Below are 207,910 nucleotides of genomic sequence, written 5' to 3'. Positions count from 1 at the left end.
GAGGCGGAGGACCCTGCTGTTTGGCTAGTCGGTGGTGTGGAAAGAGACAAACAGGCAGCTCCAAGGACAGCCAGCAAGGCCTGCAGGCTGATGGAGTCCTAAATCCATAGAGGTTTCTCAAGGCCATGCATGGCAGAGGAGCTCGTTTGTTCTGTCATCATAGAAAGACATACTCAAACACACACTTGAAAAGACACACGCACTGTGTTTCTCTCACTGTCTCTTCCTTCCTCTCTGCATCAGTAAGACACACACCCTCTCTCCTCCTCTATCGCTGCATCACAGATCCTCACACACACTCAATTCTCTTTTAGTGCCTTTCTCTCTTCCTCTTTCAGTGTCACATGGTTTCTATACAGACATTTTTCATCCATCATCCCTCTCCCACTGTCTGGGCCTGTGACACTGATTAATTTGTGCTGTTTAATGGAGACACACAACTAATATCAGAGAAAACTGTTCTGCAGTTGTTTATACATTGTGATGCAGTGGAAGAACATTACAGGACATGAAACTAAATGCAGTCAAGCAACACAATTGTATAATGATGTAGTTTCCCCAAAATTGATTTACCAGTTAACTCTACTGAATAATCTGTACTTTTAATTCAAATTTGGGACTTCTGAGTTTTTGAATTTTTAGATTTTGAGTATAATAATCAAGCATTAAAAAAAGCAAATAATCTTTAATAGAATACAGTACAGTGAGTCCTTGGAGCATTATTGGTGTGCGCTGGCTGTTAACAAATGTTTTCAGCTCTTTAGCTTTTAGAGACTGATTTTCAAAAATGTGTGTGTGTGTGTGTGTGTTTTGTTTTTTCTATTCTTCTGTTAATATTTTTCTGCACTGTGAGTATTCCCGCAGCCTGCTGCCTGAGCCTGTGGCATAGATTAATCTGTGTGATAATGAAGACACGCCACAAACCCTGGTGGGTGTGTAATCACCATAATCATTTAATAATTATGTTGTATTCATAAGGAGCTGATGTTTAATGATCTGTTTACTCACTTTATCTCCACTTGATTAGATCTAATCACTCCTCCATAATACAAAGTTTTTTTTATTGATAATAATTACTTATAGCTCTGGTGAATTTGTTATTAGCTCTTTGCTCTATACTGAAGTGTAGGGATTGTGATGGCTCATTTGCATCTATATTGCAAAAAAGAAAACTAAATAATATCTAATGTCAACAATCGGGGGCTTGTATTTCACCGTCTCTCTTAGCTGAGGACCATAAAATACGCTTTTGCAACATGAAATTTCCTTTGAAATCCCAGAGACACCTGATGCTTGTTTGAGCGACTTCATGCGTCTCATACTTGCCTCCTCCATGTTTTTATTAAGCACCGTGCAATTTCAGACCCTGTGCTCCCCTCTCTGCTCCCTCTGCCTCTGGTGTGCAACAAAAAGACACACTGTAGTACCACTCATTGACTTCTCCGCATGTCTCTGTCGCTCCTCTTTCGTTTACAAGGTGACAAAACTCGCCGCAGTGTCTCAGTGCAGCTGGCATCCCCAGTAAACGGGGGGCTCCCATGTGATCTATCTGCTTGGCGCTCATGTTATCTCCAGTGAGGGCATTTAAAGCTCTATGTCTTTTCCACATGGCCCAGACTAGTTTAATTACCCTGCTCTGCCTCAGCTGTGACTACAAACGCCCACCACTCTGGTTCACTATGTGGGAACCAGGACGGAGGAGGACACGGCCTACAGCAATGTTGTATAAATCTAATATGGTGAAATTAGTTTATGTAATATGTTAGTATACTAATGTAATATCTTAGTAAAATGTTGTATGTGAAAATAGATCCAAAATTAAGAACCATGACACGTTCTATTCTATTCTAATTGAAACAACATTTATGGTTGTTCAGGTTGGACTGGTTTAAATATATGTATCTCCGTCCATACTCACGATGTCAAGTTTGCCTGAGGTTTAAATAAGAGTGTTTTGCAGATAAAATAACTTGAGGTTGTTTTTATAATTAATTCCATTTAATGTCTTTTTTTATTATTTTATAGATGTATTTATAGATGTATTATTAATAGATTTTTTTATTGATCAAAAAATAAAATGAGAAGAAAGGAAAGAAAAGATATTAACCACACAAATATATTTATACATCTGCAGGCACATATGCATATAGCCAATGTATACCTGCATAGATATACACACCTTATTACATATACAGCATACACACATATAAACAAACATATGCATACTCATATTGAAGCCCATAAATATTTACTGTCCTGCTTTGCCTGAAATTCCAATCATTCTATTTACTGTCTACAGTATAGAATCTATACAAGTCATACTTATTCTAAATTCTGTGTTGTTGCAGTAACACATCAGTAACATCAGTAACAAACCCAAGGCTGAATTCCCAAATCCCAAATCTTCTATCCTTACTTGTTAATCATCTGGTGACCCCTAGTGACCCCTCTTAGGGGGTCCTGACCCACAGATTGTGAATCCCTGATAAAAAGCAATACTATTCTATTCTGTCCTATTCTGATGTGACCACACACACAGTGACCCATAAATTAAAAAAGTGGCAACCTAATAGTGTGGTTTACTGGTTTATTTACTAAAAGGCAGGATTTCCATTTCTGATTTGGTTCATACGAACACCCATACACGTGTCTGTAAGAGCAACAGGACAAATTTTTTTAAAAAAAGGGAAAACCTTTTCTCTAACAAGAACCACCCAGTCCTGTGTTCATATGATCCTACAGGCTGGGCTCTGCCTGTGTCAGGCCTTCTCTGGCTCTGAGCAGTCTGAGAAGGTGAGACACTCTGATAGGATCAGCCAGAATGACCTTTTCACTCCTCGCCTCTCTCTCCTCGACTTCCCTCCCTTCACCCCTGTCATCCCCCCCCCCCCACCATTCCCTCCTGGCACCATTGGCGCTGGGTGGCACCCAAGAGCCACTCAGCTGGTGGGTAGGGTTACATCAGCCAGGGCCTCCGGTCACATGTTTTAACAATTTCCTCTGTCCTCTGTGAAATTATGCAAATATTTTAGTCCAGTTTCCTTGAGTCTGGAACACCAATTAAGAGTGTCTGTTTGGTTTTCATGACAGCTGTTGAGGTGGCTTGCAGACAGGCAGGCCTTGCACTGGAGGTGAAGGGCTCAAACCAAGCGGGCCTGAACCCAGATGGAAGACATGCAGATACACAGGAGACTGCAGAGAAGCGCCACTGATGAGGTGAGATCGTGGCATAAAAAGGGGGAAAATATTGGGATAAAGAGGTAAAAAAAAAAAAAAGAAGTGTGTGAGATGGAGGAGTGATGCTGACAAGGGAAGAAAAAAAAACATGCTGATGACAACAAGGACAGAAGATACTGAAAAGGAAAAAAAGAGTTGCACTGCAAAAGGAAATTGAAGGGAGAGTTAGGCAAAATGGACGGGGAATGATTATTTTCCAAAGCTAACATAAGAATAACAGACCCTTGACTTTGTGTTTTTTTCGAGGAAACCTCCTGTGGGTGGCTTTCAACACAATGACAGAATGGAGGCTTATCAATCTGCCTTGATGATGTTCCAGCATTGCTTCTCCAGCAGCAGGTAAGGTCATATCTGCTATTACAGCCACGCAAAAAGCACCGACAATAGCAGGAGGTCAAAAATTGAGCCTGGCAACCGCTGGGAGTATGGGCCTGTCCTGCATTTCTAATCAGTCCTGCTCCAGTGCTCTGTCTGACTTACTTTTATTCTCTCTGTCTTTCACCTTCTTCCATTTCTGCAAAGACTAACTATTGGTCATGTCCAGCACAGAAAAACTTGATCTGAGGTCTAAAAGGCTATCGAGTCCGCTCTACCTCACTGGAAGTCCATCTTTGCTTTAAAGACCTACTGGCTCCAGAATTTCCCCATCATGCTGAAGAACTTGATCCAGGGGATTGTGCTGTCTGGATAAAAGTTCAGCGCGCTCTGTAAGGGGAATGGATTGAGGTCACGGCACTAAAGCGTCTCCTTCAGTTCAAAGGTGGGCATGAACGTGAGTCTTGAGGAGAGATTCATCTTGGTCAGGAGAAAACCTCTTGAAAGTAGGGCATGTAATCGCACCATGGAGCGTGACCCACCATATCGTTATTAAAAGGTATTGTTAAAGGACATAGTAAAGAGAGGTCAAATTCGATGTAAGCCACCTTATGGTGACATTTGAGACAAGTATTTTACTGATGCTGGTGATAGATATGGGGTTAGCTTTGATGAGCTTATCCATCACTATAAATAAAAACATAGAGGTACATGTCATTTGGGGGAAAAACTATTCTATTTTATTAATGCTTACATTACTTTTTACAACTATCTATCTATCTATCTATCTATCTATCTATAGCTGCCCAGTTTGCTCTATTTCCTGTCCTTAGTCTGTTTCCCCACCCACCTCTACCAAACTCTCCAAACTCTCCTCTCTCTGTGGTGTCTCCCAAAGGTCTTACTGTGGCCAAGCTTTTCTGCTCCAGGTGGTCTGCAGCCAGCCACCTGTGTTGTCTTTGTGGCGCTGTCATCTGTCTCCGGGCAGGCTTTGTGGGGTTGCCAGTGTGAGGACAGGCTTGGTGAGCATTGATGATGGAGATAGTGCTCTCTGCGGCTGCCTCTCCCAGACTCTCACAGGATGCCAGTGTTGCTGGACACAAGGAGCAATGTTTACACCCCCAACCAGTCCCAAAGACAAATCCTGGGAAAATGTTTTGCTGGTCTTCATGCCTGGTTGTTTGTGTTCTAAGAGCTCCAAGTGTGATGCTGTGTTTTAGGATGGATCCACAAGTACGTGTTTTTAAAAACTAATGGGATTATCTACAGTGCCTTGCCTTGTAAACACATTCTTGTACCTCAGTCCTAACAGAAATCATTACAACTGGATCTACCCACATGATCTAAGCTAACCACTTTCACCTAATACAATAGCAATCCAATCTAATGCAACCCACTGCACATGTACTTATACACTAACAGTTAACACAGGAGATAGTTCTCAGCACCAAACTAATGCATTTTTCTTAATCTCCACTTGAGGGAAACATCATGCAGCCATATTTGTCTCTGTACACCACAGCTAGGAATAAAGACACATCTAAAGAAAAAAAAAGCCATCATTTCTTAATTAACCAATTAATATTTTGGTTGATTAAATATCAGACAATTGTGAAATAATCACAACTTCTTTAAATTATTTTTGGCACTTTTGCTAGAAAAATTAGTATCTTTAAACCGTAATTGATTTATCGAAATAAGGGTTGATACATTTTCTGTTTACTAAACCATGAATATATTTTTTTAAATAAAAAAATAATAAAAATAAAAATAAAAAAATCAATATTTGAGCAAAATGAAGTTCCTACTGAACAAAATATGACCTACACACACAGTATTTGTTTGTTGTGCATTTGGCCCTTTAGCTAGAATGATCACAGATCAGGACATTATCAAAGTTTTAATGTGACATAAGTTATGTGAATTCACTTAAAATAGATAATGAAAGTAGCCCAGCACCCAACTGATTCGAACCACCCCAAAAGAAAATGTGCGATTCAAAGGAAATAGTCGATAAATAAACAACATAAATTGATGACTGTGTGCAGGTCAGAGTTTAGGCACTTCTTTATTTACCATTACACCACTGGATATGCTCAACATCCCAGGACTCCCCTCCCCCGCCCCCTCCCCTGAGCTCCCCTCCGTTACATATTCAGAGTTTTATTTACTCCTCGTCCTGAGGGGAGAGTGTTGATAAATGACGGCGCTGCGCCCTGGGACTCTCCTGTTTAAGGAGCGGCGAGGCGATTTATGAGCGAACCCTCGCAGGCTTCACTGTGATTAATCGACGCCGTCCTCCGCGACCACAGGCGGGGCAGGGGCAGCCGGCCCTCCACTGTTTGGATAGGGAGATAACATCAAAGCGGCCTGCTGCTTGTGTTAAGAAAATACTGCATTCTGGGTCAGCGCAAATGAATCCAGGAGGAGCTTGAAACTGTTTTTAATGGCGTTCCCATCGATATATTATCACTCGGCGGCGTTTGAGTGTAGAGGTCACACATGACATTTGCAAACGTCTTTGTTCCTTCAACCCCAGAGCTTCCTCCAGGCTATGGCTGACTTTGATGATTTAGCTTAGTTTATGTTGGGCTGCATTTATGAATGGAGGAGATCACTGGGTGGGTGTATTGTCAGTGAGAGTTGACATTAATAACTGTTACGGCACTAAAACTATTAATTACCTTTCTTTACTTAGACATTAGTTAGTGTTTTCCTGGCCTAAACTCCCCGTGGTTGAGACTTTAAACTTCAGATTCTGGCTGGAGGTGAAGTGTATAATCCCATCTGTCAAAGTTCATACAAATTTGTACCTAATGAGGAGTTGAAGGTGTTAGCCTCTGAGATATTTACCTGCCCCCGTCCCCTCCTCCACACCTGCACCATTGATCACAGGTCTCCCTGATGGGCTGGAGGCTTCAGGGCTGACACTGCTGCTCTTTTGATCTCAAAAGGAGCAGCTCACCGCAAGGCCCCAAATCCTTCTTGTCTCATGTCAGATTTTCAGTCTGGAAAAAGTTTGTCCTCAGGAGATGAAGCTCACTGCTTCACATTTATATTCATATAATGTTACTTTCACTAAAGCATCAACAAAAAAATTGGATCACCACTTTATTTAAATGTACTCTGTACAATATTGTTGCACTGTAGTCTGGTCCATTCTGTTAGGGCATGCAGCAAAGTAAAATAAAACAGTCCAGGCCAAAGCCCCTTTTTCTTATCTCATTTACACATCAAAATAGTTTCTCTCCTTTCCCATTGTGAGAACACCGTACTCCTCAAGCCAACTGGGAATCGTTGGGTGAATTTCCGCTCTTTATTTTATACTTCCAACTGCTTCCCGTGGTTCCTAAAAGGATGCCAATTTAGCTGAATTCAGGCTGAGTTGAAAGGCGCACTGTTACCTGTCCGCTGGGGTAGAACCTCTGCGGTGGCTGCCCTTTCCCATGCCTCCACTACGGGACCTCGACCACAGGCAGACAGAGGGGACACCTGTTCCCTCAGAGAGGCTGGCCAGCATCTGAAATCTTAGCGTCGGCCCTGCCTATTGAGAGCGGGCAGCACGATAAGGCTCCCGCACTGTGATGGGGCGGGCGAAACCTGAGCAGAGAGCAGGAAAGGGGATGCCTATAGCCTGATGAATCTGGTGCAATTTGCCAAAACACAGTGACTCCCTCCACAAGACGATTACCTACACTTGCAATAGAAAAGCCATTGTCTGGTACCAGTCTCCACTTATCTGTGTATTCTTTATCGAAATGCAGAGATATAATGGTCTGTCTGTGCCACAGTAAAAGACAAAGTTTAATGCTGAAGGGAGGAGGTGAGATGGAGTGCTTCTTGGTGTAAATCAGTACAATTATAGTCTGGTAGGAAAACATTGGCCTCTTCTGGAAATACCCTTGACTCAAAATCAATAAATTGTTGCCAGAGGAAACCCATCGCACTCTTTGAACAATTTGTGCATTTCTGGCTCCACTCCACTCCACACATTATTCACATCCCAAAGAAATAAAAGTGTGGAGAAGTTGATTTGAGACCCAAGAAGTGGAGCATGCCTCATTGAAAATGCTAACTTTTTAAACATGTGGTTAAAACAGTGAAGGACTGAAAGATGAACACGAACCTGGTCTAATATTTTCTATCCCTCATGCTCACAGCATAAACCAAACCCAATGCCATTGTATTGTATTGTCTGAGACTGCATTGTTCTGACTATAGCCTCTGAGAATTTACTGTACAGAAAAAGCACTAACATTTCTCCTGTCCAGAACAAACGCTGTCAGGAAGGTGGGTCACAAGGGCAAACACAGTGCGGTTAGAGTTTGTCCAAGAGGTTTCTGCATGAGCCCCTCAACGAGCCTCATAGCGTCTCCATCCTCATACCATATATCAGCCTTCCCTGCTGAGGGCGAGTCACCTTACCCATACCACCTTTGATGTCCTGAAGATCCCGGAGCACAATTTGTAATTACTGTTGGACCAAGCCATAGTGCAGCCACATGCAGGGCGCAGTTGACTGTGATCTATAAGATTGTTTTAATCCCTTTTTTACGGTTCTCTCTTCACTTCCTTTCTAGTAACATCTTGTAAGTGCACCCTTGCTGATATGGTTGAGTTGCATATGTTACAGCATAAAAATGTCATGCACCTCAGCACTCAACTATGCTGACGATGGACAGGATGGCCACGGAGGGGCCATTACTGAGGCCTATAGGTCAACATCTTTGTGCTGCCTTCAGAAGCCACAGGGAAATAACCAGCAGCTCTTGTGGAAGGAGCGAACAGTCCGCGAGGAGCCCAGATGCACACTCCTGAAATCTTCAAACGACTTCTTCCTTTGACTTTCACTATCAAACAGGTGTGCTTTAAGAATGCTTTTTATGATGGCCATAACTGTGAAGGAGGATGACTTGGAAACAGTGTGATTTACAAAACAGCAGTTAAGTTTTAAACAACAGGAATAAGCCAGTGGTGATATTAAGAGAGGGTGATTTTGTTGTTTCTTGCGGTGCAGTCTCTCTAGTGGCTGTGGTTGATTTGAGCAGATATATTTGAACAATATGTGTAATTGAGCAATGACAAAAAAATCCCATTAAAGTGGAACATTTTCTGGGGCCGTGGCTCTAATTTTGTTTAAAATGAATAACTCCACATGTTCAAAAAAACAAAAGCAAACCTCAAGATTAGTAAACAGCCTTAAAAATACAGTACTTCCATTATTTTTTTGACTTAAGGCTCTTTATTCATGAATATGGCTTCAAGCTGGACCAGTTGCTCGGTGCGGTTTCTGAAAAGCACGATCAGATGTGAAAAGCCAGTTTGTGTTGTTCAAAGTCTTGGGTGACAGCTTAATGTAGCTGCCTTATTTATTTCCCCACCCATCTTCTGACTCAGGACTGGAGAAAAAAAATCTCTTTTGTGGAAGCAATAGAAGAGGGGATGCTATTGGGGACAGTCCGTTAAGCTGTCCTCACCTTTCCGCCTGACCTGCACTTGCTTGAGATGTTTTCTGGCTGAGGCATCCTTCCTGCCTGAGAAGCAGAGGGGTGATTTATGGCCCCAACATGTTGAGAGGGAAGTGCAAGGGCACCAGCCGAGAATTATCGATCCTGGAAATCAGCAGTGAGGACGGAGCGGTGGAGAGCCATGCAGAGAGTGGACTGACAGGGCAAGAGAGAGACTGACACAGCCAGTCAGACAGGGGACTGATGCAGAAAGGGAGGAGAGGACTGTATGCTGTGTGCAGCAGAGGCCATTAGCCTCTTCCCCTTCGCAGGAGAGTCCTGGCAATGATGGGTGCTCTCCTGTAGAAAGAGGAGTGGAGGAGAGGAGGGGCTCTAATAGGATAACTCCCCCATTAACCCAGGGGAGCTGCCTTTCAGAGATGCTATCAATGTGAGCACACGTCTCCATCATGCCTGCCACACTGTCGCCATGCAGCTGCAACTACACAAAAAACGCAACAACTGTCTATCTGTATGGATGTCTATCATCCAATCGCACAATATGTAAGTCAGATCTATTGGAGAGGACACATTATGATGGAATAAAATTTGCTTTATTGTTAATCTTGAACATTACAAATAAAGAGGAAAAGTAGTCGAGGTGGTAATAGACTGCAGACCTACTGGGTTTACATTATTCTAATATTCACTATATGTTTACAGTACAAACATCTGCACAGAGCTGCTGAGCACTTAAGGAATTGTGCCTCTAACAGGCAAAACGTACACTTGTTTTCTTAAAGTAAACATCATCTCCATGGTGAGTGTATTATTTAAAAGGTAACTGACAGTGCTCATAAAACTTCACGTGATGCCATTCTAGCCCCCAATTCAAAATATGATGTAATCAGCGTCTAATTTAGTGTGTTTACTCTTCGCTCGCGTACAGTACGGCTGCTTCTTGCCAGACATTTAACTGAAAAAAAAGGAGATACTTTGATTGCAGAAAGAGGAAAAAAATAGAGCAATACAGAGGCACAGGCTGAAATTCTTGAAATCCAATTTACTATACTAGTATAGCATTTAAGTATCGAGGAAATATAACTTTTTAAATGGTATATTTTTTTTTACATTTTACGGAAGCAGACAAGTTTTTTGCTTCGTCAAAGTAGTGCCCACTTTGATTGAATAAGCCCCTTACTCTATTGTTTATTGGAAATGTATGAAGAACGAGTGTCTCTGGACACCTTGAGTGGATAACCATATGCTGTCACAGTAGACCAGACGCGCCTCATATTGAGAGCTCTGTTGACCTGGGAATTGTGTGGGAGGTGGAGAGCGGGGGCGGAGGGGCACAGGGGGCTTGTGAGAGTTTCGAGAGGTACAAATCAAGGATTTAACTACTCCAGCCCTCTCTCCTTCCCAAAATGCATAGGCCAGTGTTCGATTGTATGTGCTGACATTTACAGTGCAGAAAAGAAGGAAGTGATCACAAAGTACTGAGCTGTGTGGTGAAGATGTAGCTTTTTGAGTCGTGTGTGAGAGACAGATGTCTGTGAGGATACTGTGAGAGACAGACAGATCTAACAATAGACAGAGACAGAGAGAAAGACAGATATTGCACCAGTGCCATGGGTCTTTATTGGGCCACACATTAAATCAAAGGCAGATGTTCATTCCCTTTGACCAAACCACATCAGCTGTCGCTCCCCTTGTTTCCTCCAGCCTCCCCAGTTATTTCTCAAAAGGCACAAACCAAAACCAACTATCAGTAAACATGCAGACTCCTCAAATTCCATAAACGTCAAGTTATATGGACAACAAGCCAGCCGGCCTCTGTTTGTATATCTGGGAAACCCCTCTCTGATTCTGATGCAGGGCTACAGCTAGCACGCTAGTTTGGGAGAAGTGTTATTATGGTTTAACATGCCAGCAGTTCTCCCTCATCATGAAACAAACCCACCAGCCTGTCAAACAACTGCTGGCTTCTTAGGGAAGCACATTGTCATTTTGCTCTGTTGAAGCCTTGCTTGTGGTCGAATGTTGGTACCACAGCAAAGAGCCAGTTTGTGAATTAGCAATGCAAGTGAACAAAATACAAATGTTCCTTTGTGATTCGAAGTGAACTGTGAATATGCAGCAGTGAGGGTCTGGGAGATTTTTGCATAATGTGCTCCTGCAGTGATCAAACATTTGCAACTTAGACATGTGTCAGTCTGAACTAAGGGAAGTGTGCGCCGGTAGGGTTTACATACATTTGGCAGCAGACTGAAGCTGTTAGATTAGAGGTGACCATGCTAAACATCATACAGCAAAAAACCTCCACAAATCCATTTCAACTTAAATTTTCATGGGAGATAGAACTTGTTCTCTTCCATTACTTTGATTCTGTCTCAGGCTGTATGAAAATGTAACATTTTGAGTGTGCTGCATATTTAGCTCTTGCTTGCGCTAATGGTGCCCAATCAGTTCCACCAGGTCCGTTCCAATGGGGTAGGCGGCCTCTACCCTGATTACACTGAATTGTGGGTATTTCCTGCCTCTAAGCCTCGCATATGGATTGAGTAAGGCAGTGGCTGAGGGACTACCGTTTCTCTCCACTACATCTTCATTTCTTTCTCTCTTGCTTTTTTTTTTTTTTTTTTTTAACGGAAAAGCAAAACACTTTTGTTTTTTCTGGCTCTGCTGTCAAAATACTGAGCTGGGCTTTGGCTCAGTGTCTGCTCGCATGTAGCCAAGGAAAATCCCATGAGACAAGTGTGGCTAAATGCAGTTTAATCCACATGATCACTATCCGTCTGTAGACTCAACCACACCTATGGCTGACCTATTGCTATGAGGCAAAACCATTTTCATTGAATGTGTGTTCCCCACTTTAGCATATTGATATCTTCAATACATACAAGGTAGCCTACATGTACGTATGTGTTATGATTAAGCCAGTTACACATGTATGGGCTGTGCCCTGTTTTAATGGCATTATAAAACAGCAGGGTGGATGCTCTACAAATCTAATAAGTCTTTTCCCTCTAAAAAGAAAATTATAACATCATCATGAAATATAACCATCTGGTGGAAAATGCCATGATACAACCTGTAAGTGACAATGTGCACATAAAAGCTTTTAAAGCAAATGTCTAGGCTCCTATTTTTTTATATATATATAATGTTTTTATAAGCAATTACACTTAACCCGAACATCTACCTGTTATTTCATTATTGCATAAAACCACAGATATGTAAGGCAAACCTGGCAGAAAATGCTGTCAGTATAAAGGAAAGTGGAGATTAAAGAAGCTGGTTGCGGATGGCACATCAGTGGAATCATATTATATCCAAGACGAGCCAATAAAGTAATCCCTCACTGGTATTCCTTATGACATTTTTAACCTTCACACACATTATTATCTCAAAATCAATTTTCTACTACAAGCCAAAAAGATTCTGGTGATAATTTTAAAAAGCAGCATATCTGCCTGAAAAGTTATACAAAAGCTCCATATGATAAAAAGGAGCCAACTTTGGCAAAGTTTAGAAGATGACTGTTTTTTTAATTAAAAAAAAAAAACATCCCATAAAACCATCATGACTGAGTAAAAGGGGAAGAAGAGGTCTTGTATTCAATGCCAGCTTTCTTCATGACATATTAAAAAGACTCTACACATACCAAGTAATTGTACTGAGCAGTTTTGGAGGACTTCTCCCCACTACAAATTTCCCATACTTTATGCTATCCCACTGGACCGAGGGTTCATAAGCTCTTTTTGTGGGAGGTTTTGGCATTTGATGCCGGTGCTTGTATGTTTGTATTAAACATTTTTTGGAATGGGTGGCTCATTATTTTGCGCTCCACTCTCAAACATTGGCCATACTTCCTCTCCAGCAGAACCGCTGATAGAGGACAGATTGGACTGCAATTCTCATGCTTTTACATACCTGCAGGGATATTTGATTTGGCAAGTGGACAGCTTTCACCTCGAGGCCATATACCACCAAAGCAATGAATCAAAGTATTTTGATTGTTATTCTATTTGCATGTTTGGAGGTCTTGCAAGTTAAACATATAAATGCCCAGTGATGGCAATTAATTACCAAAGGACACACTGGGTTATATAGTGTGGTATTAAGTAAATTAATATTTCATGTAGTTTATGAAACCCTCATAACTGAATCTATACTGCAACTATACTTTTATATGTATTATAGTATTTATATATATTATTTGTTTTCCACAATATCAGGGCTTGTGAGGAATAGTTTTACAGCGTTGGCAAATGGTAAATGGTCAAGTGGTGGGTATCCAAATCTAAACTGAAGGGTACTACTTCAAAACACCAATTTTAAACCTATAACACCCAAAATAAAAGTAAAACATCCAATTTTTAAGAAGAAAATTGAGTCAGCTGAGGACTTTCATACTGCTAATTATTTAACAGGTTTAAAAGGGAGGGGGGGTTATTGCTTTTTATGTGTCCTCTGCTGTTTGCAGAAAAGCATTTTGTTGTCTTGCTTCCTCCTCCAACTTACACTGCTGTCCTGTGGCTAACAAAAGAGATAGTATGACACCTACTAAATTACTGGTGTACAGAATGTGATTGATTGACTTGTTGTTGGCCTGTCATGACCACTGGAATGCGCCTCGTGTGAGAGATGCCTCCAACAAACACACTGGTGAATACCTCCTCAGGTTACCTGCATGGGCGCACACCAGGTATTATAAATCTCATTGAAAAAAAAAGAGGGCAAAGAAGGATAAAAACATTACATTTGAATGAGAACATTGCCTCCTCCCTTTTTATGTATCAAAGAAAATATGTACTTTTCTCCAGGTGTGGGTTATTTCACTTTGCTTGTAACGTGAGAGGAGGCTAATACAAAACACCTGACCTCAAAATGAAATGTAGCATATAATGTAATAAAGTGCATTGTCTGATTGGTTATGGTAATTCTTCATTTAGCCACAATAACCTTAAGCTCAGCCGCCTCAAATCCAGTAAAATCACCTAAAACAGATGTGGCTCTGAGGTTCCAGATAGATCTATGAAAAATGTGTCTCACGGCATCGGTACCACCAAATCTGGTCCTCAAATGCATAGGAGTATCTTCATGCAGAGAAAGCATTGGTGCATTGTTATATTTTACTGTACAGCATAAATCACAAATTATAGAGGTGCTGAGAATAAAAAGCGTCTGACATTTTTAGCGTGACAGTTCCGCAGTTCCCGTGTTTAAGTGGTGGTGGGAGCTTTGTGGCGCTAGGCCGAGATCTCCTCCTGTTAAGCGCACATCCTGTACGCTTTGTCCCCTGGCAGTGACCTGATCCAGCAGGAGGAAGCAACCAATCAGGAAGATATTAGATCAGCTCCGGGAAAAATTAATAAAATTCTCTCAAGTCTGCCTCACCTACTGTACTGAACCATGAGATTCATACACAAGAGTAAAGGCGTGCACTTTCATCAGAGCGACTCCATTAAACTCCCCCCTCTTCAGGTTCAAATGATCTATGGGCATCATGATACGCTTGTGGAAGGTGTTGTGTTCCTTACAGCCAACGTCCAGACAAGGGTGGTCTGTGCAACCAGATCCTTTGACATCACAGAGAACATGAAAACATGAAACATAGTTATTGATCACAGAGTCCACACTAATCAAATATCACCCTGGTTTGTTTGAAGTTAAAAATGGTTACAGTGGGTGTTTACCGTTGCTCTTCAGGACCCTCCAGCCGCACCCCTCTTAAACATACACAGACAGAAGTGTTATTTGTATTGTTAAATTTACATTAAGTCCATTTTAATTGCATCAACCCACTAAACAGATCTTACAATAATGGGCCTGACAGAGAAAATTGCAATCATCTGTGAAGAGCCTGCGGCGGTATAATGGACAAACCTGATTAATTTAATCTTGTTGCACTCCATTATGGCTGCACTTTATCATTTCAACAGATGGAGCACCAAGAAATTAAAAAATGCTCTCAAGGATATGTGGCACTCTCCATCCACTTGCATCCCTTTATCTGAAGGTGTGTGGGCTGCTATGCTGAAATGAAGGCTCAGACTGGAACCTTTGGATGAGTGCTTTTTCAAACCCAAATGTGATTATGTGAACAGTCAATTGATGCAACAAATTATCCGAAATTGTCTTGTGATGTATTGCTGAAGGCTGTTAAGGGATGTCCATCCAACCATCTTGTCCAATGAGTTGATACTATCAAAGGAGTAGAACAACAACTGCCTCACTATATGGAGGCCATAAGCATGAATGTTGCAACTGTCATCTACTGTAAAAGCTACTGTTTTCACACAGACTGTTTTTACAATGCTGGAACTACATTTCCCTGATGCATCCTGTGGTGTGCTCCAAAGTCCACTGAATATATAACAGAAAATTTAAACTAAAGAAACACTCGAATAAAGAATAGACTTTTTTCCCTTCTCCATGCACCCTGGAAGAAGGTGAAGTTGCACCAGAAATCCCCACTCTAATAGTCAGTTTATAAAATAATCAAATCAGTGGTTCCCAGCCTTCTTAACTCGTGACCCCTTGATGTGAAGTAATATCTCCTTGTGACCCCTTATCACAGGTTGCATATGTTCTGAGCAGTTCAAACAAAAAGTCAATTTTCCTCTCACAGACAGTTTAATTTCAATAATTGAGAGGAAAAACCACAATTATTTCACAGGAAATAAGCAAAGAATAGATAAGAGTCTGATAAATAAATGCATTACAATTTAGTTGTTGTTTTTTTTTTTATTCTGTTCCTAAGAAATGACTTCATGACCATTAGAAGCACCCACTCCTTGAAAAGAATTAAACAATCGTGATGGCTATTTAGAGACCTATAGGTGGCGCTATAGCTCATACTCAGAGAGAGATGGAGAGACGTAGGCTACTGTACAAGGCATCACAATATGATTTACCACAGGATAACCTTTTTTTTTAAAAAAAAAAAAATATGGGCATTATTAAAGACTTGTAAGTATAATTTTAGTGACGAATTCCTTTAAAACTGATCTTAAAATTTCAGGTGAAGAGGTTTTGTCAAAGTTTACCCGTATTAGTTGAGTTTTAAAATCATGTGGAGTTTACAATAAAAAAAAAAACAAAAAACGAGCTGTTATCAGAGACAAAGGTGGAGTGTAAACGTGTCGTGCAAAGTTTTCTCCGCGCTGCATCCGAGCCCAGTGGGCAGCGGCGCGCAGGGACGCGGGCGGATCCATCGCGCCCCTCCACTGTAACCTTCCGACTCCGCTGCCGCGACGAGTCTGAGCGCTCATGTCGGCAGGTAATCAGCTTTTCACTTGTTTGCGTTTGTCACGGACACACATTCCAGCCACCAGTGAGAGGGGTAGTCGCTGACGGGTCAGAAGACGTACATTTCATGCTTATGGACAGGGGTGAGGAGTGAGGGGGTGGACGGGGGGGGGGGGGGACTTGTTGCATGTGGTGACAGCGGTGATACACACACGGTAAAGGTAGGCGGCCGTGGCGCGACTGCATCGGCGCTTTATCTGCGTTTTCTGTCGCTTTCCTCCAGGCGTTTGCTCGCAGTGACAAAAAGCGGCGGCCTGCCTGCCTGTTTGTTTGACTTGTACGGTGGATTGACAGCGTGGTGTTGTGCCATTTCCAGCATGGGCGGGGACAGCAGCAGTCACTTCGAGTAGAATGGCTACAGCTCAATGAATCATAGCGCTGAAGTATTAGCTGTGGCACAGGGACTAGTGCGCTGTGATACATGAAAGCATGGTAAACGGAGGCTTTCATACAGCAGACATAACCGTATTATGTTTTTGTTTTGTTTTTTTTTGTTGCATTATATGCATTACCTCACAAAAATTGATACAAGTCAGAAAAAGCAAGCACTGTTCCGAAGGAACGAGTTAAGTTTTATACTGCATAATTCAGTTGCTGTTTAAACAACCCCCTGTGTATCATACAGTTGACCCATGAGTGCAGTTGCATTGTATTATGTTACATGTATTGTTTCTTTTTCCTCAGTGGCATATCTTGTAAGAATAACATGCTTTCACTCCCAGAAATGTGGTTATGTAGGTTGTACAAGTTGCATTTATCAAAATATCATTTGCCTTAAGTTAACAGCAGTTGTACCTGGGTTTTGCTCTCATTCATTCTGCCCCAGGCTGCAGTCATTTTTCTGTCTAATTATTTCCTTTTTAACTGTGCACCACATTTGACAGTGATGGATAACAGGTTAAAAATGGACATTTACTCCTCAGTTAGTGTATGTTGGATTGACTCAAGCACGCATGGTGTTCTTCCCTCAGACCAAAAGACCTTGGAAAGATTGTGTTCCCCTCTGCTTTTCCCATTCCAATATGATACAGTTTGTCTTCATTTTCTTCTGACTTGGACTCATTTTCATGATATATAGCTGAAGCACATCATCAAGACAGAAGTGTAGGTTATGTCAAAGTTATGCCATCATGATAACAGTCTGGGTTGCAGAAGCAGGCCCTTTACTAGTCCAGCAGTACCGAATAAGCGTCTCACTGAATCAACTGTTTAAGATGGTGGTTCCCTGATTGGATGTTTTTCTTTGTCTTGCAGAGCAAAATTGTCAAAAATCAGTAGTCCTTCAGTGTTTGAATGTCAGTCCAAGAGGCTGTCATATTTATGCACCTGGTTAAATGTTATGATGAGGTTACTGCTGAGAATTGGCTCATATCGCACTAGTGGTCATGCTGAAAGGGGTCCATGGTTGCACAAACTATGTGGTGCCGTAACTACACAGATGATGTTTGCTTATCTGTCTATCTCATCTGGTCTCCATCTTTTTAACATTATCTCAAATGTCATTCAAACCTAACTGCTGCCCAGAAGCTATTGTTAGATTCATGTTCTCTTGATGTTTGTAATCAGACTTATTTTCTTGATACGTAAGCCAAATGCTGTCATGTTTATTATATTTTAGCCGTCAGTGTACAGATATGAAACGTACACGATAAAGTGACAGTAAAATTTTTTTTTTTTTCTCTTGACTATTCAGGGCTTTTAATTGTCAATTAATCCATTGATTATTTTCTCGATTAATGGTTTGTTTTATAATAAATGCCAATTCTTATTTATTAAAGCTCATGGTGGTGTCCTCATATTGCTTGTTTTAACCGAGCGACAGTCCAAGACTCAGAGGCAGAAGTTTACACTCACATAAGACAAAGAATAGCAGCAAATCCTCACATTTGAAAGGCTGTAAGTGGATGTTTGGCATCTTGCATGAAAAATGACACGACTGCTACTAATACTGTATCGTGCCTCACATATTGTGATTAACTCATCATCTGAGAAGGCAACAGTTCCATGACCCTTGGATTTCCTTGCAGAAATATCATCCATTTTATGAAAGATAGGGAACATGGTCAAAATCCACAACACTGTAAATGATACATGCATTGTGACTTAAGGTCATTAAATTTTAAAGCTCTTTTTGGTCTTTTTCTTAGGGTGATCTCACATGCTCTGAGTGATATATATTTTATGTCTGTCTTTATTCACATTGTGAAATATCTTGTTTTGTTTTGACCTGCTTTCTTTGTGCTGTATTTTCAGTCATTGACCTGAGGTGGAACAGCTGTGGCCTAAAGATTCGAAAAGTGAATTCATTCACTTTTGAAAAGTGTGGTAGCTCAGCGGGAATACTGCAGTGTATCATGTCTGCAGCAATGAATAGAACAATTTTCATTCACATATGTACCAGATTCCCTACTGTACTGTACATGTGCTTCACGTTTTCTTTAAGACTTGACTTCAGAGGAAAGTTCTCCAGTCTGTTCTCTTTACTTTTGAAGTTACATGCTCCTCCAATTACTGGGGCCATGCAGTCTCCCCTATGGTGTCCTTGGACAGTTCTTGGAGTGCCTGAAAATGTTGCGGACCATTAATTCTGGATTGTCTTCATCTGTTTGCATAATTTTCCCTCTATAACCATTTTCCTCCCCCATTTTCACAGTCTATGCTCTCAGGTTTATTTTTTTTTTCTCTTTTATAAATGTTTGAGTCTTCAAGAGATTTCAGTTTTATATCATTTTTCAATACCACCGACAGCTGTTAAAATTTTACATCAGCCTGTTTTATGGCATACAGCCTGTCAGCTGTGTACTGTACACAGTCTGTATGTTTTATAGCCTTTGTGCTGATGTTGCCTATTGAAACACATCACCTGGCCGCAGATAGGTTTACAGATGTATTTCACAATATTTTCTACTCTCTTATTAAACTTAACAAAAATATATAAAATCCTAAACACAGCTATGTAGTCAGTAAACAGATAATCAATTTTGTGTTAAAAAAAAAAAAAAAAAAAAACGGGGGGAAGGTGTTTTCTTTAACCTTTTGCGTCTTCTAGGTTTTTCAGTTAGACTAATTTGCTGTCAGGCAGGAGGTTGTTTTTGCAACTCAGGCAGACTCCAGAAATTAATTTATCCAAATAACCAAGTCCTCCTGGGCCATGGAGGTTGGGACACTGAAATGGCCCTGGTAGGCAAAGCTGCCTTTTGAAGTCTGGAATGTTTTGGCTGACTTAGAGCAGGCGACTGGAGTGGAAGGATCATTTTCACTGACCCATGGGATTTTTAACCATTTTCATATACTGAGAACAAAACAAAGTGAGGAAAATGCCTGAGCTGATTTGCATCGACTTTGCTATCAAAAACTAAGGGGAAAAATGAAGTGAAACTGATTTAGGGGAGTTGTAGTTTTCTTTTTTTCCTGATTTTTGGAATATGTTGCTCATGATATTCTCTACTTACAAAGTCATCAACTCTAAAAGACTGACATTAGGACATAAACATTAGTTGATGTCACATCTCCCCTCATGCTGAATACTTTCCAAATTGTCACTATTTGGCTTATTTAAAAAAAAATCCAGCCATCTAATAAAAATCCCCTTTATTAATGCAATTGGATTTGCTAATTAGGTGGTCATTTGGACTTAATACAAACACCTTGATTGGACACTTTCATTGTATAAAAGCCCTCATTAGGTGCACACTGTTACAGTATAATTTGTTATATCTACCATAAAAATCAGCACAGTAGTTAAATTAATAAAAATAATTCGTGTTTTTACATTGGATTCTTTTTAAAGACTTTTATTATAACAACTAAATGCTATGCTCTTATTAAACAATCCCAAGGAAAGTGAAGTGCAGGAAACCAGGCCGTCTTGAGTAACGGGGCACTTGAGTTTCCAGCGTAATAAATAATTCACAGGTCCTGTGTGATGAGCTGCTGAGGACAGAAATCCCTAATGACAGCTTTTTATAACCTATGACTCAGCTGGCCATTATGCTTCTGACATCCCTACACAGACCACATCCCCTCTGCATGCTCAGTGCTCACTCTTTTCTCACTCCGCACTGCTTCACCTACTGCACTGACAAGAAGGAGTTATATTACAACCTACTATATGCAGTCATTTAATGAAAGAAACTGAAATGGAAAACGCATTCAAATTAAATAATTACATATTGAACTCATGTGTTTGGTATAAGCTTTGTTGTTAAAGCGTTACATTTTGCTAAGAAATGATTGACTATTCAGAAAAAGATGTTTGATATGTTTTTTTCAAATGGGTGCTCTCTCATTTTTCAACTTCTTCAAATTAAATGATAAATGACTTAACCTACAGTTTTTGTTCTAAAAATGCTACTTTCGCATAATTAATTTATCAATCAGACTCTCTTTCGTCTTTCTTGTGTAGTCTGTCAAATGTGAAAAATACTGAAAATTTGAAAATAATGTGTTTTTTTTCTCGGAAGCATATGAAAGTTTCTCTCTCATATTGTTCTAACAGCTTGGTCTTAGTATAATTGAAGTTATTGATTTCAGTTTTTGTCATTTCCTGCATTAGAGCCATGCAGGAGGGATTGGACTAGCCTTAACGCCTGTTGCTGCTGCTGTGCATGTGTGAGGTAAGAGACTGAATAATTGAGTTTCTTCAGTCTGCTCTAGGCCTGTGACTGATCAAGTGCTACAGTGTTTGATTGGCATAATGGTACCGTACCCCCCCAGGTAAGGTCATTCCGAGCAACATCTGGGTCTATCATGCATTATGCAACTCCCAGTATGAAAGGCACAGCCTCATATGGTATTGGTTGATATCATTATTGTTATCATTTCCAAAGCCCAGCTCTCACTAAGAATAGGTGGTTAATTTTAGATGCAAAAAAGATCCAATTACTCAGGCCTCTGCTTGTGGTTGTCCCCAGAGTTAGTGCAAGGAAATAAATCTGGTGGCCTTGATTAAGTACCTGACAATAGAGTTAGCACAGCACTAGTGGTTTATAGTAATACAGCGGACATGGGCAATTAGGCCCACCAAGTAATTTACAGTACTGCTTGCAGGTGGTGACCTGGTATGAGCTTGGGACCACCTCAGTAACAAATTAGATCGTATAGGCAAGCAGAGTCGCAGCTCTGTAGGACTTCCAAATAAAGCAAAGCAATCAAAGATTATAAAAAGCTTGATGCATATTTCAAATTTGTTATGATTTTTTTTTTTTGTGAAAGGAATAACATATGGCACTGGGTTTTTCATGCGTAATTTTCTGCAGAATGAAAGATCACTTTTATACGTTGTTGATCTTTTTACGTCAGCGCGGACTGTTCTCCTCTCGCTGCTACCTATTAATTATGAAATACTGTAGGTCTTGCCCATTTCATTTTACTACTTCTTCCTGCTGAACTCGGTGTGAAGGGCTGCTGTTCTTAAATAGGTGTATAAAAGTACGAGTGGGGAAAGTTCCCCCTGCACCCACTCTCTCCAGCATTATGTCATCAGAGTCAAAAAGGCACAGCTGAAGAAAAATGGCTTGTTTCACACATGATAGACACCTTAACACATGGAGCAAATGGAGTGGGGTCTGTGGCTACTTCTCTTTACTGTAGCAGGACAGACAGTGGCTGCCTTGATAAGAAATGCATACATTTGTACAGTAGGTGCATTATCATTCTTGAATTGACCTATTGTACTATTTAACAGAATAGAATAGATTTGTCTGTTATTCTAAAATGTTAATTTGTCAATTTTTTGGGGTGATTTAAGGATCCACATTGTAATAATAGTCCATTCGTAAGCGTATCCTATTGTATACACAGCTTTTGATGATTTCTAAGGGTATTTAAATAAGGTTTATTAAGATAAGACATTTTTCATTGTATTCTACTGTGTATAACAGTGAAGAAAAACACTGCCCTCTTCTGCCTGCCTGTCTGTCTGGTCACCCACAGATTGAAACATTGCTTTAGGTTTTGCTATAGTTTACAGTGTGGAGACTGGCACTCTGTGTCTGTGGCTTATCAGACTCTTGTTCAGGTCAGCCATTGGGTTGCAGAGTGTCAGGACCCCTGGAATAACTCTGAGCGCCTTGATCCCCACTGTCAGCACATTGGCCTTAGTGTGAGCTGATTTCATCAAGGCCACCACAATACGGTGGTTGCCCTGCTCCCCATGACAGACCACTGCTGGGCTGGTTTCCTCTGCAAGCCTGTTTCATTTAACAGGAACATGTCCTGTGCAGCCAATGTAGTATCTTCCTGTGGAGCTCCTGATACTGTACGTGTTTGACTTGACCTCTTGGTTGTGTTTTTGGAAAAATGTAAATCTTTATTATCTTAAGTTATTGTGAAGTTTAATGAATTGATAGTCTATTACTATCATTATTACTCATATCTTTAAAACATATACTGTTATGTATATGCTTGTATTAACAGTCAGAGCAAGCACAGTGCTGCATGGCTGTGGAGGCAGATCCATCTATTTTCATCCGCAACAAACACCCTGCAAATAGGGAGAAAAGCTAATTGGCATAAACTCCAATGATATAAGCAGCACCACACCACTAACAGCTGTGTGTGGTCCACTGGTGCTTGCATAGCTATTTTAAAGCTCCGATCTGAAAGGCATATACTGTACATTTGTGCTCCACCTGCAATGCAACTTGGACCTTGTAGACAGACAGTGTAAGCAGCTCAAGATTTAGCTTTTTCCCTTGACAGAGAAAAGATTAGTTTTGTTAGCACAGCTCTTATTTCTGTGACCTTCTGTCAAAAGTAATTCATGAGCAAGTATTAATATACTAAGCCTGTCTTTCCTGAGATAGTTGCATTTTCTGATTTTGATAAACTGTAACTGAGTATTAGTTAGAACAGATACCACATGTCATTCTTTCTTTTTTAAATTTTTTATTTAAATTTTTTTCATTGACACTTTGTATTAGACGAGAAAGAAAATGCTTGAATAAGCTTCTAATAATGAGTTCTATTCTATTCACCTGATAAGAGTGTTCCCTGCGTTATATCCGCAGATGCATGTATGAACTTCTTGCTGGCCCACTGGAGCAATATTTAACATTGCTGCTACTGATGTTTAATCTCTCATTAGCCTTTAGGTGACATGAAATAGCATCAGCCTCAATCTTGTGTTTGCCAATCAGAGGCAGGTTGAGTGACAGGCACAGGACAGCACATCCCTTATGTAAACCCTTCCTCTACCACCACGAAATTAGAGTGGCTGTTGCTACACGCTGCCGCCTCCTGCTTCTACACGAATGAGAAAGTAAGCACTCCGGTTCAGAAGTTCACATTTTGGATGCGTGCCGGAACTACTTAAGGCCAATGACGTTTTTCAGAGGAACAGGTGGTCAGAGTGACATAATTCTGGCACACTGTTAAGATCCTTAGAAATTAGGCCCTGTTGCTCTGCCAGAAGGGTTATTACTCTGTCAATATGTATAAGCATGAGTTTATCTGACTTGTTACTAATGTAAACCGATAACAATGGAAAGGCAAAATTAAGATACTGACGTGGACACTTCTTTACAGCTGCTTATATACTTAGAAAAATATGTACACAAACACACAAATCACATACATGTGCACCCATCTTTGACATGTCTCAAGGCTTGGCTGAGAAAGCTATTTATTCTCATACACTGTTAACTACTGGCACGTATGCGTTAGAGTGGAATGCCATTCAGAATGCAGAAAATATATTTAGTTCTCGCCAACAGACAGCAAAAGGCACCAGTGGGTCTAGCCCCTGTGTGAGAACAGTTATTTCTGTCACAGTATGGGCTTTCAATTACTGTAATCCGCTGTTTGACTCCTTAAAGAACATCAGGGCAGATAAACTATTCAGGCACATCTGATGCAACACCCACAGTACATATCATAAATGTACATGACTTTATTTTGCACATGAAAATAATTTATTCTCTCTTTTTATCTAGAAGATTTTAAACATGGGTTTTTGTTTGGGAATACATTAAAAATTATAAGGAAATAATTCTTGCCTTGTGCCCCTCGTCTGTACCTCAGTTGTTAACCACACCTTATACTGTATATGAAAGCAAGGAAACAGAAAATAGAGTGCAGAATATCAGCTTACATTTGTTTTGATAAAAATTGTTGCATCTAAGAGTTAATAACAGCACAGTAACTGTTTGACAGATTTGAGTTATTATGAGTGTCTTTAAGCCCGTTAATAGGTAGGTGCTTATGGACAGTGGAAATACCCCACAGCTGCAGTCTAGCTGTTGCTCCATATGTGATCCTCCTGTCAGACCCTCAGAAAACACTCAAACTTCACTACCATTCACACTTAGTCTCAATTGCAGCCATACAGACATGTGTCCAACAAACATACTGGGTTCACAATGAATCTACAGATGTTCTGCCTTTTCTTGCAATTAGATTAATACAACACATTGATAATCCACTAGTGCTTACCACAGAGCTGTTTCAGTTTAAATTATTATTGACATCTAGGGTCACATCTAACTCCCTGGTAACACTAAATATTCAGCATGGTTTTATTTGGGTAACCCTGTGAGGTCTGTGCTTATATTTGGTGGAGGTTTTATCTAAAGCCGGGCACATCTAATTGCAAAGCCATGTGATTCAACAGGGATGAACTGAGAACAATGCCCAGATAAGTGAATTACCTACCTGGTAGAAACAGGGAAGGGCTGTGGCCTGGAGCTAGGCAACTGGCCGTCCCTCTGTTTGTATTAGGAAACAGTTGAACAGCTCCTGCAAACACAGCTTATCCTGTTAAATTGGTGCATAAATCCTGCAAAGTTGTCATATATGTCTCTTTGTCCTGCCCTAAACAAAGAGTAGAGGGTGTGTTAATGGCCATTGAGTAGTTAAGTGGAGGCTTCTCTAGAAGGTCTCGGAAATTGTTGCAAACGTGATACAAACAAGTTGTATAAACTTGTGTAAACACTTCTGAACCCTTAGTTTACAACTGTCGTATTTTTTAGCTTGGAGCAATCTCAATGACAGAGCTAGACTGGCATATCAAGTTAATTATGTGGTGTAGTCTCCTGAATATTGTATAATTCCAATATATTTCAGATAATGATAATGTTTGTATTGTGCAATTGTACATAAACATCTTATTTGCTGTAAGTTAACCAACTAATTTGGTGCTTAACTTGATCAGCTCTTAATGAACTCACCCAGTTAAACAGCAACAACAACAGCAAGTACCTATAAAGATGATGCTTGACAGGACTATTTTATTTTATTTGAAGATTGATGTTTCACCAAATTAAAACCACCTAATGAGTCAATCAACATGTTATAATTAGATTATCCATTAGGCCTATTGTGGGTAAGAAAATTATTTTGCACAACTTGAATGCAATTTGGTTACCTAATGTAACACTGAAAACAAAAGCAAAAATCTGTTCACTTGACGTGTAAAAACTATTTACATTCAAAAAGGATATTTTATTTCAGGCTCCTTTAAGCCTCATCTAAAACTTCAAGTATAAATAGAAAAATATTTTCAGGTTTATTAAATCTAAAACAGTGGTTTACTTTGCAATAGATACAGTATATAGTGACATAATTATTGGGGAAATTAAGAAATTTGAGAATATAATGGCACTCAGCACTAAAAGTTGATAATTCTTGATTTGGAAAAGCGGAACTGAATGCTGCTGGACAGCACTAATTAAACCCTCAATATCATTCTGTAGGTGCAGTTGTCTCTCACAATTAATGACCTAACATGTTAAAAGCTTAAAATAAAAATTGTATGCACTTAATGCTCATAGTGCCTGCTGTAATGTATCAATCTAATCCATTTAATTGAATGTACTGAATAACTTTCACTGAGACACTATATTGAAATCTGTGATGCTGCATTTATGAACTGGTTCACTGAAGATATGACAAGTGAGTGGCTATTTTTAGATAAATTTTACATTGACTAAGCTGAAGCATGTTGAGCACAATATGATTCCAAACTAAATACAAGCATGAATTAAAACTGTGAAATATCACACATGCAGTATTTTCCCATAGCAACTATCCATAACCTCAGCTTTGGAGCAAAATCCATCCAGTTTAACTAAAATAATCAAAAATAGATTCTTAGCCATGTCTCTCATCTGCTGCCATGAGTGAACAATACCTGTACCTTCTCTCAGTACTCAAACTTTTTAAATGTCCTGGAGGAGTTCTTGTTCAAGTCCCAAACCTACTGAGATCTCTAATGAAGGCTTTACCTTCCAGGCAAGCATATTTCTCCAAATGACAGTAATTTACATATGATGTATTTAGAGAAGAAGAGGGCAGGCTAATTCTATTTAGAGATTTTCCTTTGTTTTAGGAGTCATTAGCAGCTAGCTCAAATCTAATTTTTACAATTTCATCAGGCCATCTTGGAAAGCCTCTGTGAGCTCATCAGAGAGGAGCATTTATTGCTAAGTGTTCTCTATTGCATTAGCACACAATAAAGCGGCCAGGGACTGCTACAGACGTTTATGTGGAATCCAGTTAACACTCCGCCAATTCGTTTTTTATTGGGACACAATCAATTTTTATTCATTTTAAAGCCAGAATGCTTTCTTTCATTGTGTGCCTACCCAAGCTTATTATGCCCTAAACTAATTACTTAGTTGTTTTCACAAAATGCTAATGTTTATGTTAAAGATTTCCTCTTTGAAATGCAGGCCTGACATGCATAAACATGATGTGAGGTTTTGTACATTTTAAAGTAAGACTTTCACATATGTTCTTCATTATCACACACATCCCACAATGTTTTAAGCATAGTAATTGCATTCATTTAATTTGTAGACATCTGGCAACAACAATAAAGTCTGTGTAAGAACACATAGTGTGAGACACTGATTTTGAAGAAATACAATATGAGTCATCAGACCAGGCCATTGGGTCAAATCTGGTCCTTGACCATAATTATCTTGCCCTATTTTTGAAATAAAACAAAACTTTTGGCTTATTTTGAAAATGTGCTGTAGGAAGAGTGCTAAGGTAATCATGTGGAAGCATCAGTTTGTGGTATGCACAAAGCTATTTAATATAGCTCATATAATGGATTGATTATGGTGCTGAAACAAGATCACATGAACTGACCAGTATCTATTTAATACAAATATTAATAAAATTCATCAATATTATTTGACCAAAGGAGATACTAGAGTATTTATCAATAAAGATAAACAGGCCTGGCTTTGGAAAATAAAGGTGAGATAGATGCATATTCCTGATTCTTCTTTAAAACCCATATTTTTGTTATCCGTCATTCTTTTGTGTGATTTTCAAAGGGAGATTATTTCTTCTCTGAGGAGATGAGGCTGTTGAAATAATGGGTGCTTGAACTTGAATGGAACAACTGAACATAACTGCTGGCCTTTGAACTTATATAGTGATTTATATTACATTAACACCACAAAAATGTTACTGCAGCAAATGTTAATACTTCTTAGCTCATTACATGCCCAATGTACAATATTCTAAATACTGAGAAGTAAAGGGTGAGCTAAATAAATTGCTTTTGAGAGTTCGTGGCATTTCTTCACCCAGCACATTTTATATATTATTGTAATCACAACTTTAAGATGCTATTTATTTTGGTGCTTGTGTGAAGAGCCGAGAACTCGATCTGCGTGTGGCGGTAAAGCAGTTTAAGTCATCTCAATGTGAGCAGCTAGATGTGTGCATCTTCACTGTGGTATGATAATTAGAGTGCTTAAGTGCTCCTGGAGACAGTACAAACTCAGATACCCTCTTCCTCTTCAGCCCCTCCTCTCATTCACCAAGAAGGTCTATAATGGCTCCCATTTGACTCTGATATCATTTATTGTTTGGTATCAGATGTACCTTGTACCCTTCACAATTTACACAGAAGCACATTTGACCTGAAATGTAATGTAGGCAACAGGCATCAAGTCTTTTCCCTTCATCTTCCAACCTCCACCGCTTTCCCATCACTAGGATGCACAGGCATCCTCCATTTGGTATTGCATTTCAATATGCACAAACAAAGAATATTCATAGCTGCATCCTCAAATGACAGTTGGTGACATTCACAAATGTGGATGTGCTTGCATGTGTGTGGGTTTTCAGTTATTGCGTGCAGATATTTTTCTGTTCCAGTTTTGGGATTTGTCTTGCAGTGGGCTCTGGAATGCTTTCAACACATTGATGAGATGACAAGTTATCATTGATCTGTCCTTACTTAGTGGGATCCATTAAATAATGTATGGGCTCCTGTGCATTACCAGTGCACTCTCCTGTCCTGACCCATTAGAGGAGTAGGGCATGGGGCCCTAGTGGCTCCAGGCCTTCAGAGGTCCTTGGGCTTTCATTTAATTAAGTTATCCTATAATGAAAACTCCCATAATGAGATTAATTTTAATTATTTATCAGCGGCCGATTCGAGGGAGAAGCGGCATTAATAATGCATGAACGGGCTAAACATTTTTCAATTCATCACCTTTTCCTTTTGTTAAAGGTGCAATTTATTAAGTGCTCTGCAGCTGCTAGAGGTGATGGTGGTGGAGATATGGACAGCCAGGCCCAGAGGTCAGTCAGAAGGGGTGCTGAAGTGCTTGACTGTCATTTGATAATGTGCATTATATTGATATATTTAACATCCCATTATACATGTGGTATTATGCATTCCCCTGGTGTGTTTACATAAATTCATTCTTCCTTTTTTAAATTTTTTTTTTTTTTTTATAAGATTTATCCGCAAAGCTTGATGGAGTTTATATTAATACCTAAAGGCAGAGAAGTAATCAAAATTATGCCTGTAATTCTCTGCTGATGTTTGCATACCTCCATCAGCTTGTCATGTTGATTCCCCCTGTGTGAGCACATTAGAAGACTTTGGTGGCTGGCCAACAGAATAGGGGGAGATTGTCGACTGTCACACAGTGTGAGACTGTAATTAGCTGGCATAGATGTGTGCTTATTTGAGTTCCCGGGCAGCAGAGATAGTGGAACAGTTGAGATCTGTAAGCTGATACAAACAAAACAATTTGCTTCTTTGATTTAAATGAGCACAATTCGCATCTTGGTAACTTTTGTGTCAGTGGACAGAAACATATAGGCAGGCAGAACATCAGGAGTGGCTTAGGGCAGGAGACAAGAATGTCATTGGGATGGTGAGCCAAGTGCATTTATCAGGCCTTCATCAATAGTTGATTAATAATTCAGGCGGAGTCTGGGGCTTCTTTAGGACAGGGTTTCAGCTAGCTTGTAATTTTGCAAATTGCATAGTCATCATGCAATGGATGGGCCAGGCTTCTCTGAGAGTCACAGCTGTGAATGTAGGTTGGCCTATGGGATTTTAGTGACAGGTACAGCAAGAGTTTAATCCACTTGTGGTAGCATTGTATTCAGGTATCCACAACAAATGCAGCCTGGAAAGAAAAGGGCTTCCTGGGCTCTAGAAAAACAATGTAAAGACAGTTGGAAGCACCGTGCCTGCCAAAAAACTAAATATTCTGATGCACATAAATAATCTGAAGCAGACACAGAGCAAGAGATGAACATAAATGGCTGTTAAACAGTATAACATACAGAAAGGCAGCGTTTTTTGAGCTCTGGACACAATTGTAGCCAGAACAGATACACTGCTTTCCACTGTAGCTTGGCTACAGAATGAACAGTATTACCCAAGTCAAAATGGAAATCAATATTCAGATAGTGGCTTTTTGTTACACCACTAGTGCCGTCCTTTGACAGATAACTTCCCCTGGCTTTCAGGAGACAAACAGGCATTTCTTTCCATTGTGAGTTGCTCAGGGTGCCTTGGCCCAGGTGCAGCATTAGCAGAACAGTCTGTGTCCAGTGAATGAGCAAACCCCTCAATTACCCCAAGCTAGCTCTCTGATAATTCCCATTCAACAAAATGGGCCCTCTAATTGCCCTGACCGGTATTACCTGTTCCAAAAGTGCACTATTCTTCCACATTGTTTCCTAGGCAACTGGAAGTTTTTGTGACCTATAAAAAGTTGCTACTTCTGTAACTGATCCGAGACGAGGCGGTTGTTTGTTTCCATGGCAGGCTGCTGAGCTATTTATAGGTGTATCTAGCTGGTACTAGTAGGCACAGAAAGCATTACTAACAATTTTATTCATTTCTTTAGAAGAAAGAAATTCTCTGGTGCTTTTGATTGACAGATTGACATTGAAAGGCGACCAGAAAGTTGACTGGCTGTTTTTTGGAACAAAAAACACCTGGGGCTTCAGCGATTGAGTCACAAAGTCAAGAGGAGGAAAGCTTCACACTTTTACCCCTCCTGTTTTCCCGCTGTCTGTTTTTTTCCCCCCTCAACACAGAAGCGGATCCTTGTAACAAAACGTAATGTTTATTTTGGAGTCAGAGGCAATGCCCCGGACGACCGGAATTTCTTTGTTGTGGTTTCATTTGTGTTTTTAGTAAAGAGCTGCTGGTATTGATGAATCATATGTTCATCATCAGAGGTCCGTGGCTGTTCATCACATCTCCCCTCACGGTGTGCATTTCTATCATAAGGTTAATCGGGGAACCCTCCATATTAAAGTGATAATTTATCCCTGATTCACAGGTGTATTCATTATCAAAGGTGTCAATTACAGAGTTCATAAAGAGATCTCCCTTAAGGCAGTTGGCAGCTGCAGTCAATTTAACTCCAGTTTCAAAATCTGTCTCTTACTTTTAGTTCTAGTCACAGTCTTTATATACTGGACATAGTGTATCTTTGTTGCACAGATGTTAGCTTGATATATGTGATGCTGCAATTGTATATTGTTGTTCTAAAATGTTTTCGAAGTTCAGTTCAAGACCTGTAGGCATTGCCAAATAAAAGTAAAAATGTTAAGCATTACTGCTTCTTGATAACAAAATGTAGATACAGTAAGAAAGGTTTAAGTCCACAAATACGATTTAAAGAGGCTACTCAACAGATGGAATGAGATGGACTTTTAAAAGAGGTGAGATATCAATAGGAATCCATTTAGTTTATGGACTAGATACATTAACTTAACTAACAATCAATCATTTCTGTCTTTAAAGCTTTTTAATGCACAACGCTCCAACTTGTCAATACATTTTCAGCTTCATGCCCACTCTTAACACTACCGTTGTGGTGCCATAGTCTGTTACTTCCCCCTTGCAACTTGTACTGTACAGTCTTCCTCATGATCACCGTTAGATTCCAGTAATACTGCTTTGCATCAAATGTGATTACAATCGAAGAAGTCAAAGCGTTTACAATGAAAACTACAGAACTAATTTATGAAAACAACACACATTCTTGCACTTTGTCTGTCTTCTGTAATTAACATAAACTGAGTTTGTTTTTTAAAGAAATAGGTCATGCAATGTGTTTTCCTCTTTTTTTTTGTTGAGCATGTTTTTTTTACTTTCTTTGTCGTTGATCAGCGTCATTAACATGACACCATAAAAGTTCAGAGCATAAGGTCATATACACTGAAACTGAGAAATACTCTGCACCAATATGGAGAACAAAGGGAGAAAACAGCAAAATATGAGACTGTAAGCAGTTCTAGCTAGATGAGATAGAACATATTTTCACACAGTACAAAGGGAGAGTGTGCTGTAAGGAGTGCATTGCAAATTCCATTTCCTCATAGAGGAAGTCACCTTTTAACAGGGCCACTGCTGTTCCGAACACATCAAGAGGAAACAAACATGGAAAGTTGGCATATCATCGAGTCCAGTCGGTTCTATTGATGTCTTTCACAATGATATGTTTGTCCAAATGAACTGCATTAAGAAGTCTGAGATCTCAAGAAAGTGGGCTAGCTTTACAGTTAGAATGGACTGTACAGAGAAAATCGATGTTCAGGTCCAATGAATTCCTGTATGTATTTGTTATTTCCTCCTGGTTTGTGACCCACTGTTAGTGGTCTCCTCACTTGGATAATGAGGTCTTTGTTTTTTCATATGTAAAGTAACTTGGGCAGCTCTTCCTGTTCACTGGATATTGATAGTGCAGCAGTAGTGCTCTAGTAAAAACAACAAATGAAAGGCTGTCTCCCTCAGTAATGATGACTGCAGCGACAAGTACCAGACACATGCACAGAAGTCACCAGGAGGTACTTTGGAGTAAGGTATTAGCATATACATCAGCACTCTTCTTGCATAGACTTAAACTGTGATTATCCCATTGGTTATTTTGGAACCCCTCATGCTTCATGTCCCTCTGACACCAGCATGATTGGAGGGATCCACTAGTTTGGCAAGCTGCTAATAGTTCACACTGTCCTCAAGGCTGTGAAAAACTGTGCAGCTCAGCATGTTTCCCGCTGTTCTATAAAATGAGTGACATTTGGTGCCCAGATAATCCGGGCTACAGCTTTTTTAAGTGCACATGCACAAGGAGGCTGGGTAGACAGATAAGCCCAGCTGTTAAAGCCCAGGAGTTAAAAATTACTGAAAACTGGTGTCCAATGGCAGTGCCCATTCATCACTGCAAATACCCGTGCTGTGTTCACTTGTGCTTGCTTTGAGAGAACAAATGTGGATGTAGGTTAAATATAAGTTATTTTCCCGGTCTGTAGTATTTGTGTTTTATTTATTTAGGATAGATAGATGATTGGTAATACCCCAGGCTTAAATAGCCTTGTCTGTGCTCTTGTATCATCCCTTGGCAAACACAACACCATAACTTGAATGTGGAAGCATATGCTGTCAGTGAGACAAACCACTGGCTCGCACAGGACTGCCTCTTTTGTAACTGTATTTAGTCACTAAGCAGAATGGCATGGACCCAATCTAAGTGGCTTTCATCTGTCCAATTCAAACAGACGTTTGACCCCAGACATTTGCCTAATGTGTTTTTGTTATGTGGACTCCTGGCTTCACAAATGTCACAGTGGCTGGACTAGAGGGGTTTTGGTTAGTGACTCAGGGGGTTAGGAAGTACGGGGGTTGGGAGGAACATGGAGTCAGCCTGAGGGGGTGGGGTTGCGAGGCAGCAGTTATGTCTGTAACCTCTGCATTTTGTACTCTAACCCAGTGGGAGTTGGTGGTGTGGTGAACATAAGTTCCCAGTGATGATCACCACCCCAACCCACCCCCATGGGCCAGATCCTCTGCAAGCCTGCTGATCAGTGGCCTGGCCCTCAGCGCTCTGCTGACCTGGGCCCAACTGGCAGGCAGCTGTGGAGGGGACGGGGAGTGCCACATTTCTGGCCGCCTGGGTTGAACAAGTCAGAAGCCAGCCTCAGACAGTTGGGGCTGACATGACAAATGCTGCCATTAGAGGGGTGCTGAAAATTTATTACCAAACATATTGGTATTTTAGGGTGCAGCTAATTCAGAGTTAGTGGCATTACTGGTTGAAATTCTGTCTTGAAACCTGAATACCATATTACTAATATTAGAGAAGTTCTATAGTCATGCCATCCGCTGACTGCCCTTACACCATTTACTTCAGTAACAATCAGTGATGTCTGCTCAACTTGCAAAGTTCTAATATGTATCAGATTCCTCAACAATTGTTTGCACTCAAAGAAAGCCTCAGTTTTGCAGTTGTGAAATTAGGCAGAGGGTGCACAGGAAGGCTTGCTTCAGTTTACAGGAATGAATGGCAACTGTTTTGTAAATCCAGTTGTTTCTCAGCTTGTTTCCCAATTTTCAAATTGGAGCATAACTTCAAGAAAAATGGGGAAAAAGTATCCGTTCTATCTAATGAACTTATCATTATGTTTGCATTTTGTCAAAATTACTGTTTAAAATTAAAAACAGAAATCTAGCACTTAAGGCCTTTTTTGTCATTTTTTCCAGAATGCAAACTTTTATTGTCATTCACAGTGTGAAAGCTTTGCCATTGTGTTAGAAATTGCTGGAGGCTGATGAGGGCCGCCCAACATTCAACTCAGCTCCACACTGCTGAGGCCAAGTAAAAGCTGCTCTAATTTATATATTGTTTGGTATCTAAATATACAAAAACACTATTTGATCACAGATATTTAGACAGTGGTCAATTTAGCTCAGTTTTCACCACACATTTTTACCTACTGAGGATAACAGAAGCTCTGCTGCTTGTAGCCAAAACAGTCAATGAACTGCAGTGCTTAGATTACATGACTAGTCATCTTTAAAACCTACCAAACCTTTCACTCCAATGTTTCTTCAGTCTGCAAAATTAGAAGCAGATATCAGTGCCAGCTTAGCAAGTGATGCGGTCCTCCACTCAGGTGTAAGAGGAATTCATGTCAGAGTATATGCAAAAGCTGTCATCCATCTATTTTAAAGTGATGACGTCTACCTCACACAAATGCATATCGAACCTAGTTTAACAAGCAAAGTTAAATCCCATATTGAAAACTGAGGTCAGATTCTAAGGAAGACATGGACTTCAATATTTATTAAAAAAAAAAAAAACATATTTAAGTGACTTATTATGTCGAATTTACTCTTCTTACTTATCTTTTAAAAGGCTATATATTCTAAGCGTAACGCCTGCGGTGATACTTCCAGCTGAAGTGATGTCTCATTCTGAGTAATAGGTCTCTAAAGTGTGCTTGTTTGGCTTTTTTGGGGCCGTTGGAGAGCAATAAAGTGTCTGTCTGAGGATTTTTGGGGTCCTCATAGGCTTTCACCAGGTGTGCCTCACTGGTCATAAAGTACAGCTTGTCTCTCCTGGTATATTCGTGGAGAAATGTGTCTACTGAGAGTTCTTAAACTAAATACTAGTTAGTGTGCATTGCGATTTTAAACTCAGCAAATACAACATTTAGAAATCACTTTTGTAAATTCTTTGTGAGAAAGTGTACTTGCTGTATTTTATATAAGTCTTCAGACAAATGCATATTTCACTTAACTCAAAACATGTTCTCCTTGTTTTGTTTGAAACCAAGATGGCTGCAACAGTAAGGTCACTCTGTTCATCTAAGTTTGTGACGTCCACTGAGGTTAACCATTTCCTTTGTTCCTTGCTCTCTGTAGAGGAAAGCTCCAATGTATTTTCATGTTGAGGTATGCTGTGTTTACTTTTATCACTGTTCCTCGGCGAGGCAGGCCAACCTGATGTTTGTTTATAAGGAACTCAGGCTTCACTTGGAACTTTCATTCACCACATGAAAGCACTTGACTTGCTACTAATTTACCTTGAGTGACTTCAAAATTATCTGTCTCCAATGTCAAAATCTTTTTTCTTTTTTTTTTTGTGGTGACAACTTGTCATCATCAAAGATTTTCTTTAGAGTTTAATGAAAGCCTCGTAAATAGATAGGATAATGTTATATTGTATAAACTTGAATACTGCATGCAGAAAAACATCTTAAACTTCATGTAACATGTTTTTCTGGGCCTTAAAATTATGTTGGTTGCCTTTTGGTTTTCCTTTCATTGGTTTAGCTGTCACTGTTTGTATGCAAGTCGCTTTTTAGTCAGTAGAGTTCACATGAAAATACAAGCAGCGGGAACAGAGGTGGAATGAAAGTATAGTATTGAAAATGATCTTGAATTTCCGTCGGTCATCAGTGCTGTTTTGCTTTACCAAGCATATGTCACTCCATGGAGCTTGGTTATTTTCAACAGGAAACTATGCACATTGAATAACTCAGGAATATCCAGTACCTTCCAGAGCTCTTTGACAAATTGCCATGCAGCAAACTTAATGTCCCACTTGTGTCAGGGGCATGGCTAGGGGTCTTGGGGTTCGTGTTGTTAAGAGCTTTTTTTTTTTTTTTTATTTTCTCCTTAGTCAATAGGTGAACACTTCACCTGGTAATGCCTGTATAAATATATAAAAACTGTTATTTTATCCAAAGTTATCCCAAGTTCAGATTTCCCTTCTTGGAGAAAGGTTTTGAGTATAATGCTCTGCTGAGACTTATGTCAAAAAAGGAACTTGATCCCCCCAGTGTGTGACATTGTATAAACACTGTAGTAGCTCCACCCAAACAAATTTGCAGTATATGCATATGAAAATATTGCAACTGTGTCACCGGGGTGTTAGCATTTCGTTTCATCTGTACCATTTGACTCCTTGTCACACTGTTCCTGCTCCTTTCACACTGTTTACATATTCTTTGTCAGGATAAGTAAACTCACTTTACCAAGATGTCCTCCTTTTAGGAAGAACAGGGGGGAAAAAATCACCATGGTTTAGGATCCAAAACTTTCCAAATCCTAGGATCCCAGTTAGATGTACATCAACTCTCCATTCTTTATCTCAAAAACGGAATCAGCCATTTGGAAGTGAGTCTATTTTAATGTGTGTGAGAAGCTGAGTTGATAACCTGTTGGCAGTGGAGGACAGTGCCGATCTCTCTTCACTCTAAATTGCAGGCAGGCATCCTTGCAACCCCACATGAAGACCATTGAGTCCCATCAAGATAATCCTTAATAAAGAACGGCTTCACATTTAATCTTAGCTCACTTCTCAAATTTCTTACTTGATATAGTTTTTGGCAAGTGGCGTTTTAGTGCTGATGTCAGTTGGACAGTATCAGTGCATCTTTTGTTAAGCTTCCATTTGGCACATGTAGATGGTTTTAAGCTTTTATAGTTGCTGAAAAGATGATTTTATTGTTCTTATTTATGCATCTAATGACATTTTCTTTTATTGAATATGTCTTAGTGCCTCTTAAACTGTAGTGTTCTATATCTATGTGAATATATTTTGTCGGAAGTTAAACAAGAAGAGCATATTGACTATTTCAATTCAAAGTTAAACTACCTCTTTCTTAAGATTGTTTGCATTTAACTGCCTTGAATTTAATACTGTCGAATATGAAAATAGTAAAACTGCTACTGCTGATTGGAGCCTTGATTCTAAACATACCATACAGCACTGCAAGTAGGAGAGTATGATGAAAATCTGAGTTTAGTCATTGAGACATAAACAACTCTGGATAATGATTCTTTGCAATTTGAAAATAACTCACTTGCAAAATATATCTCCAGCTTATTTTATAGAGCTGCTCACTGAAATAGAGAGCAACAGAGCAAATGCAGTAACTCAATTGGCATGTGTACACTTCCGCTATTAGAAATAGTTACACGAGAGTCCCCAAGCATCTATTAGTCAATTGAGTTATCAAAAACCTGTTGAATGTGCAATATATCTCACGCTCTGATATTGCAACACAAGCTTATGAATTCACCTGTGGGTAGCTGGTTTGGAAAAGGAGGTAGCACTTGCATTTCCAGCACGTCCCCATCATTACTGCTGTGTATTTAAATCAGGAGCACTGCAGCTCCGATCTATTTCTGTCAGCTCCTTGTTGACTATTGCTATACAGAGGTTGGTTGGTGTTGACCTGCTTTCAGTGTGGGTTGTCAACTCTACACCTGATTAAGGTGAAATTTACTAATTTATCATTTCCTTTTTGATTGAAACAACATGCATTGCCATATAATCAAAACAGATTTGATTGTGCTCTTTTAGTGACACACATGACAGTTTTTTTTTACTTCTTATCATCACACACTGAATAGTAAGTAACAGAGATGTACAAGCAGTGCGTACATAGGCCAACCGCTAACACAGCATGCTATTCTTTTAGCCCTGGGTGTTCTTTTTCTCTCAGCACCTCTTTACCATAGTAAATGTATGATTTCCTCTTCCTTGAAAATCATTTTTCAGTGTTACAGTTGGTATTTTAACCTCAGTTTTATTATGTGATAATCAAACAAATTTTAAATGGTGCATTGCCCTTTCAACCATTCATTACACAAACTTGATATTCTTGAAAAAAAAATGGCATGACATATTGGAGCAAAAGTTGTACAAGCCTCATCACCAGTTCAAATAAATCACCAGTTTGAGCTCATCAGTAGCAGCATGGCCTCGTGTAGCAGCTTTGCACAGTTGAAATAATAACCTGGAGCAGACAGAAGGCAGTCATTACCTTGCACACAGACGCGGTGTGTATGTGTTGACGGAGGACTTCCACTAGACTGCTGTGGAGACGGACAGAGCCGAGACGCTCGGCCGCTGTTAAACCTCCGGCTCCCCATCACATAAGCTAATGACCTGCACCCCTGTTTACCCCTCAGAGGTCCCTCTGTGACAGAGAAAAACAGAGAGAAATCCAGCAGTGACCTAAGACACACAAAAGAGAGCAAAAAAAATGTGGTTTGTGGTGGAAAAAAAAAAAGAGCATAACAAAAACAAGAGAGAAAGGGGGGAGAAGAAAAGTGTGGGCCCTCGGGGTGTGTGAGCGGAGCCTAGTGTTCCAGTGGACAGGCAGGCCAGTGGAGAGATCTGCCATTTCATTGTCTTAGTCTCAACTGATACAATCTGGAGAGCGCTCTATTGCTTAAAGCTGTGAGTGAATGACATATGGGGAGCTGGTGTGAGGCGCAACTCCCGCATGCCTCCTCCAGACCCAAAGTCTTCCTGTGAGCGAGCGCCGCGCAACTTTTTTGCTTTTTCAAACAGCAGCAGCCTCCCTCTCCCTCCCTTATTCACTGCCCTTCTCCCTCCCTCCCTCCCTCTCCGTCGCTCTCTCACTCTCTCTCTTTTTTTCCCTCTTCCTCAGACACTCACTAGTCAGTGCCTGAAGCAGTAATCGGACAACTCTCTTTCTCACTAGGACTGGGTCTCCTGAGATACGGCGCGGGGCTCCATGGGTTCCAACACCTAAAATGAAAAAGAAAAAGTAGTCTTGTAGTTTACATTTATTGTGCTACAGGTTCTACCAACACCTGAAGAGCTGTTTTAGAAAAGTTTGCTGTCCGGGTCTGCTGGACTGAACCATCTGTCTGTAGAAGGTTTTTTTGAAAAGAAGATAGAAGAAGGGATAAACACACAGGGATTCAACCATAATTGTAGTGAGTATAATTTAAATTTCTAAGTTATTTTATAACTGTAGGTTGACTTGTCTTAATTTGTCTAATTTTTGAGTATGTTGGGGTGTGTGTGTGTGTGTGTGTGTGTGTGTGTGTGTGTGTGTGTGTGTGTGTGTGTGTGTGTGTGGAAATATCTCTTTCATTTCATAGATTTGCATCAGCATTTAATTTAAGATATAATTTCCAATTAAAGCAATTATGTCAACAAAGCGGTTGGAGTAACAAATTTTTTTCTGGACTAATATTGTCATTAATTTTTAGGATTGAAAACAGCATCTACATTTTTATTATTGTAAGAGTTGCAATACTGTAGAATTATACAAAAATGTATGATACCAGCGATAATAACAACTAAAGAGGAAGGGTTTAATCTTCACATGGCAGCTGCAATTCATTGATGTTGATGGATAAATAGCTAAAAAAAAAAAATGCTTAGGGTGAATGTTTAGTTTTAATTTAAGTGAAGGTAAATACAGCCCTCATCCTGATAAAGAAGTCAATGTAAAAAAGAAATATGATCTTCTTCTTATAAGTTTTGTTTTTTAATACATGCAGTATGTAGATAGGTTCACAAATTTCAAGTCATTTTAAAAATCTCCAAATGTAATTTTAAATGGCATTTGTAAAAAAAATACACGCATCTATATATATAGAGAGAGAGAGAGAGAGAGGGAGAGAGAGATAAGAATTTGCGTTTTAAAAATAATGACCTCAGAATTTTCTCAGAATTTCTTTTTCAGAAATTTCATCTTTATTACCATTGAAAATAATAATATAAAATACATATCCAAATTTCCCTTTCAAATATGGGCTCCTCCTCTGCTTGGCCCAGTTTACATTTTTGATCAGGCAAGGAAAACATGCTGGTCCCTGCAGGAGTCTCCTTTCGACTGGCAGAACAAACAAAACCAACACAGTTAAAGCAGTTGACATCTAATGCCATCTGCTGAGGCCAGGAATGCTGCGAGGAGACCTGAGAGCCTCTCAGCGTCTGACCAAGACAACAGGCCTCGACTCCCGGCCGTGCTGCGTCTCCGTTCGCCAGTGTTTCACGTGTAGTGAAGATGACTCACCCACTGTAATCACTAGCCTCTCTAATTGAAGGATGTTCTGGTTTAATGTTGTGTGCATGATCACAGGCTTACATCACAAGTCAGGGAATTATTGTGTGGTGTGTGTGTGTGTGTGTGTGTGTGTGTGTGTGTGTTTAAAGGGCATTTCATCTCTCTGAAATTGCGATATTTTTTTTTCTTCCTCTATCCTTTTTCATCTTCTAGTTCCTGTCATTTTCAAACGCCTGCCCTTTTCCGTGTGTTTAGAAAGGTGTGTGTCAGTAGATGAAAGAGAACTAGAGAGGTTAGGATAGGCTAGTGAGCCAGACTGCTTGCAGAGTTGCCTCTGCTCCGTGTAGACAAACATAACAGTGTGTGTGACCGCCTGCTGCAGCCATTCACTCACACAATAACCTTATTTATCCAATTAACAGATAATGAGTGGGCTGATTTGAGGCTGTTTACACTGTGTATTTGCTTTACACAGGGAGAGATCAGGGTCTCTCTGCCCGGCTGCGGAGCTTCATGCATGTGTAGCAGCAGTGTGTATAAGAAAGAGTGGTCGGCGGTGGCGGTGGCATTGTTTGCCCAAGGCCTGATGCCTTTCGTATGGATGTGTCTCGCTGGCCGAACCCTTGTTCTCTTCTCTCAGAGAGGAGATTGAAAATGGTGAAAGACAGAGAGGGCTAATTGATCCTGCCTCACTCGGCTGTTAGTGAAGAAGACGGAGAGGGGGAGAGAGAGCGCGAGAGAGAAAGAAGGAGGAAATAGGTGACCTCCTATTAAGTAGCCCATACTGGGTGATTAGTGTGCAGAGGTTGTTTACTAAATACTGTGGGGTGTTATTTTGTTAACACTCCACTGCTTGGATCTGAAACGTGTGGCTGAAAGAGCAGGAAATGAGCTTTAAAGTTTTCTGTTGATTGCCATCACAGGTCCTCAATCACTAATACCCACTTGCGTGTTTGTTTGTAAATGGCAATATGTTTACATAGTGCAAGATAATAGGGAAGCTGCTGAGCAGTAAGTCTAAACAGAAATTGTATTCGAAGGGATTGCATTGTATTGTAAATACACAACTACAGCACAACGAGCCTCTACATGGATCATATTAAAGTTTTTACTTTTTAAAATTTTAAAAACGCATCTATTTTATCACCCTCTGCAATGTTAATATGAACTAAGCAGTTTTAGAATTTGCTTTGCTTCCTGCGATGCATAAATAATTTTATTCACATAAGAGATCACTCCCTCAGATTTCAGAGAATTAGAATAACAAGTCATAAGTATTTAAGTGATATAGTCGTTAAGATTTGTCACTTGGCATTCTTTCATCTTTGTGCTGTAAAGCCTTTATCATTCTGCGGTGGTCACGGTGGTAGGCAGGTTGTGATAAAATGTGCACCTTAAATCTTGTTTGATGGCCCCTCTAAGGCGGACTGGCCTTCTGGAAATAATTTTGAGGGTTGAAGAGCACAGTATTAACAGATTTAATGTAGCTATTGAGTGAATTGCTGGAACACCATGTCAGATTGAACCAAATGAGAGGGACAAATTGCACATCAACAAACAAGACATCTGTTAATAATTGTGCTTTTAATTATAGACAAGTACAAAATTTTAAATTGTGTGTGAAGCACCGTCTGCTTCCAGAATTTGTCGCCATCAGGCTCATTTGCGTGCTGCACATCCCACAGCAGCACATCAGTACAAATAAATATGCAGTACATAGAATATAAAAAATATAAAGCAATGTTTCATCTTTTCATTTAAAATCCTGTTTGTTTTATTAGGTGGTCAAGTGCTAAAGTAACAGTATATTTTAGAAAACATATTCTTTTTTTTTTCACAGAAATCAATGTTCAGAAAAGCGGTGTCATTGTCGAGAATTACACCACCATGTAATTTCAAATGTGCAGCAGTTATCTGAAATACTTTACGTTCGAGCTATTTAATGTTGCGTTTGTTGGCAACCCTCATTTTTTCAGCCACGTATAGAGACACAAGTGAAGTGTAGCATTTTGTAAACTGTGCCTAATTCCTCTCACATCTGTGTCCAATTGTTGTCTGCATCTACATTCTTTGCGAGTGGATTTATTTTTCCTGGGCCACCATGTGGATTCAGCTGACCAGCTTAAGTGGGGATTAGTTGTTTTAAAGTTAGATTTTGATTAAAGCATTGTTTTTCAAAAGTTGTAACTCACAACACATGGCTTACATAGCCTGTCAAATTCAAAGGACTGTGGACTTTGCCCAATAAAATGAATTTCTATTAAAGATGATACAGGGAGTGGAGAATGGAAATAAACAAAGCATATTCACTCATATTTTTTTTTCAGTCACATCTTTTGTTTGATCAATTTTGTTTGTAACACTAATCATTAATACGTGAAAATACTTTGAAATTTAAAATTTTGCAGTTGATATAACACCTTGCAGCAAAGGAGGAGAAAATGATTTTTGCCAGGTCAGTCAGCCTGCATGCTGAGATGATCCATGCTAAAAGCTTGACTGTGACTACGTTTACCTTAAAAAATGCAGGTCTTGAAACAAGGAAAGCGAAACAAAAGAGCCTCCAAACAACCATGAGTGAAGCATGTTGTGGCACTTCTTCTTCTTTTTTTTTTTTTTCCTTTCTCTTGATGACACTTCCAGTGCTTCATCTAGCTGGGCTTTGTTCTTGTTCGCTTCAAAGACCTGCTAGTTCAGGTTGAACTAAAGAAGCACATCAAAGATGCTGAACGCAGCCCCCTTTTTTTAAACAATAAATATTTAGCGTGGCAGAAGAAAGGCTTGTTTTTGCTTTTAAACCCCTGCCCCCCTGCCTTCTCCTCTCCCGTCTTCCTTGCTCTCCCTCTCTCTCTTCACCTGGCTGGTTTCACCTGCTGGCAATGGTTGAGACACCAGCATGGTAATGGCTTCACTGGCCTGCACTGCTGAACAGAGAAACAAGCTACTACACACACACACACCATACCACATCAACCCACCACAGCACTCTCTCCACAACTTCCCCCAGCTCTCTGATCGCTGTTAATGTGCTGTGGCAAAATGTGTTTCTCTTTCGTCTTTATGGCTTTTACCTCTGTGGACTTTCTTTTCCATTGATATTTTTGTGTTTTTTACATCCCCTCTGTATATTTTAATATTGGGAAATGCCAGGAGGAGGCACTGCTGTTGTGTGTGGCTTTCTAAAGTGAGAATGAAATATAATGGTTATTTTTGCTAAGATGGCTGTGCCATAAGCAGTGGGAGAGACGGCAAATTGTAAAGCTAGAATGGTATTCATGAAGGCTTTGCCTTGGTGTGAAGAGCAAAGCCTGTTGAAAAAAAGAAGGAAAAAAAAAAAAAACTTAAGACCATGCATGTGGCTCAGGTTACCCTGGCTCATGTAAACAGTCAGCCATTAAAAAAATCATGCCAGGATTTTTGAAAAAAAGACTTTATATGTCTTTTTCCTTTATCCTGACCAGTTGAATACCTTTGACCCTTTTTTGGACCCTGTATTCCCATGGTGGGCTGGAGTCAGGTCTAATATAGTGTTATAGTCATGCAAGTATATGGCTCTGCTTGATGTTTGGAGAGAGACGAGCAAAGCGGGAGTGGACAGCAAAATGTAACTGTCAGCTAAAGGAGAGTAATAGAGGCATTCGTAGCGTCATAGGAAACATATGTGGCTCCATATGCTCTCCGTGTTCTTGTTTCCAGTCTCCTTCATTGTCTGAGATGCACCACTGATCTGGGGGCCTCTAAAGTGCCCTGCATGTGTGAGTGTGTGTGTGTGTGTGTGTGTGTGTGTGTGTGTGTGTGTGTGTGTGTGTGTGTGTGTGTGTGTGTGTGTGTGTGTGCATTTGCACCACTGATGTGGGGGCCTCTGAAGTGCCCTGTGCACGAGTGTGTGTACACATGCAGACATGAGTTATGCGTCTCTCTGTGTGCTAAAGAAGACACAAGCATGAATTTTCACATTGCCACAGAGAAAGACGGGATTTATATAATGCCTGTGTGAGTGTGTATATTACTCTCTTTCTGCTTTTCCGTCCATAGTGAATAGACTGTGAAGTAAGAGGTTGTGTATTTCTGTGCTGTGCCATGGCCCCAGGCTGGGGCAGGCCCGCGGGAAGCAGCCCTGACGGTCATTAGGACCTGTCAGTATGCTGGGATGGGGAGTGCTGATAAATTTCAGATAGTGTCAATTGCAGATGAAAGATCTGCTGAAGATGCTAGGGGTGTCACGCTTGACTTGTCTCTCCTCAACAAGTCCCATCTTCCTTCCAGCAGCAGGCTACCTCAAGCAGGAAAGCGGGCAGGCTCTCCCACCCTCTACTGCCCCTCAGCCCCTGCTATCCCCAACCCCTCACCCCTCTGCCTACCTTCACCCCCGCATCCCCCCCACCCCACGCCACCCCTTCCTGCTTACCTTGGCTAAGCAGCTTTGCATGTTGATTGGGGGAGGGCTAATCCAGTTTGCAGCTGTCGTAGACCAATGATGAATCACCTTTCCGTCATTTGGCCGTGCTCCCCTTGCTCAGGGAGGAGGGAGGAGGGAGGACCTGGAGGAGGAAACAACAGTGGAGCAGGGCTGCGGCTCGGAGAGAGACAATGTGCGCCTCTGTTCCCCCGCTAGCCCTCTCTTCCCATTCTGCTCCAGAATAACAATAATGTTTTCTCAGACAAGCCTTTTTGTGTCATGGATGGCTCTGGACTGTGACATCGAGCCGCAATAACAAGGAGTGACATTGTTTCTGCTGGGGCAGGTGGAGGCAGAATAAAGAAAGAGAGTGTGGTTTGAGAGGACTCAAAGCCATCTAGGTCCAGGTAAGAGCACAGTTGAGCCAGTGCCAGCAGCATCAGAGACATGTAGCTCTCTGCGTGGCAGCAGAGATCGCCTTAGACTCTGCTAAACAACTGTCAACTTCTCTCACTCTACTGTGTTGCCAGATTAGAGATAGTGATGGCTTTTTAGCCCTCAGCTAATGAGAAAAAAGGTTTGGCAGGGAGAAAACAGGTTGAAGTATTCCATGTGAAATGCAGAAATAAGGTTAGCTGATTCTGGACAATGCTTAAGTGCCTATATTTGCACCTCTGTTGTTGTTGTATGCTTGGAGCGTGTGATATTTTTAGCAGAAGTAAATTAATGTACCTTTGGGAAAAGGTTAACACAGCTTCCATTATTGGAGTATGTGTGAAGAAGATTGCATTGGCTTCTTGCATTATTGTTTTTTTTTGTAATGACATTTTTTACTAGTTGTATCTTTTTCATTGGTAATATGATGTTGAAAAATATATATTTTTCATTAATAATTAAATGCACTTGAACCACAAGAAAGGACTTCATTTGTAAAACTATACTGCAAAGTATCATAATATCATAACAAAATATAATCTTAAATACTGTAAATGTATATCATAATTTAATATATTTATCTCATAGTTCTTGTTTCTTTTGTGCCATCTGATAGCACTCCGACTACTTAGAGTTACTTGAGCATTTATCTTTGTGGCCTTGTGTAAAAGGCCAATGTTTATCGATAGCAGAGATAGCCAGAACCCCGGAATATAATTGGAAATGACAGTATAATGTACAAAACATTTTGTCCTAATTTCATTAACTCACTGTTGCAATGGGAACAGTGGCAGAGACAAATGGGATCTAGAGTTTGTGGCTGTACTTTTCAAATCACTCGTGCCTTCTTTCTACTGCATTGTCTATACTTGATCAAATCCTTTGAGCACACAAATGAGAAGATAGAATAATGTTTTCAGTGGCGTGGTCTTTTGTATAAACACAGAAACAATTAAGGAGCTTGCCAGAGCAAACACATGCCTCGTGAGCTTCTCATCTGCCCATCACTGAGGCATGGGCTCTTATAATCAAGCAGAGTGCTGCACTTTTAACAGGCACATTAACCATTGCCTCAAACCAGCAAACATCTGTTAACAGTCTTCGATACCACACAAAACGATATACACTTAAGGCCATTCTTGCTTCAAGATACATCAGAGTAAATTGATAGTAAACTCTTTGTGTTCACATCATGTAAAACGGTGACTTGTTGTGAAATTGCTGTAGTAACAGAAACCAAAAACTATCTTGTCAACTTGTTTACTATTCATTTCATGGTTTGGAATCCCACTGTTTTTCTTTGTGCATTTGTGAGTGTGTGTGTGTGTGTGTGTGTGTGTGTGTGTGTCTCATTTTGCCTTTTTTTATTTTTACAACTCCCATTTTTTCTTTTTCATTTCTATGTCATTATTTGGAATTGCATTGAAAATATCATACGCAAGATAGCCAATTGTAATATTGCAGTGAATTTTACATTTTAAATGCAATTTTAATAGAATATTTTTTACTCAACAGCTTATCTATCTGTGTTTTTTTTTTTTTTTACTTTGTAGTATCATCACTATTTTATTCATCTAAATCCGGACTACAATATTTTGCATATCCCATTCTCAGCAGTGCATATCAAAGCTGTGTGTCTTCTCTGAAACCAGAGCGATATGTGTAATTTGATTTGGTGTGTGTGTGTGTGCGTGTGCCTCGTCAGGTCTATGGAAATGCAGGATCTAGCCAGTCCTCACAGCCGAATAAGTGGAAGCAGTGAATCTCCTAATGGTCCCAACCTCGACAACTCACACATCAATAACAATTCCATGACACCCAATGGCACTGAAGGTATGTGTGCTTTGCTATATGCTATTATTCTGTCTGTCTTTTAGCTGCTCTTCAAGAGATATAAAAACCCTATGAATGGTGATAGATACTATGTTGTAGCAATCAGTGTGAAACTGACTTTTTAATAAAGTCAATAAAGCTAATGCAGTGTTGTTGTGTCAAAAGTTTTAATTTTTTTTAGGGTAAATTAACAATCATTCTTTGCCATAATATAATATTAAACAGCCAGTAAAACAATACAGAGAATGCACTTCATATTTGCTGGATTGCACTGTAGATTCTTTTGGACCTTACAATTTCTATTGTCCGAACATTTCTATCTAAACATTTCATTGCCTCAAGTAGTTATTTTCCAGTGACTATTAGCTGTTTATCTAAGCAATCATGTAATTATTCAAAACCTACAGCATGGAAATGATGGCGTTTTGCATGAGGTTTCTACTGTACATAGTTATTTACTCAGGTGATTCACCTGTGCTTTAAATCTGAGCCTTTGTTTAGTGAAGCAGTCATGCCCATGTCACAAACCAACGAGTTATTAAAACCATCCCACACTGTCATGCAATCTTCAGGTTGAGCTCAGGGTTGATTTTTTTTTTGTGTATACATATGACACAGGACCCGTAGACATGGTGCAGACTGTCATGTGTCCCTTTGCCATTCTTTCTTTCCCATAGGTGATAACATCACAATGCTTACCACTGCAGACTGGTTGTTAGGGTCTAACTCACAGTCCGCTGCAGGTTTGTCTACTCTTAGTCACACAATGAAAGGACAATACTTGGTGTTTCCCCCAACTCAACTGAGAGTGAGAATGAAAGGAGACGTTTACCTTTTGGAACCACCTACCTCACACAGGAAGAAATTAAAAAAATTTTAAGTCCCAAAACTACACAATTTATCAGCTGCAAAATTCTAGTCGCCTCAACTATTGTGCCTTTCATTCAGAAACTCTTTGGTATTTGCTGTAATGGTTGTGGTACTCTGTTTCAAGCATGGTTTGTCATGACTGGATTTTGAGTCCATTGTTAATGAATGTTCAGATTGTGAACCTGCATACTGTGCATTTTGTTTTCATTTGAACGTTCCATGCCATTTCCTGAATACAGTGATTATTGTGTGCTCTGTGACATGAGTGTGTGCTAGTTTATGCATGCACCTTGCCACTATTTTTTCATCAGTGTGTTGTTCAAAAGAGTTGCCTCTCAACATATGTTTCTGTACTGAACGAGCATAGCGGAAACATGTAAAACATGACAGCAAATGGCTTCTTCAACCATTAGGGATTCCACTGAGCATGACTCTCTTGCCCACATTGTCAATTTGTTTTGCCAAAAAAAGAAAAAAGGGGGGGGGGGGAACCCTCCAGCCCGCCTGAAGTGAAATGGATTGATTTCAAAGATTCCTGAGCTGTCAGATAGCTGTGAAATTGTCTTTGCAGATCTATCGCTGAGCTGTATAATGGAGTCAAGGTCAAACAGCGTGCGCTACACTCTTAAAAAGATTTTATACTCCATATATTTCCTTGACATTTCAATTGTACATGTATTTTTTTATCAGTGACTCTCAACACACACCTACAGTGGTGATTTTTATTTCATTCTACATTTGAGTACTGATAAGCCAGTAATTCATAATTAAATAAAGATGATAATGTAAGAATTCAGTATTTTTTTTTATGTAATGCAATATCAAATTAAAGTCTTATTTATATTTCTCTTGCAAAATAGTTAAAAGTGCATTTTTGATATAAACAAATAAGCTTTACATAGGACGCTGTCCTCACACACAGACAGATAGGGATCAGTGATAAAGATAAAGCAAAGTGTCTTGAAAAATCTGATTAATCCCATCAAAAAGAATTAAAAATAACAAAGAAATGTATTGAAACCATTGGAACTAATACAGAAATAATATGTGATTTTTCTCATGCATTTAAATTTGCTGCCATTATTGTAAAGACTGTTGAAAAGAAGTTTGACGACTTCCTCCGACCTCTGCATTTTTTGATTGGTTTAAAAAAGTAATTTTGTGAATGAGAAGATCTGAAAGGCTGATAGTTAGATATTAAACTGATCTTTTTTATTTTTATTTTTATTTTCCAGACGTTGATTTGGTGCATTTGGTGACAATGTGGCTTCTTTGTTTGCAGTTAAAACCGAGCCAATGAGCAGCAGCGAAATCGCCACCTCGGTAGCAGACACCTCTCTAGACAGCTTCTCAGGATCAGGTGAGCGTGCAGGACTGTGTGTGTCTGTGTCTGGTTGCCTCTCTCTCTCTCTCTCTCTCTCTCTCTCTCTCTCTCTCTCTCTCTCTCTCTCTCTCTCTCTCTCTCTCTCTCTCTCTCTCTCTCTCTCTCTCTCTCTCTCTCTCTCTCTCTCTCTCTCACACTCACACACACACACACACACACACACACACACACACACACACACACACACACACACACACACAGACAGATGCAGAACTGATTAGTGAGAGATGAGCCTGGAGATGGGTGACCGATAAGCCGGGCCTCAGGAAGTGTCCCTGCAGCTAAAACACCAATATAGTGTGTGTGTGTGTGTGTTTGTGTTTTAAGAGACTCTACCTTACCTTTGTCAGCACATATATATGCTGCGCTTGCTTGCTCCTGTGTGCGTGTATGTGTGTTAACACTGCTGGTTCCCATGCCAGTGAGGACTAAATTGCGACCTGTAATGCACTGAGCCTGTCTGTCCAGTGGAGTGACATGGCGTCCCAGTGGCCCTTGCTCTCCATGGACTGTTACCCTATCACCCTGTCAGAGCCAGGGTTTTCACACCCTCCTCTCAGCACGGGAACAGATATGCACTCACTCACATAAACACACACGCAGGCATTGCTAAATAAAACCAAGCCATGTGAGTATAATGACCATTGTAAGAACTGTAAAAGAAATAATCAATCACTAATGTGATAATTTTTTAGCTTGTTTCTTTTTTCCACCTTGAGTGGTATCTATGTCAACCTGCAGCTCTGTGTTACATTTCCTATAAACCTGTATTGATAGAATTGCATCCACCTGTGCATGGTATTATCTTGCTGCTAATTTTCCTGTTTTTCCTTAACTGTTTAACTAAGTACTTGATACTTAAACGCTAGAGGTGCATAAATCACTGGTATGACTTTTGTCTGTGACAGTATTAATGAAATTTAGTAATCTTACACCCCATATCCTCCATGGGGAAACCCAGAGCTCCGTTCAGAAGAGCAGGTTTTGTCCAGTGGCAGGTGCTGCTGATGTGGGAAAAGTGTTCAATATTAATAACGTGTGTGAGGGGTTACAGCATACAGTTACACACAGTTAGCACTCCCCCGCAACCAAATCCCATATTTTACATGTCATGACCAATTAGACAGATGTTTCAAAACTGTGCCACTCGGCTGCAGTTAAATGCGAGAACTGATTGTTGCCTGTCTGAATTATTCTGTTTTTTTTAAATTTACTGTGAACTCTTGATAAAATGTGCATGTCTTATCAAACATAATATGTTCTAATTTAGCCCCGATTGACTGTGTTTTATTGCAAATTTTGATATTATTTAAAAAAAAAAAAAAATTTTTTTTTTTTTTTTTGTGTGTGTGTGTGTGTGTGTGTTGGGAGTCTTTGTTTAGATTTTATTTATTTAAGCCTGCAGGTAACACTGAGAACACTAATATAAATTCACATTTTCTTATTAATAAGAGTTTACTGTTTACAAAAAAAAAAAAAAGCCCACCATGCGTGTTACATGACTCTTACAGCCGATTCAAAACAAGTGTACCTCTGTGAATTATATGTGGCTGAACTTTCACAAGTTAACAGCACCATGGAACCACATAGTCGTATGCTTAATGAAGGAATGATTATGCAGTAGCACTCATTACCTGCAATCAGTGATGTCACTTCCAATGTGGTTGTGGCTTGAAAAGCCCAAGGCAACTGGAGCCACAGGCTGAGACTGATTCAGACCATCCTGTGAGTGTTTACACCAGCGGTCGTCATAGCAGCCCAGAAGTATCTCAGAGATACGTGGGTCAGCAGAAAAACCTGATGTTCTTACCTGATTATTTTACTTCATTATTGCTCTCCGGTTTTCAACCTTAAATAAGGTTACCGAAATAAATAGAGTAATGCAATGTAATTACTGTTTCCTTGGATTCCAGAAGTTCTGTTGGCAAAAGATAATATTTACCTTATTTCTTAATGTTTAAATATGTGCTTGCCTCTTTTCTTTTTAACTCTCCTCAGCTATTGGAACCAGTGGCTTCAGCCCAAGACAAACTCACCAGTTCTCTCCACAGATTTATCCTTCCAAGTAAGGCTTCTTTTATTTTTCTTTAAAAAATAAGCAGCATCCAACTTCGTTTGGCTCTTTAATTAGATCCTTCTGTTAGATCGGGGGGTTCTCGACTGGCTTTGTTTGCTGGGATGTCTGCAGCTTGCGCACTCTGAAATCTGTTGTAATTATTATCTTGCAAAAATTTCCTTTCCCATTTATTGTTCTTTCACTACGTATATGAGCTGTGCGATGCTATCTGTCTTACCACTTGGCTCTAGCGTTTAGAATGAAGTAGCACAATCACATGGACTTTGTCAGTTAGCGAAGTTTTTGTTTCCTTTCTCACTTTTGTCTGTTTCTTTTCTCAAACAGCAGAACATATCCGCATATTCTTCCTACCCCTTCATCCCAAAATATGGCTGCGTATGGGCAGACGCAGTACACCACAGGAATGCAGCAGGCCGCAGCTTATGCTAGCTACCCCCAGCCTGGCCAGCCGTATGGCATCCCAGCTTATGGTAAGATTTCTCTAACACAAATCATAACCTTCTCTTGTTTGGCTGAAGTTGCCTGCTAACGGTGTCAGTGTTCTGTAAATTGAATGCATGACAGAGAAATTCACAACTAAAATTTTTTTCCCCCCCGAAGGTCAGGACCTTGCTCATAACAAACCATGTTCCCACAATTCTTCCAGTAAAGCCAGACAAGGAGAGACGCTGAGTTCTTGTTTAGTGCCTGCCTATTCTCCTCCACTGCAATATAACAGAATTTGCTTGTCAAGCTGGTCAGATAGATGTGAAAGATTCATGATATAAATCTCAAAACAAAAACTGGTTTCCTCTGGCACTGCAAGAGAAAGCATAGAGTACATGGCTAACTGTAGGCTTTATTTGTCCTTGGAGTGTTTTGACCCCAGAAGACTCTCCAATATGTGGAGGAATTTATACTGTTTATTTGAATGGAGCCCTGCAACCTACGGTTGCACAGAAACTGCATCGAGACTGATTCAATATAAGCAGTGGTCAGTTTAACTCACAAACAGAAGCACAATGTTTTATTACTTGTGCATCTTCTTAATGACGACTTATCTTAGATGATAGTAATAATAATGATGATGATAATGTAATATCAAACAACCAAAGTCCAAACATACGTTTTGGTTTACAGTCAAGTAGTCAGCTCCTTTGCAGGGTGACAGCACCCAGGGCTAGATAATATTTCTAAACAACCGATGATAGTAAAAATCTTTAATCAGATAATCAGCGCTTGTCCATTGTGATTAGTTCGTTATGCAGAGAGAAGCTGTGTCCCTTTGCTGTCCAGTGTAATTTAAACCTCTGTGTTGACTGTTGTCTGTGCATCAAACCGATCTGGTGTCACTAACTGATTTAGGTCCATTGTGGGCAGGCATAAAGACAGAAGGGGGTCTGAGCCAGTCCCAATCCCCGGGACAGACAGGCTTCCTAAGCTATGGCTCTGGCTTCACCACGCCGCAGACCGGACAGGCTCCCTACAGCTACCAGATGCAGGGTGAGAACATCTTTGTGAATCCTTTATCATTTTCTGCGCATTCTCACAAGTGAAGTCTGGGTGTCTGTGTGGTGTCAGAATGCAACGTGAGCTGCCTTCACTGCCTCATAAAATTGACAGCATGCCCAATTTTACAATTGTAACATTTTTCCAGCAAAATCATGATTGGTCTACAAAACTGCAGAGCAGATTTTCATTCACCAATCTAAAAATACTTAGCTTTGGTGGGAATCTGGTTGCTTGTATATTTTTTCCTGTTTTGTTTGTGTTTTTTCTTTTACTTAGACCCGCTCTCTGTGAATCTATTTTTGTCCTTTGAACCTCATTGTCAAAGTACTCATCTGCTCTGTCCTTACTTTCCTATTACTATGTCTAACTTCATCATGTCTGCCATGCGTTCCCCCTGCTTAGCCCAATCCACATAAAGTTTATTCCTCTCTTTAAAAAAGATGAGAGAGAATAGGTCTCTGTCCCTGATTTAACAGCATGCAGACCCAGACTGATTCACAACACAGCCCTTACCCTCACCCCAGAAGATGGTTGCATCCCAGCAGTCGTTACGTGCAGCCACAACGGCTGCCTGCCTCTCCTCTCCTCTTAAAAGAATCAACGATGGAAAAATGGCAGGCACTTAGGAGGCACCAGCCATGTCCCCACTCCCCAGCCTTTGTTTTTTCTCTCCCTATGATCATATTTGTATTTGTTTAAGAGCTGAGACCATGGAGATTTATGGCCTTAAAACCGATAAAAATGAGTTGTTGCGTCTGCACTCCCCCTCTCTTGGTCTTTCTGTCCGGTCTTTCAGCCAGTTTAAATGCAGATGAGGCTTCCTGCCATGGAGTATTTCTGTTATTCTCTTTGTATTTGTTCAAAAACACCCTGTTCCCCAGCAGCACCTGCACCCGGGCAAGGACAGTTAGCTAACAACTAGCGTCGTCTTTGTGTTCTCTCCTGTAAGATCTAATGTGTGACAGTAGAAACATCTCCACATGTTGTTGAAAAGCCTCCAGAGCATCTCACAATAAATAACGCCAGCTCAGCAGCAGATGTGGCGCGGGGAAACCTCTTTTCCACGCCTCTTAACCAAATACAGGCGGCCGCGGCCAGAGTTCTGCAGCTTGCATCCGAGCGCCTGAAAAAGGAGAGGCATGAGAGGGAGAGTGAAGGAAAGAGAGCAAGAGACGGAGCATGTGCGGCAGAATGCACAGGCTGCTATCCTGGCCTTAGTGGTTTAACTCACGATGACAGTATTATGTGCCCATTCATCTTCTAAGTATTATGCTCTTACTCTGTGTTGCTCTTTCCCTCCGTCTATCTCTGTCTGCCCCTCACTCTCTCCGCTATCTCTGGCTATCGGATGCCCCACGTAGCAATAAGTGCGTTAGTAATTGACAGCCATGTTAGATGACAGATTGACCACTATTCTGGCTCTTGGTTCTCTAACTGTGGCTCTGGCCCTCTGCCACACCATCATCATTACTCTTTCTGGCCTATTGATCTGCCTGGGTGAGGTGCCTCAGGCCTGGGTGTCCCAACCAAAGAATCTTTTTCCACATCTGATACTCCCCCTCCCTGTCAGTGTCCCTGCCACCAGCCTGTGGCCAGCTGTCAAGGCGGAGGACGATTAGATTAATGTTTTTGCTCCTTGCTTTCATGTCCGATGCCATGGAGCTTTGTGTGGGTGCTAAAGTCGTGGCACCAAATCATGGGGGGGACAAAGGCGTTTTTGTGCTCCTTGGCTTTGTGACCCTCTTGCAGCAGTTAGTGTAGTGCATCACATGGACGGCCAGAAAAAGGCTAAAACGTCAGAGATGTGCAAAGAAACAGAGATTTTGCTGATGGTGGGACTGAGCAGATGCTAATTAGGTGAATAATTGGATTCCAGCATTCTGTCCCAGTGGCAGTGCAAGCTGAAGAAGCTGAAGCCTTGGTTGCCTTTTTAAAAGGAGAGCCCCATCTGGACTTGATAGCCTATTCCCAAGTGGGGCATACAAACTTCTGCTACAAATATTGTGCACTGATGATAGACATAGCCCATGGCAAGGGGACTGATCAAGCAAAGCAAATGGACTTCCAATTGTGGAGCCAGAAGGCAGGAGGGAAGGAGGAGAGGAGGGAGGGATGATGTCTGGTCTTGAGTGAGTGAACTAACTGGAGCAGGACAGGGGGAGGGAGAGAAAACATGCCCCCCAGGGAACCACAAGACCCCTTCTTTCTCCCCCTACTATAACCAGCACCACCAATCCCAACAGCACGGGCTCATTCTCACTGGGCTAGCAGGGGTCCCCTCGGCTTTTATGTGGCTCCTTGTTCTCCACAGAGCAACCCTCAAACCCTTCCAGTGAGAGCTTTTATGACTGTTTGAACTGTGCATTAGGCTAATTTGTTGTCCTTTGCAGCATTACTCCTCCTTTGCTCTGTCTTTTTGTTCTGTTGGACTTTCACTTGATGTTGAACTTTCTGCGGAGAACACAAACGTTTTCAAATTCCCCCCACAGACCTTGAAATATTAAACAAAACAACAAAGAGAGAGAACAGTTCTGTGGCCAGGTTGGAAAACATGGTAAAAATCTGCTGTGTGTGTGTAATTGCTGGAAGCAGAGGGTGAGAAACTGCACAAATAATTAGTGGATCCTGGTAATCTTGGGAGCTTGAGAGGTATTTGTTTCTCTTTTTTAGCCACAGTGCTGGGTACTTTGCTTACTGACAAGGCTAAACACTGCACTATGGCCTTTTTTTTCCATGCTTTCTTACATACGGTACCCCTCATGCCTGCCCCCCCCCCATTTCCCTGATCCTTCCCCCTGTTCTGAAAGCTGCTTCACGTTTGTCACGGTGTGGGAGGGCCCTCCTGATGGGGCCAATGACCAGAGGATGAAAGGAACTCACTCTGTTTGTCTCTGGGAACAAAGGTGTAATTACGCCCCCATTTAGGAACAGTAAATTTATCTCCCCCTTCGTTTTCACTGAAGCAACGGGGTATTTTTTTGGCTACGGGGAGACCACTGTGGTGATAAGTGAAGAAGCTGTTTAAAGAATGCAACGGTAGTGCTCATTAATGTTCCTGGTGGGTGTATGGAGTAGCAATATGTCTTTGTATGGACAGAGACGAGTAATAAAGCCCGGGGGTCGTATTTGTAAAGGTTGTTAGAACTGCTATGACACAGATGTTTTTTAAATATATTACTTGTAATGAAATCTGTAAAACTCAAGCACCTGTTATTACTGCAGTTAGAGACAGTCGACAACTTCCAGAACTTTTCTATGGTTAATTATATATATATATATATGGTTTTACATTACATTATTAGCAATCAGAATAATGTGCATATACATATCTTCACAAGTAATCATGTACTAATTACAATCAGGATTTTGGCTTTCACAATGAATTAAAGGGAATGCAATATTTATGCTTTGCGTTTAGAGTGCCTGTACATCCAATCAAGTGCTTTCTAGTCGCAGTTAAATTCTCTGACCAATCACAGGTTTTTGCTCTAAGCACATTGTGATGAGCTGTTCTCCTTTTTGTAATTATGGCTATGGCTGCAGGCTAGAGAATTGTAATTTCAATATTTACAAATTAGAAACAACTTTTATTTATAGATTTGAAGAGTATAATATACAAATGAAGATGTCAAATTAAAACATTTTTTGCACAGTATAATGACTTTGTTCTCAGAGATCATTAAATGATCATGATAATGGTGATCTCAAGAATAAGTAAAATAATATGGATCGTTTTAGTTTAAATATACACAGCCCTCTCATGCTTTCCCCGTCATCCTGCTGTCCTTCTACCAGTCTCTGATCCGCTGTGAGTTGCTCCTCCTGTTGTTCTCTGGCCTGACATGACAGTACAGGTGGATGGCCACTGAACAGAGAAATCATGGCCCTGGGGGCTGCTGCTGCTCCCCTCCTCTGTAATTCATGTCATGTATATTATTAAGCCATTAGATGCTATCAACCCCTGTGAATGATTTAATTTTCCCAGAGGACCGTCCTTTGAGCAAGTGAAAAGAAGAACATACATATTCATTGGCTGGATGTCAGCGCAACTCACTCTGACCTCATCCCTTCTCCCCGTGTGCATCTCTGTCTCACTGTGCTGCCCATGTACACCTCCAACCATCCCCAAAACCACCCACCAGTCACCCTTCACCCTTCAGTAGCTCACACACAACAGTCTCCTGTGTTCTTCACATTGTGCGCGTTTGGATGGCTTTGGAGGCAGGTTCTGTCCATCCCTCACTTAGCTCTGCCCCCCCCCCCCCCCCCCCCCCCCCCCCCAAATCATCATTCATCAGGCCTGATCCAATCAGTGATAAGGAAGGAAGAGGGGAAAGATAAGGTTGCTGTTTGGAGCTCCCTCAGGCCTCCCTCTGTTCACCACCTCAAACAGTTGTTTCACAAAAGACTTATCTTTTTTTTTTCCGTAACAATGTGCCATTTCATTTCTGTCACTGCACTACTTTGCAGCAGATTTAATAATGTATTTTGATATAATATGTTGATATATATTGATGATATAATCCATGACTCCAACTTGTATTATTTCTGTTCTTAAAGGTGGCACTTTTACAACAACTTCAGGATTGTATGCAGGAAACAACTCGCTGACAAATTCGACTGGCTTCAACAGCACACAACAGGTAGCTGTGCACGTCTTCCTCTTAGTTCTGTTGCTCTGATCTGGTATCAGTATGCAGCTATCAGTTTATATAAGTTTGAATTGCAGACTTCTTCCCAGCCTGGAAATCTTTATAAAACATGCACACTCAATATGTTACATTTCATCCATGACACATTCAAACATAAATCACTCAGGATGTCAGAAGCTTTGTATGCAGGATTATCTACTGTACCTCCTCCGACACATATGTATTATGCCACAGAGGAAAGGAAGAAGGAAAAAAAAACAAGACAGATCGTTGTCCAGATGTAGGACAGAACAGACATGTGTTTGCATTTATGTTTTGGAATCTGCACTGTAAAGTAGCAACACTGGTGCAGGGCAAATCTCACATTACTCTGCCAAACCTCCTACTTCTCCTCCTCAACTCTGCTACCTTTTGCCTCTCTTTGCCTCCACCGTTTTCATGAATTTTTCCCTCTCACACTGCTATGTACCTACCTTTTCTCTATCTCTCATTTTTCTCCTCTTGCCTTATCTTTATCCTAATGTAACCTGCCTTTTTGCTCATTTCCCTACACTGTCTGTCTTCCTCCACAGGACTACCCCAGTTATCCAGCCTTCGGCCAGGGCCAGTATGCTCAGTATTACAACAGCTCTCCCTACACTTCACCCTACATGACAAGTAACAACACCAGCCCTAGCACGCCCTCCACTACCACCACCTACACCCTCCAGGAGCCACCCACTGGCATCACCAGCCAGGCCCTTACGGACAACTCTGCAGGTAGGAATCAAACCACAGGCAGCTGGGTTTCCTTGTGTAACCTTAATATCAGAGGTTTGATCCTTGTAAGAGCCATGTTTCTTTTTAAAAACAGTGGGCCACTGAACTCCCTCCTTCTCACTGACTTGAAGTAGCGCTTGATAAGTGAACATAAGCTAAACACCAAAAATGTTTTTCCTAACTCAGATGCACAGGAAAGAAGTGATTTCATCAAGCACCAAAAACGTTTGTACTGAAAACATATGAGGACTTTCCCATAATTTCATGTGGCATTAATGGATCATCTGGCAATTGAGCACTGATTTTTATCTTTATAAGTCATTCAAACATTTATGATTGCATTTGAAATAGCCATCAATCAACACCAAACACATCAGGCTTTAACTAAACATAATTTCATACACACTCATTCAATTTAAATAAATTACATCTTTGCTTTTTCCAGTTGACATGTACTCTGTTACCTCTTGTTTATTAAATCAGCATGGAGCACAATAGCTTCTAGTATGTGTTCTCCAGCTGATTTATGATATATTTTTTACCTGTAGACCTGCTTCATCCCTAAATAATGTCACAGGAAGCTGTCTGTCCTGCATGAAGACAAATGGTCACTCAAACATTTTTGCTGAAAGCAAGTAATAGCTCATCTACGCTTTTTTTTAATACTCTCCTCCTTCCTTCTTTCCTTCCTTTCAGGAGAGTACAGTACCATCCACAGTCCATCAACCCCCATTAAAGATTCAGATTCAGATCGATTGCGCCGGGCCTCGGATGGAAAGTCACGTGGCCGAGGAAGAAGGAACAACAACCCATCACCGCCGCCCGACTCCGACCTTGAGGTAGGGTGAGCCCGCTACCTAGGCGACAGACAGCCTCGCCCTGTCTGAGGCATACGGACACTAATCCACTTACTGTATGGCTGCCGCACCAACTTTAACACTTGATGGGCATTAATACTTAAAGATTTGATTCCTTAACTATAAAATGCATTATTAATGCATTGTGGAATATATGACATCACTAAACACATATCTTATATAAAGTTCTTTTGTCGACCTCATAAATAAATAACAGAGCATGTGATTAAGTGAGTCATCACCGAAGTGAATAATATATATATTCTAGTCATTAAAGGCTGGACACTAGCTGTGACTAACAATAGCACTACGACACCATGAGCCATAAAACACTCTGATAGTGACCATATGTCAAAATAAACTCCTGGTAATTCAGAGGGCTCTTCATTAATATGATATGAATTTGAACAAGGTTAATAGCACCCATTATAGCGCTGACATCATGGCATGTTAACATATCTAGTTAATTAGTTTGTCACTATTGATTACTCTAATGTAAAGGGCAAGGGCTGGAAAGCGTGTGGTGGGGTGATGGGAGGAGTGTTGCGGTGACCAACCCAAGCAAATGGATCTTGGTCCCTGTGGCGCACAAATACACGCTCCTGGCCTATTGACCAGGAGGATCACCTTGCAGTCCTACAGAGTGCACCATTGATTTTGCCTCTTTTCTCTCTGTTTTTCTTTGTTTCTTTCTTCCCCCCCTTTTGCCCTCATATCTCTCCAGCGAGTTTTCATCTGGGACCTGGATGAAACAATCATCGTTTTCCATTCCTTGCTTACGGGTTCTTATGCCAACAGATATGGACGGGTGAGTGACATCAGACTGTAGCAGTAGTGGTGCACTTTATCAGTAAAACACATAAATATTAAAAGGAGAAAAAAAGGATCAGAGAGGTGGGGATGACCATTTAGTGGAGAATAAATGTCACTGTACTTTAAGTCCATAGTGAGAAGACAGAGCAGAACTCAGTATATGGATAATTGTTTCTTTTTTTAATAGGTCCAATAAGGCTTGGCAAGTATTTGACTGCTCTTTGCAGCTGTTGGAGCTATGTGTGGCTGGTCGGGGCTCGGCTGTAGGGGCTCACAACAGTTGCACTCTGGATGTCTATTGACACATCTTAAGTGTTCCTTTCTCCTTCAGAAATGCCACATTGTTAGTTTAATTAAGTGTTTCTCAATCCATCCCTTTCAGACAGGGATCTCCCTGGAGACCCTGGCTGGAGAGAGAGTCCACCAAATGTAATTCAGTCAAACTCACTATATATACATGTATATAATTATACTGAAAGGTCATTTTCTATCCCATTTCAATGTGTATGCTCATAAGATGAAGAATTTGCTTCTCAAGCCTTTGCTATTTGTTGTTCCATGTAAATTGCATCTCTAAATTTAAACTTTGAAAACAAACAATTTGGGAAACACAACCGAATCCTATTCTCATGGTTTTGTTGAGGTCATAGGTTCTATATATCTTTTTCTTTCTGAGTGCATCTTCCTCTCTGCTTTTCCCCTTTAGATATAGAGATTCTTAACATTAGTTCAACACAAATTCAGGATTTTTAAAATGAGAACTTAATCTATTTTATTTTACTTTTCCTAAATGCAGCTTTTCTAATCACCAATTGTTTTGGCTATGGAAGTGTCTGGGTTTTGAAGTTGAAAATGACATATTGCTCCTCATATGTCAGACAGCTTAGTGTCTGCGGCCCATGCTCGGTGCCTTTGTTCTGGTATGAGGGGGTGTTTGATGGGGGCAGTGTTTTGTTTTTGGGGTGAAAGAGGGCTGCCCCACGACCCTCCACTGTTTATTTACTTTATTCTCGGCCCTGCATGCTGGGTAAAGAGAGAGCTAAGGCTTAGGGAGCTGTGGCTCGGTGATGAGGGACTCTTCAACCACACACACACACACACACATATGAACACACACACATGCATACACAGGGTCTCCAGTGTGCTCCTCTGAAACAGGAAACACTCCTGACTCCATAAGGGCCCATTCCATCAGAGCTCAGCTATAGGATGTGACAGCCGCTAGAGTCCCTCTCACTCTGTTTTCTCTTTTGTTCCCTGTTTTTCTCCACTGCTGCCCATTTCACTCCCCTTTCTACCAACATTTTTTTTCTTCCTCTATTGCTCAAATCTGCTGACACTATCACAACAAAGCCAAATTATAAGGGGCAGACATGCTTACTCGCAGAAACCACAAAGCACGCTACCTCAGAGCTTATCAGAAATGTAAATCTGTAAACTACCTGCCTGTAGAGACCGACTTGCCCCACATCTACCCATCCACCACAACAACCACCCATTCTCCTCTCTCCTGTCTGTCATTCTTGTCATCCCTATCTTAGTGGCACAAACAAAAAAGTTACAAAACAGTTTTCCCTCCAAGCTGCTCTGAGCTAACTATAAATAGATGAGTATCTGAGTGAGCACACATCCACACTTTCTCTCTCTTGCTGTGACCTCCCACCCTCTCTCTGTCTCTGACTGTTTTTCTCTCCCTCTCTCTCTCATACACACATAAACACACTGCTGTTCTTATCAGCTCTTTTAATTGGCATCAAGGCAGCTCACCCCCATAAAGCTGATGGCTGAGACCAGCTGTGGTGCTATTGGGTTGGCCAGAGCTAGAGCTTAAAGTGGGTGGGGATGGGGGATGGGGGGGGGTGTTATTGGTAGGGGCGGGGTACTTGGCGCCCCTGTGGATGGCACTGACATCTCGGGACAGGTGGTGCTAGAGCACTGACAGCAGCAGCACTTTGGCCTTCTGGCCTGCTTGTATTCTTAACTCTCTCACTGACTGATTGTTTAGATTTAATTGGAAAGGATTCACTTGCGCCGGAGAAGACTGCCTTTTCCCACCAAAGCAGCCTGTAATGCTAAATCACCCACCAGCGCCATAGTTTGGGAAGAGGGACCTGGCAGACTGTTGATGTGGGAGGCTAATTATTTTTGATGAATTCTGACTGAAAGATTGATTCGAACTGGGAGGTTAAGAGGAAGGAGAAAGCCTCTAGAAGTGGGGATTGAGCTCTACTTGTGTGGTTTGTCCTCTGTCATTTTAGTGAAAACATAAGCATTGTGGGGTGTGACAGCTAATCAGCAGAAAGCTCAGGTGTGTCTTCAGGTGGTTTAACTCTGTAATCCCTGCTTCTGGTCCTGCCTGGCCTGTCTTTAATGTAGTCTCACACAGCTGCAGAAAATCCTCCTCCACAGCTCACCTATTGTCTCTCTGTATACTTTGCTGAAGACAATTTGCTGATTAGAGATTTCAGATAAAATTCAATTCATTTAATTTGTTTTATCCCTGAACCAACACTTAAAGATAGTATGGGCAAGTGATTTTTCTAAGGCTGATATAAATGTGTTTAAACTGTTTTGCAAATCTGTGAAAATAACTACACAAGGCTTATATCTTTATAAATATTAATGTAAAAATGCGCCAAAGACTTTTTGCTTATTCATTATCTTTTTAAAGGGAAAAATCGCACACATTGTCACAGGCTCATTAACTATTTACAGTGTAGTTCACTCCTCTCTAGGTATTATCTTTCAGACAGTGCAACCATATCACCATTACAGCACGTGTCACATTACTGACAGAGATCATGATTTAAGGAAAAATTACAGTTGTGCACAATGAAGGGCACTGTCGGTATTTCTTTTATATTTGAATTATTTTTAACGTGAATAAATACATCAGTGTGGCTGTGTGATCTAAAGAAACTTCAGTGGGGAGTTGTGTTATATCACCTGCAGAGCAATCAGACGATGCATCAGCACAAGTATGTGAAGAATGGGCTATTTACGATGAGGCTGTGACCCCAACTCTTCTAAATCGACCACCCCTCCTGAGAAGAGACAGGCTTTTACTGCATTCATTCAAGTCTGTGGCTTTTCTGATGACTATTTTGGTCCCTTTTGGAGGCTCGTAAATAGAGGCTGAAACCTTCAAGTCCAGCTAACGTCTTCTTTTAAGGGAATAGCCTGCTCAGGAATTTAAAGGGATTCTGTGTTAACTGAGTGACTTACATGGAACAGCATTATTTATTATATCACATTAACTGCTTAAAAATGAGAAGAAAAAAACGCAGAAAAAAAGTTTGTTTTTTGAATTCCTTTTTTCTCTTTTTCAGGATCCACCAACATCTGTATCATTAGGCCTGAGGATGGAAGAAATGATCTTCAACTTGGCCGACACACACTTATTCTTTAACGACTTAGAGGTGGGTGTGTTTGTGTGTTTTTACTCTTTTCTTTAAGCTTTCTTTAGTACGTTTTGATGTTTGTGGTGAGTTTAGTGGTCAGATGAGTTATATATTCTAACAGGAGCTTAAGAGGAGTCCATTAAGATTTTAGTGAAATCAGCAACAACTGTTTCATAGCGTGGAGACTGTTGCTCAGTTATCGGTCCCACAGTGGTGAAGTATTACCTCAGAGCCCAAGGGATACCATGAATTTTACATGTGCTGTCAGTCTCTGTCGTTCCTGGGTCACCAGCCTTGCCCCCACCCCACCTTCCTCCCACTCCCATAGCAGCGAGTGCAATTTGTCAGGCTCTAGTGTTTCTGTGGCCACTCTGTCTGTCTGTGTGTCATGCTGTGTGCTTGGTGTCGCTGTCCACCTACACCACAGACCCTTCCGTCACAGCATGAAATCCCCCACCGTCTCCCTCCCACGCCTCTTTACCCACCCCAGCCCCCGATTCATGTACGGCTAGTGTAAAATCTGCCCCTGGGGCACAGGAATAAAGGGATCAGGGATAGGGAGGTGTGTACGTGTATGTGTGTGTGTGTGTGTGTGTGTTGTGGGGTGTCTGAGTGTCTACCTCACTCTGGGGAGCAGTGAAGTAAGGCCAGAGGGTCAGGGATGCCTATAGGCTCAAACTGTATGTACAGAAAAATGTGCACTACATTTGTTCATATATACAGTCTACACAGACATGAAATGCACCCATTGCCCTCTGTCCAGATCCAGATGTCAAACCCAGCTTACTGCCTGTGCTCATCACATTTTAGCAATAAACAAAGCAATTCATCTTCACGTTACTTCCCTCAACAATTGCTCTGTCCAATTCTCTGTCTGCTATTTTACTGAGTATTCCTCCTTGATTTTTCTCCCTGTCTCTTCCTCTCTGTGTGTTTCTCCGGCTGAATCTGATCCCACTGACCCAGCGCTTTCCCTCAGTGTCCTGCTTTATGTTGACCTCACAGTAGAGGAAATGTTTTGTTTGATACTTAAGTGTGAAGAGATCTGTGGCCTGTCTGCCAAGTCTCATTACTCACCACCACCATGTTCGGCTTTGCTACATGAAGCAAACCCAAGACGGAGGAAAAAGCGGGGGAGAGAGAGACACAGAGAAAGAAAATGTTCGTACTCCCCCAGACAGACGAGTGACTGAGATTCCAAATGCAGTCATCATGATCAAAGTTAATTGGCTGCAATTGGCTGGTTAAATATTTCCTTATGCCCAGGCCATGTAGAATCCATTCTAGCTGCACTTTATTTAATAGATGTGCCCCAATCATTTGAAAAAATGGAAGTTTGTGACAACGCTTAAATGTGGTTTTGCTCAACATCTGTCCTGTGTTTTGATTTCTTTTCATGTGTGATGAAACTGCTCACAGATGAATTGGCAGCTCAAACTGCTTATGAAATTATTTAAAAATGCAGCGAATCTATTTCTTCTGCTCTATCTCAGTTACCAAATTATTAGATTTTGTTATGACACTTAAAAGCTTCAGAGTTTTTTCCAGTATGACTGAAGTAGCTATCTGTGGTCTGCTGCAAGCATGCATTTTAAACCGTGCAATGTAAAGACCCCTCTGCAGACACTGAAATGATTGTCATTAACAATCATACCAGAGGAGGAGTGACATTCTCTTGAAGGCATATAGATCTCTAAGCTTAAACTGAGTTGGGCCACTCTGAGTGTTAAGTGCCAGGTCTCAGCAATATCTAACCAGTTGTGTTTCCTCTCTGCTGATTTACAGTCCTCCATCTCAGATAGAGCTAAATAGAGTCCAGCTATAAATACCGCAGCCAGCAGCAGTTATGTATTTAAGCATGTGCAGAAATGCATATGGTCCATCTAATTTAGTCTAAGCCATAAAGGGAGACCCCAGAGGCTGTGCAGAAACACAGGTGCAGGGTTAGTGGCCCAACGGTGTGTGTGAGCGGGCCATCGAAGTCTTAACACTGTTGTCCTGCCAGCCACTGCACAGGAAAATTGAATATGGACCCTGCTTCCATAATTCTTCACAATATGTGCAGTTAAGTATAATTTTGCTTGTGTTAAAATGTGAGTTTAAAAATTCATTAATCATTTTTAAACACTTTAAATGAATAAGGGTTGTTTACAGCCCTGTAAACATCACAATTAAGGATAATATTGTGCCCAGCCTGCCGAAGCCACAGCAAAGTCTCTAATCTTGTGTATTATGTGCCTTGAAGTGTGTGTGTGAGACTGTGTGTGAATGGAGGCTGGGCCGTGTTGATGGAGCTGGTGAGTGACGATTCAGAGGAAAGTCATAAAAAGAAAGAGGGCATGCCGAAGGGGTCAACAGGGATCAGTTTCACCCTTACGTCTCTCTCTCTCTCCCTCTTTCTCCTCTAACCTTTTCCTGGATCAGCGCTCTCTCTTTTCATTCACTTTTAGATAGTGGGTCCTAGAAATACTGCACCTCCCCAAAAGATTTCACCTCCCAACCCACACACACACACACACACACACACACACAAATCTTTCTATCGATCGGCCTGTACAAACCATTTGCTGCTCAGCCCTTTAAAGGGTGGGTGTAGTATTGTATGAACAACACAATCTGTTTTTATGATCAAAAATGCGCTCACTGAAGAAAATATCAGCAAAGTAATTCATGGCAATATGATCCTTATTGATGTGATCTCCACTGTATTAATTTTCCTGGTAGAAGAAGTTGTATTTCAATAGCTACAGAGATAAACATATAATCAGTTAATCCGATAAAAATCAATCATTTTTGTAATTTGTTAATTAATAGCAACAGTATATTAGTAAGGTTTTATCAATAACTTCTTATTCAATTTATTTTATTTTCAGAATTTGACAGAAGTAACTTTTCTTTTCAAAATAATGTACTTTTACAAGTACATTTCAAAGAAGATTTGTTCTTCTTATATCTTATTTTTGAAATATAGTCAGTTTGCTTCATTGCATGCCATTTTTATGCTAGGGCTGTAGCGTGGGTTTGAATGTGGAGTTAATTGATGGTGTAAAGTGATGTGTGTAATGAAGCCCACTGAGGCTGAGCTCACAGGGAAGACTGACAGCTCTGCTGTGACTCAGGGTGTGAGTTTACTGTAGGTGCGCTGCTGCAGCCCAAACGCTAACACCAAGCAGTATGTGGGAACCAGGGGCCTCTCTCTCTTTGGCCGAGCCCCCTGTGTTCCCCTCGCAGTGGGGTACGGGGGCTGCCGTTTCCCCCCTCCCTGAGTGAGAAAACAACCCTCCCTGTCTGGAGGATAAAGGGCATGGGGGCAAACCACTCACAGGGAGAGAGAGGGGGAGAGGTCTCTAAAGGTGGGAACATTTTAAATTAGTCCACTGATGCCTCCATGCTGTGTGCACACACTCTCTCACACTCATACACACTCACTCTTAACATGTTGTGCTGCAAAGTTTCATTATACACACATCCAGGCAAACGCATACATACTGTACGAACACTCAATAAAGTACCCACACACTCTCACACACACATACCTGCAGAGCAACCCTATGACACTGTGAGCTGACTGCCTTTTATAGCTCCCACCCTGCATTCACAGGTTTAAAACCTCCTCTGTCACTCTCACCCAGGGGCTGCCTGTTAATGAGAGATGCTGTGAAATGCACGGTTACCTTTTCCTAGTGGCTGAAATGGCTCTCCAGAGCCTCTTAGTATGAAGCTATTCTGTAGGTTTTATGTCCCACAGTAGAGTCAGATCCTGTACTCGCCATTCCATATGATTGGTAGTTTTATGATGTTTTCCTTGATAGTTGATTTATTTATTAATTTAAAAAAAAAATTTTTTTTTGTGATTTTATTCCCAGTAAGGAGAAATATAACGCTAACTGTGCTTTTCACTGAATCATGACATTAAGTTGTTCAGCTGATTGGTTACCAGTTGACACTGTAGCTGATTTTTGCTTTTATATTTCAAATACCTCCCATCATTTTAACCAAGCAGTCACTCATCTAGATCTGCACTGTGAAAAGCTATGAAACCATGGATTAAGAGTTCATATTCCTTTTTTTAGTTTCCCAATATAAAATATGCTGCTAAAACCAAATGGCAACAGTAAACTAGGCCATTTTCAAATATGGCATATTTTGTCAGATGGTCTGTGCACACTGATGTGGGTATTTCATCAGTTGCCTGGCCACTGATGCAGCAGTTCTGTCATGCTCCTCGACAGAACTCCATCAAGTCTCAAGGCGGGGCCACTGATGTGTTTTGGAAAGACTACAGAGAGAAAGTGGAGGTTTCAAAGCCACTTTGTCAGTCTTTGCTCCACAGAGCTCCACTTCACCCCCACCTTCTACCATGCACCAGTAGGGGTTGCGGGTGCATGGAAAATATAACATTACTGTCTGGTGACAAATGATGATATTTAAGAATAGATTTCTTGTCCTGAATTAAAAAGAGACACACAGCACCTGCCCAGTGTGGTCTGTGGAAGAAGAGAACAGAAACTTGCACAGATTTGTCCAAACAACAGTCCACTTGGCAGGAATAAACTGTTTCTCTATGGATACGTTTGTTGCGGGGGGAAAATGCTGAAATGGCTGAGATTTGATATTGCATTTAATGTTGCTCTCCTTTGAGGTGTGGTTTGGACTTGCAATGCCAAAAACAGGAAATAATGAGAAGCAGCTCATCCATCACACAGAACTAATTTATACTTTTCACTGCCTACCTGTGGGGTGTTTCCTTCTCTTCCAACTTTTCCAGTCATTACAGCAGCACTTTAAAGACCATTTTGTGAAAATTCAGTCTATGTCTGAGCAAATGGTACTCGTGCTCCCTCTGGATCCCTTTTCCGGATTGTGTGAATTTTTGTAAAAACCAGCAGAGACTTCTCTATACCTGTGCTTTGTTTGGCGCTGATGTTTGAATTCCATGACTGTTCAAGCACAGATTGTGGATTGGAATGAAGTAGGTTCGAAGAACTCTTCCTTTGTTACCCACATCCTGTGTTTGACCCCCAGGTAATCACAGCCCCCCTCCCTTCTGCACCCTCCTCCTTTCCCCTCAGACAGGGGTGCCTGTGGTGGGAACAGAGAAGGAAGTTGCTGGGGGTCACAGACCACGGGGGGGGTGGGATGACAGCCTCTGCCAGTGGAGTGGTAGTATTGAGAACCTGCGAACCATGGATGAGCCTTTTTCACATGGCATTAGCCTGTAGGGTCACAAAGAATGCTGTGATGACGGCTGTTATCGCTCACACTGTGGTTTTGACCACCCACCCCCACCCCAACAGCTCACCTGAGAGAGAAGACGAGAGAGGGGGGGACGACTGGGGGCAGCTTGTATCCAAAAAGTGGACACTGTCTGTACGGCAGTGACCTGCACCTCTATGGGAAGAACAGGTCTAAAGGTTATTTCCGATAGCTCGCTCCTTCCTGTGTTTTGGTAACATGCGTTTCTGAGTGTCTTTCTTCTACCTGTCTCTGACTGTTGCAGTCACCACTCTGAGCTCTTTCCAGGGCTACAGGAAGATTCAGGCCGTCATTGCTGATTGCTTAATGACAGATACCAAGGGAACAAAGAGGGCTCTGATATTTCCTCCCCAGTGAAAAGTTGTCAGCAGACTAGTGACGAGACAGCGAAAGGAAGAGAGAGTGAATGATGCAGAGATGGACTCATCCTGAGGCGGAAACATCCTGCCTTCGATTGTAACATTTTTTAGTAATTTTGTCTTTCCTGTACAGATAAAGACTGTTTGGTAGCTGAATGAATTCAGATGAAAGAAGAATGTTGCTGATGAATTTTACAGAAAGACGTAGAGTTTGCATAAGGAGTAATTGCGATGGCTTCTGGTGGAGGGTCTTCACTCCTGAGTACAGTAGGAACATCTGGTGTGAGTTAGCAGTGATTGTAGGTTTTAGAGAGACCACTGTTTGCTTGGTGAGGGGAGAATGGGGGGATTCGATGGAAAAGAGATGTTCAAAAGGTTCTAAGAAATTCTTAGACTGCCCCTCAATGGGCCACCATCTTGAAGGCCTGTCATTCTATTGTTGTTACACAAACAAAATAATAGCAGCCTGCAATTTTTTTTTCTTCTAAGCCTTCCATTGAGTCACTGACAGTAACTTTAAGTGCTTATAAAGTCTTTTAACCTTAAGTCCTGTGTCCTTATAAATAAGCTACTTCATGACAAGGTAGCACTAAATAAACAGAAAATTATGTTTATATTTTTTTTATGAAGCACATTGCTGTGTATTTGCTCTTATTTCCATTCTGTATGCACAGTATGCATGTTTTGGATCTGTTCTATTTACTTGGCATTTCATAATCCATCCATCTAACAATGCTGAATTGCAGTTGAGACCTTCAGCGAGTCCATCAGTTAGTAAAACTCACTTCCCAATAGTGTTTCTTTCCATACCACTTTGACTATACGACTGTACTTAACTGACTTGAACCTGCACCATCCATGGCTCTGTGGTGTTTACGAGACCTTCAGAAGTGGCTCCTAATGAGTATGTGTAAGGGTTACTGTACGACATTACCCACAGCCACCTCCTCTATTAGCTTTCCCGGTCCTCCCAGGGAGCCGGTGCAGAGGTTTATGCCAGCCCCAGCTGGGAACAGTAATTGTTGGAGTCGGCGCATTTTTCCAACGACCCCCACTTTTTTTATTCACAGCGCACACACACAGACAAACTTCTATCTGGAGGTCTCAAGCCCTGTTCAGCTGTTAATCACGCATTGTAGTATCTACTGAATTAAAAAAACTGTGTAAACATGCAAAAGCGATGAAATGAAAATGGTATAGGCATTCAAATTGGAAAACCCAAAGTGCTGTGTTTACCTTGGCCTCTTGAATTTTTAACACTTTACAGTTGTTCAGGTTTGATGTGTTTATTAGCTTTAAGGATTTGGAAAAGTCCATGAAAAATCATTCATAATCAGGCGGCAGCTATAAAGGCTGCAGTTAGACCTAATTACTGAGACATATTTATGTATATCAGGTCATGTTGAAGTTTGGGCTCTGGCACCTAAACTAGGCCCATAATGAACATGCTGAGTAATATTGTTCTCAGATATCTGTGTTGATCCATGCTGGCTGTCAGACTCTGAAAGAAACACATTACATAGGAAGAATAAACATGAGGAACTATTGTCATCCAACAAGGTACCAGGAGACAGCATGCAATTAGGCAATGATATACCAAATGAGTGGGACTGAATGGTCCAGTACCAAAGTGAAAGAGGTGGCAGGAGCTTGTGTAGCAGGCTGATTGTGTCTGATTCATCAGCAGGTAATTACTGGATAATAGAAGCATTCCAGTCACTTGCACCAGAATGGGAGGTCTTTGAAAGGAGGCTTTATGTGGTGCTTAACCCAGGGTGCTGTTTTTGTTTTCCTAAACAAACAGACATGCCTCCACTACTTAAGGAATTAAGCACATCAATACTCCTGGCTTGAGTTCTGTTCTGAGGAACGTTTCAGGATAATTTGTGAACATAAATTATCCACGAGTTTGTTGGCAGCACATCATCAAGCTGGGACAAATTGCTGCTTTCTTCAACTATTAAAGATCTACTGGTGAGTGTCTGGAAACAGATTAGGCCAACTGAGCTGAGAGCCCCCGCCTGTACCCCATCTCCAATTGGCAGTCCATCTTCTGGAACTCGGGGCTCTGAGCTCGCTCCATGTGAGGTCACTTTGGACTCTCTCCCCCGGCATTTACCCGCTGCTCTCCTCCATATCCACCTCTCTACCCTCCCACCGCCTTATCGGGGTGCCGGAGCCCCAGAGAGGAGGGGAGAGGGGTCACGGGGTCAAAGTCTTTTCCTCTTTGGATCTCGGGGCTTGCTGGGAGAGGCTTGGCGAGAGAATGGCTGCATTAGAGCTGGGGTTGGGGGTCAAGATTTTAATTCTGTTAAAGAACAGCTGGTTTGAGTTTCTCCTCACATCGCTCTCCCCTCCCTCTCCCCACAAATCCAGGGAGATGAAAAATTTGTTCAGAGGGGAACCAGTAAAATAAAAAAGGTTTACGGTCCAAAGCCCTTACCCTTACCCTGCTCTAGCATTAGAGAGGAATGCAATAACGTCAGCATTTGGCCTCAGTTAGATTGACTTAAAACAAGGAAGTCCTTTTCTGTGTTTGGGTGTCTTAACAGCCGGATGAAACTTAATTAAAAAGCTTACAAAATCAGGAGGGATTTTTCACACTTGAGACTGGAGGAATTATCTCTCTCAAGTTTCAATTATTATTTCTCACATAACTTTAAACAGGGGAGACTAACCTTTTTGGCAGTTAGACATCCAATTTAAAACCTGTAGCTTTCCAGAGAAAGTCTTTAAGTTACTTCATAGAGATATCAAATAGTCTCACTGTTATTCATTCTATATTAGAGATGACTGAAACAAAGTGAAACGTTGATGTCACATTCAGTCTTAACAAGGTCATTTCTCAACCTCCTGTTGGCAATATTGCGAGCCATCCCAAGTTTTAGCAAAAAGTTGCTCAGCTGGTCTCTCTCTGCTCTGCCCCATGTGAAATGTGTTGATCTGAATGCCAAGGCAGGACTCCCTCACATTTCAAGCTGGCTGAGGGGGGCGGAGAGAGAGGAGAAAGAGGGAGGCACTAGAGCGTTCCTATAAATGGAAAACTAATAACAGATTTTTAGTGTGTTTTCTCCTGCGCTCTTTTACCGGCTGGCTGGATGACTGGCCCCGGGGCTGTGTTGGTGTGTGGCGCAGCAGCAATCAGAGGTCATAATTTCATTGGCGGTTAGCATCAGGTTCAATTTTTCTAGTAGGTTACATTTACCAGAAAGTCTGGATTGTGTTACTGTGTACCGGTGGAATCAGTGCAGAGCTGCAGAATCCCTCTACCTTTCCAAGAGGAGCCAGGCACCCCCAAAGGGGAAGAGGAGTGTGCACACATGTGTAGAGATACACAGACACATACACACATGCACAGACCATTATTGCCAAGTCTCTTTATATATTCAGCTACCCTACACACATCCTTCTACTGTATGTATATATGTCTATGCTCTCAGACATAGCTGCTCAGATGCCAACCTGGGGAGTGTTTAGAGTTGCTAGATTGGGACTTAATTGGTTATGTCTGTGGGTGTGCATATCTTTAGACCCCTCTAGTGGTAGCAGTCCATTCAGACTGATGATGAGGTTCATTTTTGTTTGGACAGAGCTGGTTAGGGTAAAGGGAAAGAAAAATGTGGAGAGCTGATTTAAAAGGATATAAAGGGAAAGTCAAGGCGAAGGGGGATTAAAGCTAAGGTGTCCAGCCAGAGCACAAATTCCTGAATACATATATTTTTTTCCCAGTGAAAAATGACCTGGAACATGTGGGGAGTGTCCTCGCCCAAGAAAGAACCCAATCTAACTTCTGTTTCTTCATGAGTATATGAATCCTACATTACAAAGTGTATGTTTTGTGTGTTGCAGGAATGTGACCAGGTACATATTGACGATGTGTCCTCTGATGACAATGGGCAGGATCTAAGGTACAACATGACTGCATTTTGTGCACTTCTTTTCATTATTAAATGTGCTATATGCTTTGCTACCATCAGTGATGCAGCAGCTTGCCCTAACAGATCCTGTCTTTGTCTTAATCTCAGTACGTATAACTTCAGCGCTGATGGTTTCCACGCAGCAGCGACCAGTGCCAACCTATGTCTGGCCACAGGCGTGCGGGGAGGCGTGGACTGGATGAGAAAACTGGCCTTCCGCTACAGACGAGTAAAAGAAATCTACACCACCTACAAAAATAACGTCGGAGGTAATCCCTAACAAGCAGCGCTGTTCTGTACCAATCTGTTGAGTAGAAATGAGTTTGCAGATGTAACGTGCCCTTGTTGTGTGGGCTTTTGTGTGAGTGTCTGTGCATGTTCACGTGTGTGTTCTAAAAGCACACATGCCACACCACTTGGTCAGGGTAAATTTTGAAAATTTCAGTGGTATTCAGAGGGCTGGTCCAACCCAAACAATGTTACCCTACGTTTCAGGTCTGCTGGGCCCAGCCAAAAGGGAAGCCTGGTTGCAATTGCGAGCAGAAATTGAAGCCTTGACGGACTCCTGGTTAACACTGGCACTGAAAGCACTAACATTAATCCACTCAAGGTAGGACTCCAGCGAGGAAAATTGTACCCAGTCCCATACCGCACATATATAAACTTGCATGTGGTGTAAGTAAGTCAACTCCATACTCCCAAGCTATTAAAGAAACACCAATGTTCTGAATTTGTCTTTCAGACAGGCTTTGTCCTAAGAGCGCTAAGAGATCCGACTCTGAGAACATGTTTTAAACAATTTATACATTAGTTTGTCTTTTTTTTCAGCACATTGTTTTTTATTTGTCCTACCACTGTGATTTAAAATGTTGCTGTCCCTTTTCTCTCCTCCTCTGTTCTTCTAATCCAGGTCAAACTGTGTGAATATCCTGGTGACCACCACACAGCTCATCCCTGCCCTGGCTAAAGTCTTGCTCTATGGCTTGGGAATAGTCTTTCCTATCGAGAATATTTATAGTGCAACCAAAATAGGTAAATATTCTGAAGTGTGTGATTTGAGTTCTCCTCATGTATTCTGTAATGTTTCTTCTCCATCATCAATCTATCACTTTGGGACATGAACGCTTATTATTGTAGCAGTGTGAGTGTAAACAGTTAAGACACACATGCTACTTCAGTGACAGGGCTGAGGCGTGGACGGGGTGGGAGATTCAGTCACCGGAGAGGGTTGATGTTCTTCTGTGAAGGAATCAGCCTAATCAGCCTGGGATTATTTTTCTGGAGCTGGGCCTGTACTGGGCCTCCCCAGGCCTCTCCTGCTCAGTCTCTGCATATGAAACCACTTCTGCACATTTATGTCATTCCACAGCAACAAAACCACCCCCCCCCACCCTTCTCCTCCTCCTCCTTTACCCCCATCTCCCCCCTTTTCCTCCAGTCCTTCCCCTTCTTCAGTGTTTCAAATGCAAAATAAACATTAAGCTTCACTCCTGCGCCATTTTCAGGCCCATCAGCACAGAGCTGGAGCAGAGTGCAGCTCAGGGTTCCTCAGTGCATTAAGCGCACTGGCCCTCCTAACCAGATCCTGTAGCATTCTGCTTTAGCTGATTTAAGTCCATTTGTCCCGTGTTTGAGGAGGAGGAGTGAGTTAATGGTTTTCAGATTGTTTTTATCTGAAGGCTGATCTTATCACATCTCCTTGCTGAGCTCAAAGTGTTTACACTCGGCCCTATTTTGTACGTGTGGTGTTTTTAAAGGGAGCTCTTGTCACCCTGTGCCTCTGAATCAACTTGATGGTTTTCAGTTTTTGCAAATGTGTGTGTGTAACTGTGTATCTGTTTGCATCCATGCAACACTCCACTAACATCCCTCTGTCGACTCCTCCACAGGAAAGGAGAGCTGCTTTGAGAGAGTAATTCAAAGGTTTGGGAGGAAAGTTGTTTACATTGTTGTTGGAGATGGTGTGGAAGAGGAGCAAGGCTCGAAAAAGGTGAGAGGTCTTGAAATAATAGATATTAAAGACATACTGCAGTGGTGTCATCTGGTGAAAACATTTATCTGAAGCAGATTGGGCGAGGAGAAAAGATAATGTTTGGAATTGTGATTACTTTCCGTAAGGTGGAGAGTTCATTATGAGCACAAAACATACCTGCCATACCTCTCCAAAGAAAGGAATCAGTGCTCCAGCTCTCCTCCTCAACAGTCTTCCTTTACTTTTATGTGTTTATCCTCTTATAGTGCATCCAAGTACAAGAGAGAAAGTCCGTGGTGTGTAATCAGCGCTCTTCCTCCGCCATCTCAGGTTTACAGAGCAGGGGAGGGGAGAGATGGCATAATTATATATTCCTGCTCGGTGCCCTGAGCAGCGTGAATGCTGCATGTGTAACGCTAGACAGGCCCTTTCAGGCATGATGAAGGCACATCGTAAATGGAGCACTCATAAAGGAGACTTAAATCATTGTTGATGAAATTAGAATATTTACTGCAATGACAAGCCTGTTGGCACGAGACAGATCAAGAAAGGCTCAAAGCTGACATCTCCCGCACTCTTTCAGGAAACATGACGGTATCTGTTCAGATGAATCTGACTCGCCCTTTTCATGTTACCTGTTGGCTCTTGCTCCACAATTTGTGTATTCAGCGTTTCTGCCAAGTTTGGATGTAAACCAAATGCCACATGCAAGCCACACACAGCAAACATATTCATTAGCAAATTAATCAGCTGCCCAGGAGCATATTTCACTGACAGTTATGGTGAGCTACGGTGTCAGGGTGAAGACATGGAGTTTCCCTTTGAAAAGCCTCCAGCTCCTTTTTCACCTGTTTCTCAGTAAACAATGAGTAGAAGTGTGAGGACAGATGAAGAGTGATTAGGCAGTGATTAGGAAGAGGTAGCAACCTTTACCCTGGATTAGTGTGTAAAGCAATAGCTTTGTATTATGAAAAGCGAACACGCCCTGGGAATATGGTCTCGAGGGATGATTGTGGAAAAAGATGCAAATATTTTTACTCAGTCTTGAGTTGTTGGAGTGTGACATTGATGGAAGGATAAGGCGTTTTTTTTTTTTTTTTTCCCTGTCTGAGCAGTGCGAGTCCCACGACACGCCATGCGGTAAAAGGTTTCTGTGTCAACATCAGAGAGGACGTGAAATAACACAACAATTTCACCCGTCAGGAGGCACATATCAGACGTGACACTGTGTGGAACTACAAAAGCAAATGTCTGAGAGTTCTCCTGGCCCTCATTCCTTCACCTAAAAAAAATCCCTGAAACAATTCTGCCTTCAGTTATTCGCCATCGCCTGGGAGAGAAAGGAGAGATAACATCTCCAGCTTTTAAACTTAAAAGCAAAGACAATTTACAAAACAAAAAGCAAAGAGCTTTTTAAGGGTCAGTGCAGGCTCTCCTAAGCGGAACATATGCCTGGGAGAGGCCATACCTTTGATAAGGGGAGGGTAATGGTCTCCACACACTGAGGAGCTGAGGACTCTACCTGACAAGCTCCTTTCATTCTCTGCGACTCAGGTTTCTCCCCCGTCCTCTGCTTGGAAACAACAGCTCATTTGCACTGTCCTAAACACACACTAACAGGCAGGAGGTACATTTAAAAGAGACTGTGGGGAGTTCACTCCTGTTGAGGCTGAAGACAGCTACTGGATTAGTTTGATGGTATAAAACTGCACAGAGAAATTAGTTAGAGGTGCAGATGTGCTATTTGGCCGCATAGATGTATGCACAAGGGAGTGAGAAGAGCAGTTGGGCTGTGTTATTGATATGATTGCTTTTCCTGGTGAATGAACCAGTTTTACTTTATCCACTGAATGAATTAGCTGCAGTGTAAATCTTCCACCCGCTTCTTGCAAGTGTTCAGAAAGGCTGCAAATAGATTATTCTCAATGTTAATTTCATATTTTTAGTATTTTTTCATGGTAAAATGTCAGAAAATAGTGTCCAGTGCTCATCACAGTTCCTCAGAGTCACATCATTGTGATGTTGAGATATTTGTAGCATATTTATTTATAGCATATTTACATATTAGCATATTTACAGTGATATAAAACAGATCTGTGAAGCTGGACGCTGAGAATTCTTAATTTTCTTTGATAAATAATTTATGATGTATAATAAAAATTTTGTCCATTCTCAGAATTTTCCGTCATTTCAGTTCATATCAGTTATTTTATCAGTTATATTATTTCAGCCCTAAAATTATGTAGAATTTAGATTTTTTTGTAGGTTTTTAAATGAAAGTTTGCATAATATATTTTTATTTTTTCCCTCTGCAGCACAACATGCCCTTCTGGAGGATCTCCAGCCATTCAGACCTCATGGCCCTCCACCACGCTCTAGACCTGGAGTACTTGTAGCACTACACCACCATCCTACACCCTGCTCCACCTCAGCACACCCTGCAACCTTTCACCTTCGCCCTCCAGCCCTGTCCCACGCTTGCCGCAGACTCTGCAGCTCAGATTTTTTAAAAAAAGCCCCCCTGCGCTGCCTGGCGTCTGTCTTCTACTTCACAGGAAGAAAAGAAGAGGAGAATGGAAAAAAGAAGGCTGAGCACACAGTTAATGTGCTGACATACGGTCACACTTGGTCTTAACCCTAAACTTTTTTTTTTTTTTTCTTTGCTGGAGGCGAAGGACAGAGGTGAATTTACGGCGCTGCAGCTGCTTGCCCTGGTTACTGTGAATTGGCCGCTTTCTGAAGCTGTCAAAGTGTTTTACGGCCCCCTGTTTGTGCCGGGACTCTGTCAGGGTTCACACCTGTGAGAAGAGCAGAGCTACTGATGGCCTCGCCTGCCTCGCCACAGAACTCAGCTACAGTAAACCACAGGCCCTCGACTACTGGTGGTGACATTTCTCCGTCCGTCTAGCTTGTCCCCCCTCTGCTCTTCACCTCCTGTCTCTTTCTGTTCCTTATCTGTCTACCTACTTTTTATTCTCCCCTCCGTCGTGGGACAGACAGACAAAGCGACTGCTCCCGTGTTAACCGTCGGCCTGGGAGTCCTGTGCTTCTTATTTATGAACGGAGACTTTGTGAGTGGCGCCGTGCCACTGAGAAGGTACCTCGATGACAAAAGACTCGTGCCTTTTACAAAGTACTATTGATTTCCACCACAGCAAGAGGAAGACGTTTATGGAAGAATCAAAAAAAGGGATTTTCTAATAATTTAAGAAAATTACAAAAAACTTTATTTACAATGCTGAGACAATCGTGTACAGAGGAAATCTTTTTTTGTGTGTGTAAGTTTGTAATCACTGGACTATTCCTTCCTATATTCATTTAGGTACGTGCTCTTGAAAGGCGGCAATGCTTTTTCATTGAAATAAAAAAAAAAAAGGCATCCCATCGCGCATAAGCTTGTGCGACGCCTGAAAGTGTTGATGTGTTCAAGTTTTGTTCAGTAAACAAATATGTAGTTAATGGGATTTTGTGATAAATCGTTTTGTCAAGACCAAAAGCATGGATGTCAAGTGTCAATGACCCTTCATCTGATTCTGTGATGTTTCTCGTCCTTACAGGAAACTTCATTCACATCTTTATATAGCATAACAGGTCTCCTCTATTGCAAGTCCTTCGTAGACTCATTTCAAAGGGAAAGAGGTATTTGTTTCTTTTTTTTTTTTTTTTAGTTATTCAGAAAGGTAGCTCATAACTTGTGTCCTTACGGCATTTCACCAGCTTGCAGCACTGACCCCATATATTTGGAAGCAAACTTAATTCTGATAAGGATTTTGGCATATGGCAGGTTCCTGCCTCCTGAGAGCCATTTTAACAACAAATTTGAATAAATCTGATATTTAAAAAAAGCAGGCTTGAGTAGGTTTTATTATCTTTTATACAAGTGCTATAACAACTCTTGTACAGCGAGCGTAATTTTGTATGATGTAGTGTTTTTATTTCAACTTTGAAAGTACATTCTGTGTCCCTCTTTGATGTAGCTGAAATACACGAAGCCCTTTCCGTAGTGCTTCTACATCTGTGGATGGAGAAACCATAATTAACATTTAGAGAAAAGCCACTAACTTCGAGGGGTTTGTGAACATACAGGACATGTGCTATCGACTGTGAATTTCTTAAACAGAAACCGACTCGTTGTGTTTCTTATTTTTCCCTCCTTTGCACATGATCACTGCTGGCCTTTTACATTTCAATTCGGATCCCTCTCTCCCCTAACACCCTCCCACCCAATCCACCCCACCCCACCCCTCCCATCTACTCAAAACAACTTCTCCCCCATGCTCTGGGGTATCTACGTATTGCTGCTAGATCATGGTAATGGTAGGTAAATAGAGGAAATGTTTTATAGATTCATACAGCACGCTTTTTTTTTATTATGTTGCAATCATAAATGCAAACTGGAAATACTTTACACTACATGGGCCTCATTGTGAAATGCAAAAGATTGTTGTGTCTGCAAAATATGTGTACAGATGTTTTTGACATTATTATTTGATTGTGTTTAAATTAATAAAACTGATTTGTGAACTGTTACATGTTGTTCTGTTTAATTTTTAATTCAAAACTACAACTTAAAAGATAACACAATTTAACACTGGTATTAAAAATCATTTTTGTCTGTGAACACAGCTTGATTCAACTTTTTTTTTATTTCTTTCCATTGTGTATTATTATTTACTGGACTCAAATTACTTTCTTCCACCAGTATCCAGAGACTGATACTGATGTCAAAAGTCTAAACCAAACAGCACCCACATGCTAATCACATCCTTTAAATCCAGATAATAGCTGCTATAAAATGCTTTTTTTTCTGAATTACAGTATATTATAGTGACTTTTGTTTGGAATAGCTAATGGAATAGCTTTTTAAATTAATGTATTTGAATATTTTTGGTTTCTATTAATTGGATATTTTTCATAATTCCCATGAGACATTGGTAGATTTTCTTCATTGCCTCAACATGCGTCATACATTCTTGAGGCTCCTGAAGCCAAGCCAGTGCTCAGCCCAACATTTGTAATAGTTCTGGCCCTATGGTCCATGTCTGCAGGAGCCTCCATGCATAATTTACATATATCAAACCACTCCAAGTCATAGAGAGCTACGTTTGTTTAAATAACATGAAAAATATTTATGAGGCTGATTTTATGAGGTGGTCACGGCTAAGACGGTCCAGCATGTAACACTACACTGGACAGGGAAGAAAGTGTCCGGCCTCCAAAACCACGTTGGAGAATTTAGCATGCATGGAAATTTATTTAGAGCCGTTTAATATCCAGATCAATTATGCTTTCATATGGAGTAGGAGTGATGACCAGGTTATGTGTGTCTGCCAGGTTGGACAAAGCAAGTCAGGCTGCTACCACCGGAATGCACCAGCAACAATGACCCCAAATGTGCTTTTCCCACTTGCAAACAGCTGAAAGACAAAGTAGCGTCTGAGGTCCTGACTGGCTCTCTTTCTAGGGGAGAGCTGCTCTCTCTCTCTCTGCAGCAACAGAATAAAGGTCTGTTCTCTTTGATAAGTTTTCCCGATGCTTAGAGACCTGGCGGAAAAAGTCAGACACAACCAGACCAGACATTTTGTCAAAGAAAAAGTGGGTGTTGTGGCATGTTGGCCAGCCGCACTGGCTGCTCGTACAAAACAGACGGGAATAAAAATAAGAGCTAGATTGTGTCTGTTTGGCTTGTGTCAAGTCCCTGACTCCACAATGCCTCCACAATGCCTGCCAGAACTTTGATTTCTATCATCCTTACACGTGTTGTGCTTCAGGTGGCTGCTTAGTGAACATGTCATGCACTTGCATTTGTTGGACGTAAGTGTCCCTGTGCTTTAATCAGGCTTTACAGTTACCATGTTACTCTCGAGAGGCCTGATATTCACTGAACTCCCATCAACCCCCTCTTGGAAATAAAGGGGCCATTACCTTACAGGTCCTCTGTTGGGCATTCCTCTCCGGGACGTCCCAGCAAAGCGCCCGCCCTCCATAAAACTGTACTGCAATAATAAACAACTCCATAGGTGATTTACGACTTTGCCCAGACAGTGATTTCATGCAGATTTCCATAGAGGCGGCCTCTGACGGTGCATCACAATTGAACTAATATTGTATTACATGCATATCAAACTCCCCCCAAAAAACCTGATCTGCCACATCTCTTTTACGAGCAGGAAGCCTATTAATAGGCCCGCGTTCTCCTCTTGGTGGCTAGTGTGTCTCAAGTTAGGGGAATTTGTCTCTGTAGCGAGCAGATGTCCACAGACTGAGACAATAAGAAAGAGAGGGAGGGGGGGGGGATTAAACACAAAGCCTCCATCTTCAGCAGGGCTGCAAGGAGTTTCTGCTCAATCTAAGAACCAGAACAACATGCTGTTAGATTGTTTCAGTCTGTATTTCTTTATTCTTGGTTTGGCTGATGTTGTTTGTCTTGAGGCAGGACTGACAAACCCACTGTCACTGATTGCAGCTCCTCCTCCTCCTCCAGTGGTTTTCAGATAAAGAAAGGCTCTCCAGAGTGCAAGGCTAAGTTTTAGCCCCGGCAGGCAGTGAGAGTGACAAACCTGTTGTCATGCTGTGGCTGGTGATGGTGCTAAACTAGGCCCTTTGTTTACTGTTTGTTTATTTCTCAGTTACTGGGATTTGACAGGCAGAATGGGGCAAGGACAGCTGGTAATCAGGAAGCTGTGGATGCCAGGGATCCCAGCCAGGAGTGTCAACTCGGAAGGGGCCAGGCTTCCACAGCCATGCATGTCCCACACAAACGAGGCATTCCCAAGTGAGTCTAGACTGTGACAATGCTGTTAATGCATGTTGGTGGAGAGTTTGAGTCTGATTGGTCTTTCAGAGTGGGTTGTGTCACATAGAGGTCAGAGAGGGTTAGTTATGTACACAGACACATTAAGGTACCCACACTGTATTTGTGTTGTATTGTATTAGGGTCTTCCGGAATCCAGAATTGAAAATTATGTGTAGTTGTACCAGACGTCGTGGTTTTGACAGAGTCCATACTGTTTCAATAAAGCATTGAGAGATAAAGTGTTCGTCTTTGTAGAAGCCTCTCATCATGTATCTGCACTACACTGGCCCAGAAGTAGTTGCTGCAATGCATTCTTGATTAAATATCATAAAGAAAAAACATGTTGAAACTGAACTCTGCCAGTCATTTAGCCTCTGTCAGTCTGATTGCAGCAGTTTTTCTTTCTATTTTTTTTTTTCAAACCACTTTCTTTAGCAGAAAGTTCACTCACTGAGCAAACTCAGCAACAAAGGCACACTTTCAACATAACCTCTCACCACGGCTCATAACCACTGCAGGGCTGCAGTGTTTGAGAGCGAGTGGCGTTGCCAGGGCCGGAGCTGGAGCGATGCTCACTGTCTGCCCAGCCACACCGCAGCTCCACCTGCCTCTGCGGTCAGACACACAAACTCCCTCATATTTACTGGCCCACCACACCACTCCATTTGAAGGTGAGTGGCAGAGATTTATATGGCAAGCTAAGGCCACCCTACAACTGTGAGTGTGTGAGCGAGAACGCACGTGCATGACTTCTTAGCTAACTCAGAGCTGTAAGCTACCAGGTCCCTGAGGGTTTATTTGGCTCCTGCAGCCCCTTCAGACCTCCCTGTACGCTCTGTGTGAGCATGCACAGGGTGTTTACATGCATGTGTGGGTTCTGCATGAAATTTGTATCTGCATGCGTGTGTGGACCTCCCTCTCGGGTGTTAATTGGGCCAGCTCTCTCCAGTGAGGTGTCGGACCTGGGCCAAGCTCCCTCTTGTCTGGCAGGAGAAGGAGCCTCTCGGCCAGTTTAATAAACTCGATGTCATCTGGTTAATAAAACAGCCTCGTGTCCCACCTTGGCTTGTTTTTGCTCGATAAGTCATGGGTGATGTTTTCTTTCTCCTCTCATATTTTTTCTATAAGTAGAAATGAAGGAAAGGTGAACCCTGTTTCGAAGGTAGGCTGTGAGTTCCCTCTCATTTGATTTTTTTTTTTTCCTCCTAGTCCTGAAAACTCTTTCCTGTTGCCGTTTTATGTCCTGAAATGCTACACCGAAGATAATTCATTTAATTATATGACTGAAGCTGCGACCACATACAATATATTGGAGTGTTAGTTTTTTTCTATCCAGCTATAACCAAACCCAAGGAACAAAATGCAATTGAGAATTAGAATTTACTGTAAAATTTAAACGAGAGAAGGATGTGTGTTATATCTGCAACCCCAGCCGTTTGTGAAGCTGTGGATGCCAAGGTCTAAAGTCAACACACACATTTTTTTTTACAGAAAGAGTACTGGACTATATTCAGGCCATTAGGGTGTAAAGTTTTAAGAGTACATATCCCGAAGCATTCTCTGTTAAATAAGGATTTTTCAGTATCACCACCACCATGACTCATTTCTATTTTTTCAACACCAGTACACTTTAGATCTTCAATTTTACGTCCAAAATCCATGAAATGTCTTATAATAATAATAATAATAATAATAATAATAACAATACATGTTTATTTATAGAGCACTTTACTTTAACTTAACATATTACACACAATGTCAATCACACATTAAAAGCAACTTGTAGTTTGCAACTGGTAATCTGATATCGTTTCCTCTAATTGTTCATTGATAACTAGTAATAAATAATTAGTAAGGCAATGTCAATACTGAGTAGTAACTGAGTACATCTTTCAAGTATCTGGTCCATCACTGATCTCTCCTACCCACAGTTGTACCTCAGAAATGTCTGCTCCCTAATACAATGTGAATGAATGAGATGTTGTGAGTGAGCATAGAAAATGTTATATTAAAAAAAAAAATGAACAGCAACATCTCTTTCCAAACCGACAATAATAATAATTATATAAAGAACATGATATCAACAGGTATCATGGAGACCATTTCTCAGTGAGGTGTGTGGATTATCCACAGTAAATCAGACATGTTGCTGTTGAGATTTTGAAATGTATTTTTAAAACTGTGAACTGCACAACTGGAATTCCATTTACCTCCACTGCATTACAGTGACAGAAATCTCAAACTTAAAACTAAAACTATTTGTATTCCTTGTTACCATGTAAGAAAATATGTCTTTTCATAAAATATAGGAAGCAAGAGGGACGCTCATCTTGTAAAAGACAAAGAGCCACATGAGAGTTGTTTCATGCCGCATTTCTCTTGCTCTCTTGGTAGCTTCTCTTTGGTCTAACTCTCTCTCTCTCTCGAGCCCACACTGCCCCAGCAGGAATGTTAATGTCTCGTTCCAGTTGGCTGAAATGGTTTCTGTGCTCTGGCTCTATCTGGGCAGGGGACACCGAGGGGATGGAGGGGCAGCGCGGGGCAAGGAGCCACTGGTACAGGAGAAAATATTCTATATCCTGGGTGACTCCGCTCTTCTGGGGGATTACAAAGGGTTTAACTGGCGGATGAAGGAGAGCAAAGTGGTAAGTGACATTTCTGGTCTGGGAATATGGCAATCAGCAGCGTGGAGCCCCGCCAAGTCTCCCTGCCTGGCCAGAAAATGCTAAAAAGGCTTGGGAGAGTGTAAACAAACGCTGCGCTGGCTAGCAGTGCGGGAGGGGAAAGAAGGCAAGGCAGTGGGGGGGTGGGGGGCGTCCAGGGGGACAGATCTGTTAACCATCAGTGGCTGCGTTTCATCCTGCCGCCCCTCTCCAAAACCTTCAAGGGAGGCTTTGTGTACCTGCTCCGCAGACAGGAGCTGGGAATTTGGGGAACAGGAAACCAAGGCTCACCCCCCCCTCCCCTCCATCCCTACACCTCACCCATTCCCCTTCCCCTGTGCCCCCAGCTGCCCCCCAACACACATACCCAACATTCACCCCCTGCTATGCCCTCTATTCTACACCGCCCCCTGCTCACTCTCTCCCCTCTGATCGCTCATACCTCGCCCCTGAATAGGCATGTTGTACAGTATGCCACTGACACTGGCCTGTCCCACTGCTCTTCTCCCCACATCTGAGGTTGAATATGCAACTGTGCAGTCATATGAGCCCTCGTTCAAATCAAAGATGAAGCTTTGAGGTAGACCTCAGCCAACAGCAGTCATCACTCAGCTCAGCTATGAAAGTTTGCTGTGCATAATCTAAAGGCCTGCATCCCATAGGCCGAATAAAATGGAGACGGGGGTGTTTAAACCTCAATCCATAATTCATGATTCTTCCCCTGAATCACCAGCCCAGAGAATTAGAGCATTGACAGAGTTCACTATGTTGGTTTCAGTTAGTGCACGAGCTGCTCAGGACTGTTTAGCCACACAGCCAATTCACCTCAGCACTTAGCATACTAGCAGGATATTATTCCTGACAAAAAGCTGCTAGGCCTATTACTGTTCGACTGGAAAGGTTAGCATGGGAGAATGAGGTTAGCATGGGAGAATGAGAAAGAGTTCAGAGGAGTATTGCATGTATGGATCACTGTGGTTGTCTAATCACAGCTTAGCAGCTGTTTCTAGGCACAGCAGGTCTGTAAAGCTTTGGATATCTCCATGACTGTCCTCCTGTAAAAAAAAACCAGCTCATAGATCATCTGTGTAAACAGTTTATTACCATGCATAGACACATTTTACTGTTAGACAACTTCTATATATAATACTATAGCAGTTATGATGGGATCAAAGGAGGACGTCAAGGGATGTAGCATATAGACCAACAAAGTCCACGTTAGTCGCAATGGGTCGACAAAACACATGACCGCTCCACAACCCTGTGTGTGTGTGTGTGTATCATTGTAACCATGACAACAGTCCTCAAGCCTGAACAAAGTGCTTATTTTAACCCGATCTTTCCCTAAATCTTACCAAGTTGTTTTTGTACCTAAACCTAACCAAACTGTACTGTTCCATAAGCTTAACCGTGTTTATTATTGTAACCATGACAACAAAGGGCCGGTAAGCTGGTGCTGTAGGGGCACTACTTCAGGAGACACAAAGGGTAGGAACAAATGACCTATATGATCATTCAGGTTGGAGGGCTTTTTGGTTTTTACAAACAGAATATCTGAGCCCTATGGCCTGAGCTAACTGACTAGCCTTGACATTTAGTCCAGGGCTTATGGGAAATGGTGTTTGTTAAGGGCTGATAAAAAATGTAAATATTGAATGAACAACATTATCAGATCCTTTTTCAAAAAACTATTGTACTTATCTGACTATATGAAGTGAGCTACATGAAATGCCACTGAGAAAGGCTCTGTTCAAACGCTGTAATTTTAGTGGAGTTATAAATGTCAGTTCGATGTTGAGTGAGGTTTTCTTATGTCTGGAACAGAACCTGGATGTTCTGGTTTCACATCATCTCACTATAGCTCTACATGTCATCACAAAGGGAATATGTGTATTTACCTGTTTACATCTTGAAAGAAACTAACAAACAAAAAATCCAACCAACAAAACAGGTCTTCCTTGTGTTTTCCTGCTATTTTGTTTCAAACTGTGTTTCTTCACTGTTCGGATGAGCAACCTTAACTGTTCTTTTGTCTTCACCAGTGTGTTTTTATGCATGGGAGTGGGATGGACAATGTACTAACGTGCAGATTTGTCAAATTAGTAATGTTATCAGACAGTCTTATTTCTCTAATTGACTCTTTAATTTGACATGTTCAGTGTGTTATGTCAGTGGGCTATAGTCAGCTTCATTTATTACATGTACGATTGTAACTGCATGCTAAGTCCTGGGTGTCTTTCTAAAATGTAGCCTGTGAACTTTTGGAAGGTCAGTTCTGTCCTTCATCGAATCACCCCAGCAATGGGCATTCTCATCAGTGGTGCAGGGGGTCAAATAGGCAGCATCATGATCACATGCAGCTCCACGCTAGAGAGGACTGCCTAAGTCACACAAGGTAATAGTTTAGGAAGGAAGTCTATGGGAATAAGCAAATATTGTGAGTTAACATGTGCATAACTAAATTTCACTACTTTAGACATCACACATAGGTTACATATGAGGAAAAACTCGTCCTTGGCACTCAGTTGACACAGATCATAAAGGCTTCATTGTGAATGCTGACTTGTCTCCCAGTATGCTAAATTAAAAAATGAATGAAACCTAATACGGGATGGTAGCGGCGATAAGATCTGGAGTCGGCTCGTGTCCCTGCAGGCCCGTCTCCTCCTTTGCTGCACCACAAGGGAAAGGCAGCGCAGTGACAAGAGGTGTTCAGGAAGCAGTGAATACCCTGCAGATCAACAGATAATATTTTTTTGGCAAATAAATTCATTCCTGAACCTTAAATTACATTTTCACCTCTTGAAAAAATGTCTGCTCTCGAAGCCTGAGGCAGTGTTTGTCTGAGATGGAGGGAGCGGGGGTGGGAAGAGGAAGTGCAAGGTGTTAGCTGACAGCAGTCCCAGGCAATGGGCTGCCTTTATGAATGTATGTATATATGTATGTGTGTGTGTGTGTGTGTGTGTGTGTGTTTGTGTGTGTACATGCATGTGTGTGCAAGTGTTTACAGCAGTGCATACATGAATCTTAGCGCTTTGTATGTGATTAAAGATCAATGCGGGGGAATGTGTGTACGTGTTTCATGTAATATACCAGTGAACTTATTTGTGTGTATGTGTGTGTATAAGTGTGTGCATGTGTGTGTGTGTAGAGAGAGAGAGTCACTCTGTAGCACCATGACAACAGTGGGGCTGTCTGATCCTCTCTCTCTAATTGTCTGTGACCTCGTAACTGGAGACGCGCTCTCAAGGCAGGAGGAGGGCCTTTCACACGGCAATCACTTTTGGATTTGTCCTCTATGCAACTCCTGAATACCACTGCCAAGGAGGTGTGTGTGTGTGTGTGTGTGTGTGTGTGTGTGTGTGTGTGTGTGTGTGTGTGTGTGTGTGCGCTTATATGCAGGTGCGAACGCTTCTGTAAATCCAAACCCCCGTTGATTGACAGTGAGGTAAAATATATGTGAGGTGGACAGGTTTGTCTGACTTAGGCACCCAGGTCATATGATTGGTTAGCTTTTGATGTTCTGAAAAAAGGCTGTGCACTGTAACCGTAAAACCTATGACTCATTTGATAATCACAAAATAATGTGTGTTGATGCCACCGTCATTTCACACATGACACAGACAAATAGAAAAAAACAAAAATTCTAATAAAAATTATGAGAAGATTTTTGTGAAGACTTCAGACAGGGAAAAATGATAAAAGATGGAAAAATCATACCTTCTAGATCATCTGTTATTCCAGTGAGTGAGAGGCAACTGCTCCATCTGACTATAGGACTACTTTGTACTTCACATGCTTTTCAGGGAATCAGCTCTCCTCTATCTCTACACTGTCCGTCTGACTCTATCCGTCTTTCCCTCCATCTGTCTGCAGAGGCCAGTGCTGATGTCTCTGTTGTGTTCCACCATAAAGGGGCCTCAGTAATGGCCCCTGTCACACACAAAGGTATTAAGGCCTAAAGCCTCTCTCTCCGACGCCACTGGCAGCTGGGCCAGGGGAATAATTTGATTTGGTATTTTATGCTGGAAAAGAGCCTTTCTTCCCAAGCCACATTTGCGCCTGGCTTCTCCTCAGCTTCGCAGCCCCCTGAAAGACTTTACATGACATTAACACATTTCAGAGAGCATTACGGCTTGAAAAGAGATTTGTCTAGACAAAGACATGGTTTATTTGTAGTTAAAGCTTCATTTCCTGCCTGTTCCCTCTCCTGCACTCTCTCCCTGCACCTTTACTCCCCCCACCACCTCCTCCTCCCTGCGTGACTCCTGCCAGGCGCACAATGGTTGGCGCCCTGACAGGTAAGAGGATTTCAATTAGTTTACCTCGGAATGGGCCCTGCAAAACGTGATTAATGAAAGCAATTAGTCTCTGTCATGTCTTCAGCACACTCCTGCTAAATCACCGGACTGCTCCTCACTGACGCTAAGAGCAAATTACATCACCCGGATCCTCTCTCGCTCTCTCTCAGCTTCTTTATGAGCTCCCCACGTCTCAATGAAGAGAATAACGGAAAGGAGAAAGAAGAGAGGAATGAAACCAGCTGATAGCCATGTGCGAGTTTTTTTTTTCTTTTTACCCTTTCAGGGTGTATCCCATAAACATCCACAGCTTATAAAGACCTGTAATAAAAAAGAAAAATACTCATCCTTTTCACAAGTACTGTTCAAAGAGATTTAGGACACTGCTGTTTAAAAATTAATAGTCAGGCTAGAGTGAGAAAAAAAAAACATGTATTAACCATAATAAATATGTGTGTGTGTGTCTGTGTGTGTTTGCATATGTCAAAGACTGACTAATAATATTCAGCCAGTGAGCAGTGTGTGTGTTTGTTCACCCGCAGTAAATTAATCAGGGGCCTGGGTTTTGCTCCCCTGATTATAACACAGATGATCTACACTGTGACACGTATGTTTACACTTTACAAATGTACTTTCCCCTCCACAACATCACACACTACACGCAAACTTATAAACTATAGCGGGATTTATGAAGGCATGTTTTAAACTTTTAGGCTTCCATCTGTGCATGCGTTATGGGCGTCTGTCACGGAACCGCAGAAAATCTCAACCTGAAAAAAGATCAAATCAAATAAAAGGGAATTTACTGAGCCATAGATAATGTTTTGCTAGCTGCAGGCAGGGTGGACCTCAGCCAACAGTAATCACTGCCCACCAGGAGGGAAACAGCCCCACCTGCTCCAACGCCATCGCATGCAAGCCTCCTCTTCTCACAGTTTTTGCTCATGTTATGTATTTATGCCACATCTCAGCCACCCACCCACCATCTCTCATACTGACTTACTGACTTCTCTACCCCATCTGTGACACTCAGTCCCAAGCCCTTTCATTCCTACTTACGATGTAAATCTATAAAAACAGTTTACAGCTATATAGTTTGTTTTTTTAGGCTCAGTAATTTCCTAAAACGGCTAGGCACTGAAGTTTTCAGTAAACATCACAGAGGAGTAAGTTTCCATTTGCTGAGGACTATTTTCAGACGTGGATTAATACACAATTGATACACCAGTGTGTTGCTGCACCAGGAGGGTGTATGTCAACTCAAAAGAAACTACAGTGCCCAAGTTTATTGTAACGGAGAAGGATGTCACTCTGCCTGACATGTGGTTCACTGATGTTTTTTAAATTTTTAATAGTTTTATAAGACAGTGATATAAATTGGTGTCTTCATCTGAATCTACTTCAGTAGAACCCTCTAGTATGACCCTGTATGCATCGTTCTCTTCACCTCATCAGTGCCAGTGAAGCACATTGTCGAGACCATTGAAAACAGTGATTAGTGTTTGTTCTTCTTCGGTTTGATTGTTTGATTATCACTTCGTAATCTCTTTTTAGAGAAATATTAGAGGACTTCTGGCTTATTTTACTGAAGTCATCAGAAGGTTTTTGCTCATTGTTAAAACTCATTTCTTCATAAACTCCATAGAATTGTTTCATTTGGCCAAAGGTTAATCTCCTAAATCCTATGTTGGCTTGTCTGTGGCCTTTGGAAAGGTGTGCTCAGGATGATAGGGCTTACATATTTTGATGTTATCCTATTTCTTCATTTCCTGCATTGGCTGGGAACCGGGGAGCAGCACAGGCTGTAGCTAGACCAGACGTTGTTCCTCTGCCATTCTCTCTCTTCCTCTCTCACTCTGTCTGTCAGATAGAGGACAACAATTTGACAGGCTCATTCCTATTGGAAATGGGATGATTGGAGGTTTTCTGGCATCAACCCCGGCCTTGTCTCCCCTTCTGTTCAATACACAGAGGCTGAGTCCATCTTGTAATACAGTTTTTCAGACTGATGCACATTCCTGAGCATGTCTATATGGATGTGGGTTTGTGTCCATATTATCTGCTGCAGTTCACTCATGTTCCAGGGCTTGTGAGTGGCCTGCTCCTTCCTGTACGATGGAGGCTTCGTTGTCAAACTGTCGTGCTTCAGCACAATAATATCTGAAGTCCACACACGCACGCACACACACACACATACACACATGATCTGTCGGCCTCTTTTTTCACTCCATCTCTTTCTCCTGTTGTCTAAGGTTTTCCTGTCACTGAGCCAAAATCTAATTGTTCAAAGCTCTGTCAGCCTCCAACACTTTGATTTTTCTCCCAGGCTTCAAAAGAGCACGGCAACAATAGGCTTGTGGCTGCAGGGCACACTGAGGTAGCCAAGACTATATTAGTTATCACATCTTTATGTCTTAATGTTCGCTGGCATGGCTCGGAGACTTTTACTGAGCGGGGGATGGTGTTTCGGAAGGAAGCAGACTTGTTAGTGGTTTCTCAGGCGGCTTGTTCGATGCCCCGAGATATTTTTTAGGTTTGCGACTGACTTTCCAATATGAGCGCAGGTAAATATCAGGGCGTGTACGGTGTCAAAGATCAAAATGGTGGTGTGTCTGTTCAATGCTAATGGCAATGTTGAGGTTTCTGTAATTGACACCGTCTTAATGCGTTTAATTTTTACACATTGTAACTCACCTAACCACAAGGCCCAACATGCATTTAAGGGTCTGGGATGATTAAGCCTGTAAAGGACAGATGGGATCAGATAATTTGTTACAGATTTAACCTTGGCAACACTTCAGTTGAAAAAAAAAAAAAAAAGATCGGCATCAGTGAGACAAAATTTAACTTTTTATTTCACAAATGGTCAAACTCTAATCTTTAAAGCAAGACTTCAAACTTTTGGCAGAACAAATAACACATTCCTCCTGTTAAAAATCAAAAGTTTAATTCTAAGTAATAAAACACACCTTGCTCAATTCAGTACACTGAGAGGTTTAGCTGCTACAAAGTCTGGTGACCAGTTGTCCATGGTGGCTAATGCTAGGTGGTTATTGTAGCTTTGTATTTTAACTACATGTTCAACAAAATGCTATTTATATAAATGCTTTAACAGTATTTTAGCTACACTTTAGCAGCCTTTTAGCGAAATGCCGTAGCAGCAGTAAACTAAACAATAGTTAGCATTTAGCAGTGGCTGTTATTCAGTTGTCTAGCTTTAACACAGAGTCACAGTAACTTCTAGGTAAAGTGTTGCACAATAACAGCATTTCCCTGTACAACTGTATCTAAGCCAGCCTCACAAGTTGTACCTCATTTGAATGGTGTGTTGTATTTGCATATTTTCATCCCTCACTGAAATCGATATTCACTGTTTGTCTTTGGTAACTCTCCAACACTGATGAAAATGAAAACATGAAACACTCCAAATATTTTCTTTGCTCAGTTGTTTCTTTTTAAATTGATTTTAACGTTTTTCATTTAAGAATTTTAACTAATTTTGAATCAGACATATCACACTATAAAACCTAAAGACATCCTTGTTGTTACTCAATTACTTGTAATGTAATTCTGTCAGGGGAACCAGCACTTGACAACAATAAGCAATAGATTGTGTTACACTTTCTTGTGTTTTACTCCACATAACATTAGTTCACTTTTCACACAACAGTGATCCAATTTCTGTGTTTCTCTGTAACAAGTATTGTTTAGTGTGGAGGTTGCCAGCAGCAGGTTAGCACCTCCTCAGCCCTGCTAACATGATATGCATTCACCTCCATGGGGGATATGCTCTGCATGTTCTATTTATGGATGCTAAGTAAAATGACACTTCAAACCCCTCTGTCTGAAAGGAAAAAAGACACAGACCACTCTCATATGTTACATGCAGGACAGATTAGGACAAGAGATAGACAAGCACGAGTCAGGCCTGATGTAACATCACTGCTGTTCCTGTATCAAAGTCAATCTTAAACACGTCATTTCAATATTGGTGACATTTGTCGTAAGTACTGTAGATTGGCCCGCATACTGTGATGTCTTTTTACTTTGAATGTTTCACTGATAAAGTGTGAATTTCTATAAAGCAGTAAATGAATCGCTTCCTGTTTGATGTTTAGAACAACACATGAAAAAAGCTTTCATAAGCTCACTTTAAAAGAAAAAATGTTAGCCCTAAAACCACAATTTGTCATTTTCACGTTTCTGTTTGTGTACAGATTAGATATAATTTGATATAATCTGTTAGTAAATTAACTTGGTGAGTGGATTTTTTAACTTTGGGCAAAGCCCTGCTTCCAGTTTTAATGCGAAAGTGAGCTCACTCTCATAGCTGTACTTTCATACTTAGTGTACAGATATGAAAATATTATGAATTACTTGCTCAAAACTACTGAACTGTGACCCAAATTGTAATAAACTGGAATTTTCCCTTCAATGTAAAACACATCAGACTAACGTAGTTCCCTCTCCACCCATCCATGTAATAAGTAAAGTGACTGCAAACACCTTTACCAGGTAGAACAATGTGTGAAAATGGTTGTGGGCCCTGGCCCTGACAGCCGCCTTTGTTTTGACTGAGTCTCTTTTCAGCTCTGTGGGATTTCCTCCAACATCCCAGAGCTCCCATTGAACGGGGAGTGGGTAAAGAGAGAGCAGCCTAACAAGCTGCTTTCTCGTCTGAAACCAGGTTTTCACTCACTCTTGCAGAAAATGGCACTTTCCGTTGGGACAGGCTAGGTTTGGCCAACGCTTCAGACGCAGATCGCGGTGAGCCTGCTGGCAAGTAGCAGCCAGTCAGTCCCCGGCTCCTCTTCTCCTGGCAGCTGGGAACAGTGGGAGTTAGGGGCTGTGATCGCTGGCCAGGAGGGAGCTGAGGTGAGCTCAGACTAGTTGCTTTTCCTTCACTCACCAGGAGCTCTGTTTTTACAAGCCTCCAAACGTGACAGGAAATGGGTAGCAAATGAGCTAAGATGTCCTTCATCAAAACACACTGCATTAAAAATCATTTTCCCAGGTTAACTATATCATACGATTACATCTGTCCTTAACTTTGAAGAAACAGATGGGTGACAGAGGAAAAACCTGAATAAATGAGTCGAGAAACATATACAATGCAGATGCATCCACAAAGGTGTACTCCATTGTACAATTAACCAATTAACATCCAGTCATAGGGTCAGAAATGTGCAGTGCACATTTGATGACTGTGATTCTCCTGCATTAGTGTGATATTTCAGGAAGAACAGAGTAAGAGCAACTCTCCCTCGTGTGACTGAGAATGTCAGTGCGGTCTACAGAGATGTGGATAAAAGTGACATGGTGAGATGAGTTATCCTTCAACATATTCTCCAAGAGTGGGCAAGAGCAATACAGGCCTGAATGCTTCATACTTAGAGTGAAGGGATCTAGTGGCCCTGTTTTGCTGTGGGAGACATTTTGCAGGCATGGTTTGGGTCCACTTGTCCTCTTACCTTTATCCTGTTGGGAGTGCTCTCTCCCAGGATGACAATGCCCTCATCCACAGGGCACGAGTGGTTTGATAAGAATGAAAATAATGTGAATTATATGCTATGACCTTCACTGTCACCAATTAAACACCTGTTGTGAGGGTTTGCCCTTATGGACATCTTATGTTTAGACTCTGGACGTTATTAGTTTTGATTTTCTGTTTGGACTTTTTGGTTCACTTCCTGTTTTATTTTGAAGTTATTTCCTTGTGTGTCTCAAGTCTATTTACTTCCTGTTTTTGTTCCATTTCCCTCCGTGTTAATTGTCTGCCCCACCCTAATGTGTTACACCTGTGTTCAGTTACCCTTGGCTTCTTTGTGTATTTAAGTCTCAGTCTTTGCCGTGGTCTTTGTCAGATCGCCTCTTCTGTTTTCCCCGTGTCTTGCTCCAGAGTTTCTTGCACCTGTTTTGTTCTAGTGTTCCCCAGTTGTTTCCACTTCTACAGCTTTTGTTTCTCTTGTCTGGATCTCTTCATTTTCACCCGTTTTGTAAGTTTACTTTTTCATTTCATAAAACACCCTTTTTCTACCTTCTCCTTGGATTGTCTGCATTTGGGTCCTCAACTCCACAAAATGTGACAAATGTGTTAGTCTCTGCTTTATATTCAGTATGATAAATATGTAAAATCAACGTATAAGAGAAGCTGCCAGTAATTTGTCAAGTATCAAATATCAAATCTGCATTCCTGTTCAGGAAACAGTAGAGACAGTATTTACACAATAGCTGGCCCTCACACTTATTACCATAAAATCATGCGTACAGGCATATACATCTAGATCTCTCTCCCGTCCCTCTTTGTCTTTTGCACTTTGTCTAGCACTTGGCAGGCTGGGAAAGAAAAGGTGTTTGTGTTATCATACAACAACAGCATTTTGCCTTCCATGTTTCGCCAACTCCCTGCCCGTGCAGTGTTCCTGCTTCTCATCACACGCTCACATTTCGAACAAGCTAAAACAATACAGAAAAACATATGCTCGTTATACAAATTGAACGTGCAATTTTCTTTGATAAGCAATCAGTGTCTGGTATATGTATTATGGAATCAGACGTTGCTTCAGAGCAGATTCGCTCCCAAATGCAAAATGATCTTTTCATCGTGTCAGTGAAAACACAAAGGAAAACAAAGAGAGCGATGAGAGACGCCCTGGTTCTCACTTACATGTATCTCACAACTCAGAAGTTCATCCCAGTTCCCCAAACTGAGAAAGGCATGTGGTGTCTATGAACTGTTTTGACACAGATACATACCAGTCATTGTTAAACAAAGTCTAGATTAAGACAGGAAGAAATTAATTGCGATTCCAGAGGCTTCTCATTTAACCTTGTATATTTTTGCAGTAGCTGCAGTAGATATTATGCTTTGTGCATAAAACCCCATCCCTTAAAAAAAAAAAAAAAGGTGAACCCATATCATCACCTGGCAATCCACGTGCTTTCACATGCCTCCATAGAACTAAATGCTGTAAATTGTGTCTGTCGTGAAAAAAACGTGTGTAAGAATTGATGATTTTCATACTTTTATTTATGACGGCCTTTATAGCCTGAAAAATCTGTTGTTATCACTATAAAAAATTTTTTAAGTGAAAGGTTTGGTGAAGTCCTTATGCCACACTCTCACTGTGCCATTTCCTCTCTGCCTCTTTCTCCTGTGACAGCAAGTGGATTTATGTGTATGTGGTTACCCAGAAGACCCTCTACTGTACCCTCCCTGCCGAGCCTGTCACACGGGGCTGATGTATTCCCCCCCACCCCCTCTCCTTCGCCAAGCTTTATGATGGAAACTGATACAAACACTGTGATAGGGTTTCGGGATAAATTATTCACGCTTCCAATGCTCTCTGCTGCTGTTTCGGTTCTTAGAGGACGTCCATTTTACAAATGGCCCTTTTTTTAGACCTCATCCTTTTAATTGATCCGTGGCAAAGACAATACATGTGTGATTGAGAGAGCACGGAGGATTGCATGGTAAAAGTTCAGTGTAACACTTCAGCTGAGCTGGTGTGCGTTGTCGGGTGCTGGCGGCCTGTGCTGTGGGGCATTAGGTGCCTTAAGATTTACTGCCTGGTAAATGAAATGGCTGTCCATCGGCTGCAGGGGCAGCACGTCAACAGAGCCCTGGCCTAATGTCTCTACCATCTGGTAGGATAGGCCTTTAATTGAAAAGAATTTCTGAACTGAAGGGGAAGAGCTGGACCAAGTCTCCCAGTCCCCCAAGAGAGAGAAGTAATGAAAAGAAAATAACTTCTCTCCTCTTTAGTGCCTATGGAAGCCATAAAGAATAACAGGACATGGTGATATAACAGACACACTGCCGTAGTGAGTGGGTGAATAACTTTCATATTACAGCCTACCATCTGCTAAGACGGTTTTGGAGCTAGGAAGCCAATTGGATTAAACGTTATGGCCACTTTGCTCACCGCGGCTTTTAGGGCTACCTTCAGGTGGCAGTTCATAAAGCATTTTTTTGTCAGATTTATTTAGACATGAAAGATGTGTTTTTACTTTTGTGTCAGACGCACCCACTCCATACTCCCACTTTGAGAGTGGGATTTTTCTTAAAACAAACAGGAGGGAGGGAGGGAGGGGATGGCAGACATCCTGGAGGCCATAGAGGATAACTGATGAGTCTAGCAGGACTGAAAGGCAGAATAACAACACTCACCTTTAATGTGGCTTTTACCATTGGGATTGACTGAGTCCCAGACACAGCCGCTGTGTGAGTCTGTGTGTGTTTGTAAGAATCATACAGGATTATTTCATGCATTACACTAATCATGAATCTGATCGTCACTGATGTATTCGGCGTCAACTGTTGAGAAGATTGTGGGTGAAGTGTATGTCACAGCTTTGGTATGCTCATTGAACCAAGACACCCTTCCACTTGACAGTGTTACTTTCTGTGATGAGCACACTGCCAGTGTGCATGTCTACTCGCTGCTCACAGCTGAGCTTTGCTGGCTACCTCTGTGACAACCCTCTCCACTCCCAGACTATTCAGCTATGTGAGAAAATATATCATTTACGTCCACTTAAAAAAAAAAAAAAAAAAAAAAACACCCCACCAAAATGTGCCCTATGAACCGATTCCACGCTTACTTCAGTTGACAAGTGTGTATACTGGATGAGGTCACCAGCTAAATGGTTTTAAGCACCCAAAGGAATCACCCACGCCCAAGGTAAACAGACATAGATACTAAAGGTAAACAATAAAGTAAGTTTAAAGTAGGCAACATCAATGGCAGATACTGTACTGCAGCAGATGAAATAAAAATAAGCGGTAATAATGATTTTCAACATCTATTTTTCCACGTCTTTGTAAATGTCGACGATGTTGAAATTACGCAGACAGGCTCTTTGAGCACACATCCAATGTCTGTTGTGTATTTTGGCATTTGTTGCTTTTTACAGGCATCACAGTAGTGTCCACACATGTGCGCACAGACATGAAAATGTACACAGCCATACAGAAGGTGGACACACACACACACACACATGCATGCACATTTTGATTTCAGACCAGACTGTAATACATTTTACCGTCTGGCCTTGATTTTGAGTTGACAGAATAAGAACGCTGTCACTGAATCTGCAAATACGAAAGCAAATGCTCCTGTCAACAGAGCCAGAGAAAGTCTTATTGCAGGAAAAACGTAATCAGATATATCTCCAACCACAAATACAACACAAATTGGACAAATTGCACATGAGAAAACCAGTTTGTTAAAACAATGGCCAGGAATAGGCTGGGTGACACAGGCTCTGTCCCTCTGTGTGTGTGCGTGTGTGTGTGTGTGTGTGTGTGTGTGTGTGTGTGTGTGTGTGTGTGTGTGTGTGCGCGCGCAGGCATGGGTCACAGCTTGTCCACTGACATGGATCCCATTAGATCAGATGACAGCACTTCATAATATTGACACATTCACAGCATGAGGTGTGCTATTCAAGAGGTGGCTGCGCTGATGATATACTGTACACACCTGACGTGTCACAGGCTAATTCTGAATCCGTAAACTACCTCGGTCACGAGACGAAATGAAAGAAAGCTGGGCCGTACGGAAACGCAATATTCTAATGTAACTTCAAGAGATGACACACACATGCTCTCTTACTGCGTGTGCAGATTTATATGGTTTTATTTCAAAATTAAAAGCACAAGTTAAACATGCAACGAAATTATTTCTGTCATGTAAGTTATGTTATGTGAGCATTTAGAGAGACTGCTACCACATAAGTGGTCTTAAATATTTTAAGGATTTAAGCTCATTTTCTATACTGTTTTTAATTATTGTTTTTGTGTCAGTGTTAAGTATTTAAAATCACTGAATCAAACGTGTTTGCCCTCTCAGAGAAGGTCAGATTACTTCAGAATAATTTGTCAGAGTTTGGAGGGAAAAATGGGGTAATTATGATGTTGACGGCCCAGAGATGATTCAAACTCGTCCTGAAGCCTCCCCAATTATGTGTGTGAGGTAAAGAGGCCTGAGCCAAAGCCAATGAGGGCAGCTGTGGCTCTCCTCGCCTCCTTGCTCTTAAACAAACACCCCAGTCAGACATCAATAGGAAGCGTCTCTGTTTTAGCACACCTGACCTTTAGCCGCTGCCCCAGCCTGTGCCCACCAAGACCAGACCTGCACGTCCCAGACATTTAGCAGTAATCACTAACACCCACGTAGCTCGCCCAAGCGAAGTACATCGTAAACCCGGTGTGACCCCTCTCCGCCACTTGTGGCTGTTGCCAGCTGATATGCAAAAGCATGATGGACGGAAGCATTGCTTGAGAGAACGACAGAAGACTAAAATAAATAAAACAGCGCTGCTGGATGACAGAGTGGGGCTTTAAATGGTGGGTGATGGAAGGTGGTGGGAAAGGGGGAGTAGAGGAAAAAGAGTGAGAAGGCGTGACTGAGAGTGTGTGTATGTGAGTGTGAGAGAGAGAGAGGATCGCAGAGGCGGGGGCCCTTGTGGGGCTAACATAGTCTGTGTTATGCCATGCCACGGGGCCAGCTGGCAGGGCCCAAAGCTGGCATGACAGAATGTGACAGAGGATCCGGAGAGCAGGGACTCGGGGAATCCCGACACAATAATGCTGATGGCAGGGGCTAAAGCCCAGATTTAATCACAGCCATCACCCACCTGCCAATAGAAAATTACACAACGGATATCAATGGCAGCCTCCCCATAGTGCTGAGCCCCCAGCAGAGCTTCCAGGCCGGGCCCAGTTGTCAATCACTGGGATTTAATGGTGGAGCTCACAGACACGAAAACACAATGCAATGCTATCGCAGTGGGCACCATATAGTCACAGCAGTGCACTGAAACCTGGCCAGAACATAAGGGAACTGGCTTAATACGTTTTGGCAATTTACCGAGTATGACCTGAAGCTTTTTATCTGCGGAGTTCCTCAACTGAATTCCAGTAACAGTTTAAATCATTTCATCATTCGTACTCTCTTCAATGCGAGTTTTATAACAGACAGCTTTCCAAACATCTGCGCATAATTCATTTTATAGGTGACACAGAAATATACTCTATCTGTGAAGAGCAAAAATAAAGGTTGAGTTCACAGCTGCTTTTATAATGTCACTGGTGATTTTAATCACTAATGAAGCTATAATTTTTCATTTTGTCAATTTGTAGTCTATAAAATGTCAAATACCATATATAGTATGTATGATAAAGAGAAAATCCGAAAGTCTTTATGTTTTAAAAATATAATTTATAAATGTGCAAAAAATTACACAATTACTAAAAATGTTATTAATTGATTCATTTTTATGACTGCCTTGCTTTAGTGGTTGAGGTTGCAAATTTAAATACTGTAAATGCAGCTAAATTTTGTATTATCAGTTTTTACAAATTAGTCATGTAGATATCAACATGTGTTTGGATATTTCAATACACGTATCTTTCTTATTCTTGTTCTTGTTCTTTTCTTGTTCAACTACTTCAGTTTCAAATGTCAGCTGCCAAGTTTTGACCATCATATAATCTTGAAAAAACATTTGCCCAGTTCATCAAGGCTGATTTTCTCTGCAAATTCACTTTTTTTTCCCCCCACTGTGCCGTCAGAAAACAAATGAAGCAGAATTTAGATCAGATGATGGCGTTGTCAGTCTGGAGCGGAGCAGACTCTCTGATTTTAACCAGAACTTTTTTTAGTGTCTCGAGCAGGCCTCGGCTTCAATCATACATAATCATGTACATACACACAAATTTATACACACACGCTCACACACACACACATCTCATCAAGTTAGCAAGAGCTGCTCAGACTTGACAGGTAACGGTCCTGTGGTTTGGATACCAATCAGTCTCTGAAAATGTTTATATTTCAACTGTGCTGCATGCTTTGACTCTCAGGTGCCCCTATATAGATTACTCTGCCACAATTAAGACCTATCAAAATGAGAGCAATTCAACACACACACACACACACACGCACACTGAGAGAGACACACACATTCCCTCTGTGTTAGCTTTTGTCTTTATTTTTCTTATAGGTGGAGTTTGTATCCTGGGGTTTAAAAAAGAAACATGAAAATTGTGATTTGCACTTAATTTTAAATTCTGCTTGTTTAGTATTTAATCCCATAGTTTTACATCAAAAAACTGCATCATCGTCTACTTTGCAGCACTGTTCCGCAGATTATATTGACCAAAAACTGACACATATGCTTGATTTCAGTCTTTCTTTTATGTCAGTTGGGTTGGACTGCTTGTGTTTATGTGTGCATGTGCGTGTTTATGCTTCTGTGTGTTGGATCCTGACAGCTATCACTTCTGACACAAAGTGGTTGTTTTCTGAAGGCTTTGCTCCGTTTCATGTTGTAATAGCTTCCCAGTGATGGCGGAGAGGACCTCTGCTCTGCGCCGCTCTCAGCCATGACTCCTGCAATATTTACATGTTTACGCTCACAATTTCCATCTGTTGTTTCTGGAACAATCAGCAGCAGGGGCCTGGAGAGAAGTGCAGGGCTGTAAGTTGCGCTCAACTTGGGTTTCATGATTGGGAGGCTGGGCCTGATTATGCTCGACTCAGTGAAGGGAAAAGGGGGAGTGGAGGGGGGTGGGGGGTGGGGGTAGTTTTCTTTTCTTCAAGGCCCTCTCAAGGTTTCTGACGGAGGGTTGGAAGAAAGGGAGGGCTCTGGGGATCTGCACGAGCTCGCCCTCGGAGAGAAGCTTCACCAGGTTGAGATCCGTCATTGCAGGCCTGTAACCCCGCTCACCCCGATCCAACTGGCCACGGCCAGGGCCAAGCTCTCTAATGGATTTCAGATACGTTACAAAATCAATCATAATGTTCAAATGCGGTCAAAAACATTTTAATGCGGCTGATTATGATCGAAATTGGTATGTTCATCTACCATGAAGTTACAACAACCATTTCAAAAAAGAGTGGAGAAAATTCATGATTCATAATATGTTTGAGTTTGTCTAATGGGCAAAAGAAAAAAAAGAAAAAAGTTTATTCATCAGTTTGCCAGTGTTGACTTTCAAAAAGCAAATGTCGTATATGTATGAAGAAAACTGACATCATACACATTGGAAAATAGTTTTGCCCATTGTTTAAGTCTTGTATACAACCCAGAATACACCACTACATGGAGGAAAAAATACAGTGATTTGCAGAGTAATTAGATCCTATCAAAGTATCTGTGACACTGTTATGCGTTACAGAATGGTATTCTAAATAATCATTTGGAAGTCAAAAGAAAACTATTACTACTGAGAAGAAAAGTTAAACCCCCCCAGGACAAGTGGGAGCTCTAAAAGAAAGGGTGATACTGATGACTGTGTGGATATAGGGAGAAAGAAAGCAAAGAAACACAAGCAGGATGAAAGGCTGTGTTGGTCCCTTGTGATGTGGCTGCAGACGTAGCGGGTCCCAGCGTCAGCCTGGCCCAGCGTCGGGTTTCCCCATGCCGGAAGTGGCGCGTTTCCCCTGGTGACAAGCTCTTCCTGCAAAATAAAGAAATCATTAGAAAGATGACAGCTGGGCCAGCCAACAGAAAGCCCAGGGGGGGTGGCCTCAGAGAGCTGCCACCCAGCATTAGCTAGCTGCATTTTGCTTCACCATCACCTTCTTCAGAGGGTAAACAACACTGCTGCGACACAGCTCTCTGCGAGATCACTGCTCTCTATGTCAGACTCTATCGCTTTCTTAATTTTTCTTTTTGTATCTCTCATCTGAATGTGCTTATCCGACACTTGGCCTCCCTCTCGCACACATCCCTCCACTTTTTACAGTCCCTGAGGATGACGGGTGGAGGAACAATGTGGGGGCTGGTCAGCGAGCTGAGAAATATTCTGACATGTGAACCCCAAATCATGCGCAGTGAGTCTGCAGCTGAAGGGTCCGGGCTCGGGCGGTGACCCCTGGCAATCACGGCGTGTGGCAGCCACACTGGGGCCTCTGCTGCACAGCCTTCTGGGAGCACACCACGCCGCATTCCAGCCAAAAGTCCTCCCCAAGCATTTCCTCCACAAGCCATTGCTTACTTCTGTCTGCCAGACGAACGTAGTCAAAGAGCCAGAGGACTTAAGGGTGCATTAAGAGAGCTCTTCCGAAAACCATCAGTACTTGACCTCAGCTGAAATGATTACACTGTAAGGAAGATATTTTGAAGTTGATCCCAAAAGATAGTCTCATCATGTGCTTAAAGGCCTACAGGGGATGAATTGATGCTGCCCTTGGAGATTCTGGTCTTGCTTTAGTTGCTTTTTATTCCAGGAGACGCCTGATTCACTCAGGAACCTTTTACTCCCTAACGTTATTATCATTCAACACAGATTGATGAAAATATCACTATTAAATGTTCAAGAAATAGTTACAGATATCTGTCAGTGCAATATAAAGCTGAGGCCAGGAGACAGTTAGCTTAGCTTAGCGTAAAGACTGGGAACAGGGGGAAACAGTTAGCCTGGCTCTGTCCAAAACTGACAAATATCCAGCTGTCAACACCTCTGCAACTCACCTCTGAAATCAGTAAGTCATAGCATTATATCCTTTTTCTTTAACTCATACAAAAACAGAAGGAAGTCAGTTCTTCTAGCTAAGACATACAATGGCATGTAATGGCATGTTTTTAACGTGTGATTAATTGCTTTTAATGTGTCATCATAACTTTTTTTAAAATAACTGCTTTAAATGTGTGATTAATGATTAATGTTGTGTGTCATATCATCATTTTCTTGAATCATTTTAAACTCAGGTAAAACTCACCCAGCTTTGAGTACCAGTTATTATCATGATTATTAAAGCCACAACTTGTGTTTTTACACTTCACTTTGTTTGTTAAGATAATGGGCTGTTGGTTGTGGCTTCATATTTACCACACAGACAATATTCTCAAATAACTCCTTCATATTGTACAACTGTTTTGTACGATATGTGTGTGTGTGTGTGTGTGTGTGTGTGTGTGTGTGTGTGTGTGTGTGTGTGTGTGTGTGTATGTGTGTGTGTCTGTTGGGGTGGAGGAGATGATAAAAACATGACACACCCTCACACCTCCAGGTGCCATGACTCTGTTGCCATGGCGATTAGGAGTGACATAGGTTAACACCTGCTAGCGCTCACTCATGGAGATTAATGTGGCTGCTCAAGCAAGTCACACATACAGAGACATATCCACACACACACACACACACACACACACACACAGGCACACACTAACACTAGACCCCTGTCCCCTCTAATGGAGACTGATAAAAGACAGGCTCCATCTCTCACAAACAGGACTGACTGGGCAGCTCGGGGTCAGCTCCACAGCTCCACTGCAACCATTTCCATGTGCTGCTGCATTTAGACATACAGGCCCATGACTAGGAAGCAGGACACAGTTTCTCTGGACTCACGTGGCTTCACTTCACTCCCCGCAACACTATAACTGAAGGCTGGTGGCTTTATGAGGTCACTGCGTTTTCTCTGCGATATGGAGTTATTAGGTTGACAAGCAGACACATGTTGGCTGCTTTTCACCGTCTCTCCAAGTGATATACTCAGCAAGCCAAAAAAGCAACAGATAAACAAAAATAAAATCATCAATCTAAGAGGGAGAGGCCAACAGACATGTTACAACAGCAGCCATCAAGTCAGCCAGTCTGCACTGTCACCATGGCACAGCAAATCCTAAATGAAGCAGGATGAGCAAGTTGATCTAAACTCCTCTGAGGCTGTTGACACACTGCGGCTCATTTCCATTGCTGATGTCTGAGCCAGAGGCCAGTGCAGTCCTGGCTCAGGCTTATTTACACACACAAATGAGGCTGACAGTAGAGGCAGACGTTGCCCTGATGGGAAGACTGCCAGATCTGCGTTTGACAGGACAATGACTCTGTTGAATTCCCTATCTATTCTGAACATCACTCAAATTTTAAAATACATTTTTTTCAGAGGGTATGGCATTATTCTGAGATCTTTGAAGAGTTGGTTCAGCATTATAACATATTTTACTTACCCCTTGTGCAATGCAGCCACACAGATAGTTTTGTTTTTTCTTGCGCATGTTTTCAATGATCTGCCCCAGTAATTTCTGTGTCAACCCCAATACAGGGGAGGTGAATGGAATTTCACTTGTTTTCACAGAACTGAAAAATCATATTAGAAAAAGAAAAACTCTTTCCAGAAACAGCTCAGACAGACAGAAAAAAACGTGGAATTCCCGTTACTCTGGATATTCCACAGACTTCCCTGTCAACAGCTTTACAGAGACTATTTCTTCCAAAATAGTTACAAAGAAAACTCGAAGATATTTGTATTTTAATTTCTTTGGACACACTAGTGGTGTGTCCAAAAAATAGCAACGTATCCCTTTTGGTCTTTACTTAAACACCTCAACAACTAATAGATTCCCATGAAACTTGGAACAGATATCCTTAAACCCCTGAGAAAAAATTCTATCGACTAAAGTAAGCACCTGACTTCTGTTTTAGCGCCACCTTGAGGATGTGGATTTGAGTGGAATGGCTCGACATTTATGGCCAAATACCTGCAAAACGAAAGACTTCCCAATCAACTTTTTCCAATCAGCCTCACCTTGTGTTTAGTGCTAATTACCAAATGTTCGCATGCTAACACACAAAGCTGACGATGAACAAGGTAACGTGGTATTACGTACTTAATATCAGCATGTAAGCATTCTCATTGTGGGCATGTTAGCATGGCGACGTTCTTATGTTCAGCGTACTGCCATCCCTGAGTGCAGCCTCTCAGAAACCCTAGCACAGCTATAGAACCTTGGAGCCGTATCTTATACCCAGATAGTCTCCCTTCAAACGAATGCAGTTGTCATTTTCTTGTCCAGTGCCCAAGTTGTTTAAATAGCAAATACACTTGAAACCGTGTTGGTCTTAAAATGAGGTGTGGTCAGGCACATTGTTGGCACATTGCTATCAGGCAGCGAAGATGGATATCTCAAAACCTGCACAAGTAAATCCCAAACTATCTTCATGGCTGGATACTCCTCGGGGTAAGAAAATGTGTTTAGTTGGTGAATTGACCCTTTAAACTGGTATTGCCCACTTATTCAAATGGTAACAATGTAATGCTCCATGATCACCCTCCTGAATTCAAAAGTTGCCTTCTTTGAAAAGTGCACCACTGATTCCACAAGTGGTTTTCATTGGCCTGCGCAGCCTAGAGCAGCTCGTAGCCTCCATGCCGGCGTGTGTCCCAGAGCACTGACTGTAAAATCCATTTGGGACACTAAGCCCTTAATGATGAAGGGATGCTGAGGTAAGGCAGGTACCCTGACTTCCCTCCTAAACTCTGATGGTTTTTGGACAACTCTAACTCCCCTGGACTCGGGTGTCCATCTGGGCCAAATCACTCACATGGTACTATTTATTTGGCCTGTTAGAGACTCAGGGATAATTGGACCCCCCTGTTTTTTTTTTTTTTCTTTTTTTCTGCTCTTTTTTCCCCTGGTCCTAATAGCAATTGATATGCACTATTAGAGGGTATTCACTGTGTAGTTTGTGCTCACATGAAAGCAGTGGTCTGTTTACAGAATTCTAAATTATTGGGATTTGGAAAGCATTGTCATCACGGTTAAGACTAGGGGAAGGATACAAGGCACTTAATAACAATGAAGAAAAAGATCCACGGGCACGCTTCACCGGCAGGGCAGAATGTTAGAGAGAACAAGCGCCAAATTCATACATTGACACATAACCAGTAAACTGGACTGGCATGTTTTTCTGATGCAGTTATTATATTCAATGGAGAATTTAAGGAAGTAGATTATATTCTAATGACTTGAGGTCCATAGTCAACCATATTCCCTTAGCCAGAGGATTCTTGGTTTACTGTGACACATCTGTATGTTTTTTAGGAAACTGGTTTGAACTCAACATAGCATAAAAGACCTTCCAAAATCATGTCTACCATAGTTATAAAAACAAGCCCATTCTGGATATAATGGACAGTAATACTTCATTTTTGAGGAGGGTACTTCTCATCAACACAATCAAACACTGTAGAAAGAATAGTCATTATATCAGAATCTTTCCATATAATGTATGCCAACTGCAGCACTCACTAATACATGCAACATGCAGGATCTCAATCTGTTCATGATTATCAACAATACGTCACTCAGCATTAAATCTGAAAGGATCTGTTGTCAAAGCGCTGTCACGCTATGGGCTGCCACCATAATGGCACACAACAACAATAAGGCCTTCAGTCCTTTGTGGAACGGCCCTCTGGGCCACATGCACTTATTCCAAAGTTCCCGAAATATTTTTTTGCAATTGATCGGCCCTGTCATTTTGTACATTTTATGAGAGGAGGGAGGACAACAAAGCCAGGAGGTGTAAAAATAGCCCTGAGGCTTTAGGATGCATTGTTTAGTCTCTCAATACAAAAGGGAGGGGTGAGAGGAGCTGAGGCTGGGAATCACCCTGAGGGGTGAGGGTGGAGAGGTAGAGGCACACTAAGAAACAAAGTCCAGGTGACATCCTAGTGTCAGTGTCACCCATTTAGGGGACAGCAAACCCATATCAGTGACAACAAACGCTGCGGGCTGTAGAGCTCCATCAATGCTGGCGTGATTCTGACAGGGAGGAAAAGAGTCAAACTTTTCAACACAGACCTTAAGTAGACAATGTGTGTCTTATATAAGGCCCCACTTATTGTACATGCTAAATGTTGTCCTCTTTCACCAGGTGATGGATGTATTTTTCCTGGGTGGTTGTCTCTTAAAATGATCTCCCCAGTACTTCACTCTATTGGAAGAACATGATTTAAATATTATGGAGTGTGGAAGTGGCTAAACTATTTTTCGACCAAATCTGCACAAAGCGGCAATTTCAATATTCACCTTTGTTTCTTTTAGAAAGTGGCATCATGTTATTGTATCTGTGATCTAATTCTTTTGGTCACTAGCCAGAGCTCGGGAGTGTTGGGAAGAGGAGTGATTGGTGGATTGAGAGCGTCAGTCCCAGTGTACTGGTCACCATGACAGAAACAATGACTGCAACAGTGGGCTCCGCACCAAGTTTAGACTTGAGCAAGTTTAGACTTGTTCAGACTTGGATGTGTGACCCTCATCCCCAAAGGCTTCACATCCTGCTGCAAACCACCACAATGCCTAACAGAGGTTCTGGCCAGATGAAGCAAAAGATGCTTTCCCAAGCCACTAAACTGAGCACTGCCGCTCATTTGCATTGAAAGAAGACAGTAGAGGCAGTTCAAGCATTTCATCAGGATGCTTCCAGATGACTCCCTGCAATAGTGCATATCTCAACTGGCCAAGCAATATCTCTAGGTCCCTGGGAAGAGTTGGAAATTGTGGCTAGGAAGTCAGACATTACAGCTACTTTGCTAACCCTGTACCTACCTCAGCCTATACCCAGGTAAGCGACAGAAAATGTATTCAGATTGCGATATGGAACTCTATAGTTTTGCCCCTGTCTCTCTCAGGTGTGAGTCTTTTCTGTTTCGAGATCCAGGCTGGGCCTCTGTCCAATCACTGTGGTGGTCGGGCATTTTCCTATGACGAAGTAGGGTCGAGAGTAATGGATCCATTTAGCAGTAATATTCCTTAATGGAAACAGCCTAATTACAACCGCAAATAACCACAAGCCTTCACAAAGGATTAAATATACAATAGCAGAAAAAAGGCAGGTATACATTTTCCAAATGATGAAAAAGTGAAACATCTGCAGTTCTTAGCAGGTTAAAAAAGTCTGGCCAAGGGCTCGGAGGGAGAGAGAAAAATGCTTTGTCACTTTAGATTTCACAGCACCAGTTTGAGCTGCAAGGCAGCCGGTGTGGATTTCAAAGCCCTGTACTTCCAGGGAGAAAACAAAAACAAATATTTGTTTTGTGGTTTATTGTGTTTTAATATGGCAGCCAGATGAGACGTAAAGTGAACGCAGAAAAAAATCTAAGACGCAGCTGCTGAAATCAACGAAAAGGATCTGTCTCTCTGACAATCATGAACAGCCCATGACTTAACCTTCCTTTGAGGAAGATTTGTGATTTTGATTACTACCCAGTTTGGTTATTTGAGTTTTAATCTTTTGATTATGTTACTCAGATACAGGTTTCATAGGAATTAGGAACTTGTTCTCAGAGGAGGATTTGCTTAATTTAGTGTTTGCTTTTTTTTTTTTTGTCTGTTTTTTTTTTTTTTTTTTTTGTCATTTCGGCTATGGTCTTATTTCCAGATAATCTCAGATTTCGACCGGTCAAACTTCTTTAGAATCTCAAAGACTCAAGAGGTGCAGTATAAAACAGAAACTGCCTCTTCTAAACAAGTAACAATAGGCCTATAATCTCCTTTGCTCTGTAAATAATTTCAAATAAGGCCTGAATAGAACCCCAGCAGGGTTATTAATAGTGCCCACGGGTGATGGCAGGCTACAGTAAGTGGCAGGTATAGTGAAATGAGGCCACCAGGGACTGCTGATTGTGAGTGAAGGCCTGTGATCATCACTCATCACCAGTCGTTACACCCCTGTCACTGCTGTCGGTTAGTCCCACTGGCTGCTAAAATTGAATCTCAAGTTGTGTCCTATTTTGGTTTGAGGAACAGGTGATGTACTTGGCCCGACATGTTCCCTTGCCTCCACACCACCCCCTTGGGGCTGTTAGTGAATGCAATGACAACATAGTTTTCCATGAAAAGGAGTAGAGGCAGTAGAGGGTCCTCAGCTCTACAGTAAGGATCAATACTTGATTAGCAAAGCCGAAGAGCATCAGAGCTGTGGCAGGCATGGTTGTGTTTAACATGGGAAAAAGACATGTGCACCTCAATAAAAGACATTTGTCTCTGCTTTTGTTTGGTAAAATAAATCCACGTTAGACAGCAAGCGGTAATCAGTCCAGCACTGTTTAATTTGCTGTCAGCTTGCGTAGCGCAGAACTGTCTGTCTCACTTTGTTGGCCTTTGTTGACAAATGCTTGACTGACTTGAAAATATCCATTCAAATTAGGCAAATCCTTTGTTCCTCGTGTGCTCTGACAGAGAGTTGTACAGGCTTAAAAGTTGAAAATATCACTGCAACAAGCAAAAGCAAAGGAAATGAGACTTAATTTAAGTCATTTTCGAGCAGAGTAAATTATATATCCTGCTGGTTTCTAGCCGGAAGACAAACAGCAACACAGAGGATCTGTGTCATTGTCAGCAACAGCACACCTGGACTTTCCTGTGCTCTGCACCTGCCTGACTGCTTTCAGTGTAAACTTCTCCTAAGCCACCATTTACATGCAGGTCAAATCCTATTCAAATGTCTCCATCTAAGCAGAGGAGCATTTCAAAACAGACATCCTCAACTGACTTGTGATTATGTGTCAGTTTGTATAAGGTCACCACAGATGCAAAAATGGAAGTAATCAAAATAATGCTGCAGACTCTCTGATTATTCATAAGGCCTAATTTTTTTTATTTATTTTTTTATTAATACACAAGACAGTTTACTTCTTCCTTACTTAAAATCTGCTTCTGGCAGCTGTAAACAAAAATAACTTTCCTATTACTCACAACAGGGGTGGGATTGGGAGAAATAAAGCTGCACTGCTGTGACAAAATACTTGTTATTTGTCTGGCACGCGACCTAAAACTTTCCTACAATCTTACAATTATTTCTACCATGTGGATGATTACAGGGAGAGCAACAGATATGCACAGGCAAATTATAGTCCAATCTGGGATGCTTAGATTTGAATACCAGCATGCTTAACTACAAAGACCATGCTAAAGAAGAACATGAATCATATGAAAGGGGGAAATAAGAGGAAGAGAGCATGCAGCCAAAAGTTCCACATCCTTGGTTTTAAGGGTACAGCGTGGCTCATGGATGGAGTATTAGTGTAGAGTTGTATATTATGTGTAATTATGAGGCTGAATTTAAATGGTTGCCAGGTAAAAGTTCTGCAGGATGCCAAGAAATTACATCCTGGGGCGACATGCCCTAATGCTGTAACTTCATTTAAAAAATGACCCGTTTATATTAACCACAATGAAGATAAACTGGTACAGTGGCTGCTCTTTCCTGTGAAAGTGATCACATCTTTATGGCTCCCGTCACTGCTCTTTACAGATCTGTTTCCCAGAGGTATTTGATGGGAGAGCCAAAGAGGGAGGAAGTGTGGGTCTGCAGCCCCCGTGTTAACAATGGCTCTCCTCAGACCCCCGGCCCAGGACCAGCCAGTCATGAAACACCGTGGAGATGTTATTGACCTCAAGGTTAACTCTCCTCAGGTAAGCCTGGGAGATAATGGACAAAGAGCAGTTCTTTTACAGGTGGAGTGACACGGCATATCCGTGCAGTGCAGCTCCTCTCGCATTGACAGATTTTCTAATTCATTGCAGATTCCCATAAAACTGGGTGGCCAGGGCCAGTTCTGCCCAACAGAGGGCCCATTCATGCTGGGTGGGATAGGGGGCCTGGCCAAATTAACCTGGATTAATTTAAAAGAGCAAAGGGTCCTTACATCCGAAAAAAATGAAGATCAATAAATTAAATGTCCGGGTCAGGATGTCAAGTTGCAGCGATGATCGACTAACATACAGAAAGCTACATTTCTTGGCTGAGAGCGGGAGAAAAAAAATGGGAGCGAGATCCTTAATTACTTTATTCCAAGGAGGGGAAGTGCTTCCATGCATCTCTCTTTACATGCTAGAGTTGCACTCTTATAAACACACTCATGTCAGAAAAGAATGCTCATTACTTCTCTCATTTGGGCCTTGGATTAGTTACTGTAACAGAAAAGTCATCAAAGAAACCACACCGAGATTCTTTAAACTTGTTTGTATTACACGGTAAGAATTATTATTTAAACGTGTGATTTATGTCTCTCAGGATTTTCCAGTAACTTCTGTTTTTTTTCTCCATTTTTGGCTCGACTGCTCTCCTCCTCTGTTTTGTACATTGGGTGTGAATGAGATTTTTTTTTTTTTTTTTTTATCAAATCTCAACATAATGTTTTATGGATATTAATTTGTCCACCTGACACTGTGAAGTTGATACCTCAAAGAAAAGGTGTGCCGTAAAGAAAAAAGTTGATCACGTCTCCTTGGTGGAGTGGCTAGACCTAAACCTGAACCACATCATGTCATTCACTGCATGATCAATTATCCAGTAAGGGCAGCCTTGTAAGGAGGCCATCTCATCATGCAGCCATTAATATCTAAACAGTGTCTGCCTGGAGATGACATATAGGACAATGGAAAGAGGGCCAAAGAAATGACCGAGTGGCCCAAGTCCAAGCTGTTAGCAGATTAAAGTGACTTAAAGATGCAGGGATCCAAATTCTCCATGACAAAGGTAAAGCAGGCGATACAGATATTTTGTCAAGGTCATTTGAAGGGTTGTCTGTATTCTAAGCCAGAGACAACAGATGTAATACAAACACTGTAGATATTCATTTCGATATATGACATGTAGGCACTCACCGTGATATGTGGAAAACTGAAATCAAAGTAAACATGAACATTTTAGTTTGATGAAAAGTTTTTTGTTTATTTTATTTTATTTTTTGTCTGTGATTATGACAAATTTGAATTGCAGAGTTAAATTCATATACAAAGAGATGTTTCACATGTGGAGTGGAATTGGGGATTTTTTAACACTTGACACATGGACATTTATCCAGCAAAGCACACATTTTCTAATGTGTTCATGTGAGGTTTTTCATTTCTGAAGTGAAACAGTGAAAATCAAAAAATATATATATGTAATTGTTGAATCCTGCAGTCTTACGATGCTATCATTGGCTTTCTAAATGAAATACCAAACCTGTCGCTGAGGCAGGCTTCAGAAATATGCCAACAGGATACTTCCTCAGATTAGCAGAGCTGTTTACACAGTCCCCTGGTAATCTGGGCCACAGGGGACATACCTGTACTGTGTCAGAGACTGAGCTAGAGTTACACAGTGGGACCAACCAGCCACAACGGCCCAGACCAGAATACGATCCAGAGGGTCCAGCGGGACTGGCCTGGCTCCAGAGGGGTTGGCATTGGGTACAACTGGCCTTGTCTCCCCCTGCCAGACAAGGGGAGGCGTGGTGTGTGTGTGTGTGTGTGTGTGTGTGTGTTGTGTAAGGTGGTGGTGGGAGGGGTACACCAGCTGCTACCTCTACATCCTTCCTACCTGTTCTTGTTTTTTTTGGACATACTTTTGTAATGGGCTTGCCTACAGGGGCATAAGCAATACTGTAGGAACACATTGGTACACACATTTGCAGGCACAAAAAGAGGAACCCTTCCGTCAGGCAAAAAAAAAAAAAAGGGCAACCATGCCTTATGGGCTTGGACAATGACAGCACACAGATAGGAGAATACTAGTGTTATTGTGCAGAGGGGAGTGCAGTTTTAATGGAGCCTAAAGCTGATGGAGAGAGTTGCCATGTTTGAACTGCATGTATTATTATCAGATATCCACACACACACAAATAAAAACACACAGCTGTGTGTACATCCACGTATGTATGTGAGTGTGTATTCTCTGGACAGTGCTGTTCCTCCCAGGTGTTCCTCACTGTTCATCCTTCAGCTGCTTCTCTCTACAAACACAGGACAAAAGGCAGGGGTGCTCACCGAGGAAAGAGACAGTCTAACATATATCTCTCCTTGACCAATCACAACAGCACCTGAGCTAACTCCAGCCAAATATGTGCCACATGTGTACCCAGCTCTGTTCACCTGCGAGGGGACAAAAAGAACAGGTCTGGTGAGTTGGACGGGTTCTACATTGATTTACCTCTCTCCATCTACCCATCAGTCTGTTCGGCCGTCCATCCATCCATTCCTGACAGAGGGATAGAGGGGTAGTGTAGCATGAGGCAGGAGAGCACCACACAAAGACTTTCTTTATCACAACATGGCTTCAAACCCAGAGTTCGGTTTTCACAATCTTATCAAGATCTTCTGCAAGTGTGCTGAAAAGCCACTCATGCAAAGACGAAAACACCCATGTGATTTCGAAAACCACCCCCACATGTATGTTGAATATAAGGTGGACTGTATGTGTACACAAAAAACGACTGTCAAACAGAAGTTGCACATGAAGCTTGTGTTTGGATCGTGTAGTTCAGGCTAAAAAGGAACACACATGCAGGCATATACAACACTGCAGCAGTTAGTAACAGTAGTAAAAGAAGAGATGAGAGATATATAACAATGCTACTAATGACAATGAGAATGATAATGGTGCCATTACCCTGTCCACCCTCCCCCCTTCCCTCCTTCCTCCTAATGGGAGAGCAGCTACAGGGTGCGTTCAACAAGCTAGTGAGTCAGGAGGATGATTCTGGAGTAAATCACTTGTGGAAAGGTGAAATGTGGCCAGCACGAGTCGGCCTAATCCATGCCAGACATGTGCAGAACACCAGAGGAGCAGGTGCAAACAATTGAAGCAGCTGTCAGTGAGCTGCCGTGATCTCTTTTGATATCTTAATTGTTAGTCAATCCAAGAGCAATTTTGGCAACATTGCTGTCAGCCCCAGGACTTGCCCCGCTCAGCTTCCATCTGTCAGGGGCTTGCAGGGCCCTGGTGCTGCTCTCCCTCCCTGACTGAGGGCCCATGTCTCTAAGATGTGTGTGTCCAGCCCATCCAGCATCTCCAAGGGAAATCGGGCCTGATTGCTGCCATTTCCGCTCACTTTGGTGGTTTGGGTCGGGAGAGCAGGCTAATACTGATAATTGCCACGTTTCAAAACTACTGGAATTCGTCGGGCCTCCCACCCAACTCTGTCCGGCCCTGTCCCGACCCCCTTGTCGGTTCAGTGTTCCTAAACATTGTGATTAGCATAAGAGCAGAGTGTGTGTCAGTATAGATTTAGGTCTAGGATCAGAGCCTCTCCAGATACCCCTGTTGTGGAGTCGTTAGGACAGGGTCGCTACATGGCCTCAGCTCCACAGATGTGAGAGCAAGCAATCAGACAGTAAACAGCACCACAAAGAGCACGGTGAGCTAATGCAACTCTCAGCCAAAAGTTGCTAAATCAATTCTGCTGATTTGACTCAATGGCCAAATTAAAGTTGGGGAGTTCTTATAAAAAAATGAGAAGATATTTGCATTTTCACAGACACACACACACGCTCACACACATTCATAGGCAGCTGAAGGGCGTCATTATAAAGAGATAACTCACCATGCAGTGACAGTGAGTGACCTGCATCTACCCATTCAACATGAGGTGAGGCTTGACTCCAGCCCCAGCCTGACCCTCCCATTGATTTATGTGGCCCCAGTAAGCCGGGTCCGTTTGAGTGCCCAGTGAGGAATGAAAGTGTTAACAGTGGGTGTTGGGGAAGGTGGGCGCTGAGGGGAGAGTTATGAGTTTTCTCAGCTGAGCGCCCAGCTTTGGGTTTCTGACATTGTTTTCATCCGAGAGGGAGGGGAAAGCAGGAGTAGTAAAAGGTGGAAGGGGGAGGCAGGCAGAAGGACTGGGGTGGGGAGGGGAGGGGAGTCCGTGGAGCCCGCAGGCTTGAACTCCACAGCTGAACCAGTGACCCCAACCATCCATCAGTAGAGGGGTGTGACAAGGCAGGGGCAGGGGTATGTGACAGGAGGGGGCAGGAGCGGAGACTAGAGACTAGGGCTGGTGATGGGGGAAAGGGACTGAGGGGCTATAATGGGCTTTGGGACAAGGGAGGGGCCAGTCACTGGGGGGGCAAAGGAAAGGAAAGGCCAGTGTACTGTAGAAGGATGGAGAGGGTTAATGGCTGGCGGAGAGGGAGGGGTGTCTGGTTGGTGTGTGTGTGTGTGTGTGTGTGTGTGATACAAAAAGTCACTGAAGTATTATTAAAATAATGTTCTTTCCAGAATGAAATCCACTTGTTAAACCCAAATCCTTTTGAATTCCCCATGGAATCTACATAGGTTTTGCTTTAAAAAAAAAACAAAAAAAACAAGAGTTAGAAATTAAAGAATAGTTTTCACAAAGTTCACGGTCTTAATTGAACTTGATCACAGAAGCTGACTTCAGAAAGTAACGACTGAAAATGGAGCAGTTTTATGTGAATAATTTATCATAAATGAGCAGTATTAATCATCTGCAACATAAGAAATGTGTTGGCTATATGTATTACTCAGTTTAATGGTACCTTGGTGAATAAAAGTCAAAAACATGAACATTTGTGGCTGATTCCAGACTATTAAACACATGTGCATGCATCAAATTTTACCAGGCAGAGTAATTATTTTAATTTCTCTACATTGCTGTTTGCTAAGAAGACAAAAGACTTCACAAAAGATCTGTTCAATCTGTTAAACTTGAAGCTTAATGAATCTAGGAGTTTGCTAATGAGGAACCAAAATCAAAGATCCAAAATGTGACCCGACTATTGCAACTAAAAACCCAACTCCTGCCATAGACAGCAAATACATTTTTCTATTACGCTGTTTCCACTTTTGTAAGATTTAGGCAGAGCTCAAACCAGACTGAACCCTCCCCCCACACAGACTCATACTGCCAGCATCTTTCAGCTGTTGCCCAAGACTCACTGTCACTTGGCTCCGCGCACACAATGCATGGCCAATGGATAGACTGGATCCCAGCATCCGTCCTCAGAGGGGCATTGGCCCTCGGCCAGACAAGCCTGAGCCGGGGCCCCTGTCACACTGAAAGACTAGAGCAACACTAATGGTTAACTCTGAATCAAGTCTGGGGGAGAGAGTGGAGGATCGTTTTAATATGATCCAGTTTGGAACTCCATAACACATATTCCGATTTCATTGGGGGCCAAAGATGGAGCCTTATGTCGGCAGCATTAGCAGTTATAGGGGTGACTGTGTTTGTCTGCTTGACACTGTGTAAAAAAGGGTTAAGGCGGAGAATACGAAGATATGAGAAGGCAGGAGGGGGAAGAGAGAAAGGGAGATAGAGAAAGAGAGAGTTCGTGGCCCTCCCAGTTAGGTTATGGCACTGCAGCATGGACAAAATCCATGAGCAAGCGAAACCACTGTTTTAAATAGCAGGTATCTGGTGTCAGCATGCCCTGAGAGAGGCCCTCTCCATCAATATGTTCCTTTGCCCTTGTCTGCTCCTGATATCTTTATCTTGTCAGGACCTCTCCTGTATGTTCCACCTCAATGGCTTCCGTCTGTGCTCGGCCTGTCCTGTGCAGATGGACCGCTGCTGGTCTGTCCGATACAGGCCCTTGAGGCTGGATGGCGGAGGTGGGGTCAGATCAGGAGGGCTGGAGGGGGGGGGGTTAAGGTGCAGCGGGGTGAGCTGAAGGCAGTCTTATGTCAACCTGTAGTCTACAGGGGCCTCATTACACAGACGCCAATGGAGAAGCTTTTAGAGGGTAATTAGACCATTACAGATAGCCAGGGGAATAAATGAACACTCCCTACGTCCTCTGAATAAATGAGATGTTAAAATGTGCAGCAATTTTTTTTTTCAATTACTAATGCATTTGGGAGGGCTCCCTTTTTTTTTTTTTTTAACAAAAACAGTAAACTATGGCACAAATACACAACATGCTGAAAAAGACACTATCTCAAAATAATAACCCTGTAAAAACCTTTCAAAATCTTCAAAAAATGTAATTCAATTCAGTATTTTTGTTTATTTTATATTCAGTAAAACATTAACAAAGTCTTGTATCTGGTTCTATCAAAACCCCACTGTGTTGAAACCGGCTTGACTCAGATTGTGCTGTAGTCTGGTGGCAAGAGGAAGCTTCTTTCCTGTAATTTCCAGCTTACCCTGAAATGTAAATGGGGGCAGGATTGTGGGAAATGACAGATGCGGCTCGGGAGGGCCATTGAAGAGGTCATATGTCATCACGGGGTCGCACACGCCCTTTGAGCAGGGGCCGAAGGGAGCCGGGGGGGGGGGGGGGTCGCCTTCCCACACTACCTGGAGAGAGAGGCCTGGGAGTGCAGCTAACCTGGACCTGACTGACTCCACTCACCTGTCATTCTGGTCACAAGCATGTCTTGGATTTATGTCGGCCAGTCTGGCTGGCTCTGCCCATCAACATGAGCATCTGTCTGTAATACCACAGTCTCTAAAAGAAACGGCTTCAGCAATGTGATATATTTCTATTAAAAGAAACATTTCTCTTTTCCTAAATATATGGTCTACACTTTTGCCCTCATGTCTGCCTCTAAGCAGCGGAAAGAAACTTCTTCTGCAGTAGGTTTATCAAATATTACACTTATAAATCATCATCATCATCAATGCCATGTTGCTGTGCCTGGTATGTCCTGCCAGTGTTAGAGTTACTCACAGACCGGCGCCTGAACTATATTTCATCTGTCTCTCTTCCTCTCTCTCCCCTTCTCCTTTAGTCTCTTGCAGCAACTTGTAATATGTGTGTGTATGTGAGTGTGTGTGAGAGAGAGAGGAAGAGAGTGAGAGGAGCCCAGGACCAAGTGTGTGTGATTTTAATAGCCATCGGTTACCTGCTCACATATGATACCCCTCCAGCCTGCTTGGGCAGATGGCTATTACTTTCCAGTTGTGAAAATCAAGCTTATACAAACATGGGCAAGACTGAGACGCGCTGGACCAAGTGTAGTATCCCTCTGATAGATAGTATTGGTTGGTGTGTGTGTGTGTGTGTGTGTGTGTGTGTGTGATGAGGGCTGATTCTCTGGCGTCTGTCATGCGCAGCCTATCCTGTGGAAATCATTAAGTAGGAGCACTAGGCCGTCACTTCCTGGCAAAGCATGCGAGCGAGATGAAGAGCTTTATCACTTTCCAGGACAGGTGGGAACATTATTGAAGGCAAGGCAGTGTTGGTGTCAGACCTGAATCAAAAGTGAAAAGTCATTTTCAGCCCTTAACTGCTTTGGATCAGTTTTAATCTGCGTGGAGAGTTTGAATTTAAATATGATATTTAGACACTAACCATTCTGAGCCATTAAAAAGTGCTTAATTATGTAGGCAAATAAAAGCCTGTGTAAGACATGCCCCATTGCAGAGTTGCACACTTGCACACCCTCTACTGCTCTTGAAAAAATAAATAACAATTTGAAAACCTACATAGGCCAGCTTTGATTAGATATCCAGCTACCAACTGTGATTTTCCGGTTTCATTAAGTGTGGGCACTTCATTTTAGGTATGAAACCCGAACTTCTCGCTGTCTTGAAACTCAATAGTCCTTTTAGTGTCAAGGTTGGCCCTGTCCTGCTGCCTCTCTCATGGAATCTGCCGTCATGTGACTTGCCCCCGCTGTCCCAAACCGCCGGGATTATTGATCACTCGCTGTTGTGAGTGAGACATTTACTGTAGCCCATAATGCCGCACACCGGAGAGCTGCGCACGGATCACCTCTTTTCTGTACAGTCAATCAATAGATAATATTGTGGTAAATTATTCAACCACTTCGACATACCGACAAAGTGATGTTTAAATAATCATAATAATGATAACAGGCCTAATAAAAATAATAATAGGCTTTATGTTACATATTATGTTGCCTTGATCTGTGATTTACAATTTACCAGAAATATTATATGAGCATGTTGTTAGCATGGGTGCACTATATTAAGTGTTGGAACAGATATAAAATAAATACATTTATGTGTAATTTAAGTACAATAGCAAGTTAAATAGCAATTGGTGTAATTACTCTCTTTCAGTTTTACTCTGGAATTGTCTGTGTCAGATCGCATGTTAACAAGATTTTTTTTTTTTTTTCAATTTCATCTTAAGGCGTTATTATGAGGGCAAGAGATTACAGTTATCGTGTAATTATAATTATGAAGCAGTATTTATCATGCTGACACTGATTTAATATATATATTAATATTTACTAGGACAAGGAATGATCGTAACATTCCTGCAAAAATGATATCACTTCCACATTTTTAATTTAGTAATAGTTTCTTATTGTCTCTATTTATTTTTGATCCAATTTTTCAAATGACAATATTAGTTTTCATTTATAATATTATTATGTATTGTAATATCTAATTCAATTACCAATTATTGCCATTCTGATCATCACCGTGAAACAAAACTGAGATTTTCAGAATAGCCTGTCCATCGCAGTAACAGCTCGAGGTGTATTGTCTCAAAGCACTGCAGAGCACTAAAACTTATTCATTAAAAACTTAATTAGGCAAAGAACGGTTTGCTTGAGAGCAACTGAAGCGTTGGCCGCTCGGCTAATTAGAGTGGTGATGAGGGTAATGAGGACGGATCAGGTGTCTCTCTGACCGCTGGCCCCTGCTCAGACGGGGGCAGCCCGCGGCGAGGAGCCGTGGAAGGCCGAGGCCCTGCAGTGGATGAGGAGCGCTTCCATATACACATACCGCCATCTACTGGCCAGACATCGGGCAGGGACACGCAGCTGACAGCGGCCTCCCACTCTACAAAATGACACATACTGCACCTCGGAATGTGCTCGGAATTGTCTGTATCTATAAATGTGGAAGACGCTGATTTCAAATGATATATTCAAGGCATTTTATACAATGAATATGATTGAGTGTGAATGGGAACACTGATCATGATGGGTTTGGTGATGATGACATGAAGAGCATTATGAAGCACTGAGCAAAAAGTTGCTCTCCTGTTTTCCTTTTGAACTACATTTACTTTAAGGCATTCCCATTATTTTGTCCACCTCTTGTACACATGTCTAGCATTGTGGCCACTCTGAATAATTTTCCAATCTAAAATGCTTAAGATAGGGCATCCTACTGCACATATTTATTTATCCATAAGGGGATAAGGTGGAAATGAGTATAATAGAGGTTTGATGTCTCTGATTTAATTTTCGAGCATTGTTCAGACAACAAAAGAGAGAAGAGTCCATCTGGAACAGTCTGGTGGACCATAATCTTAGAAATTAAACCTTTATTCTGCATCTGTAATCTGCACCGACTGCCCCACTTCACCCGTTGTGGGTCAAGAAAGTAGCAAAGGGCCATACAAGCAACATACTGTACACAGGCACATCCCAAACAGAGCTTTATACTAATGCTGAAACTGTGTGTGTTTGAGGGGGGAAGTCCCACATATGCCTGCCTGAACTCGGAGCCCTCTCAGGGTATATATAGTTGAGTCCAGCCTGGACAGGACCCTTGGGTGGCATAAACTATACATTCTCTTCACACGGTTCATAAAATGATCAATAATAATCATAAGTCAAAGTTAGAGCTCCTATCACAGAATAATTTGTTAATACTGGGACGCAGGGAAGTGTTTGTTTGAGTTCCCCATTGCCCCTTTAAGAACAAGGCACTTCATTCATTCTTGCTTCTTTGCGCCTCTGTATGTGCCTTGAACTTCACACAAACTCACTGGAATTTTGTTCAACTCTAGTAGATGTTTTCTGTAAAACAGCACTTGTATCATTTCCACTTTACGGGTCAACTTTTACCCAGCATCACCTCTGACCACACTCCTCTATCTCAAGCCTTCATAAACTTTCCACAGATTTCTCCAACAACATAAACTCTCAAACATCTTTGGCGCAAATTATAGTCTGCAAGACTTTTGGCATAGGCAGAATACAAAATAAACTGCCTCTAATTGTGATGCTTCGACCATCTTCCCCTTGACTGTTATTTGGCTTGGCTGCTGCCTGAGGCTTTGTGGTTTCAACCCGAATATTTCAGTTGGTGTGAGAGGGAGAACACATTATTATTCCCGCTGCCCGCTACACTGCACATGCTAATAAGGGAGGACCACTGGGATGTTTTGTAAAAAAAAAATGGGGGAGACGATGATGTCATCAGTGTGCTTTATCTGTGTTGGGATCTGAGGGGGGTGTAGTTTCCTCTGGCAGAGACTCTGGGGCCCAGGAGTGAACCTGTGGCTTTGCCAGGGAGTCTGTTTAAGGAGATTACTCAGTCACCACACCTTTGTTGCATTATGGGTCAGCATGAAAGGCCATGCACTGTGGACATCTCAGCGAGACGCAATACCGACAGTGTTTTGACATCCAAATGAAAATAGACAGATGTCATCACTCACCTGAGCCCAGGTCTGGATTAGTTTTTTCTAGGATGGAAGATAATCAGTTTCTATCCAAGTAAATGAGTAAAAGAAAATGCTGATGACTTAGTTAATCATGATTTAGTTAATCATCTGAAACCAGGTTAATTCTCAATAAATCATCAAATGTTTCATCACAGACAATCTGGTATTGTTGCAAGTACAACGTTATAGTCAGCTACACTGCATTAACTGTTCATGGCAGACTCACTTAATCAGATAAAGCCAAAGACTACCTCATACAGTACATCTGTGGTGGTCTCATACGCTCTATGTTAACAGATCCAGTGTACTGGACAAATTACGATTACAAAATGAGAAAGACACACTTTAAAAAAAAAAAAAAAGTGGGATACCCTCTTAGAAATTATTGCTAACCCACAATTAAATTAAGTCATTTCCTCGTGGTCTGGTGAAGAGATGGAAGTTGAAGCCCTCCGTTACACTCTCCATCCTCACTATATAAGGTGATGACCTTATAGCGCACAATCATTGTGCTGTCATGTATGGACGACAAGCAGCAGCAAAGCACTGTTAAAACTGTGTTAAGACCAGAATAAGATTTTCTTACATTACTGTGCTGTGTACTGTGTATAGTTGTTGTTGATACTACATTATCCCCCGTAACAGAGATTTTTTTTTTTTTTTAATAAACAGCTAGGCACAAAATGACAGCATTATACTCTGTCCGTCTGTTATATAGTTTGCTAATCAGCCTAAAAACTTGAAACACTTTCTTCTCAGCTTCACTTCTCTACTGCTCTTTGTATTTGTAGGTCGAACTTAGGGTAAATCTTTACTCTTATTGTCCATGGCAGAAGAGACGTGAGGTGACAGGCTGAGACCCAGGCTGATCCTGGAAGGTGGGGGAGTTCCACAGTGTATTCCAACCACACAGAGCACAATTTTATTGCCCTGATAAAACGTCCCCCTGGGGTAATCGTGACAGGCAGTTGCCCCTTTTCATGCCCACACTGCAAAGGCACCGCAAGAGAGCCAAGAGAAAATCACACATCCCATTTCTCACACTGGCCTGTCCCTCTTAGTTTGGCCCAAAATGCGTTTTATGGACATTTCCCCCCCATTCACTGCAGATGGGTTAAATATTACATCAAAGCGTCTTTAATGTTTCACAGTACCTCTCACATTTCTCCTCAGTATCGAGTTCAAAACTAGAGCAGACTGCGTTTTTACAGTAGATTTAATGGATCAATGTCCATAATCACATTAGCACTGGCTTAACGTATAACAAATTTCACCGTACCAGCATCAAAGACCTGACCTCTTGTTATAATCAGGCATAGCATCTTTTCCTCCACTCAAGATCTATGGGCCTTCTGATACTGCAAGAAACAGAAAATTGTCAAGGGGGTGATCAGCTGTAGAGAACGCAGCTCAGGGAGAGAAAAACATAGTCACACAGTCACAGATGCTTTGCACACCTCCTCACCGTTTTCATGCATCATGCTGATAATCCTCTCCTTCCACGGGGAAATAAAACTACAACTTCAAAATACCAGGAACTTTTATTCTCAAAGGCTCCTGCCTGGCAGAGGAAGGATGGAGGGGGGCAATTTTTCGTAAAAGAAAAAGAAAGCATGATGTATGATGTCTGAGTAAAAAAATACCACAACCGTCTTCACTCAGCACTTCCTGTGCAAGACCAACAGGACATCAATGAATAATACAGATTAGCAAAAAATTCAAACAGACAAACTGCAGACAAACTAGAATTGATGGCTTCCACTGAGCCACTCAGGGAACAGGCCATGACGTAAAAGGAAAAACATGTCGGGCTCCCCCGGCCAGGTTAATCAAGACAAGCTTCCCCTGCAAAAAGACCGCTGTGTGTGTGTGTGTGTGTTTGATTGCAGCTTGGTGCAATGTGTGAGTGTGTGGGTGTGTGTGTTTATGTGTGAACCTATTGCTCATTCATAATATGCAATCTTATTTTACGGCTGATTGTATTTGCCATACATAGGCTGTATGCATGAGGTCTCTCCCCATATTCCTCTACCCAGCACAGCATAAATAAACAGGAACACGCTATAATCCATCATCCTGTGTGCCGCGGGAGCGTGCCCAACACAAACATGGCTTCTGTTTTCTATCTGTGTGAGAAGGACTGTGTGTGAGGGCTAGGATGGGTAGCGCTATTATGTTAGTGCTCACTGATTGTCCATGACTGTGAAACATAAACCGCCTGCACTAAATGAGGATTATACAAATGAGCTTCCTCTATGTTCTTTGTGTCTCTGTCCCTCTGCCTGGTCAAGATGCAAAGTGAAGTATGTTTCATTACTCCCACAATTCTTTGAAGCCGTTTTCAGATGATTCTCATCTGAGTTTGAGAAGAGCTGTTAACATGTTCAGATGGCATCTTGGTGGCTTGCCATTCTTTTATATCAGTTTTACCATATAGAACTGGTTGCAAATTAATGTGGCCACTAAAATAATTTACTGTGTGTCAAACAGTCATGCATTTAAAGAAATAGACTGGTAAGTTCCGAGCTGTATCCATGCACTGGCTGGGAAAATCTGGAAGGAAGAGGCCATTAACCGCCACACTTTCCTTCCTCAACAAGTATCATTAAATTCCCAAATAGCAGACTATAAACACTGGCAGCCCCAGTGGAGCTGCTCTGAGGACAGCCGGATAAGACTGTGGTTGTTTCAGGCAGCTCACAGGTGTGAAAGTTCTTGGTTAACTTGAAAAAAGTTCATTTCATAAAATCGTGTTTATCTTTGGTGCATTTTTGCTGAAGTGACTGTTCCAGTCAACACATGTTGTAATCCAGCAGTGGAGTATGCAAGGAATGTATTTATCAGTTTTGAGCAACTCTATGTGAAATTGATGGTGATCTTGATCTTGATGATGAACTTTTCCTCCAGCGTCATCATTACGTTGACATCTGTGGTTTTGAGTGGAATATCTCAGCTATTGGATGGTATTGCCATGATATTTGGTGCAAACATAAATCTCAGGATGAATTGTAATAACTTTTGTGATTCTTAACATCAACAGGTTACAATTTTAATGTAGCCAATACTTTGGTTTATGACTAGATAACTGCAAAACTAATGACATTCCCATCAGTCCCAGCTCTGCTTTGTATTAAGTGTACTAAAATACCTAGATAGTGAACATTATAAACATTATACCTGGGAATTGTAAGCTTGTTAGCATGCTGGCGTTAGCATTTAGGTAAAGTGCGAGTGTGTCTCAGCCTCAAAGAGCTGCTAGTGTGGCTGTAGACTCTTGTTATTATCTACCAACTGTAACAAATCCCAGTTTGAAATAGGGCTTATTTGTACAATCTACTAATCTTTGTGATGTTTTGTCAAAAGGTATTTATTGAATTTTCAAAACAGACACTAATACAGGGCCATGATTGCACAACAGTATCAGCTCCCCTTTGTGGGTTGGGCTCTTAATTAGCTCAAATTTTTGAAACCCCAGAGAAGAACAAGGTATCCTACTTAAAGCTAATTCTCTAAAGTAAAGGACTAGTTACTGCAGGTAATTGGTACCTTTATGTCAGATTTGGTAACAACTGACCTCATCTGCAGTATTTTCTACTTGAGCCGACAAGAAATCCACATAGTAACAATGGTAGGACTATTGTGCCCAGCATAATGCGCTTTACAATATCCTCATTCATTGCATGAGGACTTTATTTACAGAACCCTCTGGGTAACGCAATGCCACGCTCTGATCACACACACCAGCCCACTGCATGTAATTATCCTCAGCCTGCTCTCCAATCTGTCACTGCCCAAACTAATTTGTAAGTGTGCATGTACAGTGATTAAAGAAACTTCTGTGCCATTGCAGAAAGGGGGCTTCTATCACTTCCCTCCCACCCTCCCACCCTCCTCCACATTCGGGGAATTCTCCAAGAATGAGGTGAAGCTGCCATGTCAGACTGAGCCAGGCAGACGTGTACAGATCGCCAACATTGCTAATGCATCTGAGGCACTGGTGCAGCAGTCAAGTCATAATAATTAAAGACATACAGCATCTCAGGGCTTCATTAATCATGGTTTATATGGACTTTGAAGCCCTAATGAAAAACAGCCTGCCTCTCTGGGTTTATTGTGTCTGTACAAATTGTGGGGATGGCGTACGCCAGGACTGCCCCCCTCCTGACCGGCTGTTACAGGATGTGGTGATGGAAAACAAAAAGATAAGATTTGGTGAAAAGTCTAGTGCTGGTTATGGAGGGGTCAGTGGTCAAGGTTGTTTACGTAGACGCTGAGCGCCATTCAATCAGACGGAACTGAGTTGCTGACAGGGACGACAGTGTGAGTTTACATGGCTTTGGTTTTGCACATTTCTTCTGTGTGTGTGTGTGTGAGTGTGTGAGTGTGTGAGTGTGTGTGTGTGTGTGTGTGTGTGTGTGTGTGTGTGTGTGTGTGTGTGTGTGTGTGTGTGTGTGTGTGTGTGTGATAAGATGCTCTCAGTGCGCAATGTTTAGCACAAGATTTTCTGTCCTTGGCCTATAGTGCTCCGGAGATTCATCTTGCAGTGTCACATATCATCATCTTTGATTTACAATTAGTTTCTCAGATTCTCACCATGCTCTCCAGCCCTTCTGGAGGTGCATTACAGTGAGATCAGAGACAGAGATTACTGGGTATTAAACTCTCAGTGCCAGAAGTGGAAATTACAGAGAGCTTGTCAACGCCAGAGTTCTCTGTCTGCTTGTTTTCTCCTAAAGAGAGCGAGGTAATGCTTTACTCAAAACGTTTCATCCCAATGGCTTGTGACTGTACCCTGGCAGCTCTATCAGTGGTGAGTCACAGCCAAAAGTATGTGTAGCTTGACAAAAGCAAAGGAAGACAGAGAGGGAGAGACTGCTTAGGACTCCAGCCCGGGACACATGCATCTTCTCCCAATAAAAGTCCCTTTGGCAGGTTTACATCGCATGAATCCACTGAACCCAAGGAGATATACAGTAGAGGAGAGAGAAGGGAGCATTCATCATCTGAAATGCAAAGGATGAAGTCATTTTATTTTATCCCTAATGACAAGTCCCACCTACAGGTGCAATATCCTTCTTCTGGTTCCCAAGGTAAGTTATCAGCATCATTTTGGGAATGTGTCCAATTCTACATTAACACTGTGTGTCTATTTATAGCATCTTAAATAGAGCAACTACCTTTGCCTACCCTAAATAGACAGAGTCATAGAGTTAGTCTGTCTACTGCAGTAAAACAGTAAAACTGAATTCTGTGTGGTAACTACCTGGCAGTGATTCATTTCCTCTCCAACACAAGTTCCTCACTTAAATTTGTCATTTTATGGAGTGCGTCTGACAGAGCACAACTGACAGATGAAAGTTAGAGTGGCCCCGTGGAGTAAACAAATCAAAAAGCTCTGAGCTTGGCTGAATTAAAGGAAGAGAGTGGGGGGGGGAGGCACAGTTTATTTGAGAGCCAACAAGCGTCGTGCACTCTGGACCCTGCGGTTTGTCAGCGTTCCTCCCAGGTGAGCTCACACTGGGCCAGTCGATCACGGCCACCCCCCACCCCCCGGCCCCCTCCCCAGGCTAGGAAGAAACAGCGTCCTCAGCTCTCCAGCTTGACTCATACAATATTTTGCTGGTAGTCAAAACAAAATTAGCCCTGGTTTGTTATTTCTAGTTCGCTCATCCATGCCCTGTGTCCATCATTTCTGAGGAGAGGGAAACATTTAGTCGCCACTTTGGGGTTTCTGGGGATTAAGGTGAGAAAGATCAGAGTAGTGTCTGGTATTTATAGTTTCATTCAAGATCAGTGGTGTTAGTAAGACATCTATTTTGAAAAGGAGATATTATATTCAAGCATGTCGATGAGCATCCTGCTGAATTGTCACTGAGCAAGAGTATGTGATCCTGCTCTTTCATTTATCTGTGAAGATCAAGTCAGGATTTTGTTATATTTTTTTCAGTATCATTTGGCTAAATACAGTTACAATTTAATATATAAAGATTAAAAATAAAAATGCTTACTTATTGAGATTATGTCCAATTGGGCACTGGAAATATCAAGGGAGAACACACGAGTGACTCAGAAAGACTCCTGAAATATTGTTACATGTTTTCTGACTGAGAGCACACTGATACATAGAGAAGTCAACCTAGACAATAACGCCACCCTGTGTTTAACAGTGTGTTACAGGCTCAGAGAAAATATCTGTCCATGGCCACAAAATAGCCTTAGGCTGAAGCTTGACTGAGCTGTGAAAGATTTGTCAATAAGAAGAATAGAAAATATGACAAACTGACAAGAGAGTACGCAAAAATACAAAATAACAACTAATCCTCTTGTGTCTTTGGACATCACATACTTGTGTGCATATCGAAACAAAAAATGAGAGAAGCTAGTTTTAACAGTCTTTTATATTTGCTTACAATGTAATGCATTGTAAGAAGATGATTCCAGCTGTCCATTAGGATTAAGAGATCAATTATATTATTAGATATGATAAAAAATAAATATGGAATTTACATACATTTTAAATACATGCATTATTAAAGCAAGAATAAATAAAATTATTCCATTGATTTAAACAATAAACTATATTGCACATGAATGTTAAGCTTGCTCTTTATATCAGTGATAAGAAAGCAAATTTAATCTCAGAATAGTGGAGGATAACTGACAACAGCATGAACATATAACGAATAGTGAGCACAATATGAAGATGATATTCTAGTTGCTCTCTGAACAGACTTTTTGGGTAGTTTCAAATTCACAGGAAGTGCATGTCTATCCATGTCTAGGCTGAAAATTAAATGGAATGAAAGCACCTTCATCAAGGATGTAAGAAGTTCCTCATTCTCCTCATGGCCACTGTTTCATTTCCCAGGCCATCCACCTCATCTGCCTCACGCCACTTCCCCCTGGGATGCAGGAGGAGGTAGTACAGCACAAGACTCAGCAGCCCCAGCAGTGAACCTCCAAGGATTAAAGCACTGACCGTCAGCAAAAATGTGGCAGTCTGCAACTCTGGCTTCAACAAAGCCAGGAGTAATGGAGCCATGACGTTTATAAGAAAGTGGAAGATGTAATAGAAGGTCATGGCTACTTTTGTGTCCTGTCCTTTGACATTGAAAAAGGTGAATGTGAGGATGACTCCAATGACTGCCCGGTAGAGAAGCTCAAGGCCTTTGGATGAGCAGAAGTTGGTGTGAAGCAAATGTGTCCAGATGGTCATCAACAGCCAGAGGACGGTGAGGGCTATTGTGCTGTAAGTGCTCAGTATGAGGAGGAGGCTGTAGCTGAGGATGTGGCTGGTGATGGTGCAGAGTTTGTACAGGAGGTAGATTGCTGTAGGGAGGCCAGAGGGCATTTCCCTGATCTGGGGGAGGGATCTGCGCAAGCAGCGACGATAGTCCACCAGGGCCCAGGCAATATTAAGGAAGGAAAACACTATAGATAAATCTGAAAGACATTGACAAATGGTTTAAATAGAAAGCAAGCTGAATACTGTACATTCATGGATATTCAGAAAATTCAGAATTCAGAAAACACTTTCTGCGTTTACTTACACTGCAAAACTGAGCACTCACTGTGGCCCAGCACTATGTATAGTTGTAGAAGAAGTTGAGGAACACTCTCCAGAAAAGTCTCAAACAGTTTGAGCATGCTCATATCAGTAGCCAGGCAAAACAGCTTGTGGTGCACATCCCTCCTCTGTTCCACTGTGTAGGAATTTGTGGTTGTCCAAACCATTTTAAACCCTTTTGTCAGCAGGTGATAATACCTAGCAACAGGTCAAACACAAGAAAGCAAAATTAAACAGGTAGTTTCCACCATGCATTGTATTTGTTAATCATTCATCATTTGCTGCTGCACAGATCTAATGGAATTGCAAGACTTTCTTCCTGACGCCATTCTTAAATGTGGTTTTTCCAGTTTTGCCATTCCACAATACCATACCATTGAGCATGATTAGAGTGTTTCATTTTGACTTGGTACATGCAGGCACTCCTTTTTGTATGCTACAAGAGCAGCCACTGTTATTATGCAGATATAATAGCAGGGATCAGTGCCCTCTTAAACTGCAGCACTTTTATCACAGTTAGTCAGCACCGTCATCATTGTTCATTCCATACCTGGTAAAGATACCAATGCCAAAAAGGTGTATGGCAACCAGCCCACCTTTTGACATGCCTGCTATGGTTGGTCTTCCCTCTGGGTTTCTCAGAACGTCTTTCATGTCGTCCCGATACCAGGCGTAGCTGAAGATCTGTGTCACCATCAGTCCAGCCAGAACAAACATTAGAGTCAGTCCAGTCCAGACATATTGTTTCTCTTGAAAATATTTCAGAGCCAGTCCAATGTCTGTCCAAATGTCCACCACATACAAGACAAGTCCAGTAATGGTTAATAACCATCGTAGTTTAGTGTACTGAATGTCTGCAGGAGGCATTTTTGTTGTCAGTTGACAGGTTCAACCCGAGGTTTCACTGCGGGATGAAGGTAGAAATGTTGCTGTTTTGCTTTGAAGTTCCTGCAGAAAAGCTGCTGTGGACAGTTTCCTGTTGGACTCCAGCAGTCCAGGTATCATTTTGGATAGTCTGTAAAAGCAATACAATGTGACAAAAACCACAAGTATCACGCAGAAACATCTCATGCAGATTTACCACAAGATTGACCAGCTGAAGTTTTGAAATGCAGTGTGACTGCAGTCAGCTGCTGCGTCATGTTCTCTGCCCTTTGACCTCTGTCATAAACATGTTATGTGGAGCCCTGATAAATGGTATACTCACACATGCAATCGAAAAAAAAAATCAATGATGTTATCAGGAATGAAAAAAATGATCAAAATCTCACCTTTCTCATTCAGAACTCTTATGTAAGACATACTGTATTTTTCCTCCCACCTCACAAAAGCCCATTTTAAGATCAATTTACTGAATCACAGAATACCTACATGTAAAGTCTCTTTACCTCCTCTACCTTCAGTATAATTTTAAACTGTTAATGAGACATCATTTGTGATTAAGATAAGTGACAAAAGGCAAATTTGAGGGCAAAGAAATTCAAGCTATCACGCTTCATCTCACATCAAAATTGTATTCATATTCTTTCACTTTTATACAATAGGTCAAAGTTGTGTTCATTTATTGTATGTTCATTAAGTTTCATTATTATTCTGTTAAACAAATCAAACTTTGAATTTGAATTACACACAATATCAGTGCATGCCATCCTACAAAGATCACAGCCTCAGTGAAATACACACTCAAAAGAAAAAAAAAAAAAGAAATTGAACTGAACATACCTTACTTAATATATTTTTCCCATGGTAGACGGCTGTGTACTGTGACTGAAGCAAACACGTCTGCACTCAGCAGTTCTCTTTCTCTTTCCTTGAACCCCATGACAGGCTCCACCTCATTGACTCTCAGAGCTGATACAGTCAGGCCGTAAAAATGTTATTACGTAATTGATCTTGTGCCTGTGTGCATGTAGGTGTGTGTGTACATATGTGTGACTGGATGACAGTAAGTTTCCTGTCACATTTTTTTTTTCTTTTTTTTTTTTTTTTTATCAGATGGCTTAAACATCAGCCAGCCAGTGATGAAATACCTGGGTATCCCCAGACAGGTGGCTTCATTTTACAAGTGAAATATGTAGACAGTTTTGTCTTTTAATTGCTGTGAACACAGAGAGTGGGAGGGGTGACATTACACCTCGCATGGTGGTTTTCCTGTCATTGACGCCTTTACAGTAAGTAGCTTTGTCTGCGATCAGGAACCATGGAATGCACTTCATTATTTTCAAAAGACCAACACTGTAAACTTGAAAAACTCTATGAAGCCTATGTTTTACTTATAAGCAATAAAATCCACTTTGCGCAGTTCAGCACTCTCAAAGCTTTTCCTGCCACAGGCTTATGTGTTCTGGTAGTAGCCTATGGTACCTCATGTTAACTGATGTTACCAAACTTTTGTCAGACTTTGCTGTAACTGATATCACCGAGTCAGTATATTGACTTTATGACACTACCACCATTTTCTTACCATTACCCCGGGACTGTTACTGTATGACCATGGTTCAGCAGAAGTGTATTTAAATAAGTCAAGGCAGCCCTTAAAGCATCTCCACATACACCTGAAAGTACTGAGATCAGTTAGAAATAGTTAGTCAAACTATTCCTTTAAAGTCTTAAACCTTTATTTAGGAACATGCATCGTACAATATCAACTGAAAAATAAAGTTATTGAAATTCAATTTTGACCCATGTGATAATACAGGAAACACTCCTATTATTTCAGTTTAAATTGTGCTTTATGTTATTGCCCCTAACACCGTTGCAAATATCAGTACTAGTTGCAACACGGTGGCAACTGAGACCAGCTGGTATGAAAATCTCCTTTTTTTTTTTTCTCCTCTCCTTTTCAGACTGTAGTTTAGATCACTGTATCTAAAATCTCCATTGGGCCTGAGGACATGCATTCAGTGGGAGACGCTACAGGAACTCCAAACCTCTAGGCAGCGATAGAGAGCCCCAGCTGTTTCTCTCTTGTGCGTAAAGAGTCTCGTTGGTCAGGCGCAGCGGCTCTGTCTCCGTGGACCCTCCCACTACAGAAGAGTGACACGCCATTCAATTGCTGCCTGGCCCTGTGCTTGTCGGAAGCAGGAGGGAGCTTTGAGCGTTCTCCTACAGAAGGATTAAAAAAAAAAAACCTATCATCTGATAGAAAGCGACTGCATCTGCGCCGCGTAAAGCGAAAAAAAGTTGAGGCGAATCGCGTCGACATGGGGATCCGAAAAAAGACTAACAAGAATCCGCCGGTGTTGAGCCATGAGTTTGTCATCCAGAACCATGCAGATATTGTTTCCTGTGTTGCTATGGTGTTCCTCCTCGGGCTGATGTTTGAGGTAAGTCCCGTCCACATGTTGAATGGGTTTTAACTGTGGGTGACGCGGGGGGTGCTTGGCTGGCACGGTGGACGGACCTGTGGTAGACAGGACGCCGAATACTCCCCATCTGTTCTGCTGGAAACTGACATGGCTGTCTGATCTATTCTTCTTCTCACTACTTCCTCCCGTGATCGAAAGTTTTCAGTGAACGATCGCCTCTTTGGCTTTTGCTCCCTTTCCCCCTTGAGACATAGTCAGCTCATCCGTGTGGCCTGGTATTTTCAATAAGTTTTCATTTAAAAAAAAAAAAAAAAAAAAAAAAAAAAAAAAAAAGCGATGTGGGAACTGGTGTCGACTTTCCATCTGGCTGCTTCCCATGTTGAAATCGGTATTTCAAAGCTCTCGTCCATGGGCCCGCGGTGCGATCATAAGAAACAAAGTTACTTATGTGCAACAATTTGAGTCGGAGCGTCTCGGCGTGTTGCAGGTTTGCAACGGTGCGTCGGTCTTGTTACCATATTGAGCAACAGTCTGGACGTGGTTAGTTTATGCGTAGATGTGTTACGTGGCAATCATACAGCGACTGAGAGGGCTGTCATCACACAAAACTGAAAGTTGTCCTTGGAGCTAGAGAGCGTGTGAAATACAACCCGGTCCTGCGGCCTGGCAGCCGGGACCTGTTCGTGCTGCGTGGACGTCCCCACGCTCCACACCGGTCCACTTTCACTCGCATTTGTGTTTTATTTTAAGCACGTTTTATTCTCACTGGAAAGCAGCGCCATTGGTGTGAAGTCGTCCAGAATTAAAACTGCTTCCTGTTTTTGTTTTCCAAAATAAAATTCCCGTCCACCTTAACAGCTGCTGCATCGTAGCTATGTGAGGTCCACGGTGGCAGCATCTCAGACGGCGATTCAGTTCCCGCCATGGACACTTGTGGCTTATTTAGGGGATAAATATGTGAATTTTGTGTCAGTCCGTGGGTCTTTTGTTGTGAAGGAGTACTGTGCCGCTTCCCCCCTTTTAACCCCATTTCCCTGCCTTGATGTAGCTCTATTCCCCCCCTCCAATACATTTACTTGGTTGGATCATATTTAGTAACCAATCACACATCAATCCTATTACATCTTTATAATTATACTGATTACTTGTAAACCACAAAGGTAATTTCTTAAGAAAAGTAGGTAATGTATCAATTCTGTTAATTTTCTTCTAGTTATTCGGGTCCCAAAAGCCCTTAAAAAGTAGTTGGCACTGTTTTATCATCTTTTTTTCTGTTTTTATAATAATATTGCATAATTCCCATTTAGTCTCTTTGTCTCTGGTCTCATTTGGGGGAATCTTTGTGTATAACCAGCATAAAATTGTAATTAAAATATTGCTAAAATTCTCTCACTTTAAAACCAGTGCATCACCCTAAGTCACAGTTACAGTCACTCTGTTACGGGTCACGCAGGAAATCATTGACATATAAATGCAATGCCCACATTTTACTGCTTGCAGACAAAACTAACTGCACTTGGCACTTTGGTCCGACTCTTGTTTAAATGACTGTCACATATGTGCATGTGTGCATGCTCTCATTCCCAATATGTGTTGTTTTTTTTGTTGTTTTTTTTACACCCACAGGTCACCTCAAAGTTTGCAGTCTTGTTCATAACTGTCCAGTACAATGTCACCATATCAACAAATGGTAAGTTAAAGATTAAATTTAGACTATAAGAGGTGTTGTCCGATGATGCGTGAATATGTTAAGAATAATGACACAAGGTTTGGCTTCAACATATAATGCAGCATTTTCTTAGAGTTGTCTCGCTGGAAGCCTCTAATTTGGATTCTGGAGCGGTTCTTGCGTGGCCTTACAAACCCATTTGAAAGCTTTTTTTTTTCTCTTTGGAGCTAAATTTAGTCTGCCTGATTTATAAAGTTCTCTTGTGGCAAGGTTGTGCCGGGCGAATTTGGGCTAAGGTGTAATATAGGCCTCTCAAATCAAGTCCTTCTCGTTTCAAGGTTAACAATTTCTTTGCCAACTCCAGATACCATTGAAAGAATGTAGAAGCTCAGAGTTTTTTCATGCTGCGTTGTACAGGCTGGAGGCTTGCAAGCTGTAAGCTGGTGATTCAGTTCTTAACTGTGAGACCTCACCACTTACCTTGCTCTGTAACTTATTTACAGCCTGTATCTAATAAAGCAAACAACACACAGCACCTAAATCTCCCTGCAGTGAAACAAATTCAATAATGTGATTTTTCTTCATTGATGCTGACTTTTACAAATGATTGGATTGATTTCTTTATGTGATTAATAAACCTCAAGCCACAAGCTTTCTCAAGCTGAGAACTGTGTTCATGTATCATCGGGCTCTGTGCTACAACTCATCACATTATTCAATGTTTCATAAATAACAAATAGCAGGCTGTATAGATAATATGTAACTTCGGAAAGACAGAGGAGGCACTGTGTTTGTGACAGTTGCTGGTACAGTCTGCGACATCTACGGCATTTTCACTGTGGTGTAATACTGCACAGTCGAGACCTCGATGGATCAGGAACCTGCAGTCAATGAGTACATTTGATGTTATGATATGAAGGAAACACACTGCCAAATAAAATAGATTTAAAAAAAAAAAATTGTGGTCATCATGGTGACTCTGAATGGCTTGTTTGTGTATGCTACAGAAGGCCCAGAGGAGACAGCCGTGAACCACTTCCATCATGGCATCAAGGACTTGGCCACTATCTTTTTCTACATGCTGGTGGCCATCATCATGCACGCCATTATCCAGGAATACATGTTGGATGTAAGTCAGTCAAACACGCAACACGCTTTAATACACAGGATATAATCTCTATGAAAGGTCCCGCAGTGGTCATTGTTGTTCATTTCTGCAGAAGATCAACAGGAAGAAGCACTTCTCCAAAACCAAGCACAGCAAGTTCAACGAGTCGGGCCAGCTCAGTGCATTCTACTTATTCTCCTTTGGCTGGGGCGCAAGCATCCTGCTCTCTGTACGTACACTAACTAAGCTGGCATTGCTTTTGTTTACACATGTTGCTGTAGCCATGACCTGTAATAGTCATTTAAATGCCTCTTTGTTTTTAGGAAAATTTCCTGTCCAACCCAGTCACGCTGTGGGAGGGATATCCCCATACACTAATGCCGTAAGTAGGCATATACTTTGTAAACTGCAGCGCATTTTGGAGCTTGTTATTTTATTGTCTGTTATACGAGAACTTCAAGTATGGCTGTGACTTATTACTTTTTATGAGGTAACTCCTGCTTTCATTCAGATTCCAGATGAAATTCTACTACATTTGTCAGCTGGGCTACTGGTTACACGCTCTCCCAGAGTTGTACTTCCAAAAGACGAAGAAGGTAAGTGTGTATGTGTGTGTGTGTGTGTGTGGTGGGCCCATCGTTTTTGGAACAGTGTGATGTAGTGTAGCTTCTGTTTGGACCCTGTGGCTATTTCCTGTTTGACTTCCTTGGTTATGCTGCATTGTTTCAAAAAACCATACTCCTTTTTGCGTAAATTCTATGTGCAGAGTCACACTGGTGTAAATATTTTGGCCTCTCACACTTTGTGTTTACTGTTTAGGAGGATATTCCACGCCAACTTGTATACATCTTCCTGTACCTGGTCCACATTGCCGGCGCCTACATTCTGAAGTAAGGGCTGCTGTTTAGGGAAAGCCTGAAATTATGTGTGGAACATGTGACATTTATCCTGGTGGTAAACTGCCCCTCAGGAGCAAGTTACAAGCAAAGGAGCATTGTTTGCAATCTGAACAGAAGCTGAAGGCTCTCTAGTGGTGTCCCCCTGTGTTGTTCCTGTCAGTTGTAATAAAGGAGAATCATGTCTCCCTGTGTCTTCCAGTCTGAACCGTCTGTGTCTGGTCCTGCTCGTGCTGCACTACTTTGTCGAGCTACTCTTCCATGTTTCCCGCCTGGTCTACTTCAGCAACGAGAACAGACAAATGGGGTGAGTTCTCAATTCCTCCTTTTAAAGATTTCAGGGGTTTTGTGGTGTGTGCGTTACTAATTTGTATGCAGAGAAAAATAAGCCTGTTAAATTTTTACCTGGTACAAATAAGTGTCTTAAATGCATCATCATGGTCATCCTCTTGTCTTCCAGTTTCACCATATGGGCTGTGCTGTTTGTCCTCGGACGGCTGCTCACCCTGTCCTTGTCTGTCCTCACCGTGGGCTTTGGCCTCGCCACAGCTGAGAATCAAGGCTTTGATTTGGCTGCAGGAAACTTTAATGTTCTTTTTGTGCGGTAAGTGTGTCTGAGAAGAGAAATGGGACCAACTACTACTGACTTTTTTTTCTTTTTTTTTTTTAAATAGTCACAGAATTGAGGTGGACTTATTCTGATCTGAAAATCTGCAAGGACCCGAAATCCACACTAAAATATATCTATAGCATTTTTACACTGAGAGTTTAAATGAACATGCCATTATGGAGATCATGTGCCAGCATCAGGACAGCCACTTACTGTAGAATAAAGGAACAAGAGCTTCTTTCTAGACTCACCATGGAGCGTTGAGGTTCAACAATCACACAGGAAGAGGTCAACCGTAGAGGAGGAAGAAAGTTGTTCTCCAGCTTCAATAAATTAGAATATAATGCAACCACAATACGTCTTGTGCCAAGCAGTGTCAAAGGCAAGTGAGAGAATTCCTCCTCTGTTGTTTTACTGGGTCGTTTCTACACATACAACCTCCTGTGTGTTTCACTCCAGTCATTGAAATACTTTGGGATTGTAAGAAATCAACAAAACTACACAAAAAAAAATGTAATCACTCCATAATTGACTGCTTTGTATATCGAGTATCTGAGGTTGGTTCCCCCTTTTGACCAATATTTGCGAGTAGGACTTGTCATTGTGAAACATGCATATTTTTTTGAATGACCTTTTGAGTTACTGACTGTTTCCTCTTTCTTCTAGGATAACTGTCCTGGCTGCTATCTGCCTCACTCAGGCCTTCATGATGTGGAAATTTATCAACTTTCAGCTGCGCCGGTGGAGAGAGCATGCCGAAGTTCAGACCTTGAAAAAGAAACAAATTCCTTCTAAAGGCAAATCAAAGAAAGACAAAGGTGAGGGAACACAAATAGGATGGACATAGGATGGATCTTGCTTGCTTTTTTATATAGGATTCTTCTGCAAGTACCACGATACAATCCAATTTGTTCTCATGAAACAACATCTTAAATGCATAATATCCATGTTTACCTACACTTCACATGGAACTAACTTAAGACGTGTGCTTTGTTTTCAGCCAATGGAGTAAATGGAGTGAACTCGCATGGAGCTGATTCACCAAGAGCAAGAAAAGAGAAGTCATCATAAACACATTCCCCTCATAATTGCCTATCCTGTCAGCCCCTTCTCAAAGAAGCATCTCTCCCCAGTGCCTCCGTGGCCGTGCCCAACCAACAGATCCTCCAGGTCTCCACCATGATATGCATTTTCAGCTCTCACACAGGACTGACCTCCCAGCTGGACTTCAAGGGCCAGAATGCATTTAGCTTTTGCTTGTCGCCAGTCGTCCGGCGCGCCTTGATTTGAGAATCATTGCTCTGCTGTGCCATTTTGAATGGGGGGAAAAAAAAAAAAGAAAACAAATTCAGAAATAAACTATTGAAAAAAAGACCTTATTTAAGAAGTGCCTATTGATACGGATTGTTTTGTACAGGGTGTGTAATTTTAAAATTTCAGGAATGATGACTTCAGTGTTTAATGTTTCTCCCAAGTCAGTCCATTTCATGCTTTTCCTAAACACTTTGTATTCCAGCTTGTGTTTGATTTCAATTTGTTCTTGTATTTATAACTGCTAGCTCAGCTCTTCTTCTTTTCCACTGACTGCTGTCCCTCTTTTTGTGGACATTGTATGGAGTTCATGAATTTCCTTGTAATAGCTGTTGTTTTTCCATGATTGGAGGCTTCATGCAGTCTTATTAAAATCTCCATCTTTAGGGTTCACATCACAGACTATTCAAACCCACACAGCAAGACAATGTTATACTGTTTTCACCATGTCACTTACCAACACACCTTAGATGGAAAGCAAGGTAGAATATGGAAGTAGTTTTCCATATCCACTCATGGATAGGATAAGGGAGAGTGAATAAAAGCAACCAAGGAAAATGGGAGACTTCACCCTATAATACTCCAAGTAGAGTCACAGTTCAGTATTGTACGAAACTTCCAACGAAGATGTAGTATTTTATTGTTGGAGTTCAGAACAGCTTTGTAATCACAACAGCCATGAAATTATACAGAATCTATTGCTGCCTATAATACTGTTAATGAATAAACACCTTTATGTTTTAGTCTTGAGTGATGTCAGATCATTTTTATTAGAGATGAAAAGGACGGAATCAGGCCAAACAATCCTTTAGTCAGTTTGATTGAACCTTGTATGTCCTTCATTTGTAGATGAAGTGAAATGGTTTTATTGCATTTGTTTTACCTTGCATAATATTGCTTACCTTAAAATGTCCATAAGAATGATTTGTTGTAAAAGCATGGACTGCGAATGAGAAAACCATAAGTTGTGTGGCTCTAACCCTAAACCCTAACCCACCATGGACTGTGCCAAATGAGCCTGGTTGACTGTTGATATATGCCTTTTTACTTACATGCCATAAAATGAATTTACAAAGCAGTCAGCTGTACTGTGAGAGTCAATCACCTTGGTAACACTGGCTTATTCTAAAGAATAAACCCATTTACTAATTTTAGGTACACAGCAGTGAGTCACGGTTGCCTCTGGCGGTACATCAGTGGTTTTCTCAACTTGTCCTGAGGGTTTATCTATCCTGCAAAGGAATAAAATGTTTTATTAAAAAAAAAAGGGTTTCAGAATCATTATTTGGCTGTATTGGTATTTGTATGTACTTCACACAGCCTGTGTTTCGTCTTGAGAAATATGCCACAAATAAAGGACAATAACCATACTGATTTAAAAGTGTAGCCATCATGAAAGAGGGGCATGGTGATTATATGACTTGTCAGGGCAGCTGCTCCCAAAAAGGTCACAGAGACTGCTGAATACAAAATCAAAAACGAGAATAAGTAAATGTCACTATAATACACCAGAAGCAGGGCCGTGGGGATTTTAGAAGGTGGAGGGTTTTATACAGACAGAGGTCAGAACATCCCTAGTAACTCAAGAATTTTTTTACTGAAAAAATGTCAGATGTTTTTATTGTAGTTTTATAGAGTTTACTGGGTTTTTAATTAAATCAACTATTCTGTAAATGTTATATCCAAACATGAAAGTATAAGCATTCAAGCTGCCAGGAATAACACTGTGGAGGATATATATATATATATATATATATATATATATAAGCTTTTGGTTACTGCTAAAACCTGGAGGCATCATGGAAAGTAAACAGGTCGCTGTTTTGGGAGGAAAGATGTGAGAGAACTAATGGTGCTGAGTGTTTGCATGTGTCTACAAGTGGAAACGGCGGGGATGATGCTCTGCCTATCCACCGCACAGTGGCGGCGTTGTACAGGCTTTGGTGGAAAGAAAACGCCTGCTTGCTGGTTTGATCCACGGATACTTGACCAGGCAGTAAATCAAGGTAGCAGAATAATAAGTGGGGCAGGGTTATTTGTTGTAAGCTTATGAGCTCGTAATGTTTGCTTTCCGTTTATGTTTTAATAGGCTACGTTTTGTACACTTTTTAAAATAGCAACCAAAATGACACGGTGATAGTTAGGGGGAAAAAAAAAAAATTATGCCCCCAATTGCACATTTTTCTCATCACTAGTTACTGTCAGTGATAAGTGTTATAGCATCTTAAAATGAACTGGACTGGACTGAAATTGAACTTTATGAGATTAAGGGGAAGCCCTGACTGTATTCCTTTTACCAGCCCTTTTTATTTGTGGCACAGCTCTCACACACATTATTTTATAGGCTGACATAAATCTTTATGACCCTACATTCACACACATCTTGGTAAGCGGCATCCGCAGGAGTGCAGATATGTCAGTATAACACCAATAAGACACTTTATCAGCTAATCAGAAACCTGAGTTAGGATTGTGGGGGGGGGGGGGGGGGGGGGGGGGGGGTTGTAGTTTGACCACATTTTAGACCACGACGCACATTTTAACATTACTGACACTCGTGACACAGTGGTGTTTTAAGTTGCTGTCAAACGAAACATGGCTCTGGACAAAGAGGCGCTGTTGAATCCCTTTGCAGGTCCCGTGTCATCCTAACAGGTAAAATCGCCGTGGGGTGGTTTCGCGCACCCCGGCGGTAACTGAGTTGATACTGCTGGAGCCCCGTGATGTGGTTTGGTGTGGGGGAGGATAGCACCAGCCAGATAAACACTCAGTATTGGTTTGCAGAGCAGGAGTAACATGGCGGCACAGTTAGCCAGCAGAAATGTTGTTTCACTACCGCGAAGGTCAGAGCCGCTTCTGATAAACGGAATCTAACAGCGAGGACAAAGCCGAAAGTCTGAAATCGTAAGTAGCCAAACGCGTTGGCGCTCCTTGTAGAGACGGGACGTGGTGTTTTGGTTGTGAAATCCATGATCCACTGCGAGGTCTTCAATCTCGGTTGTGTGTCTGTCTGGCACAGGCTCTCGCTTCGGCGTTAGCTTATTAGCAAGCGCTAGCTTCTCGGCTAAGCTCGCTGACTGTGTCAATAGTGTTTTCTGCAGCAAAGTCAATCAGACGGCTCGGACAGCGAGCTTGCAGCCGAGTTATTGCAATGTTTGTGAGCCGCTTTTATTCGGTGGAGGTATGGTCACATGTACATTTAACGGGAAGTGAAAATGTAGAGTGCACAGTACTTTCGTATGTCATTGTTTTTTGTGCTGAGTGAGCGAGTGACCGTGCATACAACACCGGGCGAAGTTCGCCAGTGTAGCAGGAGCGTAGTTAGCATGCTAACCGTGTAGCTGTGGGCTAGTCTGGCTGTTTGGACGTCGTTGTCAGAATATATGAGGGAGCCTGGACAGGTCTCCCCACCATGTGTTTGAGCGGCCAGATAACCTTGTTTTGTTGTGGTGTTAACCGTGCCTCTTCGCTGCGTGCTGCAGTGGGTAAGTTGACGAAAATGCTGCATTTGTTTCAGCATGCAGGGACCATTCTCATTTTTTTTTTTTTTTTTTTTTTTTTTTGCTGAACTAATGTTTCTCTTGTGTTTGACTGGCGTTACTATGCATTGTCCTAATAGGCTAGTTAGCAGCCAAGCCACGGTGTGAGCGCTTTGACACTTAAACCACTAGTTTAAAAACATCTGAGGAAAGTGTGCAGAAAGTTGTCAGTGGTTCTACGCTCAAGATTGGAGGAGGAAAAGTCTGCGGGGTGCTCGCAGCTTGTTGTGGCATTGCTTTCCAAAAACGTCAGAAAATTTAAAGAATAATTAGGTGGCAATGCAGCTATTAGAGGCTTACGTAGGGGTCATTGTGGGGATAAATAGAGCCAGGACCTTTTAATTGAGCCCGAAGATGCTCTGTGAAAATGTAAGGCGCTAATGCAGTATGGAGGAATGCAGCTAAGAGGGTTGACTTGTGTGTTGCATTGTTGTGCTTGTGTTGAGAGTGCAGTGCACTGCTTCTAAAGGCTCTCCTGCTTGACTGGATCAGGACTATACAGGCAGACAGCTTGTGCCATTTCAGTGATTGTCAGTGCTCCTCTCAGTAATGCTGGAGGAATGCATCTCTGGAACCAGTTGAGCAGTTTCTGTTGCATCACTCTGCCCACCTGATGGTGCACGGTACTTGTGTCACATCGGTTTGAGATTTAACATGACATGTTGTTCAGCTGTGGTTTGGCTGTGACTTCAGGGCTTCAGTGAGGATGTGATGTGATGGATTTCAGTCAGACGTGCTGGTAGGCATATGCAAAGTAAACTCAAGAAGTTTAAAAGGAACAATGTTGGCATGTGGTTCATATTTTTCATTAACCACACACGGAGAAAGGCCAGAGCATATAAAATTATGAACTCAAGATATGCGTTTATTCCTTTCAAATGTTTGCATGTGTTGTCTGTTAACCACTTAAAAAAATACTGCTCCTGCCAGCCTGGAAAGCTTTTTATCTCCAAGGCATATTGCCTAAAGTTATTGACTTTTTCATTTCATTGCAACAAAACTCACTCTCTAAGTATTTTTTTTTCTTGAGGATAGTGAGAGATCAAACCATTTGTCCTTGGAAAACAGGACATATCAAGAAGAAAATTTCCTCTTAAACTGACCTGATTTTAATTTTGAGTGTGTCATATGAGGACACAGAGCAGGCATATGATGCTTGTGATTGCCCTCTAAGTTACAGAGAATGCAGTCTGGTCCAGATGCAAGCATGTGTTCCTACATTATGTAGTGCTGTTGGATGCCCAAGCTTTTGTTGTTTGTTTTTGTATTTGTTGTATAGACTACATTAAGAATCATATAACAGGGCTATTGTCTTTGCCTCATCTTGGGAAAATTAGTTTTATGTCATTTCAACAAAACATTGCAAAAGAATGACTGTGTTGGGATGTTGATGGTCCAGGAATTCATGCAAGCTTGTGTGCAAGTGCCTGTATGAGGATGTTTATACAAGGATAACTGACTGGAGGGTTTCTCACATTGACTTGGCACAGTTCTTGTAATGGATATTAGAAGTAGTTCTCTGCCTGAACACACCACACTACAGTAAACTACAGCTATAGCAACAGGTGTGTAGCAGAGTAATGCCCAGCTTGTCACATCATTCGGAAACAATCTCTACATCCATCTCCTGCTTTCTTGTCGACTAGTTGTACTCTCTCACTGTAGTTTCCTTCTCACAACCCCATCTTCCAGTGTTGCTGTTTCGTTCTTTTGGGCTGCCTACTCCATTTTCAGTGTGTGTTCCTAACTCGCTAAAACAAAGCAGTATTTTTCCAGTAAACTTGGAGACAAACCTATCATCTTGTAATCACTGACTTTTGCCCTGTGATAGGTTGCTTTGTTGCATCACCTGAGTGATACTGTAATCATTTGACCCTTGTTCTGCTGCATACGCTCCCAGTCCTTTGGTTGTTGTCTGTCACTAGTGGACTAGTATGTCAGTCTAGTTATGAGTTTTTTGTACTTCAGCTTTTATGCTTATAATTTATGCAGGCATCTGTATGAGAAAATTGTCACTAATGGTCTTCACAGATATTTTGAGTCAAATGCGTCCAATTTTTTTGGTTCCAGCTTTTCCAGTATGAACATTTGCTGGCTTCCTTAGTCTTCTATGATTGTAAATTCAGTATTTTGGGGTTTTAGACTGCTGGTTTAATGAAACGACATTTGAAGAGTTTGAGCCATATGCTGGGGCTTTGATTACATTTTGAGCACAAATTCAAGTGAAAGTTTGTGTTTATTCCAGATGAATGCTTTGCATGACACACACCGTGGAGATGAATTCCTAATTGCATCAGGTCCCCAGGTAATTCTGACTCATTGTTAATAGGACATTAAGGTTTATTTAAGCATGTGAACTTATTTCAGGCTTGTAACCAAAGCCCCATCCAAATAATAAGCAGTTTTAGAAGAATGAACACATTCACACTCAACTCCATGCTTTACTCATTTCTGGACCTCTATAGGAAAATACTAATTTAGCTAAGTTAGCTTGAACCTTCACTTTCAGAAGTACCGAATTCTGCCTCATCCTGAAGCTTAAAACATTTTCACACCTAAGCAATATAAGAAACACTTCTGTTTAAATTGTGACATAAATCCCTTTTTAAACATCTCACATTTTACCAGTAACTACACTGCTCCATTTGTTTCCATACACTTTTCTTTGCTAACAACATTAAGTTGACTCATTTGAACCGGGCAGGAAAATTACATCCTTGTCTCTACCGCTTAGTATGACCACCTCCTGAACAACACCATACCCCTCAGTCTCACACAGGCTCTCTCAACGTGTACTCCTGGGCTCCTTTTTTTTAAAAGCAGTGTCAAATGACAGCATCTAGTGCTGAGAGGCTGGTAAGAATCTGGGCTTTCATAAGGATGTTGCAAAGTATTACTGCCCTTGCTCAAATCTGCACATTCCATTCAAGGAGTTATTGCTTTGCTTTCAACAAAGGCGACTCCTGCCAGACCAGTTTAAGACAATTTGTTGGAATTATTAACATTTTCCTGTCTTTGATTCATTTGTTTACTCTAATAAATTACATTAAATGATTGAGCCCATGCCATGCTGAAATATACAGTAGACTTTGGCTGCATGATAAGACAGGTCAGACAAACACACAGGAAACCATGTGGCTTCCACTCAAGTTTAGTTGTAACAAATTGAGCGACATCGCATTATCTGTCCATCGCATGCTATATATGGTCCACAGTGTATTCTTGACGTGATGCACCCCTCCCCCTGGTATTCGTTTGCCTTGTCTCACTGGGCATCTCACCCTGCTGTTTCTGCGTTTGTGTTGTCATGGAAACAGCAGTGTGACAGGTCCTGGGTGGGCGTGAGGGATGAGCTGTGGGGTAATGGCCAGGTTTTTACAGCAGAGGGAGAGAGGAGGGGGAAACGACAGAGGAGAGACGTATAAAGCGAGGCGGAGATGTTTGATGGAAAGCTGAGAGGGCTTTGACATGGAAGAGGAGGAGCGGGGAGTATTAACTCCCTCTTTGCTTCAAGGCATGTTGTCATTGTCTTGTTTAGCTGACCTCAAATCAGCCAGCCCATCTATCTGTGCCGAGAGTAGATCCTGTCTTGTTAACAGCAGCCTGGAAAGGATGTTTTTTAGTTGAACTGATTCTGTGTGTTATACAGAAATTATCCAAGTGCAGTGCTTGTCATGAAAGAGTTGAACATTTCACAATGAAACTAAGTTATGTCAGATAGAAGCTAAATCGCAGGGTTTGCTTGGGATTGACAGGATTCCCGTGACATTACAGTTGTTTGATGATAATATTAAGCTCAAATTTGCTCGTGGAACATTTAAGAGCTTCTGAACATTTTAGAGCTACTGTATATTGGCAAACAAATGCACTGCTGAAGTGTCCTTGACTCCTCAGATCATTTTCCTGATGGGGAAATTGCCCATGGCAGTCAGTTCGTGTTAGAATTATATGACTAGTTATTTGAGAGTTATTGAAATCCGTAATGTTTTTAAAACTGAGATTTGTAACATCACACCATAGGCTGCCTCATCCTCTACTCCCATGGAGACTCCTCCAGGGCTCCAAGGATCTTGAGGCTCACAGGCAATCCAATGATTTCGACAGTCCACGCTCCTCTACTTATGTAGGTCAGCCACAGTAAAGTGCATATTGATCTCCCAAGCTAAATGATATTGTGGTGTCTACTGCTCGTTGCAAAGAAGGTGCCCTTAGCCAGTTTGGCTTGAACAGAGGAGACAACAGAGGTCACATGACTGCATGACAATGCTTCTGCAGCTGTTTTCCTTGTGTTGTGAGGCTGGTATTGCTTAGCTCCACAATATGTTACATCTAATAACTGTTCTTATTTTGAGCTTGCGTATAGCTCATTTTCATTAAGGAGAGCAGAGCTTCCTTTGCTCGCTCCACAGTCATCAAAGGTGTAATAACACTAAGCAAGACAGGACAGGATGCAGTTGTAGATAAATGTTAGGGAGCATGCTTTAAAGTCTTAATTTGTTTGAGTGGGTGAATTGCCTTTCCCTCTGCCACAATGTGTTTGTGGCATCGGGTGCTAGCAAGGGTGCTAGCATGTGGTTGGCACCTTTCCCACTGCCCAGGGTGGAATCCTTGGCACCGAGGGAGGGAGAGAAAACTTGGATTGAGCAAGCTGCCTGCTGGAGTTGGGTGGGTGGTCCAAAAATATGCAGTGTGAATCGGTCCTGAGAAAATCTAGTACACAGTCTTATGTTGGAGTGGAGCTAAACAGCAGTCGTTCAGCACCATCACAGACGGGGCTAAGGTAGTATGGAATGACGTGCAGAGCAGCAGCATTTCTCACTCGCTTGTCATAAAGCCAGAGGAATGTGGGGATCCAGTTTCAGGCTTTTCATTTCTGTACACATTGTGAGGGTCAAATTCTGACCAGCGTGATTTCTCTTTCCCTCTCTATCGCTTTCTCTCTGTCTCTCGCTCTCTGCTGACTCAGCAGTGTTCCTTCAGTGACCTATAATATGGTTTTGCTTGTTTTATCTTTACTGTTTTCAGCGGGGTAAGGAATCTCCTTAGCTGACCTGTGTTTTCCATCCATACTGTACAGTGAGATATACAATAGATTAATATAAAGGCTAAATTAAGCACAAACCCATCAGTTAAAGTACTTGTTTTCTTTTTATTAATCACAGAGAACATAAAATGTTGCACAGGTTCATGAGCCTCATATCACGCCCCGTTAACTCCCACTATGAACCATAAATGGTGAATGAAACGAGCAATGTGAATAGGTGAACGTGGTGCGCACGTAAATGAGCTCTTCATTATCTGATGGACATGCTGCAGTATCAAACAGGTTATTTTTAATTAACAGATAATTTAGCCATATTCCATATAATCCGGATAATTCAGATAAATGATTTTCTTGTGCCAGTGTGATATCATACAACTTTCTTTGCCTGACAATTGGTTCAGTAACGGACCAGAGTCTACCAATTAACTTCCCTAATTTGAGAAGATATAATCAGCAAATTATCAGATCTTTCTATGATAAATGACTTTCTATTAATAAACTATGAAAATGAAAGATTTTGTGTAAGTGTGGAATAGAGGTGATGATTAGAGGTTCACATTAGATGGGTTATTGTTTGTTGGTGACCAGACAGAATCTGAGTGGTGACAGAAAGCGTCAAAACGTAATCAAACATATACACAACTACTCATTGAGCATACCAGGGCCAAAGTAAAGCAAAAATCATGCATGCATAATACACCCTTGAAGACTGATGTGTGAGATTGATTAGATTGATTGATTGATTAGATTGCAAGTGCCTCAGATCCATTTGTATCAAATACAGGTTTTATTTTGAGAGATTTTAAGTTCAGGATGCTCACATAATGCAAACAAGAAGGCTGAGTGCTTACTTAACTTCAAGCTTGGTAAGCTCAGAGAAAAGAACAGCACCTGCTGTGTTGATTGTAAGGAGAGATTATGGTTCTTTCATGTGTTCAGATTTTTTTTTTACTTATTGTTGGGGTTTGGTTTTATTGGGATTTGTTGATAAGTAATTGGATGAAATAAGGCAGGTCATATTCTTTTTAATGTGGGGTAGAGAGGAGTGAAAGCATCCTATTTCTCTACTTTTCCTATATACAATTAGCATTGACCATGCACTACATATGTTTTAGAAATCAAGATGCTGTGAGTACACCCGCTACACCATGTTTGTAAACTAAAGGCCATTTTGTCTTTAATAACAAAGTGAAAAATGCATTTCTGGGCCTTAAGTTCCCAAGCTTTTAGAAAGGCGACTTTCTATTCGTTCATTTCAGTTTGGTATTTGTATGCTTATGCTACCAATGCTCAAAATCTTAAAATTTACATTGTCAGTGTAATCTTTATTTGCTAACACTCAAATGCTACATAATTTGATTGCACTTTTCCCCAAACTGCCAAATTACCTATATTTGTCCCTCATGGACTTTGTGAGTGGGCATGTTTGTGTTTGCATGTTAAAGTGCTTCTATTCACGCCTTTACTCCAGAGATTTGTGGTTTTGGTACCTGAAGATGTGGGCAATCAAAACAAAACTGATTCCCATCTCATCTGGCAGTGGAGTACAAAACAAAGGCACTCACTGGTGTCAGAGCCATGATGTTACACTCATGCTCCTGCTACAAGAACTGACAGTATCTCAGTTTGAAAATACACTGCTGGGGTGGAGATCTTTGACCCTAGAAAGATTTGAAGGCAGGAAATGAAGAATTAAAACATCTCAGAAGATGTCACCCTGTTCTTCATCTCCCCATCATCACATGGTCATTCTTGAAAAATGAAATATTTACGTAATGAATCACTGGCGTTTTCAGAATTTATCTGACACTAAAATATTACCGTAATTGGAAGCAGGCCACCCAGCCAGATGGACTCCACCTGTGCCTGAAATGAAGACCAGAGTCCTGTTTGACCTGGCAGGGTTTCATCACTGGACAGTGGCAGATTAGGGTGTAAGCTCACTTGTTGTTAATGCAAAATAATCCTTCAAATAGTTTGTTATTTCCACATTAATCCCATGTTGGTGATTCTTGTCCAAGTATGGACACTAAACAAAACATGCTTGATGTATTGATGTGCAAAGGAAGGAGGTGACAAACATTCATCTCCACATTTTAGGCCAGAGCCACATCCAACCCGATTTAATTCAGACATGTGGTGATATATCAGTGATTCACAGAAAACTCAACATGAAAAAAATCACTATTGTAGCTTCTATTATTGACTCTGTCAGTGACCCGCTTTGCTAAATAGAGGTTAAATAGCCTTAGTTGTAGGGTCTACCTGACCTGGCTGTCACCGAGTGTTTCAGCAGGGGACTGTGTAAATGGAGGGAATGAAAGAGAGAGGGAGAGGGAGAGAGGGCTGCTTCACTTTTCTCTTTGCTCTGTCTGGTCCAATTACATGTTCCACTGTCAGAGCAGCAGCACTCTTAATCAGGTAATGCTGGGGTTTAAAGTCGTCCCCCTAAATGTGCTCCACAGATTATTACCCTGCTCACACTTTGGTTCAGTGGAACAGCAAAATGCTAAAAATCTGTGTCCTATCAACTTTCCTCTACCTAATTTAAATCTAAATTGAACTACTTTTGTTTAGGTAGTGTCTTACAGATTTGTCAGACCTTTGTGTGTGCGTTTGCTGTGAGACTGAGTGTTGGCCTGTCACATTGTCTCAGTCTTTGGCTGATAAAGTGACATAGTTGTGTCAGCTGATCTCCCTTTCCCCTCCCCTCCTTGCTAACATGGCACCTCCTTATCCTACTGGAAGTCGTCTCCCACTGTACAGCCTCAGGCCTCCACGGGAACTAATTCCTTACAAACTGTGACAGGCAATAAAAGATGGTGGACACACACACACACACACACACACAATAGATATGCAGTTGACATGCAGACCAGTCACAAGATGAGCTCCAGATTGTCTCAAAGGCATGATACAATCAGCTGTGCATACAAATTGTTCTTTCTGCCCACACCCTTTCACACACTGCAACTCTGCATTTACATGGCAGTTGCAACTACACACACATTTGCTTTCTCTTGTCATTATGACTCACCTTTTACAACACATCTTATCAGTCTCATTATGGTTCTTACACGTTTGTGTTTACCATCCCTGAGGTCACAGCTGAAGTAGCTGGCTGTTGCTACTGGAGCAACAGATGTGAGGACACCTGGCACTGGGTTGCATCTGCATCAGAGATGCCCATTGAAATCTGCTGGCGTGGTTCCAAAGTGTGATAAATGATACTGTTTTATGTGAGGATCTGTGTATACGCTGATGTCACAGAGACTCAAGGATTTTCAGTCAAAATAGTTTAAATCTTCAGTAGCCTCCCTCTTCCTGCACCTTTTTACAAGACATTCAAATTGAAACTAAAATTTTCTTTCCTTTTTTTTGTTGTGTGTTTTGGTTATATTTGACTAAGACTTAGGCTTCAGTTCCCTTTCTGATTACATGGAAAACAGTATGAACTCCAGTCCTTACTTGCACATATTAAATTGTGTTGTATATGTCCCACATGAATCATGAATGTTAATGTAGATGGATACCCTACGTACTACATTTATACTAATACTAACACAAGTAAGAGGACTGTGTTTATGAGGGTCATTATTTTTTATGATTTGTTTGACATGCATCAAACATACCCTACAAGTGTGAATATGAATATTTCATGTGCACTTTTTAATAATCCATTTGTTAAACTGCACACAGAAGTCTTGTAGATTGAATCCAGTACGTAATTTTGTTTGTTTGTGAAACAAATGCAACCCTCAAGCAGTAATGATACTTTACTTTTTACTGTTAAAAAAGGTGTAAAGGCCAAACCTGTGCCATTTTTTTTTTAATGTGTGATATTTTCAGGCAAAAAAATACAGATAACATCCATTCTTCATGTAAGTGTTTCCGGAACATGGGTGCTTTATAGATATGTTAATTATATGTAAACCCTGCACAGCCACTTTCTTGTAATGTATGCTATTGAACATCTCCACTGACTTAAATGAGCATCAGGTGCCTTGTTCTGGGGCATCATAACTGAGGTAGGAAGGTTTTGCATTTTTAGAGAAAGTCCTATGATAAGTCCATGGTTTTAAACCTGCAGCTGTGTCCTCATAAAACAACTCTAGACAACCTTTAAGCTGTCACAAGCGCCATTTGTCGTGAAACGTGTATTTTTGTCACCTTGTTTCAGATTATACATGAGAGGAAATCTTTGTTTGGCTGAATAATCTCTAATTGTGTTATTTACCACACACCACCCAAACGCAACCCCCACCAAACCCCCTCAAAAAAATCTATTGATTATTGGTTAACAAGGTGATCTTGGCCAAATCTTGGCGTGACTAGAGTTAAAAGGCCAGGTGTTTTCATTAGGATAGACATCAGTCTTAATTCTTATTGAATTGAAGGCCATCGATGGGCCATTCAAAAGGCACCCAGTAGGGGCTCCATTGGCGTTTAGCCCCTCTGTGACCCGGCCATTATGGTCAATTTCTAGCACATGAACTATCTAAGCATTGTCCTTTTTGAACCTTGTTAGCCAGCTCATTAGCATTGTTAGCTCAGCCTGGGTGACAAAGCCTTTCACCCAGAGGGAGCCCAATGCCAACTCTGAGAGAAAGAAGGGATTACAACTATTCCCAAGGTTTAACTTTAGAAAAAAATTCTGATCACCTCCCATGCTCACTCTGCCAGTGTGTGAAATTCCTTGTTGTCTTGATGAGATGAGTGTACCAGATTCAAAACCATATGAACTTGGACATGAAGTCTGTTGTAGTCATTAGGTCATGTTTTTTTTCTGTTCAGTTTCACTCAGAAATGGTAATGGGGTTGTTTCACTTTGAACTGACTGGTATTGTTTTCTTTTGTCACAGATGGGTGGGAAGGTGGTGGTAAAGATCTGTGTTTTGTGTGGTGTAACAAAACTGTCTATTTCTAGTTACGGTTTAATTGGCTGCAGTCTGTTTAAAGGGAGCTTGAACTTTTAACCTGATGATCTTTGACCTCCCTTTAAATACCAGCAGATGGTTGCACTCTGAATGTATTGGGCAAATAAGATACTCCCATGATCCAGTATCAGGTTTCGGAGAAGGTGTGAGCTTTACTGTGTTGGTGCCTATTTCTCTGGCTTCATCTGTCTTTTATTTTTTGAAACAAGCCTCAGTTTTAACTTAGAAGTAGCCTCACCGATTGTGTCATACAGGTATTCAAGGGTAACATGAAACTCAATTAATGTTGCTGCTGAAGCTCAGTGTCAGACTTGGCAGGGCGGTTTGTTTTTGTTTAGGTTACATCATGTGTCAGTCAGCACTATTGTGCCAAGTAGAATAGCCCTTCAAGGATAGAAAGCTTCCCAAGGAACACAATCTTTTCTTTTCTGAGATCTTCTGTTCCAGTGTGTCTAGATGATTTGCACACTTGTGTGGAGGCATTTGTGCATGCATACTTCTGGTGTGACTTGCCACTGGTCTTGTATCACTCCACTAATGTCACCAGTGAGTCCCCACCCTTAATATCACAGGAGGCACTGGCATGGCTCAGCTGATCTAATATGTGAGAGGTGGTTTGGTACAGTCTTAAACGGTGAATATTACATCTACAGGCTCACATAGGGTGTTAACCTCACAAGTAAAAGTATATAAAAGTTAATCGATGGCACGGGTAAATACACCAGGGTCCTAGATGCCAGCAGTGAGTTAAAGTAATGTAACTGGATGACAGCTGCTCCCTGCAGTATTGCTGTGAAACAATATTTTTCTGTTTGGCTCTGATTAATTTCTTCTACTGTAGCCGCTCATTGATTTTCTGAGAGGAAATCACTATTATTAAGTGGATCTTCTAAGCAATTTACTTAAGTTTATGATCAAAGAACAGACTCATCTTACTGTAAAAAAAATCTATCACTCAGAAGTTTTTTGATCCATTTTGGCCATTTAAAAATGATTACTGTTAAACTAGTTCAATAGTGTTTTCACACTCTGCCTTATTCTGTCACTCAGTCCACAGATCAAGGGCTGGACTGAGTCTGAGCATGTGACAGCATTAAAGCCCAGAGGAAATTCCTCCAGAGGATGAGAACTAAGAGCTATGCAGGAAAGGGAAAGGGAAAAGAGGAAGGTGGAGTTGAGAAATTCAGAGTTATGAAATTGCATTAAAAACATCAGATTGACTATAGCATTCAAGACTGTCAGATTTTATATATATATATATATATATAGTTTTACTATAGCTGATGTTTAGTTGTATACAGAGGCAGAAGATTTTATGTTTAAACTGTGCATTTGGTCACCATCTGTTTTGAACCCTGACTCATCATCAGAGATTTCAGCTCATTTGTGTGCAGCAATTCAGAATACTGAATATCACCTTTCTACATGGCTTCCAGCTATGGACTTGTGCAGGGTTCAAAAGGGGAATCGGTTTACTCTCAGTTATGTCAGCACATGACATCACGTGAGTGCATTCCTCAGCTGGCTCACTTGGCAGGTATTTGGGAGAAATCACCCACACCAGGAGGGGCTGGCTGGCTCTTCCTGCATCAGGCTACATCTAGTACAAGACAAGTTCTTCCACAGAAACATTTCATGTCATTTTTTTAGTTAAAAGTTGCATTTTCTAATTATCCAAATGGGAATATGATTTAAAATTGAAACTTTTCTCCTGTCTAATTAATTGTGTGCCAGGATTAAAAAGGCACACTGTTCCATAATGTAATAGGCCTTGAAGTCTCTGAGGAGATGAAAATACTCTGTAGACACTTAACTTGCAGCTCCATGCTAACTTAATGCAAACAGTCAGCTCTAGAAAAGATGACTTGTGGGTTTGAAGCACATCAACAGTTAACTTAATAAAGTTGCTAAAGTTAGCTTGTGAAGAAAGCGTTCAATATTTGGGTGTATGCACTTGGGCTTGGCATTCAGAGTGATTACACAAACAATGCTCGTACAAAGGTGCAGCATTTTGTGTTGAAATACCTGTTTTCTTTCTAATTAGCCCTTCTCAGCTGTGTAGTGAAACTGATGAGTCAGTAAATATTGCTCAGTGGGGTTTGGCTGTGAGAGCTTGTATGATTTGTAATATGCATGCTGTTGTATGCCATTACTTACGTGCAGTTTCCACAATAGGAGTTTACTGTAATTTAGTTATTTTTCTTAACGATGAAACATGGACAGCACAAGGTTGAATTGTTTTACCCAATCAGGACACAACAACAGACCGAAGTAGTGCTTTCAAGGATTTCTCTTAGTTTTTCAGATGAGATTTTCACTGCAGCTGTCAATGTCCTGAGTTGAAGGTGTGTGGAGTGGCATCACTGTGTGGTGTTTATTGTTTGCAAAATGTGGACCTTTCAAAGCATTGTTAAACCATAGCGGGGAATAAAAGCTGTGCAAAAAAGCATCAAGATTTTCTTTCTTTTATATAGTTAGAGTTGAAATCGACCATTGTAATCGTCCGCTGTTTTGATAACTGATTAATCTTGTTATTATTAATCATGTAATTTTTCACTCAAATTTCCAGCTTGTCAGCTGTGAGATTTTTCTTCATTGCTTTGTCTCTTTGAACTTCAAGAAATTATCCAAGGCATTTTTCATTTTACATCATAAATCAAACAATGAATCAGTTCATTGAGAAATTAATCAGCACATGAAAAAATGATGAAAATAATTAACCACAGCCCTAAATATGTTATTACATCTTCATTTGTCATCATACATTGTAGTACACAGATAGCACAGTACATTGCAGCTACAATCATAGAATGTTCCCTCACTCCTGCCTTTGTGCTGATTCATACAGTGTACTGTACATCCCAATTTTGCTGTTATTTCTTCCAGCAGGGAGAAGTGGATGATGCTTAAAGGTTTCCTAGCATTACCGTCTTGCAGCAATGGCCTGAGGGACTCTCTGGACTGAAACCAAGGTGAGAAGCATAGCCAGAGCCAACTCTCCTTTTACGCAACTTTGCTGTGCAGTGTGGCAACTGGATACTCTGTCCAAACACAAAATGACCAATTGCACAGATTATGCAAACATCTAAACTTAAAAAAAAAAACTTTTTTTTTTTAGGACTAGACTTGACCTTATGAGTGTCAGTGAAAACAGTCTCACGTGTCCCCTCCTGCAACATTTGTTTTATTGGCTCCCTATCTATCCTATTTAAGTGCTCCCAGGACTTGCTTTGTATTCTAAGCTGTTTTTTTGAAGATTTGTGTAGTTATGAGGGAAGACCCTTGATGATGGTTTTGATATGAAAGCCTTGAGGCATTTTTCCTCTGCCAAAAGATGAGCCACATAGTTAGAACTTTGTTTATAGATCAGAATTTAGTTTTTACCCATGATTTAGTTTCAGGATCTCCCTGACTTGTAAAAATAACACTGTCAAATGGAGACCTGCTGAAATCTCTCCCCCGATTTCCACACAGTCCCACCTTTTTTTCATTGCACCTGGTAGTGTCCAGATCCAGCCGATTTGTAAAAGAGAGGACTACATCCAATAGTCCCATTGCTCTGATCTATTCATCTATCTTGTGTGAAAAAAGGTTTACTCTTGAAACTATCAGTCCTGCTGCAAGGTTGTGTTACTTTACAGGTTACAGTTCAGATGGTGCTGGCTAGAATGTGTCTTTTAGGAGTACTGTATTGCCAGCAGTTGTTACAACACCATTTCCAGCACATTTATCATCAGAATAATGGTTTGCATTGGCTGACATGAGTTTGGTTGCAGTTAGTTCAATATCAGAATATGTGTATTTTTGTTGTTGCCTTGCCCTCAGTATGAATCATATATAGTATGTAGTCAGACCCTCAATCCAGCATTTATATTATTATTGATGCAGTGCACACATAGCTTAAAGATGACCTGCAGTAAAAAAGGTGAAGCTAATTCAGTTCCCTGTAGTGCCCCGCAGTGTTTTGTATAATGTCTGTTGACAGGTGAGTGTCATGAACCAAATGCAGAGCTTTAAATGCAATTTTATGCCAACAGAAGTACTTTCTAGTGCAACAAAAAAAAAAGCAAATTTATTTATTTCCTTAAAGCAGCTACACTCTGTCAGTATGTCAGTGTCATAAATTGAAACTGCTAGCTCGTTCTTTGTACCATTCCACAGTAGCACACTGAATTAGGGATAGTGTCCAGTGTTTAAAAAGAGCACAACAGGGCATTTGCACAGCATCTTACAGTAAACAAAAGGATCACAGATGTAGATGTATAGCAGCCCTGATCAATTAAAACAAATAACCATGAGAGCTCAGCTCAGGATGTCGCTTTATTTCACCTTGTACAATAATCAGATTCCCATAGTGATATCTGAGTGTCCCCCCTGGTAATGCTGCCTGTCACAGATGAACTATTGACTGCATTATTGTGGAGAGGTGATTATTTATACCAGTTAATCAATTTTGCCATCCTTTGATCTTTGTCTGTCTTCCTCCTCTTGATTCAAGCTCTCTTTTCCTTTCACTGTTTCTCTCTGAGAGCACAGCATTCAATCCTACACCGGCAAAATTAAATGTAATGGGTAAAACAAATAATTATGTTCATTTGCTGGTATGGCACAGGTAAATGCGGGCATTCAGCATGTAAAATGGATGAAACATCAAGACTAATTAGTAACCATTATCTTTTTTTTTTTTTATTGTGAATGCCTACAAAACAGCCTATCAGTTTGTTATGAACTGGGCACTCACTTGGGATATGTGGTCAGATGATTACTGCAAAATTGGTTATCTTTGTGTCGCTGTGCATTATGTCAACAAGTGGAAGCTGACTGAGCGAGTGCTTTATATCTCTGAATGGGACAGTACATCAGACAAAACAATAACCTCAGACCGGCCATCATGCAAGCCCTGCTTAAATACTATCTAGATGAGGTTTAAAGTGAGTGACTGTGTAGCCTGTGTGTTTAATTAACGTTATGGGTCAGGTCCCGATTTGATTTAGACAGTTCCAATACCAAGCTTTGCGGACACAGGTTTGCAAAACTGACCCCATGCAGGGTTCTGTTCCGTGCTTATTATACAGAAAACCCTCCCCTTCCCATCCTGCGACATCCTGAAGTGGCTGTCTGTGTTAAAGATTCATGAGTGTGATCAGCTTTCAGTAAATGGGTGGCCTGGCTCTTGGTTGCACTCCAGCACTTTAGAGCTATTACCTTGCAGTGATTCAAGAGTGGACAAGCTCTTGAGTGGGACTTGGTGGAAGGCAAGGTGCTCTCAGTCTGTTTATGTGTGTTTGTGTCAGGTTTTTTTGGATAAGTCATTTGAATGAAATAGATTTGCCTTTCTCACCAATCCAGATAACTAGGGGGGATTTAATGTCTTTTAGCTGACTCTGAAAACTGGACATTGCACACAAGAGGGCGAGTGATGGAGAGAAAACTGATAGTTAACCTATGCACTTAAATAATGTTATATAAGACTCTAGTTACAGATTGGAGTGTCTCAAAAATGACACCCAGAAGAATCTATTGAATACATCTCAAACACTCAGTGAACCTCTCTGTGAAAAAGGCCTGTGACCTGTTTTTCTTCCCTTTGTTTCCACATCTTCCTCTCCCATCTCTATAGTCTGATCTCTCATTTTCTCCCAAGCTCACTCTCAGTCATTGATCAGATTCCTCTGTATGTTCAGAGTGACGTGCCCATCACTCAAGTCTTGTTAAATTCACCCAAGATTCAAGGTTTCAGCTGCTCTTAATCTTTTTCAATCCATCATCACATTTCTCCCTCCATTTCCCTGTGCCTCTCCCTTGACCCAAACCTAATATCACAACATCTGGTTCAAGGTAACAGCAGCTGTCAGCAGGGCGAAAGTTCACTGCAGACCCCCACCCAAGTTGCGTTCTGTTGAAATCGATATTGTTTTTAAATACATGTTTGTCTTTAATACCATCTGACATGGTTCCAACATGTTTCTGTGTGTTTTGGCTTTCTCAGCACTTTTTCTCACCCTTGCAAATATTGAGACGTAAAACGAGAAGACCGGAGTCCTCTGGGCCCCTCCCCTGCCATGATTTCCTCTTCAGTTTGGAGGGAAATAAATGGCCCATGTTGCAGCCCTCCAGAAGCAGTCTTTATTGGTGCGCTCTTGTTCTCTGTTTCTCTCTTGGGGCCTGTTGTGCCAAGAAGCCATGTGAGGACAGATTACACACCAGCGAGACATTGTTCGGAGCCCCACAGTGGTTTTGCACTTTCCAGAAGGGCCCTCATTATTATAGTGCAGGAGACTTCAAACACTTCCCCAATAGCTTTTGATGCAGTTTAATGCACAGTCATGCCCAGCACTCTCGGTGCTCCAGAAGCACTGGGTGTGTCTCTATAATCAAAGCCCTGCTAACCCACATGATTACAGGAATGGCACATGCCCTCTCCCCCTGGCAATCAGACACAGATTTTCTTTTTTTTTTCTTTTTCTTCTCCCCATTGCATCCGTTTTTTTCCCCTCCATTATATTATGACTGGAATTGGTGATTCAGTCTTTTTTGAAGCCCCCCCCCCCCCCCCTCTGGTTCCTGCAGCCTGGCTCACTTTTTGTGGTTATGGCAGCTGAATTTTGTTGTCTAGTAGTAGTACTTAAATGTGATTGTTAGAAGGAGATGTCAACATGTTTTTTTGTTTTTTTTGTTTTTGGAGAAAGACATTACAGTCATGTTATACATGCGTCTAATGTGGAAAAAAATTGCATTGTCTTGTGTCAGATGATGCAGCTAGAATCATCATCACAATATTAATAGAGATATTTTTCAGCTCCTATATTCTCAGTGGTTACTTCATTAGGTACACTTGCAAAATCTAATGCAGTCCAGTACAACTTTTCAGCCATAAATTCTACTTTTGGAAAGATAATGATGTTAACTTTTGATTGGTGCTGTCTGAGAGGTTTTCGTTTCACAATCTGTTCATTATTGAGGTTGTAGTTGCAGTGTTGTTGAAAATGACTGCATTATATTGAGAGGTGTTTTCTAATGTTTTGCCCACCCCAGTTGCAATGGCTGAATGAATATATTTCAGTATAATGCTGTCTAGTAGAACACCACCACTAATACCAATCCATAGCTGATTTAGATTTCTGATTTACAACCTGCTTGAAATCATTAATTTAACTCAGAATTTTTTATAATGTTAAATTGATGTGATTACATCTTTACAGAATAGATTTGCAGAAAATCAATAAATGAGATAGTTCAATCATTATCACAAATAAAAGACCTTTATTATCACCACTTTGCCTTATATGTTATGGTTACCTAAAAGTATTGCTAGATAGCCTAAAATATCAGTATATTCCTTTTTCAGTACTTGTTACTTAAGTGAAAAATAATTCACTAGAATCAGTGATTATACACCTTGTTTAAGACTGTTACAACTTTATAAAACTCAGAAACTCTTTCCCTGTTACCATCAAAATTCTGGAAAGAATTTGTGAAACTGACAAACAGGAGATGACTTTGCAAAACATCATTTTGTGGAGCTGCACATTTGCAGACCAAGATTCCTACCACTGAAGATGAAATTGGGATATTTCAACACTAGCAACATAGTGCCATCCTGACTGGTTTTTAACCTACACGCATCCCACAGCACCATGTCAAGTCTGTGATGTGTAGCATTGCTGCTGCCTGGCACTGTGTGTCCTCTGTTCGGTGCATCATGCCATCATGTCGCTTGGACAGCCTCACAGGTGCAGTTAAAGGTTTAATTTGCCAAGCTTCTGAGGTGTTTATTGTAGTGTGATACACCATGTCGTGTACAGGTTGTACCAGCTGAGTGTGACAGGAGGAAATGTTGTCGTCTCCAGCAGACCGGGCAGCAGCAGCAGCCCCTTGTTGTCTCTGCATTCCTCCCTGGCCAGACTGGTTGGCTCCAGCTCAGTCCTAGAGAGTCTGCTCTTGTGACACCTAAGATATAAGCAATGACACACACCTACGATCACCTCCCTCAAGTGCACCTAGTGCTTTCAAAGTCAATTGATTTTTAAAACTTTTACTTGTGTGTTTATCTGTGTGTATTCTTCTTTCTTGTTTGGTCAAATGACCTATTTGTCACTTTTTACTGTTATATACAGTAAAACATTATTTCATATTTCACATACCTGAGCATAAGATGTATTCCTGATATTAAAGTCTCACTGCGGTGCGTCAGTTTGATAAACAAGTTGAATATTGGAAAATCATCAGAGTTGTGTTGCTGAGGCAGTGTTTGGCTGTTACTGTGGTTTAGTAACGTAACCCTTCATTTAGCCATGTGAGTCAGACACACAGATAGACCATGATGAAGATGAAAACCTGTAATGAAGTGAGACATGTTGAGTTCACACTGGCAGGAATGACCTGTCACCACACAAATATACAATTATGTTTGCTGTCTCGTAGGTGTGTATTTGTGAGAGAGGGATGTAAAGAGGGGAGAGTCTGGGTAGAGATGTTTACTACACTTGTGTAAGTGGAAACCTAAGTTTATCACAACTTCATAGTAGCAAAACAGCAACATGGAAGGGTATGTGCTCCTATAAACCTCATGACCCCAGCACCATTTCCAGTCAGATCTTGAATTTATTCTTTCCTAGTGACCATCAGCATGCCAGGGCTTTGCCAACAACAGCAAACAGTTAGCCAAACTAGCTGTAAATAGAAGTTCATAGTTTTAAGTGTGAAATGCTTCCATTTTTTTTTCTATCTAGCATCCATTTATAGATGACCTTTTCCTCATATGCCTGTTGACTAATGTTTGTCAGTGGATATATGACAGTATGATATTTTCCAACAGGTATGCATTGTCTATGTTCATAGGAAGGGAAGTTAAGTAAAACCAGGTGCCACTTTTTCCCCTTAACTGTTTCTCACCACATTGGAAATATGGTATGACCAGCTGAGGTCCGACCCTTCAGTCCCCTGGCTATGACTTCTGAAGAACATCTGTTTGAAAGCTGCACTGGTTTCATTCATCTTTGTCTGTGTGAATCTTAACAATTTTGCCATACACTGATTTCACACCACCTATGACTAACATAAGGTAGCTTGCAGTAACTGATGGGCCATATGTCTCAACCTACAATACTATTGAACTAAATGAGCTGGCAGCTTGATGAACTGTAAATTTGGTAGATGCCTTCCAGAATATGCCAGTCGGTCTTATACATAATGAGGTCATTCACCCCACCCTCCACTTAACCCTTTGCTCTGAGTCAGTCATATCTCCACACAGAACAGGTTTACCAATGGGTGACAATGCTCTCTTATGCATGCATGAACCTATGCTCAGCTGTGTTACCACAGCATGGCTTTAAAGTAACTACATTATCTACATGCAAGCTAAAGCTAATGCTAGCTCCAGCTAGCTAGAGATACTGTGACAATAAAATATAATTTATTTACTGCACTGCTGCTACTTCACTACTTTACTGTTTTTCAGTTGGGTTGTCGTAACACTCCTTCCCGGAGATTACTGTGAAGATTGCAGTAAATAAAATGAAGTAGGACACAAGACTAAAAATGTTTTTACTTATTTAACTAGAGCAAACTTTTTTTCAAGCACAGTTTAAGACTTTTAAATATTGAAAATCAGCTGAAAGTCTCCCTGCTTGTCTGAAAACAATTTCCCTTTAATTCATTTTTAGGACACAACAATTCTGAGCTGTGTTGTTCTGTTGTCTTCACAGCTTCATAGTTGTGTTATTAGAGATGTCACAATGCCAGAAATTTGGTAGTTGACACCAATACCGATGAAATTCTGGATACCACAACAAAAACCTGAAAACAACAGAGGCTGACACACGCCTGACAGACTGACACTGACACAGTCACCACAGTACACAGTAATGACAGTAGCCTGCTACAGTCACTGTGTTAGCGTAAACAAGCGAACATTAGCCTTGGTGAACGTTGTGTGTGTGGAACATTGCTACAGATAGAAGCAGTTGCAATTCACAAACAATTACAATAACATTTCAGGACATGAAGATGTTGACGACATGTTGTTAATATGAAGTTGACAACTAGAACTGACCCCTGAATTCTGTCTACAGATCCAGAAGTCTGAGCTGTTTGTTCTTTTCTTTTGAAATGTTCGGTGACACCATTTGCATACTGGCATGTTATAGTGGAACTGTTGCTGCAGTTGCACTTCCTGCTGCCATTAAACTTGTTGTTATTGTGTACTATGCCGGCCTTCTTCTTTTCTTAGAATTTGATGTCAGACTCAAAGGCCTGTAGGATTGTTGTACTGCCCTTGTTAGTCCTGGAAGAATCGCATCTCTGGTACCTATGGTCCTGTAGAAAAGCAATGATGTCACATATTCACAATTTTGGTATCTATCTGTTTGGTACTGAAGTATCGGCTCTCTTGACATCCCTTATTGTTAGGCTTTTCTTTATTTAGTGACTGAATTGTGAGTGAGTCATTTGTATACAGGTGTCACACTGACAGTAGATTGGCATCATCATAGATTAAGCTCAGAGCCCTCACTGTCTGTGTTATCATGGACAGCTCTTTAAACAATATCCTGAACATCACTGAAACATCTCTGAGTCTGTATGTGTTGTGTTTGAATGTGTAACAGACAGCTGCGTGGTATAATGTGATGTACAGATTTTTTCATTGTTCATAAATTTATGTGTTAGACAAAAGTCTTCTCTCACACCAGATCTGCAGTTTTATAGGACATATTCCTTCATATTGTTTTATTTATTTATTTAAAATAAATGTATTAAAGAGCAAGTGGGTGTGAAAGGAATCGAGTTGATATCCGAAACACAATAACACGGATGCAACATGCTACTACTGACATGCTTCCAGACTTACTGTTGTTCAAAGAGGAATGCTCTCCTAGTGGCCGATTCTGATAATTAACTCAGTGACACAGCTCCATACAGGAAGTGCTGACACCAGTGCCCAGCTGTTTTTAGCTTTCCAGTGATTCAGGGCAGTCTGTAGGATTAGAAATCCCTCGCTAGTCTGCCCATGTGAAGATTGGACCCCCCCAGCAACAAAAACCGCCTGCCAGCCTGTTGGCGGGGCTTTCTGGCAGTCTGTGTTGGTGTCATTGAAACGTGCCTGGTACTTCCAGTCTCTTTTATTTTTCTCAACGTACAATGACCCATCATTACTGCCATGTCAAGGAGATGAAGGCAACCAATCAAATCCAGCCCAGCGGGACAGGCACAACCAATCAGGTCTAGAATCCCCATGGTAACTTGTGCTGGAAAGCCCAGGCACAACCAATAGGAACAGAGAGTGCCACTTAGCTATGAGAGTTTAATGGCCTGTTTCTGTTGTCATTAATAAAAGCACACAACCTCTGCGATAGAGGCTGTTATAATTTCAGTGGACAGCACAGTGCCACAGCATAAAGACACCCTGATGGCATTCAAAGGAGCATAAAGCAAGGACACATGCCTGATTATATTTGTGTATCATTATCTGTACATACACTGTACAGGCCAACAATGGTACTCAGGTCACTTGTCAACAAAACAGTGGAAATATGTTTTACCCTTCAGAGTCTCCTCAGCCTCTCTGGCCAGTCACCACTGCTTTGACTTCATCCATTTGAGCACAGACCCTACCATTAGCTTAAAGTAGGTCACTCCAGGCCAGGAGGGAGCCAGACTCAAGTTTGCATGGTCACTAGCTCCCTTTTTAGTTTAGCCTGCTTCTGCTAAGCTATGCTCTTCCACTCTGCTCTACATTGTACTGTGCTGTACTCTGGTCTGCCTTATGTAATGGCTGAGCAGTGTGTGTCATAGCTGTTTCCATGGTTAGAGTGGCTGGGAGTGTATCACAACACAGCATGCCCCAACCTTGTGCACTGTGCTGGGGGAGAGACTTTAATTTCTTTCTTTGGGTCTCTCCTTCATTTCTGATGATCTCTCTCTCTCTTCCCGTGCCTCCATAACCCTCTCAAGCAAAGCGCTGCAGATCACACATCTTGCATGAACCAAGAAGAAATTATTTCCATGCATATATTTTTAACTGTCACAATTTGTTTTGGAGGAAGACGCGTGTTCAAATCTTCTGTGCAGCACACATCCTCCTGAAATCCAAGTCCATTAGCCGCCATCAGATTTTGGTGCAGATGATGGTGGTAATTAATAAGATATTACTTTGATCAATAATTGATTGTCTTTCATTTAGTGGCATGAAGTTCAGCCCGTGCTGACTCGCTGGGTAAGAGGAGGAGCAGAATAAAATATATGTTGGTGTGGAGGATACTCAACATCTGCAGAGGGGCAATCTCGCCCAAGTCTCCAAAGGCTCTCGACTTGTCACGGATTACTCCGAGCTGTTTAAATGAAGGACGCAATGCAAATTTATATCGTAACCTAATGGCATTTTAACTGAAGCTGCAGAGAGACCCAAGATAGTAGTATGTGGGATGTTAGTAACAGATACAGCCCACAGCCAACTTGTCACTTTGGATAGCACAGAACAGTTACAACATAAATTCTTACTTAGTCTCAGTAGCTTGACTTCAGAAAGAGCAGACAAGATATCATTCTTGCATGTAAGGTTTGAGTGAGTCTTACAAGCTGATACAGGTAAAGCATTCTCAGAGACACTCAGTAAACACAGACACATGTTGTGATTGTAAAGCCACTCAAGCCCTCTGTGAGCTGGCTTTGCTTGGTTTCGTGTAACGAATGGGTTTTTCTTGGTACATGGCTGAGCGCGCAGCCTGGTGCTGTGGGCAAAGTGCCGTGCTCTCATTTCAGTTTCTCTGGGGAGAGCTGCACTATCAGAGAGAAATGATTGAATCTCTTTCTCCGCTCCATTTTCACTCATTTCTCCAGGTTGAGTGGATCAACCTGTGCCCCCATCACAGAATTGCGTGTGCGTGTGTGTTGTATGCAGATGTCCATGTTGGCATGCTCACACACCTATATGTGTGGTTTTCACATAATATTGTTGAAGTTTGGAGTCGGAGATGTTGCATGCATTGTTTTCATATCTAAAACAGTGTTTGCCTGTGTGCCTTTGTTTTCCAGACGCTGATATGCATTGAGGATGAGTGGAGTCGGTGAAAACTCATCTGACCCTGCCAGGGCAGAGTCACGAAAACGCAAAGAATGTCCTGCCGAACTTCTAGGACCCAGGTAAGATTTCTATGCCTATGCGCTGGCGGCAGGCAAGACCGGAGGCATCATGTTTTCAGGTTGTCTGTCCTTCTCTTGAACACGATATCTCAGTGACGCCTTGAGGGAATTCCTTCAAATTTGGCACAAACATTCACTTGGACTCAAGGATGAACTGATAAGATCTTGATTGTCAAAGGTCAAAGTCACTGTGACCTCAAGAATCAAATTTTTTGCTATAACTCACAAATTCATACACTAATTATGACACAATTTAACACAATGTCTAATCGGATAAAATGATGAAGTGATGGCATTTTATATCATTTTATAAATGGTCAAAGGTCATCTTCACTGTGAGATCATAATGTTCTGCAAAAATACCTCTGGCCATTATTCAATACTGTAACTGGGGAGATTGTGACCATATTTCCAGCAACTCTGGTTTGAAGAGGCATATGACCACAAGGTGGTAATTCCACTTACACCTAGCCACTGAAACAATGACAGATTTCCCCCAACGAAATCCTCTTAAGGAAAGCAGTCTTGACCTTTCTTCTCCATCACAATTTGGGTTGTCAGCAACCTCAGCTACTGCTTTGCCAAAATGTCTGGTTTAAAACCTCCTGTACCACATCTTACCAACTGCAATTGTAAAAAAAAAGCTCCAGCCTCTATTGTATGTACAGTAGCAACCCAGTAGTTACCAACAATAGCAGTGTGCTGTTGTGGCAACTAACCCTGGAGCACTGATGTACAATAAATCTGCATAATTCATCTGCAGCCAAGAATGTAGGTTTTCCTCATTGATGTAGCATTCCATGTTGGCTCAATGAAGAGGCCTAGGGATATATTTCAAGCCATATGGAGCATAATTGACCCTAGCCTTATTCCTCTTCTGACTGTCCTCTATGCCAAGGTTTGCAGTAGATGTTACGCACTGTCTTTTGGCAGCTATGAAAATTAGAGGGCTCTTCAGTCGTGTCCAGAGATGTATGTGTACACTCAACCCTGGTTTAGTTTTGTAGATGGATTTTCTTTGCTTCCTTGCTCTGGGTTGCTTTTTGCCTGCCTATTCATTCTCTCACTGTGGTAGAATTGCATACATTTACACACACTTGAACCTTTTTATTACCATACATCTTTATGTCCCCTCCTGTTACCATCTTAATGATTGCATATTCTCACTCCGGTGTTCTCTTTGTCCCTGTAGTCCCAAGAGGAGCAACGAGAAGCGCAACCGTGAGCACGAGAACAAATACATCGAAGAGCTCGCTGAGCTGATCTTTGCCAACTTCAATGACATCGACAACTTCAATGTCAAGCCTGACAAATGTGCAATCCTGAAGGAAACTGTGAAACAAATCAGACAAATAAAGGAGCAAGGTACAAGTGGCAACCTGTCATGTATTTTGACACTTTAAATATGTCTGTTTAAGAAACTGTAAAGGTGGTCTGTACACCAGTGAGAGCAGTGTTCCCTTTCAGCTGGCTGCTTTTTCCAAATAACTTATTACACAATATCTGCTCATCCATGGTTTTCCCTTCAGTTTTTCATGACATGCAGCCTAGTTATGTGCAGAGCAAAGGGATGGATTCAACAGTGGTTTGATTTGTAACTACTAATGCTTCGAATAAGGTTGTACAACATCATGAATATGCTTAGGATGGTCTTGTGGTTTTAAGGGTCTGATAACACCACAAGTGCCACAGGTGGCACTATGTTGGCAGAAACCTCAGATTTGATTGTATAAATGTTATGGTTCAGGATCTGCTCCACTCACTGTAATTGATGTTGTTATTAAGGGGCAGCACACTTGATTTAATGTTCCCTCCATCACTTCATCATATAATTTGCATGAACCCAAGCAGTGTTTTGTTGGCTGCTGGTCTTTCCCACTTCCATTCTGAGCCAGAACACCCAGCAAATGGATCAGTGCACTCTGTTGTACTTGCCAGCTTCTCCTTTTCTGTAGTCTTTAACAAGTATTTGAGGTGTTCCTTTTTAATTTTTTCATGTGGGATTTATTTATTATTTATTCATTTATTATTCATACTTGGATTTATGACCAAGGTCAATGAAAATCCAGATTTTCCCCTGTTTTCAGGTGCAAACATAGCTGCAAGGTAAACATCAAGGCAAATACTAAGTTTATGAATGAAATGAATGTTTATGAAACTTTAGACCGTGCATACATGAAAAGCAGTTCTATGACTGGTAGACAAAAGGTGGCCCACTCGAGGTATACATGAATCAGACCAGCTGATGATGTCATCTTGTTTTATATGACTCACAGAGCCAGGCGTTATGTAATGGTGAGCAATGTGATGCAAAAATCACACACAAACTCTGGCCACTGTCAGTCCGTCCCTCCACCCGACCCTTCCTCTTCTCATTCTCTTTTTTTTTTTTTTTTAACGCTAGGCTAGAGTGACATCTCCTGCCTGCCTCTGATGGCATAATTGTGTTTGTACAGCTTCCACTGAGGGAAGGGCTCACTGTCCTTTTCCTCTCTGCTCTGTTCTCAATGGCCAACCAGAGACACATTTTCATGCTTAACACAGAAAGCTGCTGCACCTCATCTGCACAGTAATGTTAGCTGCCATTCATTTTCTTGTTGTACTTGTCGTTTGACTGCGGATGCACTGAAAACTTATTTAGATGTCTTTATGGTCAAAGTTGATGTTACATCATCTTACCACCGCCATTTGTTCTTGTCATTGCACCTCATCTGTCATCTGTTGAGTGTTGTACAGGATTGTCTATAGTGCCTCTCTTTTTCTATAGGCCTAGGATTATTTCCCCAGTGACAGCATCATTACTGTGTTAAAGATATTCTCAGAGTATGGTGACATTACTGAAAATATTAAATGAAACTGATGTGACTTAATAGCTCTTACTGAGTGGTGTCACAGCCCTGCAGAGAACTGCAATGCAGAGATGATGGCCTTTGAAAATGTGGCCTCCAACTGAAAACTGTTCATTTGTCCCTGCTTGTGCCTTTCTTGTTATCTGCATACATTTTCCATAATTGAAATCACGGTGGAGTTATGTGCTCAGCATATGTTTGGCTTTTTTTCTGTTGCCATTTTGTTACATGTTAACAGACAATATGTTAAGTAATGATATTTTTATAGAGGCTATAAAATAATGGAATAGCCCAGAGTTTTACAGCTTCCTTTACACTCTTGTTCTCACTCATGCCAACACAGCAAAAGCCAAGCTCTCATTGGCTCGAGCCTGTGATATACAGTAACTGCTGAGCTGCAGCCAGTACATTGTTATCTATTAACAACAAACAACATTGCTAGAATTATTTTTATTCATTATATGTTTAAAAACACTATACATGTAAACATTTTTCAAGAGGGAGATGACTAAATGGCAAATGTCTTCCCAGTTACAGATTATGTAGTTAATAATACATTTATTACCAGATAGAAGCGATCAATTCCTCCCTCTATCTGTGGCACAGTTCGGCAGACGGGCAGAAAGCCAGTGAGGGCCACACTGACATTGAGTGATGGGTCTGTACCCTGGGCAGCTGTGCTGGTATACTGGTCCCCGCTGGGCCTGGAGAGGTCCTGCTGATGCACACATCATTAATGCTGAAAGAGATGAATGTGGGTCTGTGTGCTGTTGCACGAGCCCACAGAGCACAGGCAAACCTGCATCTGTGTTAGATTTCACATCTCTAAATATCTATTTAAAAAAAAAAAAAAACTCGAGCAAGGATGTGCTTTTTTTTTTTTTCCTTTTTTCTTTCCACTACAACATTTTCTCACTATATAGTCAGCCATCTTCTTGGCGTGGTGCGACAGTTAAACGTGTCCCCCCCCAACAGCCCACTCATATTCCGCCTCTCATCATCATCTCCAAAAGTAGGGCAGCCTACGCTCTGAACATAAGGCTTCTCTGCATGGTTATTAACCCAATCACTCACATGGACAAATGCACAGCACCATAGTCCAGGTACAGGAGTTCACAGGGTACTCTACTTCTCACTCCTTACTAAACCAATCACACAACCCTTACATTGAAAGATTTGTGGCAGTTTATTAGGCTGTGGACTCAAATGACTGCCATTTATCATTATTAAATATCAGTATTTACCTGTCATTATTATTTGTATTTATTTGTTTATTGATTGATAGTTTAGAAATACTATAGACCATACATATCTGTATGTGCAGCAAATGGTATCCTCTATATCCATACTGGGAAATCCAATGGGCATATGAGCTCACAAGGCAACACTGCAGCAAAGTTATTTGAGAAAGGCAGTACGTAAAGGAAGGCAACCCCTGGCTAAAGGGAAGCCTTACTGAAGTACTTTCCAGAGTAAAACAGTGCTCATACTGGAGATCGAAATTACTAATAATTATTATTAATAATTTCCATTATTATAATTGATCATCATTGAATAATAATGAGAAAAAGCTCACTTTTTATTAGATAAAAACTTCTACTGTCTGCCTTTGCTGCTTAACCATGTAGTAACAACTTGCTACTCTATTTGGAACAAGAGTTGTTTACACGCTGTCACTGTGTTTCCATAATAGCCTTTTTTTTGCACATGACAATGCAATCCATCCAGTGGCTGCCACCAGCGTGGCAGCTGCGTGCCCTGACACACTCATTTACAATAACCTTTCACTCAGCTCCCTTCTCTGTGCTTGGGTTTGAGCTATGGCAACTTGTTTTGACAAAAGCACAAATGTGTTTTGCTTTGTAACAGAAGGATATTTGTTAAGTGTTCTAAACAAGTGACCTCTTTAAAGCATATGGGTCAATTACAGGGGGAAAGCAATTTTTTTTCCTCTGTGACTTGGTTTTGGTGTTGTGTTTTGTAATGCAGTTTTGTTTGTCATAATAACAGAATATCTTACTCATGTTGTCTTGAACCAGTTGAATGATTTTTTTTTTTTTCCCTCTTAACTTTGGACACTGGCTTTCCCATCAACAGAAAAAGCTGCAGCAGCAAATGAGGAGGAGGTACAGAAGGCAGACGTCTCATCAACGGGCCAGAGCGTGATTGACAAAGATGCCTTGGGACCAATGATGCTGGAGGTGAGTGGAGGGTCTTCTCTCGCTTATTTCATAGTGTCATATCTGGGGGGGGGGGGGTGTTACGAAGTACCACACGCTGAACACTCAAACTGAAGTACTCTGTCTGAACACTCATACTAACACTCACATAGAATATACACTATACACTACAAATCATGATTGGTATATAATGAAGAGTGCTATCCACAGAGAACAATCACAAATGGGCCAGTAGTGGTTGTGTGTGAGTGTAGCTGTGTGGAGTAAAAGCTGCCAGCATCTTGTATCTGCCCCGGATTGGCTGTAAATCACCGAGCAGAGCAATGGCCTCGTTGTCCCACGGAGGGCCACTGAAGTGCTTACGTATAATGGGAAGAAAGCAACAGCCTGGTGAATGAATCAGTCCATTGAGCCTGTCCTCTCCCTCGCTTCCTCCCTCCCTTTCTCTCTCTTACTTGTTCAGTTCTCTTTTCTCTCCCTCCCTCCCCATCTTCTCTGCATTCGCCTCTAGATCTGTCCTGTCATGGAATATTTATAGCTCTCCTGGTCCAGCGTCACTGAATCGACATGCTAACTCGCGGCTAAATATAGCCCAGCGCAGCCTGCATGCTTTCCCATCTGTCAGCAGCCCCAAAACACAGCGATCGGCCATTCACACCGCTCTGCCCTGGCCATGTCCCCGTCCGCCAGCGCGGGCTCATTACAGGACGCTCTGAGGAGAATGGCTGTCGGCAGGAAATGCACCCACACGCCCCATGACCCTCCTCCAAGGCTGTCCACTGCCCACACCCACACCCACGCTCATGCTCATGCTCATGCTCATGCAGGCACAGAAGGACGAAGAAGGCCATGAAAAAACATTAGTGTGTTGTTGTTTTAACCCCCTGGGAGCAAGTCTCGTTCTGTCACATGACTGTTGTGACAAATAGTTTGCATTCCTGTTAGACTGCTCCGTACGGTTGCTGTCGTGCGGTATGACGAAATCATTAGAGGGCTGAGTATGATTTGAATTCTTAAAGCTACAGTATCAAAGTCTTGACACCGATTCCAGAATTATGTCTAAATGCGCCTACAGCTAATACGCCACACTGTGCAGCATGGATCCAATAAAGTTGGGTACAACACTGTGTTTGAGGTATAAAGACTGTACTATGATAATACCAACTGAATACTGTAAAGATTCTCAGTGAATTGTAGGGTCATTCCTACTGAATTGTATAGTAGCAAGTAGCAATAGTAGTATAGTAGCAAGTAGCAATTGTCACAATTGTTATCCAAAATTTCCGAAACAGTCAAAATTTTGCCCAAGATCGTGACAATGATGAATTATTATCCTCAGTGCTTTACAGACATTTAGGTCAGTACCAAAAAAGTTTAAGTTTAATACTGGGCCCTGCTAGAAACCAGTTTCAAATGTTTTTAGAAAGACACTAATGTTTTGTCATGTTGAAAATATATCATGTTTAGCAAGAATGTATGTGAAGACAGATTCTGTTTGCAAAACACCACAATCATACAGAGGAGAGGAGAACAGAAGAGACCCCTACTCCCCTCACTATAACAATTCACTACCTCCTGTATATTGCACTGGGAGGAAAAGCAATACAGAGTCATATATCAAGACAATAGGCATGGTGCAAAATGGAACAGGTACACAGAGAGCATGGTGGCTTCGAGTATATTTATTTAGAGTATATTCATCTATAAAGGCTTTAGTCATGTCTACAGTGTATATTTAATCAGGGCATTGTAAATTAAGGTACTGTCCAACAGCATTATGCAAGAGTGTCTGGAGGAAGGCAAGAGTTGGCACTAGAGAGTGTTTGCTCTGTTTCTGTTTGCCCTACTTGTCCAGTACATGGCCTTTCTTCACACAGGGTGGACTGAAACAAGCATGTTGCATTTTGGAACCATTTCGCTCTATGCATTGATAGATGAGCTCTCCTGGAGTCTATTTTCAGCTCATGCCGCGTTAATGCAGACCGGAAAAGGAGATCATGTGTAACCTGGGATGTGTAAATTTGCGTCACCCCAAAATTTAGCCTGTTGGTTGATTCCAGGTTTGTTATACATTTTATGCATGAAAATATATAAGGATATTTGATGAATTAATTTAAAAAACTCATCATATTATTTGTTATAAATACATGTAATGTAAACTGAGGTTAAAGGGGAGCGTGTGAAGTGTGTAGGTAATGATTATTTGAGCAGAGGTGAGGAGCAGACACCTTGTCAGGAGTCTCTTGTCTCTTATCTTGACACCAGCTTTTACAGCTTTACAACCACCACAATTCCGTTCTAAGGGCTCTGGGTGATTTGATGGCCTAATTGACACCATCTTGTGTGTAATGGGTGACCTGGGGCTGTATTCTTTCAATTAAGTGCTCCTCCTCCTTCACATCCTCCGAGCTCTGCGGGCACACACTTTTATCCTGCTTTCTATCAGCCACACTGATGTTGAGCACCAATACGCAGAGTGCTAATCACCTCTTTTTAGACACTATGCAGATGTGCAGCTTGAATAGTTTTGTCTTACATTTATTTTATTTTTTTTTTTATTATTTGTTTTTTTTTTTATTTGCTACTGTTGACCACAGACAACCAGACATACACATAAAATAAAACTCACAGCTTCGTCTACATCTGTAACAGTCCTTTTGGCTTTGTTCAAAGCAATGAACCAAATATGATAGTTTCATACCAGCACAATAGAATGACCCCAATAATCTATGAGTAGCAAAAAAGCACATCAGGGTAGGACATTAACCTACTCAGCAGCAGTATTCTTTTTATTAGCAGAGAGTACTGATTGGAGGCAAAGGTACTTTAAAATATATTCACTCTCCTGCTTTGGCTTCCATTTCACTGTGAGAGATTTCTTCTATATCAGTGTGAAAAATTCACTAAAAAAACTCTCTCTCCCCCCCCAGGCCCTGGACGGCTTCTTCTTCGTGGTGAACATGGAGGGTAACATTGTATTTGTGTCTGAGAATGTGACCCAGTACCTGCGCTACAACCAGGAGGAGCTGATGAATACCAGTGTCTACAGCGTGCTGCACGTCGGTGATCACGCTGAGTTCATCAAGAACCTGCTGCCCAAATCCCTTGGTTAGCCTCAAGCTTATTTTCCCTGCCAGCATTTGCTTTGCTCGCCGGCTTTTTCTACCTGTCAGTTTCCGTCTCGCTGTGTCACTAGTGTTCCACATCCCTCTCTTTTCCTGACTCCACATGTATGTACCCTGTGTTGCATCACTCCTACCTCTGCTCTCATTTACACCCTGGCCTCATCTCTTTTGTTTGTTTTTTGGTTTTTGAACATTTTTCTTACCACCCTCACTTCACTTCTTCTCTTTGTTTAGACAGGTATGTTGTAGGTGGCTGTTTGATAGTGATGTCAGTTTAATTAAAACACTGAAATGTTCATGGTTAAGCAGCTTCAGAGAGGCTGAGGGAAAACTGCCTAATACAAAGTGTTATGTAAGCTTTCTATACACGGTTGGCACAGTGCATAAAACCTATAGGTTTTTCTTTTTTTTTTCTCGCTGATGCTCAACCCAGACATTTGCTCTTCCTCTTCTCTTCTTCCTCCCTCTCTTTTCACCTAATTAACTTCCTTTTTTCGGCTTCTCTCCCCTGTCAGCAGCATCGCTCCCTATATTCTCATCTCATGCCCTTCCTTCCCCCTTCTCTTCATGTTGTGTGTTATTCTCTCTTTCACTCTGCCACACACCCTCACCAAGTTCCCATTTTCATGTTTTCACTTTCCCCCATCTCCTAGCCCCCCCACCCCCACCTCCCTCTCCCGCCATGAAAATCATTGTCTCCATCCTAGCATTACTCATCTCATGAAAACAGGCCATTTATTTTTGTATGACAGACATTTACCATTTTCTTTCTCTCTTTTAGTTTTTCCCTTTCCTTTTCCCCAACTTTTTTCTCTCCTCTCATACTCGCGAACATTCAGCATCCTACCTCTACATCTCCTCCAATCAAGGGGTGATTGTAATGTATGTCAGTGCACCCCATCAGGAGCTCTTTCTAAGTCCCTTCTCCCCTTCCTCTCCTCTCCTGGTGCTTCGGATTGAGGTCTGAGTGCCCAGCCATCTGGGTGGGAGAGCGGCACAGAGCAGAGTATCCTGGAAACGATCAGTGGGCTGTGTCCCAGATACTGGGAGATTATCAATGCACTGAATGAGATCACAAACCAGATGGAGTGTGATGGGAGTTTTGCGAGAGCGAAATGAGTTGTGTGTGTGACTGTACATGCCTCTTATTCTTTTTCTTTTTTGTGTGTATGTGTGTGCATGACTGCTTGCACATGTGTGCTTGCGCCTGTGCAAGTGTTGGAAAGAAGAAGAAGGATTGGCAGTGATGTTTTAGAGGACATGCATATGGAAGCCTGGCATGGCTGTGGATAGATGGCATAAGGCTCAGGGTTCTAACTGCTCATTATGACTGATCTTTCCCCAGCAACTGCTCTCTCCTCTTTCCACTTTTTCCATCGTCTTTCTCTCTGTCTTGCTCTCATTATGTCTTTCTCATGCAGCGTGGTAGCCTCTCTTGGCTCGCTCGTCTCTGCTTCCGATTTCCCTGTTTGGTCGTTCAATTTTGGCCACAGTGAAATTTGTCAAATAAAATCACCAGGAGGCTACATTGATAATCTCCCTTTCCCCTTTTCGCTCCCCTCTAGTGAATGGCGTCCCATGGTCCAGCGAGGGTCCGAGGAGGAACAGTCACACATTCAACTGCCGAATGCTGGTCAACCCCCACAGTGAGAGCCAGGACGAGCCGCACGAGCACGAGCCTCAGCAGCAGAAATACGAGACCATGCAGTGCTTCGCCGTTTCAGAGCCTAAGTCCATCAAGGAGGAAGGAGATGGTATGGACAGAGAGTGGGAGTGTGTGGGAAAATAGAGTGGATAGAGAGTAGGAGGATCATTTGACACTGAAGTAGTGACCTTACAGAACAAACTTGGACATGATTAGTTTTGGGATCTGTTGAAATTCTCCGAATTGCCTCCATTCCTGAGAGATATAGTACCAGTCAGGAATTTAACTATCTCATATTATAATTTTAATGTTTATGATTAAATCTAAAGCAGTTCCAAATACCTAAGGTTCTAAATACCTTTGCCATTTGGAAATCTAAGAATGGAATTGAGAAATGTTTGATACTTGAGTCTGAGTCAGATCTCAGACCTTATAGATTAATATCTTTGGAAATCAAATTAAATCAATATCAGTGATGGAACGATTTCTAACACATTCACCAGTCTTTATGGGGGCCAAAAGTCAGCAGACGGACAGCCAGACAAAAGGCCAACTATTAAGACTGAGGAATAAAAGATTGTTTTAGGAAGCCTAGAAATGTATTGTAGTATATAATGAGAAGGTATCTAGAAAATGGGGGGAACTGAAAGACGTCTGGCCGACCAAGCTCAACAATAAAATCAGAAGACAAATTCATAAGCACCTCTATCTTATGTAACATCAGACTCACTGTTGATGTCGTCAATGTACAGTGAAGTGAAAGAATTCTTGAACCTTGATCAGGACTAAAGGGAATCAAGAGAAGAAGGGACACTGGTTTAAATATGAATTTACTTTTACTATGGTCAAGATTCAGCCTCATAACCAGCATTGTATGTGAAAAGTTGTATAACAAACTTAGTGCAGTGCTGGTGCCATTCAGCTTACATCCATGAAAAGTTAAGTGACACAAAGGAGACGAGAGGCTGGGCAGCTGTCATTAAAGCCCATCTATAATTCATACACATTCCTCACAAATCAGAGCTTATGACTCAGACGAAGGATGTGTTTTAATCATGTGTATAGGATCAGGGAACCAGTCTTCTGATAAGCTTCACATAGGTTTCAATACAACAGCACATGAGCAGACGAATGTGGAAGTATAGAAGAAGCTGCATATGTGGTAGCCACTAGTATAAACATCTGCTGACCTTTCATAGGAAGTGATTTAAATTGTATGTTGTCTCTGATGTCCTTTCAGTGTTCAGTCACTGAGAGGTCACTGGGCTTTTCCAGTGGTTTTCATGGCTTTAGACAGGAACTTGAGAGCCTGTCATTTGAGTGAACTTCCATCACAAGTGACTGTCCTTCATCCAAAAATTATCAGCACTTTGTGGAGCATAGATTCGTAATGCTCTCACCACAAATGCAGTATTCTACATTTTACCCCCTAAATCTCATTTGCTCAGTCGCTTTGACTAGAGACCATACCCCCCCCCCCACCCCCCACCCCACCCCCCACCCCACCCCCCCACCCCCAAACCCCCACCCCACCCCCTCCAAACTATAACTCAGTGGTTAATTAAAACACTAAGTGAAAATGCAAATGTTTCCCTCCAAGTCTAGTCTCAACCTGTCTTTTCCCCTCTCTGGCTTCCTTTGTGCACCCGCTGCTTGCCAACCATACTTTGGCAAATAGACTAACTAGGACCCAGGCCAGAGGTGCGTGTGTGCGTGTGTGCGTGTGTGTGTGAGTGTGTGAGTGAGATCCAGGTATTTCTGATGTTGTGGGGACCAAAATCTGTTTCCAGAGTCACATTGTAGGCACTTCCTTCCTTATGCGGACAAAAGGCAAGTCCCCATATAGTAAATCATGACATTTTAACTTGAAGACATGTTTTAACGTTAGATTAAGGATAGGGTAAGGCAAGTAGTAGTTATGACTGTGTGTGTATGTGAGACTGTGTGTGTGGCTGTGGCAAAGCAGGATCAGTGGTTATAGTTGCAGCCATAGACAGAGAGGGAGGAGAAAGGAATTGAGAGAGAGATTCACAGATCTATCAGCCGGACCACCCACGAGGCACTGTTTACATGTCAAAATGAGGTGTGTGTGTGTGTGTGTGTGTGTGTGTGTGTGTGTGTGTGTGTGTGTGTGTGTGTGTCAGCCCTGGCATGCCTTTCTTAGCCAGAAACGTGTGGGATTGTGTATTACTGGCACAGGAAAGTTAGATGGCAGACTTTTTGGGGTCATCCCAGTCCTGGACTTGGCATTGTCATATGTGTGTGTCAGAGGCAACTGTCATGATTGAGCGATGGCAATCTTTCATCTTGGACCTCAGTAGGTGTCATCAGTGTGAGATGGCACTGTAGGTGAGACCAGCCAGAGACACTTGCACACAAGCGCACATACACACACTTGCACACACACCTTCAAAGGTCACACTTCATCATTTCCCTTGCCAGCGATAGTTGCTCCTCCTCATGAAAGGAGTGGAGCTCTGATCCCCGTGCTCATTAATAACTGTATTAATTATGCTGCCTGGGAATAACATGCATTTCATTTTCTTTCCCTCCTTCTGTCTCTATCATTTATGCCCCATCCTCTCCTCCCCTCTCCTCTCCCATCCCCCCTTCATGCCTTATGTCTCTGTCCTGTCCTCTTTGTTCCATCCTCTACATCATCTTTTCTTTCCTCCACACATTCCCTCTGTCTGCTCCTCTGTTCTCTCTCTCTTCCTCTCTTGTTTTTAGACTTTCAGTCGTGCCTGATCTGTGTGGCTCGCAGGGTGCCCATGAAGGAAAGACCCATGCTTCCCACGCATGAGAGCTTCACCACGCGCCAGGACCTGCAAGGTACATGAACCAGTCAGTCAGCCAGCCAGGAGCTGCACAATAATACAAACAAACCCAGCTATCTTTCTCCAACAGGCTAAACTGTTTTTGTTAAAGGCTGATAGGTTATGCCAATCATAGTGACCATTTAAGGTTTCCTACCAGTTTGCAGATCATTTGTATACATGCAACAGTTTAACTAAAGCTTTTCACGAAATAATGTAGTGCCCAAAGTGAGGCACCGCCCCCCCGCGCCACTTCATCCCATGTTAGCAGCCCGTAAATCACCTCACAGTTTAGGTATTTAAAGTTTATTATATATATATATATAAGTACCTGTCTGGCGCAGAGATCTAGACAGTTGTCTGTGTTTCACCTGGTCTTTGATGTGATTGTACTGTTTGTCTGTTGAATGCTTACACACACAGACAGACAAACATTTTTCATAAAAAGCATTGCCTATGGCTGTCATTCACACAGCAGTCTGCTCGACAGCCCTTTAAATACAGTACTGCCTCCATTTAAATTGCAATCCGATGAGGACAACTGTTACAGAGCTGTGTGTGTGTGTGTGTGTGTGTGTGTGTGTGTGTGTGTGTGTGTGTGTGTGCACGCGCGCATATGTTTACACATGTAGAATGGGTGTATTTGTTGACTTCTAAAGATAGCTCACCCTAAGTTGGTGGTTTTTAAAATCAGTCCTCCTACCTGTTGTATCAAGTGTCTAGATGGCAATCTTAATTTGCACTGACTGTATTTGTACTTGTGTTTTCCTGTTGAATCTTTTGTAGCCAGGACTTTCTTACTACCACAGACATTTCTAGCTTAAGCTTTGATAAGTTGTAATTAAAATGTAAAAAGAATAAATTTCTTCGAACAATGTCAAACCGCAAAGCTGTTGTGCTGCCAAGTGGCCAAGTGAAGAACATCCTCTGGTCAACAAGCTGCTCTACATATTTATGTTTGAGAGAGACATTAAATCCCCATCAGCTCAGCTAGTGTGGGTTTGTGCATGTGTATAGAAATCCCTGCTTGCATGTCTGACTAAGGCCTACTTAATCCGGTCCTCTGTGTTTAGGTAAGATAACGTCCCTGGATACCAGTCTGCTGCGGGCATCCATGAAACCAGGCTGGGAGGATTTGGTGAGACGCTGCATCCAGAGGTTCCACCTACAGAATGATGGAGAGATGTCTTTTGCCAAGAGACATCAACAGGAAGGTAAAACTGTTTACTGCAAGGACTATCCTGTTAAATCCTTGGCTCTTTTCAGTTACTGCCATTGGTTTTTCTGATGCTACTGTCAGACAGCTGCATGAGCATATAATGGTGATTTGATCATGGCTCCCTTTTAACCAAAGCTAATGGTAAATTATAGGCTTTCTCCTTTGAGATCGTCAATCCAATCCAATCCAGTTACTAAATAAACTATTTTTACTGCAGTTACAGCAGGATCATAACAACATTTTATTGTATTTATACAAATGAATCATCAAAGTGAAGATGATTTTTTTGTGTATCTACTGATATAAGTGCATATGTGTCCACAGTGCTCCGCCATGGCCAAGCATTCAGCCCCATCTACCGTTTCTCCCTCTCTGATGGAACCATCGTGTCAGCCCACACCAAGAGCAAACTGGTGCGCTCACCCGCCACCAACGAACCCCAACTCTACATGTCCCTGCACATTCTACAGAGGTATGTCTCACTATCTAAAGTTGTGTCAGAACCAGAGAGACAAATCTGCAGCATGAACCTGCATACATGTTTTAGCCTGTCAATGCCCTGCAGCACAACCTGATGGCGTCATGTATTCTATCTGGATGGAATAATGTGTAAATTCATGCTTGCCAGTGATCTGGGTCTCAAACTTAAGGGTTAGTGCATCCAAAAAGAAAATTCAACATATTTTCCCACCTTTTCCCTATAGTACAGGCATATATTTGTGCCTGTATTTACCCAGTTGCCACTTCAACAACAGCAAAATTATACTTGAAAAGAATCAGCTGCAAAAACAATGTCACACTTACTCAAGTTAAACCCCAAGACCTTTGCAGTGCAATTTTCCCCTTTTTCTAACTTCCACAGAAAGTTCTGCGGAAAAAAAAAAAAGTTAGAAAAATTGAATTAATCAGCTGGATTATCTGTGTGTTTGTTTTTAACCTCTAGGGAGCAGACAGTCTGTGGAATGGGCCAGGATATGGGTCCTGGCAATCAGGCCACAGGGATGGCTCCAAAACCAATGAACTCCTCTACTCCCTCCATGACTCCTCCAACCCCAGGCAGTTTGCCAGGTTCGGGGCCTCAGGGCCAAGACACTACCATCAGCAGCAACAGCACGCCTTTTTCCCCTCCAGGCCCTGCTGGCCCCAGAGAACCAGCAGCCATGGGCCATATGCAGGGCTACCGTTTTGGCTGCCCCCCACCACACAACCACACTGGGGGCATGCAACCACCACAGCAGGGCCCAAACTGGAGGATGAACAGCCCCTCTCGCGCCAGCCCCAGTCCAGCCGGAGGGCCCCATCCACCTCAACAGAACTCTATGCTGTCACCCAGGCACAGAGGTAGTCCTGGGGGGGCAGGCAGCCCTCGAGTAGCAGGAGGCCTGCACTCGCCGTCCCCAGTAGGGATGTGTGGTGGAGGACCTGGAGGAGCAGGCAGTAGTAGCACGACTAGCACCCATGCTAACAGCTACACTAGCAGTTCTCTGTCAGCTCTGCAGGCCCTAAGTGAGTGCCACGGTGTAGGACATGGGCATGGGCCCCCCCATGCACATACACTTGGATCTCCAGATCGCAAGATAGGCTCCCCAGCTGGGGTCACACCAGGGTCAGGGGTAAACTCTCATCTGATGTCAAAGATTGGAGGAGGCAGTGGTGCTGGTGGTGCAGGAGACTCATTTGGTCCTCACACAGAGGTGGGTCAGGGGCACACCCAAGGCCAGGCTGAGAGTAACCTAACTGAGCCCAAGGAGGAGAGGGAAGGGGCCCCTGAGGGCCATGACGCGCTCAATCGTCTTCATGACAATAAGGGCCACACCAAGCTACTGCAACTGCTCACCACCAAGCCAGAGCCTCTAGAGACACCCCTGTCCCCTGGTGCAGGATGTGAGGGCAAAGACCAGGCGGGGACAGGGGTCCGGGGTTGCCACACGGGAGGGAACACGCATGCCACATCCCTCAAAGAAAAACACAAGATCCTCCACCAACTGCTTCAGAACAGTACGTCTCCTGTAGACCTGGCCAAACTCACTGCAGAGGCCACAGGCAAAGAGGTGGGCCAAGACCAAACCCAGGGTGCTGGAAGTACAACTTCTGGAGCAGAAATTGCTCCCAAGCAGGAGCCCTTGAGCCCCAAGAAGAAGGACAATGCCCTGCTACGCTACCTGCTGGATAAGGATGACACTGTACTAAAGGACAAGGTCCCTAAGCTGGAGCCTGGGGAGGTGAAGGTCGAAGGGGGCAAAAACACTCACGTCAAGGCAGAGAAACAAGACGCAGGATACGACCGGGCTGAGCAGGTCAGTTTTTAACATGCCTTACTCTTCACTGTGTGCTCATTAAAAGAGAGCTTTTACAAACATTTTGTCTTCCTGATTAAAAAATAGCTTCTATACTGCGTAATTTCCATGTTGGAGGTGATGAAGTGTACTGGAGCTGCTCTGAAAGTGATTTTGTAACCTCCTTCTCTGTAGCCCATTGCAAAAACCAGAACTTTTTGCCCTGTACTGCTCCACTTGCCTCCTCTCCGTCTAAGCATTAATCTGGGTTAGGTAGCAGATGTTGGCTCTTCCAAGTCCCATGTCCACACCGGATGTTACAGCTAAATACACAAATGGTCTGGCAGCGTGGAGGTCAAACAGGATTTGTGGCTTATCGACAGTCTGATTCAGATTTACAGTCTTATCATATACATTTAAGACATCATGGATGTTTTTTATTCACATATATAAACACATCTGGTCCTTTCACTGCCTTTGTGTTGGCAGCACAAGCTGAGGGAAGCTATCCGCCAGCTTCAAACAACTGTGACATTTGGAAGGAACCCCTGTGGTTCTCCAGCCATTTGATCCTGTTTGCGTTTGGCCAGAATCCTCAGGTTTGGCACCAAGCTCAGGTCAGACCTGGCACGGAAAGAGAGAAGAGGAGGAAAGAGTAAAAGGGAGTGAGCAGGGAGAGTAATGCTGGTAGAACTCAACATTTCTGTGAAACTGAGGCTTCAGCTTTCTGATTCTCTAATGCAGGAAAGAATACTGGTGTTTGGTGAAACTCATAACTTTTCATACAGGAAGCCCATGTATGACGCGCTCTACTAAACACACGTTCAAGACAAATGTAGTTCTGTCACACATCACTGCGAAACCACAGAATTACACAAAATTACATGAATGCCCTTCCACTCTATTTCCCTCATTACCTTCCTCTTCTTAGACCAGGCTGGCAATGTAAGTTGCATAGAAACTGTTGAAATGTTACTAACATTGAAGAAAAGTTTTTTTAGAAATGCATGTTCTCACTCTTATAAAACAGTAAAGCAGCACCCAAACAGATCTCGATCTTGGGCTAGAGAAGGGTGTGAAAACACATTGGACACAGAGTATTGATTGATCCAGTGGAAATGCACACCAGTGTAGGTTTATCCTGGATATTGGAAAAAAAATTGGTTTTCATCACTTTGTCGCTCTCTTATTATTTCACACTCATACACTGTTGTTTACCCGTTCAGGCAGAGGGACAGTGGTAGCGACTGTCAGATAGCTATGGCTGGTAGCTGTGTATGTACAGTATGTGCTTGGCCACTAAGATACATATGAAAAAGGAGGAAAAGGTGATTGGATGAATAATAAGAACTGCTGTTGAACTGAACAAAGAAGGAGAGATGAGAGAGGTGTAGATACCCCCAGGAGAGCCCAGCCTCGGCAGGCAGAGTGAAAATGATGAGCCATATGCTCCTGCATGTCCTCTCTGCTACCATGGAGATAGAGGGGAGAGGGAGTGGTGTGTTTGCAGAGCGAGCAACATACGCAAAACAAGAGAAGGAAATAGAAATTCAGAGAAATAGAGGTTTAATGTGTGTCTCGATGCTGAGGGTTTCATTCTCCAGAAGCACTCAGTGTACCACACATAACAAAATGAAATCACATAAATTGGTTAAGTTCTGCCTTATGTGGACAGCACTAATGAAACTGGTGAATTCTGGGTTTAACGTTTAGATGTTGATTCAAGTGCTCATAGTTTTAAGGAGTGAGGTTTAACAGATTACAGTAACTAGAGAAAGGGCATTTGATAGACATGAACTAAGCCGTGGCTTCATTAGAGCCATTTTGTGGTGAGTGGGTTTCTCTTCCTTACTGGGGAATTGCTGCTTGCTCATGTGTGAAAGATGACTGCACTAGTCAAAAAGTCCACTCATCCCTCTCTCTACTAACCTCACCCACTGTTTTCTTGCTGTGTCTCTCTCTGCCTCTTTCCTCCTCATTATTGTTTGAGGGCTGAATTATTGATGGCTGGAGCAGAGCTAAATGAGAAATCAGAGCAGAGAGCAGCAGCAGCGGCTTAGCTGATGGCTGAAGGAACTATAGGTATGGTTGACTAGTCCCAGGGGCCTATGGGAGGCAGGATTATCTGTGTGTTTTTATATGTGTGTGTTCATGTAAACATATTGTCTCCCAACACGAAATAAAATCTATTTCCACCGCAAAGAGATTCAGAATTTGCATGTAATTAATTTAGTACATGATTCGGTTTCTCTTGATTCTCCATGTTCTGATACTGAAATGTCAGTGTCACATCAAACAAATCTGTCAAATTAAGCAAATAATTATCAGGAATATTATAGAAAAGAAGCTCATTGCCACAGTGGTAGCATGAGTTGTTCGTTGCGCTGGCTTCTGAAATCACTTCAGCTCATCTCAGTATTGAGTATTTCATTTTTTAAAAAGTGACAGATTTAGGTCGCAATAGCCAGAGCCCCTCACTGACCCCAGATATGAGTGAGTGGGTAAAGAAAAATAAATGAATTCATAAGAGCCAAGGCAGTCTGATATTATGTTTTTAATAGGTCCTCCAGTAGTTTTTGCTGGCTCTAATTCTTCAGTTTTCCTTCCTTCTTCCAATATTAGAAAGAATATAATGTCAAACTGCATGACGAGTGCTCACTCACAGGCAAAGAAACCTACTGTGGCAGAGCTCAAACAAGTCTCTGCTCAGTACATGTGAAGGGTTTTTTTTAAAACCTGGTGAGACAATAATTATCTGACAGACATGGAAGGGGGGATTTTAATAGTTATCACTAATATTAGTGATGTAATGACTCCTCCATCATTACGTGAAGAGTCAACACTGCCATCAGAAAAGAATGAAAGCATGTTCTACTGGAGGCATTGTGAGTATTTGAACATACTAAAAAACACGTTTCTAGAAGTTCTTTTTCCGCCTTAACTGCAACTTCAGTTGATTTTGCTGTTTAACTTCCCTTTTTGCTCACAGTTTTCTAGTACTGAGGCCACCACAAACTTAAACCTTAATAAGATAACACAAGGAGAACAAATCGGTTATTACAAATTATTTCAAATTATTTAACAGCATTTATCTCATAATAAATATCAGCAGCAAAAAAGGAACAAGAAGTTCTTCCAACAAGACATACATAAGGGTTGTAATTAATGTTGTAGCCACCCTTGTGACGTTAATAATTTCCATTTCAGCTCTTTCACATAGTGAATGGGTTTTTTTGCAAGTTGTTTTTGTTCAAATCTTTTTTTTTTTTTTTTTGCTCACAAAAGGCCAACACAATTCTGGGGTGAAATGACTTTTCCTTTTGCCTCACTTCACAGTGGCACTTCTGCTTTACCCACCCTGTTTCTCAGTTCCCTTTCCTATAAAATGACATGGACTAGGTCAGAATGACACAATAGTCTTATTGCCCTGAAGTCTGTATTGACACTAGGGCACATAGAGTACATGAAATGATAGATTTGAAATAAACAAACTGGATTATAACCTGCTTATTTACATGTGATTGGTTTAAGTTGAGTCCCAGATGGACACAAGTCAAATAGTTAGAAAGGCTTCCTCACCACCCTGCTGGACATAACGCACAACTTCTGTATATTAAGTTTTTTTAATTTACTAAGTAACCTCAGTGATGTAAGAATAAGGATCAATTAAAGTTACGTTTTAGTTTCAACTAAGTAATGATGCTTAGTTGTGTGTTTGGTGCGGAGATAAATAAAGAGATCAAGCCTGATTCTTAAATATGTATGACAACAATTAAACTGCATCTTGTAATGTGTGCGTCCTCAGCTGCTCTGCCAGAGTGAGTAAAGTTCTGGTGTCAAGATGTTAAATTGTGATCTGTAAATGGGGCAGGGCTCGAAACTAAATTTTTAATAATGGTCATTTGGCCTTACAAATCCTTACTGTTGTAACCGTGCTGTGTTTGGTTCAATTGCATCTCCTGCATGGTTTGCATTACATGCACAGACTTGCATTGGAAGCAGAGAGTAACCGGGATTGATAGAAACAGGACCCATTAAGGGTAAAAGCAACAAGAGAAGTCGAGAGAATAGAAAGTAGGAGGAGAGAGAATTAGAGAGGAGGAGGAAGAGAGCAAACTGAGAGCGTACAGGAGCATTACATCATTCCTGACCTCATTAGGGCTTTTCTCTCTCTCTCCCCCCACAGCCACCCCCCACTCCTCACTCTGCTACTCTCTCTAGCTCTCCCACATATCCTGTATGCTTGTCTGTTGTGTAGTGATCAGCTTTTTGTGGCTATTTGTTTGCTTTTGTGTATATGGAGAGGTTTTTTTTTTTTAAACAGGGTCTTCTGAGGCCGAGGAGCAAAAGATCCAACAATAAAGTCTTCATGGCATGACCAAGGTTTTAGTCCTTGGTCACAGCAGATAACTGTTCTGTCAGGCGTTTTTTGGCAGCCTTATTATCTTAAGTAGCATTTGCATAACCTAAGATACATGTCACTGCCTAGAACGTTGAAATCCAACATAAACCCAGTGGCTGGTGTGCTGGTTTCCTGCTGTACAGTCACGATCAGTTGTCAGTGATTCCAAGTGTGCTGCACTCTGGTGGCCACTCACAGTCAGTGCAACTTATTTACCTAAATCCCCGCGGCCACTCAAGGAAGCACTTTTATCCCCTATGTTGATGTTTCAGTTCAGTTTTGACCATAACCTACATTTTCTTGTCTGTCAGTAAAATGAAATTCAGTTCAACAATGCTGCCATTTGTGTTTCCTTTTCTAAAGTTAATGTTCGCCTCTGGTGAACTGTGTCGGAGTGGTGTTTATCGACACTGTGATACATTTTTTGAGGCCTTAGGTTGTCTGGAATTTGATTGCGACTGCATTGTTTAGGTGTTCCTGTTATTATAGCCACCCCCGTATGCATCACAGTGCCAGGGACCTAAACCAAAATCTGTTTCCAAGAGATTCATCTTTCATAGTCCTAGCAACTCCTCAGTTCAGCAAGTGAAACCAGACCCCAGCATGGCTTTGTCTTTGTTTAGGATAGTTGTGTGAAAAACTAAACAGAAACTGGCCAGACAGTCCAAAGCCCAGTTGTATATGAATGTAGCCTTGGGGCTGTATTGGGCTGGCTCAGTCCAGCTGTTTACAGTAGCGGGTCAGAGAGCAGTTCAGACTTTGGCACCAACCAAACTCCTGCCGCCTCATGTGGCCCTCCCATGTTACTCAGCAGAAGGCATCTTCAGTAGCCACATATTTTGTATCTTTACTTTTTCTTCAACTGGGTATAAAAAAATAAATATATGTATAATAGTAAGGCATTTTTTATTACCTGCTTGTAAGTTATAGACAATAAAAAGGAGAGCAGCTGTAGTGTTTTTGTTTTTTTTCTGAAACCAGCCGATATGGAAGGAGCAGTATGTGAGTCTGATAAGCTAAGTTAAACTGAAGTGTGGCCTAGATTTAATGGAAAGTGGTCCATTTTATCCCGGGGTTACTGCTGTTATAATAAACAAGGCCAAGCCTGCTGTTCTCATCTCCCAGATCAAGACTCCTCATGCAAGTGGTATAGTGTTTACACACCAGTTTTGCTCTCAAGTGAGGGTGTATGCCTGTCACATGTTTATTTATGTTTGTGTGTCTGCTGGTGAAGCAGCAGTTGGTTTCTAAATGGAAGGCATAAGTGGTTCGTCATGTGTTATTTTCACACTTTTCCCCTCTCCTCTCTGTGTCTTCTCCAGTCGTCAGAGCTGGATGACATCCTGAACGACCTGCAGAATGCTCAGCCACAGCTCTTCTGTGAGCCACGGCCTGTTTCACTGCCCAGTCCCATGGACAAACAGAACATCATCAATGACATCCTGCAGATGTCCGAGACCAATCCCGCCATGGTGGCACAGCCGCAACACAGGGGCATTGGCGCTGGCATGGGCCCAACTAGTGAGTCTCATATTTACTTGGAAAAGAAGTACACACAAGGGTTTCCCTTTCATAGTAGAGCACATTATATTAAAACTTTCCAGTAACTGGAAAAACTCCAATTATAAGGTCATAATGTTCCAAACTTTTCCATTGTTGTGCACTGGCTAAGACCCATGTATTCCCATTTTCAGACTTCGGGGGAGTCCGACCAGGCCAGCCGGCCAGGGGGCTGCCTGTGAGGAGTGTGTCTCTGGACATGAATGTGTCCCCCCAGCAGTCATCATTACAGTACCCCATAAGAGCCACAAGCCCATACACGCTTATGCAGCAGCAACAGCAACAAGGCATGGTGGGAAGTCATGGCATGATGGCTAACCAGGCCGGTATGGTCAACGCAGGTAGGTGTGACAGTCATGCGTTTGTAGTGACTGTTCATAATGTTATTGTCAGACTGTGTGTGTCACTAACACTGTCTCTCACTGTGCTTTGAGTAAAAAAAAAAAAAAAAAGCATGCTCTGATTTAGTAAAAGGAAAATGACCAGTCCACAGAGTGACTAACTTCTTCAGAGGTGTCGTCTCGTACAGCTTCCTGGACATCGTCAGACTTGTATTAAATTAATGGACCTCCTACACAAGATGTTTAACAGTCATTATACACTTCGGAGTAGCTACTAGAGAAGGTGTCAAACTAAAACCACTAAAATTCAATAAGAACTACATTCATTTGAACTACAGGCATAGGTGTTTGTTGACCCTTTTTTCAGGTTTGGCTCACTATCAATTGTAAATCTCTTTTAACTTTAATGTCAGGTTTTTCTGATGTGTGGTTTCTACTTCAGTCTCACAGTGGCAACACCAGTGGATGAAGCACAATAACATAATTTTTGCAAGACTGTATTCTAGGGAAAGACCTCTTTCCCCTCTATGTCACTCTCAGCCTATGATCTGTCATGTAATGGCACAGTGACTCACTTCCTGTGACAGGAAATAGTCAGGCACCTGCACTGGCAAAAGGTTTCTCTCACTGTAGCACCCACAATTTAGCAGTCCTCAAACATCCCCCAGCACCACAGTGACGGCATTCCCCTTGATATCGCACCATTGCATCATGGTGACAGAGATCACCTACTGATCTCTGAGCTGAAGCATCTCACACTGTTTCTTGTCTCCCTGTGTCTGTCTGCTCCTCTAGGACTCATGGCTCCAGGTGGTCCACGGCCGGGCATGCAGCAGCAGGAGGGCTGGGTGGGTTCAGCCTCTGCCCCTCCTCTGGGTGCGTCCGGCGCTGGGCAGCAAGGTGCCATGCAGGGCAGGATGGTACCAAACAGTGCTCCCATGAGGCCCAACAGCCAGCCAGGGCCCCGACAGATGCTCCAGTCCCCAATGATGGCCAATGGTTAGAGCATGTTTTAGCCCAGAAACACAAGTTTTACTGTTTTTTAAATGCAGAAACAAAATGGCAGAATGACAACACAGAGATTTAGGGTTGACCAGACACAATAGAGCCAGTTTCCCTAAGAATACAAGCAGTTCTAAAGCATGTTATTGTAGAAAGTAGGTGTCAGCACTTTTATGAATTCAGCTTTCATTTGTTAATCATACTCAGCTGTGGTATATGGTCCAGGGGAAGCTGGTGAGGCACAGGTGGAAAGACCTCAACTCACTTATACACAACTGTCTCTGAATTTTAAAGGTTGCCACCTTGTGGTTCATCATAGTATAGCACTCAATTTATAATATCTACTGGGAACTTGCATCCTGCCCGCTCCTGGGATTTAGAAAAATGCTGTTTCCAGTTTGCCTGTGTTTTTTTTTCTCATAATAACCAAAATTGCTGAGTTGACTATTTTGACTTAATCCATTTTGTTTTTTCCCCCTGTTTAGCCCAGCCTGACATGGATATTGGTATGGTTGGCCACCATTTCTCCCAGCAACAGGCTCCACCCAACCAGACAGCCCCATGGCCAGACAGCATGATGCCCATCGACCAGACAGCATTTGTAAACCAGAACAGGCAAGCTACTTACATGCAAATTATAATTATTTATAATGTAGAAAAACTTTCCTATCGTCATTGTACTCTGATTGCAGGTCCAAGAGTTTGCAAAGTTTTCTCACTGAGTAAATTAATCCACTTCCTGCTGTCTCCTCTCTGCCCAGGCCGGTGCACTCAGCGCCTCAGGATGACTTGTTGTGCAGTACAGGGCTCAGCTCGGGTGATGGCAGTGCAGTAGATGAGGGGGCCCTGATGTCCCAACTGTACACTGCACTAAAAGATTTTGATGGTTTGGAGGAGATTGATCGTGCCCTTGGAATCCCTGCTCTCGTAGAACAGGTGAGATCTTCACATTTCACACTGTCACACACATTTGTTGCGACTTCTTTATCATCTTTCATGCCTTTACATTATTTGATCGGTTTCTGTACCTGCCTGTTTTAGAGTCAATCCCTGGAGCCGGACCAGTTCCCTCAGGACCCCTCGATGATGTTAGACCAGAAGCCCCCCATGTACACTCAGCAATTTGGTCCCCCACCCTCCCACATGGCCCAAAGGGGCTACCCCGGTGCTCCCATGCAAGAGCCAGGCTTCCACCCCATGTCTGGCCAGATGGGTCCACGGCCAGGTTACCCCATGATGAGGATGCAAGCGCGGCCCGGACTCAGGCCCACTGCGGTCGCCCCGAACCAACCCAACACACTACGGCTGCAGCTTCAGCACCGGCTACAGTCACAGCAGGTATGCTTGCCTCTACACTGCCCTGACAATGCTGGAAGTGATGCTGTGCATTGATTGTTCACGCTTTGTGACGTAACCACTCTGTTTGATCAGCAGCTGTGTGATTGAACACACAGATGGGAGTTGTGTAATTATCCTTGAAGTTGACATTTTGGCCGATTTTCTGTGCACACAACCTCTACCTGCCACCTGTTGGTCTTTCAGTGATCTTTCAATCATGCCCGCCACGGAAAAAATGTAGCTAAATCATAAATGTAATCATTGCTATTTCATCTGTAATATCATTCAGACCCACATGTTGGTAGATTTTGTTGGTATTCTTTGACTCTTTATTAGCTGAAAGTATGCAGTATGTCTTAGAAAGCAAATGGAAATCTGCAAGAATTGGAGATTTTAAATAAATTTCAAGTCATTAAAGATGGTGTTTGTCTTAACCTCTTCTTCTGTCTCCCAGCAGAACCGTCAGCCAATGATGACTCAGATGAGTGGTGTGTCAAATGTGAACCTACCTCTTAGAGCCAGTGCTCCAAACCAGGTAGGTCACCGCTGCCATGTTTCTATGACTGTAGGTAGTGCTTTGGCTTGCAGTAAATTTAAGAATTGAATTTCATTGTTTATGTTGTAGAGGCAGAGAGTAGATATACCTGATGTAGATTTGATTTGATAACTGATATTAATCTTGCACATCATTCCCCTCTCACTTCTAGGGGACCATCAATGCTCAGATGTTGGCCCAGCGTCAGAGGGAGCTGCTGAGTAATCACCTGAGACAGAGGCAGCAGCAGCAGCAGCAGCAGCAGGTGCAGCAGGCCCAGCAGGTCCAGCAGCAAAGGAGCATGGCCATGAGGGGCCCGGGCCTCAACCTGCCCCCCAACATGGCCGCCGGAGGCATGAGTAACCCCCGGATCCCCCAGGCCAACCCCCAGCAATTCCCCTACCCGCCCAGCTACGGTACCAGTACAGGCCTGGCCTCGCCACCTCCCTCTACCAGCCCCTTCTCCTCCCCTCTCTCCCCCAGCCTGCCCTCTCTCCCCCCAAACCCTCAGCTCCACCTGCATGGCACCTCCTCCTCTTCCTCCACCTCCTCCTCCTCCTCACAGATGATGATGGGAAACACAAACATGATGGGCGGACAGTACGGGGCCGTACTCAGCCCCCAAATGCAGCACAGTGCCTTTCAGTTTCCCAACTCAGGTACTGCTCCCACACCCCAACCTACCACACACTTTACCCCACAACCTGTGTGTGTGTGTGCGCGCGTGTGTGCACCATTGTGTCTGTGTGTTGATGTGACTATAGCTGCACAGCATCACATGCTTTTTAATAGGAGCAATCATCTGATTTGTAATGTTATGCGCTGATGACTGCATTAATCAGCTGCCATTGAATGATCCAAATCATGCTGCATATTTTACTCTTCAATTTTACAACATATGAGTAGTTGTCAAAATCATTGTTCTGTGCACTGTCCAAAATGGTGTCCTGGCGATACACTCTCTCTCCACCAGAGGGCACCAAGACACAGTAATCAAAGCTTAACCCAGCATAAAGACTGACACCTGCCTCTTAAGACTGTGACCAGGCAGAACAATAATCAGGCCTGTACCTGTCAGTCTGATCCGGTAATCTGGTATAATACTCATTTGTCTAATAAAATGTTTGATTTGTCCTTCACTCCTTAATCTGATTCTGGCCCAGTGGTTCGTACAGCTCACCTAGACATTACTTCTCTTTTTCCCGTCTTTCCTAAGCCATCTCCTTATTCCTGTACTTCCGTGTTGCTTGCCTGTTCACTGCTTACGTGCATGTAGGAAATATTAACTGCCTGTTAGTAATCACACCGGAATGGACTCCATTCACATTTTGACGTTTTCCTGTCAAAATGTGTGTCCTTACGTGGCATGTTTGTGTTAATGACATGGAATGCTAACATTAACTACATTCAGTGCATTGATTTGTAGTTGAGTCTCTGCAGGTCCAGTGTGGTTGACCTCTTTTGATGCATCCACCTCAGGTATGAGCCAACAGGCAGACGGAGGCTTTGGAGGTCCCGGCACACCACAGAGCCCCCTGCTTTCTCCACGCATGGCCCACACACAGTCCCCAATGATGCAGCAAGGCCAAGGAAACGCTGCTTTTCAGGGCTCCCCTGACATGAACGGCTGGCCACAGGGCAACATGGGAGGCAACAGGTAAATATGGCTTAAAATTCTTCTTTTGTACTTTCTTTACAGACTGTTATGTTTCCATACTACATAAATGTTTTAGCTCACCTGACACACACATCTTTTTTTCCCCTTCCTTATCCCCAGTATGTTCTCACAGCAGCAGGCGTCACCACAGTTCACCCAGCAGAATAACAGCAACATGTACAATGGCAATGGTATGAACCTCAACAACGTGTCCATGGCCACCAACATGGCAACCAGCAGCATGAGCAGCATGGGCCAGATGGCCGGACAGATGAGCGTCACATCAGGGCCCTCACCCGGCTTGCCCTCCATGGGGCAAGAACAGGTAAACACTACCAGGCCAGTCCTGACTCATCAGTTCTCTAAATGCGTAAAATGAGGAATCTTTTAGATCTCCATGAAAAATTACACAAAATGTAGATACAGAGAAAACTGCTTTTCAGCCAGCACTGTTCAGCATGGCCGGGCGAAATTAAAGGTTTCCAAGTGACCCAGTAATATCCTGGGGCTGCGCCTTTACATTAGCCCCCTGTTGTAATACAAGTCAGACACTTTTAGAGTTTAAGCCTTAGAGGTTAACAAAATGGACCCCTTACAGTTTTACACAGTAATCAGGGGACCAAGAAAAACTAAAAGGTTCATTTTTCTTTCTCCCCACTCCAGGCTGCTTCTGTATGTGTTTGTCTTATCGTAAGACCCTAAGTGTTTGGGTACACTTATTGGACAGCCGTGCTAGTGAATAATTTACTCAGTAGTTTACGTAACTCCTGTAGCCAGAGTTCTGGTACTTGACTTGAACTTAGAGGACAATGATGTAATTAGCAGCAGGCACTTTAGAGCCAGACCATTTAGACTATATAGATGTTACTGTATGATGTCCAAAGGCTGGCCTGTCTGGACTGTGGACTCATCGTCTGGTTCACGTAACATGGAAAACTTGACTCCTTATGGCTGTCAAACCTGCACTCTCTCTACACATATACACAAGCACAGCAAGGTTTGACGAGTCAGACTTTCACTAGCACATAGACAGCTGACACTTCTCACTCACTAACACTCAGGTAAACATGCAAATATTTTCACTTTGTCCTCCATTTCTGGTGATTATCATTTATTCAATGTCAACCAAGTTAATCCTCCTTCTTTGTCTCCCTGGTATTGTTAGCTCAGTATGTGGAATGCACTGATGCTGTCCGTGATGCTTTTAAGTCCAATAAAGGGCCATGAATATTTAACCAAGGTGCTGCTGTTTGATTGTCTGCACTTCAGACAGTTGTAACACACCAGTATATCTGTCACTTGATTTATCCCCCTTCCAGGATTATAGAAATATATTGGCACTTAGATTATTTCAATTATTTACCGTTTGGCCATTAGTGCAGCCCTTTGTGATTTACTGGCTTGTTTTAGGCTTGATGGAGTTTTCTCAGATGGTTTCTAATTGTTTATAATCTTTTGCACAAGCGGCTGATTTACTCCAGATAAGTTCAAGTTCTGCAAGTTCAAGTTGACCAATCACCTGTGCTGTTGAATTGTGTATTTATGAAATGCTCTGCAGATTGTGAATTGATATGTGTGATCTCTCTGCAGAAGTACTGTTGACCCTCATGGAGTTCTTAACCTGAACCTCAGTGATCAGCTGGTGCAAGGAGCACGTCGGCCCTTTAAAAATTGTACAAACATGTAAACCAACCGACGGCCCCTTGAACCAGCCAGGCCATGCCCTGACCCCGTCTCCCCAGCCCAAATTTGCCGTCTGTCCCCGCATGGGCCTCTTCAGCGGCCCCGGAGGAGCCCGGCCACGAACAGACACAGGAGTGTGAAGAGGGCTGGGGAGGGATCGTGGATCTCTGTCCAACATGCCTATCCCTCCTGGAGGAGAGCCTCGTGATGAGCCAGTTTGTCTGCCTGTCCAGCTGCATTCACCGTAGTGTGACTTACTGTAGGCCTCCTGGTGGGGGACGCTGACTTATGGGGGCAGCAGTGGGTGGGATCCCTCGTTCTGATGAATGTATTCCTCTCAGTGGACAGCGGCCATTTACAATCTCATCTCAAAAATGATGTACACTGATTTTTTTTTTTTTTTTTTTTTTTCTTTCCTTTTATGTCCTACTTTTCTCACATTTGTGACATTTCCACATAGTTCCAAAATGGCAGCAAAGACTCCAAGTTATGTTCACAATTATGGATGGAGCTCAAACACTTAGCCGGTTTTGCCTTTTTGCTGTTCTTTATTTTATTATTATTATTTTAGTTTGTTTTTTTTCTTCCTGTGAGAAATACAATGTAGATTGAAGATATATGGTTGAAAAACTGATCTTGAAAAACACTGCAGAAGAATGGTTTGAGTGGAATGATGATTTGTATGATTAGACTAATTTAGTCAAGAGGTTTCTATAGTGTATTAAATTAAGTTTTATTTTTCTGTATAGATTCATTTTAATTATTGTAGATGATTCTTTATCCTAGTAGCACCAAGAAAAAATATTTCTAAAAAAGTGAAAGAGGCACTTTTTTTTATAATTTTAACTGTAATGGTTGTATTCTTTCTGAGAAGATTCTTCTGTTAACCTGAATAATGGATTATACTTTGGTCCTGTAGTTTCAGAAGAAGATGTCAAAGTCAAATATGGTTTAAAAATGAATTACAGAGATTGTACATACCAATAAGTAAAACGTTTTCTTTCCTATTTATTTTATTCCTTATGGTTTTGGTTCCCCCTGTCTGGTCACAGCTGCCTCTTGAAACAGAGCAGTTTTTTTTTTTTTGTTTTTCTGTTATTTTTTTTTCTCCATTTTTTTGTTTTGTTTATGGGAAGTGGAGTGGGAGCCTTCGTGTTCTGATGTTCTGGTACGATGCAGACAGGGGTGGGAAGTAGGGAAGGGTTGTAAGGGGGTGTGCTGTGTATACAGTGTACAGATTATCGCTTGCTTCTCTGCCTTTAGCATAGAACACAAAAAAGAAAAAAAGAAAAAAAACAACAGGACAAATTCAACACAGCCATACAATAACTCAAAAAAATAACAGAAGTGTGCTTTCTATGTTGTCTGGAGTGAAAAATGCTTCATACAAGCTGCTAGGTGCAAACTGTTCTGGTGTGATGTAAACGAGCAATAACGATTACTTGAGAATCTCTTGGGGTTTTTTTGTGTTTTTGTTTTTGTAATTTTTGTACAGTTTCCTGAAGAAAAAGGACACATTTTTGCTCCATGTTTGGATGCAGTATTAAACACAGTTTTTTATTGCAGTTTGTACCAAGAAAGTCTACATCCACACACAGCGTTCCTATTAGATTATGCAGCATTGGCTGAGGCCTGGAGAGGGAGGTAGTTTGTGATCCCCCTGTTGACACATGCCCTCTCTGCCTCCAGCCATTCTTCTATAGCAGAGGTCAGAGTTAAGACTGCACGGTTCATGAGACCTGCTCTGACAGACACTTAGCCATATTTTATGACCTCAGGCAGTTAGTTCAACTATAAAGTGTTCAGTAATGACATGCTATTCTTGTGCCCCAGTAGGGGTTTGGTTTGACCTTCACAAGATCTAGAGCAAGTCATCTTCTCTAACCTCAAAAGTACATTTTCCTCAAAGAAACAAAACTTTTTATATCAACTATTTAAACCAGGACAGACTTGGAGCAAAGCCAAATAATCCTCAACTGTCAATTGGATTTCTGAATTCTACCAGCTTTTATTTTCATAGTGAGAGACGACCTGTTGGTTAGCATGCTTTGAGGCCCACAGAAAACAAGAAATCTACGATGATGTCACTTAACAGGGTCTAATATAATTGTTGCAGCATAAAACAGGAAAAGAATCATTCTGAATGTATTGTCATTAAAGGCCTTAGGATGTGACTGACGGTGTTTCCTGTCCACATGTTGACAACATGGTGTTGTACAGTTACACCATGCATTTCTCAGTACTTGCGGTGGAAGTTACCCTTTGTTGCTTCTTTTAAAAAATTAAGTTCTATACAAAATTTGAAGCTGTAGCAAGTCAACTTTGGGACAAAGGAAGTCTGCATCAGTGTTTTGGTTGTCATCATTGCAGATGTCATGCAGTTGTTTTGCTGTAGGCCTACAGGAGACCACACTTCTTTGGTAAATGCTGTTTTGATTGTAAAATACAGTCGTGCAGATCAAGCCTTTTTGAGCCATTTTAAAGAATGATTCAGAGCCCTTGCAAATTTCCAAAGATTGTCAAGATTTTGAAGACTTAAAGCCATGTGGTAGCAATGCATTTTTTAGCATTTATAATGAGGACAGGTGCAAAGAAATGATTTTGCCCCTTACAAATATCCAGGCTTTGGACCCACTAAACAAAATATTTTTTCTCTTTAACTTATGGTTTTGAAGAACTTTAAATGCCCTTTTGTATTGTCTGCCAATTTCTTAGAGCTAAGATGCAACCTTGAAATGCTAAAAACCCTAGCATAATGCCTTAGATTTCGTCCGTTCTCGTTGTTGTACATTACACCGCTGTCTGTATAAATTTGTATAATGACTTGTGTACAATATTGAATGGGTGCATCATTGTTCAACTCTTCTCAGTTACTGGAGACTCGGTCACAGTTGGACTGTCCCTCATCATTGCACCTCTGTTCTGTGTTGGGTTGAAGCTGACTCTGTTATTTCATTTCCCCCTCACTGTTTGTATGGAAAAGATGATACATAGGGATATTGAAGCAATATGTAATATACTATATGGACTTTCTGAAGAAAGCTTACTGTTGTTTTCCCGAGATATTTTTTTTTCTGCATTGTTCACAGGAATCACACTGTACACCCGCATCCACCTTTGTACCCCTTAGTGTGTGAGCGTTTTATGCAAAATTAGATATACAAGAGAAGTTAAAACCACAGTTATGCAAGTTGTGAACTAATATGGCTTCGCTGATGCTATTTGCCTTGTAAATAAAGAATTCTGTTATTGCAATATTTAATCAAGTGACTCTTATTTCAGGTGACTGAAGGTGAAAAGAGAAGGAGGTTTGAGCTTGGAAAATCATTTAAGAATTCAAGGTACCTTTCATTGTGTTTTCCGATGTATAGGCTGCTATAAAAATGCAAGAAGAAGCAACGTGTTTAGCTTAATTGACCAAGATGTCTAGAAAGAACCAGAAAAAGTGTCACCGTCACTTTTTAATGAATTTACCTATCGACAAACTAAATTTAAAAAAGAATCCCTATTTAGATAATAAACATTTAACTTTGATAATTGTTTATTTTTTTAGATAATGAATTTTAAATTACATAAAATTATTACCTTAGTCGAAAATCCTAATAAATTTCTTTAGAAATAAATGTATGGAGCCTTATAGTTTCGGGCGCAGCTACATTTCACAATATTTCAATGAAGCGTTTTAAATAGGCTATGTGAAGCCGTGGAGGCCTTTTTTTTTTTTTTTTTTTTTTTTTTTTTTTTTTTTTTTTGATGTTTACGGTATTTTATATTTGGCCTAAGCTAATTTTCAATACCCGTTGCGTAGAAGAGCCTCAATACAAACGGCACATTTAAAACTACAAGAAAACACAGAAAAACAGTCAATAAGAAGAAGTATACAAAATGGCACAAAAAAAACACAACAAATGATCGAATAAAATTAAATCGTTGCAAAACCCAAAGGCTAGAACCTAATGTGCGGTGTGAACCACACCAAAGCGCTGCCAGAAGGCTCGTTTCAGTTTTATTCGTTTTCCCAATGAAGTTTGGAGCAGAGTGAGAAAGATGTAGATGTTTGGACTCCTCCTAATTCAGCACATCCAAGTTTTAAAAAAAAAAAAAAAAAAAAAAAAAAAAACCTCTCTGTACGCCACTGGGGGTCCCTCGGATAAAATCTTATCAGGTGTAATGGGGTGTGTGAGGGGGGGGGGGGGGGTGTTTGGGGGACCTCTCTTTGTGGCGGAGAGAACAGGCTGGTGTGGAGAAGTTAGCGGGGTGGGTTGTCCTAGAGAAAACGTGTTCCCGTGGGGGCTTTGAGATGCATGAGGTTGAGCGGCTTCCCGGGCCAATAGGAAGAAGGTGCTGGGAAGCATCTCCAGCAGACGCGACTGTGTCCGGTGGAGATGCCCTCAGATGACCACAGGCAGCACATCCGCGCTCTGAAGGTGCAGAACTGGGAGATTTGGCTCTAATCTCACTCGCTGAAGCCTGCGGACATGACAGGGACGACTTCGTTTTGAATCATCTCCCTGCCATTTACAGAGGTAAGCAAACCTCGCACTGGAAGCCTCACAGAAAAACAGCCTTTGTGTATGTTTCTGTAAGAAATTCACCCACTGGATTAATGTGACTCATTCTTCAGTGTAATTGGCCTAAGTGTATGTGTCTTTATAATATCTATAGGGTTCACATTGTATAGTGTGTTTTCATGTTTAAATGATACAGCCACTCCAGTTTTTATTTCTTTTATATAAATCTTCCTCCAACAATTGCCCTGATGTTGTTTTTTTTTTTTTTTTTTTTTAATGATTGTACGGTAATTGTAAGGTCCATTAAAAGCTTCATTAATGTTGACCTCTGCTCCAGCCGACTCTTCTTTAACTGGTGTCACGACCCTGATTTGTCTCTCTATTTGCTGGATGACTGGTGAGCTGCTCCTAAAAAAAACGCGCTGCGTGTCCCCGCCGCTGATGAGCATTGGATGTGTCCGCTGTGTGTCCTCTCAGCTGGAAATATTGCAAAATCGGCTTTCCAGTTTCACCGCCAATTGCTTTTTCTTCAGGTTCTGTTCAATATTGGCCCCAAAGTTCTCATCTGCGGCAGTCCGCATTTTTAAAGGTGTGATTTTCATTGTAGAGCAGAAGATTTTCCTTTTTCACTCAGGGTAAGTGTTAGATCAAATTAAAAATATATATTGTAATCCTCATAACCAGACAATCTGTGTCTGCCGTCCAGCAGTCACTTAACAGCCGATGATTCTTTGTGGCATTTTAGAGCCCTATTTCCTATAGGAATTCGCAGTTTTCATGAAGTAGTCTGTTTGAATTGTGGTGATCCAATCAAAGTTTACATTTCATTAGCTCTGTTTTTAAAGATGGGGAGTTATACTTGTTGAAGGACTGAAGTATTCATGTGTGGTCAGCCTCTTTTGATGTCATGTTTCCTTTTTTAGTTTACTGACATTAAACTTTTATAACTCAGCCCCACTTTCTTCCCCACCCCCCCTCTTCTCCACTGAAGGATACTCCACCGTCTTCATTACACCTCTGCTCCACCTCTGTGCTGTCATGTCGGTGTCCCTGTCCAGCATCCCTGTTGTGCTGAGGGACAAGAGCTACCAAGCCAGCATGCTGAAGGGCGGTCCCGCCCGGGGCTTCTACCATGCTCCTCTCCCTGGCTCCCATCACTTCGTGGATTTCTTCCCGCAGACGCACAGCCTCCTCCATCCGCTCAAGTCCCTCGGCCGTCTTGTGTCTGACACCCAGGCGTCCCTCCCGCTCGGCCTGCACGGCGGAGCCCCTTCGTTCTTCGGCCAGGGCGGCCACCACGCCTCGGCCTCCGGCATCCCCTACCTGAGCCAGATGTTGCCCGGACTCCCTCTGTTCTCCAAACCGGAGGAGCTGGCCGCTGTGGTGACCGAGCACGCCGCCGGCCCGCTGTCCTCAGACTTCAGCAGCCCGTCCAGCGAACGGTCCTCCACCGCCTCCTCCTCCTCCGCCACCTCACCACCCAAGGAGGGCTTGCTGCGGCTCCGGGCGGCGGACCTGTCACCGGACAAAACACGCACACCTTATAACTTCAGCGAGGACGACTTGTTCATGGTGCTCTATGGTTATTCAGGCAGCCACGATCGGAGCGTGGGTCACGCTATATCAGGAGTGGCCCTGCCCGAAAACTCAGGTGAGACTGGATGCTCATTTAGTTTCATGCAAAAATATATAACTGCATTTTTTTTTTTTTTTTTTAGTCACAGTTTCATTTGTGTCTTAATTTAATTTCCATAAATATAAAAAAAACACATCTTTTTGGTCAAATGTAGTCTATCAGTATTATCGAATAATAATATTCAGTCAGCCATCTGTAACTTCTTTACTCATTTGTGATTTTTTTTTTTTTTTTGCTTTAGTTTCTGACGCTCACATTCTCCCACTGGACAAAGAATCACTGGATCTACCACAGGGTATGTACAAAACTGCACAGCTCACATTTAACCGTGGGCTCGTTTGCTTGTTGAACTGCGGAAGTTGGACGCTGCTTTGCCTCCGTGTTGCAGGTTTGACCATCCTGCAGGCAGCTTGGGGAAACACGGCCCACTGTGGGGTTTTCACAGACAAGAGCAGTATCTCTAAAGGGACGCGCTTCGGACCTTTCCAGGGAAAACTAGTCAACACCAGCGAGATGAAGACGTACGATGACAACACCTTGATGTGGGAGGTGCGTGTTGAATTCGTTTCTAAAGCCCCGATCCTATCTAAAAAAAAAATAAAAAAAAACATCCTGTTTCCACTCTCCTCTTATGATTGAACTCCCTCTCGCCCTGCAGGTGTTTGAGAACGGCCGCTTGAGTCACTTCGTGGACGGCAGAGGAGGATCAGGGAACTGGATGTCCCTGGTGAAGTGCGCTCGTTTCCCGGAGGAGCAGAACCTGATTGCTGTGCAGGTCCAGGGTCAGATCTTCTATGAGGCCTGCAAGGAGATCAGGCCAGGCCAGGAGCTGCTGGTGTGGTATGGAGACTGCTACATGCAGTTCCTCGGCATCCCGCTTACCCTGAAAGACCCCACAGAGGACAGCACCGCGGTTCCTCCCACTGAAGGTCAGACTTTAAAAATAAAGCAGCTCCCGCTTGCTTTATCTTACCACCATTACTAAATCTACGTTCTCCCCAGATACTGGAGAGGGCTTCAAGTGTGACAGATGTGGGAAGGTGTTCGCATACAAATACTACAGAGACAAACACCTGAAGTACACACGCTGCGTGGACCGGGGCGACAGAAAGTTCCCCTGCCACCTCTGCAACAGATCTTTCGAGAAGAGAGACAGGTTGAGGATCCACATCTTACACGTCCACGAGAAGCACAGGCCTCACAAGGTGTGTACGTCCACTGGGCTCACCGTGGGGTAAACACACGGCATTGCCATTACGTCATCCCGTCACGCAGTGGGGTCGAGAGGTTCAGGCAAAAGTTTGCGTGGTGCTGAAAGAACAGCTCCCCCGCAGCGTCACTTACAGCCGGGCACTTCAGGTTTTTATTATAGGCCTCGGTGAAAGGTAAATTAGGCCTGTGGCTGCTGTCAGGCCTCTATTTGATGGTTACCACGTAGCTTTATAGACCAAATTATTTATTTAAAAAAAAAAAAAACAACTTTATTTCCCTTCAGAAACCAATTATTATAGCCTACATGACACTCTTATTTTTAAATTCAAACAGGACAAAAACAAGTGTTAACTTCGGATTAAATTCCTCCACTGAAATGTTTTGCTTAAGTTAGTTTATCTACCAGAATATTTCTTCAAGAAGAAATGATGACGAATGATTCAATGAAAAGATGACATGCACTCATGCTGACCTGTCTGCTCCGCAGTGCTCTGTGTGTGGGAAGAGTTTCTCCCAGTCCTCCAGTCTCAACAAACACATGCGTGTGCACTCAGGAGAAAGGCCCTACAAATGCGTCTATTGCAATAAGGTAAGAGGCTTTTATTTCCCCTTTCCCAGAGCAGTGTTCATGCACTGGCCTCTGCTGTTAACAGCGTTTATAAAACCTGGGAAAATGCATGGTATTTAAGAGCACAAGAAACACATTTAAGGGGAATTTTCATCAATAGACTCCGGGTGTATAAGCGCACGACCCGCAGGCCTCCTCCCCGGCCCTCCTCACCTCTCCCCGCCGCGCCTGTGCCTCGGTATTCCGGGTCCACTGCCGTCCCCCTCGACGGGCCACGCTCCGCGGAGACACTTACACGCTAATCACCGCCAGATGTACACCCACGCTTTTGTCTGTGGAGATTATACTTTTAATTTACGACCCTGGAATGAGCAGAAGTTTTTTTTTGTTCTTTGTTCTTGATATCCTCCCCCTTTTCTTTTTTTCTTTTAATGCACCAGAAGAAGGTTTTTGTTTAACCTAATCCCCTTTCTCCTTTTCTGGGACACTTCAACGAGGAGACCAGCGCTTCATAGAAATCCAAATAAGAAAACCAAAATTCCTCAAAATGTCCTTTTTTTTTTTTTTTTTTTTTTTCAATAACCTACAAATGTCGTCAGATGAGTGCATTAAATGGCGAAATGCTGCTAATAATGCCATCTTTAATGAGCCAAATTAAAGAGAAACACAAATAGGCACAAAGTGAGGCACAAAAAAAAAAAAAAAAAAAAAAACTTTACCTGCTTTCTGGCCTTTGAAAAATCCTGCCATCATCATCGATAGCTTGCTAAAAATGCACATTCAATAACGAAGGAAATATCACAGTCTACTCACCAGGGGTTTGAATTCCCTCTTTTCCAGGCCTTCACGGCCTCCAGTATTCTGCGCACACACATCCGCCAGCACTCCGGGGAGCGGCCCTTCAAGTGCAAGCACTGCGGGAAGGCCTTCGCCTCCCACGCCGCCCATGACAGCCACGTCCGGCGGACCCACGCCAGAGACAAGCCTCACTCCTGCGACCTGTGCGGAGCTTCTTTCCAGGAAGAACAGGAGCTTAAATACCACATGAAAAGTCACAAAAGTAAGAAATCATTTTTAAGTGGGTGTTAGAAGCAGAGCAGTCCTATCCCTCTTAAGTTCAGACTCGCCTCAGTCTCTTTTCCCTCTTTTTTATGTTGTGGGTTGAATGCGAAGTTGGTTGTTTAAGGTGATATAAGAAACACAACAAAAAAAAAAGAATGCAAAAAGAAAAGAGTGCACGTAATTTAAACAAAAAGTTAAGAAAAATACGTTTCAGAATAATCTGTTCCCATCATAAGGTTAATTCGTAACAAACGCCTTAAATGTAGAAAATGTGTTTTACTGTAACGGCAGATGTCAATAATAAAAGTGCAGTTGGTTACAGGTTATAATGCTGTTTTTATATTTTCGAAAGAATAAATAGTTATGTGCCTTTTATGTATTGCGATTTTATTTATTTTTTATTTATTGCGCTATTTTTTATATCCGCAGACAGACAAATGTTGGACAACACAGTTCTTCCGTCTTCTCCGGGGACCGGATTACAGGAGGACACCGTGATTCCAATGAAGGACAATCCAACAGTGCAGACAAAAGCCGGACAAAACTTTCCTTACACTGGGTTAACCCTTTTAAATCAGGAATATCGGCCCTGGAACTAGTCTATTTGAGCTAAACTACGCTCAGTAAATCCTGAAAAAGAAAATCCTGTGTAACATTTTAGAGGGTTTTAGACAATATAAATATCAAGGAAGACTAAATCTATACAGGACCATTGTGGTAATACCATGAGAGATAGATAAGCAAGGCCTACCATAAAGTAGGAGCTGTAGGTTTTCTTTAAGTAAATGCTGCTAAAGACAAAAAATGTTGTTCTATAATAGGCCTGTTTAAATAGGCTCTTAATAATTTAAATCGTTGGCAAAAATGTGTCTAAATCTATTTATATGTTAAAATATGTTGTGTGTTGTTTTGTGGCTTAAAGCTTTCAATCTGCAATGGTTTTGTGAGCTCAGTGTGATGACATGATAATAATAATAACATTATTATTATTATTATTATTATAATTACACATTGGATTTTCTTGCATCAATTAAGCTTGAAAAGCAAAGCTGTTTTTATCATTGTAGATTTGAGCATATTTGTGTATAAAATAAATGTTAAGTGCTGTCCTAATTTATAATGTATGATAATATTTTTTACTGTAATGTAAGGCTGAAAAAGCAAGCAATCAAGAGTGTCTTTATTTGTTCTCTATGAGCATTTGCTTTTTATGATTAACAAATAAAAGAATCAGGGCATGGAAACAACATTGCTGGTCTTGGTTTATGTCTGAATTGAGCAGCTTTACCTTTATAATCACAACTGAGAAAAAACAAATCGGTTAAAGCCTAAATAATACCATACAAACTTTTGCATGAGCTTAGGTTGCATGAGTGTATTTTTAATAAATTTAATTTTATGTTTGAGAGAAAACCTGATTTTTTCAGAAATGTTCCATTATGTTGTTATATTGTTCTAGTTATTCAAATTATGCGCCATGGATGGTATCTGTGTTAACATTTGGTACATTTGGACAGTTGCATCATGGTGTGTGTGCATGTTTGTGTGTGTTGTCGGCATGGGCAGTGGTCCATTTTTCATCAGTGCACCAGTCATCAGTCAGTGCATATGTCCCCACTGTCTGGTGTGTTTTAGCTATGTGATGAATGGGAGGCTGGATGCTCACAGTAAAAATGAACAAACCCCACTGGACCAAATGAATGACAATAGATTGCAGCAGTAAGGTGGTCTATTGCTCCAGGCACAAAGAAGATCACCATGACTGACATCTGCCCTCACTCTGTCACCAACTGGCCCACATGTTCTCCTGAGATCAGATAGATAGATAGATAGATAGATAGATAGATAGATAGATAGATAGATAGATAGATAGATAGATAGATAGATGTGTCAGGGTTGATTTGAGGAAAGCATAAATTAGTACTATGGTGGTGGCAGCAGCATGGGGTCTGACAAATGACACAGTGTCCAGCCTTTGTTTTAGTGCTCTGTTATGTCACCTTTAACCTCTGGGTCAACATACTTCACAATAAGGACATGTAGTCTGACATAACATCGCTCCAACTGTGTTTAGTGTTACAACACACAGTCAAGCAGTGGGAGAAGAGAAATAAAGCAAAAAAGATGAGAAAAACCAGAGATTGAAAAAGTGATTTTTTTTTTTCTTTTTTACAATAATGCATAAAGGAGAAAAACATTTTTTCAGCTTACATGATATACTGTAAATCTGACATCTTGTTTCCCACCAGATCATAATAATAAAGGGCTACAGTTTAGACTTTATGCTTTTCTTTCTGGGCTGTCTGCGAGGTGAAGAGCAGTAAAATCAGTACCACTCTATCCAGCCTGTGTGTTTATTTTCTATAACGGATGGACAGCAGACTTCAGGGTCAGGGGTCAGCTCCTCACTGAATGTTTAACAGCCTCCCTCTCCCTTTAAATAGCCAAAATATGGATGCTTGAACAAGTGTAGATCAACCTTCATTGGACCTGCCCCTCCCATGTATACAACCCCCGAGCCTCCATGAGGGGGCCTGCTGTGAAAAGGGAGGATACTCCCCTTTGTGGTCCTCCAGGAGCAGAGGGGTGGAGGAGAAGGATGGGACAAGAAACAAAAAAGACAAAAAGAAAGACAGAAGGAGAAAAAAGAGAATGAGCTGCCAGAGCAGAAATACTGAGATTGTTAGCGAGCTGTGCTAAAAGACTGGTTTTATTAGCACCTCTCTGATTGGCTGATTAAGGACTCGACCCTCCACCAAGCAAGACTTTGTATCTAGGTTGTTTATACGGATTGATTTCACACTTAACCTCATGGCAAGTTAACAGCCCCTCTGGGGGACTATCCATCAGATTAATCTCTGTATTAATGTGATATTAATGATAGGAGCAGTGGGGTTTTATGGCTGCGGTTTTCTGAGGTAAATCCCCTCTGAACCTGAAGCAAAAGGCCATTACTCTCTCCAAAACTATGTATGATGAACACTCAAACCCATCTCGTAAACGTGTCCGCGACTGAATTCAGTGTTGTGATTAAAATGATAATGTTTATTGGTATAAAGAAGAGATTGCTTGTTGCAGGGACATGCTGACATCTGAGGCCAGCTCTGAGCTTCATGCTTGAAAAGTGCTCTTCTCTTCTCTTCTCTTCTCTTCTCTTCTCTTCTCTTCTCTTCCTCTCAGTCTGCTAAGCTAGTGGAGTTGAGTGGTCAAATGCTGTGATGTATTAGCTTCTATTGATTGCCTAATAGCTGTCAGTGTAGTGTAGTGTGGCATGTGTGTGTGTGTGTGTGTGTAGTCTGGCTGATGTTGAGGCCTCAGACTCTCATCTGAGTGGACTCATAAACTACAACCACACCAGCTCTTTGTCAATCTGTGCCTCTGTCTGCCTCAGACCACATGAAAACTCAGTGATAACCAAGATGAAGGAGATTTCTGAAACTTGTTACTTTTTGCTTTGATGTTATTTTCATAATGGAATGATCTTCCCTTTCTCTGCATTCAGGTCTGAGATTGGAGCCAAACCCAACCACTTTATTAATTAGTAGTGATGATACCTTTTCTCTCTATGCAAGACCAAGATGAACAGTTATTTTTGTGGGATATTATAGTTTTCTCTTCCATCTGTTTGTTATAATGGTGACTACAGATGATCTTAAATGCACCCAAAGGTTAGCCACTTTGATATCTAACTTTAAAACTCTGAGTTGCTTCTTTGTTTCAAAGGCGCTATACAAAAATAATCACCATGTGTTGCTTCCTTTGGATTGTATTTCAGATTTTATGTGCAGTTTTAGTAGGCATGAGTGCCTTTGAAGAAACAAAGTTAAGTGATTTTGTTTCAATGGATCCTCTGAACTGTGCCCCTCCTGTTCCCTCAGTCAGGAGATGAGCTGGATCAGCTTGTGTCCTGCCATTCATGCCTCAGGTTGGAGCTGTTATTATCAGCCCAGCGATTTCCACTGGGACAGTGGACAGTGTAGCAGGAGACACACAGAGAGGCTCAGCAGCCTGCATGCTACTGACTGGATGAAAGGCAGATCAAACACTGTCTGCAAAGCCTCTCCATATTGCTGCCCAGCACTGTGTGTGTGTGTGTGTGTGTGTGTTCTAGGTGGGATGAGGAGGGCAGATGGCCTTATCCTTTTCTGTGGGGGCTGGTGTGAGGTTCCACTGTGGTCCCATGGGGCAGCATATTTTGGCCTACCGCCCCCCAACACACACACACACACACACACACACACTCCTCTATGACACCCATCAACCCCTAAACCAACCCGTCACAAAATCTACTGTATACCTGAGCTTTAAGACTCATGGGATCTATCTATCTATCTATATATATATATATATCTGTGGTTGTAAGAGAACTTAAACTGTTTGAACTATTTAACCCCTCATGGACTGCAGGGCTCTTCTTTAAGGCCAATTCATATGCAACTATGCTGAAAGGGGTAAAAATGCTTGTAGGTTAACATCTGGCATTGTCATTCGGGACGTTAGAAAGTGTTATAAGGTTCCTCTCCCCATGCTTCACGCTTTACAATAGTTCTCAGTGTGCTATTTGTGTGCCTTTATGCGCAAGGCCATTGTATGTACCCAACTGTTATTCCTGTGGGTGATGAAGCTAGCAATAGGGCAGCGAGGAGAGGAGCTACTGTTACAGTACTCACCCCCCCCCCACCCACCCACCCCCCCCAACATGTGCACACTCTCTCACACACTTCTGCATCTGCATCCTTTCCCTCTCCTTCTCTGGCTGTGTGTTGGTGTGAGTATGTTTCTTCATAAATTGCCTGAAATGATGGCTCGGTTCCCTCTTTCCAACAAAAACACACGCAAGTGCTGCACATGTGAGGCTCTGATAGACTGCGAGCGTGTAATTGAATTGTGACAGTTACCTCATGTTGTTCGGCTGCTCTTGTTGTGCCAGGGTCTATTCTCAGGCGAATGTTTCACTCGGTGGGGTAGTGGTGTTGAAAGGCCCGGGGATGTCTCAAACTGATACTTTAGGACAGTGGGACCACATGCTGGTGCTTTCTGCATGAATCCACTGAAATCTTTACATTCAGACATCTCAGATCTATTTCTCATACAGTTTTCTGCAAGCAGCTGCAAATGATTCATAGTTTGGGTTTTCACTGATGAGAGGGGATTTAAATGTTAAAAAGCCCAAGAATGTGTACTTTCTCCTGGCAAAAAAAAAGGACTGCATGTGTTGTCCCTGAGGGAAGGATTTACAACATATGGACACTGTACTCCAGCCACATGCGCATCCATGCACGGGCAAGATGACCTCCCTGCCTCTAAAGATGTTTGCTGTTAGTCCAACTAATCCTAACTAAGCTGTCCATTTAGATGAACACTTAGAAGGCAGTGCTCATGTATGGCAGCCATCGACCCTTCACCATCCTGTCAAATAGAGATGTTTGCCTTCTCCCTGTTACTGTCGGAGAGGAGGAGGCAAGGGGGATACGGAGTGTTGTTTAAGACAGGAGAAGACAAAACCAGTCAGAAAGAATCTTAGCCCGTATACTATATGTTTGTAAGTGCGTTATGCCAAGAGAGATGGTAGTGGGAGATTTTAAACCTCTTGTAGTGGATTAGCTAATGAGCACTGCGGTCCTCTCCTTACCTTCCTCATTCCCTTCATCTCCTCTTCATGGAGAATGCACAGTCACCAGCCACACAGGAAAGCTGATGATTGATTCCCCACGGACCATCAATGAGAGTACAAGAGCGATCCACACAGTGTACCCTGCAAACCAAGCCTTCATACACACGTCCTCACTCACACATGCACGGGCAGATCGTGTCGCATGCATGCAAACGAGTAAATGCACAAAAATCTGCACA

At 41.8% G+C, this 207,910-nt stretch overlaps 5 protein-coding genes and 1 long non-coding RNA gene across 32 annotated transcripts; 5 read left to right on the top strand and 1 right to left on the bottom strand.

Annotated features, from left to right (window-relative positions):
- Nucleotides 1-15,911: 15,911 nt before the first annotated feature.
- Nucleotides 15,912-79,168, top strand: eya1 (EYA transcriptional coactivator and phosphatase 1). 17 transcript variants are annotated; one of them, XM_071485308.1, is made up of 20 exons: nucleotides 15,912-15,977; nucleotides 20,872-20,932; nucleotides 38,844-39,081; nucleotides 46,703-46,830; nucleotides 47,508-47,573; nucleotides 48,983-49,060; nucleotides 51,083-51,149; nucleotides 51,486-51,631; nucleotides 52,506-52,643; nucleotides 57,213-57,295; nucleotides 57,877-58,063; nucleotides 58,760-58,902; nucleotides 59,645-59,728; nucleotides 63,063-63,152; nucleotides 72,599-72,657; nucleotides 72,775-72,935; nucleotides 73,162-73,276; nucleotides 73,577-73,698; nucleotides 74,556-74,656; nucleotides 76,954-79,168. In XM_071485308.1, the coding sequence occupies exons 4-20, from the start codon at nucleotides 46,707-46,709 to the stop codon at nucleotides 77,032-77,034; spliced, it is 1,845 nt and encodes a 614-aa protein (XP_071341409.1). In that variant the 5' UTR covers nucleotides 15,912-15,977; nucleotides 20,872-20,932; nucleotides 38,844-39,081; nucleotides 46,703-46,706; the 3' UTR covers nucleotides 77,035-79,168. The 17 variants fall into 17 exon arrangements, with proteins under 17 accessions (XP_071341409.1, XP_071341413.1, XP_071341401.1 ...); XM_071485306.1 differs by lacking the exon at nucleotides 15,912-15,977 and adding an exon at nucleotides 16,039-16,287; XM_071485307.1 differs by lacking the exon at nucleotides 15,912-15,977 and adding an exon at nucleotides 16,318-16,399.
- Nucleotides 79,169-85,222: 6,054 nt separating this feature from the next.
- LOC139625379 (uncharacterized) lies at nucleotides 85,223-126,015 on the top strand. The gene is made up of 3 exons (XR_011691877.1): nucleotides 85,223-85,585; nucleotides 110,453-110,613; nucleotides 125,159-126,015. It is a non-coding gene; the product is annotated as an uncharacterized lncRNA (long non-coding RNA).
- Nucleotides 126,016-127,688: 1,673 nt separating this feature from the next.
- xkr9 (XK, Kell blood group complex subunit-related family, member 9) lies at nucleotides 127,689-131,916 on the bottom strand. Of its 2 annotated transcripts, none has more exons than XM_071485293.1 (4): nucleotides 130,598-131,916; nucleotides 129,426-129,890; nucleotides 128,859-129,073; nucleotides 127,689-128,751 (listed from the first exon to the last, which is right to left on the bottom strand). In XM_071485293.1, exons 2-4 carry the CDS (start codon nucleotides 129,740-129,742, stop codon nucleotides 128,123-128,125), a joined length of 1,161 nt encoding a protein of 386 aa, XP_071341394.1. In that variant the 5' UTR covers nucleotides 129,743-129,890; nucleotides 130,598-131,916; the 3' UTR covers nucleotides 127,689-128,122. The 2 variants fall into 2 exon arrangements, with proteins under 2 accessions (XP_071341394.1, XP_071341396.1); XM_071485295.1 differs by having other exon boundaries at nucleotides 130,603-131,916.
- On the top strand, nucleotides 131,909-138,520 carry tram1 (translocation associated membrane protein 1). 2 transcript variants are annotated; one of them, XM_071485296.1, is made up of 11 exons: nucleotides 131,909-132,201; nucleotides 133,810-133,873; nucleotides 134,860-134,981; nucleotides 135,073-135,189; nucleotides 135,284-135,342; nucleotides 135,472-135,556; nucleotides 135,780-135,850; nucleotides 136,059-136,163; nucleotides 136,317-136,460; nucleotides 137,133-137,284; nucleotides 137,467-138,520. In XM_071485296.1, exons 1-11 carry the CDS (start codon nucleotides 132,079-132,081, stop codon nucleotides 137,535-137,537), a joined length of 1,113 nt encoding a protein of 370 aa, XP_071341397.1. In that variant the 5' UTR covers nucleotides 131,909-132,078; the 3' UTR covers nucleotides 137,538-138,520. The 2 variants fall into 2 exon arrangements, with proteins under 2 accessions (XP_071341397.1, XP_071341398.1); XM_071485297.1 differs by having other exon boundaries at nucleotides 131,932-132,201; nucleotides 134,863-134,981.
- A 1,756-nt stretch (nucleotides 138,521-140,276) lies between these two features.
- ncoa2 (nuclear receptor coactivator 2) lies at nucleotides 140,277-196,330 on the top strand. Of its 9 annotated transcripts, none has more exons than XM_071485285.1 (22): nucleotides 140,277-140,432; nucleotides 154,184-154,269; nucleotides 164,333-164,440; nucleotides 165,633-165,805; nucleotides 169,387-169,490; nucleotides 172,400-172,577; nucleotides 174,160-174,348; nucleotides 176,970-177,071; nucleotides 178,129-178,269; nucleotides 178,599-178,746; nucleotides 179,218-180,571; nucleotides 186,275-186,473; nucleotides 186,647-186,853; nucleotides 187,649-187,852; nucleotides 188,341-188,470; nucleotides 188,617-188,791; nucleotides 188,897-189,193; nucleotides 189,648-189,728; nucleotides 189,901-190,387; nucleotides 191,208-191,385; nucleotides 191,506-191,710; nucleotides 192,976-196,330. In XM_071485285.1, exons 3-22 carry the CDS (start codon nucleotides 164,352-164,354, stop codon nucleotides 192,985-192,987), a joined length of 4,653 nt encoding a protein of 1,550 aa, XP_071341386.1. In that variant the 5' UTR covers nucleotides 140,277-140,432; nucleotides 154,184-154,269; nucleotides 164,333-164,351; the 3' UTR covers nucleotides 192,988-196,330. The 9 variants fall into 9 exon arrangements, with proteins under 9 accessions (XP_071341386.1, XP_071341390.1, XP_071341392.1 ...); XM_071485291.1 differs by lacking the exon at nucleotides 140,277-140,432 and adding an exon at nucleotides 140,449-140,681 and having other exon boundaries at nucleotides 189,901-190,144; XM_071485284.1 differs by lacking the exon at nucleotides 140,277-140,432 and adding an exon at nucleotides 140,449-140,681.
- Nucleotides 196,331-198,580: 2,250 nt separating this feature from the next.
- prdm14 (PR domain containing 14) lies at nucleotides 198,581-203,262 on the top strand. The gene is made up of 7 exons (XM_071485902.1): nucleotides 198,581-199,230; nucleotides 199,457-199,764; nucleotides 199,874-200,144; nucleotides 200,218-200,420; nucleotides 200,915-201,016; nucleotides 201,836-202,055; nucleotides 202,487-203,262. Exons 1-7 carry the CDS (start codon nucleotides 198,618-198,620, stop codon nucleotides 202,654-202,656), a joined length of 1,887 nt encoding a protein of 628 aa, XP_071342003.1. The 5' UTR covers nucleotides 198,581-198,617; the 3' UTR covers nucleotides 202,657-203,262.
- Nucleotides 203,263-207,910: the final 4,648 nt, after the last annotated feature.

Source organism: Trachinotus anak, unplaced genomic scaffold (assembly GCF_046630095.1).
Source record: "Trachinotus anak isolate AG129_WGS33_773 ecotype Australia unplaced genomic scaffold, CSIRO_AGI_Tana_v1 ptg000009l, whole genome shotgun sequence".
In the NCBI taxonomy this organism is placed as follows: Eukaryota; Metazoa; Chordata; class Actinopteri; order Carangiformes; family Carangidae; genus Trachinotus; species Trachinotus anak.
The sequence above is the reverse complement of the archived record's forward strand: the minus strand, read 5'-3'. Positions and strand labels throughout refer to the sequence as shown.

Bases quoted from the DNA above. Each gene is read 5' to 3' on its own strand.
- ncoa2 (XM_071485285.1), top strand. From the start codon at position 164,352: ATGAGTGGAGTCGGTGAAAACTCATCTGACCCTGCCAGGGCAGAGTCA. The intron at 169,491-172,399 runs GTGAGTGGAGGG...CTCCCCCCCCAG, and splicing joins TGGGACCAATGATGCTGGAG to GCCCTGGACGGCTTCTTCTT. The intron at 186,854-187,648 runs GTAGGTGTGACA...CTGCTCCTCTAG, and splicing joins GGCCGGTATGGTCAACGCAG to GACTCATGGCTCCAGGTGGT.
- tram1 (XM_071485296.1), top strand. From the start codon at position 132,079: ATGGGGATCCGAAAAAAGACTAACAAGAATCCGCCGGTGTTGAGCCAT. The intron at 135,190-135,283 runs GTACGTACACTA...CTTTGTTTTTAG, and splicing joins GCGCAAGCATCCTGCTCTCT to GAAAATTTCCTGTCCAACCC. The intron at 136,164-136,316 runs GTGAGTTCTCAA...CTTGTCTTCCAG, and splicing joins AACGAGAACAGACAAATGGG to TTTCACCATATGGGCTGTGC.
- prdm14 (XM_071485902.1), top strand. From the start codon at position 198,618: ATGTCGGTGTCCCTGTCCAGCATCCCTGTTGTGCTGAGGGACAAGAGC. The intron at 199,765-199,873 runs GTGCGTGTTGAA...CTCGCCCTGCAG, and splicing joins ACAACACCTTGATGTGGGAG to GTGTTTGAGAACGGCCGCTT. The intron at 200,145-200,217 runs GTCAGACTTTAA...CGTTCTCCCCAG, and splicing joins CGCGGTTCCTCCCACTGAAG to ATACTGGAGAGGGCTTCAAG.
- eya1 (XM_071485298.1), top strand. The intron at 20,933-46,702 runs GTAAGAGACTGA...GTGCCTCGTCAG, and splicing joins TGCTGCTGTGCATGTGTGAG to GTCTATGGAAATGCAGGATC. The intron at 73,277-73,576 runs GTAGGACTCCAG...CTTCTAATCCAG, and splicing joins CTAACATTAATCCACTCAAG to GTCAAACTGTGTGAATATCC.
- xkr9 (XM_071485293.1), bottom strand. From the start codon at position 129,742: ATGCCTCCTGCAGACATTCAGTACACTAAACTACGATGGTTATTAACC. The intron at 129,074-129,425 runs GTATGGAATGAA...ACCTGTTGCTAG, and splicing joins GGCATTGGTATCTTTACCAG to GTATTATCACCTGCTGACAA. The intron at 128,752-128,858 runs GTAAGTAAACGC...AATGTCTTTCAG, and splicing joins TGAGTGCTCAGTTTTGCAGT to ATTTATCTATAGTGTTTTCC.